Here is a 215,000-nt window from a genome sequence, read left to right on the forward strand (position 1 = left end):
CCGTCACCAACCCCTTCCAGCCCGCACCCCCTGCGACGCTCACCCTGAACCAGCTCCGGCTCAGCCCCGGGCCCCCGGTCCCGGGGGCGCCACCGACATACATCTCCCCCCTGGGCGGGGGCCCAGGCCTGCCCCCCATCCTGCCCCCGGGCCCTCCGGCCCCCAACACTAACCCCTTCCTCCTATAAGCCGGGCTGGGGGCTTGGCCCGGCCCGGCCCGCCCGCCCCGGGACACCAGTGTTGTGAGTGCATGTGACGGGCCCAGCCTCCCTCCGGGCCACTCACACTACACCTCTCCCCTCCCCCACCGCCCGAGAAACCCGGGGGACGCGGAGGTGCGGCCAGAGGGCCTCCGTGGCATTAGAAGGAGGGGACCGGGCCCCGTCCCCCTCCCGCTCCTGACTGGCCCCTGATCAGTGTTGAGCCTCCTCCCCGCACATCCTCGGTGAATCCTTGGTGATGATTTTGGCAACTTCGGGAATAAATGGCAATTCTCATGGGCGTGGCTCCCACAGTTCCCGTCCGGCTTCCGGGGCCCTTCGCCCTGAGGCCCAGGGTGTGGGGCAGCACCCTGGTTTCTGACCCCCCGGGAGCTGTGGGGTGGGCTGCGGGTGCCGGGCAGGCGTGCCGCTGGCGGCCTTTGTTCTTGCCCAGCGGACACTTGGCACAGGTGAGGGACGGTGTGGAGCACAGCACAGGCTGGGGAGCACCGGGGAGCGGCTGAGCGGGGTGACCCCGGGGGGCGGCGGAGGGAGCTGGCGTGGGTGGAGGCCCGCGGCCCACCAGGTGGGTTGGATGGACGGCCTCCCCGGCTGTGGAGCCCTCAGGCGGCTGCTTCAGGGCTTGGTGCTGGGACGGGGTTCCTGGGCCTCGGGGGGCGCGTCCTGGTGCTGTCCTGGGAGTGAGGTCCCTGGGGAGCAGTGGGGCTGCTGCTGAGTGGGCGGGGCCTAGTGAGGGGGAGGCCGGGAGGGGGCCTCCAGGCCCCTGCTCGCCTGGCGCTGCCTTCCTGGCCTTTAAAGAAGCGGAGGCCCTGGCTGGAGCTGGAGCTGGGGGGGGGGGGGGGGGGGCGGGGTGTCGGTCTCTACTCCAAGGTTGCAGGTTCTATCCCCGGACAGGCGCATAGAGGCAGCCAATGAATGCGGTAACAAGTAGGACAGCAGCCCTGGCCGGTTGGCTCAGTGGATAGAGCATCGGCCTGCAGACTGCAGGGTCCCGGGTTCGATTCCCAGTCAGGGGCACATGCCTGGGTTGCGGGCTCGATCCCCAGTGGGGGGCGTGCAGGAGGCAGCTGATCCATGGTTCTCCCTCTCCCTCTGCAATCAATAAAGATATATTTATAAAAATAAGTAGGACAACAAGCGCTCCCTTCCCCTCTGAAATCAACACAATATTAGAAGTGGGGAAGGCAGTGGAACAGCCAACTGCGGCGTTCTCCTCCGCTGTGCGCCTCGGGGAGGGGGCCGGACCCGCAGCCGGGCTCTGGCCCGGGCAGGTCTGCAAAGCGCCCCGGATCCTTGCAGAGCTGCCGGCCTCCGCTCCCACGGAGCTGCCACGGTCCGAGCACCCCGCCCGCGGTCTGAGCTCCGGGCCTCCCTGCACGTCGGAGGGTCACCCCTGCCTCGCGGGTTCACTTCCGCTCCGCGTGCCGCCTTTATTTCTTCCGATTCGCCCCCCCCCCGGCCCGCGCGGCTCAGATGTCGGGCTTGGGCCGGGCCGCCCCGGCCTTTATGGGCTGTGAAGGGTCGTGGGGGTGCGGTTCTGGCGGCCCCTGTCCTGACGGCTGGAGCTGCGGGGCTCCGGGTCCATCTGGTTCAGGGTCTGCACCCGCCAGGGCGCCGTGCAGCCAGCAGGGGGCGCCCGAGGCCGGGCCTGCCTCCCCACCCCCGCCCCCCGGGCCTGTCTCCCACGCCCCCCGCCCCCCGGGCCTGCCTCCCACGCCCCCCGCCCTCCGGGCCTGCCCCCACGCCCCCGCCCTCCGGGCCTGCCCCCCACGCCCCCGCCCCCGGGCCTGCCCCCCACGCCCCCGGCCCCCGGGCCTGCCTCCCACGCCCCCGCCCCCCGGGCCTGCCTCCCACGCCGGCTCCAGAGCCTCGGCCGCAGCGTCCTGCGTGCGGGGGCGCTCCTGCGGGGACTCCGACTGCCGGGTTCGCAGGCTCGGAGCGCAGCCCCGCTCCGCCGGCCCGGTTCCCTCCGCCGGCTGGTGCCCAGCGTCCTTCCTGCGGGGCGAAGCCCGTCCACGTGTTTAGTCCGCAACTCACCCCGCCCCCCCCCACCTCCCCGCTGTGCGGAGGCGGACACTCCCCCCTCCGGTGGGCGCGCTGCCGGGGCGGCTGCTTGTCAGTAAAGCCAATGGACACGCAGCCACACCCGTGGCCTCCCTGCCGCCCCCGCCACCCGGACCAGCACACTGCCCTCCCCACGTGCTGACACCTTTCCACCCCGAGTTTTCTTAAACGTGTTGATTGCTTTCAGGGAGGGAGGGAGGGAGGGGGGGAGGGAAACATCCCCGGTGAGAGGGACTCAGGGATGGGCTGCCTCCTGCACGCCCCCTACTGGCATGGAGCCTGCAACCGCAGCACGTGCCCTTGACCAGCAATCCAACCCAGGACCTCCTGGTTCCTAGGTCCATGCTCACCCACTGGGCCACACAAGCCGGGCTCCGTGTGAGTTTTTTTTTAAAAAATATATTTTATTAATTTTTTACAGAGAGGAAGGGAGAGGGATAGAGTTAGAAACATCAATGAGAGAAACATCGATCAGCTGCCTCCTGCACGCCCCCTACTGGGGATGTGCCCGCAACCAAGGTACATGCCCTTGACCGGAATCGGACCCGGGACCCTTCAGTCCGCAGGCCGACGCTCTATCCACTGAGCCAAACGGTTAAGGCATCCGTGTGAGTTTTAATCCTCACCCCAGGGTTTGCATTATTTATTTGCTTCTCTCTTTATGGAGAGGGCGAGAAACATGGATCAGGTTGCCTCCACGATGGGCCCCCACTGGGGATGGAACTGGGGCCGCGGGTCCCGGAGGGGCGCAGCCACCTGAGTGACTGACTGGGCCCCACCCCCGTGTTTTACCCGTTTCCACGGGGCTGGGTCCTGCATCAGAGAAAACCCACGAGCCCGCGGGGCACACCCCACATTTTATTCCGTCTCTCGCCTCCTCTCCACACCAACTTCAAAGAAATAAGAGCGAAGCGTTGGGAACGGATCTGCAAGTTGTGAACACATTTATTGGCGAATAAGACACACAAGTCCCGACGACACCACCGTGACCGCAGGGCGCGTGGGGAGGCGGCTGCCCGCCAGCGGAATTCACTCCTGCGTGGCGTGCGGGTCCGGCCACCTTCTGCTGCGGCGACTTGGGGCGTGGGTCCCGGGCAGGCACTCAGGTAGCCCGTGTCCGTGTCCCCGAGCTCGGGGCTTCCCTGCCCCCCCCCACCCCCACCCGGGACCCTGGCCCGCAGGGACTCAGGGACAGACGGCCAGCCAGCTCTCCCCGTCCTCGGAGGAACCCGCAGGCCCGAAGAAGGGGCGCAGGGGCTCCGCAGCCGGAACGGCGGGGAATGTGAACACGTGGGACCCGTCGGCCACGTGATAGAAGGAGAAGGTCTCCATCTCCACGTCCAGGAAGAGGCCGAGGCGGTGCAGGCGCGGCTGGACCAGGAGCCCCAAGGGGGGCTGGGTGCCGGCCACGAACTTGTCGCCGTCGCTGCAGCTCACGGTCCAGAAGCCCAGGTCGGCGGAGAGCACCACCTCGCCCTGCCGGGGCGCCGACTCCCTGCAGAGGCCCACGCTCCACTCGCGGCTGCTCCCCACGTCCACCTCCCAGTAGTGGCGGCCCGCGGTGAAGCGGGGGGCGCCCAGGACGCAGGGGGAGTCGTTGAATCTCCCGGGGTGGGCTGGGCGCTCCTGTGGGTCACCCCCGATGCGGACCCGCCGCAGGTCCTCCGAGATGACGAGGTAGTTGTGGGCGGTGTCCAGGTCCAAGGTCATGTCCACTGCGGAGAGAGGAAGGATGGAGTCAGCAGGTGCAGGCCCCCCCCCCCCCCCCCCCCCCCCCGGCCACAGCCAAGGCCCCCCTTCCTGTCTGCCGCGGGCATTTCCCTGGCCCCGGATTCGATTGAATTGTATCTACAGGAGGAATGATGATAGGTATTCTCTTGACATTAAGTGATTCAATTGTTTGAGTAAGGACTTCTCTTCTCTCTTCTTTTTTTAAAAACACACACACACACACACACACACACACACACATATGTTAGAGGCCCAGTGCATGAATTCATTCATGGGTGGGGTCCAGCCACCCTGGCCAGGGAGGGGGACCTGGGTGGTTGGCCCGCCTGCCTGCTGGTTGAACTCCTGGTCGAGGGGACAATTTGCATATTAGCCTTTTATTCTATAGGATATACACTGAGTGGCCACATTATTATGTGTTCAGAGATGATTATAATCTGGCCACTCGTGTGTGTGTGTGTGTGTGTGTGTGTGTGTGTGTAATTGATGTCAGAGAGGAAGGGAGAGGGAGAGAGAGAAACATCAGTGATGAGAGAGAATCATGGATGGGCTGCCTCCTGCACACCCCCTACAGGGGATGCAGCCTGCAACCCAGGCCTGTGCCCTGACGGGGAATTGAACTGTGAATCCTGGCTCATAGGTCAATGCTCAACCACTGAGCCACACGGGCTGGGCTAAAAATTTTTTTTATTGATTTCAGAGAGGAAGGGAAAAGGAGAGGAGGAAGAAACATCGATGAGAGAGAATCACTGCCTCCTGCACGCCCCCTACTGGGGAACCAAGTCAACAGCCTGAGACTCTGCCCTGACTGGCAGTCAAACCCTGAACTGCTTCATAGGTTGATTCCCAACCACTGACCCAGGCCCGCTGGGTGGGACTTCTTTTCTTTTTAGTGAGGAATACACACGAAAAACAGACCTCAAAATTATCATACAGCCCGGCAGGGGCCACTGATCAATGACTCTCTCTCATCATTGATGTTTCTCTCTTTTCCACTCTGAAATCAATAAAAAAATTATCATGCAGATTTTCACGAATTTCAAAGGATGGAAAATAGTTCACTTCTTGCAGAATGATATTGACATTAAAGCTCTCTTTTATCTCTTTTAAAAATATATATTTTTATTGACTTCAGAAAGGAGAGGGAGAAAGAGATAGAAACATCATTGATGACAGACAATCATTGATCAGCTGCCTCCTGCCAGGGCCCACAACCTGGGCATGTGCTCTGACAGGGAATCGAACCTGGGACCCTTGAGTCCGCAGGCCGACGCTCTATCCACTGAGCCACACCAGCGAGGGCTTACCTCTTCTTTATAAATGCAGTTACCTCCTCTCTTGCTGTGGGTGACCAGGCCACGGCGTTTTATTGCAGTTACAATGAAAAGGAACAGGAGATGCTTGGAGTCCTGACATTGGGATGTGTCCGAACCTCAGCAGCAACCTGGGCCCAGACCCGATGGGGGTGGCGGAAGGAGACTGAGCCTGCGCGGCTGGGCGGGGAGAGCGGGCCTCCTCACAGGACCCGCGCAGGGAGCCGGGGCAGCCTCGGACATGAACCCTGACCCCCACAGACCAATGGCGTTTGTTGTTGTTTGCTTTCTTTCCTTTTAAATGGAAAAAAAACCAATGTTTTTATTGGTTTTTAGAGCGTGAGAGGAGGAGAGGGAGAGAATTATCCATGAGAGAAGCATCCATTGGCTGTGCCTGCCCACCCCCTACTGGACTGGTACCCCCGCACACCTGTTTGGCGCACTGTTTTAATGTGGTTGTTGGTGTTCATCCTCACCCCAGGATCTTTTTTCCATTGCTTTTTAGAGTGCAAGGAGGGAGGGAGCAGCGAGGAAAGGGGGGAGAGAGGGAGAAAGAGAGAGAGGAGAGAGAGAGGAGAGAGAGAGGAGAGAGGGAGGGAGAGGGAGGAAGGGAGGGAGAGAGAGAGAAAGGAGAGAGAGACATTGATGTAGGTCGACTGGCTGCCTTCAGAAGGGCGGGGACAGTGTTGGCGGAGGGAGCCCTCAGCCCAGGTCGGTGCCCTTGACGCGACTCTGAGTCCCCGCCCCTTGGGCTGATGCTGCCCTCAGTGAGCCCCACCGGCTGGGGCTCTTTTTAAATGTTTCCAATTTATTTTTCATTGGAATCGAACTCGGGGACTGAAGGGTCCCCAAGCCGACGCTCTTTCCACTGAGCCAAACCGGTATTTCATGTCCACTGTAATTTAAAACTTTAAAAAAATTCCTTGCCCTAGCCGGTTTGGCACAGTGGATAGAGCGTCGGCCTGCAGACCCAAGGGTCCTGGGTTCAATTCCAGTCAAGGGCACATGCCAAGGTTGCAGGCTCGATCCCCAGTGGGGGGCGTGCAGGAGGCAGCCGATGCATGAGTCTCTCTCATCATTGATGTTCCTATCTCTCTCTCTTCCTCTCCTTTCCTCTCTGAAATCAATTAAAATAATATTTTTAAAAATTGTCTTAAAAACACATGAACAGTAACAAGACTCGGGTAGAGCTGCTCTCAGTGGCACAGTGTCTGTATCATCCAGTCTATGCAAAAGCAGGTTTCTCCCTGTGCCCGTCTCCAGTGGGGCGACTGGAGATATTGGGGAGCCCAGGTCTAGGACGGACTCAGGGTTCTATTTGCCTAAAAACCTGCAGCCGGTTGTCAGGTAGACTCTCAGGCTGGAGGCGCTGGGAAAGAGGGACCTTCCAGGGCCGGCCGCCAGGGGAGGCCCCCGGTCATGGTCTCAGGCCTCTGCGAAGCTGCCTCCCCTCAGGGCCGGGCGGGGCCCCCGCCCGGAGCTCTCACCCCGGAACTTGCGAATCCGGGGGTCCATCGTCAGGATGGATGTCAGCTGGGGCTCCATCTCCTTGACCTTGGCCGCCAGCCTGCCCAGCAGCCGGTTGGGCTTGATGTGCTTCTTCCGAGAGACCTGGGAGCAGTTGAAGCACAGCACCCCCTCCCCGTCCGGCGCCTTGGGCAGGGCGGCCAGGCACCCGCGGCAGCAGTCGAAGTTGCACTTGAGCTTCACCGGGTCCTCCAAGTACTTGAGGCAGACGCGGCAGCGGGCGGCTTCCTTAAATTGCTGGGCCATGGCCGCCTGGGGGGCGAGGGGGGGGGGAACAGGCTCGGTGAGCCTCAGGAGGGAGAGGGACTCCTGGGCCCGGGACACCTCCTCTTTTTTTTTTTTTTAATATATTTAATTGATTTTTTTACAGAGAGAAAGGGAGAGGGATAGAGAGTTAGAAACATCCATGAGAGAGAAACATCGACCAGCTGCCTCCTGCACACGCCCCACTGGGGATGTGCCCGCAACCAAGGTACATGCCCTTGACCAGAATCGAACCTGGGACCCTTCAGTCCGCAGGCCGACGCTCTACCCACTGAGCAAACCGGTCAGGGCCGCCTCCTCCTTAAAGGATAGACATTTGCAACCTCCTGGGCGAGGAGGATGCGGTCTAAGGACCAATGGAAAGGGCTCCCAGCCCTGACCTTCCCAGGTGCAGCCTGCTGTTGGGAAGCAGACGGGGCGCGCCCTGGGCTGTGCGCAGGTGCGGGGTCTCTCCCCGCCCCGGGGTCTCACCGGGTGGGGCTTAGCCACAGGGAATGGGTGCAGCCGGAGATGTCGGAGACCAGAAAGAAAGAGGACGTGGGCTCTCCTGCAGATGCCCCCAGATTCATTCCCTGTGGGAGGCCCTGCGCTTGCCGGTCAGGGGAAAGCTAGCGTTTCATTGTTCTTTAGGCTCCAGCCTCCCCACGTGTTGGGAATCGAACCCGAGCCCCTTGGGAGGGAGGGCGGGCAGCCGCTCTAACCACTAAGCAACCCAGCCGGGCCTGGGTCGCTTTCCTGACCCTTTGCTTATGGGGCTGCTAGAACACGAGTTTACAACGACATTTGGGGGGTCCCCTGGTAGATCCAGTTGGGCCGTGCTGGCTGAGACCCCGAAACCCTCCGCGTCTCCCCGCTGCCCGTCCCCCCGCCCCCATGGATGGGTGGAAACCCACCGCGGACCCCGAGAGGCGGCGGAAGTCCGTGGGGGCCACGCCACGCACCACCTCCGAGCCCGCCAAGCTGGGACCTGACTCAGGATAAGGACGATCCGGTTCTACTCCCACCTGGTCCTGAGCCTGGGTCTCGCCGACCGCCCGCATCAGAGGCCCCGCGTCCCTCCCTCCCTCGGTGTCCCCGCCACGCCCGGCCCTGAGGTGGCCCCAGACAGCACCTGCTGCATCGATAGGTCCCTCCCTCCCCAGGACCTTCCGTGGACCTTTGACAGTGAAACGGACCCCCTCGGAGGGACTCACCTCTCAGGCGCTAAGTCCGCTGTTTCGCTCAAGGGCGCAGCTGCCGAGTGAGGTCGACCAGCAAGCCAGCCGGCTTTACCGGGCAAGTAGCTCCTCCCACCTCACCCCCTTCCTGCCGGCTGCACCGAATCCCCTCAGAGGTGGATGAAAAGGATAGGATTTTCTCAGGTCACCGAGAGACTACCGGGGATAGAGGAAGGGAGTGTATACGGAAGTTATTTTTAAACTAACAGGAACAAAATATTGCCGTGCATTCATTCTACATTAGATCTTAAATATTATGTCTGTCAATCCATTAGACTTAGGATGGAAATGAAGAACGGTCCTCATTATTCATCCTTCTAAAATGGCCTGGCTCGTTGGGCTCAGTGGATAGAGCCTCGGCCTGCGGACTGAAGAGTCCTGGGTTCGATTCCGGTCAAGGGCACAGGCCCGGGTTGTGGTCTGGATCCCCAGTAGGGGGCATGCAGGAGGCAGCCGATCCATGATTCTCTCTCATCATTGATGTTTTTATCTCTCCCTTCCTCTCTGAAATCAATAAAAATATATTTAAAAAAAAGTAATGAGACTAGGTTTTTGTTGTTGTTGTTGTTGTTGTTGTGTGTGTGTGTGTGTTTTAGTTTTTTTTTGGTTTTGTTTTTGGTTTATTTTTTGGGCTAGTTTTAAATGACATTAATTAAAAAATTATCTTTATTGTTGAGATATTACAAATGTCCCCTTTTGTTCTCCCACTGACCCCTTCAAGCCCTCCCTTGCCCCCTGAGGCCCTCACCACCCCATTCTCTGTGTCCATGGTCATGCATACAAGTTCTTTGGTTAATCTCTTCCCACCCACCCAATTATTAAAAATGAGCCCTGCCCTAGCTGGTTTGGCTCAGTGGATAGAGCGTCGGACTGCAGACTGAATGGTCCCAGGTTTGATTCCGGTCAAGGGCATGTACCTTGGTTGTGGGCACATCCCCAGTAGGAGGTGTGCAGGAGGCAGCTGATCCATATTCCTCTCTCATTGATGTTTCTAACTATCCATCCTCTCCCTTCCTCTCTGTAAAAGATCAATGGAGAAAATATCCTCCAGTGAGGATCAACAACAAAATAAGTGTTAACATTGTCAGTGTTTACATGTGAAAGGTCTTGGACACCTGAAACTGAAGAAAAGCTTGAAGTGCTTTTCCTCTGATAAAAAGTATTCTCTCTCAATAGTAAAATCGAATCCTTTTGAATGTTGGTGACTAATTTGCCTAAAAAAACATTTGGAATCAGCTCTGGTGGGCTCAGTTCCTCGGAGTGTTGTCCTGTACATCAAAGGTTGTGGATTCGATTCCGGGTCAGGGCACATACCAAGGTTTTGGGTTCAATCCCCAGTCGGGGCACATACGGAGGCAACCAATAGATGTTTCTCTCTCTCTTCCTCTCTCTTTAAAAATCAATAAAAAACATATCCTTGGGTGATGATTAAAAAACTTTTTAAAAAATCATTGAAATATCCCCCCCCCAAAATGATTTTTAGAGAGAGTGGGAGGGCGGGGAGAAGGAGGAACTGGGAGAGTGAGAGGTGATTGGTGGTGCCTCCCTTGCCTTTGGGGTGCAACCCAGGTATATGCCCTTGGTTGGGAATCGAACCTGAGACCCATCGGTGCTCGGACCAATGCCCTAACCATTGAATCACACTGGCCATGGCTCATTAGTTGAATGTTGACCTATGTACCAGGAGGTCACCGTTTGACTCCTGGTCAGGGCACATGCCTGGGTTGCAGGTTTGATTTCCAGTGGGGGATGTACAGGAGGCAGCCAATCCATGATTCTTTCTCATCATTGATGTTTCTATCTCTCTCTCTCCCTTCCTCTCTGAAATCAATAAAAATATATTGGGGAAAAGAAAGAATTAACCAATGAAAGCATAAATAAGTGGAACAACAAATCAATGTTTCTCTCTCTCAACCAATCAATAAAAAAAAATCTTGGTAAGAATATAGATCTCATGTTCAGTGTTCCTATCTCAATTACAAAAAAAAAAAAAAAGACATTTGCAAATTCTAACTTCTGCCCTTCGCACCCAGAGCTCCTTACCCAAGACTAGTCATTGGGTAGTCATGAGTAGTCAGTCATTGACATCCTCCTCGTGCACCAAGGCTGCGTTCTGGGTGCTGCTATGAGAGGTACAAGGTAACTTCTTGCCGACCCGCGTGGCTCAGTGGTTGAGCGTCCACCTATGACCCAGGAGGTCACGGTTCGATTCCCGGTCAGGGCACAGGTCCGGGTTGTGGGCTCCATCCCCAGTGTGGGGCCGATCCATGATTCTCTCTCACCATTGATGCTTCTCTCTCTCCCTCTCTCTTCCTGTCTGAGATCAATAACATATGTTTATATATATATTTAAGAAAGATAACTTCCTCAGGGGTCGGGAGTATGGGGACAGCAGGCCCTCGGGTCATGAGCAGAGAGGTCCGCCATTGGCGGCGGGAGAAGACTGTTGGCTGGAGCCCAGAGCTTACTGAGGTCAGAGGGGAGAGGCCAGTGGCAGTGCCACGGGGATATGCCGGGAGATCCTTCCCACCTGAAACAAGACACAGCAGTTTCACATCACCCTCCGAGCCTGTCAATCAAGAGTCACGCTGGCCAATGGGCGGGAGAGTTCCACAGCCAATCAAAGGGCGGGCAAGGCCTTACAGTCTAGGCGCCCACAGATGCTCTCTGATGGGGACCAGCCTGGAGGACCAGCCGCCGGATTGGGTGAGGATGTCTTCTTTCGGACCTTCCTTCCTCCTTCCTTCCTTCCTTCCTTCCTTCCTTCCTTCCTTCCTTCCTTCCTTCCTTCCTTCCTTCCTTCTTCTTCCTTCCTTCCTTCCTTCCTTCCTTCCTTCCTTCCTCCTTCCTTCCTCCTTTCCTCCTTCCTTTCTTCCTTCCTTCCTTCCTTCCTTCCTTCCTTCCTTCCTTCCTTCCTTCCTTCCTTCTTTCTTCTTTCTTTCCCTTTCTTTCTTTCTTTCTTTCTTTCTTTCTTTCTTTCTTTCTTTCTTTCTTCTTTTTCTTTCTTTCTTTCTTTCTTTCTTTCTTTCTTTCTTTCTTTCTTTCTTTCTTTCTTCTTTCTTTTCTTTCTTCCTCTGCCCTGCCCTGCCCTTACTGCAGGTCCGTTGTGCGTAAAGAATGAGGTAGCCGGCACCCAAGAGAACCAAGTCCGGCCCCTTGGTTGTGGGAAGGATGCTCTAAGGGGAAGAGCATTTAAATTCACGGGGAGATGGTGCTCCCAGCACTTCTCTGGAAACCTCCGCGTTCCCAATGCCAAACTAGGTGAGAGAACAGGACTGAGGCTTCCTAGTTCTCCCAAATGGAATCGGAGCCCTGGCCGGGTAGCTCAGTTGCTAAGAGCGTCCTCCCCAAACGCCAAGGTTGCAGGTTTGATTCTCTGGGCACATACAAGAATCAACCAATGAATGTATAAATAAGTGGAACAGCAAATCTCTCTCTCTCTCTCTAAATTTAAAAAAATAAGTAAAATAAAATTGAATCAGAGACAGAGTTGGAGGACCTTGGCTATCAGAACTAAGGAGAAGAGATGAAGATCCCCACAGTCAAAGTCTTAGACTTGGTTGGTCTCTCGGTTGTGATTGTGAGATTCACAGAACCTGGGGAGACAGATGGAAACCAGGTTTCAGGCGAATTGCAGAGGGAGGGGCAGGTGGGCAAAGGGGAGGGTTACGTGTGAGACTTGCCGTCTTGGTCATTGAGCTGGATGATTGGCTTCCAGCGCCTCATCTTTCGCCATCCGGAAGTTCTAGTGGGTCCTCATTTACCCTAAACCAGTGGTCGGCAAACCGCGGCTCGTGAGCCACATGCGGCTCTTTGGCCCCTTGAGTGTGGCTCTTCCACAAAATACCACGGCCTGGGCAAGTCTATTTTGAAGAAGTGGCGTTAGAAGAAGTTTAAGTTTAAAAAACTTGGCTCTCCAAAGAAATTTCAATCGTTGTACTGCTGATATTTGGCTCTGTTGGCTAATGAGTTTGCCGACCACGGCCCTGAACCACACGTGGAGGATTTGTGGCTGATGCCGGTTGGGCATGGCCGCAGAGGCCGAGGAGAGGGAGTGGGTCAGGTGCTATGAGTTGTGGAGACCGAGGCAGGCTGTGCCCAGGCGGTGGGTGAGTAGTTAGCATGTTTCCAGGGGGTGGCCCACGTCTGGACCCTGTTAGGGCGGGGGGCTAACCTGCCTGCATCTGAAAGGGCTTCAGGGCACAGGCACACTGTGTTCAGGAGAAGATTTCAGCTAGAAAAGCAATGAGAGAGCAATGTTTACAGAAAAGCCTATGACACAAGTTTTTTATTTTTTAAAAATATACTTTATTGATGTTTTACAGAGAGGAAGGGAGAGGGAGAGAGAGAAAAAGAAACTTAAAAAAATATATATATATATTATTGATTTTTTACAGAGAGGAAGGGAGAGGGAGAGAGAGTTAGAAACATCGATGAGAGAGAAACATTGATCAGCTGCCTCCTGCACACCTCCCACTGGGGATGTGCCCGCAACCAAGGTACATGCCCCTGACCGGAATCGAACCTGGGACCCTTCAGTCCGCAGGCCGACGCTCTATCCACTGAGCCAAACCGGTTAGGGCACAAGTTTTTTTTTTTTTTTTTTAATTGTGATAAAATACTCATAAAACAAAGTTTCCTATTTTAACCGTTAAAATTTATTTATTTATTTATTTATTTATTTATTTATCTGTTTATTTATGAGAGAGAGAGAAGCACTGATTTGTTGTTCCACTCATTCATGCATTCATTGGTTGCTTCTTGTACGCGCCCTGACTGGGGATGGAATCCCAACCTTGTTGTCTTGGGGCGATGCTCTAACTAACTGGCCTACCCTGTCAGGGCCTATACACCAGTGGTTGGCAAACTCATTAGGCAACAGAGCCAAATATCAACAGTACAACGACTGAAATTTCTTTTGAGAGCCGAAAACCAACTTCTGCGCATGGGCCACGAAGTTTCAATCGCACTGTAAGTGCGCGCCCGCACGTGGTATTTTGTGGAAGAGCCACACTCAAGGGGCCAAAGAGCTGCATGTGGCTCTCGAGCCGCAGTTTGCCGACCACTGCTATAGATCATTTTTAAAATTGAATGTATGGAAGTGACACTGGTTAATCACATTGTGTAAGTGTCAGGTGTGTAATTCTATAATATCATCTGTTCATTCCATCCTGTGCTCAGCACCCAAAGTCTAGTCGCCTGTCTCCACATATTTGACTCTCTTCCCCTCTTCATCCTCCTCCATACCCTGTCCCCTCACTTTAACCACTTTTAAGAGTTTAGTTTAGGCCTGGCTGGCATGGCTCAGTGATTGAGTGTTGACCGATGAACCAGGAGGTCAGGGTTCGATTCCCAGTCAGGGCACATGCCCTGGTTGTGGGCTCAATCCCCAGTGTGGGGCATGCAGGAGGCAGTCGATCCATGAGTCTCTCTCATCATTGATGCTTCTATCTCTCTCTCATGTCCTTCCTCTCTGAAGAAATAAGAAGATATTTTAACAAAGAGTATAGTTTAGTTGCATTAAGTGCATTTACACTGTTATGCAACCATCATCACCATCATGTCCAGTACCTTTTTTTTATCCCCCCAACTGAAACTCGCCACTAACTCCCCTCTCCCCTCCCCCACATCCCCATGCCACTTTGCCTCTGTGCTTGACTATTCTGGGTATAACATGTAAGTGGAATCACACAAGATTTAGCCCTTTATGTCTGGCTAGCTGTACTTGGCATAATGTCTTGAAGCTTCTCTGTGGCGGCATGGGTCAGAGTTCATTCCCTTCTCGTGGCTGAGTGGTAGTCCAGGGCAGGATAGACTGCATTTTGTGTTCCTTCATCCTGGATGAAGAGCTGGGTTCAAGTTCCCACCTTTTGGCTCTTGTGAATAATACTGTTATGGCTACTGGTGTGCAATTTACAACATTTTTACACACGGGCTTTTATTGATGATCGCGACTTTGTTTGCTAGTTGTTCCTTTTGAAATATTAGCCACAATAAATCTATCGTAACAGGAAGGCACAGTTCCCAAACTAGAGGAAGACCTGAATGTGCTTTGAGGTTCTCTCCTCACTCTTTTTTTCAAATATATTTTTATTGATTGATTTCAGAAAGGAAGGGAGAGGAAGAAAGAGATAAAAACATCAATGATGAGAGAGTTATTGATCAGCTGCCTCTTGCACACCCCACACTGGGGATCCAGCCCACAACCCATGCATGTGCCCTGACCAGGAATCGAACTATGAGCTCCTGGTTCATAGGTTGATGCTCAACCACTGAGCCACGCCACCGAACTGCACCACATCTTCTTTATCCCATCGTCTATCAGTGGGCACTTGGGTTGATTCCATATCTTGGCTATGTATATATATATAAAAGCCTAAGTAACCCTTAAGATGGCTCAACTGAACGATTGGTTGACACACACTGACCACCAGGGGGCAGACACTCAACACAGGAACTGCCCCCTGGTGGTCAATGCGCTCCCACAGCCAACCTCCCACAGTCCCTCCCCCTGGACTGGGCGAGACAGGCCTGATTGCCGGCCAGGCTGAGGAATCCCACCTGTGCATGAATTCGTGCACTGGGCCTCTATTGTAAATAATAGACTGAAGCTACTTTCGACAGCTGAGATTTAACTCTCTAATCTCCTCATTCTTCCCCAGGAATCGCCTATTTCTTGTTTTTGAAGATTTCCACCTCCCCTCCGCCCTCCCGAGAGGAGTCGGAGCTCACAGTCCTGGGATGCGATGGCTGAATCTTTTTTTTCTGACGTTTGCTTGCTGTGGTACCTAAAGGAGCTGAAGAAGAACGAGTTCTGGAAATTTAAGGAGCTCCTCAAGCAAGAACCCACGCTATCTGACCTCAGGCCGATCCCGTGGCCGGAGCTGAAGAAGGCCTCCAGAGATGACCTGGCCACACTGCTGTGCAGGCACTACCCGGGCAAACAGGCCTGGGAAGTCGCCCTGAAGCTGTTTCAGCAGGTCAATCGTCGAGACCTCTGGGCCAAGGCCAAGGATGAGATCAGAAGTAAGTGTGGCCCTAGCCGGTGTGGCTCAGTGGATAGAGTGTTGGCCTGAATGGTCCCAGGTTCAATTCCAGTCAAGGGCACATGCCTGGGTTGCAGGCTTGATCACCAATAGGGGGTGTGCAGGAGGCAGCCAATCAATGATTCTCTCTCATCACTGATGTTTTTCTCTCTCCCTGTCCCTTCCTCTCTGAAATTAAAATAAAAAAGTAAGTGTGCGATGCAGGGGTGGGACCCGAGGGGGGGCGTGTACTGGCAGCTCACAGCAGTGAAGGTGGATCTCTGGGAGCTCGCAATAACAAAGGTGATATCGTCCTCGAATAACGGTCACCCCTCCTTCCATTGAGAATGTGTGATGGTCAAGGGGAGACTTGGCGGTGGTAGAAAAACGACAAGGCAGTTCCGCTCGTACTCGGGCCAGTGATGGCCGGCCGGTGCCTAGTGTCTGAGACAGACTGTTTATCTCAGTCGTGTCCCCATTTTTCAGTCCCAAGACGTCCATGCTGTCGCAGGAGGTGGCCTGGGACTAGAGTCTGCGAGGAGAAGTCCATATGACACTTGTCCATCCTTTTTAAAAATATATATATTTTATTGATTTTCTACAGAGAGGAAGGGAGAGGGAGAGAGAGTTAGAAACATCGATGAGAGGGAAACATCCATCAGCTGCCTCCTGCACACCCCCCACTGGGGATGTGCCCGCAACCAAGGCACATGCCCTTGACCGGAATCGAACCTGGGACCCTTCAGTCCGCAGGCCGACGCTCTATCCACTGAGCCAAACCCGTTAAGGTTGTCCATCCAGTTCCAGAGAGCTTTGTTCCCAGTTGATAGGAAGGACGTTTGTTTTTCAAATCCTTGCCAGAGTATATATTTAGTGAGTTTCTTAGAGAGAGGAAGGGAGAGTGAGAGAAACATCGATATGAGAGAGAAACATTTATTGGCTGCCTCCTGCATGACCCTACTGAGCCACGCTGGCCAGGCTTAAAATTATTTAAAAAAAATATATTTAGGCCCTGGCTGCTTTAGCTCTGCGGATAGACCATTGGCCTGCGGACTGAAGGGTCCTGGGTTCGATTCCAGTCAAGGGCACATGCCCAGGTTGCAGGATGGATCCCTAGCAGGGGGCGTGCAGGAGGCAACCAATCAATGATTGTCTCTCATCATTGATGTTTCTATCTCTCTCTGTCTCTCCACTCCTCCCTGAAATCAATAAAAATATATATTGAAAAAAAATAAATTTAGCCCTAACCGGTTTGGCTCAGTGGATAGAGCGTCGACCTGCGGACTGAAGGGTCCCAGGTTCATTCAGGTCAAGGGCATGTACCTTGGTTGCGGGCTCATCCCCAGTAGGGGCTGTGCAGGAGGAGGCTGGTCGATGTTTCTCTCTCACCGATGTTTCTAACTCTCTCTCCCTCTCCCTTCCTCTCTGTAACCAATCAATAATATATATATATATATATATATATATATATATATATATATATATATATATATATATTTAAATAAATAAAATTGCCTTGTATTCTGTCCCCCTGACCCCAGATAAGATCAACCCGTACAAAAGCCACATGGAGAAGAAGTTCTCTGACCTGTGGAAGCACGAGACGTGCCTGGGGGTGTCCGAGAGCGCGTACGCCGAGTCCACCAAGGCCGAATACGAGCAGCTGAGCGCGGCGTTTGCGGCCGACGAGGCGGGCGAGCACTCGGTCACGGTGGCCGTGGGCGGCCCGGACGGCGTCGGGAAGACCACGCTGCTGCGGAGGGCCATGCTGCAGTGGGCCGCGGGCCGCCTCTGGAAGGGCCGCTTCGCCTTCGTCTTCTTCCTCAGCTGCCCCGAGCTCAACGACACCGCCCAGGCCAGCCTGGCCGACCTCCTGGCCGCCGACTGGCCCGCGGCCTCCGAGCCCATCCACGACGTCTTCTCGCAGCCCGAGAAGATCCTGTTCATCATCGACGGCCTGGAGGGCCTGAAGGTCGACGTGGACCTGGACTACGACCTGTGCAGCGACTTGGAGCAGCCGCAGCCGGTGCACGTGGTGCTGCGGAGCCTCCTGCAGAGGGCGCTGCTGCCCGAGGCCTCGCTGCTCGTGGCCCTGGGCCTGGAGGTCACCCGCAAGTTCTACTACCTGCTGCGCCACCCCGTGTTCGTGCACCTGCCCGGCTTCTCCGGCCACCAGAAGTGGCTCTACTTCTCCCACTTCTTCCCGGACCGGGAGCAGGCCGCCCGGGCCTTCGGGGTGGTGAGAGACACCCCGGTGTTCGTCCTGTTACAGTACCCGCTGGCCTGCTGGCTGGTGTGCACCAGCCTGAAGCAGCAGCTGCAGAGACGCCGGCCCCTCCGCGTGCACCCCGAAACCACCACGTGCCTCTACTCCTCCTTCCTCACCAGCGTGTTCCAGCCGGAGGGCACGGGCTGGCCGCCGGGCCACTGCCTGAGCCGGCTGCGGTGTCTGTGCGCCCTGGCGGCCGAGGGCACGTGGCTGGGCAGGTTCGCCTTCCAGCCGTGGGACCTGCGCCGCCACGGGGTGTCCGAGGCGCACGCCCTGGCCTGGGTGAGGATGCGGCTCCTGCGCCAGAACGGCACCCGCTGGGTGTTCCCGCACGAGTTCGTGCAGGAGTTCTGCGCCGCCCTGTGGTACCTGCTCAGGCCCCCCCAGGAGCCGCCGCACCCCCGCATCGGGAGCGCCGCCCAGCTGGTCACGGCCGCCATGACCGAGGCCCCCCTCTACCTGGTGCAGATGGCACTGTTCCTGTTCGGGTTCGCCACGGAGCGCGTGGCCGGCCTGCTGGAGGAGGCCTGGGGCTTCCCGCTGGCGGTGGACCTGCGGGAGGAGGTCACGGCGTGCCTGCGGGGCCTGAGCCAGCAGGCGGCCCGCGGCGAGCTGCTCATCAGCTTCCAGGAGCTGTGCACCAGCGTGTTCGAGACCCAGGACCCCGGCTTCGCCACGCAGGTGATGAGCCTGTTCCAGGACATCGACGTCTACATCACCAGCCCCGACGACCTCTTGATCTACGCCAGCTGCCTCCAGCACGCCCAGAACCTGCAGGTCCTCCACCTGAACGTAGAGTACGTGTTCTCCCAGGACTGCGGAGGCATGTTGGAGTGAGTACAGCCGCCGCCCCGCCCCGCCCCGCCCCGCCCCCCCACGTCTGTGGCTCGCTTGCCGCCGTCCCCACTGGGTATTTCATGGGTCCTTATATTCTTGTGCTTAAAAACAACAGCAACAGCTCTAACCGGTGTTGCTCAGTGGATAGAGCATCGGCCTGCGGACTCAAGGGTCCCAGGTTCGATTCCGGTCAAGGGCATGTACCTTGGTTGCGGGCACATCCCCAGTAGGGGGTGTGCAGGAGGCAGCTGATCGATGTTTCTCTCTCATCGATGTTTCTGACTCTCTCTCCCTCTCCCTTCCTCTCTGTGAGAAATCAATAAAATATGTTAAGAAAACAAAAACAAAAAACAACAGCAACATATACACGGAGTGGCCAGATGGTGATGATGTCTGAACGCATACTAATCTGGCCACTCCGTGTTCTCTTGAGTAACCCATTTATTTGATATCAAAGATACTATAAATCGTGCACCTGATCAGTGTTCCCCTTTGCACTGGCTGACAGAAAGCTCAGGGCAAATAGGTGGCTGATCTCCAGCAAAAGTCTGGAATACTTTTGGTGCCCATTTGAGATACAAACACACTGAGTGGCCAGATTATTATGCGTTCAGAGATCATCATAATCTGGCCACTCAGTGTACGTGGATTTTATCTTTTTTTTTGCAAGAAATTCCTAAGGGTTGGGTCCCTAGGCCTGGAGGCGGGGCCTTCATTCACCCCGGCCGCCCCCTGGTGGTCAGTGCATGTCATAGCAAGTGGTCAAACTCCCTGTCGGTGGAACTCCCGAGGGGACAATTTGCATATTAGCCTTTTATTATTATTATTTTTTATCTTTTTAAATCCTCACCCGAGGATATTTTCCCACTGATTTTAGAGAGAGAGTGGAAGAGAGAGGGACAGACTGAGAGAACTCACATCAATTGGTTGCCTCCTGCACGTGCCCCGGTGGGGAGGAGCCTGCAACCGAGGTACCTACCCTTGACCAGAATGGAAGGAACCACAGGCCAACGCTTTACCCACTGAACCACACAGGCGAGGGCAAAACGTGGCTTTTAAAATCCAATTTGCTAGCTGCGACCAGGACCGGTGACTTCCGAAGGTTTTCCATCTGTAGAGACGTGGATAAACGTTGTTTTTTTTTTTAAAAAAAATATTTATTTTTATTGATTTTTTACAGAGAGAAAGGGAGAGAGATAGAGAGTTAGAAACATCGATCAGCTGCCTCCTGCACAACCCCCACTGGGGATGTGCCCGCAACCAAGGTACATGCCCTTGATAGGATTCGAACCTGGGACCCCTCAGTCCGAAGGCTGACGCTCTATCCACTGAGCCAAACCGGTCTCAGCGATAAACGTGTTTTTTACATTTTTATTTATTTATTTACTGATTTTAGAGAGAGGAAGGGGCAGAGAGGGAGCGAGAAACATTGATTTGTTGTTCTACTTATTTGTGCATTCATTAGTTGATTCTGTACCTGCCCTGACTGGTGATCCAACCCACAACCTTGATGTGTGGGGACGACACTCTAGCCAGCTGAGCTCCCGGCCAGGGCCTCTCTGCTGTTGTTGTGTGTTTTTTTTTAAGTGTATTTTATTGATTTTTTTACAGAGAGGAAGGAGAGGGATAGAGTTAGAAACATCGATGAGAGAGAGACATCGATCAGCTGCCTCCTGCACACCCCCCACTGGGGATGTGCCTGCAACCAAGGTACATGCCCTTGACTGGAATCGAACCTGGGACCCTTCAGTCCGCAGGCTGATGCTCTATCCGCTGAGCCACACCAGCCAGGGCCTCTCTGCTGGTTTTTAACGTTGTGGCCCGTCAGCAGGTACTGGCCACCAGCTCACACCTCAGCTCTCATGTGCATCCCACCTTTCACATTTGTTTAAATTTTTATTTTATTTTAATGGAGGCAAATTGACATGTGCCGTCACCCTGGTCTTAGTGGCACAGCATCGTGATTCAGTGTTTTATGTTGTCAAGTGATCACAAGTCTAGTGAATGCCCGGCACCATACGTAGCTACTGCAGCATTTTCCTGGTCTTGTGACAATGACATTTAAGATCTACTGTCTTATAACTGGAAACATGCAGTACATTGTTATTAACTGCAGTCAGGCTGCAATCCACCTCCAGGACTTATTTATTGTATGCCTGTACAGTCATGTTTTCTGTTTAAAAAAAAAAAAAAAAATATATATATATATATATATATATATATATATATATATATATATTTCATTTCAGAGAGGAAGGGAGAGAAAGAGAGAGAGAGAGAGAGAGAGAGAGAAGAGAGAGAGAGAAACATCAATGATGAGAGAATCATGGATCGGCTGCCTCCTACATGCCCCCTCCTGGGGATCAATCCCACAACCCAGGCATTTGCCCTTGACCATAATCAAACCCAGGACCCTTCGGTCCACAGGCTGATGCTCTATCCACTGAGCCCAACTGGCTAGGGCTTGTTTTTTGTTTTTGTTAAATCCTCACCTGAGGATGCATTCATTGACCTCAGAGAGAAGAAGGGAGACACAGACAGGGAGAAACATTGATGTGAGAGAAACATCGATTGATTGCCTCCCATACACACCCGGCCAGTGATCGAACCTGAAACCTGGGTGTGTGCCCTGATGGGGATTGAACCCACAACCTCTTGGTGTGTGGGCTGATGCTCCCACCAACGGAGCCGCCAGCCAGGGCTGCACGGTCCTGTTTATGATGCGATTCCCCGTTCACTGATGGGTCACCCAGCACCAACCTTTGCTCATAAGAATCAAGTGTTATCCCTTCAAAGAGGAGGAAATGGAGGCAGGATAGACTGAGTCACGTGCACGGGTCACATAGCTCACCAGTGGCTCCAACGGGATTCGATCCCTTTGCTGTGGCCCCAGGGTCTGCTCTCCCTGAGCCACGTTGACTCAGTTTACCTGGCTGCACCTCTCCGTGTTCAGGCCTGGGTGCCCGACAGCATGGAGGGGTTTGGGAGCGGCGACCTGCCCATTCTGAGAAAGTCCCGAGTTGAATGCCACCTCGGGCGTGGCGCGGTGTCTGTCTTCCCGCAGCTACAACCAGAAGCTCTCCTACTGGCGGGACCTGTGCTGCGTGTTCAGCACCAGCAAGGACTTCCAGGTGCTGGACTTGGACAACTGCGTGTTCGACGAGGCCTCCCAGGCGATCCTCTGGAAGGCGCTGGCTCAGCCCACCTGCAAACTTCAAAAGTTGGTGTAAGTGGGATGTCACCTGGTTTTTCCATAGAAGAAACCCATTCTCTCCATTCTGGCTTTTAAAAAAGTAAGTATGGCCCTGACCGGTGTGACTCAGTGGATAGAGCGTCAGCCTTCGGACTGAAGGGTCCCAGGTTCGATTCCGCTCCAGGGCATGGACCTCGGTTGCGGGCACATCCCCAGTAGGAATCGAACCTGGGACCCTTCAGTCCGTAGGCCGACGCTCTATCCACTGAGCCACACCGGTGAGGGTTGTGCAGGAGCTTTTTAGTTTGATAAACCAATGTGTCCAAAGACAGTGCAGAGAGCATCACTTGACAGGAAAGTCTGAGCAAGAAACAAGCTTTTGGCGAACAGGGAGACTGCCAAAGGGGACGCGGCCCTGGCTGGCGGCTCAGCTGGGTGGAGCGTCATCCCGTAAACCAAAAGGTTTCAGCTCCAATTCCCGGTCAGGGCACACGCATAGGATGCGGGTTCAATTCCCGGGCACACATGTAGGTGTTGGGTCAATCCCAGGTCAGGACACACAGGTTTCGGGTTCAGTCCCTGCTCAGGGCACATACGTAGGTGTGGGGTTCAGTTCCCAATCAGGGCACATACCTAGGTTGCAGGTTCAATTCCCAGGCACATACACAGGTTTTGAATTCAATCCCTGCTCAGTGCACATACGTAGGTGTGGGGTTCAGTTCCCAGTCAGGACACACACATAGGTTTCGAGTTCAATCCCAGGTCAGGACACATAGGTGGGTTTTGAGTTCAATCCCTGCTCAGAGCACATACGTGCTTTGGGGTTCAGTCCCAGTCAGGACCCACACCCCAAGCCGTGGAGCCCGGTGCCTGTCCGCTGTCGGAAGACCCCAGGGAAAGAATTTGCAGGCGGGAGTGACGGGGTTTCTCCAGCAGCTGGTGGGCCAGCGGGGCGGGAAGGAAGCGCTGGGGGAGGCACCTGCTTGGCACTCGGACTTCACCCCCGGCCCCCCATCTCGCCCTTGGCAGGTACAACTTTGCCTCCGACGAGGGAAAGAGCGCGGACTTCTTTAAGGCCCTGGTTCACAACCCGAACCTGACCTACCTGAACCTGCATGGCTCCGACCTGTCCTCCCAGGAGGTGGCGTGGCTGAGCGAGGCGCTGCGGCACCCCATGTGCAGCATCCGACAGCTGATGTGAGTCTCCAGGCCCGTGGGGAGCGACACGTTTGTGACGCTCAGAGTCTTTGACTCTCGTCCCCTCCCTCTCGATACCTGTACCCCCCCTCCCCGGGCGAGGGCCAGAGATTATTTTCTAACCGCATTAGGGCTCAGACGGGTTTTTCTCAACCTCAGAAGTGCTGACAAGTAATCAGCTCATCAGATTGAGCGCCAGGTAATCCTCTGTTGGGGGCTATTGAGCGGCTCCCTGGCCTCCACCCACTCATGGCAACAACATCCTCCCCCAGGCCCGCAACCACACACACACACACACACACACACACACACACACACACACACACGTCTCCAGACGCAGGGAAATGTCCCCGCAATTCAACAGTCATCCTCGTGAGAACCACGCACTCTGACTTTTTCCTAACATCAGTGAAAGGCAACCAAAGGCCAATAAGGAGAGCCCTGGCTGGCGTGGCGCAGTGGATAGAGCGCTGGCCTGTGCACTGAAAGGTCCCAGGTTTGATTCCCGTCAGGGGCACAGGCCTGGATTGTGGGCTTGATCCCCAGTGTGAGGCATGCAGGAGGCAGCCGATCAATGATTCTCTCTCACCATTGATGTTTCTATCTCTCTCTCCCTCTCCCTTCCTCTCTGAAATTAATAAAATATTATTTTTAAAAAATATTTTATTGATTTTTTACAGAGAGGAAGGGAGAGGGATAGAGAGTTAGAAACATCGATGAGAGAGAAACACTGATCAGCTGCCTCCTGCATACCCCCCACTGGGGATGTGCCTGCAACCAAGGTACATGCCCTTGACCGGAATTGAACCTGGGGCCCTTCAGTCCATAAGCCGATGCTCTATCCACTGAGCCAAACCGGTTAGGGCAATAAAAATATATTTTTAAAGGCTAATAAGGAGAATGATGGAGTCACATTTTCTGTGTTAGAAGTCTGAAATGTGGCCATTGGGCTGGCAGGTGCAGGAGCAGAAGCTGGGTGTGGCCCATGCCCAATTAAAAACCATTTTTTTTTTTTTTTGCCCTGGCCGGTGTGGCTCCGTTGGTTGGACACCCTCGGTGCACTGAAGGTTGCCAGTCAATTCTGATCAAGGCCCAGGCTTGATGCTCCTCTCTCACGTCGATGTTTCCCGCCCTCCTCTCTCTCAAATCTATTGAGAAATCTTAAAAAATATATATTTTTTCAATTATACTTGACATCCAATAATATATTACTTTCAGGTGTATAGTCTAGTGATTAGAAATTTATATAGTTTACAAAGTGATCCCCCAGTAAGTCTAGTACCCTCCTGGCACCATACACAGTTATTACAATATTTTTTAAAATATATTTTTTATATTCTTATTGATTTCAGAGAGGAAGGGAGAGAGAAACATCAATGATGAGAGAGAATCATTGATTGGTTGCCTCCTGCACGCCCCCTGCTGGGGATCGAGCCCACAACCTGGGCATGTGCCCTTGGCCGGAATCAACCCGGGACCCTTCAGTCCGCAGGTTGATGCTCTATCCACTGAGCCACACCGGCCAGGCCCTGTGACTGTGTTTATACCTGGCACTTTCCACCCTCCCCCGAGCCCCTCCCCTCTGGAGACCCTGGGTCTGTTCTGTTTGTCTTTGCCAATGAGCCCAGCACCCCGTGTCCCCTCCCGCCCCGGCGCAGGCTGGGCAAGTGCGACATCACGGACGAGGCCTGTGAGGACGTGGCGCTGCTCCTGGTGAGCAGCCGGCAGCTGAGGCTCCTGTCGCTGCTGGAGAACCCGGTGATGAACAGCGGCGCCCTGCTCCTGAGCGAGGGCCTCAAGCACCCGGACTGCGCGCTGGAGTCCCTGCTGTAAGTGGGTCTGGCGGCCTCAGGGACCCCTCAGCCCTCAGGGCAACCCAAGCGGCCCTGGCCGGTGTGGTCCAGTGGATAGAGCCTCGGGCTGGGGACTGAAGGGTCCCGGTTCGATTCCTGGTCAGGGCACATGCCGGGTTGCGGGCTCCATCCCCAGTGGGGGGTGGGCAGGAGGCAGCTGATCAATGACTCTCTCATCATTGATGTCTCTCTCTCTCTCTCTCTCTCTCTCTCTCTCTCTCTCTCTCTCCCTCTCTGAAATCGATACAAATATATTTTAAAAAAGAAAAGAAAAAGGGGTCCTTCCCCTCCAGTGCCCTCACCTAGAGTGCGCGCGTGGCTCTCCCACCCTCATGTTGCTCTCTTCCCTTCCCCTGGGGAGGGGGTGTGGGGGCGGGGCGGGGGCGAGGCCGTGGCCTAAGGGGGGTGTGGGGGAGGTCGCCGCGGGCCCGAACACCCAGGGGTCCGGCAGCGGCGGAGGGGACTCTGGACCCAAACCACGGGCTCTTCCCGTGGGTCACCCCAGCTTTGGCGGGCGCCTGGGTCGCCCCTGGGGTGGGGTGTGTGCAGGTCCCTCCGCCGGGGCCGCCCCGGGGCCATGGTTCCCCGCGCGCCTCACCTCCGCCGGCGCTTAGAGCCGGTGCGGACCAGGGGAACCGACTGTTCAATGAAAACGACGCATCGCCAAGGCCCGCGGGGCGTGGACGCGGTGTGACTGCTGCCCAGGGCTCTGCCTGTCCCAGCGGAGACATTCGGTGTCCGAATGGGCAGACGGCGGGGAAACAGGCTCTCCTCGGGTGGCCAAATGCCTGTCGTCTAGTGAGTGACGCGCGTGAATGGAGGAACCAGATTGCCATGTCCACCTGCTGTCCAGCGAAGCCACAGCCAAGGGCACGGGCTCGGCGGAATCGGGGAAAGAAGACCCTGTTGAGCTTGACTCTAGTCTGGCAGGGGAAGAGACAGGAGAGCTGGAGAATAAGGGGGAGGCCCCGGCGCCCCGCCCTGAGTCCCCCGGAGGGGGCCGGGAGGGTGTCGGCTGGCGTTGCGGGCGCCGGTGAAATGCCACAGCTCTGATGGCTGTCTCCCTGACGGGGTCTCCGGGGACACAGCCAGGCGGGAGTCTGGCTGGGCGGGGCGCCTGTCGCCGGTAGCAGGTGCCCCAAGGCGAGCTCAGGGAGGACAGGAACCCCCGTGGAGCAGAGGGCCAAAGCCCGCTGCATCTCGGTTTTCAGTTCAAATGCAGACCGTGCAAGCGGCCGCCCGCTCCTTCTGACCCCCTGGGCTTGAAGCAGGGGTGTCCGGAGTTACCACGGGGTGGCCGGCGGTGGCGGCCAGGGGTGCCTAGCGAGGCCGCCTTTTGATCCTTCGCTGTCGGCTCTTCCTCTCACTGTGAAGTGGAGCTCCCCACGCGTGGGATTGCTCACCCACCAAGAAGGAACGTGAGCGGGGTGGGGAAGGTGGTGAGCCGGGTTAGCTTTCCCCTGCTGAGGCTGTTGTTGCCATGGTGATCCTGCTCAGCACAGAGGAAGCGCAGCTCTGACAGTTGGTGGGTGTGCTTGGCCGAGGAGCCCCTGGGGCGGCGCTAGCATCTGGGGTTCTCGCTGGAGCCTCTAAGTCAGAGTCCTCTAAGACTTGGCCTCGGATAGCGGGTCCCCGCCGTCCCCTCCAGCGGGCCATCATGCCCCCGCCCAGCGCTGCGTGGGGACCAGGGCCCGGCGATGGGAAAGGGGGCCGCCCCCTCGCCCTTCCCGGGGAACCTGCTGGTAACCCATTCCTATCCGACCTGCTTCTGGGTCGGGGTTGTGTATGTAGCAGAGCAGCTCCCTGGCTGCGGTCTATTGAAAGTCACCCGGACACAGGGTTTGTCTCGCTCCGGCCTCTCTCCTTCCCCGGGACGGCCGCCAGCCCGGTGCGGTGCGGTGGCGCGCTGCAGCCGAGGGAAGGAAGGCGGGGGCGGGAGGCGGTAAACCGCGCGCATGGCCGCCCGCGCCCGCGGCGTGGTGTCGGTTCCTCCCTCCCTTTTGCGCGCCGGCTCTGCCGGCTCTGCGGATCATCACTTCCTCTCCCGAACCCCGCGGGGGCCTTCGGGATCCGGGCTGGGACAGGGAAGGTGGGGGGCAGCGGATGCAGCCCCTTTTCTAGGGGTGCTGAGGGCCGGCTCCTCCTCTCCTCCCCCTCCGAGGAGCGCGGTGGACCAGCACTCTCACCGGCACAGGGCGGCCGCCGAGTTGGAAGGTTGCCTGGTGGCTCTGGTCAACCAGATGGCCCGGCCCGGACTTTGTCTCCAAAGACGGTGGGGACCGTGAGAGACAGGGTCGACCAGATGGCCCAGCCCGGACTTTGTCTTCAGCAACAATGGGGACCGTGAGAGTCAGGGTCGACCAGATGGCCCGGCCTGGACTTTGTCTCCAGCGGGCCAGATTGGGTTGACCAGTTGTCTGTGGAGACGCAAGCTGAGAGATTGAAGACCAGGGGCTGGCGATTGAGTAGGGGTGGGACGGGGGCGGGGCAGGGGCGGAGCCGGGTCCAGGGGCGGGGCCGGGTCCAGGGGCGGGGCCGGGCCGGGACCAAAGACCAAATAAATGTTGACAGAATATTAAAAAAAAAAAAAAAAGCCCTAGCCAGCTTGGCTCAGTGGATAGAGCGTCAGCCTGTGGACTGAAGGGTCCCAGGTTCGATTCTAGTCAAGGCACATGCCTGGGTTGTGGGCTCAATCCCCAGTAGGGGGCGTGTAAGAGGCAGCTGATCAATGATTCTCTCTCATCATTGATGTTTTTTTTTCTCTCTCCTTTTCCCTTCCTCTCTGAAATCAATAAAGAAAAAGAAAAAAAAGAAAAAAAAAGGATTCAGCCCTCTCAGGTGTTGCTCAATGGTTAGAGTGTCTGCCTGTGCATCAAAGAGTCACGGGTTCGATTCCTGGTCAAGGACACATACCTGGGTTGCAGGTTCTGTCCCAGGCCCTGGTCGGGGTGCGTGCAGGAGGCAACCAGTGGATGTGTCTCTCTCACATCCGTGTTTCTTTCTCTCTCTCGCTCTCTCTCTCTCTCTCTCTCCCTCCCTCCCTCCCTCCCTCTGTCCCTCCTTCTCTTCCACTCTTTAAAAATCAATGGCAAAAAAAAAAAATCAATGGCAAAAATATTCTTGGGTGAGGATTAACAAAAGAAAAAAAAAGAAAGGAAAGAAAAAGGGATTCAGCTCTGGCCAGTGTGGCTCCATTGGTTGAGCGCCCTTACCTGCTTACCAAGAGGTGGCTGGTTAGAGTCCAGGTCAGGGCTCCATCCCCAGTAGGGGGCATGCAGGAGGCAGCCCATGGATGTCTCTCATCGGTGCTTCTCTCTCCCCTCTCTCTTTCTCTCTCATTAAAAACAAACAAACAACAACAACACACACACACACACACACACACACACACACACACACACACACCAAAAATAAGAAGGTGTTTATTGGATTCCTCTCAGGTGCAGGGCTTCGCAGTCCCATGTTGTTACCGTCCCGCTGCTCATGCACGAGGGGAGGGCAGCGGAGCGCAGGCTTGGTTTGCGTGTGGGGCCACACGAAACTTGGTGTTAAATCAGAAAAACTCGGGGCTGCCTGAAGTGGGGGCGGTGCAGGGCAGTCACGTCTATGGGAGCAGAGGGGCCTCCAGAAGCAGCCTTCTATTTGCCTTGGCTGGTGGCTCCGTTGGTTGGTTTGTCCCAAAAGGTTGCAGGTTCGATTCCGGTCAGGGCACATACCCAGGTTGTAGTTCCATCCCCACTCATTCATTGCACATACGGAGGCAACCAGTGGATGTTTCTCTCTCACACCGATGCTTTTCTCTTTCTCCTCCTCCCCCACCCCCAAATCAATAAACACATCCTCAGGTGAGGTGAGGGTAAAAAACACACCCAACTTTTATTTGTGTGTGTGTGTGTGTGCGCATGCATGTGTGCAGGTGTGTACAGATACATGCATTGCACACATACACAGTGGCATTTAAAATAGAGGAGGACTGGAATACTGTTACTGAGATGACTTTTATTTATTTACTTTAAATGAATTTTATTGACTGATAATTACAGAGTGGAAGAGAGGCGGAGAGAAACATCAATGTGAGAGAGACACATCGATTGGTTGCCTCCCGACAAGGGCCAGGGTTCGAGCATGCAACAGTAGTATGCGCCCTTGACCGGAATCGAACCCAGGATCCTTTAGTCTGCAGGCTGGTGCTCTATTCACTGAACCAAACTGGCCAGGGATGAGATGACTTTTTAGACTGTGAAAGAAATTCAACAGTAAAATAAATTCCAGGGATAGTAAACATCAAAAGCAAACTATTTAATTAATTTATTGACGAGAGAGAGAGAGAGAGAGAGAGAGAGAGATCTGTTTGTTGTCCCACTTACTGATGCATTCACTGGTTGGTTGACTCTTGTATGTGCTCTGACCAAGCATCGAACCTGCGCCCTTTTGGTGTATGGGACAGCGCTCCAACCACCGGAGCCACACCAGCCAGGGCAACTGCTACACGTTTTAATCCTCTTATTTGTACTCAAGTGAGCGCTGGGTAGGAGGAATGGCAAAGCTTTTGCACATGCCTTCAGGAAACTGTTCCCGCATCAGCGTAAGCAGCTGACCATGCGTGTGCCTGTGCGTGTGTCTCTGCAGCCTGACGTACTGCTGCCTCACCTCTGACGCCTGTGACTACATCGCCCAAGCCCTCGTGCGGAGCAGCTCTCTGTCCCTTCTCGACCTGGGCGCCAACTTCCTGGAAGACAGCGGAGTGAAGCTTCTTTGTGGAGCGCTGCGGCAGCCAAGCTGCAACCTGCAGCAGCTGTGGTAGGTCCGGCTACACTGACTCAGGTGGCAGGCGGGTTCGATGCTGGCGTCCTGCTCTGCGAAGGACCCAGGAAGGAGGGAAAGCGTGGGGCCTCCTGGGCAAAACAACCACGAGGCCAAGTGTTGACCCCGCCTGGTGCTTCTAGGAATGCCAGGGGTGCGTTGATGCGTGTGCGTCTTAATTAAAGGGCGCCTGGAATGTTGGGACATGCTCCTCGGTAGTTGGGTCTCGGGTCCTCTGTGCCCTAGACTAGTTGGGTGAACGTGTGAGGGCGCCCCTCTCCCCATGAGGGTAAGTGTACCGCCCACCGGCATGAGGCACCGAGTGGGATTGACCCACAGACAGAAACATTGCCGATGATGTGCCCGTGACCAGCGCTGGATTGATAACAGCAGGAGACGCCTCGTGGGAGCATTCATTCCTCCTGTGGGGAGAGGAGGAACGTGATAACCGAAACGCTCCAACAGCCCTGCTTCTAGAGAAGTCGATTTTATGGAATTTCATATGCACACTTGCACGCGCGCGCGCGCGCGCGCGCGCGCGCGCACACACACACACACACACACACACACACATGAGTGTGAGGCTGCAAGTAATTGTGTATTTGTGTACATATGGTGGTTTCTCAGTCTCGGCATGGTTGACATCTGGCCCAGATCATTCTTTGTCATGGGGGTACTGTCTTGTGCTTTGAAAGGTGTTTTAACCGAACAGGGATGTCGGTGGCACCCTGGGGGCAACCAAAAATGTCTCCAGGCATTGCCCAATGTCCCCTGGAAGGGGCATGAGCACAAATCATCTCTGCTTGAGAACCACAGGTAAGTGTACACACAGCAATACACACATATACATACATGTATCAGATATATCACACACGTGTGTATGTATGTATACCTATGTATGCATGCCTATAGACACACATGCAGGTATACATGTCAGACTCATGCACATGTGTGCATGTGTATACAGACACACATGTATGTTAGCGGGTGATGAGTACTGTGGGGAAGCATGAGCTTACATGCAGCGAGGAGACTGGGACATGATGCTATGTAAGTATGCAGGGCAGACTCACCAACAGGTGACATTCGTGGAGAGATTGAAGGGCGTGAGGGGTAGCCCTGCTGCTATTTGAGCCAAGAGCATTCCCACCGGGGAGAGCACTGAGAGCAGGGGCCCCGGGCAGCGAGGCCCTGAGGGCGGGGGAATTGCAGGGAGCCCAGAGCAATTGGGCTGATGAGGTGGAACTGAGAAGTTGTAGGATCTTCATCACCACCACAATCACCACCTCCATCATCACCATCACCACAGTCACCACGACCGTTATCATTACTATCACCATCACCTACCCTTCATCACCATCATCATCTCCAGCATCATCACTATTATCACCACCACCATCACCACCACCATTATCATTATCATCACCACAATCATTATCACAATCACCATGACCACCGTGACCATTATCATCACTACCACCATCACCATAATCACCACCACCATCACTATTATGATCACCATCATCCTTATCACCACCATCACCATCATTACCACCATCATCATCACTGCCACCACCATGATCTCCATATCGCCTCCAGCATATGGCGGTAATGCTTAATGCCTTCACCCTTCTCACTTGAGCTAGGGCAAGAGACTAGATCTTATTTGTTCTCATCATCATCATCACCACCACCACCACCACCATCATCACCACCACTACCATCATCTCCAGCATCACCATCATCACCACTTCCATATCACCTGTAGCATCATCACTATCATCGCCATCACCATCTCCTGTATCATCACTGTCATCATCACCATCACCATCACCATCACCATCTCAGAAGCACTCGGGCATTTCATCCTTCATAGCAGTGAGTGAAAGTAAGCTGAGGCGATCAAGACTGGACCTCATGATTGTGTCTATTTGTGTGTGTATCTCCCCGCCCTCAGGTTGGCAGGATGTTACCTCACTTCTGTCTGCTGTGAGGACCTCTCTAGTGTTCTTATTAGCAACGAAAAACTGAAGACTCTGAAACTAGGGGACAATAAAATACAAGATGCTGGTGTCAAACAGTTATGTGGGGCGTTGAGGCATCCTAACTGTAAACTGGAGAATCTTGGGTGAGTGTGTACTGATGGTCTTTGTGGGTAGGCTTCCTGTTTCAAGAATAGGAAGAGCTGGAGGATTCCCAGGACGGAAGGGTCTGGAACGATCTAAGTAAAATGCTGTCCTTGGAGACCAGGGGTTCCCCGTCTTGGCACTACGTATTGCCATTTGGGACTAGATCGTTCTTTGTTGTGACGGGGAGGGGACTGTCCTGTGCACTGTAGGATGTTAGGCTGCGGCCCTGGCATCTTTCCACCCACCAGCTGCCAGTAGCGTCCCCAGGTGCGTCGAATGTCTCCTGACATTGCCACGTGTCTCCCAGGGGACACAATGGCCCCCATTGAGAACCACGGGTCTAGACCATCAAGTCTCCTGCTCAGATGCATGGAAGGGGCATTTCGCAATAGCACACCTCCCAGCCCAGCCAGAGCCGGGCGGTTTCCCTGGTGTGCTTCTCTGTGGCAGGCTGGAGCTGTGTGAGCTCACCACTGCCTGCTGCGAGGACCTGGCCTCGGCTCTCACCGTCTGCAAATCCCTGAGGGGCCTGAACCTGGAATGGAACAGCCTGGACCACGATGGCATGGTGGTGCTGTGTGAAGCCTTGGGCCAGCAGGACTGTGCACTGCAGCTGCTCGGGTGAGCGGGCGCTTGTCTTGGTGGTGGGTGATCCCGGAGACGCAGGTCTCTGGGCAGGTCTGCTGAGCCTCGGCACAACGGGCGTGGGCTGCAGAGCTCGTGGCTGCATCGCAGAGTGTTGAGCAGCATCCCTGGTGTCTACCTGCACGTCACATGCCCATAGCACCTCCCTCCAGTCGTGATGATCAAAATGGGAACTTCAGCCGGGACAGCGTGGCTCAGTGGTTGAGCGTTGACCTATGAACCTAAAGGTCACGGTTTGATTCCCAATCAGGGCACATGCCTGGGCTGTGGGCTCGATCCCCAGTGGGGGGCGTGCAGGAGGCAGCCGATTAATGATTCTCTCGCATCATGGATGTTCCTATCTCTCTCTCCCTCTCCCTTCCTCTCTGAAATCAATAATAGATATTTAAAAATGGGAATTTCAAAGTTGCTAAGCTACTATATCTTTTTTAAAATATATTTTTATTGATTTCAAAGAGGAAGAGGGAGAGAGAGATAGGAACATCCATGATGAGAGAGAATCATTAATCGGCTGCCTCCTGCACGCCCCCCCCCCCCCCGCCCACTGGGGATCGAGCCCACATCCTGGGCATGTGCCCTGACCAGAATCGAACCTCGGACTCTTCAGTCCACAGGACGATGCTCTATCTACTGAGCCAAACCAGCCAGGGCAAGAGACTAGATCTTATTTGTTCTCACCAAGAAAAATTGTAATTATATGATGTGATGGAGATGATCATATTGCAGTATACAGATATATTGAACCAACCCGTTAGATATAACTCATACAATGTTATGTGTCAATCACATTTCAACAAAAAGGAATTAATTTGAAAAAAGACTGGCATCCCCTTCATTCCCTGAAGTTTAAAAAGATGTCTCCAGACATTGGCAGATGTCCCCCAGAGGCAGAACTGCCCCAGGTGAGAAGCATTAGTATATATATATATATATATATATATATATATATATATATATTAGTATATATATATATATATATATATATATATATATATATATATATATATATATTTCTTACGGAGAGGAAGGGAGAGGGATAGAGAGTCAGAAACATCAAGAGAGAAACATCGATCAGCTGCCTCCTGCACACCTCCTACTGGGGATGTGCCCACAACCAAGGTACATGCCCTTGACCGGAATCGAACCTGGGACCCTTCAGTCCGCAGGCCGACGCTCTATCCACTGAGCCAAACCGGTCAGGGCGAGAAGCAATTTTTGCTAGACACACCGTCTTCTACTTACGTTGCCCCAAAAGATGCAATCCCAGCTCAGAGATGGGAGGGTTCTATAGACAGCTGAGCAGGGTCTTCACCCAGATGTCCGTTCCTGAATCAAGAGTAGCACTTAGTATTGTTCCGAACATTGTATCTGCGTTTAGAGTGGATGTAATGGACAACTGTAGAGGGAATATTTGATTCCTTTCCAGATGGTAGGCCCCTGGAAGAACAAAATGGCTCATCTTGCTACTCTTCATATAACTATTCTACAGGAAAGATTTGTGCTTTCTCTTTAAAAAAAAATTATGTTTTTAAAAATTTAATTTATTGGGGGGTGACATTGGTTAATAAAATCATATAGGTTTTAGGCATACAATTCTACACTATGTCATTTTTATATTGTACTAGAGGCCCAGTGCATGGATTCGTGCACCAGTGAGGTCCCGTGGCCTGGCCTGCACCTTCTCACAATTTGGGACACCTTGGAGGATGTCGGACTGCTGGTTTCGGTCTGATCCCTGCAGGCTAGGCCAAGGGATACCACCGGTGCACAAATCCGTGCACCAGGCCTCTAGTCTATAATAATCTATAATAATAAAAGCATAATATGCTAATTAGACTGGACGTACTTCTGGACGACCTTTTGGACAAAGCTGGGGCTGCGAGGAAAGCCCGGGTCCCAGATGCCTGCTGGTGGCCGGAAGGAAGCCCAGGTCCCGGGTGCTGGAGGGAAGCCAGTGCTGGCAGCCAGGGGAAGGAAGGCCGACCTACTCTTGCATGAATTTTGTGCATTGGGCCTTTAGTACGCATATAAGATCTTTGGTTAATGTCTTCCTGCCCTCCCCCCTTCCCTCTGAGATTCATCAGTCTGTTCCATGTTTCCATGCCTGTGTGTTGAGTGTCTGCCCCCTGGTGTCAGTGCATGTCATAGCTACCGGTCAAATGGTCGAACGGTCACTTAGGCTTTTATATATATAGCTTGTGTGTTTACTACTACCCCAAGTCAAGTATCCTTCCATCACCATTTATTCCCCCTTTTTTCTCCTTCCCTCTGGCAATCACCACACTGTTGTCTGTGTCCATGAGTCTTTCTCTCTTTTTTTTTTTTCTTTGCTTAATCCCTTCACCCTTCTCACTCAGCCCCCAACCCACTCCCTTCTGACAGCTGTCAGTCTGTTGTCTGTATCCATGATTCTGGCTCCATTCTCACCTTCCGTGCAAGTCTCCCAGTCGTGTCTAGGGGAGAGTGGCGTTGGGATGCAGACAGGGCAACGATGTCTATCTCCCCAGGCTGGACAAAGATGCATTTGAGGAGGAAACTCGGTATCTGCTGAGGGCTGTGGAAGAGAAGAACCTCCAACTGACCATTTGCACTAAACCTTGGGACACAGATGAGCTGATGCTGAAAGGCGTGTTCGTCTGACAGGGAGCACCCTGGCGTCATCTCCTTCGGACACATCCAGTTCTGCAAACTGGCCACCATGGCGGAGGGCGCTGTGAGCTCCTCGCTGCTCCTCCACAGTGTTCTAGCAAAGTCACTGTGGCATGTGAGTCAGTGGGGACCTGCTGTCTGTGCCCGAGACCTCAATCCCCCATCCCTGAAATTCCCACCCCACCTGGTAATGCTTGGAAGAACAAATACATTAAAGGGATACACACTTTGAAAAGCATGCCTTCACTGTCTTCATGGATGTCTTCGAACGCGGGAGTGTGGGTTTGAGGGGACCGCCATCCTCGGACACTTCTGATGGAGAAGTGATGCTACAATGGGTCCATGGGTTTTAGATTTCGTCGTTATCATGACAGCAAACATCCACCCAAACGTGGCATTGTTAGTTCTCCGGTCTCAAGATAGATTTTTAAAAAATATGTATTTGTATTGATTTCAGAGAGGAAGGGAGAGGGAGAGAGAGATAGAAGCATCAATGATGAGAGAGAATTGTTGATCAGCTGCCTCCTGCAGGCCCCCAACTGGGGATCGAGCCCGCAACCTGGGCATGTATGTGCCCTGACTGGGAATCGAACCGTGACCTCCTGGTTCATAGGTCGATGCTCAACCACTGAGCCGCTCCAGCTGGGATCAAGTTAGATTTTTTTAAAAAATTCAATTTATTGAGGTAACATTGGCTAATAACATGATATAACTTTCAGGTGTACAACATTACCATTTGATATCTGTCCATCCTGGTGTGTGCTCAGCACCCAGAGTCTAGGTTCCTTCTGTCACCACATACTCGGCTCTCTTTACCAAAGTTGTCCTCCCCATTCCTTTCTCCGCTGGTGACCACCATTCTGTTGTCTGTATCTATGAGTTTGTTTTGCTGGTTCCTTTTTGTTTTATATTCCACACCAGAGGCCCGGTGCACGAAATTTGTGCACTCAGGGTGTGGTCCCTCAGCCTGGCCTGTGCCCATTGGGAACCCTCGGGGGATGTCTGACTGCCGCAGAGGCAGGAGAGGCTCCTGCCACCGCTGCTGAGCTCACCAGCCATGAGCCCAGCTCAGGGCTTCTGGCTGAGGGATGCTCCCCCTGTGGGGCACACTGACCACCAGGGGGCAGCTCCTGCGTCGAGCGTCTGCCCCCTGGTGGTCAGTGCGCATCATAGCGACTGGTCATTCTGCCGTTTGGTCGATTTGCATATTGGGGTTTTATTATATAGGATAAGAGTACAATAATATGTGTTTTGTTCTTTTTGATCTGACTTATTTTACTTAGCATAATACTCTCAAGATCCATCCGTGTTGCCATCAAACACAATATTTTATCTTTTTTATGTCTGAATAACATTTCATTGTGTGTGTATGCATAGACAATGCAATTGTATATACACACATATACATATAGGGTGGGGCAGAAGTAGGTTTACAGTTGTTCATATGGAAAAATATAATAAATAAATAATAACATAAGAATAAACTGTGTTTTGTGTACTCACAACTGTAAACCTACTTTGCCCCACCCTGTATACATATACATATATATACCATGTCATCTTTATTCACCTGTCAATGGACGCTTAGGTTATTTCCATGTCTTGGCTATTGTAAATAGTGCTGTAATGAACATAGCGGTACATATCATTTTTAGGGGTACATATCTTTTAAAAAAACATTTAATTGACTTTATTGGGGTGACATTGGTTAGTAACATTATATACTAGTAGGTTTCAGGTGAACAGTTCTACAACACATCATCTGTATATTGTATCATGTGGTCACCACCCCAAGTCAAGTCTCCTTCCATCTCCATTTATCCCCCCTTTACCCTCTCCTACCTCCCCCACCTCCCCTTTCCCTCTGGCAATCACCATACTGTTGTCCAGGTCTATGAGTTTCTTTTCTTTGCTTAATTCCTTCACCGTTTTCACTCAGCCCCCAAACCCCCTCACCTCTGACAGTTGTCAGTCTGTTCTCTTTATCTATGAGTCTGTTTCTATTTTGTTCATTAGATTCCACATATAAGTGAAATCTTATGGTACTTGTCTTTCTCTGACTGGCTTATTTCGTTCAGTTAGCATAATAACCCCTAGGCTCAGCCATGCTGTCACAAAAGGTAAGATCTTCTCCTCCTCCTCCTTCTTCTTCACAGCTGAGTGGTATTCCATGGTGTATATGGACCACAGCTTTTTTTATCCACTCATCTACTGATGGACACTTGGGCTGCTTCTAAATCTTGCCTATCTATACTAGTAAAAGAGAAATATGCAAATTAACCACCACTTTGCTATGCCCACAAGCCACGCCCACCAGTCAATCAGGAGCGACTATGCAAATTAACCCAACCAAGATGGCGGCAGGCCATGGAGCTGGAGCAAGCAGGAGGCTTGGGTTGCCCCGGCGATGGAGGAAGCCAAGCTTCCTGCCCACCCTGGCCGGCCCTGGCCTCCACTCAAGGCTACAAAGTTTCAATTATAGAAGATACATAAATCCTAGATACTTGCTTCCAGTCAGCCCTGGCTTCCGCTCAAGGAGGCGCTGAAAAAAAAGAAAAAGAAAAAATGGAGGGGCTGGGACCTTGGGTCACCAGGGGGTGATCAGGGAAGGATGGGACGGCAGGGGCCATTGGGGGTCAGCAGACCAGCAGGGGGGCCAGTTGGGGGTGAGCAGGCCGTCAGTGGGAGTCAATTGGAGGTGATCAGGACAGCGGGGGGGGGGGGTCAGTTTGGAGTGAGCAGGCAAATGGGGAGGAAAGGTGGGGGCGAGCAGGCCAGCAGGGGGGCAGTTGGGAGTGAGCAGGCCGGCAGGCAGAGTGGTTAGGGGCAATCAGGCAGGCAGGCAGGCAGGCAGGCAGGTGAGGGGCTGGAGCCAGCAGTCCAGGATTGTGAGAGGGATGTCTGACTGCCGGTTTAGGCCCAATCCCTGTAAACTGGCAGTAGGACATCCTTTGAGGGGTACCAGATTGGAGAGGGTGCAGGCCGGGCTGAGGAACACCTTCCCCCCACCCGGTGCACGAATTTTGTGCACTGGGCCACTAGTCCTATATAATAAAACCCTAATATGCAAATCAACCGAATGGTGGAAAGATGGGTCGCTATGACATGCACTGATGACTAGGGGGCAGACGCTCAATGCAGAAACTGCCCCCTGGTGGTCAGTGCACTCCCACAGGGGGAGTGCCACTCAGCCAGAAGCCGGGCTCATGGCTGGTAATGCAGCAGCAGTGGTGGTAGCCTCTCCCGCCTTCGCTGTAGGCGGGCGGGAAGAAGTGAGGGGTCCTGGACTGTGAGAGACCTGGACTGAGAGGGGTGTCTGACTGCCAGTTTAGGCCCAATCCTCCCAGGAGGCCGACATCCCCTGAGGGGTCCCAGATGGTGAGAGGGCGCAGGCTGGGCTGAGGGACCACCCCCCAGTGCATGCATTTCGTGCACCAGGCCTCTAGTGGTAAATAATGCTACAATGAACACAAGGGTACATATATTCTTTCGAATTCGTGTTTCAAGTTTCTTTGGATATATTCCCAGAAGTGGAATCACTGGGTCAAAAGGCTGTTTCATTTTTAATTTTTAAAACAAATTCTGTCAACATTTATTTGCTCTTTGGCCCGGCCCTGCCCCCGCCCCTGGCCTCACCCCCCACTCAATTGCCAGTCTCTCATCTCCACAGACAACTGGTCAACCCAATCACTCTAACCCACCGCTAGAGACAAAGTCCAGCCGCCCATCTGGTTGACCCCATCTCTCTAGGTCCACACCGCTGCTGGAGACTAAGTCCGAGGCCCGCCATCTGGTTGACCTGACAACCATCAGTCCCTGCCACCACCCTGTGCCTGTGGTTTTAGGAGTGCTGGTCGACCAGGCTCCTCAGAGGGAGAGGAAAAAAAGGGGAGGAGGGAGCCGGCCTTCGGCCCCCCTGAGAAAGGAGCCGAGTCTGCCGCCACCCACCCTTCTTCCCCGTCTCAGCCTGGGGGCCGGGAGGCCCCGGTTGGGGTTCGGGAGAGGCGGCGACCTTCACCGTGCTGGGCGCGAAAGACCAGAAATTGAACCCCGACCCTTCAGTCCACAGGCCAACACAATCAGCTAGAGCTCTTATCTTTTTGTTTGTAGCTAGGGCTCATTTTTTTTTAAAATTTCTTTATTGATTAAGGTGTCACATATTTGTCCTCATCCCCCCATTCCCATCCCATACCCCTCCCCACGGATGCTCCAACCCCCTGTTGAACTTAACCATTGGTTAGGCTCATATGCATGCACACAAGTCCTTTGGTTGATCTCTCCCCCCTCCCCCCACCCTCCCCTATCCTCCCTCTGAGGCCCGATAGTCCGATCGATGCCTCCTTGTTTCTGGTTCTGTTCTTGTTCATCAGTCTATGTTGTTCATCATTTCCCCTAGATGAGCGAGATCTTGTGTCACTAGAGATATACTTATATGAACTGAATGTGAGATGAGCAATAATAGTTATGCTGACAGGCAAATGAATCAGTCTGTAGTGAGTTTCTTTCTGGACCAACAGTTCTTTTGAGACCCAATATCAATGTCCACCAGTTCCTTATGTGTACATGTCGGCACTGAGCCCTCAGCTCTGGATGGTGGACAAATGGTGGTAATGCAGGTTCGATTCCCTCTGGTTGGGTCTCAGCCGGACCCAGGGGCACGGCTTCATCCGGACCCAGGGGCACGTGGCCTCACCCGGACCCAGGGGGTACGCGGCCTCACCCGGACCCAGGGGGTGCGTGGCCTCACCCGGACCCAGGTGCGCCGCCTCACCCTGGCCCGGGACCCAGCCTCACCTGGATCCAGGGGCACACGGCCTCGCCCAGACCCAGGATTCAGCTTCACCTGGACCCAGGGCGCATGGCCTCACCCGGACCCAGGTCATTTTTAATTTTTGAGGAAACGGCCTCCTGTGCGGATCTCAGGGGAAACGGCTCAATTACAGGTCCTCGTTCAGGGTGATGTAGTCGGCGCCATTGTAGGCCCACTGACTGTACCCACGGAGGAGGCGCCCATTGGGTCCCATGTCACAGCCAAACATGCACTGGTAGGTGACAGACACTGACCCCGCCCTGAGGTCAGCCCCGCCCCGAGGTCAACCCCACTCCCGCGCGGCCTGCACAGCGGCCCCAGGGCCCAGACCCGCAGGCGGAGGTGGGACCTGGGGCAGCGCTTCCGGGGCGCTGAGTGCGCGGCTCTTTGGCCTGAGCCGCGCTGTGTCCCGGGGTCACCGGCCTCGCCTCCGGCCGCGGGACGTGAGCAGGGGGAGAGGCTCTGGCTCCTGTGCGCGGGGCTCCCCCAGACTCCGGGGGGCGCGGGGCAGGCGCTGCGCTTCCTCCAGGGGAGACCCCCCGCGGCGCCTCCCAGGGGCTCCCCGCCCAGGAGGCTCGTCCTCCAGCCCCGACCCTGGGCCCCGCCCTGGAGCTGGGCGGCCGCCGCACCCCGGGGCCTGCGGTCGGTGTGCTGAAGGAGCAGCGGGAGCCGCACTCTGCAGCGCAGCCCGCGGCCAAGCGGCGGGGGGAGGCAGCCGGGAGGAGGTGGCGGGGGGCGGGGCGGGGGCGGCAGGGGGCGGGGTGAGCGGCGGCAGGGGGCGGGGCGAGCGGCAGGGGCGGGGTGAGCCCAGCCCTGGCTCCTGAGTGAGCGCCCATCCGAGGCCAGCCTAGCGCAGGTCCCCGTGAGGAGGCCGAGGAGGGGGATGTGGCGAGGGGGGCGCAGGCGAGCAGCAGCGGCAGGTCTGCAACATGCGCCCCCAAAACAGCATGACGAATGCGGGCCCCGGTGCCAGAGGGGGAGGCCCTCCCTGAGCAGGTGACCCCTGAACCCCGGATCCCATCGGGTGCGGCAGGACTTGGCGCCTCTCCCGGTCGAGCTCCTCAGGCAGATGGGTGCCCGCTGCCCCCCCAGCGCTGTGAGGAGGGGCCCCCTGAGCAGGAGAGCTGGTGACGGGCCCCACTGGGTGCCCCCAGGGCTCAGCTCAGGACCGCCTGTCCCGCGGGCACCCGGCACAGGTCCTGCCGCGGCGCCCCCTGCCTCCTCCTGGGCCGGACCCGCTGGCTCACAGCTGGGGCCCCGCCATCCGCCCTCCCACCAGCGGCCCCCACGCACCCCGCTGGGCAGCCCCGTCCCCCAGGCGGTCTCGTCCAACCGCCAGGACATTCCCCGAACTCCAAGGAGGGCGACGTGAGGGCCAATGCGGGGACATGGGCGCCCATCCCGCCGCGGCTGCGAAGAGCGGGTTCCCACAGGGAAGCCCCTGAGGGTGACCCCCCACCTCCCTCAGTGACGGACAGGCTGGAGCCGCCATGAGGGGCTGGAGCACAGCTTTGAACAGCAGCCATGACGGCGAGGCTGGCCCTCAGCCCAGGCCTCCAGCACCCCACCCAGCCCTCCAGGAGGCCGGGACACCCCCTCCTGCCACCCCCTCCCAGTGCTCCCACGTTTCCCAGAGCAACTTCCTGTCTGCTCCGTCTCTCTTTGCCCCTGGGGCTGGGGGGCCCGGCTGGGGGGCGGCTCCTGTGACAGCTGAGGAACCTGGGCTCAGAGACATTACAGGACGGACCTCACCCACCGGAGGCGGCAGGCGGGGTGCGCCCAGCGCCCTTCTCCCCGCACCCTGTCCTCGGCCGCTCTTACCCCCTCCGGCCCCTCAGACCTGAGTGGGGAGGCCTTGAGGGAGGGGCCCAGACCCAGAGTGCTGAGGCTGGAGGAGAGGTTTTTGGGGGCTCACAGGGGCGTGTGGGTGTGAATGTGGGGAGTTTTGCTTTAAAGTAAGTGAAGGGAAGAGAGGCCGTGGAACCAGGGGAGCGGGCTGGCGGCTGCCTCTGCCCTACCCTCCCTCCCACCCCTCCCACGGCAGGGCTCCCAGCTCCATCCCCTGTACCTACTCTTTAGCTCATGAAATATCTATACTAATAAAGGGGTAATATGCTAATTAGATTGGACATCCTTCTGGGCAAAGCCAAGGTGTCAGGGGCCTAGGCAGAGGCGGTTAGGGGCAATCAGGCTGGTAGGGGAGATTGGTTAGGGTTGATCAGGCTGGCAGGGGAGAGTGGTTAGGGTTGATCAGGCTGGCAGGGGAGAGTGATTAGGGTTGATCAGGCTGGCAGGGGAGAGTGGTTAGGGTTGATCAGGCTGGCAGGGGAGAGTGGTTAGGGTTGATCAAGCTGGCAGGGGAGAGTGGTTAGGGTTGATCAGGCTGGCAGGGGAGAGTGGTTAGGGTTGATCAAGCTGGCAAGGGAGAGTGGTTAGGGTTGATCAGGCTGGCAAGGGAGAGTGGTTAGGGTTGATCAGGCTGGCAGGGGAGAGTGGTTAGGGTTGATCAGCCGGGCCAGGGGGCCGGGATCCTTCATAACCTTGGCTGGCTTCTCCGTGCTGGCATCAAGGTGGCTTCCGCTGTGTCCTCTCAGGGGAATCACAGAGGAATGGAAAAGGGCGGACTCACCCACGGAGATCAATGAGCAGTGCTTCACAGCTGCTCGCCCAGGCCCCCCACACAGGGCGCCCCATTTCTCCTTCCACGTCTGGCTGGCGGGGCAGCTCTTGGCCATTTCCAAACCCTCCCTCCCTCTCTGGTCTCTGCTGGGCACCCCGTGTCCCCAAAGCACCAATCCTGGTGCCCCATCCCGCCTTCTTTCGCTGTCCCAGCTCCTGCTGCGTCCTGGCTGGCTCCCCTGTGCGCACCTTTCCAGAACCTTCTGGCCCAGCAGGACGGGGGCACAGGGGACAGAAGCGCTGGCCGTGCGGGGCCCTTTCTCTGGGATGTTCCCTGAGCGCCCAGGGCTGTCAGAGGAGAAGCACATCCGGGGAACATCCGTGTCCGCGCAGGAGAGGGGCCTCCAGCGACCCTCCTCCTCCTGCCGCTGCTCCCACGGAGCCCCTCGGCCTGCTCCCCGCCCCCTCCGTGTCCCCCTCGTCCCCACCCCCTCGGTACCTCACCCCGGGAGCGGGTCCTTGTAGGAACGGGAAGCAGCAGGTGTGGCCAGGGGCGCCCTCACCCCATCCCCATCCCCGGGGGCGGCCTCGCTAGCAAAGGCGCTGCAGGGCGCGGCCCTGGGCAGAGTCTGCAAAGCGCCCAGAGCTTCTCGGGTGAAAGGCGCTCGGAGCCCCCCCACTCCGCCTCTCCGCGCCCCGGATGCCGGCCCGCGTGTCCCCAGCTCGGGGCTAGGGCTGTGGCTAAGGAGGCGGCGGACTGAGGAGAGAACCACGGAGGACGGCGGGCCGCAGGAGGGATGTGCGCGCCCCCGTGTGCGGAGGCGGGGGGTGGGGTGGGAGGGAGAGGGGGCTCGGCCTCAAGGCCTCCCCCCCTTTTTTTAATATTTGTAGCAGCTTTATTCATAATTACCAACAATGGGAAATAACCAAGCTGTCCCCCAGGAGGGAAATGGGAAAGTAAACTGGTGCCTTCAGACAGAGGATGGTCCCCAGAGCTCAAGAGGAATGAGCTGCGGAGCCACTGAGACACGGAGACACGTCACTGCTGTTACTCAGGGGAGACGCCAGGCTGAAGGGCCACACCTGTGGGACGCTCAGTCTGTGACCTTCTGGAAAAGGCAGGAAAAGATCAGTGGCTGCAGGGGGTGGGGGAGGGGAGGGAAGAAGAGGCGGAGCACAGGGGTGGGTAGGGCAGGACACTGCCCGGTGGGACACGTAATGATGGACGCCTGTCAGCCACCACACCCGGGCCCAGACCAGAGCGGGGACAGCACCCAGCACGCCGGGTGGGCTGTGAGGGTGAGGATGTGGGTGTAGGTCCGCCCCGTGGCAACAAGCGGACGCTCTGGTGGGGAGTTGCTGAGGGGGCGGCTGTGCAGGGGCGGGGGCGGCGGTGGAGGGGAAACGTCTGCACCTCCCTCTCCATTTGGCTGTGAACGTCCAACTGCTCTCACAAACAGTCTATTCTGAACATTAAAAATGCATGTGTTTTAAAATAGTACTCAGAAAAGAGAAATGAGGGGAAATGCTTCCTGAACGCCCTTTTCCCAACTTCAACACAGAGTCCGATGCGGGCACCCAGCTCTCACACCGAGTACAGACCCCACACACTGTTGTCTTAGCAACTGTCCACACCGGCTGTGTCCCACAGCTCCCGCCCCTCCCCAGGCGGGTGGGAGGAGCCCCTCCCCCTTCTCCTGTGCGCTGTGGCCCTTAAACATCTCCCCATAGCTTACCCCCCCCCCCGGATCTTCCTACATGGGAGGTTGTGAGGAAGGAAGGCCCCCCCTTTTAGACAAGCCCCCGGGGAGGCTGTGCAGCGGGCGGCCTATGGTCCGGGCTCTCGCTCCCGGATGTGTGACCTGGAGCCCAGCAGCACCAGCACCAGCCGGTCACTACCGGTCACTAACGCCGCAGCCCCTGCGTCTCAGCGCCATGGCCAGGCGACCCCGCGCACAGGCCCGCACTCGCTGGTCTCCACCCAGAACCGGCCTGGGCGCTGGGTGGGGGCTGAGGAGCCTGCCTGGCACGGGGCCACCTCCCTCCTCCTTCCTGTCCCTCCTGCAGCCCCTGCTCCCTGGGCCCAGGCACCGCTCCAGGCTGTGACTGTCCGGTCTGCCCCCTCCCACCTCTTCCTCCAGCCTGACCTTCCCCTAAAGGCCCCCACACTCAGCGTCCAGCGCCCCGACACCCCCTTCACCTCCCTCCAGGGGGAGGCCTGGCAGGCCCGCCGCTCCCCACAGGCCCTGCCCGCCCCTCCCCCTCTGCTGACCACAAGCCCCACCTTCTACTGGCATGGCACGGCTTTGGGGTGTCCTCCTCCACTCCTGCTCCCATCCCAGACTTACTGGGAAATGCTGTGACTCCATCTTTAACATGGACTCAGTGTCCAACCACTTCCCTCTGTCCCCACCCCTCACATCCCAGCCAAACCAGTCTCTCCCTGGGACACAGGGAGGTGTGGGCTCCCTTCCCTGCAGCCCCACTGTCCTTCCTCAGGATCCTGCTCTCCCCACAACAGCCAGCCGGACCCTTTATTTTTAAAATATATTTTTATTGATTTCAGAGAGAGGATGGGAGAGGGAGAGCTGGAAACATCAATGATGAGAGAGAATCCTTGATCCGCTGCCTCCTGCAGGCCCCACACTGGGGATCCAGCCCACAACCCAGGCATGTGCCCTGACCGGGAATCAACTCAACTACAAAGGTCAACACTCAACCACGGAGCCCCTGGCCCAGCCAGACTGATCTTTTTAAAAGAACGGACCACCCACATGGGTCTGTGCTCAGAACTCTCAGTCACACTCCTCCTGGTGCCCAGCCCTCCCTGAGGGCCACGGAGCTGATCCTCCCCCTGTGCTCTGCTCCGGCCTCACTGGCCTCCGGCTGCTCCCACCACGGACCGCTCCCTGCCCAGTGCGGCTGCTGAGGCTTCCCGCCTGGAGGGAACTTGTCCCGACTCACTCCTGGATACACGCTCAGCACCTCCTCATCTCTCCTCAGTCCCCTTCCCAGCCCCCAGCTGTGGCTCAGCAGGTGAGCATCAGCCTGTGAACGAGGAGGTCATGGTTCCATTCCTGGTCAGGGCACATGCCCGGGTTGTGAGCTCAACCCCCATGGGGGGGTTGTGTGTGTATGGATAGCAGCCAATCAATGATTCTCTCTCACCATTGATGCTCCTCTCTCCCTCTCCCTCTCCCTTCATCTCTGAAATCAATTAAAATATTTTGTAAGAAGTCCCTTCCCAATGAGGCCCCTGCTGACCCCCCACATGACAATACCCTCCTCTCCCAGCCACTTTGCTCAGTGGAGAGTGCGGCCCTCGGACTGAAGGTCACAGGTTGTATTCCGGTCAAGGGCATGGACCTCGGTGCAGGCTCCATGGGACCCCCGTGCTGGAGGCGACAAATAGGTGCGTCTCTTACATGGATGTGTCTCTCCCTCTGCCTCTCCCCTCCCCCTCCTCTCTCCTTAAAAGCCAATGGAACAATATCCTCGGGTGAGGACAACAAACAAACAAACAAAGCCCTCTCCCCTCCCCCACACCCCACACGGGACCCCTCTCCTCAGCACCCCCACAGTCCAGTCCAGCACAGACCCTCCTGGCTCTGGGGAAGAGGCAGCCGGTCTCTGTGCCATAGAACCTGCTCTGTGAGGCCGCAGGGGGCCTGCGCTCAGCGCCCTGAGGGGGAGCCGCCCCACTCCCTGGGCCTCACAGACCTTGTGGGGTCAATGGAAGGTGAGACCTTCCACCGGCAAGTGGGTGTGACACGGGTGACCCTGAGCATTTCCAGGTGAAGCCCATGGTAATGAAGGGGACACAGTGCTGTTCAGACGTGAAGCTGTTGGACACTCAGGAGAGGACGGCACAGCGTCAGCACAGCGTTCATGTTCAGAAGAAACCACAGCACCGGAGCCCGGTGTATGTCGGTGTCAGAATCACTGTGGGGTCAGGGCCGGCCTGAGGTCCCTCCAAGGTCCGTGTGCGTCCAGAGGGAACAGCAGCTGTCACACGGTCACCAAGTCCTGGCTGAGGGGTCACCGTCACAGAACCCGTCCCTGTTCCAGACTCAGTGACCTCATGGCTGTGGCCCTGGCACAGCTGTCCTGGGGCGGCTGCGGCTCAGGGTGCCTCCCGGGGCCCTCACTGCACCTGCAGGTCCACAGCGCTGCGCCCCTAAACCTCCAGCAGCCTCTCCCCCCACATCCGGGTCCCACTGGGCTCAGCACTGGAGGGAAGGACGGGAGAGAGGGCGGCGGGCAGAGCACAGTCCCAGCAGAAACTGACCTCAGAGGGGGATCCGCTCCTGCTAAATCCTCGGGGAGCTCAGGGAGAGACAGGAGAACAGCCAGGCCCAGGAGGAGGCAAGAGCAGGAGGAGCCTGAACACCCACCTCCAATGAGGGGTCCTGTGTGCAAGGACCCTGGGCCTGTGGGACAGTGACAGGCAACATGCCTCCTGTGGCTGTCAGACGGGGACACCCAGAGAATGAGACCAGGACTCACACCCAAGAACAGGAACAGGCATAACACCCACCAGAGCAAAGAAACACCAAACACCCAGGAGGGGAGGGCGGGGGGCGGGGCCCAGGCTGACCTGCCCCAGGAAGCTCGCTGTCCAGGGTCCTGGAGAGGCGCTGCATTAGGACCCAGGACAAGGCCTGGGGGATGGGAGTCCCTGTGACCACAGGTCCTGGTGGGACAGGGTTTCCTGAGGGACAAGGTCAGAGGAGCAGAGAGGTGACCCGGCCCAGGAGTGACCACATCAAAGCCCACGATGCACTGAGCACTGACCAGCCACAGGCCCTGACCACAATCCGGCCTCACAGCCCCTCCCTTCCCTCCTGCAACAGGCTCAGCACAGCAAGCACACGTGACCTGGAAAGTTCTTGGTGCTTCAATTTATTTCCGCTCAGAATTTAGGATCTTCCCCTTTAATTAACTCCCCAAGCATTCTTGGCAAGAAATGAACAAACAGAGTCACATCCAGATTCTCATTTCAATAGGGGAGCAGGAAGTTGCAGCTCAGAGCACCAGGGAGGAAGAGCAGGGAGGGGCAGCCAACTCTGCAGACAGGAAAGTGTGGGGAGCAAGGAGGGGCCAGCCCCCCATCAGAGGTTCCTGAGTCAGGAAGTGGGAGCGTGGACACACCTTCCATCACTCAGTCCCCACAGGGCAGCTCCTCACGCTGTGGAGGACAATCATCATGAGCAGATCCAGGGCAGTGGCTGGAACTGGTGACATTCTCAAACCCACTTCATGCTCACAGTGTCCCACAGTCTCCCCACCACCCAGGCCTCCCTCTGCCCACCCCTCCCCACGGCAGGTCTCCCCTTTAGAAGCCGAGAGAGACACATCAGAGCCCTGGGTGCTCTCACTGCCTGGGGGGGACACACCAGAACGGGGTCAGAGCCCAGGGCAGGAGACTAAGGAGGAACTATGGGCCAGGAGGGGTCCCCCATGGCTCCCGTCTGCACTCTCACAGGGACTCAGGGGTCACCCCTCCATACTCACTGGCAGCCTGAGCATAGCTCCCTCCTTTTCCACCTGCGGGAAGAAAACATCCCATGAGAGACCAGGGAGGAGGCAGGGCCAGGAGGTTCTAAAGGAAGCCCTAGTCCTGGGCCCAGAGAAGTTTCCAGAACCGTGTGTACAGACCCAGGGCAGGACCAGGAAACCTGAGGGAAGTGCACGTGTGGGGACGGGACCCACCGCCCTCCTGGAGGTCTGTGCTCAGCAGGGACCTGCCCTCTGACCTGGGGCTGCAGGGAACGGGGTCCCACCACCAGCATCATCAGGTGGTAAGTGGGTCCCTCATTTCCCATGGGCCTCACTACAGAGTAAGTGTGAGCACAGAGCCCCACACTGGCCATCACACGCGTGGGGATGGTGCTTCCCGTGAATGAGGCGGGACACACATCTACCTGGGCTTGAACCCCCAGTGGGACAGTCACTCAGACCCCACCCCTGCCCACCTGAGCGCCTCCTCCCCCACATCACAGCTCCAGCCACAGCTCCCAGCAGAACCAGGCCCCCAGCGATGCCCAGGATGATGGCGATGAAGGTGTGATGAGGCGGCTCTGGGGGGAGAAGGGAAGGGAGGGTGAGGGCCCTGACCCCAGGCCTCAGCCCTGACCCCACTGAGTCCCCCAGGGTCCCCGCTGCCCTGAGAAGAGGCTCTGTGCCCACGGCCCTCCTCACCCCATCTCAGGGTCAGGGGCTCGGGCAGCCCCTCGTGCTGCACATGGCACGTGTATCTCTGCTCCTCGCCAGGGGGCACCCCCACGGCCGCCCACTTCTGGAAGGTGCCGTCCCCCGCAGGCCTGGTCTCCACCAGCTCCATGTCCTGGGTCTGGTCCTCCCCGTCACGCTGCCAGGTCAGGCTGATGTCCGCAGGGTAGAAGCCCCGCGCCCAGCACCTCAGGGTGACCTCACGGGCAGAGACGGGGTGGTGGGTCACGTGTGCCTTTGGAGGGACTGAGGGGAGGGGAGAAAATGCAGGAACTTTGCATCCGTCATGGGACACTCCAGCAGCGCCCATGTGACCATCCTGAGAGTGGACAGACTCCTGGGTGGGGGAGGGAGCACACAGCACACACACCAGCCTGGACAGAGGCACCTGGAAGTCCCCCTACTCTTTAGAAAGTTCTAGAATCAGAGAGACACAGCCCAGGGCAGGAGGCAGGTCTCTGAGGGGAGAAAAGGGATTTGTGGTCCTGACCTGGGTAGAGGCCACGTGACTCAGAAAAGCTGGGGTCAGGCCTCAGACACAGGGGGTGGGGGGCAGCGCACAAGGCCTGAGAGAGAAGGTCCCCGTGGGTCACAGAGCCCCTGCAGGGTCCATGGGAACCGCTGATGGGTTCTGTCAGCGGGTCTCCCTGCACCCCAGGAGAGCCTGCAGCCCTCATTGTTTCTGAGAGGAGGGGGAGTCCCTCTGGAACCTGACCTGGACATCCAGGGGGGCTCCCTCCCTGACCCCAAGGAGGGGTGTCTGACACTGACCCCCTGTCCTGTCTACTTGTGTGAGCCCCAGCCCTGGGGAGAGGGGGGGCCCCAGGACCCTTGTACCTGCGCGCAGCAGGGTCTCCTTCCCTTTGTCCAGGTAAAGGCGGAGCCAGTGAATGCACTCCCCCTCCAGGTAGTTACTCCTGCGCTCATGGAAACGAGTCGCCTCCCACTTGCGCTTTGTGATCTGAGCCGCAGTGTCGGCCGCGGTCCAGGAGGTCAGGTCCTCGTTCAGGGCGATGTAGTCGGTGCCGTCGTAGGCCCACTGACTGTACCCGCGGAGGAGGCGCCCGTCGGGTCCCATGTCACAGCCAAGCATGCACTGGTAGGTGTGAGACCCTGACCCCGCTCCGAGGTCAGCCCCGCTCCTAGGTCAGCCCCGCCCCGATGTCAGCCCTGCCCGCCCCGCGGGGACTGAATCTAAAACTGAAAATGAAATCCGGTCACTATCCCCTCGGGCTCCTCCCGGGTTGGGGCCTGGCGGGTCCCACATTCTCAGGGTGCAGCTCGGCCCTGGACCCTCGGGGCGACCCCGGCCCGTCCGTGGGGAGGGGGAGTTGTGACAGCCCGGCGCGCGGCTCACCGTCCTCGCTCTGGTTGTAGTAGCCGCGCAGGATGTTCAAGTTCCGTCGGTAATTCTGTACGTTTGTCTTGCTGGTCTGCGTCTCCTCCTCCCAATACCCCGGGTACACCTGCTCCACCCACGGCTGCTGCATCCACGGCGCCCGCGGCTCCATCCTCGGACTCGCCGCGTCGCTGTCGAACCGCACGAATTGCGTGTCGTCCACGTAGCCGACGGCGATGAAGCGGGGCTCCCCGCGGCCGGGCCGGGACACAGCGGTGCGGAAATACCTCAGGGAGTGGGGGCCTGGGGGGCGGACGGGGGGCAGGACCGGGGCTGGACACGCGCCTTCCCGGGCCCGCGCCCCCGCCGGGTCCCCTCGCTCCTCCCCGCACAGCCGCCCCCTCCGACCCCGCACTCACCGGCCCGGCTGGGGGTCAGGACCAGCGCCCCCGAGAGCAGCAGGAGGAGGGTGGGGGGCCTCGTGACCCGCATCCTCGGCGTCGGGGGGGGGACCTTCTGAGTCCCGGCGCTCCGCAGAGGAGTTATAACCGGGAGCCGCGGGGACGCTGATTGGCTGCTCTGGAAACCGCTCAGCCAATGGGAGTGAGGAGTGGGGCGCGTCACGAGTATCCAGGAAAGAAGCGCTGACACAGGTTGGGAGAGGGGAAGTGAAACCCAGGGCTTTTGGAGTTCCCACCAGAGCTGCCCCCCCCCCCCCCCCGACTCTGTCCCCCGCTGAGACCGGAGCGCAGGCCCGGGCCCTGGACTCGGTCCTGACCCTCCTCCTGCGCGGAGCGCCCGTCACACTGTCCCCCCCCCCCCCCCCCCCTCCAGGCCTGGCCCAGGAGCCCTGCTGTTCAGGGACTTTCCAAGGTTCTGGGGTCACCATCTCTGTGCAGCCTCACACAGGAAAGAGAACCTCAAGAAAATCTTGTTTACATGGTTTACGTCTGTCAATATTTAACACACAGGGAATCATGCAGGGTGTAAAATTACCAAATCATGTAGCATGTTAGTAACCTATGAGATGTTAACAGAAATAGTGTTTTTATGAAAAAATAGAGGCCCCGTGCAGGAAATAGGCTCACGGGGGTTGGGGGGGGGGGTGTCCCTCAGCCCAGCCTCCATGCTTTCCAATCTGGGACCCCGGTGGGATCGGGCCTAAACGGGCAGTTGGACATCACTCTCACAATCCAGGACTGCTGGCTCCCAACCGCTCACCTGGCTGCCTGCTTGATTGCCCCTAACCACTTCTGTCTGCCAGCCTGATCACCCACTAACCACTCCCCTGCCAGCCTGATCGACGCCTAACTGCTCCCCTGCAGGCCCAATTACCCCTAACTGCCCTCTCTGCTGGCCTGGTCACCCCTAACTGCCCTCCCCTGCTGGCCTGGTCACCTGTAAATTCCCTCCCTTGACAGCCTGGTCACCCCTAACTGCCCTCCTCTGTAGGCCTGATCGTCCACAACTGCCCTCCCCTGTTGGCCATCTTGTGTCTACATGAAGGCAGCCATCTTTGACCACACAGGGGCAGCCATCTTGTGTTGGAGTGATGGTGAATTTGCATATTACCTCTTTATTAGATAGGATACCAATTTCCCAGATAAATGAGGAGGTGAGAGGAGGGGACTGCTCCCATTTTACGCCCTTGCACATCCCCCTGGGAGACGCCGGGTTTTCATATTTGCTTCTGCGTTTCATCTCTTCTTTAGCGGGCAATGCATGAAAATATACGGCCTGGCCCTGGCTGATTTGGCTCAGTGGGTAGAGCGTCAGCCTGCGGACTGAAAGGTCCAGGTTCCATTCCAGTCAAGGGCATATACCTGGGTTTTGGGCTTGATCCCCAATTGGGTAGAGGGGTGTGCAGGAGGCAGCTGATCCATGGTTCTCTCTCATCACTGATGTTTCTATCTCTCCCTCCCTGTCCCTTCCTCTCTGAAATCAATAAAAATACGGTGTGTGTTTAGAAAAAGAAGTATACGGCCTTAGAAAGGTGCAGGGGGCGTACTTTATATCGCCTTTCAGGTCAGTGTGCACAGTCCCCTCTGACGGGTCACTCACCCTACCGAAGCGGTCATTCCTGAAAAGCGCTTTGCAAGGTGGAGCTGACCCTGTGTGAACTCTCCCGGTCCCGGTGGGTCCCGATGCCCAGGCCGCGCTGCCGGCGGGCTCCTGTCCTCACGCGGGCTACTTGCATGTGGCGTGTGTTCCTCGAAGCCCCGGAGACCGCGGTGGAGCCCCGGGAAGCTGTGCAGCTCACAGGGTGGGACACGAGTTTCCCCAAATCCCCGTTTTCCACAATTTCTGCTGAAATATTGGAAAACCACCTGCCAACACCATGGCCGGCACCCCTAAACACTTCAGTATCCACGCTTTAAAGCATAGCCCTTTCCTTCCAACGCTATTGTGCTATATGAATGAGTGGCTGCAGCGTCTCCTATAATAAAGGGTCCACGTGGGAGCGTGCAGGCCCAGGCGGGGCACCGTGGGCAGGGGGACCCCACAGCTGCTGGGCGCCCAGGTCCTGCTGCCCAGGAGGGAGAGGCTGAGGGATGGGGACCAGGATGGCGAGGCCGGGACGGGGACGTGGACGCCGATTCCGTCTCAGAAGGCGGTGTCCGGAGGAATTAGGAACCCAGGGCGGCAGCTCTCCCTGAGGCGCCTGCGCCCCCACAGCTGCCACCTCTCAGCTCCGCGGACCCCCGTGGGGAGGGCGGCCCTGCACACAGGTTTCAGGGAAAGAGGGGGTGGCCCTGCGGACAAGGGGAAAGTTTGGGTCTCGGGAGTCTCTTCAGTTTAACGGACTATGGGGACCCAGCGTGCGGAGCAGATTAAAGCATTGGCTCTAGCCCTGGGCGGTGTGGCTCAATGGATAGAGCATGGGCCTGAGGACTGAAGGGTCCCGGTTCCATACCTGATCAAGGGCACAGGCCCGGGTTGTAGGCTCATCCCCAGTGGGGGATGGGCAGGGGGCAGCTGATCCATGATTCACTCTCATCATTGATGTTTCTTTCTCTCTCCCACTCCCTGCCTCCAGAAATCAATAGAAATATATTAAAAATGTTAAAAAAAAAAGAGGGTTGGCTGGAAGCGGCTGTGGGAAGGAGGGGGAGGAGAGGGGGAGACGCGGGACCAGCTGTGAAGGCCCCCCCAGGCCCCCCGAGGTCCTGGCCGCCTGCGCGGTCTCTGTGCCCGGGCCCCGCGGCCCCAGCGCTGACCTGATGGGAACACGCGGGGCCCACGGGCGTGTCCGTGTGAAGAGGCCGCGTGGGCAGCCCTGCGCGGGGCGCGGTGGGTGGGCTCCCCTGGGGGCTCCTCCGCACGTGGCTTATAGGACATGGCCCCCCTGACTCTGACGGGGGTCCCCCATAAAAGCAGGCTCCCGTCCATGCGGGGCCTTCCCTTGCGCTCAGGAGTTTACAGGACGTGACGGGGCCTCCATCCCAGGACTCAGCGCCAGGTCCCCCCAGGCCTGACCCCCCTCCAGGCGCTGGACCCGGGGGACCCCGGAAAGAGCGGCTTCCCAGGGAGAGGCCGCGCCTCCCAGCGCTTCCCTCCCTCCTGGGAGCGGGGCTCCCCGCAGCCGCACCCACAGCCTCAGGGACACCCAGTCTCTGCTGCCCGCAGCAGGGGGGGTGGGGGGGCGGGCTGCTGGGGACCCCAGGCCAGGCCCGGGACACGGTGCAGCCTAGGGGCTGCCCCCCACCCAGACTCACTCTGGCTGCTCCGCGGGAGGGCCCTCAGCCCAGGCGCCCCGAGATGAGGGCAGCCCCCTCCTGGCCCCCCGCCCGCAGGAGGGGAGGCCACGCGCAGCGCCAGGACAGGACACGGTCCTCCAGGCGGGAGCGGCCCCTCCTCCGGCTCAGACCCGGGGCGCAGGGCCGCGCTCAGCCCCTGGGCTGCCGCCTGTCCCAGGCCATTGGGAAAGTGCGTCCCCGCTGGACGGAGCCCCGCCTGACCCCGCCCCGCCCCTCGGACCCTCAGGAATGGAAACACACCCAGTGGTTGCCTCCTCCACGCGCCCTGGCCAGGGCCTGGACTGGGGAGGAGCCTGCAACCGTGGTCCGTGCCTGTGGCCGGAATTGAACCCAGGACCCTTTGGTCAGCAGGCCGAAGCTCTATCTACTGAACCCACCTGGCCAGGGCCCGAGGCCCCCCTTTTAGACAAGCCCCCGGGGAGGCTGTACAGCGGGCGGCCTCTGGTCCTGGCTCTCGCTCCCCAATGTGTGACCTGGAGACTAGCAGCACCAGCACCAGCTGGGTCACTAACGCCGCAGCCCCTGCTTCTCAGCACCATGGCCAGGCAACCCTGCGCACAGGCTCAGACTGGCTGGTCTCCGCCCAGAACCGGCCTGGGCGCTGGGTGGGGGCTGAGGAGACATCCTCCTTCCGGTCCCTCCAGCAGCCCCTGCTCCCTGGGCCCCGGCCAAGCTCCAGGCTGTGACTGTCCTGTCTGCCCCCTCCCACCTCTTCCTCCAGCCTGACCTTCCCCCTAAAGGTCCCCACACTCAGCGTCCAGCGCCCCGACACCCCCTTCACTTCCCTCCAGGGGGAGGCCTGGCAGGCCCACCGCTCCCCACAGGCCCTGCCCGCCCCTCCCCCCCTGCTGACCACAAGCCCCACCTTCTACTGGCATGGCACGGCTTTGGGGTATCCTCCTCCACTCCTGCTCCCACCCCAGACTTACTGGGAAATGCTGTGACTCCATCTTTAACATGGACTCAGTGTCCAACCACTTCCCTCTGTCCCCACCCCTCACATCCCAGCCAAACCAGTCTCTCCCTGGGACACGGGGAGGTGTGGGCTCCCTTCCCTGCAGCCCCACTGTCCTTCCTCAGGACCCTGCTCTCCCCACAACAGCCAGTCAGACCCTTTATTTTTAAAATATATTGTTATTGATTTCAGAGAGAGGATGGGAGAGGGATAGATAGAAACATCAATGATGAGAGAGAATCATTGATCCGCTGCCTCCTGCTGGCCCCACACTGGGGATCAAGCCCGCAACCCAGGCATGTGCTCTGACTGGGAATCAACTCAACTACAAAGGTCAACACTCAACCACGGAGCCCCTGGCCCAGCCAGACTGATCTTTTTAAAAGAACGGACCACCCACATGGGTCTGTGCTCAGAACTCTCAGTCACACTCCCCCTCGTGTCCAGCCCTCCCTGAGGGCCACGGAGCTGATCCTCCCCCTGCGCTCTGCTCTGGCCTCACTGGCCTCCGGCTGCTCCCACCACAGACCGATCCCTGCCCAGTGCGTCTGCTGAGGCTTCCCGCCTGGAGGGAACTTGTCCCGACTCACTCCTGGATACACGCTCAGCACCTCCTCATCTCTCCTCAGTCCCCTTCCCAGCCCCCCACTGTGGCTCAGCAGATGAGCATCAACTTATAAACTAGGAGGTCATGGTTCCATTCCTGATCAGGGCACATGCCCAGGGTTCAGCTCAATCCCCATGGGGTCGGGTTGGGGGAGTGTGGGAAGCATCCAACCAATGATTCTCTCTCTCCATTGATGCTCCTCTCTCCCTCTCCCTCCATCTCTGAAATCAATTAAAATATTTTGTAAGAAGTCCCTTCCCAATGAGACCCCTGCTGACCCCCCACATGACAATACCCTCCTCTCCCAGCCACTTTGCTCAGTGGGAGAGTGCGGCCCTGGTACTGAAGGTCACAGGTTGTATTCCGGTCAAGGGCATGGACCTCGGTGCAGGCTCCATGGGATCCCCGTGCTGGAGGCGACAAATAGATGCGTCTCTTACATGGATGTGTCTCTCCCTCTGTCTCTCCCCTCCCCCTCCTCTCTCCTTAAAAGCCAATGGAACAATATCCTCCGGTGAGGACAACAAACAAACAAACAAAGCCCTCTTCCCTCCCCCTCACCCCACAGGGGACCCCTCTCCTCCGCACCCCCCACCGTCCAGCACAGACCCTCCTGGCTCTGGGGAAGAGGCAGCCGGTCTCTGTGCCATAGAACCTGCTCTGTGAGGCCGCAGGGGGCCTGCGCTCAGCGCCCTGAGGGGGAGCCGCCCCACTCCCTGGGCCTCACAGACCTTGTGGGGTCAATGGACGGTGAGACCTTCCACCGGCAAGTGGGTGTGACACGGGTGACCCTGAGCATTTCCACGTGAAGCCCACGGTAATGAAGGGGACACAGTGCTGTTCAGACGTGAAGCTGTTGGACACAGGAGAGGACGGCACAGCGTCAGCACAGCGTTCATGTTCAGAAGAAACCACAGCACCGGAGCCCGGTGTATGTCGCTGTCAGAATCACTGTGGGGTCAGGGCCGGCCTGAGGTCCCTCCAAGGTCCGTGTGCGTCCAGAGGGAACAGCAGCTGTCACACGGTCACCAAGTCCTGGCTGAGGGGTCACCGTCACAGAACCCGCCCCTGTTCCAGACACAGTGACCTCATGGCTGTGGCCCCGGCACAGCTGTCCTGGGGCGGCTGCGGCTCAGGGTGCCTCCCGGGGCCCTCACTGCACCTGCCGTCCACAGCGCTGCGCCCCTAAACCTCCAGCAGCCTCTCCCCCCATCCGGGTCCCACTGGGCTCAGCACTGGAGGGAAGGACGGGAGAGAGGGCGGCGGGCAGAGCACAGTCCCAGCAGGAACTGACCTCAGAGGAGGAATCCCGCTCCTGCTAAATCCTCGGGGAGCTCAGGGAGAGACGGGACAACAGCCAGGCCCAGAAGGAGGCAAGAGCAGGAGGAGCCTGAACACCCACCTCCAATGAGGGCTCCTGTGTGCAGGGACCCTGGGCCTGTGGCACAGTGACAGGCAACCTGCTCCTGTAGCTGTCAGACGGGGACGCCAGAGAATGAGACCAGAACTCACACCCAAGAACAGGAACAGGCATCACACCCACCAGAGCAAAGAAACACCAAACACCCAGGAGGGGAGGGCGGAGGGCGGCCCAGGCCTGAGCCCAGGCTGACCTGCCCCAGGAAGGCTCGCTGTCCAGGGTCCTGGAGAGGCGCTGCATTAGGACACGGGACAAGGCCTGGGGGATGGGAGTCCCTGTGACCACAGGTCCTGGAGGGACAGGGTTCCCCTAATGGACAGGTCAGAGGAGCAGAGAGGTGACCCGGCCCAGGAGTGACCACGTCAAAGCCCACGATGCACTGAGCACTGACCAGGCACAGGCCCCGGCCACGCTCCGTCCTCACAGCCCCTCCCATCCCGCCTGCGACAGGCTCAGAATAGCAAACACAGGGACCTGGGAAGTTCTTGGTGCTTCAATTTATTGCCCCTCAGAATTTAGGATCTTCCCCTTTAATTAACCCCAAAGCCTTCTTGACAAGAAATGAAAAAACAGAGTCACATCCAGATTCTCATTTCAATAGGGGAGCAGGAAGTTGCAGCTCAGAGCACCTGGGAGGAAAGGCAGGGATGGGGAGGGGAGGGCCCAGCCGCCTCTGCTGACAGGAAAGTGTGGGGAGCAGGGCGGGGCCGCCCCCATCAGAGGTTCCTGAGTCAGGAAGTGGGAGTGTGGACACACCTTCCATCACTCAGTCCCCACAGGGCAGCTCCTCACGCTGTGGAGGACAATCATCATGAGCAGATCCAGGGCAGTGGCTGGAACTGGTGACATTCTCAAACCCACTTCATGCTCACATTGTCCCACAGACTCCCCCCCACCCAGGCCTCCCTCTGCCCACCCCTCCCCACGGCAGGTCTCACCTTTAGAGAGAGAGACACATCAGAGCCCTGGGTGCTCTCACTGCCTGGGGGGGGCACACCAGGATGGGGTCAGAGCCCAGGGCAGGAGACTAAGGAGGAACTATGGGGAGGGAGGGGTCCCCCATGGCTCCTGTCTGCACTGTCACAGGGACTCAGGGGTCACCCCTCCATACTCACTGGCAGCCTGAGCGTAGCTCCCTCCTTCTCCACCTGCGGGAAGAAAACATCCCGTGAGACCAGGGAGGAGGCAGGGCCAGGAGGTCCTAAAGGAAGCCCTAGTCCTGGGCCCAGAGAAGGTTCCAGAACCCTGTGTACAGACCCAGGGCAGGACCAGGAAACCTGAGGGAAGTGCACGTGTGGGGACGGGACCCACCGCCCTCCTGGAGGTCTGTGCTCAGCAGGGACCTGCCCTCTGACCTGGGGCTGCTGGGAACGGGGTCCCACCACCAGCATCATCAGGTGGTAAGTGGGTCCCTCATTTCCCACGGGCCTCACTAAAGAGTAAGTGTGAGCACAGAGGTGGTCACCCTACCAATGGTTTTTCCATCTAGGGTGCGGGTAACTTCCCACATATAAGCCGGAGCTTGGTGGGGGTTTTCAGTTGCTTGGGTATTCCCTGCACAGGTAAGGAGGCATAAAAGAAGGGCACTTATGTGGGATCCCGCGGTAGTCTGACCTTGAGGGGGTTCTCGGTGCGCCTTGCTGTCCATCTCTCAGCAGTCTCATCAGCTTTCTTGACCTGAGTCCGAGGGATCCAACGCTTCTTTCCCCCAACCTTAACGGCAGTTGGGGTGCTCAGGATGGCCTGGAATGGCCCTTCCCACCGTGGCTCAAGAGTACCTGGGTCGTGCCTCTGCACCCAGACTAGGTCGCTAGGCACGCACACAGGTGGGCTGTCCGGGTCCGGTGCGTGGGCTTCCTGGTGTGCTGCCCTGATGATCTGCTTGCAGCCGCTGTGCTGCTCTGGAGCGCCTGAAAAGGCCTGAGGAGATTTCTATTAGATAGCACAGCTAGTTCTTCCTCCCTTAGCCGCGGGAGGAGAGGTGGCGGACGGCCAGACATGATTTCAAAAGGAGTCAGCCCTTTTACATATGGGATGCAGCGAGCCCTGAGTAGGGCAAAGGGGAGGAGACTTACCCAGTTTTCGCCAGTCTCTAATTTTAGTTTAGTTAGGGTGTTCTTAAGTGTCCCATTCATTCTCTCTACCTGCCCAGAACTCTGAGGTCTATAAACACAATGCAGTTTCCATGTGACCTTACGGGCCTTAACTAAAGACTGGGTTACCTTAGCGATGAACGCTGGGCCATTGTTGGACCCCATGAATAAAGGCAGGCCAAACCGGGGGAGAATTTCAGAGAGGAGTTTCTTTACTACTACCTGTGCTGTTTCCGCCCTGGTCGGGTATGCCTCCGGCCACCGGAGAAAGTGCCCACAAATACAGGAGATATCGGTATCCTCCCAATCCACTGGGCAATTCAGTAAAGTCGACTTCCCAGTGTTCACCAGGACTTGAACCTCGAAACCGGGTTCCTGGCGGGGCGGTTATCGGAGGTCCTGGACTCACTTGTGCACAGATCTGGCATCTCCTGGCTATATCCCGGGCCATGTTATGCAACCCAGGGATATAGTGTTCTCTTCCTAAAAGCTCAGCTAACTTAGTTCCTCCTAGATGTGTGCTCCTGTGTGTTTGGGAGGCGATGGTCCGTCCAAGGGCTTCTGGGACTAATGGTCTCCCATCTGGTAACTGTAGCCACCCGTTGGTAGTTTCCTTCGCCGGTAAGCTCCTGGCTGTATCCTCTTCCTTGGGGGTGTACCTGGGGTTGGGCTCCAGATTCTGAGTGGGTATGGCTGCAGCACTTCTATGGCCCTACTGTTCTTTTTGCAGTCTCTTTAGCCATTTTGTCAGCAAATTGGTTGCCCTTTGTCACAGGGGAGTTGTCCTTTTGATGCCCTTTGCAGCGGATGCCTGCAACTTCTTTAGGGCCCCAAATGGCTGAAAGAAGGTTTAGTATCTCTGGAGCATTTTTAATATCCTCCCTCCCCCCTCCGACGTAAGGAGGCCCCTCTCCTGATATAAGGCTCCATGTATATGCACTGTGGCAAAGGCATATCTACTGTCCATGTAGATATTGATTCTTTTGTCCTTTCCCACCATAAGGCCTGGGTGAGGGCTGTGAGTTCTGCCTTCTGTGCTGAAGTCCCATGTCCTAGGGATTGTGCCCATATGACTCTTTCTTGTGCAACTACAGCTGCCCCGGCATACCTGACTCCGTCCTCCACAAAGCTGCTCCCGCCGGTGACCAGGGTCTCCTCAGGGTTGGAGATGGGCTGGTCTGTTAGGTCGGCCTTCAAGGAGGTTAGGGTAGTCAGGGTCTCTTCACAGTCGTGGAGGGGAGTTTCAGCTCCCTCATCGGGGAGGAGAGTGGCGGGGTTTAGGGCTGTCGTCTTCAAGAAGCTTACCCTCGGGGGGTCTAGCAGGAGCACCTGGTACTGGGTAATACGAGCATTTGACAACCAGCGCTCAGGTGGGCTGTGCAGTAGGGTTTCTACTGCGTGGGGCGCAACCACGTGTAAGTCTTGGCCAAAAGCCAGTTTAGAGGCTTCCTTAACCAGTACGGCCGTGGCTGCTATAGCCTTCAGACAGCCCGGCCATCCTGTGGCCACTGGGTCCAACCCCTTAGACAAGTAGGCAACTGGCCTCTTCCCGGGCCCCAGAGTTTTGTTAGTGCCCCTTTGGCAGCCCCCTGAGATTCTGCCACATAAAGCTGGAAGGATTTGGTGAGGCCAGGCAGTGCCAGAGCTGGAGCACTCGCGAGGGCCTGCTTTAACTTTTGGAACGCCTTTTCCTCTACGTCCGTCCAGGAGAGGCTTGGGTTCTTAACCCCTGTAGCTGAATATAGGGGCTTGGCCATTTCAGCAAAACCCAGGATCCAAAGTCTGCAGTACCCTACGGCTCCCAGGAATTCCCGTACCTGCTGCTTCATCTTTGGGGTGAGTATTGAGAGGATGGCCTGAACTCTACTATTTGAGAGGGTCCAACATTCTTCGATGTTATATCCTAGGTACGTTACCTTGGTTGAGCAGAGCTGGGCCTTCTTGGCCAATACATGGTACCCAAGTTGACCCAGCGTCACCAGCAGGTCCCGGGTTGCCTGTTGACATTTCTCCCGGTCCCCAGTAGCAAATAGGAGGTCATTGACATACTGGAGTAGGGTGACGCCCGGGTGACTATGACGGTACTCCTTTAAGTCCTGGTTCAGAGCCTCATCAAACAAGGTAGGGGAGTTCTTGAATCCCTGGGGAAGCCTTGTCCAGGTTAACTGTCCTGACTCCCCCTCTTCTGGATCTGTCCATTCAAAAGCAAAGATTGGCTGGCTCTGCATCGCCAATGGGAGGCAGAAAAAGGCATCCTTTAAGTCTAAGGCCGTATAATATCGGTGCTCAGGCCGGAGCAGGCTCAGGAGGGTGTACGGGTTGGGCACCGTTGGGTGGATAGTCTCCATTGTTTTATTGACTTCTCGTAAGTCTTGGACTGGCCTAAAGTCCTCTGTCCCAGGCTTCTGGACAGGGGGTAAAGGGGTGTTCCATGTAGACTAGCAGGGAATCAGGATCCCGGCCTCCCTTAATCTTAGGATGTGCTTTGCTATCCCTATTTCCGCCTTCTGGCTCATAGGGCACTGCCGCACCCTAACTGGGGTGGCTGTACTGGTTAGTTGGATCACTATAGGGGGTCTGTGAGCTGCCAATCCGGGCGCGTTTCCTTCCGCCCAGACCCCCGGTATTTCCTCTCGGAGCCTCCCAAGGTAAGGATCCTACGGAGGGGGCTCCGAAGGTCCTTCATGCAGCCTGTATCCCTCCTCTAGGGGACAAGTGAGGAGGAGGATAGTATTTTCCTGGTTTGCGGGTCCCCGAAGAAGCACCTGAGGCTCCCCTCCTTCAAAGGAAATTGTGGCCTGGAGTTTGCTGAGCAGATCCCTCCCTAGGAGGGGATAGGGACGTTCAGGCATAACGAGGAAGGAATGGGTAACAGTCTTTTTCCCGAGGTTAGCAATCCGGGCTTGTGTCCAGGGGTAAGACTTTACTCATCCTGTGGCCCCCTGAATGGGAGTTCTGTCATTAGAAACTGGCCTGGCCAGGTGTTGCAGTACAGAGAAGGTGGCTCCAGTGTCTATTAGAAAATCTACTGGCTTGCCCCCCACATTTAGCGTTACCCGGGGCTCCTGGGGGACCACAGCGCCCTGACGCCTTCAGTTTACTTCTTCCACTAACACCGGGGCTGCCTCATTCCCTGGCCGCTCAGGACACTCCTGTTTCCAGTGCCCTTCTTTCTTACAGTAGGAACACTGGTTTCTCCCAGCCGGGTCTTTTGGTTCTATCCTCTCTTCTCCCATTCCTTTCTTCCCGTCCCTCTTTGCTGTCCCTTCACTTCATTCATGGCTAGAAGGACCTTTGCCATTCTGGTGTTTAGGTTAGCAGTCTGATCTCGGTTGTTAAAAAACTTCTGGGCAACCTCGACCAGTTCTGAAGGTGACTTCCCCTCAAAGCCTTCTAACTTCTATAATTTTTTTCTAATATCTGGGGCCGACTGGGACACAAACGCTACATTGATAGCCCGCCGATTCTCTGGGGCATCAGGGTCTATTGGGGTGTACACCCGATATGCCTCACAGAGCTTCTCGAGGAAGGCGGTGGGGCTCTCATTTGGTCCCTGGACTGTTTCTGTTACCTTGGAAAGGTTGGTGGCCATCCTAGCTGCCACTGCAGGTCCAGGTGGCTCTTATTTCCAGATTGTGAATTTTGGAGGAGACACTTCGCTTCCCTGGAACCCGGGACAGAGACTGGAGTGCCCTCACATGGGGCATCCACCGGCAATGTGGCCGGAGTGTATCTCGCTGGGACCTCCAAATGCTGTGGGGCGACCCACAAGAGATGACCACCAGAGACAGAGATCAAAATGTATGAGCCTTTATGAAACTGGCCAGTGACTGCAGGTGCAGCACTTCACCATGGTAAAGGCCGAACTGCAGTCACTGGCCAGTTTGTTAAAGGCTCATAAATTTTGACCTCTGTCTCTGGTGGTCGTCTCTTGTGGGTCACCCCACAACAGTAGATGATGGCACAGTGTAAGCATGGCGTTCATGTACAGAAGAAACCACAGCACCGGAGCCTGGTGTATGTCGGTGTCAGAATCACTGTGGGGTCAGGACCAGCCTGAGGTCCCTCCAAGGTCCGTGTGCTCCAGAGGGAACAGCAGCTGTCACACGGTCACCAAGTCCTGGCTGAGGGGTCACCGTCACAGACCCCGTCCCTGTTCCAGACTCAGTGACCTCATGGCTGTGGCCCCAGCACAGCTGTCCTGGGGCGGCTGCGGCTCAGGGTGCCTCCCGGAGCCCTCACTGCACCTGCACGTCCACAGCGCTGCGCCCCCAAACCTCCAGCAGCCTCTCCCCCGACATCCGGGTCCCACTGGGGTCAGCACTGGAGGGAAGGACGGGAGAGAGGGCGGCGGGCAGAGCACAGTCCCAGCAGGAACTGACCTCAGGGGGGGGATCCGCTCCTGCTAAATCCTCGGAGATCTCAGGGAGAGACGGAAGAACAGCCAGGCCCAGAGGAGGCAAGAGCAGGAGGAGCCTGAACACCCACCTCCAATGAGGGCTCCTGTGTGCAGGGACCCTGGGCCTGTGGGACAGTGACAGGCAACATGCCTCCTGTGGCTGTCAGACGGGGACGCCCAGAGAATGAGACCGGAACTCACACCCAAGAACAGGAACAGGCATCACACCCACCAGAGCAAAGAAACACCAAACACCCAGGAGGGGAGGGCGGGGGGCGGGGCCCAGGCTGACCTGCCCCAGGAAGCTCGGTGTCCAGGGTCCTGGAGAGGCGCTGCATTAGGACCCAGGACAAGGCCTGGGGGATGGGAGTCCCTGTGACCACAGGTCCTGGTGGGACAGGGTTCCCCTGAAGGACAGGTCAGAGGAGCAGAGAGGTGACCTGAAGAAGGAGTGACCATGTCAAAGCCCACGATGCACTGAGCACTGACCAGGCACAGGCCCCAACCATGCTCTGTCCTCACAGCCCCTCCTGTCCCGCCTGCGACAGGCTCAGAATAGCAAACAGAAGGGACCTGGAAAGTTCTTGGAGCTTCAATTTATTTCCGCTCAGAATTTAGGAGCTTCCCTCCCCTCCGTCCAAGCAGACTTGGCAAGAAATGAACAAACAGTCACAGTCAAGTATCTCATTTCAATGTGGAGCAGGAAGTTGCAGCTCAGAGTACCTGGCAGTAAGGAGAGTGACAGGGAGGGCCCAGCCCGCCTCTGCAGACAGGAAAGTGTGGAGAGCAGGGAGGGGCCAGCCCCCCATCAGAGGTTCCTAAGTCAGGAAGTGGGAGCGTGGACACACCTTCCATCACTCAGTCCCCACAGGGCAGCTCCTCACGCTGTGGAGGACAATCATCATGAGCAGATCCAGGGCAGTGGCTGGAACTGGTGACATCCTCAAACCCACTCCATGCTCACAGTGTCCCACAGACTCCCCACCACCCAGGCCTCCCTCTGCCCACCCCTCCCCACGGCAGGTCTCACCTTTAACAGCCGAGAGAGACACATCAGAGCCCTGGGCGCTGTCACTGCCTGGGGGGGGACACACCAGGACGGGGTCAGAGCCCAGGGCAGGAGACTAAGGAGGAACTATGGGGGGGGTCCCCCATGACTCTGGTCTGCACTGTCCCAGGGTCTCAGGGGTCACCCCTCCATACTCACTGGCAGCCTGAGCGTAGCTCCCTCCTTTTCCACCTGCGGGAAGAAAACATCCCGTGAGAGACCAGGGAGGAGGCAGGGCCAGGAGGTCCTAAGGGAAGCCCTAGTCCTGGGCCCAGAGAAGTTTCCAGAACCCTGTGTACAGACCCAGGGCAGGACCAGGAAACCTGAGGGAAGTGCACGTGTGGGGACTGGACCCACCGCCCTCCTGGAGGTCTGTGCTCAGCAGGGACCTGCCCTCTGACCTGGGGCTGCTGGGAAAAGGGTCCCCACCAATAGCATCATCAGGGGATAAGTGGGTCCCTCATTTCCCACAGGCCTCACTAAGAGTAAGTGTGAGCACAGAGCCCCACACTGGCCATCACACGCATGGGGATGGTGCTTCCCATGAATGAGGCAGACACACGTCTACCTGGGCTTGAACCCCCAGTGGGACAGACACTCAGACCCCACCCCTGCCCACCTGAGCGCCTCCTCCTCCACATCACAGCTCCAGCCACAGCTCCGAGCAGAACCAGGCCCCCAGCGATGCCCAGGATGATGGCGATGAAGGTCTGAGGCGGCGGCTCTGGGAGGAGAAGGGAAGGGAGGGTGAGGGCTCTGACCCCAGGCCTCAGCCCCAACCCCACTGAGGTCCCCAGGGCCCCTGCTGCCCTGAGAAGAAGCTCTGTGCCCACGGCCCTCCTCACCCCATCTCAGGGTCAGGGGCTCGGGCAGCCCCTCGTGCTGCACATGGCACGTGTATCTCTGCTCCTCGCCAGGGGGCACCCCCACGGCCGCCCACTTCTGGAAGGTGCCATCCCCCGCAGGCCTGGTCTCCACCAGCTCCATGTCCTGGGTCTGGTCCTCCCCGTCACGCTGCCAGGTCAGGCTGATGTCCGCAGGGTAGAAGCCCCGCGCCCAGCACCTCAGGGTGACCTCACGGGCCGAGACGGGGTGGTGGGTCACGTGTGCCTTTGGAGGGTCTGAGGGGAGGGGAGAAAATGGAGGAACTTTGCATCCGTCATGGGACACTCCAGCAGCGCCCATGTGACCATCCTGAGAGTGGACAGTCACCTGGGTGGGGGAGGGAGCACACAGCACACACACCAGCCTGGAAGGACCTCCTAGTCTTTAGAAAGTTCTAAACTCAGAGAGACACAGCTCAGGGCAGGAGGCAGGGCAGCGCACACACCACCTGGAAGGACCTCCTAGTCTTTAGAAAGTTCTAGACTAAAAGAGACACAGCTCAGGGCAGGAGGCAGGTCTCTGAGGGGAGAAAAGGGATTTGTGGTCCTGACCTGGGTGGAGGCCACGTGACTCAGAAAAGCTGGGGTCAGGCCTCAGACACAGGGGGTGTGGGGCAGCCACAAGACCTGAGAGAGAAGGTCCCTGAGGGTCCCAGAGCCCCTGCAGGGCCCACGGGAACCGCTGATTGGCTATTTCAGGGGGTCTCCCTGCACCCCAGGAGAGCCTGCACCCCTACCTGTTCCTGAGAGGAGGGGGAGTCCCACTGGAACCTGATCTGAACATCCAGGGGGACTCCCTCCCTGACCCCAAGGAGGGGTGTCTGACACTGACCCCCTATCCTGTCTCCTTGTAGGAGCCCCAGCCCTGGGGAGAGGGGGCGGCCCCAAGGCCCCTGGTACCTGCGCGCAGCAGGGTCTCCTCTTTTTCCAGGTAAAGGCGGAGCCACTTCACACAGTCCTCCTCAACTAAGTTCCTTGCACGCTCTGCCTCACCGACACGTTCTAATTTGCTCTTGGAGATCTGAGCCGCCATGTCGGCCGCGGTCCAGGAGGTCAGGTCCTCGTTCAGGGCGAGGTAGTCGGTGCCATCGTAGGCGAATTGCCAGTACCCGCGGAGGAGGCGCCTGTCGGGTCCCACGTCACAGCCGTACAGGAACTGGATGGTGTGAGACTCTGACCCGGCCCCGAGGTCAGCCCCGCCCCGCCCCGAGGTCAGCCCCGCCCCGCCAGCCCTGGGGGAACTGAATCTAAAACTGAAAGTGAAATCGGGTCACAGTTTCCGCGGGCTCCTCCCGGGGTGACGCTCGGACCCAGACCCTCGGGGCGGCCCCGGCCCGTCCGTGGGGAGGGGGATCGTGACGGGCCCGGAGCGCAGCTCACCGTCCTCGCTCTGGTTGTAGTAGCCCCGCAGGTCCTGCAGGTTCACTCGGAGAATTTGTGAGTGGGCCTTGGCCATCTGCGTGTAACGGTCCCAAAACCCCGGGTCCTCCCGCTCCACCCACGGCTGCTGCATCCACGGCGCCCCCGGCTCCATCCTCGGACTCGCCGCGTCGCTGTCGAACCGCAAGAACTGCGTGTCGTCCACGTAGCCGACGGCGAGGTACCGGGGCTCCCCGCGGCCGGGCCGGGACCAGATGGTGCTGAAATAGCTCAGGGAGTGGGGGCCTGGGGGGCAGACGGGGGGCAGGGCCGGGGCTGGACACGCGCCTTCCCGGGCCCGCGCCCTGTCCCCGCCGGGTCCCCTCGCTCCTCCCCGCACAGCCGCCCCCTCCGACCCCGCACTCACCGGCCCGGCTGGGGGTCAGGACCAGCGCCCCGGAGAGCAGCAGGAGGAGGGTGGGGGGCCGCAGGACCCGCATCCTCGGCGTCGGGGGGACCCTCTGAGTCCGGGCGCTTCTGCGGAGGAGTTACAACCGGGGAAGGGGAGCCTCGGGGACGCTGATTGGCTGCTCCAGAAACCGCTCAGCCAATGGGAGTGAGAGGTTGCGCCGCGTCACGAGTATCCAGGAAGGAGGCGCCGACACTGGTTGGGAGAGGAGAAGTGAAACCAGGGCGCTGGATGGTCCCCACCACGGAGCTGCCCGCCCCCCTCCCCCCGAGACTTTGTCTCCTCTGAGACCGGAGCGCAGGCCCGGGCCCTGGACTCGGTCCTGACCCTCCTCGTGCGCGGAGCTCCCGTCACACGGTCCCCCGAGGCCTGGCCCCGGCGCCGTGCTGTTCAAGGACTTTCCAAGGTTCTGCGGTCACCATCGCTGGCTCTTTGGCTTAGACCCTCCAGAAACATAGGCCTCCAGGAGGGGCCGCCTGGCATGTTCCCGCCAACAGAATCCTGAGAAAAGGAGCCTGCTCCCGGGCCTGACCCGGTCCCCGCCCCCAAGACAGGGGCCTGTGGGGCCGAGCCCAGTGCAGACGCCCCGTTAGTGCCCGGCGTCCGGGACAGGGCGGCGTGCTGCCTCGGGAGCTCCAGGGAGCCCGGCTGCAGCCACTCTGGCCTGGCACCGCCTCCCCCTGGCCCAGAGGCCCCGCACCCAGAACAGGGCCCGGCACCCCCTCTGGGCAGGCCCTGCACACGCAGACGCGCCCCGGCTGGTGGGAGCGGGTGTGGGCGAGGCGGGCCCCTCCAGGCGGCCGGCACGCTGGGCCTGCGGCTGTGTTGGCACCGGAGGCGGGAAGGGCTGGGGCTCCTGCCCCAAGCGGCTCTCAGCCCCGTCCCTGCCCGGCCGCTGGGCCCCGGGCCGCTGGCGCACCTGCCCGGCCTGCACCCTCGGTTCCAGGGCGCCCAGCCCCTCCGCTCCCTGTTTGGCACTGAGTGACCCACGGAGGCCCCTCCCCGGCCCGGCCCGGCCAGCGCCCGGGGACCCGCCAGGCCATCAGCGCTCCAGCCCAGGAGGCGCGGGCCCTGCAGGCGGGGAGGCCGCTGAAAGGGACAAACTACTTCCTCCAAAAGGAGACAAAGGAACAGGAGGCGGCGGCGAGCACAGGCCCTGGGCAGCGGCCGCAGCCGGAGCTGGGCCAGGAGGCGGCGGGTGGGGGCGGGGTGCTGGCTGGGAGCTGAGGGCCTGGGCAGGGCACCGCCCGCGGGGTTATGGCACGAGTGGGGGTCTTCCCGGTGAGCCGGCCACAGCCGGGAGGAGCCGAGGCGGGGCGGGGTGAGCGGGAGGCAGGGACACGGGCACCTGTCCCAGGGCGATGGGCCCCGGTCCCCCACGGGTTCCCCTGCGAATAGGGGCGCCCCGGGGACAGGGCCTGGGGGACCCGCCGGCGGCCCCAGTTTGAGGTCAGCAACCAGCCAGCGGGTCCCTGTGCGCCCAGGGGGGCGGCTGCCTCCTGTGCCCAGGCCCGGCCCGCGGGGGTCGCTGCCGGCTCTGCCTCCGTCTCCGCTGCGGCCGCTGAGCCCGGGGGTGCGGGCTGTGTCCCCGGTTTATTCTGGGCCCTTCTGCTCCGGGTCCCCCTCCCTGCACCCTCCGGGAGGAGGCCCCCCGCATTGGCTGCGAGGCCGAGTCCCGGGACCCGCCCCCCAAACGCGGGCAGGACGCGGCCGGGCAGGTCCAGGTGCGGGGCTCCCCGCGGAGGGAACTGGGCGCCGCCCCAGGTGGGCCCCGGGGTCCTGGGCTGCAGGGGGCGCAGAGGGGTCCCCGAGTCACCGTCAGGCCCGGAGCCCACAGAGGCGGCCTGAGGCTCGGGGTGCCTCTGCCGGGGCCCCCCCTGCCGCCCGCGGGTCCGCAGTGTCCTCAGGGGCCGGGCCTCCCTGTGGCCGGTCCGCTCGGCCCGCAGCCCCGCGGTCGCTGGCGGCTCCGCTGCAGGGGGGCCTCGGCCTTGAGCCCCAGGGGAGGCCGGCGGGGGCGGCGCTCCGGAGCCTCCTCTCCCGCTGCCGGGGCGGCCCGGGGCGGGCTCCTGGGCTCCGGGCACAGCTCGCTCCCGTCTGGGTGCGTCCGCTCCGGGGACCCCCCACCCTCCCCGCAGGGCTGCGCTCCCGGCTGGGCCTGTGCGGGTTCCCACAGCGCGTCCCGCTTCCCCGGCCAGAGCGGCCCGTCTGCCGCGCCCTCACGTCCAGGCTCCGTCTGTGCACAGCACGCGGCCCGGGTCCCAGCCTCCAGGCTGTAAAGTGGGGGGTGGTTTGTTTTCTCTGTAATGTGGGTGTTTGTCCCCACAACTGAAATGCCCTCCTCCTGGGTGTGCGCATCCGGGGACGGACTCCACACGCACCCATTTCGCAGAATCCCCCGCGCTCCGGGCTGGGAGGGAGGCCCTGGCCTCTCCCTCTGTCCTCAGGACAGTTGTAAGTGCGGCTGCTTTTCCACTGAAACCTGTGCTCAGCCTGATGCACCCCCTCTCTCAGAAAGAGGGGTGCCCCCAGGAGCCAGAGCTGACGGCCTTGCTGAGGGGCCGGGGGCGGGTGCCCACGGGGACGGGCAGAGGGGAGGGGGGAGGCAGGGGTGTCTCCATCTGCGTCCCCCCAACAGGCCTCCCGCTGGGAGGCTGGAGCGAGGGCAGCGCCCGGCCCATGGGGACCTGCTGAGGGGGTGACTGTGTGAGAGACACCCCGTCCCCATGGGGGGTCCTGCTCTCAGTCACTGACCGCAGGCCCGTCCCCTGCGCGTCCGTGGAGACGGCACCGCGCACCAGCTTCCCGCACCCCCCCGCCTCTGGGACACGGCGCCCGGGACGCTAGGAGGCCCCGCGGGGCGCAGGGCGACCCAGGAAGCCTTCCCGGAGGGGGCGGGAGGGCCCAGCCCAGGACTCACCCACAGAGGTGCTGGGAGCCGCGCAGCCTCCTTTGCGGGTCCCCGGCCGCCCGACCTTCCCTCCTGGGACCCGCCAGTCCCTCCCCCGCGGCCGTTTCGCGACCCTCAGACCCTCCTCGGCTCCTCCGCCCAGGCCTGTCGGGGGCCCGGGGTCGCGCGGAGGTCAGCGCTGGGAAGCTGGGGCCCCGGGGCGGGAAGGGCGGGAGGCAGAGTCGGGTTCAGGTCCCAGCTCCGCACAGGCGTCCGGTGCCCAGGTGCGCTCAGCCCCCCAGACTCGGCGCCCAGCGAGCAGCGGGGATGGGACCCCGGGGCCGACGGGAGCCCTTCTGGAGACGCCCCGGGCGCCGCGGGTGGAGCTGGGATTGCGCCCGCCCCGCCGGCGGCTGAGGTTGGGCCGGTGCCCCCCGCACCCGCGAGCGCCCCGACGCCAGCGCTGTGGCTCCTGCCCCTCGGCCCAGCCCACCGACGCCGAGCGGCCCCTGGCAGCGAGGAGGCCTAAGTCTGGGTCGGGGTGCAGGTGAGAGTTGGGGGCGGGGCTGAGGGGATGGCATGGGCTCCCGGGGCGGAGTTGGGGGGACCCAGTTCCGCTGCCCCTTCCTGGGCCCCGGGCCGCAGGCGCTCACGCGGCAGCCCCGCCTCCGCCCCCCGTGTCTGCAGCAGTGGGTCCTGGGGGTTGTGGTGCCCAGGCGGGAGGAGCGACAGCGAGGAGGGAGCGGTGTGGCCGCAGCCCGCCCTGCTCTGTCCTATGTTTATTGGCGCTGCAGGTGTGACCGCATCCCAACATGCAAGTAACTGACACTCACATGAGGTGACACACACTCACAGGCATACACACACACATACACGCACACTTACACACACATATGAACACACACAGTGTCTGTGTGTTCTGGTTAATTCTCACGGGAGGATGCATTCCAGTGGTTTCTCGCTTGGGTAGAGTGTAGGGAGGGAGGGGGGGCGGGACGAGGCCCCAGAAGGAGAGATGCAGGGACTGGCCACCTAGAGCGCCAGCCCAGGGAGGGGTCTGCAGCCCAGCAGGGACCTAGCCCAGGACCAGCGCCCGGGACTCTGGAGGGCGGGGCTCTAGGCCAGTGATGGGCCACCTTCTGAGCGTGGTGTGTCAAACTTCGCCAAAAAACAGAGCATAACTCAGTGTGTCACTTTGAGGAAAAAACATTATTTCGCGATATTTATAGTTTAAATAACATAAATGTATAATTGTTATATATAATTGTATTTAATAAACCTCAGCGGCCGCGTGTCATCAAAAATGGCTACGCGTGTCAGTGCTGACACACGTGTCATAGGTTCGCCATCACTGCTCTAGGCGCTGAGCGGCCGGCCAGGGCAACAGCCTCTGTGTCAGGGGACCATCCCCAGGGCTCTCTGACCATCAGCGCTGTCAACCTCGCCCGGGTCTGGGGTCAGATAGTGGGGCACCACCCCCACCCCCCACAGTGCACAGGCTCCTAAAACCCTGGGCACCTCCTGAGTGACAAGTGTCTTTGGGACGCTGATGAGGTGGCTTTTGGCTGAGGGGCTTGGAGAGCATCAGGGTGGGGGATGGTCCCCAGAAAGACCAAGCTGGTCAGAGGGCTGGAACGTTCCGGCCCTAGAAGGAGGCAGAGCAGGAGGAGCCTGAACACCCATCTCTCCACACCACAGAGTCCCGTGGGCAGGGACCCTGGGCCTGCGGGACACTGACGGGTAACATGGACCCTGATACTGTCAGACGGGGACACCCAGAGAATGAGACCACAACTCACACATGAAAACAGTAACAGGCATAGTGTCCACCAGAGCAAAGAACAACAAACACCCAGAAGATGGGTGCTGGGCCCATCCAGGCCTGAGCCCAGGCTGACCTGCCCCAGGAAGCTCGCTGTCCAGGGTCCTGGAGAGGCGCTGCATTAGGACAAGGGACAAGGCTAGGGGATGGGAGTCCCTGTGACCACAGGTCCTGGAGGGACAGGGTTCCCCTGAGGGACAGGTCAGAGGAGCAGAGAGGTGACCCGGATGAGGAGTGACCACGTCAACACCACGATGCACTGAGCACTGACCAGGCCCAGGCCCCGACCACGCTCCGTCCTCAACGCCCCTCCTGTCCCGCCTGGGACACGTTCCGACGGCAAACACACGGGACCTGGAAAGTTCTTGGAGCTTCAATTTATTTCCCCTCGGAATTTAGGAGCTTCCCCTTTAATTAACGCCCCAACTCTCCTTGGCAGGAAATGAACAAACAAAATCACACCCAGAACCTCATTTCAATAGGGAGCAGGAAGTGGCAGCTGGGGCACCAGGAAGTACAGGCAGGGAGGGGGATGGGGAGGGCCCAGCCCACCTGTGCAGACAGGAAAGTGTGGGAGCAGGGCGGGCCAGCCCCCCAATCAGCGGTGCCTGAGTGAGGTAGTGGTGTGGGGAAGCAGGGGACTGGGCTGCAATGTCTGTAAGGAGGATTCTCCTAAAGGTCAGGGCCTCTGGGGGGACCTTGCCGACGGCGGCCCCTCCCTTGCCTTTTCCTAACAAGGCCGCTAACTCGGGGTGTTCCGCTAGAATCTCTACCTTTAGTCTCTAGCCCCGACCTTGGAGAAGCAGGTGCGTTCTCAAGGACGCCGGCCCTGCGGATGGAATCCAGAGATGAATTGCAGGTCAGGCTGTTATGACCATAAAGCCAAGGCGGCAGGCGAGCAGGGCACTCGGCGGCGACAGCCAGGAAGTCCCTTAGCCTCTCTTCACAGGAACGGTGTGACAGTCATCACTCACCGTCCCTCAGGGTCTGCGGTCACCCCAGCTAAGTGGGAGTGAGAACACACCGTCCATCACTCAGTCCCCACAGGGCAGCGCCTCACGCTGTGGAGGACAATCATCATGAGCAGATCCAGGGAAGTGGCTGGAACTGGTGACATTCTCAAACCCACTCCATGCTCACAGTATCCCACAGACTCCCCACCACCCAGGACTCCCTCTGCCCACCCCTCCCCGCGGCAGGTCTCCCCTTTAGAAGCCCAGAGAGACACATCAGAGCCCTGGGCGCTATCACCTCCTCGGGGGGACATACCAGGATAGGGTTAGAGCCCCAGGGCAGGAGACTAAGGAGGAACTATGAGGGGGAGGAACTATAGGGGGGGGGGTCCCCCATGGCTCCCGTCTGCACTGTCCCAAGGACTCAGGGGTCACCCCTCCATACTCACTGGCAGCCTGAGCGTAGCTCCCTCCTGTTCCACCTGCGGGAAGAAAACATCCCGTGAGAGACCAGGGAGGAGGCAGGGCCAGGAGGTCTTAAAGGAAGCACTAGTCCTGGGCCCAGAGAAGTTTCCAGAACCCTGTGTACAGACCCAGGGCAGGACCAGGAAACCTGAGGGAAGTGCACGTGTGGGGACAGGACCCACCGCCCTCCTGGAGGTCTGTGCTCAGCAGGGACCTGCCCTCTGACCTGGGGCTGCAGGGAACGGGGTTCCACCACCACCATCATCAGGTGGTAAGTGGGTCCCTCATTTTCCCACGGGCCTCACTAAGGAGTAAGTGTGAGCACAGAGCCCCACACTGGCCATCACACGCATGGGGACGGTGCTTCCCGTGAATGAGGCGGGACACACGTCTACCTGGGCTGGAACCCCCAGTGGGACAGACACTCAGACCCCACCCCTGCCCACCTGAGCGCCTCCTCCTCCACATCACAGCTCCAGCCACAGCTCCCAGCAGAACCAGGCCCCCAGCGATGCCCAGGATGATGAAGATGAAGGTGTGAGGAGGAGGCTCTGGGAGGAGAAGGGAAGGGAGGGTGAGGGCCCTGATCCCAGGCCTTAGCCCCGACCCCACTGAGTCCCCCAGGGTCCCCGCTGCCCTGAGAAGGGGCTCTGTGCCCACGGCCCTCCTCACCCCATCTCAGGGTCAGGGGCTCGGGCAGCCCCTCGTGCTGCACATGGCACGTGTATCTCTGCTCCTCGCCAGGGGGCACCCCCACGGCCGCCCACTTCTGGAAGGTGCCGTCCCCCGCAGGCCTGGTCTCCACCAGCTCCATGTCCTGGGTCTGGTCCTCCCCGTCACGCTGCCAGGTCAGGCTGATGTCCGCAGGGTAGAAGCCCCGCGCCCAGCACCTCAGGGTGACCTCACGGGCCGAGACGGGGTGGTGGGTCACGTGTGCCTTTGGAGGGTCTGAAGGGGGGGGAGAAAATGCGGGAACGTTGCATCTGCCGTGGGACACTCCAGCAGCGCCCATGTAACCATGCTGAGAGTGGACAGACACCTGGGCGGGTGAGGGAGCACACAGCACACACACCAGCCTGGACAGAGGCACCTGGAAGGACCTCCTGGTCTTTAGAAAGTTCTAGAATCAGAGGACACAGCCAGGGCAGGAGGCAGGTCTCCGAGGGGAGAAAAGGGATTTGTGGTCCTGACCTGGGTGGAGGCCACGTGACTCAGAAAAGCTGGGGTCAGGCCTCAGACACAGGGGGTGTGGGCAGGCACAAGGCCTGAGAGAGAAGGTCCCCGTGGGTTCCAGAGCCCCTGCAGGGCCCATGGGAACCGCTGATGGGCTATGTCAGGGGGTCTCCCTGCACCCCAGGAGAGCCTGCACCCCTAACTGTCCCTGAGAGGAGGGGGTCCCTCTGGTACCTGACCTGGACATCCAGGGGACCCCCTCCCTGACCCCAAGGACGGGTGTCTGACACTGACCCGCTGTCCTGTCTCCTTGTAGGAGTCCCAGCCCCGGGGGAGTGGGGGCGGCCCCAGGGCCCCTGGTACCTGCGCGCAGTAGGGTCTCCTTCCCTTTATCCAGTTGAATGAGGAGCCACTTCACACACTTCCCCTCCAGGTAGATCCTGAAACGTTCTGCCCAATTCTCCGCCTCCCACTTGCGCTTTGTGATCTGAGCCGCCATGTCGGCCGCGGTCCAGGAGGTCAGGTCCTCGTTCAGGGCGATGTAGTCGGTGCCCTCGTAGGCGTATTGCCAGTACCCACGGAGGAGGCGTCCATCGGGTCCCACCTCGCAGCCATACAGATTCTGGTAGGTGTGAGACCCTGACCCCGCCCCGTGGTCAGCCCCGCCCGCCCCGAGGTCACCCCGCCCCGCCCGCCCCGCGGGGCCTGAATCTAAAACTGAAAGTGAAATCGGGTCACAGTCCCCGCGGGCTCCTCCCGGATGGGGGCCGGGCGGGTCCCGCCGACTCGGGGTGACGCTCAGAACCAAACCCTCGGGGCGATCGCGTCCCGTCCGTGGGGAGGGGGGTCGTGACGGATCCGGCGCGCGGCTCACCGTCCTCGCTCTGGTTGTAGTAGCCGAGAAGGTTCCGGAGTTCCACTCGGGAAGTCTGTGCGTGGATCTTGGCCCTCTGCGTCTCCCGGTCCCAAAACCCCGGGTGCTCCCGCTCCACCCACGGCTGCTGCATCCACGGCGCCCGCGGTTCCTCCCTCGGACTCGCCCCGTCGCTGTCGAACCGCACGACCTGCGTGTCGTCCACGTAGCCGACGGAGAGGAAGCGGGGCTCCCCGCGGCCGGGCCGGGACCAGAAGGTGTTGAAATACGTCAGGGAGTGGGGGCCTGGGGGGCGGACGGGGGGCAGGGCCGGGGCTGGACACGCGCCTTCCCGGGCCCGCGCCCCCTCCGGGTCCCCTCGCTCCTCCCCGCACAGCCGCCCCCTCCGCCCCCGCACTCACCGGTCCGGCTGGGGGTCAGGACCAGCGCCCCCGAGAGCAGCAGGAGGAGGGTGGGGGGCCGCATGACCCGCATCGCGGCGTCGGGGGACCCTCTGAGTCCGGGCGCTTCCGCGGAGGAGTGAAAACCGGGAGCCGAGGGGACGCTGATTGGCTGCTCCGGAAACCGCTCAGCCAATGGGAGTGAGAGTTGGGGCCGCGTCACGAGTATCCTGGAAGGAGGCGCCGACACAGGTTGGGAGAGGAGAAGTGAAACCAGGGCGCTGGGGAGTCCCCACCGCGGAGCTGCCCCCCAAGACTCTGTCCCCCGCTGAGACCTGAGCGCAGGCCCGGGCCCTGGACTCGGTCCTGACCCTCCTCCTGCGCGGAGCGCCCGTCACACGGTCCCGGAGGCCTGGCCCCGGCGCCGTGCTGTTCAGGGACTTTCCAAGGTTCTGGGGTCACCATCTCTGTGCAGCCTCACCCAGGAGGGAGGCGCCCCAAGAACCTGTGTATGTGGTTCCGTCTGTCACAGTCACCCTCACGGAGTCACACAGGGGAAACAAGTATGAATTCACGGCGCATGCTCACTGCCTGTGAGATGGTCACAGAGTCATGTTTTTATGAAAATCACCAATTTCCCAAGTGAACACGGAGGAGGGAGGAGGGGCTGCTCCCAGGTCACATCCGTGCCCGTCTGGGAGGCGCTGGGCTTTCACATTTGCTTCTGCGTTTTGTCTGTTCTTGTGGCTGCAGCTCATGAAGACACGGACGGCCTCACAGAAACGGGCAGGAGCGGGTTACTGACCTTTCAGATCAGGGTGGGTCTCCCCTGTGACAGTCACTGCAGCCACACACGTGGTCGTTCCTGAAAAGGGCTTTGCAAAGTGAGACCTGAAACCCTATTGACTGTATTCTTCTTGTCTTAATTTTTCTAAATATATATATTTTTATTTCAGAGAGGAAGAGATAAGATAGAAACATCAATGATGAGATTCATTAATCGGCTGCCTCCTACACCCCCCACACTGGGGATGTAGCCCACAAACCAGGTATGTGCTCTGACAAAACGGTGAACTGTGACCTCCTGGTTCTTAGGTCGATGTTCAACCACCGAGCCCCGCTGGCTGGGGAATATTGACTATTTCCTGTTCTGTTCTGTCCCCGTCCCCAGGGCTGTCTTGCTGGTGGCTCTGTCCTCATGCATTTATGTAAAGGGATGCCTGTGTCTCTAAGTCCCAGAGCCCTTCCCGGGCGGATGCATTAATCACCCGCCATCCAAGCTCACCTCTGTGTCTGTCCCCACAGAGCCCCCAGGAAAGCGTGTCAGCGCTGGGAAGGGTCTAGCTGACGTGGTGGGACACACCTGTCCCACATTCTGGTTTTCTCTCGGGGCTGACATTTCATCAGACAACAGGCCTGTCCGCTGTCCCCTGCCCGGTGACATTTCCTGAGGGAGAAGCTCAGGTTCATGTGTGAGAAAGTGAGTGCCAGTTCCCCCAATCCCAGCAATCCTGGTGTCTGTGTCCTTCATTCTGTTACGTAAACTCGGGCCAGGCCGGGTGTGGCTCAGCGGCTGAGCACTGACCTCTGAACCAGGAGGTCAGGGTTCCATTCCTGGACAGGGCACCTGCAGGGTTACAGGTTCCATCCCGGTGGGAGGGGAGGGCATGCAGGAGGCACCTATCCATGATTCTCTCCCCTCATGGATGTTGTCCCCTTCTCCCTCTCAGTTTCTCTCTGAAATCTATTTTTTTTAAGGTACACATGGGATCCCATGAGAAAGAGGCCAGCCCGCTCACACACATGACCTCCCTGGTACATGACACTTGAGAACGAGGCAGAGTGTTTGTGTACCTCCCAGGCCATCATATGTGGGGTTTACCCTCCATTTTTATTAAAGACAGTTAAGAAATTAATCCATATGCAGGATACATATGTCTTCTTTTTTGAAATATTTTTGTTTTTCAGTTACAGCTGCTGTACAATATTGTATTAGTTTAGGTGTACAAGTCTGCGATTAGACATTCATATGACTTATACAGTGATCGCTCCATACATGTAGTGCCATGTGACCTCCCATGTAGCTGTTACAACATGACTGACTGTGTGCCCTGTGCTGTGCTCCTCCTCCCCATGACCACACTGTAGGGACCATGTTGTATTTCCTCCTCCTCCACCTGCTCTGCCCAGTCCCCCCTGTCCTCCGGCCGCCAGCAGCCGCTCCCTGTGGCTCTGAGTCTGTGGCTGCTGTGGGTTCTGCTGGGCGGATTTCAGGGACTCTGAGCGCTGGCTGTGGGGGGGGGGGGGGTCATTGTTCTATGTCTGTGGTGGGGGGTCATTGTTCTATGTCTGTGGTGGGGGGGGTCATTGTTCTGTGGCTGTGGGGGGGCGGTCATTGTTCTGTGGGTGTGGGGTGGTCATTGTTCTGTGGGTGTGGGCGATGCAGGCACTGCGTTCACCTTTGGGGCATCTCCCCCGGAGGCCACGATGTTTTAAAAATGTGGATGGAAGGACGAGGCTTCAGTGAAGAGAATAATGTCACCTCCTTCCACCGTGTCATTTAAAAGTGAAACTGTGCCCTAGCCGGTTTGGCTCAGTAGATAGAATGTCGGCCTGCGGACTGAAGAGTCCCCGGTTCAATTCCAGTCAGGGCACAAGCATGGGTTGCGGGTTCAATCCCCAGTGTGGTGGGTGCAAGAGGCAGCAGATCCATGACTCTCTCTCATCATTGACCTCTCTCTCTCTCTCTCTCTCTCTCTCTCTCTCTCTCTCTCATCCTCCCTTCCTCTCTGCAATCAATAAAAATATATTTAAAAAGATAAATTAAAAGTGAAACTGGTTCTGTCCTCTGTCTATCTGTCTTCTCTCTGCGGTCAGGGCTGGGGGGAGGGACGACTGTGGAGGTCGGTGTCAGCCATTCGTGCTGAGCTTGGCCTCAGCGCCCTGTCAGCGGAGTGAACAGCCCGGATGTCCCTCGTCTCCTGCCAACAGTGTGACCCCCCCGTCCCGGGAAAGGCTCTCAGAGACGGCAGGGTTCCACGGACTGCACTTTGAGAAAGGTTGTTCTGGCTAAACCAGAGGGGGTCTCCCACCCTACCTCTGACCTCGCCTCCTCTTCTCTTCCCAGAATCCCTCTCCATAAGTCAGAAACCCTGTGCCCAAAACTGAGCGCACAGCATGGCCCTGGGACCTTCTAGAAGAGAGCTCACCCTGGACATCCGACAGGGAGAGGCCTCAGCTCGGGAGGGGGCGGGGGGACAGGTGTTTCCCCTTCACAACTGGGAACAGTTTGTGGCTGAAGACCCCAGTCCCACAGAAAACGTACTGTGGTTTCTACACCCCAGCTGTGAGCGCTCACATCCCAGACAGAACCCTGACGTGTCTGTAAGAGAAGCCATCCGGGCCCTTTTCTGCAAATGGGCCGAGTGCTCCGCCCTGAGGCCCAGACCCCACGCAGAGCGGTCTGTCCAGCAGGACCTTCTGTGAGCCAGGCCTCGCTCTGCCTCGGTGTCCCCCATGGGGCAGCCCCCACCTGCTGTGGCCACTGGGCCTGACACGGGGCTCCTGGCCGAGCAGGGACTTTCCCTTCGTGGACCTTTAATCCAGCCGCCGTGGGGGCGTGTGGCTGCCCCCTGAGACGGCGCCCGGTGAATGCTCTCAGTGTCCAGTCTCCGCCCCACAGGCCCCGGGGGCTCACGGACGGATGGAGGCCACAGTGTCTTCACGTGGGAGCCACGGGCTTCATGTGTCCCTGACCTCAGTGTGTGTGTGGGGCTCAGTGGTCCTCATCCCAGCTGCCCAGGAGCGTGTAACTAACACGCATGTAACCCCGAGCTGCACAGGCATGAACTTGATGTGAGGTACCCCTGAGGGTGTGAGGTTCACAGCGCCCCTCCCTGCAGCCTCCCTGTGCCCGTCCCCGGGGCCTGGTGTTGTGTCTGGTGACCCGGTGACAGGAGCGGCCCGGAGGCTTCACCGCAGGGACAGTGGGTATTGAACCCACAGACAGCAGCTCCCGGCCCCGCACGCACTCAGAGAGCATGAGGCAGAGGATGTGACTGAGATTCCCCCCCAGATCCCTTACCTACCGCTCCCCCCTTACCTCCCCCACATTCTAACCCCCTGTCTCCCTCGCCTTGCAATGCCCTCCCCCAGGGACATTACATGTGAGGCGTTTACAGCTGTGGAAGGAGGATTTCTCACACCCAGACCCAAAGATGAAACCAGGAAGGAAAACATGAAACGTGTCTGTGTCACCCTCACACCCGAGAGACAACCTCAGGCCCAGATCAGACTCAGAGACGCACCGAGATGCCCACAGAGACAGGATCCCGGGACCAGGTTCCTCCCAAAGCCCGGGAGGCCCCTGGGGGCAGGCGAGGGGGGGTCCTCATTGGGGGGAGATCCGTCCCCCGGGGCCTGGGGCATCCTGGTGGGAAGGGGGAGGGGGCACATCCAGGGTGCGGGCTCCGGGTGGCGGCCTCGGGAGGGGCTGGGCCGCAGGCTCCTCTGATGGGAGGTGTCGGGGGGCAGTGCTGTGGGGACCAGGCCGCCTGCAGCGGGGATGGGGGGCAGCTGGGAAGAAGCAGCCTCGCTCCCTGAGCCGCGCAGGGGCCGTGGTGTCCCTATGAGGGGGGTGGGGTGGGGGGGTGGGGGGGGCTGTGTGTCTGTGCGGACCAGGGAGGGGGTGCGGCCCTGTCTCCCTGGTCATGGCCTCGGGCCGGGTCTGAGGGTGAAGCTCTGAGGGTGACCGTGTCCCACAGGGAGGACCCGGCCCCGCTGTGCGCTCCGGCTGCTCCCCACAGCACGGAGGCCTGAGGTCACCCCGTTCCCGGGGCTGCGGGTCCTTCTCCCTGAAGTCCGAGGTCTGAGCACCCACCGCGGCCGGGGCCTTTGTCCCGGATGGGGCGCAGGGGGGCGGGGGGTGGAGGGGGCGGCGCTACCTCCGGGGCCGCCGCCTCTGCCGCCTGGAAGAGGCCCAGCGAGCAGGATCGGAGCCCGAACAAGGGCGGGGGGGGGGGGGGGGGAGGGGGGCGGAGGCGGGAGGCGGGGTTTCCAGTGACGCGGGGGACAGCCCGGCCCTCAGGGAGCGGAGCGGGACCCGGGGTGCTGGGAAGCAGGCCGCCCGGGCCCCCCGCACCCTGGGCGCAGCCGCAGGAACGTCACCCCAACGAGGGCTCAGGGAGCCGAGCGGCCCCCCCTCGGCACCAGCGGACACGGGCTGCGGACGGGCCGCCCCCCCACGAGGCCCCGGCTCCGCCCGGAAGGAGACGCGGGAGCGGGCGCAGCCCTCGGACCGCGGAGGCCGAGCCGGAGCCTCCGGCGGAGCCGGCACCGGAGACCCAGAGGCGCAGGGCCTGCGGGGTCGGCGGACGCTGCCCGGGGCTGGAGCGGCTCCTGCGCTGAGGACGCCGCCCCCCCACGTCCATGCACGGCCTCGGGGACCGGGGGCGGCGGCTCCTCAGAGACCGCTCCTGGGGGAGGTGACGCAGCTGAGATCGCCCAGCGCCTCCGGCGGGACCGGCCCGGCTGGACGAGGTCCGGGGCGCAGCGAGCAGGGGAGCCCCATGGCCATGCAGGCCGCCCCCGCGGGCCCGGCCCTGAGGGTCCTGGTGGAGCCCGGCCTGCAGGGCGGCTTCTCGGAACCGGGTCTCCTCCGGAACCGAAGCAGGCGGGGGGGGGGGGCGGTGATCAGCCTGGGGGGGGGGATCAGCCTAGGGGGGGTGATCAGCCTGCGGGGGGTTGATCAGCCTGGGGGGGTGATCAGCCTGGGGGGGGGTGATCAGCCTGGGGGGTGAGATCAGCCTGGGGGGGTGATCAGCCTGGGGGGGGTGATCAGCCTGGGGGGTGATCAGCCTGGGGGGGTGATCAGCCTGGGGGGGTGATCAGCCTGGGGGGGGTGATCAGCCTGGGGGGGTGATCAGCCTGGTGGGGGTGATCAGCCTGGGGGGGGTGATCAGACTGGGGGGGTGATCAGCCTGGTGGGGGTGATCAGCCTGGGGGGGTGATCAGACTGGTGGGGGTGATCAGCCTGGGGGGGGGTGATCAGACTGGGGGGGTGATCAGACTGGGGGGGGTGATCAGACTGGGGGGGTGATCAGCCTTGGGGGGGCAGGGGCAGAGGCAGCACAGCCGGCTCTGTGCCCCCCTGTACCCCCTCCAGCAGCCCCTCCAGAGGCTGAGGGCCCAGGAAGCGGGAGGCGGGCACGTGGGTGGTTCCGGTGGGAGACACTGCCCAGCCCGGACTCCCAGCCCCGCTCCCTCACAAAAGCCGTCATTTTAAACTCTGACCCGCTGCCTCCATCTCTGCTGCGGCCGCTGAGCCCGGGGGTGCGGGCTGTGTCCCCGGTTTATTCTGGGCCCTTCTGCTCCGGGTCCCCGTCCCCGCACCCTCCGGGAGGAGGCCCCCCGCATTGGCTGCGAGGCAGAGTCCCGGGACCCGCCCCCCAAACGCGGGCAGGACGCGGCCGGGCAGGTCCAGGTGCGGCCTCCCCGCGGAGGGAACTGGGCGCCGCCCCAGGCGGGCCCCTGGGTCCTGGGCTGCAGGGGGCGCTGAGGGGTCCCCGAGTCACCGTCAGGCCCGGAGCCCACAGAGGCGGCCTGAGGCTCGGGGTTCCTCTGGCGGGGAGAGGGGGGTCCCCCCTGCCGCGCGGCTGCCCTTACCCCCCCCCCCCGCCCCCGCGTGTCCGCAGGGTCCTCAGGGGCCGGGCCTCCCTGTGGCCGGGCCGCTCGGCCCGCAGCCCCGCGGTCGCTGGCGGCTCCGCTGCAGGGGGACCTCGGCCTTGAGCCCCAGGGGAGGCCGGGGGGTGGGGGGCGGCGCTCCGGAGCCTCCTCTCCCGCTGCCGGGGCGGCCCGGGGCGGGCACCTGGGCTCCGGGCACAGCTCACTCCCGTCTGGGTGCGTCCGCACCGGGGACCCCCCCCCCCCCTCCCCGCAGGGCTGCGCTCCCGGCTGGGCCTGTGCGGGTTCCCGCAGCGCGTCCCGCTTCCCCGCCGCTTCCCCGGCCAGAGCGGCCCGTCTGCCGCGCCCTCACGTCCAGGCTCCGTCTGTGGACGGTCCGCGGCCCGGGTCCCAGCCTCCGGGCAGTAAAGTGGGGTGGTTTGTTTTCTCTGTAATGTGGGTGTTTGTCCCCACAACTGAAATGCCCTCCTCCTGGGTGTGCGCATCCGGGGACGGACTCCACACGCGCCCATTTCGCAGAATCCCCCGCGCTCCGGGCTGGGAGGGAGGCCCTGGCCTCTCCCTCTGTCCTCAGGACAGTTGTAAGTGCGGCTGCTTTTCCACTGAAACCTGTGCTCAGCCTGATGCACCCCCTCTCTCAGGAAGAGGGGTACCCCCCCAGGAGCCAGAGCTGACGGCCTTGCTGAGGGGCCAGGGGCGGGTGCCCACGGGGACGGGCAGAGGGGGAGGGGGGAGGCAGGGGTGTCTCCAGCTGCGTCCCCCCAACAGGCCTCCCGCTGGGAGGCTGGAGCGAGGGCAGCGCCCGGCCCGTGGGGACCTGCTGAGGGGGTGACTGTGTGAGAGACACCCCGTCCCCATGGGGGGTCCTGCTCTCAGTCACTGACCGCAGGCCCGTCCCCTGCGCGTCCCTGGAGTGGGCACCGCGCACCAGCTTCCCGCACCCCCGCCTCTGGGGACGCGGCGCCCTGGACGCGAGGAGGCCCCGCGGGGCGCAGGGCGACCCAGGAAGCCTTCCCGGAGGGGGCAGCGGAAGGGCCCAGCCCAGGACTCACCCACAGAGCTGATGGGAGACGCGCAGCCTCCTTTGCGGGTCCCCGGCCGCCCGACCGTCCCTCCTGGGACCCGCCAGTCCCTCCCCCCGCGGCCGTTTCTGGACCCGCAGTCCCTCCTCGGCTCCTCAGCCCAGGCCTGTCGGGGGCCCAGGGGCCCGCGCGGAGGTCAGCGCTGGGGAGCCGGGGCCGCGGGGCGGGCAAGGCGGGAGCCGGAGTGGGGTTCAGTTCACAGCTCCGCACAGGCGTCCGGTGCCCAGGTGCACTCAGCCCCCCAGACCCCGCGCCCAGCGAGCAGCGGGGCCGCCACGGAGGGAGCCCTTCTGGAGACGCCCCGGGCGCCGCGGGTGGAGCTGGGACTGCGCCCGCCCCGCAGGCGACTGAGGTTGGGCCGGTGCCCCCCGCACCCGCGAGCGCCCCGACGCCAGCGCTGTGGCTCCTGCCCCTCGGCCCAGCCCACCGACGCCGAGCGGCCCCTGGCAGGGAGTAGGCCTAAGTCTGGGTCGGGGTGCAGGTGAGAGTTGGGGGCGGGGCTGAGGGTATGGCATGGGCTCCCGGGGCGGAGTTGGGGGGACCAGTTCCGCTGCCCCTTCCTGGGCCCCGGGCCGCAGGCACTCACGCGGCAGCCCCGCCCTCCGCCCCCCCCCCCCCCCCTTGTCTGCAGCGGCCGGTCCTGGGGGTTGTGGTGCCCCCGCGGGAGGAGGGACTGCGAAGGCGAGGAGGGAGCGGTGTGGCCGCAGCCCGCCCTGCTCTGTCCTGTGTTTATTGGCGCTGCAGGTGTGACCGCACCCCAACATGCAAGTAACTGACACTCACATGAGGTGACACACACTCACAGGCACACACACACACATACACGCACACTCACTCACACACACATATGAACACACACACTGTGTTTATGTATGTTCTGGTTAATTCTCACGGGAGGATGTTTCCAGTGGTTTCACTCTTGGGTAGGGCGCAGGGAGGGAGAAGGGGGGGGGCGAGGCCCCAGAAGGAGAGATGCGGGGACTGGCCACCTAGAGCGCCAGCCCGGGGAGGGCTCTGCGGCCCAGAAGGGACCGAGCCCAGGACCAGTGCCCAGGACTCTGTGGAGGGCGAGGCTCTAGGCCAGTGATGGGCAACCTTCTGAGCTTGGTGTGTCAAACTTCGCCAAAAAACTGAGCATAACTCGGTTAGTGTGCAACTTTGAGGAAAAAACATTATTTCGCGATATTTATAGTTTAAATAACATAAATGTATAATTGTTATATATAATTGTATTTAATAAACCTCAGCGGCCGCGTGTCATCAGAAATGGCTACGCGTGTCAGTGCTGACACGCGTGTTGTAGGTTCGCCATCACTGCTCTAGGCGCTGAGCGGCGGCCAGGGCAGCAGCCTCTGTGTCAGGGGACCGTCCCCAGGGCTCTCTGACCATCACCTTTGTCAGCTGCGCCCGGGGTCAGGGGTCAGATGGAGGGGCACCACCCCCACCCCCCACAGTGCGCAGGCTCCTAAACCCTGGGCACCTCCTGAGTGACAAGTGCCTTTGGGAGGCTGATGAGGTGGCTCTTGGCTCAGGGGCCTGGAGAGCATCGGGGTGGGGGATGGTCCCCAGGAAGACCAAGCTGGTCAGAGGGCTGGAACGTTCCGGCCCTAGAAGGAGGCAGAGCAGGAGGAGCCTGAACACCCATCTCTCCACACCACAGAGTCCTGTGTGCAGGGACCCTGGGCCTGCGGGACACTGACGGGTAAGATGGACCCTGTTCCTGTCAGATGGGGACGCCCAGATAATGAGACCACAACTCACACATGAAAACAGTAACAGGCATAATGTCCACCAGAGCAAAGAAACAACCACACCCAGAAGATGGGTGCTGGGCCCATCCTGGCCTGAGCCCAGGCTGACCTGCCCCAGGAAGCTCGCTGTCCAGGGTCCTGGAGAGGCGCTGCATTAGGACACGGGACAAAGCCTGGGGGATGGGAGTCCCTGTGACCACAGGTCCTGGTGGGACAGGGTTCCCCTGAGGGACAGGTCAGAGGATCAGAGAGGTGACCCGGATGAGGAGTGACCACGTCAACACCACGATTCACTGAGCACTGACCAGGCCCAGGCCCCGACCACGCTCCATCCTCAACGCCCCTCCTGTCCCGCCTGGGACACGTTCCAATGGCAAACACACGGGACCTGGAAAGTTCTTGGAGCTTCAATTTATTTCCCCTCAGAATTTAGGAGCTACCCCTTTAATTAACCCCCCAACCCTCCATGGCAGGAAATGAACAAACAAAATCACACCCAGAACCTCATTTCAATAGGGAGCAGGAAGTGGCAGCTGGGGCACCAGGAAGTACAGGCAGGGAGGGGGATGGGGAGGGCCCAGCCCACCTGTGCAGACAGGAAAGTGTGGGAGCAGGGCGGGCCAGCCCCCCAATCAGCGGTGCCTGAGTGAGGTAGTGGTGTGGGGAAGCAGGGGACTGGGCTGCAATGTCTGTAAGGAGGATTCTCCTAAAGGTCGGGGCCTCTGGGGGGACCTTGATGAAGGGGGCCCCTCCCTTGCCTTTTCCTAACAAGGCCGATAACTCGGGTGTTCCGCTAGAATCTCTACGTTTAGTCTCTAGCCCCGACCTTGGAGAAGCAGGTGCGTTCTCAAGGACGCCGGCCCTGCGGATGGAATCCAGAGATGAATTGCAGGTCAGGCTGTTATGACCATAAAGCCAAGGCGGCAGGCGAGCAGGGCACTGGGCGGCGACAGCCAGGAAGTCCCTTAGCCTCTCTTCACAGGAAGGTGTGACAGTCATCACTCACCGTCCCTCAGGGTCTGCGGTCACCCCAGCTAAGTGGGAGCGTGGACACACCTTCCATCACTCAGTCCCCACAGGGCAGCTCCTCACGCTGTGGAGGACAATCATCATGAGCAGATCCAGGGCAGTGGCTGGAACTGGTGACATTCTCAAACCCACTTCATGCTCACAGTGTCCCACAGACTCCCCCCCACCCAGGCCTCCCTCTGCCCACCCCTCCCCACCGCAGGTCTCACCTTTAGAAGCCGAGAGAGACACATCAGAGCCCTGGGTGCTGTCACCGCCTGGGGGGGACACACCAGGACGGGGTCAGAGGCCATGGCAGAAGACAAAGGAGGAACTATGGGGGAGAGTGGGACCCCCATGGTTCCCGTCTGCACTCTCACAGGGTCTCAGGGGTCACCCCTCCATACTCACTGGCAGCCTGAGCGTAGCTCCCTCCTTTTCCACCTGCGGGAAGAAAACATCCCGTGAGAGACCAGGGAGGAGGCAGGGCCAGGAGGTCCTAAAGGAAGCCCTAGTCCTGGGCCCAGAGAAGTTTCCAGAACCCTGTGTACAGACCCAGGGCAGGACCAGGAAACCTGAGGGAAGTGCACGTGTGGGGACTGGACCCACCGCCCTCCTGGAGGTCTGTGCTCAGCAGGGACCTGCCCTCTGACCTGGGGCTGCTGGGAACGGGGTCCCACCACCAGCATCATCAGGTGATGAGGGGAGGGAGTCCCTCATTTCCGACAGGTCTCACTGAAGAGTAAGTGTGAGCACAGAACCCCACACTTGCCATCACACGTGTGGGGCGGTGCTTCCCGTGAATGAGGCGAGACACATGTCTACCTGGGCTTGAACCCCCAGTGGGACAGACACTCAGACCCCACCCCTGCCCACCTGAGCGCCTCCTCCCCCACATCACAGCTCCAGCCACAGCTCCCAGCAGAACCAGGCCCCCAGCGATGCCCAGGATGATGAAGATGAAGGTGTGAGGAGGCGGCTCTGGGAGGAGAAGGGAAGGGAGGGTGAGGGCCCTGACCCCAGGCCTCAGCCCTGACCCCACTGAGGCCCCCAGGGCCCCCGCTGCCCTGAGAAGAGGCTCTGTGCCCACGGCCCTCCTCACCCCATCTCAGGGTCAGGGGCTCGGGCAGCCCCTCGTGCTGCACATGGCACGTGTATCTCTGCTCCTCGCCAGGGGGCACCCCCACGGCCGCCCACTTCTGGAAGGTGCCGTCCCCCGCAGGCCTGGTCTCCACCAGCTCCATGTCCTGGCTCTGGTCCTCCCCGTCACGCTGCCAGGTCAGGCTGATGTCCGCAGGGTAGAAGCCCCGCGCCCAGCACCGCAGGGTGACCTCACGGGCAGAGATGGGGTGGTGGGTCACGTGTGCCTTTGGAGGGTCTGAGGGGAGGGGAGAAAATGCAGGAACTTTGCATCTTCCATGGGACACTCCAGCAGCGCCCATGTGACCATCCTGTGAGTGGACAGACACCTGGGTGGGGGAGGGAGCACACAGCACACACACCAGCCTGGACAGAGGCCCCTGGAAGGCCCTCCTAGTCTTTAGAAAGTTCTAGAATCAGAGAGGCACATCCAGGGCAGGAGGCAGATCTCTGAGGGGAGAAAAGGGATTTGTGGTCCTGACCTGGGTGGAGGCCACGTGACTCAGAAAAGCTGGGGGTCAAGCCTCAGACACAGGGGGTGTGGGGCAGCGCACAAGGCCTGAGAAAGAAGGTCCCCGTGGGTTCTGTCAGCGGGTCTCCCTGCACCCCAGTAGAGCCTGCACCCCTCATTGTTTCTGAGAGGAGGGGGAGTCCCTCTGGTACCTGACCTGGACATCCAGGGGGGCTCCCTCCCTGACCCCAAGGAGGGGTGTCTGACACTGACCCCCTGTCCTGTCTCCTTGTAGGAGCCCCAGACCCGGGGAGAGGGGGCGGCCCCAGGGCCCCTGGTACCTGCGCGCTGCAGGGTCTCCTTCCCTTTGTCCAGGTACATGCGCAGTGAGTCCACACACAGGCCCTCCAGGTAGCTCCTCTCACGATCTGCCTCACCCTCTGCCTCCCACTTGCGCCGGGTCATCTGAGCCACTGTGTCAGCCGCGGTCCAGGAGGTCAGGTCCTCGTTCAGGGCGATGTAGTCGGCGCCATTGAAGGCCCACTGACTGTACCCGCGGAGGAGGCGCCCATTGGGTCCCATGTCACAGCCAAACATGCACTGGTAGGTGACAGACACTGACCCCGCCTGAGGTCAGCCCCGCCCCGAGGTCAGCCCCGCCCCCAGGATGAATCTAAATTGAAAGGGAAACCGTCTCTAAGTCCCCTCCGGCTCCTCCCGGGTGGGGGACGGGCGTGTCCCTACGCCTCGGGGTGACGCTCGGACACCGACCCTCGGGGCGAACCCGGCCTGTCCGTGGGGAGGGGGGTCGTGACGGGCCCGGGACGCAGCTCACCGTCCTCGCTCTGGTTGTAGTGGCCGCGCAGGTTCTGCAGGTTCTCTCGGTAAGTCTGCGCGGCTGCCCTGAAGATCTGCGTCTGCTCCTCCCAGTACCCCAGGTACACCTGCTCCACCCACGGCTGCTGCATCCACGGCGCCCGCGGCTCCGCCCTCCCACTTGCCGCGTCGCTGTCGAACCGCACGAACTGCGTGTCGTCCACGTAGCCGACGACGATGAAGCGGGGCTCCCCGCGGCCGGGCCGGGACCAGATGGTGTAGAAATAGCTCAGGGAGTGGGGGCCTGGGGGACAGAAGGGGGGGCAGGGCCGGGGCTGGACACGCGCCTTCCCGGCCCCGCGCCCCCGCCGGGTCCCCTCGCTCCTCCCCGCACAGACGCCCCCTCCGACCCCGCACTCACCGGCCCGGCTGGGGGTCAGGACCAGCGCCCCCGAGAGCAGCAGGAGGAGGGTGGGGGGCCTCAGGACCCGCATCCTCGGAGTCGGGGGATCTTCTGAGTCCGGGCGCTTCCGCGGAGGAGTTATAACCGGGAGCCGCGGGACGCTGATTGGCTGCTCTGGAAACCGCTCAGCCAATGGGAGTGAGAGGTGGGGACGCGTCACGAGTATCCAGGAAGGAGGCGCCGACACAGGTTGGGAGAGGAGAAGTGAAACCAGAGCGCTGGGGAGTCCCCACCACCGAGCTGCCCCCCAGACTCTGTCCCCCGCTGATACCTGAGCGCAGGCCCGGGCCCTGGACTCGGTCCTGACCCCCCTCCTGCGCGGATCGCCCGTCACACGGTCCCCGAGGCCTGGCCCAGGCGCCGTGCTGTTCAGGGACTTTCCAAGGTTTTGGGGTCACCATCTCTGTGCAGCCTCACCCAGGAGGGAGGCGCCCCAAACACCTTGTGTATGTGGTTCCGTCTGTCACAGTCACCCTCACGGAGTCACACAGGGGAGACAAGTATGAATTCACGGCGCATGCTCACTGCCTGTGAGAGGGTCACAGAGTCATGTTTTTACGAAAATCACCAATTTCCCAAGTGAACACGGAGGAGGGAGGAGGGGCTGCTCCCAGGTCACATCCGTGCCCGTCTCCCTGGGAGACGCTGGGCTTTCACATTTGCTTCTGCGTTTTGTCTGTTCGTGTGGCTGCAGCTCATGAGGACACGGACGGCCTAACAGAAACGGGCAGGAGCAGTGTTTTTGTGTGTTTTTTGCCACGTGATAGGATGATTTATGAGAACAAATTCCATGACAAATCACAAAAAATAACCATTTTCTGAAAGACCCCCATAACCACCTGAGGACTAACCAGAGGACCCTCCACGAAGCCGGACAAATGTTACTGAGCCCGGAGGGGATAGGCGTCTATGAATAAAAAAGTGTATGGCGACCGCCAGTGTGCGCGTGGGAAGGGCCTCGTGGCCGGGATCCGTGGCCACCGCGTGTGTCCAGGCGGCTGCGGGCGAGGCGTGTGGCATGCGGGCTGGGACCAGGATTCGCACCTCCTCTAGGGTCTCCCAAGGCTCTGGGGCGGGTGGCGCCAGGCAGGGTCCCCACTGCCACTCACATACGTGAACATCCAGTGGGTGCAGGCCACTCGCGGCGCCCAGTGTAAACAGCCCCGCCCCCTGTGGCCTCCGTCCAGCTGCAGTGCCCCCCGCAGTTGGTCCCCCAGCAATGGACACGCATGCAGACGCCAGGGGCTGCCCGGCACACCCAGGCCACTCTGATCGAGGGGGTACCCCGCCCCCCAAACAGGCTCTTTGGCTTAGACCCTCCAGAAACACAGGACCCCAGGAGGGGCCGCCTGGCATGTTCCCGCCAACAGAATCCTGAGAAAAGGAGCCTGCTCCCGGGCCTGTCCCTGCGCCGCCCCCAGGACGGGGGCCTGTGGGGTCCGAGCCGAGAGCAGACGCCCCGTTAGTGCCCGGCGTCCGGGACGGGGCGGAATGTTGCCTCGGGAGCTCCCGAGAGCCCGGCTGCAGCCACTCTGGCCTGGCACCGCCTCCCCCTGGCCCAGAGGCCCCGCACCCAGATCAGGGCCCGGCACCCCCTCTGGGCAGGCCCTGCACACACAGAGGCGCCCGGGCTGGTGGGAGCGGGTGTGGGCGAGGCGGGCCCCTCCAGGCGGCCGGCACGCTGGGCCTGCGGCTGTGTTGGCACCGGAGGCGGGAAGGGCTGGGGCTCCTGCCCCAAGCGGCTCTCAGCCCCGTCCCTGCCCGGCCGCTGGGCCCCGGGCCGCTGGCGCACCTGCCCGGCCTGCACCCTCGGTTCCAGGGCGCCCAGCCCCTCCGCTCCCTATTTGGCACTGAGTGACCCACGGAGGCCCCTCCCTGGCCCGGCCCGGCCAGCGCCCGGGACCCGCCAAGCCATCAGCGCTCCAGCCCAGGAGGCGCGGGCCCTGCAGGCGGGGAGGCAGCTGAAAGGGACAAAGTACTTCCTCCAAAAGGAGACAAAGGAACAGGAGGCGGCGGGCACAGGCCCTGGGCAGCGGCCGCAGCAGGAGCTGGGCCAGGAGGCGGCGGGTGGGGGCGGGGTGCTGGCTGGGAGCTCAGGGGGCCTGGGCGGGGCACCGCCCGCGGGGTTATGGCACGAGTGGGGGTCTTCCCGGTGAGCCGGCCACAGCCGGGAGGGGCCGAGGCGGGGCGGGGTGAGCGGGAGGCAGGGACACGGGCACCTGTCACAGGGCGATGGGCCCCGCGCCCCCCACGGGTTCCCCTGCGAATAGGGGCGCCCCGGGGCCAGGGCCTTGGGGACCCACCGGCACCCCAGGTTGAGGTCACAACCAGCCAGCGGGTCCCTGTGCGCCCCGGGGCGGCTGCCTCCTGTGCCCAGGCCCGGCCCGCAGGGGGCGCTGCCGGCTCTGCCTCCGTCTCCGCTGCTGCCGCTGAGCCCGGGGGGTGCGGGCTGTGTCCCCGGTGTATTCTGGGCCCTTCTGCTCCGGGTCCCCCTCCCCGCACTCCCGGGAGGAGGCCCCCCGCATTGGCTGCGAGGCCGAGTCCGGGACCCGCCCCCCAAACGCGGGCAGGACGCGGCCGGGCAGGTCCAGGTGCGGCCTCCCCGCGGAGGGAACTGGGCGCCGCCCCAGGCGGGCCCCTGGGTCCTGGGCTGCAGGGGGCGCAGAGGGGTCCCCGAGTCACCGTCAGGCCCGGAGCCCACAGAGGCGGCCTGAGGATCGGGGTGCCTTTCCTGGGGGCCCCCCTGCCACGCGGCTGCCCTCACCCCCACCCCGCAGTCCCGAGGCCCCACGCTCCCCAGCGCCGCCGCCCGCGGGTCCGCAGGGTCCTCAGGGGCCGGGGCGCTGGCGGCTCCGCTGCAGGGGGCCCTCGGCCTTGAGCCCCAGGGGAGGCTGGCGGGGGCGGCGCTCCGGAGCCTCCTCTCCGGCTGCCGGGCGGCCCGGGGCGGGCACCGGGGCTCCGGGCACAGCTCGCTCCCGTCTGGGTGGAGCGTCCCGGACCCCCCTCCCCGCAGGGCTGCGCTCCCGGCTGGGCCTGTGCGGGTTCCCGCAGCGCGTCCCGCTTCCCCGCTGCTTCCCGGGCCAGAGCGGTCCGTCTGCCGCGCCCTCACGTCCAGGCTCCGTCTGTGCACGGCCCGCGGCCCGGGTTCCATCCGTGGCGCCCGCGGCCCAGCCCGGCGTCCCCCTCAAAGGCCTCGCCCTGAGGACGGGTCCCCGGAGGGGCGGACCTCAGACCTCTGACCTGAGCGCAGCAGAGGGGGGGGCGCTGTCGCCCTTTCAGGCCCCAGAGCGGGACCCGCCGCCCAGGAGCCCGGCCTGGTGCTGGGGGGCTCCCCCCTGGGCCCCAACCCGCGGGGGGCCCTCCCAGGAGTGAGGTGCGGGGCCCCCGCGGGGTGGATGCTGCTGCGGGGCCTCAGCTCTGGCCAGCGGGCAGTCAGGGGCTCCTCTTCCCTTTGGGGTTCCGGTCCCCGCACCTGGTTTCCTTCTCCCCCAGGGAGTCTGCGCGGGGGAGGAGGGGGAGCTGGGCCCCGTGGCCATGACCCCCGTGGGTGTGGGGCCTCTGACCCCCTCTCCCCTCTGCCTCCTGCGGCCCCTCGCCCGCGGGGCAGCCTGAGTGTGCGGAGCCCCGTTAGCGGAGGGGGGGCTCCCCCGGAGCTCCTGGGCCCTTAAAGCTGCACCTGAGCCGCCGCCCTGTTGGGAGGCTCCTGTGCGGACGCCCCGCGGGAGGGACGCGGCTCCTGCGCCCGCACCTTTGGGCGCCACCAGGGGGCAGCAAACCGCACGTTCACCCCAAGGCCCCGCCCCCAGGGCCCCGCCTCCGGGCTGTAAAGTGGGGGTTGTTTGTTTTCTCTGTAATGTGGGTGTTTGTCCCCACAACTGAAATGCCCTCCTCCTGGGTGTGCGCATCCGGGGACGGACTCCACACGCACCCATTTCGCAGAATCCCCCGCGCTCCGGGCTGTGAGGGAGGCCCTGGCCTCTCCCTCTGTCCTCAGGACAGTTGTGAGTGCGGCTGCTTTTCCACTGAAAACTGTGCTCAGGGGGGCGGGCCGCTGGGGTTTGGCTACGCGGACACGAGACGCCGAGGAGCTGGTCCTTGTCCACGCCGGCTGCTGCGCGTGTGGCGGAGGTCTTGGACCCAAGCAAACATCATGGCTAAAACACCTGGGAACTAGCATCAGCTCATCCTTTGTGTTCCTCTTGAACGCAAGAGGGAAAGGAAACGCCTACAAAAAGGAGGGAAGGAAGCCGAGTTGACTGGGAGTCACACCGTTCAGAAGGAAGGCCGCTGCCTGGACCTAAGTGCATCACGAGGGAGGGAAACAGCCTTGTCCCTGGACCGGGCACCTTTCCCTCCGGCTTGTTCCTCCCACGCTCCCTCCTCGGGAGTGATGATTTGAACTGTAACGCCCTTTATGGGTACAGCATGACGTCAGAAGGAACCTGCTACGACATGACATCAGATAAGAGTCTGGGGCAAACAAGAACGTTGGCGTTGCCCACAGCGAGGTGAATCCCAACACCCGGGTCATGAACAGCCGCGGGAAATGGCTGACATACGCACTGGGCGTCGGCTTGCTTCATATCGTCTTACTCAGCATTCCCTTCTTCAGTGTTCCTGTGGCGTGGACCTTAACGAATGTTATACATAACCTGGGGATGTATGTGTTTCTGCATGCCGTGAAAGGAACACCTTTTGAAACTCCGGACCAGGGGAAGGCAAGGCTGCTAACTCACTGGGAACAACTGGACTATGGAGTCCAGTTCACATCTTCACGGAAGTTTTTCACCATTTCTCCAATAATTCTATATTTTCTGGCAAGTTTCTATACGAAGTAGCTCCAACTCACTTCATGCTGAACACAGCTTCTCTCCTGAGTGTGCCAATTCCCAAGGTGCCACAGCTACATGGAGTTCGGATTTTTGGAATTAACAAGTATCGAAAAGCTTTGAAACGGAAGAAAAGCTTTTACAGCTACTGAGTTGCTGTAAGGAAGGAGTGGTTGGTAAACTCACTGCTTCCATGATAGTGTGAAATGAGGCATTTACACGGAGAGCCTGGCGCTGGTTCTTCATGTGCTGTTTGGAAGTGCAGATTCTTACTGGAGGATGCCTGTGTTCAATGCATCTGGTACCTTTCTCAAGAGAGGCTTTAGAGGTAGGGTGGGCAGGCCCAGCCTTTAAGTTAAATGGCTATAAAATGAGGGTGTAGTAGATAAATCCAAGGAAATAAGATTTATAAGAAACTAAGCCAGCTTAGTTTATAATGAACGGGCATTATGTTAGGAGAAGAAACTTTCCCATCATTCCGCCATGGTCAGTTTAAGCCAACTTACACGTAAACCAAAACCATCTCTTCCCAAGCCTGATGTAGATGGTTGTTTTTTGCCATATATGTTCCTCTTGTGCTGTGTAAGAGGACATATGCCCTCTTGCTTTACATAAGCCAATTCCTACCTTGTGAGTGGACTTTTTTTTCTTCTCATTTTGCTGGCTCAACATTGTGTGTTGATGGATGAGATCGTTGTCACATTAACTTACTGAGTCCAGGAAGGTCCACGTTCACGACTGACTGGTGATAGAAGGTGTTAGGCATCTTACAGACAGCCTCTGAGTCAGCCTTCCAGTTGTGAGACAAAATGGGGTTTGCTGCCTCTGCAGACCCAAGGCTGCTAAACCAATTACAAAAATAATTTATTTCCCAGTTAAAGGATATTCTAACTTAAAAGTCTCTGCTGATGTGATTGAGCAATCTCATTATTTAAGTCTGCCATTCTTTAGAGAATGAAATATTTGGACTTTCAGTACATGAGTCTTCATGTAGATAACCCAATAGGGTAACTATTTCCAAAGCAGCAGCCATATTGAATTCTTGTGACTTAGAGAAGCTTCCGATAGTTGCTGACATTATTTGCAAAAAGTAACTCTGTACAACTTTGAGAAGTAAATATTTCCAAAAAACAAAGTTCTGATATGGGATGAAACTGAAAACCCCAGGAACATTTGTAAACAAATGGAATGAAAAGTTATAGACCAACTTAAAATCAGTTTGTTTCAATAAACTGACTTGGGGGATAATATAATTGTTTTATATTTCAAAAGTATTGACTTTAGAAATCAGTTGTATGATAATGCCTTTGTATGTTTGTCTTTTCCTGTGTATTTTTTCCCATATATTTCAAGTACTTCAATAAAAATTTTCTTTGGTGTAGAAAAAAAGAAGAGAAAACTGTGCTCAGCCTGATGCACCCCCTCTCTCAGAAAGAGGGGTGCCCCCAGGAGCCAGAGCTGACGGCCTTGCTGAGGGTCCAGGGGCCGGTTCCCACGGGGACGGGCAGAGGGGGAGGGGGGGCAGGGGTGTCTCCAGCTGCGTCTCCCCAACAGGCCTCCGGCTGGGAGGCTGGAGCGAGGGCAGCGCCCAGGCGCGTGGGGACCTGCTGAGGAGGTGACTCTGTGTGAGAGACACCCCCTCCCCATGGGGGGTCCTGCTCTCAGTCACTGATCGCGGCTCTGGGCCTCGGATCGCATCGCGCAGGCCCGTCCCCTGCGCGTCCGTGGAGAAGGCACCGCGCACGCAGCTTCCCGCACCCCCGCCTCTGGGGACACGGCGCCCGGGAGGCGAGGAGGCCCCGCGGGGCGCAGGGCGACCCAGGAAGCCTTCCCGGAGGGGGCGGGAGGGCCCAGCCCAGGACTCACCCACAGAGCTGCTGGGAGACGCAGCCTCCTTTGCGGGTCCCCGGCCGCCCAACCGTCCCTCCTGGGACCCGCCAGTCCCTCCCCCCCGCGGCCGGGACACGGCCCGCAGTTCCTCCTCGGCTCCTCTTCTATGGCCCGCGGCTCCTGCCCCTCGGCCCAGCGCACAGATGCCAGGGCGGCCCCTGGCAGCGAGGAGCCTGAGTCGGGCTCTGAGTGGGGGTCGAGTTCTGGGCGGGGCTGAGGGGACGGCAGGGGCTCCCGGGGTGTCGGTAGCGGCGGGGACCCCGGTTCCTCTGCCCTTCCTGGGCCCCAGGCCGCAGCACTCACAAGGCAGCCCTGCCACCCGTCCCCAGCGTCTGCGGTGGACCGTCCTCGGGTTGACAGCGGTTGGAGGATCGACGTGCTCTTTCCTGTGTTTTTTGGCGCTAAAGGTGTGATCACATCCCAACATGCAAGTAAGTGATACGCACATGAGATAATACACACACACACATACACACGCACATACACACACACGCACACACAAACATATATATATATATATATATATATATATATATATATATATAGAGAGAGAGAGAGAGAGAGAGAGAGAGAGAGAGAGAGAGAGAGAGAGAGAGAGGGTAATTCTCACTGGAGGATATTTTCCCAGTGATTTTTCTCTCTTTTAGAGAGAGCACAAGGGAGGGAGGAGGAGAGGCAGAGAGGGAGGCAGCACCCATGTGTGAGACACACACCCATTGGTTGCCTCGCACTCGGGGAGGAGTCTGCAACCCAGGCACTTGGGTCCTGCATGTCCCACTGTGCGCACCAGGAGAGCGGGGTTTTCATTTGTTTCTTGGCTTTAAAGATGTTTAGAGGGAGAGAAAGGGAGAAGGAGAGGGAAATAGAAACATGGATGGGCTGCCCCCTGCAGGCCCCCTATTGAGGATGGAGTCAGACACCAGGGCGTGTGCCCTCATAGGGAATGGAACCTGGGCCTCCTGGTGCGTGGGCCACCCTCACTCATGAGCCACAGCGGCCAGGCTGGAGAGAGGGTGTTCTGTCTGTCTTCATTACGTAAGCAGCAGGCCGACAGGAAGCCTGGAGCACAGGCCTCACTACATGTTAGTGTTGGATGGATGGATGGATGGATGGATGAATGGATGGATGGATGGATGGATGGATGGCTGGATGGATGGATGCTTGGACCAGGTTCCTTACAGCTGACCTGAGACAGGAAGGAAGGTTGACTCTGTGCATGGAGAGTCCGGGACGTCTCCGAAGGGAGCCACTTTACCCCTAATCAAATCTCCCCCAGCCGCTGCGGGATTATTGGTGATTAGGCAATTGTCCAGATGGTCCCACCAGCAGCTGAACGACGGGCAGGAACAGGGGCCTGTGCTCCCTGTGGACGGTCTGAGCTCCGAGTCACAGCTGTTCTCTGGGGTGAACGGAAACCCACGGCTGCGTCACAGTCCTCCCTCCATTCATTGTACAGTCACACCTCATCCCCCCTCCATTCATTGTACAGTCACACCCCATTCCCCCCTCCATTCATTGTACAATCACACCTCATCCCCCCTCCATTCATTGTACAGTCACACCCCATTCCCCCCTCCATTCATTGTACAATCACACCTCATCCCCCCTCCATTCATTATACAGTCACACCCCATTCCCCCCTCCATTCATTGTACAATCACACCTCATCCCCCCTCCATTCATTGTACAGTCACACCCCATTCCCCCTCCATTCATTGTACAGTCACACCCCATTCCCCCCTCCATTCATTGTACAGTCACACCCCATTCCCCCCTCCATTCATTGTACAGTCACACCCCATTCCCCCTCCATTCATTGTACAGTCACACCCCATTCCCCCCTCCATTCATTGTACAGTCACACCCCATTCCCCCCTCCATTCATTGTACAGTCACACCCCATTCCCCCTCCATTCATTGTACAGTCACACCCCATTCCCCCCTCCATTCATTGTACAGTCACACCCCATTCCCCCTCCATTCATTGTACAGTCACACCCCATTCCCCCCTCCATTCATTGTACAGTCACATCCCATTCCCCCCTCCATTCATTGTACAGTCACATCCCATTCCCCCCTCCATTCATTGTACAGTCACACCCCATTCCCCCCCATTCATTGTACAGTCACATCCCATTCCCCCCTCCATTCATTGTACAGTCACACCCCATTCCCCCCCATTCATTGTACAGTCACACCCCATTCCCCCCTCCATTCATTGTACAGTCACATCCCATTCCCCCCTCCATTCATTGTACAGTCACACCCCATTCCCCCCTCCATTCATTGTACAGTCACACCCCATCCCCCCTCCATTCATTGTACAGTCACATCCCATTCCCCCCTCCATTCATTGTACAGTCACACCCCATTCCCCCCTCCATTCATTGTACAGTCACACCCCATTCCCCCCTCCATTCATTGTACAGTCACACCCCATTTCCCCTCCATTCATTGTACAGTCACACCCCATTCCCAAGGGGGCCCCGTCCTCAGGGCTCCCCTGCTCCCCCACTGTCAGGCTGACACCAGGATGGGCGCAGGCTGAGCCTCTCCCCTGGGTCAGGAAGCTGGTCTCTCCCTGATGGAAACGCCAGGGTCCTTCCTACGGGGCCCAGGGATGTTCAGCCTGGAGACTGTCCCCTGTGAGCTGTGCTAACGCTGCTCAGAGTCCTGGGATCCCTAATGTCCACACGGCCCCACAGGAGACCATGATGTGCTTCCTTACTCACCCACAGAGTCCTGGGATCCCTAATGTCCACAGGGCCCCACAGGAGACCATGATGTGCTTCCTTACTCACCCACAGAGTCCTGGGATCCCTAATGTCCACAGGTCCCACAGGAGACCATGATGTGCTTCCTTACTCACACACAGAGTCCTGGGATCCCTAATGTCCACACGACCCCACAGGAGACCATGATGTGCTGCCTTAGCCACCCACAGAGTCCTGGGATCCCTAATGTCCACAGGGCCCCACAGGACACCATGATGTGCTGCCTTAGCCACCCAGAGTCCTGCGCTTTGGTGACTCACTGTATAACCACTAGCTCTCCTCCCCCTCCGCACTCTCTTCCCCTTTCTTCTTGTTCTTCTTCTTCCTCCTCTTCCTCTTCTTCCTCCATTTCTGCTTCTGCTTCTTTTTTTGAGGTTTTACCCTGGAAAGAATTATTCTTGACATACAGACAGGATTCAGGGAAAGTAATAATTAGGACAGACAGAGAGATACCCTCAGAATCTAAAATTGAGAAAGAACAAGAACAAATGGGAAATTGGGTGAAATTAGAAAGATAAATTTTAAATAATAGATGAAAAGATGAAGGATCACATGCGCAGAAAGACCTGGACACATCCTATCTATACAGTGAAATTGCACAGGGTAAGGGTTGGGATCAACAACACTCACAGAACATTCCAGTCCTCACCAGACCCTCTTCAGTTTTATTTGGGCACACACTGCCCCCATCCCGACTCACCCCTACATAGATTGCTAGACCACAGATGAGTTCTGTCAGCTTTTGAGGGAACAGAATATCACAGGAGCCACCTCCCTGCACCTGGTCTCTCTCCACATCATGTCCCCCCCTCATCCCAGTGGCTCTTGTGGTTGTACCGTATTCACTCTCAGGGCCTCAAGCATTCTATCCTATTAACACACCACACTCCTCCTCTACTGCTCATCTGCATTTGTCTTATATGCAGATTTTGCAAACTGTGTAGCTATGAGTAAGTTCTTCATATGTTCTGGCACACATATGTATGAGTGTCTATTGGGGATATAACCAGGAGTGGAATTGCTGGGGCATTGGGTGTAGTGAGTACTGCCAAATGCTGGATATAGTGAGTGCTACCAACCCATTTTCAAACTATTTGAAATAACTTACTCTCCCACTAGGAATATATGAGAGATACCATGAGTCCAAATTCCTGCTAACAATTGAATTTGTCTGACTCTTTCAATTTTGCTCTCCTCGGAGGTGTGTACCAATATCACATTGTGGCAGAAATTCCGTTTCTCCTTTGACTAAGTATGTTGTACAATTTTCATAAATGTGGGGACCATGTAAACATCCTCAATACGAGGATGGACTGGACTCTTGTTCATTAGTGAGTGGGACTCTAGTAAGGTGCCAGCATCCTTAACTATTGGGCAATTTAGCTATTAATGGATCTGTGGGCAGAGACCTGGGGGATGAGAGAAAGTGCCTGGTCTTTGGCCCTGGCACCTGGCACTGAGCTCCTAAACCCTGGGCACCTCCTGAGTGACAAGTGTCTTTGGGAGGCTGATGAGGTGGCTCTTGGTTGAGGGGCCTGGAGAGCATCAGGGTGGGGGCCGGTGCCCAGAAAGACCAAGCTGATCAGAGGGTTGGAACCTTCAGGCCCTAGAAGGAGGCAGAGCAGGAGGAGCCTGAACACCCATCTCTCCTCACCAGAGAGTCCTGTGTGCAGGGATCCTGGGCCTGCGGGGCACTGACGGGTAACAGGTACCCTATTGCTGTCAGATGGGGACGCCCAGAGAATGAGACCACAACTCACACATGAAAACAGTAACAGGCATAATGTCTACAAAAGCAAAGAAACACGAACACCCAGAAGATGGGTGCTGGGCCCATCCTGGCCTGAGCCCAGGCTGACCTGCCCCAGGAAGCTCGCTGTCCAGGGTCCTGGAGAGGCGCTGCATTAGGACACGGGACAAGGCCTGGGGGATGGGAGTCCCTGTGACCACAGGTCCTGGTGGGACAGGGTTCCCCTGAGGGACGAGGTCAGAGGAGCAGAGAGGTGACCCAGCTGAGGAGTGACCACGTCAAAGCCCAGGATGCACTGAGCAACCCCCTGGGCAAAGGCCCCGAACACGCTCAGTCTTCCAAACTTCCCCTGTCCACACCTGGGACAGCTCAGCACAGCAAACACATGAGCTCTGGAAAGTTCTTGGTTTTTATATTTATTGCCCTGAAATGGAGGATCTTCTCTGTTAATTTACCCACCAACCCTTCATGGCAAGAAATGAACAAAGTCACCCCCAGAACCTCATTTCAATGTGGAAGGAACAGTTTGCAGCTCAGAGCATGAGGAAGTAAAGACAGCGATAGTGAGGACCCAGCCCGCCTCTGCGGGACCAGAAAGTGTGGGGAGCAGGGCGGGGCCAGCCCCCCATCAGAGGTCCCTGAGTCAGGAAGTGGGAGCGTGGACACACCTTCCATCACTCAGTCCCCACAGGGCAGCTCCTCACGCTGTGGAGGACAATCATCATGAGCAGATCCAGGGCAGTGGCTGTCGAACCCCACGAACTGACATTCTCAAACCCACTTCATGCTCACAGTGTTCCACACTCCCCCCCACCCAGGCCTCCCTCTGCCCACCCCTCCCCACGGCAGGTCTCCCCTTTAGAAGCCGAGAGAGACACATCAGAGCCCTGGGCGCTGTCACTGCCTAGAGTGCACACTCAGACCCCACCCCTGCCCACCTGAGCGCCTCCTCCCCCACATCACAGCTCCAGCCACAGCTCCCAGCAGAACCAGGCCCCCAGCGATGCCCATGATGATGAAGATGAAGGTTTGAGGAGGCGGCTCTGGGGGGAGAAGGGAGGAAAGGGTGAGGGCCCTGACCCCAGGCTTCAGCCCCGACCCCACTGAGGTCCCCAGGGCCCCTGCTGCCCTGAGAAGAGGCTCTGTGCCCACGGCCCTCCTCACCCCATCTCAGGGTCAGGGGCTCGGGCAGCCCCTCGTGCTGCACATGGCATGTGTATCTCTGCTCCTCTCCAGGGGGCACCCCCACGGCCGCCCACTTCTGGTAGGTCCCGTCCCCCGCAGGCCTGGTCTCCACCAGCTCCATGTCCTGGGTCTGGTCCTCCCCGTCACGCTGCCAGGTCAGGCTGATGTCCGCAGGGTAGAAGCCCAGTGCCCAGCACCTCAGGGTGACCTCATGGTCAGAGACGGGGTGGTGGGTCACGTGTGCATTTGGAGGATCTGCGGGGAGAAAATGCAGGAACTTTTCATCTGCCATGGGACACTCCAGCAGCGCCCATGTGACCATCCTGAGAGTGGTCAGACACCTGGGTGGGGGAGGGAGCACACAGCACACACACCAGCCTGGACAGAGGCACCTGGAAGGACCTCCTAGTCTTTAGAAAGTTCTAGAATCAGAGAGACACAGCCCAGGGCAGGAGGCAGGTCTCTGAGGGGAGAAAAGGGATTTGTGGTCGTGACCTGGGTGGAGGCCACGTGACTCAGAAAAGCTGGGGTCAGGTCTCAGACACAGGGGGTTTGGGGCAGCGCACAAGGCCTGAGAAAGAAGGTCCCCGTGGGTCCCAGAGCCCCTGCAAGGCCCACACGAACCGCTGACGGGTCACCTGAGGGGGTCTCCCTGCACCCCAGGAGAGCCTGCACCCCTACCTGTCCCAAAGAGGAGGGGGGTCCCTCTGGAACCTGACCTGGACACCCAGGGGACTCCCTCTCTGACCCCAAGGAGGGGTGTCTGACACTGACCCCCTGTCCTGTCTCCTTGTAGGAGCCCCAGCCCCGGGCAGAGGAGGCGGCCCCAGGGCCCCTGGTACCTGCACGCAGCAGGGTCTCCTTCCCTTTGTCCAGGTGAATGCGGAGCCACTTCACGCAGGTGTCCTCCACGTAACTCCTTCTACGCTCTGCCTCACCGATCTTTTCAAATTCCCTCTTTGTGATCTGAGCCACAGTGTCGGCCGCGGTCCAGGAGGTCAGGTCCTCGTTCAGGGCGAGGTAGTTGGTGCCATCGTAGGCGAATTGCCAGTACCCGCGGAGGAGACGCCCCTCTGATCCAATGTCACAGCCAGACATCCTCTGGAGGGTGTGAGACCCTGATCCTGCCCCAGGTTAGTCCACCCCAAGGTCAGCCCTGCCCCGAGGTCAGCCGCCCTGCCCGCCCCACGGGGACTGAATCTAAAACTGAAAGTGAAATCGGGTCACAGTCCCCGCGAGCTCCTCCCGGGTGGGAGCAGGGCGGGTCCCGCCCCCTCCGGGTGACGCTTGGACCCGGACCCTCGGGGCAACCCCAGCCCGTCCATGGGGAGGGGGGTCGTGACAGGCCCAGCACGTGGCTCACCGTCCTCGCTCTGGTTGTAGTAGCCGCGCAGGGTCTGCAGTTTCACTCGGAAATCCTGTGTTTCTCTCCTGGCCCTCAGCGTGTGCCGGTCCCAATACCCCGGATTCACCTGCTCCAACCACGGCTGCTGCATCCACGGCGCCCGCGGCTCCATCCTCAGAGTCGCCGCATCGCTGTCGAACCCCACGAACTGCCTGTCGTCCACGTAGCCAACTTCAATGAAGCGGGGCTCCCCGCGGCCAGGCCGGGAAAAGGCGGTGTAGAAATACCTCAGGGAGTGGGGGCCTGGGGGGCGAACGGGGGGCAGGGCCGGGGCTGGACACGCGCCTTCCCGGGCCGCGCCCCCGCCGGGTCCCCTCGCTCCTCCCCGCACAGCCGCCCCCTCGGACCCCGCACTCACCGGCCCGGCTGGGAGTCAGGACCAGCGTCCCCGAGAGCAGCAGGAGGAGGGTGGGGGGCCTCAGGACCTGCATCCTCGGCTTCTGGGGACCTTCTGAGTCCCAGGGGCTCCTGGAGATGGTCTAACCTGGAAGCAGACGGCCAATGGGAGTGAGCAGTGAGGCTGCGTCATGCGTATCCGGGAAGGAGGACTTAGCAGGGATGTGAGATGGAGAGGGAACCCCTGGGAAAAGGGGAGCCCCAACCCTGAGCGGCTCTGCTCCAGACTCCTCCCTGGGCTGAGACCTGAGCGCCCGGCCTGGGCCTGGGACCGGGCTGCCCTCCTCCTGCAGGGGGAGCTCTCCGCCCACTTCCCCCTAAAGGAGCATCAGGCTGGGGCTCTGAGCTCCAGTTCCCCCAGAGCAGGGAGGCGGCCATCAAAGCTGTGGCAGCTTCTGTGAGTGAACAGCAAGGGGCCCTCAGGCACAGCCCACAGGGGCCATGGGCGGGCTCAGGGAGTGACGTCAATCAGAGGCCCCGTCTTCAAGCCCCTAGAGACCCCTGACGCCATCACCGAGGACAAGCAGGGAGACTCCAGTTTTTTAAAATCCCAGAGTCACCAAAGCCTTTTCCCTTCAGTAGCAGTGGGTGCAGCTTATGAAACTGCTGTGCAGGCCGCACGGGAGGGGCCAGTGAGCCCCATACCCCTCAGCTCCTGCACCTCCAGATCCGCTCCTCTTCTCACCGCCCCACTCGCTGGCTCAGGACACCGGGACCCCCCCGCATTGAGTTCTCAGGACCCCGTTCCCTCATCTGTGACACGGGATGGTGACAGGACTGTGGGGAGGTCCCAGGGCAGGGGGTGGGAGCTCCCGCCTCTGGACCCCACAGCTCCCACCTGGTGTCGAGGTCCCTCAGGAGTGAGCTCAGTGCCCCTGGGGATGCTGCTTCCCACCCTGCGCCTCTGCCTCCTCCTGGGAGAGAGGAACGGGGACATTCATGCAGAACAGAGGTCAAGGGGGTGCGCCCACCGTGTGCTCTCCATGCTCACTGTGCTCACACGGCTGGGACATGGGAGCTCTCACACAGTGTTCATAGGAGGAGCAGAAGCCACGGTGATGGGAGATGGGACTGGGTTCCATGTTGGATTGTCTGTGGCGACCTGGGATGAGAGGATAAAACATTAAAATGTCAGATGGAAAGGACAGAGCCGGCATGTTGCACCCGTCAAACTATTGGACAAATCGAGATGATCTCTCCAGCAATTTCTCTCTCCCTTTGCTGCCTCATGTGCACAGAGCAACTCTCACTCCCACCACAGAGAGCGCACAGAGAGGAAAGAGCCCCACCTCCCAGGGAGACGGAGACACTGCAGCCCAAGCAGGATTCCAGGAGGAAACACACAAAGTCCTGATATCACCGGCCAGCGTGGCTCAGTGGTTGGGCATCCCCCCATGCACCAAGGGATGGCCAGTTCCCTTCCCAGTCGGGCTCATGCCTGGGTAGCAGCTCAGTCCCCAGTGGGGTGCGTTATGGAGGCAGCAGATGTTTCTCATCAACGTTTCTATCTCTCTCTCCCTCTGCTTCCCGCTCTCCATACAAATCAATGAAACATCTATTGTTCAGTTGTCTGTATATCATGTTATTGTACCACCGACTAGGATTCTGAGTGAATATGTGTCTGTGAGTCTGTGTGTGTGTGTGTGTGTGTGTGTGTATGTGAAGAAACCTTATTTTATGTCAGAATGTTAAAGTTATCACCCAAATTCTACACACCAATGTCATCCATTTTACAATGGTTTTCACACCCCAGCCTCAGGCTCGGTCAGGTCTGAGAAGAGGAGCAGACCCTCTGCACACGGTGAGCCGCTCAGTGGCCCTGGCCGTCCTACCCTTGGCTCAGATCCCAAAGGGAGCCCCGTGCTGGGTCCTTCATTGTCGGGGACTCTAGGACACAGAGAGGTGTGGGAGCCCAGCATTGGCGGGAACCCCACCCTGGGACACTCCCCAGCACATGCCCCCCCCGCCCCAGCCCAGCAGAGCGAGCAGAAGCAGCTCAGATACAGGTGGGGCAGCCCCTGTCCTGCCCCATGTGAGACCCACCCCAGTTCCATGTCCCCTCCTGGACCACCCTCCTGTCCTGGTCTCTGCCCTGAGGTTGGACGCGAGGAAGACCTCACGGGGCTGGTCTTTGCTCCTGAGCTCTGGGCAGGGATGTGTCATTGAGGATGAGCCGGGGCCCTGAGTCCATAGTTACAGGGACAGGGATCCTGGACCTTCTCCTCCCACAGAGATGCATTATCATGTCACCGGAGGCACAGGTGACACTGTCTGTGGGGAGAGTCTGGGACGTCTCCAAAGAGGAGCGACTTTATCCCCTCACATCTCTACCCGCCCCTGCGGCAATTATTGCTGATTTGGCCTTTAATGTGTCAGATGGAGAGGGAACCCCGGGGAAGGGGAGTTCCCAGCACTCCTGAGGTGGGCCTGAGGGGAGGCACTGAGTAAGCTGGCCACGCCTCCCTGTCCTGACCAGCAGAGGGCGCTCTGACACGGATCCCATTTTGTGGGAAGCCAACCCCATGGATCCCTGCGCCCCAACCCGGTTTGTAGGAAGCCAACCCCAAGCCTGTGATACCCTCTCCCACGTCTGGTCCATCGACCTTCCTTCCTGAAGGCTGTCCTCATGGCCTCACCAGCAGCTGGACGACGGGCAGGAACAGGGGCCTGTGCTCCCTGTGGACGGTCTGAGCCCCGAGTCACAGCTGTTCTCCGGGGTGAACGGAAACCCACGGCTGCGTCACTTCCCCCCTCCATTCATTGTACAGTCACACCCCATTCCCCCCTCCATTCATTGTACAGTCACACCCCATCCCCCCTCCTTTCATTGTACAGTCACACCCCATTCCCCCTCCATTCATTGTACAGTCACACCCCATTCCCCCTCCATTCATTGTACAGTCACACCCCATTCCGCCTCCATTCATTGTACAGTCACACCCCATTCCCCCCTCCATTCACTGTACAGTCACACCCCATTCCCCCCTCCATTCATTGTACAGTCACACCCCATTCCCCCCTCCATTCATTGTACAGTCACACCCCACTCCCCCCTCCATTCATTGTACAGTCACACCCCATTCCCCCCTCCATTCATTGTAGTCACACCCCATTCCCCTTCCATTCATTGTACAGTCACACCCCATTCCCCCCCTCCTCTCATTGTACAATCACACCCCATTCCCCACCTCCACTCATTGTACAGACACACCCCATTCCCCCCTCCATTCATTGTACAGTCACACCCCATTCCCCCCCTCCACTCATTGTACAGTCACACCCCATTCCCCACCTCCACTCATTGTACAGTCACACCCCATTCCCCCCCTCCACTCATTGTACAGTCACACCCCATTCCCCCTCCACTCATTGTACAGTCACACCCCATTCCCCCTCCATTCATTGTACAGTCACACCCCATTCCCCCCTCCATTCATTGTACAGTCACACCCCATTCCCCCCTCCATTCATTGTACAATCACACCCCATTCCCCCTCCATTCATTGTACAGTCACACCCATCCCCCCTCCATTCATTGTACAGTCACACCCCATACCTCCTCCATTCATTGTACAGTCACACCCCATTCCCCCCTCCATTCATTGTACAGTCACACCCCATTCCCCCCTCCATTCATTGTACAGTCACACCCCATTCCCCCCTCCATTCATTGTACAGTCACACCCCATTCCCCCCTCCATTCAATGTACAATCACACCCCATTCCCCCCTCCATTCATTGTACAGTCACACCCCATTCCCCCCTCCATTCATTGTACAGTCACACCCCATTCCCCCCTCCATTCATTATACAGTCACACCCCATTTTCCCCTCCATTCATTGTACAGTCACAGCCCATTCCCCCCTCCATTCATTGTACAGTCACACCCCATTCCCCCCTCCATTCATTGTACAATCACACCCCATTCCCCCCCTCCATTCATTGTACAATCACACCCCATTCCCCCCTCCATTCATTGTACAGTCACACGCCATTCCCCCCTCCATTCATTGTACAGTCACACCCCATTTTCCCCCTCCATTCATTGTACAGTCACACCCCATTCCCACGGGGGCCCCGTCCTCAGGGCTCCCCTGCACCCCCACCGTCAGGCTGACACCAGGATGGGCGCAAGCTGAGCCTCTCCCCTGGGTCAGGAAGCTGGTCTCTCCCTGATGGAACCGCCAGGGTCCTTCCTACGGGGCCCAGGGATGTTCAACCTGGAGCCTGTCCCCTGTGAGCTGTGCTAACGCTGCTCAGAGTCCTGGGATCCCTAATGTCCACAGGGCCCCACAGGAGACCATGATGTGCTTCCTTACTCACACACAGAGTCCTGGGATCCCCAATGTCCACACGGCCCCACAGGAGACCATGATGTGCTGCCTTACTCACCCACAGAGTCCTGGGATCCCTAATGTCCACGCGGCCCCACAGGACACCATGATGTGCTTCCTTAGCCACCCACACAGTCCTGCTCTTTGGTGACTCACTGTATAACCACTAGCTCTCCTCCCCCTCCGCACTCTCTTCCCCTTTCTTCTTGTTCTTCTTCTTCCTCCTCTTCCTCTTCTTCCTCCACTTCTGCTTCTGCTTCTTTTTTTGAGGTTTTACCCTGGAAAGAATTATTCTTGACATACAGACAGGATTCAGGGAAAGTATTAATTAGGACAGACAGAGAGATACCCTCAGAATCTAAAATTGGGAAAGAACAAGAACAAATGGGAAATTGGGTGAAATAACAAAGATAAAAATTTAAAAATATTTTAAAAAATGAAGGATCACATGCCCAGAAAGACGTGGACAAATCCCATGTTTACAGTGGATTTTCACAGGGTGAGGGTGCGATCAACAACACTCACAGAACATTCCAGTCCTCAGCGGACCCTCTTCAGTTTTATTTGCTCATAACCTACCCCAGCCCAGCTCACTAAGATTTTGGTTTCTGCACCACAGGTGAATTCCAACAGCTTTTGAGGGAAGGAATGTCACAGGGGCCTCCTCCCTGCACCTGCTCTCTCTCCACATCATGTCCCACCTCCTCACACTGGCTCTTGTGGTCGTAGGGTATCCACTCTCAGGGCTGCAGGGTTCTGTCCTATGGACACACCACACTCCTCCGCTACTGCTCATGTGCATTTGTCTTATATGCAGATTTTGCAAATTGTGCAGCAATGAACAAATTCTTCACACGTTTTGAGTGTCTTCATATGTATGAGTGTCTATTGGGGATATAACCAGGAGTGCAATTGCTGGGGCATTGGGTGTGGTGAGTACTGCCAAATGCTTTATGTATCGACTGCTGCCAACGCATTTTCAAAGTATTAGAAACGACTTCCTCTCCTACCAGGAATATATGAGAGATACAATGAGTCCAACTTCGTACTAACAATTGACTTTGTCTCACTCTTTCATTTTTGCTCTCCTGGGAGGTGGGCACCAATATCACATTGTGGCTGAACTTGAGTTTCCCCTCTGACTAACTTGTTGGGCAATTTCCATAAATGTGTGGGCCATGTAACCATCCTCAACAGGAGGATGGACTGGACTCTTGTTCATGACTGAGTGGGACTCTAGTAAGGTGCCAGCATCCTTAACTAGTGGGACACTTTGGCAATTAATGGATCTGTGGGCAGAGACCTGTGGGATGAGAGAAAGTGTCTGGTCTTTGCCCCTGGCTCCTGGCACTGAGCTCCTAAACCCTGGGCACCTCCTGAGTGACAAGTGTCTTTGGGAGGCTGATGAGGTGGCTCTTGGCTGAGGGGCCTGCAGAGCTTCAGGGTGGGGGATGGTCCCCAGGAAGACCAAGCTGATCAGAGGGCTGGAACGTTCAGGCCCTAGAAGGAGGCGGAGCAGGAGGAGCCTGAACACCCATCTCTCCACACCACAGGGTCCTGTGTGCAGGGACCCTGGGCCTGCGGGACACTGACGGGTAACATGGACCCTGTTGCTGTCAGATGGGGACACCCAGAGAATGAGACCACAACTCCTACACAAACACAATAACAGGCATTATGTCCACAAGAGCAAAGAAATAAGGAACACCCAGAAGATGGGTGCTGGGCCCATCCTGGCCTGAGCCCAGGCTGACCTGCCCCAGGAAGCTCGCTGTCCAGGGTCCGGGAGAGGCGCTGCATGAGGACCCGGGACAAGGCCTGGGGGATGGGAGTCCCTGTGACCACAGGTCCTGGTGGGACAGGGTTCCCCTGAGGGACAGGTCAGAGGAGCAGAGAGGTGACCCGGCCGAGGAGTGACCACGTCAAAGCCCACGATGCACTCAGCACCCCCTGGGCAAAGGCCACGACCACACTCTGTCCTCATCACTTCTCCTGTCCACACCTGGAACAGCTCAGCACAGCAAACACATGAGCTCTGGAAAGTTCTTGGTGTTTATATGTATTTCCCCTCAAAATTTAGAGTTTTCTCCTTTAATTTTCCCACCAAGCCTTCATGGCAAAAATGAACAAAGTCACCCCCAGAACCACATTTTAATGCGGAAGGAACAGCTTGCAGCTCAGAGCATGAGGAAGTAAAGACAGCGATAGTGAGGGCCCAGCCCGCCTCTGCGGGACCAGAAAGTGTGGGGAGCAGGGAGGGGCCAGCCCCCCATCAGAGGTTCCTGAGTCAGGAAGTGGGAGCGTGGACACATCTTCCATCACTCAGTCCCCACAGGGCAGCTCCTCACGCTGTGGAGGACAATCATCATGAGCAGATCCAGGGCAGTGGCTGGAACTGGTGACATTCTCAAACCCACTTCATGCTCACAGTGTCCCACAGACTCCCCCCCACCCAGGCCTCCCTCTGCCCACCCCTCCCCACGGCAGGTCTCACCTTTAGAAGCCGAGAGAGACACATCAGAGCCCTGGGCGCTGTCACTGCCTGGGGGGGGGGGGGGAGACACACCAGGAAAGGGTCAGGAGATTAAGGAGGAACTATGGGGGGGAGGGGTCACCATGGGCTCCCTTCTGCACTGTCACAGGGACTCAGGGGTCACCCCTCCATACTCACTGGCAGCCTGAGCGTAGCTCCCTCCTTTTCCACCTGCGGGAAGGAAACATCCCGTGAGAGACCAGGGAGGAGGCAGGGCCAGGAGGTCCTAAGGGAAGCCCTAGTCCTGGGCCCAGAGAAGTTTCCAGAACCCTGTGTACAGACCCAGGGCAGGACCAGGAAACCTGAGGGAAGTGCACGTGTGGGGACTGGACCCACCGCCCTCCTGGAGGTCTGTGCTCAGCAGGGACCTGCCCTCTGACCTGGGGCTGCTGGGAACGGTGTCCCCACCACCAGCATCATCAGGTGGTAAGTGGTTCCCTCATTTCCCACGGGCCTCACTACAGAGTAAGTGTGAGCACAGAGCCCCACACTGGCCATCACACGCATGGGGACGGTGTTTCCCGTGAATGAGGCGGGACACACATCTACCTGGGCTTGAACCCCCAGTGGGACAGACACTCAGACCCCAGCCCTGCCCACCTGAGCGCCTCCTCCCCCACATCACAGCTCCAGCCACAGCTCCCAGCAGAACCAGGCCCCCAGCGATGCCCAGGATGATGAAGATGAAGGTCTGAGGAGGCGGCTCTGGGAGGAGAAGGGAAGGGAGGGTGAGGGCCCTGACCCCAGGCCTCAGCCCCGACCCCACTGAGGTCCCCCAGGGCCCCCGCTGCCCTGAGAAGAGGCTCTGTGCCCACGGCCCTCCTCACCCCATCTCAGGGTCAGGGGCTCGGGCAGCCCCTCGTGCTGCACATGGCACGTGTATCTCTGCTCCTCTCCAGGGGGCACCCCCACGGCCGCCCACTTCTGGAAGGTGCCGTCCCCCGCAGGCCTGGTCTCCACCAGCTCCATGTCCTGGGTCTGGTCCTCCCCGTCACGCTGCCAGGTCAGGCTGATGTCCGCAGGGTAGAAGCCCTGCGCCCAGCACCTCAGGGTGACCTCATGGGCAGACACGGGGTGGTGGGTCACGTGTGCCTTTGGAGGGTCTGAGGGGAGGGGAGAAAATGCAGGAACTTTGCATCCGCCATGCGACACTCCAGCAGCGCCCATGTGACCATCCTGAGAGTGGACAGACACCTGGGTGGGGGAGGGAGCACACAGCACACACACCAGCCTGGACAGAGGCACCTGGAAGGACCTCCTAGTCTTTAGAAAGTTCCAGACTCAGAGAGACACAGCCCAGGGCAGGAGGCAGGTCTCTGAGGGAGAAAAGGGATTTGTGGTCCTCACCTGGGTGGAGGCCATGTGACTCAGAAAAGCTGGGGTCAGGCCTCAGACACAGGGGGTGTGGGCAGTGCACAAGGCCTGAGAGAGAAGGTCCCCGTGGGTCCCAGAGCCCCTGCAGGGTCGGTGGGAACCGCTGATTATTTCAGGGGGGTCTCCCTGCACCCCAGGCGAGCCTGCACCCCTACCTGTCCCTGAGAGGAGGGGGAGTCCCACTGGTACCTGACCTGGACATCCAGGGGACCCCATCCCTGACCCAAAGGAGGGGTGTCTGACACTGACCCCCTATCCTGTCTCCTTGTAGGAGCCCCAGCCATTGGGAGAACGGGGTCGGCCCCAGGCCCCTGGTACCTGCGCGCTGCAGGGTCTCCTTCCCTTTGTCCAGGTGAATGAGCAGCCACTTCACACACTCCCCCTCCAGGTAGCTCCTCTTTCTCTCTAACGCACCGGACGCCTCCCACTTGCGCTTTGTGATCTCAGCCGCTGCATCAGCCGCGTTCCAGGAGGTCAGGTCCTCGTTCATGGCGATGTAGTCGCTGCCGTCGTAGGCATATTGGTGGTATGCGCGGAGGAGGCGTCCGTCGGGTCCCACATCACAGCCTCTAATCCTCTGGAAGATGTGAGACCCTGACCCCGCCCCGAGGTCAGCCCTCACCAAGTTCAGCCCCGACCCTCCCGCCCCGCGGGGACTGAATCGAAACCGGTTTGGCTCAGTGGATAGAGCGTCGGCCTGCGGACTGAAAGGTCCCAGGTTCGATTCCGGTCAAGGGCATGTACCTTGATTGCGGGCACATCCCCAGTAGGGGTTGTGCAAGAGGCAGCTGATCGATGTTTCTCTCTCATTGATGTTTCTAACTCTCTATCCCTCTCTCTTCCTCTCTGTAAAAAATCAATAAAATATATTTGAAAAAATAAATAAATAAACTGAAAGTGAAATCGGGTCACAGATCCCGCGGGCTCCTCCCGGGTGGGGGTCGGGCGGGTCCCGCCTCATCGGGGTGACGCTAGGACCCCGACCCCTCGGGGCGACCCCGGCCCCTCCGTGGGGAGGGGGGTCGTGACGGCCCGGCGGCGGCTCACCGTCCTCGCTCTGGTTGTAGTAGCCCAGCAGGGTCTGCAGTTTCACTCGGAAACGCTGTGTTTCTCTCTTGGCCCTCTGCGTCTCCAGGTCCCAATACTCCGGGTGCTCCCGCTCCACCCACGGCTGCTGCATCCACGGCGCCCGCGGCTCAGCCCTCCCACTCGCCGCGTCGCTGTCGAACCGCACGAACTGCGTGTCGTCCACGTAGCCGACGGAGAGGTACCGGGGCTCCCCGCGGCCGGGCCGGGACACGGCGGTGCTGAAATACCTCATGGAGTGGGGGCCTGGGGGGCGGATGGGGGGCAGGGCCGGGGCTGGACACGCGCCTTCCCGGGCCCGTGTCCCCGCCGGGTCCCCTCGCTCCTCCCCGCACAGCCGCCCCCTCCGACCCCGCACTCACCGGCCCGGCTGGGGGTCAGGACCAGCGCCCCCGAGAGCAGCAGGAGGAGGGTGGGGGGCCTCAGGACCCGCATCCTCGGTGTCCCGGGACCGTCTGATCCCAGGGGCTCCTGGAGATGGTCTAACCTGGAAGCAGACAGCCAATGGGAGTGAGCAGTGCGGCTGCGTCATGCGTATCCGGGAAGGAGGACTTAGCAGGGATGTGAGATGGAGAGGGAACCCCGGGGAGAAGGGGAGCCCCAACCCTGAGCGGCTCTGCTCCAGACTCCTCCCTGGGCTGAGACCTGAGCGCCCGGCCTGGGCCTGGGACCGGGCTGCCCTCCTCCTGCAGGGGGAGCTCTCCGCCCACTTCCCCCTAAAGGAGCATCAGGCTGGGGCTCTGAGCTCCAGTTCCCCCAGAGCAGGGAGGCGGCCATCAAAGCTGTGGCAGCTTCTGTGAGTGAACAGCGAGGGTCCCTCAGGCACAGCCCACAGGGGCCATGGGCGGGCTCAGGGAGTGACGTCAATCAGAGGCCCCGTCTTCATGCCCCTAGAGACCCCTGACGCCATCACCGAGGACAAGCAGGGAGACTCCAGTTTTTTAAAATCCCAGAGTCACCAAAGCCCTTTCCCTTCAGGAGCAGTGGGTGCAGCTTATGAAACTGCTGTGCAGGCCGCACGGGAGGGGCCAGTGAGCCCCATACCCCTCAGCTCCTGCACCTCCAGATCCGCTCCTCTTCTCACCTCCCCACTCGCTGGCTCAGGACACCGGGACCCCCCGCATTGAGTTCTCAGGACCCCGTTCCCTCATCTGTGACACGGGATGGTGACAGGACTGTGGGGAGGTCCCAGGGCAGGGGGTGGGAGCTCCGGCCTCTGGACCCCACCGCTCCGACCTGGTGTCACGGTCCCTCAGGAGTGAGCTCAGTGCCCCTGGGGATGTTGCTTCCCACCCTGCGCCTCTGCCTCCTCCTGGGAGAGAGGAACGGGGACATTCATGCAGAACAGAGGTCAAGGGGGTGCGCCCACCGTGTGCTCTCCATGCTCACTGTGCTCACATGGCTGGGACATGGGAGCTCTCACACAGAGTTCATAGGAGGAGCAGAAGCCACGGTGACGGGAGATGGGACTGGCTTCCATGTTGGATTGTCTGTGGCAACCTGGGATGAGGGGATAAAACATTAAAATGTCAGATGGGAAGGACAGAGCCGGCATGTTGCACCCGTCAAACTATTTGACAAATAGAGATGATCTCTCCAGCAATTTCTCTCTCCCTTTGCTGCCTCACGTGCACAGAGCAACTCTCACTCCCACCACAGAGAGCGCACAGAGAGGAAAGAGCCCCCACCGCCCAGGGAGACAGAGACAATGCAGCCCAAGGCAGGGTTTCAGGAGGAAACACACAAGGTCCTGATATCACCGGCCAGCGTGGCTCAGTGGTTGGGCATCCCCCCATGCACCAAGGGATGGCCAGTTCCGTTCCCAGTCGGGCTCATGCCTGGGTAGCAGCTCAGTTCCCAGTGGGGTGCGTTATGGAGGCAGCAGATGTTTCTCATCAACGTTTCTATCTTTCTCTCCCTCTCCTTCCCGCTCTCCTTACAAATCAATGAAACATATAGTGTTAGGTGGTCTTTATATCATGTTATTGTACCACAGACTAGGATTCTGAGTGAATATGTGTCTGTGAGTCTGTGTGTGTGTGTGTGTGTGTGTGTGTGTGTGTAGAAACCTTATTTTATGTCAGAATGTTAAAGTTATCACCCACATTCTACACACCAATGTCATCAGTTTTACAATGGTTTTCACACCCCAGCCTCCGGCTCGGTCAGGTCTGAGAAGAGAAGCAGACCCTCTGCACACGGTGAGCAGCTCAGTGGCCCTGGCCGTCCTACCCTTGGCTGAGATCCCAAAGGGAGCCCCGTGTTGGGTCCCTCATTGTCGGGGACTCTAGGACACAGAGAGGTGCGGGAAGCCCAGCATTGGTGGGAACCCCACCCTGGGACACTCCCCAGCACATACCCTCCCCCCAATCCCCTCCCCGCCCAGCAGAGTGAGCAGAAGCAGCTCAGATACAGGAGGGGCAGCGCCTGTCCTGCCCATGGGACGACCCACCCCAGTTCCATGTCCCCTCCTGGACCACCCTCCTGTCCTGGTCTCTGCCCTGAGGTTGGACGCGAGGAAGACCTCACGGGGCTGGTCTTTGCTCCTGAGCTCTGGGCAGGGATGTGTCATCGAGGACGAGCCGGGGCCCTGAGTCCATAGTTACAGGGACAGGGCTCCTGGACCTTCTCCTCCCACAGAGAAGCATTATCATGTCACCGGAGGCTCAGGTGACACTGTCTGTGGGGAGAGTCTGGGACGTCTCCAAAGAGGAGCGACTTTATCCCCCCACATCTCTACCCGCCCCTGCGGCGATTATTGCTAATTTGGCCTTTAATGTGTCAGCTAGAGAGGGAACCCCGGGGAAGGGGAGTTCCCAGCACTCCTGAGGTGGGCCTGAGGGGAGTCACTGAGTAAGCTGGCCACGCCTCCCTGTCCTGACCAGCAGAGGGCGCTCTGACACGGATCCCATTTTGTGGGAAACCAACCCCATGGATCCCTGCGCCCCAACCCGGTTTGTAGGAAGCCAACCCCAAGCCTGTGATACCCTCTCCCACGTCTGGTCCATCGACCTTCCTTCCTGAAGGCTGTCCTCATGGCCTCACCAGCAGCTGGACGACGGGCAGGAACAGGGGCCTGTGCTCCCTGTGGACGGTCTGAGCACCGAGTCACAGCTGTTCTCCGGGGTGAACGGAAACCCACGGCGGCGTCACATTCCCCCCCTCCATTCATTGTACAGTCACACCCCATTCCCCCTCCATTCATTGTACAGTCACACCCCATTCCCCCTCCATTCATTGTACAGTCACACCCCATTCCCCCTCCATTCATTGTACAGTCACACCCCATTCCCCCCTCCATTCATTGTACAGTCACACCCCATTCCCCCCTCCATTCATTGTACAGTCACACCCCATTCCCCCCTCCATTCATTGTACAGTCACACCCCATTCCCGCCTCCATTCATTGTACAGTCACACCCCATTCCCCCCTCCATTCATTGTTCAGTCACACCCCATTCCCCCCTCCATTCATTGTACAATCACACCCCATTCCCCCCCTCCATTCATTGTACAGTCAGGGATGTTCAGCCTGGAGCCTGTCCCCTGTGAGCTGTGCTAACGCTGCTCAGAGTCCTGGGATCCCTAATGTCCACACGGCCCCAGAGGAGACCATGATGTGCTTCCTTACTCACCCACAGAGTCCTGGGATCCCTAATGTCCACAGGGCCCCACAGGAGACCATGATGTGCTGCCTTACTCACCCACAGAGTCTTGGGATCCCTAATGTCCACGCGGCCCCACAGGAGACCATGATGTGCTGCCTTACTCACCCACAGAGTCCTGGGATCCCTAATGTCCACGCGGCCCCACAGGAGACCATGCTGTGCTTCCTTACTCACCCACAGAGTCCTGGGATCCCTAATGTCCACGCGGCCCCACAGGAGACCATGATGTGCTTCCTTACTCACACACAGAGTCCTGGGATCCCCAATGTCCACAGGGCCCCACAGGAGACCATGATGTGCTGCCTTACTCACCCACAGAGTCCTGGGATCCCTAATGTCCACAGGGCCCCACAGGAGACCATGATGTGCTGCCTTAGCCACCCAGAGTCCTGCTCTTTGGTGACTCACTGTATAACCACTAGCTCTCCTCCCCCTCCGCACTCTCTTCCCCTTTCTTCTTGTTCTTCTTCTTCCTCCTCTTCCTCTTCTTCCTCCACTTCTGCTTCTGCTTCTTTTTTTTGAGGTTTTACCCTGGAAAGAATTATTCTTGACATACAGACAGGATTCAGGGAAAGTAATAATTAGGACAGACAGAGAGATACCCTCAGAATCTAAAAGTGAGAAAGAACAAGAACAAATCGGAAATTGGGTGAAATAACAAAGATAAAAATTTAATAATAGATGAAAAGTTGAAGGATCACATGCGCAGAGAGACGTGGACAAATCCCATGTATACAGTGAAATTGCACAGGGTGACGGTGGGATCAACAACACTCACAGAACATTCCAGTCCTCAGCGGACCCTCTTCAGTGTTATTTGGTCACACACTGGCCCCATCCCAACTCACCCCTCCCTAGATTTCTATCCCACAGATGAGTTCCATCAGCTTTAGGGAGAACGGAATGTAACAGTGGCCGCCTCCCTGCACCTGCTCTCTCTCCACATCCTGTCCCCCCTCGTCCCAGTGGCTCTTGTGGTTCTAACGTATCCACTCTCAGGGCTGCAGGGTTCTGTCCTATGAACACACCACATTCCTCCTCTACTGCTCATGCGCATTTGTCTTATACGTAGATTTTGCAAATTGTGCAGCAATGAACAAATTCTTCATATGTTTTGCACACATATGTATGTGTGTCTATTGGGGATATAACCAGGAGTGGAATTGCTGGGGCATTGGGTGTGGTGAGTACTGCCAAATGCTGGATGTATTGAGTGCTGCCAACGCATTTTCAAAGTACGTTATTTGAAACGACTTCCTCTCCCACCAGGAATATATGAGAAATACAATGAGTCCAAATCCTTGCTAACAATTGACTTCGTCTCAGTCTTTCATTTTTGCTCTCCTGGGAGGTGGGCACCAATATCACATTGTGGCTGAACTTGAGTTTCCCCTCTGACTAAAACTGTTGGGCAATTTTCCTAAGTGTATGGTCCATGTAACCATCCTCAACAGGAGGATGGACTGGACTCTTGTTCATGAGTGAGTGGGACTCTAGTAAGGTGCCAGCATCCTTAACTACTGGGGCACTTTGGCTATTAATGGATCTGTGGGCTGAGACCTGTGGGATGAGAGAAAGTGTCTGGTCTTTGCCCCTGGCTTCTGGCACTGAGCCCCTAAAACCCTGGGCATCTCCTGAGTGACAAGTGTCTTTGGGAGGCTGATGAGGTGGCTCTTGGTTGAGGGGCCTGGAGAGCATCGGGGTGGGGGACGGTCCCCAGGAAGACCAAGCTGATCAGAGGGTTGGAACGTTCAGGCCCTAGAAGGAGGCAGAGCAGGAGGAGCCTGAACACCCATCTCTCCACACCACGGAGTCCTGTGTGCAGGGACCCTGGGCCTGCGGGACACTGACGGGTAACATGGACCCTGTTCCTGTCAGATGGAGACACTCAGAGAATGAGACCACAACTCACACATGAAAACAGTAACAGGCATAGTGTCCACCAGAGCAAAGAAATGAACACCCAGGAGAGGAGGATGGAGAATGGGACCCAGGCCTGAGCCCAGGTTGACCTGCCCCAGGAAGCTCGCTGTCCAGGGTCCAGGAGATGCGCGGCATTAGGACCCGGGACAAGGCCTGGGGGATGGGAGTCCCTGTGACTACAGGTCAACCAATGGGTGTGTCTCTCACACATGGGTGCTGCCTCCCTCTCTCCCTCTCCTCCTCCCTCCCTTGTGCTCTCTCTAAAAGAGAGAAAAATCACTGGGAAAATATCCTCCAGTGAGAATTAACCTCTTTCTTTCTCTCTCTCTCTCTCTCTCTCTCTCTCTCTCTCTCTCTCTCTCTATATATATATATATATATATATATATATATATACATACATATAAGTTAATGTCTGTGTGCGTATATGTGTGTGAGTGTGTTTGTGTATGTGTGTGAGTGTGTGTGTATCATTGCATGTGAGTGTCACTTACCTGCATGTGGGGTGTGCTCACGCCTTCAGCGCCAATAAACACAGGACAGAGCAGGGGCTGCGGCCACACCGCTCTCTCCTCGCCGTCCCTCCTCCCGCGGGGGCACCGCCAACCCGAGGACCGGCCGCTGCAGACGCCGGGGGCGGGGACGGGACGGGGCTGCCTCCTGAGCGCCTGCGGCCCGGGGCCCAGGAAGGGGCAGCAGAACCTGGGTCCAAGCCGCCCCCGCCCCCGCCCCGGGAGCCCCTGGCGACCCCTCAGCCCCGCCATCAACTCCGACCTGCACCCCCACCCCCACTCAGGCTCCTCGCCGCCAGGGGCCGCCCCGGTGTCGCTGGGCTGGGCCGAGGGGCAGGAGCCGCAGCGCTGGCGTCGGGGCGCTCGCGGGTGCGGGGGGCACCGGCCCAACCTCAGCCGCCGGCGGGGCGGGCGCAGTCCCAGCTCCACCCGCGGCGCCCGGTCCGCATCTCCAGAAGGGCTCCCGCCCTGGCCGCCCCCGCTGCTCGCTGGGCGTCGGGTCTGGGGGTCTGCGCGTCCCGGGGCATCGACATCTGCAGGGGGAGGGGAGAAGGCGGTGCCACGCCCTGATCCCCGACTCCCCCTCCCGCCCTGCCCGCCCCGCGGCCCCGGCTCCCCAGCGCTGACCTCCGCGCGGGGACCCCCCTCCCCGACAGGCCGTGGCCGAGGAGCCGAGGAGGGACTGTGGGCCATGACCCGGCCGCGGGGGGAGGGACTGGCGGGTCCCAGGAGGGACGGTCGGGCGGCCGGGGACCCACAAAGGAGGCTGCGTCTCCCAGCACCTCTGTGGGTGAGTCCTGGGCTGGGCCCTCCGCCGCCCCCTCCGGGAAGGCTTCCTGGGTCGCCCTGCGCCCCGCGGGGCCTCCTCGCGTCCCGGGCGCCGCGTCCCCAGAGGCGGGGGTGCGGGAAGCTGCGTGCGCGGTGCCGTCTCCACGGACGCGCAGGGGACGGGCCTGCGGTCAGTGAGTGAGAGCAGGACCCCCCATGGGGACGGGGTGTCTCTCACACAGTCACCCCCTCAGCAGGTCCCCACGGGCCGGGCGCTGCCCTCGCTCCAGCCTCCCAGCGGGAGGCCTGTTGGGGGGACGCAGCTGGAGACACCCCTGCCTCCCCCCTCCCCCTCTGCCCGTCCCCGTGGGCACCCGCCCCCGGCCCCTCAGCAAGGCCGTCAGCTCTGGCTCCTGGGGGCACCCCTCTTTCTGAGAGAGGGGGTGCATCAGGCTGAGCACAGGTTTCAGTGGAAAAGCAGCCGCACTTACAACTGTCCTGAGGACAGAGGGAGAGGCCAGGGCCTCCTCACAGCCCGGAGCGCGGGGGATTCTGCGAAATGGGCGCGTGTGGAGTCCGTCCCCGGATGCGCACACCCAGGAGGAGGGCATTTCAGTTGTGGGGACAAACACCCACATTACAGAGAAAACAAACACACCCCACTTTACAGCCCGGAGGCGGGGCCCTGGGGGCGGGGCCTTGGGGGTGAACGTGCGGTTTGCTGCCCCCTGGTGGCGCCCAAAGGTGCGGGCGCAGGAGCCGCGTCCCTCCCGCGGGGCGTCCGCACAGGAGCCTCCCAACAGGGCGGCGGCTCAGGTGCAGCTTTAAGGGCCCAGGAGCTCCGGGGGAGCCCCCCTCCGCTAACGGGGCTCCGCACACTCAGGCTGCCCTGCAGGCGAGGGGCCGCAGGAGGCAGAGGGGAGAGGGGGTCAGAGGCCCCACACCCACGGGGGGGTCATGGCCACGGGCCCCAGCTCCCCCTCCTCCCCCGCGCAGACTCCCTGGGGGTGAAGGAAACCAGGTGTGGGGGCCGGAACCCCAAAGGGAAGAGGAGCCCCTGACTGCCCGCAGGATAAAGTTATGATGGTGTGACTCCCCCTAAATAGACTTCATTTAGGATTTGTCAGGTGGGGAGCATTTGGAACAATCAGGAAACCAAAAATTCCCTCTTGGCCCTAACCGGTTTGGCTCAGTGGATAGAGCATCGGCCTGCGGACTGAGGGGTCCCAGGTTCAATTCCGGTCAAGGGCATGTACCTTGGTTGCGGGCACATCCTCAGTGGGAGGTGTGCAGGAGGCAGCTGATCGATGTTTCTCTCTCATCGATGTTTCTGATTTCTCTATTCCTCTCCCTTCCTCTCTGTAAAAAAAAATCAGTAAAATATATATTTTTTAAAAAATCCCTTTTGGAACTATTGGAGAAGTTCCTTTCTTACTGAGGCATAGACCTCAGAAGCCAAGTTGCTTCTCACTTTGGAAGAACTGTGGCCAAAGGGTGGGAAGAACCTGTAATCTTTCCAATCTGCAGGCTGAAAATAATGGATGCTCCGTCTGACAGAGCTGGAGCCCAGTATAGCTTCAGCAATAAGGCTTCATTGTTACAAAGAAATCATTTGCATGTATTTCCCACTTTCTGATTAATTCCCAAGCTTTCTTAACATTCAATTCTCTGTTTAACAGCAGAGTATTGGCTTGCTGAAGTTCCAGATATAAAACGTCATTTTACTTCATGACACTAATATCATGATGCAGCATTGACATTTAGTATCATACTGATGTGCTAGAATTTAACAGTGATTATTTTTTCTATTCAAGAAACTACAAAAGTCAACCAACCATGGAATTCACAGGTCTTTACATTTAACATATAATATGAAGCATTATTACAAATAATCCTGTAAGGTAAAAAGACTATAAACATAAGTTTTAATATGATTGCTGAACTTAGAAAGTTGTTTTAAAAATATATATTCCAAAGTCCTCTAAGTATTTGGCTTAGAGGGTAAGGGAGTTCTCTATTAGGATGAACCATAAGTTAAAAGGGTTAGTAACTATCTGTCATTTCAAATGGTTCAATCTAATAAATTCCTGAGAAAACTTTATTTGGCGTCACACTATAAATTCAGAGGGAATTTATAGAAAAACCACATTTCTAATGAGGAGAAAACGCTTTAGGATAGAAACGTGCACATTGGTCATGCCAAGATTTCTTTCTTGTGGTTAAAAATAAACAACTTAGTGTGGTTTAAAGAAAATCAGAAGACAATTAAAATTATAGAATGACAGTTACCGTTGCTAATGCCACTGAAAGAGAAACTATTAGTCAAATTTGGTGATGTAAAATCTTTTCAAAAAGTTTATATATAAAGAAGTATGGCATTAAAATGAAAAGGCACAAATATGGGTCAAAAGAATAACAATCACTTACAAAAGCCTTGAAATTAAGGCTAATTTTTTTGTATTTTAACCCCATTAAAAGGGCACCTATTACAAATTTCAGCTTTGGCCTCCTAAATGGAATTAGGTTTCAAATGAATTTTCAACACAGGAATCATAGCAGCCTCGTTACCGGTAAGTTTCTTAGCCTCTCCGCTGCTAAAAGAGCGTCTAAAATGTCCTCCCCACCTGATCCCACCATTACAAACAGTGCACTGAACTTTGAGGTTCCATCCCCTCCTACGGTGCATAAGGGAGGCAACCAATCCATGTTTCTCTCTCCCCCATTCCTGTCTCTCTCTAAAAAAACTTTTTTAAAAATCAATAAACATATCCTTCATGCCGAAACCGGTTTGGCTCAGTGGATAGAGCATCAGTCTGCGGACTGAAAGGTCTCGGATTCGATTCCGGTCAAGGGCATGTACCTTGGTTGCGGGCACATCCCCAGTAGGAGGTGTGCAGGAGGCAGCTGGTCGATGTCTCTCTCTCATCGATGTTTCTAGCTCTCTATCCCTCTCCCTTCCTCTCTGTGAAAAATCAATAAAATATATTTTAAAAAAACCTATCCTTCACGATGATAAAAAAGACATACCATATTCAAAAATGACACTTAAGCCATGAAATGTGTCCGTGTCGTCAGTTGAGGAAATACCGACTTCCCAGGGCTGTGCCTGTGCGGCGTTCGGACCGGCGGCGGGGGCTCCCTTTGGAAACAGCACCGGGGGGGGACCGGCCCGCACGCCCGGCCTCTCCGCAGGGGCGCGCCCTCCGACCACCACGTGGGGAGACCCCGCGGGAACCGGACCGGAAAGATAAAAGCAGAGCCCACCTCCGCGGTCCTCACGGGCCACGAGCCCCGCTTTTTCCGTCCGAAGGGCTTTGGTGGGGACACCGGACCTGCGAACCGAACAGCCGATCCGCAGGAGAAGGAGCCGTGCCCCCGGCTCGGCAGCGCCCCCTCCGAACCCGCAGAGGAGGGGACCCGCCCCCGGCCGCCCGCGGCGGAGCAGCAGGAGGTCCCACCGGCCCGCCCGGTCCCTTGTTCCGGGGTGACGGGGGTGGAGGCCACACCGGGCCTGTCCGAGGGGGGCCCCGCGCCCCCGGCGATCTGAGTGCCTTCCAGCCGCCCTCGCAGCGCCGGGACCGACCCGACAGGGCGGCCTCGCGAGGCGGGTCCCCCGGTGCGGGCGGGTGCGGGCAGCGAACCCCCCGAGGCCGTCTTCTCCTGGAGAACCGGGCCGCACACCGCGCCGGGGACGCGGGCAGCTGAGGGGACCCCCGTGCACGGGCGGGGGGCGCCGTACGGAGAGCGGAGCACCACGGGGTCGCGGCGGGAGAACCCGGGGCTCCCTCCGCTGAGAAGGGGGGGCGGTTCCCCGGCCGTTGGGGCCTGTGACCCCGGTTCCGGCGGCGCGCGCCCCGCATGGCGAGGAGCGGCACCGCCCGCACCAGCGGGACCCGGGATTCTGCCGCCTCCGCCCTCGCGGCCGGGCCGGGCCGGCGGTCGGGGAGCCCGGCTCCCGCAGCTCGGGAACCGCATCGCGCGGCCGGCGCTCTCCCCGCGGCCGTCGCAGCCTGTGGAGGGCCCCCCCTTTGGCATCTCGCTGCGCCCCGGACCCCGTCCAGCCGGGCCGGTCCCCCCGGAGGCGCTGGGCGATCTCCAGCTGCGTCACCTCCCCCAGGAGCGGTCTCTGAGGAGCCGCCGCCCCCGGTCCCCGAGGCCGTGCATGGACGTGGGGGGGCGGCGTCCTCAGCGCAGGAGCCGCTCCAGCCCCGGGCAGCGTCCGCCGACCCCGCAGGCCCTGAGCCTCTGGGTCTCGGGTGCCGGCTCCTCCGGAGGCTCCGGCGCGGCCTCCGCGGTCCGAGGGCTGCGCCCGCTCCCGCGTCTCCTTCCCGGGCGGAGCCGGGGCCTCGTGGGGGGCGGCCCGTCCGCAGCCCGTGTCCGCTCGTGCCCAGGTCCCAGGAGGAGGCTGCGCGGCCGCTGGGCGTCCTCAGGCCCTGGGTCCCCCGCACACAGCGGGGCCGTGGGGGCGCCGGGTCACCCATCCAACGGCCCGGGGGCCCGGGGCCGCTCCCGGGACAGCCCCGCGGCGGCGGCCTCCGGGCAGAGGTGAGCGGCGGGGCGGGCGCGGCGCGGGGAGCGACGGGGACCGGAGCGGAGCGTGTGCTCGCGGCCCCGGGGGCGGCGTGGAGGCGGCGGCGCTGCTGCTGCTCCTCCGGCTGCTCCCGCCGCCGACGGGCAGGGACACCGGCTCCGCCTGAGCGGCCGGTCGGGGAGCGGCAGCCGGCCGCCAGGGCGCCCTGCGGGGCCGGCAGTTCCCGTGGACGACGCGGCCCAGCTCCGGCGGGTGCGCCCGGCGCCGGGGGATCTCCCGGAGGCTGGAGCGGGTGGGGGAGCCGGTCCTCGAGGGGCGCGGCGGGCAGCGCGGGGTTCGGGCTGCGGAGGAGCAGCGTCTTGGACTCGGGTGTGGCCCCGGGAGGCGGCGGAGGCGGCGGCGGTGGAGACGAGCGAGGCGAAGCGCCCGGAGCTCCCGGGTCCCCCGAGGCCTGAGCTGGAGGAGCGGCCGCTGCTCACAGGGCGATTGGCGTCCCCGGCTCCGCGGCCGGAACGCTGCCCTCGCCCCCCGCCTCTCGCCCCGCCCCCGCCTCTCGCCCCGCCCCCGCCTCTCGCCCACGACCCCCGCCTCTCACCCCGCCCCCGCCTCCGCCCCGCCCCCGCCTCTCGCCCCGCCCCCGCCTCTCGCCCCGCCCCCGCCTCTCGCCCCGCCCCCGCCTCTCGCCCCGCCCCCCGCCGCCTCCTCCCACTGCCTCCACCGTCGCTGGGCCTCGGGCTGCGCTGGAGAGTGCGGCTCCCGCTGCTCCGTCTGCACACGGACCCCAGGGCCCGGGGTGCCGCGGCCACCCAGCTCCGGGCTGGGCCCAGGGTCGGGGCTGGAGGACGAGCCTCCTGGGCGGGGAGCCCCTGGGAGGCGCCACGGGGGGTCTCCCGTGGAGGAAGCGCAGGCCTGCCCCGCGCCCCCCTGGGTCTGGGGGAGCCCCGCGCACAGGAGCCAGAGCCGCTCCTGCTCACGCCCCGCGGCCGGAGGCGAGGCCGGTGACCCCGGAACACAGCGCGGCTCAGGCCGAAGCGCCGCGCACTCAGCGCCCAGGAGGCGCTGCCCCAGGTCCCACCTCCGCCTGCGGGTCTGGGCCCGGTGGCCGCTGTGATTTTCATAAAAACATGGCTCTGTGACCCTCTCACAGGCAGTGAGCATGCGCCGTGAATTCATACTTGTTTCCTCTGTGTGACTCCGTGAGTGGTGACTGTGACAGACGGAACCACATACACAAGGTTATTGGGGCGCCTCCCTCCTGGGTGAGGCTGCACAGAGATGGTGACCCCAGAACCTTGGAAAGTCCCTGAACAGCACGGCGCCGGGGCCAGGCCTCGGGGACCGTGTGACGGGCGCTCCGCGCAGGAGGGGGGTCAGGACCGAGTCCAGGGCCCGGGCCTGCGCTCAGGTCTCAGCGGGGGACAGAGTCTGGGGGGGCCGCTCCGTGGTGGGGACTCCCCAGCGCCCTGGTTTCACTTCTCCTCTCCCAACCTGTGTCGGCGCCTCCTTCCTGGATACTCGTGACGCGGCCCCACTCCTCACTCCCATTGGCTGAGCGGTTTCTGGAGCAGCCAATCAGCGTTCCCGCGGCTCCCGGTTATAACTCCTCCGCGGAAGCGCCCGGACTCAGAGGGTCCCCCCGACGCCGAGGATGCGGGTGATGCGGCCCCCCACCCTCCTCCTGCTGCTCTCGGGGGCGCTGGTCCTGACCCCCAGCCGGGCCGGTGAGTGCGGGGTCGGAGGGGGCGGCTGTGCGGGGAGGAGCGAGGGGACCCGGCGGGGGCGCGGGCCCGGGAAGGCGCGTGTCCAGCCCCGGCCCTGCCCCCCGTCCGCCCCCCAGGCCCCCACTCCCTGAGCTATTTCTACACCATCTGGTCCCGGCCCGGCCGCGGGGAGCCCCGCTTCATCACCGTCGGCTACGTGGACGACACGCAGTTTGTGCGGTTCGACAGCGACGCGGCAAGTGGGAGGATGGAGCCGCGGGCGCCGTGGATGCAGCAGCGGTGGGTGGAGCGGGAGAGGCCGGGGTACTGGGACCGGAACACGCGGATCAGCAAGGAGAACGCACAGACTTTCCGAGGGAACCTGCAGACCCTGCGCGGCTACTACAACCAGAGCGAGGACGGTGAGCCGAGGGTCCGGGTCCGAGGGTCACCCCGAGACGGCGGGACCCGCCCGCCCCCACCCGGGAGGAGCCCCGGGGACTATGACCCGATTTCACTTTCAGTTTTAGATTCAGTCGCCGCGGGGCGGGCGAGGCGGGGCTGACCTCGGGGCGGGGTCAGGGTCTCACACCATCCAGATGCTGTATGGCTGCGACGTGGGACCCGAAGGCCGCCTCCTGCGCAGGCACACACAATACGCCTACGACGGCACCGACTACCTCGCCCTGAACGAGGACCTGACCTCCTGGACCGCAGCCAACATGGCGGCTCAGCTGTCAAAGCTCAAGTTGGAGGCGGCGGGTGCGGCAGAGAGTTACAGGAGCTACCTGGAGGGCCGGTGTGTGAAGTGGCTCCTCATTCACCTGGACAAAGGGAAGGAGACCCTGCTGCGCGCAGGTACTAGGGGCCCTGGGTCCCCCCCTCTCCCCGGGGCTGGGGCTCCTACAAGGAGACAGGACAGGGGGTCAGTGTCAGACACCCCTCCTTGGAGTCAGAGAGGGGGTCCCCTGGATGTCCAGGTCAGGTTCCAGTGGGACTCCCCCTCCTCTCAGGGACAGGTAGGGGTGCAGGTTCTCCTGGGGTGCAGGGAGACCACCTGACATAACCCATTAGGGGTTCCCATGGACCCTGCAGGGGCTCTGGGACCCATGGGGACCTTCTCTCTCAGGCCTTGTGCCCTGCCCCCCACCCCCTGTGTCTGAGGCCTGACCCCAGCTTTTCTGAGTCACGTGGCCTCCATCCAGGTCAGGAACACAAATCCCTTTTCTCCCCTCACAGACCTGCGTCCTGCCCTGGGCTGTGTCCTCTGATTCTAGAACTTTCTAAAGACTAGGAGGTCCTTCCAGGTGCCTCTGTCCAGGCTGGTGTGTGTGCTGTGTGCTCCCTCCCCCACCCAGGTGACTGTCCACTCTCGGGATGGTCACATGGGCGCTGCTGGAGTGTCCCATGGCGGATGCAAAGTTCCTGCATTTTGTCCCCTCCCCTTAGTCCCTCCAAAGTCACACGTGACCCACCACCCCGTCTCTGCCTGTGAGGTCACCCTGAGGTGCTGGGCGCAGGGCTTCTACCCTGCGGACATCAGCCTGACCTGGCAGCGTGACGGGGAGGACCAGACCCAGGACATGGAGCTGGTGGAGACCAGGCCTGCGGGGGACGGCACCTTCCAGAAGTGGGCGGCCGTGGGGGTGCCCCCTGGCGAGGAGCAGAGATACACGTGCCATGTGCAGCACGAGGGGCTGCCCGAGCCCCTGACCCTGAGATGGGGTGAGGAGGGCCGTGGGCACAGAGCCCCTTCTCAGGGCAGCGGGGGCCCTGGGGACCTCAGTGGGGTCGGGGCTGAGGCCTGGGGTCAGGGCCCTCACCCTCCCTTCCCTTCTCCTCCCAGAGCCGCCTCCTCACACCTTAATCTCCATCATCCTGGGCATCGCTGGGGGCCTGGTTCTGCTGGGAGCTGTGGCTGGAGCTGTGATGTGGGGGAGGAGGCGCTCAGGTGGGCAGGGGTGGGTTCTGAGTGTCTGTCCCACTGGGGGTTCAAGCCCAGGTAGACGTGTGTCCAGCCTCATTCACGGGAAGCACCATCCCCACGCGTGTGATGGCCAGTTTGGGGCTCTGTGCTCACACTCACTTCTTAGTGAGGCCCGTGGGAAATGAGGGGCCAATTATCACCTGATGATGCTGGTGGTGGGACCCCGTTCCCTGCAGCCCCAGGTCAGAGGGCAGGTCCCTGCTGAGCACAGACCTCCAGGAGGGCGGTGGGTCCAGTCCCCACACGTGCACTTCCCTCAGGTTTCCTGGTCCTGCCCTGGGTCTGTACACACGGTTCTGGAACCTTCTCTGGGCCCAGGACTAGGGCTTCCCTTAGGACCTCCTGGCCCTGCCTCCTCCCTGGTCTCTCACGGGATGTTTTCTTCCCGCAGGTGGAAAAGGAGGGAGCTATGCTCAGGCTGCCAGTGAGTATGGAGTGGTGACCCCTGAGTCCCTGTGACAGTGCAGACGGGAGCCATGGGGGACCCCTCCTGGCCCATAGTTCCTCCTTTGTCTCCTGCCCTGGGCTCTGACCCCGTCCTGGTGTGTCCCCCCCCAGACAGTGACAGCGCCCAGGGCTCTGATCTGATGTGTCTCTCGCGGCTTCTAAAGGTGAGACCTGCCGTGGGGAGGGGTGGGCAGAGGGAGGCCTGGGTGGGGGGGAGTCTGTGGGACACTGTGAGCATGAAGTGGGTTTGAGAATGTCACCAGTTCCAGCCACTGCCCTGGATCTGCTCATGATGATTGTCCTCCACAGCGTGAGGAGCTGCCCTGTGGGGACTGAGTGATGGAAGATGTGTCCAGGCTCCCACTTCCTGACTCAGGAACCTCTGATGGGGGCGGCCCCGCCCTGCTCCCCACACTCTCCTGTCAGCAGCGGCGGGCTGGGCCCTCACCGTCCCGGTCTTTACTTTCTCATGCTCTGACCTGCAAGCTGTTCCTTCTACGTTGAAATGAGGTTCTGGAGGTGACTGTTCATTTCTTGCCATAAGGGTTGTTGGGTAAATTAAAGGAGAACATCCTACATTTTGAGGCAAATACATATAAACACCAAGAACTTTCCAGAGCTCATGTGTTTGCTGTGCTGAGCTATCCCAGGTGTGGACAGGAGAGGTTTTGAAGACGAGTGTGGTCGGGGCCTGTGCCCAGGGGGTGCTCAGTGCATCGTGGCCTTTAACACGGTCACTCCTCGGCCGGGTCCCTCTCTGCTCCTCTGACCTTGTCCCTCAGGGAACCCTGTCCCTCCAGGACCTGTGGTCACAGGGACTCCCATCCCCCAGGCCTTGTTCTGGGTTCTAATGCAGCGCCTCTCCAGGACCCTGGACAGCGAGCTTCCTGGGGCAGGTCAGCCTGGGCTCAGGCCTGGGCCCCGCCCTCCGCCCTCCCCTCCTGGGTGTTTGGTGTTTGTTTGATTTTGTAGATATTATGTAGATATTAAATAATATTATGTGGATATTTTTTTTAACAAAAACAATTTAACATCATTTATTGTCATGGTAGTAACTTAAGGGTACTGTAATGAGCCAATATGAATAAATGGGTAAGACATATTCTCCCAACAAAGGACACCATAAAACACAAACTGTATTGCTTCTCAGTAATTCCTCACTTAACATTTAAGTCATTTCTAGGTGGAGACACTTTGGAGCAGAGTAATATTATCTCCTTTCAGCATGATCCGACCTAGTTGTTTTCTTGACTTTGTTTTAGAATGAATCTCTTCTGCATCATCTAATACGAGGTTCATATACTCATCAAAACCAATGATACAGCCTTCTATCCGCATATTCACTTGCTCATAAAGCCACACCTGAATCCGAGATCTATTTTGCAAGTATCTGAAGATGAGGTTGATGGGCTGCACCATCACCTTCTGGCCCTGGCCACGGTACGCCATGGTGGACGCTAAAAAAGACGACACTAAGCCCCACGCTCCCTCAGAGCCACTTTTGGAATAAAGATATGTAGATATTATTTCATGTGGGAATTATGGTTTCATTCTCTGGGCGTCCCCATCTGACAGTATCTGGGCTCATTTTTGCCATCACTGTACAGCAGGCCCAGGGTCCCTGCACCCAGGACTCTGTGGTGTGGAGAGATGGGTGTTCAGGCTCCTCCTGCTCCGCCTCCTTCTAGGGCCTGAACGTTCCAACCCTCTGACCAGCTTGGTCTTTCTGGGACCTGAAGCCTCCAGGCCCCTCAGCCAAGAGCCACCTCATCAGCATCCCAAAGACACTTGTCACTCAGGAAGTGCCCAGGGTTTAGGAGCTCAGTGCCAGGAGCCAGGGGCAAGGACCAGGCACTTTCTCTCATCCCACAGGTCTCTGCCCACAGATCCATTAATAGCTAAAGGGTCCCAATAGTTAAGGACGCTGGCACCTTACTAGTGTCCACTCACTCATGAACAACGTGTCGAATCCATCGTCCTTTGAGGATGTTTACATGTTCCACACATTTATGAAAAGTGGCCAACAGTTTTATTCAGAGGAGAAACTGAAATTCAGCCACAATGTGGTATTGGTGGACACATCCCAGGAGAGCAAAAATGAAAGAGACAGAATCAATTGTTAGCACGAATTTGGACTCATGGTATCTCTCATATATTCCTAGTGGGAGAGTAAGTTGTTTCAAATACTGTGAAAATCTTTGGCAGCACTCACTACACCCAATGCCCTAGCAATTCCACGCCTGGTTATAAGCACAACAGACGCACATACAAACGTGTGCCAGAACATATGGAGAACATACTCTTAGCTGCACAGTTTGCAAAATCTGCGTATAAGACAAATGCACATGAGCAGTAGCGGAGGAGTGTGGTGTGTCCATAGGACAGAGCCCTGCAGCCCTGAGAGTGGATACGCTGCGACCACAAGAGCCAGTGCGAGGAGGGGGGGACATGATGTGGAGAGAGAGCAGGTGCAGGGAGGAGGCCGCTGTGACATTCCTTCCCTCAAAAGCTGACGGGACTCACCTGTGGGGTAGAAATCTAGGGAGGGGTGAGTTGGGATGGGGGCCAGTGTGTGACCAAATGAAACTGAAGAGTGTTCCCTAAGGACTGGAATGTTCTGTCAGTGTTGTCGATCGCAACTTCACCCTGTGAAAATCCACTCTGTGCCTGGAATTTGTCCATCTGGGCATGTGATCCTTCATCTTTTCATCTATTTTTAAAATTTTATCTTTGTAACATCACTCAATTTCCTATTTGTTCTGATTCTTTCTCAATTTTAGGTTGTGAGGGTATCTGTCTGTCTGTCCTAATTATTACTTTCCCTAAATCCTGTCTGTATGTCAAGAATAATTCTTTCCAGGGTAAAACCTCAAGAAGAAGCAGGAGGGGGAGGGGGACGGAGATGGGGAGGAGGAGGCGGTAAGAGGGGGAGGGGGAGGGGGAAAAGAAGAGGGCAGGGGGGAGGAGGAGAGGGGGAAGGAGAAAGGGGAGGGGAGGAGGAGGAGGTAAGATGGGGAGGGGGAGAAGGAGGGAGGAGGGAAGGAGAGGGGGGAGGAGGAGGAGGAGAGGGGGGAGGGGGAGGAGAAGGGGAGGGGGAGGTGGGAGGAGGAAGGAGGAGGAGGAGAGGGAGGAGGAGGTAAGAGGGGGAGGTGAAGAAGGAGGGGGGAGGGGGAGGAGGAGGAGAGGGGGGAAGGAGGAGGAGGAGAGGGAGGAGGGGGAGGAGAAATAATATAGTGGTTGTATAGTAAGTCACCAAAGAGCAGGACTGTGTGGTGGCTAAGGCAGCACATCATGGTCTCCTGTGGAGGCGTGTGGACATTAGGGATCCCAGGACTCTGAGGGTGAGTAAGGAAGCACAGCATGGTCTCCTGTGGGGCCCTGTGGACATTGGGGATCCCATGACTCTGTGGGTGAGTAAGGAAGCACATCATGGTCTCCTGTGGGGACCTGTGGACTTTGGGGATCCCAGGACTCTGTGGGTGAGTAAGGAAGCACATCATGGTCTCCTGTGGGGCCGCGTGGACATTAGGGATCCCAGGACTCTGAGCAGCGTCAGCACAGCTCACAGGGGACAGGCTCCAGGCTGAACATCCCTGGGCCCCGTAGGAAGGACCGTGGCGTTTCCATCAGGGAGGGACCAGCTTCCTGACCCAGGGGAGAGGCTCAGCCTGCGCCCATCCTGGTGTCAGCCTGACGGTGGGGGAGCAAGGGAGCCCTGAGGACGGGGCCCCCGTGGGAATGGGGTGTGACTGTACAATGAAATGGAGGGGGGAATGGGGTGTGACTGTACAATGAATGGAGGGGGGAATGGGGTGTGACTGTACGATGAATGGAGGGGGAATGGGGTGTGACTGTACAATGAATGGAGGGGGGAATGGGGTGTGATTGTACAATGAATGGAGGGGGAATGGGGTGTGACTGTACAATGAATGGAGGGGGGAATGGGGTGTGATTGTACAATGAATGGAGGGGGAATGGGGTGTGATTGTACAATGAATGGAGGGGGAATGGGGTGTGACTGTACAATGAATGGAGGGGGGAATGGGGTGTGACTGTACGATGAATGGAGGGGGAATGGGGTGTGATTGTACAATGATTGGAGGGGGAATGGGGTGTGACTGTACAATGAATGGAGGGGGGAATGGGGTGTGACTGTACAATGAATGGAGGGGGCAATGGGGTGTGACTGTACAATGAATGGAGGGGGAATGGGGTGTGACTGTACAATGAATGGAGGGGGGAATGGGGTGTGACTGTACAATGAATGGAGGGGGGAATGGGGTGTGACTGTACAATGAATGGAGGGGGGAATCTGACGCAGCCGTGGGTTTCCGTTCACCCCAGAGAACAGCTGTGACTCGGAACTCAGACCGTCCACAGGGAGCACAGGCTCCTGTTCCTGCCCGTCGTTCAGCTGCTGGTGGGACCATCTGGACAATTGCCTAATCACCAATAATCCCGCAGCGGCTGGGGGAGATTTGATTAGGGGTAAAGTGGCTCCCTTCGGAGACGTCCTGGACTCTCCATGCACAGAGTCAACCTTCCTTCCTGTCTCAGGTCAGCAGTAAGGAACCTGGTCCCCGCATTCATCCATCTATCCATGCATCCATCCATTCATTCATCCATCCTTCCTTCCACCCATCCATTCATTCATCCATTCATTCACTCATCCATCCTTCATCCATCCATGTATTCACCCATCCATCCACCCATCTATTCACCCACCCATCCATCCATCCATCTATTCACCCACCCATCCATCCATCCTTCATCCATCCACCCATCTATTTACCCATCCATCCGTCCATCCATCCATCCATCCATCCATCTATTCATCCATCCATCCATCCATCCATCCATTCGTCCATCCGTCCGTCCATCCATCCATCCATCCATCCATCCTTCATCCATCCATCCATCCATCCATCTATTTACCCATCCATCCATCCATCCATCCATCCATCCATCCATCCATCTATTCATCCATCCATCCATCCATCCATCCATTCGTCCGTCCATCCATCCATCCATCCATCCATCCATCCATCCATCCTTCATCCATCCACCCATCTACTCACCCATCCATCCATCCATCCATCCATCCATCCATCCATCCATCCAACACTAACATGTAGTGGGAGTGAGGCCTGTGCTCCAGGCTTCCTGTCGGCCTGCTGCTTATGGAATGAAGACAGACAGAACACCCACTGTCCAGCCTGGCCGCTGTGGCTCATGGGTGAGGGTGGCCCACGCACCAGGAGGCCCAGGTTCCATTCCCTATGAGGGCACACGCCCTGGTGTCTGACTCCATCCTCAATAGGGGGCCTGCAGGGGCAGCCCATCCATGTTTCTATCTCCCTCTCCGTTCCTCTCTCTCTGAACATCTTTAAAGCAAAGAAACAAATGAAAACCCTGCTCTCCTGGTGTGCACAGTGGGACACGCAGGACCCACGTGCCTGGGTTGCAGACTCCTCCCCTCGTGCAAGGCAGCCAATGGGTGTGTCTCTCACACATGGGTGCTGCCTCCCTCTCTCTCTCCTCCTCCCTCCCTTGTGCTCTCTCTAAAAGAGAGAAAAATCACTGGGAAAATATCCTCCAGTGAGAATTAACCTCTGTCTCCTCTCTCTCTCTCTCTCTCTCTCTCTCTCTCTCTCTCTCTCTCTATATATATATATATATATATATATATATATATATATATACATATATAATGTGTGTGTGCGTGTATGTGTGTAAGTATGCATGTGCTTGTGTGTGTGAGTGTGTGCTTGTGCGTGTGAGTGTGTGCTTGTGAGTGTGTGAATGTGTGTGTGTGAGTGTGTGCTTGTGCGTGTGTGTGCTTGTGTGTGTGAATGTGTGTGTGTGAGTGTGTGAATGTGTGTGTGTGTGTGTGTGAATGTGTGTGTGACGGTGTGTGTGTATATGTGCGTGAGTGTGTGTACCATCTCATGTGAGTGGCACTAACTTGCATGTTGGGTGTGCTCACACCTTCAGCGCCAATAAACAGGACAGAGCAGGGGCCTGCGGGCCCCGGGGCACCCAACACCTGCGGGGGGGCCCCGCACTGAGCTCGACTCCCCCTCCCGCCCCCCCCCCCCGCCCAGCGGCCCTGCCCCCCCCCCCCAGCGCTGACCTCCTCGGGGACCCGTCCTCAGGGCAAGGCCTTTGGGGGGGGGGGGACGCCGGGATGGGCCGCGGGCTCCACGGAGGGGAACCCAGGCCGGGGGCGGTGCACAGACGGAGCCTGGACGTGAGGGGCGGCAGATGGGCCGCTCTGGCCCGGGAAGCGGCGGGGAAGCGGGAGGCGCTGCGGGGACCCGCACAGGCCCAGCCGGGAGCGCAGCCCTGCGGGGAGGGGGGGGGGGGTCCCGGGGCGGACGCACCCGGACGGGAGCGAGCTGTGCCCGGAGCTCAGGTGCCCGCCCCGGGCCGCCCCGGCAGCGGGAGAGGAGGCTCCGGAGCGCCGCCCCCGCCGGCCTCCCCTGGGGCTCAAGGCCGAGGTCCCCCTGCAGCGGAGCGGCCACAGGGAGGCCCGGCCCCTGAGGGCCCTGCGGACCCGCGGGCGGCGGGGGTGGGGGGGGCGGCAGAGGCACCCCGATCCTCAGGCCGCCTCTGTGGGCTCCGGGCCTGACGGTGACTCGGGGACCCCTCTGCGCCCCCTGCAGCCCAGGACCCAGGGGCCCCCCTGGGGCGGCGCCCAGTTCCCTCCGCGGGGAGGCCGCACCTGGACCTGCCCGGCCGCCTCCTGCCCGCGTTTGGGGGGCGGGTCCCGGGACTCGGCCTCGCAGCCAATGCGGGGGGCCTCCCCCCGGGGGTGCGGGGAGGGGGACCCGGAGCAGAAGGGCCCAGAATACACCGGGGACACAGCCCGCACCCCCGGGCTCAGCGGCCGCAGCGGAGACGGAGGCAGAGCCGGCAGCGCCCCCTGCGGGCCGGGTCGGGCACAGGAGGCAGCCGCCCCCCGGGGCGACAGGGACCCGCTGGCTGGTCGCTGACCTCAAACTGGGGTGCCGGCGGGTCCCCCAGCTCTGGCCCCGGGGCGCCCCTATTCGCAGGGGAACCCGTGGGGGACGCGGGGCCCATCGCCCTGGGACAGGGCCCCCCGCACGGGGTCCTCTGAGCCCCGGGCGCTCCGGGCTGAGGCTGGGCCGTCCCTCCGGGGAGCGGCCGCTGAGTCCCCGGAGCAGAGGCGCTGCGGCGGGTGCGGGGCCAGGGCCCGGCCTCCGGGGACAGGACTGGGGCCGTGTCCTTGGGAACCAGCACCCGTTCCCACGGGAGCCCGAGCCGGGGAAGGCCTGGGAGCTGCCCCCGCCCCCGCAGTTGGGGGAACAGAGATGGTCCCCCCTTTGGCATCTCAGGGGCCACATGGGGACAGAGCGCAGGGCCCCAGGCAGCCCCGCAGGGCCTCCTCTCGGACCCGCAGGGGAGCCGGGGACACCCAGGCCAGAGCTCATGGCCGTCCCCTCCGAGGTGTGAGGGCAGGTGGGGGGACTCCCCGTGAACCCCGCTGTCCGTGAGGGGCTGTGAGCCGCACTTTGGGGGGAGGGGAAGGGCAGTGCTGGGATGGGGAGGCGGGGGCAGCAGGACCGGCCCAGACAGGCTGTGCAGGGAGGACAGGCCCGCAGCACGGACCTCCCCCCGGCAGGGGGCGCGGAGCGGGGAGGCCGTGGGGAGAGGGCGGCCGTGGCGGTGCGGACGGACCGGGGTCCGCTCTCCGCCGGCGGGAACTTTAGAAACAGAACCGGGACCGAGGGGTCCGGCCGCGGGCACTCCCAGGGGGACGGTCCCCGGGAGCCGGGCCGGGCGCGGGCGGCGCTGGGGGAGGCCGCTGAGCGGAGGCCGTGGCGTCCGTCCCGCCGGCCGCCGGAGGGGGCGCTCCTCTCCGCGGCGGCCCGGCCCCGGGGTCCGGCCGGCGGCGCTGGGGGAGGAAACGGGGCGTTTCTCGGGGAAAGCGCGGCCCGGTCCGAGGTGCTGGTTCGTTCCGTCCCCCGCGCCCGTGTCCGTCCTCGGGGCGTCTGTTCAGACCGCGGGGCCTCCTCCGGGTGCGGGGCCGTCGGCGCCGTCATCACCGGGGTTTGTTCCGGTCTCCGCGCCTCCGGGGCGATGGAAACGGCTCAGAACCCCCCGTGTGTGTTCTCAGGTCACAGGTGAGCGTTTTCTTAGGACAAAAGCCCAGAGACCTCTCTGTGCATCCTGTGAGCACAGCTGTTACCGCGTCTTCCAATGCATTTTCCCTGATTTCAGGGCAGAGAGAGGGCGGGAGGGACCGTCCGTGATGAGCATCCTCCATGCGCCTCCTGCCCGCCCCCTGCTGGGCACGGGGGGTCCCCTGGGCCTGGGCCCGGACCCCGCCTCACACTGTCCCCTCCGGGGTCACAGGTCGGTGCTCAGCCCACGGAGCCCCCGGCCCGGGACTGTGAGCTCCGGGGACGGCTGAGCCTTCGGGAAAAGCTTCCTGAGAAACCGGGGCCCCCCTCCGCCCGCCCCACAGCGGGTCCCCTCCGCCCGCACCCCAGCCTGTCCTTCATCTTCCCGATGCGATGGTTTCCGTTCATTCCTGTTTCTCTGGTTCCCCCTTCTCATTCCTGTTTCCGTGTGTTCATTACAGACACCGGTGACTGACATCCGCATTTCTTCCTCCCACCTTGTTCCTCACGAGCTTCACTGGGGGTTGGGCTGTGGGTGCTCAGACCTCGGACTTCAGGGAGAAGGACCCGCAGCCCCGGGACCGGGGTGACCCGAGGCCTCCGCTGTGGGGAGCGGCCCGGAGCGCACAGGGGGGCCGGGTCCTCCCTGTGGGACACGGTCACCTCTCAGACCCGCTTCCGAGGCCATGACCCAGGAGACAGAGCCGCACCCCCTCCCTGGTCCGCACAGACACACAGCCCCCCCCCCCTCGCTCACAGAGGACCCCACGGCCCCTGCGCGGCTCAGGGAGCGAAGCTGCTTCTCCCCAGCTGCCCCCCATCCCCGCTGCAGGCGGCCTGGTCCCCTGACAGTCACTGAGCAGCCCCCCCACAGCCCTGCCCCCCCGACACCTCCCATCAGAGGAGCCTGCGGCCCAGCCCCTCCCGAGGCCGCCATCCGGAGACCGCACCCTGGATGTGCCCCCTCCCCCTTCCCACCAGGATGCCCAGGCCCCGGGGGATGGTTCTCCCCCCCAATGAGGACCCCCCCTCGCCTGCCCCCAGGGGCCTCCCGGGCTTGGGGAGGAACCTGGTCCCGGACCCTGTCTCTGTCGGCATCTCGGTGCGTCTCTGAGTCTGATCTGGGCCTGAGGTTGTCTGTCTCTGGGTGTGAGGGTGACACGGACACGTTTCATGTTTTCCTTCCTGGTTTCAGCTTTGGGTCTGGGTGTGAGAAATCCTCCTTCCACAGCTGTAAACGCCTCACAGGTAATGTCACTGGGGAGGGCATTCCAAGGCGAGGGAGACAGGGGGTTAGAATGTGGGGGAGGTAGGGGGGAGCGGTAGGTAAGGGTTCTGGGGGGAATCTCAGTCACATCCTCTGCCTCATGCTCTCTGAGTGCGTGCGGGCCCAGGAGCTGCTGTCTGTGGGTTCAATACCCACTGTCTCTGCGGTGAAGCCTCCGGGCCGCTCCTGTCACCGGGTCACCAGACACAACACCAGGCCCCGGTGCCGGGCACAGGGAGGCTGCAGGGAGGGGCGCTGTGAACCTCACACCCTCAGGGGTACCTCACATGGAGTTCATGCCTGTGCAGCTCGGTGTTACATGCGTGTTAGTTACACGCTCCTGGGCAGCTGGGATGAGGATCACTGAGACCCCCACACACACTGAGGTCAGGGACACGTGAGCCCCGTGGCTCCCACGTGAAGACACTGTGGCCTCCCTCCGTCCGTGAGCCCACGGGGCCTGTGGGGCGGAGACTGGACACTGAGAGCATTCAGCGGGCGCCGTCTCAGGGGGCAGCCACACGCCCCCACGGCGGCTGGATTAAAGGTCCACGAAGGGGAAGTCCCTGCTCGGCCAGGAGCCCCGTGTCAGGCCCAGTGGCCACAGCAGGTGGGGGCTGCCCCGTGGGGGAAACCGAGGCAGAGCGAGGCCTGGCTCACAGAAGGTCCTGCTGGACCGACCGCTCTGCTGGGGTCTGGGCCTCAGGGCGGAGCACTCGGCCCATTTGCAGAAAAGGCCCGGCCTGGCCGGTGCGGCTCAGCGGGCAGTGCTGTCCTGGCACTGACAGGTCTCAGGGTGACCCCTGGGCAGGGCGTGGGGGAGGCAACCACTCAGTGGTCTCTCTCCATCCACGTTCCTCTCTCCCTCCCTCTCCCGTCCTCTCTCTCTAAATCAATAAACACGTTTATTTTATTTATTTATTGTTTTAGTTGGTAAAATGCTCTTTTGCACACACATTTCCGGCATCCGGCACAGTGAACCGAATGCCCATTTTTGCGCAACTCGCACACCGTACAGCTCCCACAGTGTCCTGTCACCTGAGCATTAGAAACGTTTGACGTTCTTCTCAGTCCTCACAGCGCCCCTGTGAGGTCGGCGGTGTGGACCCCATTCCACAGATGGGGAGGTCGAGGCACGGAAAGGCAGGGGCTCCTCGGAGGCCGCAGGTCTGGGCTCCGCCTCCTCGTTCCGGTCCCATCGGACCTCACACGGACCCGCTCCTGTCTGGCCCGGAGCCAAATGAGGGCCTTCCCGGTTCCTGTTTGAGGCCCAAAGCCAGCCCCTCGCCCCGAACGGGAAAGACGGAAACATGACTGACCCTCGGGGGGGCCAGTTGCTGCACGTAAGCCTGTCCCGAGTGGCCTCGCTCTGTGGAGCTGGCGCGCGCTCCGACCCCGTTGGAAGGCAGTTGGAAGCGGCATCGGGGACGATGACACTTTGAGAACGGAGCGTAGAAATCAATAGTTCATAGGTTTGCATCAAAACATAAAACGACACGCTATGGCAAAGCCAGAAGGAACCCCAAACCGACCGAGAGCCGTGCCTCCCGGCGTCTGGCCGGGCCCCGCACAGAGCAGGCGGCCAGGGAGCGGTTCCTGGACGGAGGACGCGTCTCGGACACGCCGGCCGCTGCGGGCAGCCCCTGGGGAGCAGGGCGGGGCAGGAGCCGGGGCCCGGGGAACACCGAGCCGGGGTCTGGGGGTGGATGCCTCCTTTCTGCCAAAGAAGAGTCGGGGCTCTCAGCACGGAGCCCCCTGAACTTGCACTGCCAATCACACAGACGGGGTGTAAACAGGGTGAATACGTGGGGAGCCTCATCGGGGAGGGACCCTAAAACTGGACAGAGGCTCCTGCGCCCGCGGAGGACGGGAAGGAGGGGGTGAGGGCGGTGCTGCTCGGGTTTCGGTAAAATGTGTCTCTGACGCTAGAGGCCCGGGGCCCACGCCCCTCCCGGCGGCAGAAGCCTGGGCCTGAGTGAGGGGCCCACCTCCCGGGGCGGGGGGCGGGGTTCCAGCCCAAAGGCAGCGGGGCCTCCGGGCGGCTGGGCCCCTGCAGCCCCGCTCCCGGCCTCTGCGGACACCGCTGTGCCTGCTCCGCGTCCACCTCACCCTCGTCCCTCTCATTCAGCCCAGAGCAGATGCTCGGGGATGGGGGGGGGGGGGTCCTCTGGTCCTGAGAACTCTGACCTCTGGTCTGGAGGGACGTCCCGGGAGGAAACGGGGAGTAGAAAGTGACGGAGGAAACCCCTCCTGCTCGGCGGCCAGAGGCCGGTCTGTCCCCCCCTCCCCGGGCTGAGGACCCTCCCTGTCCCAGAGGGGACACCCTTTCCCCCCCTCCCGGGCTGAGGACCCTCCCTGTCCCAGAGGGGACACCCTGTCCCCCCTCCCGGGCTGAGGACCCTCCCTGTCCCAGAGGGGACACCCTGTCCCCCCCTCCCGGGCTGAGGACCCTCCCTGTCCCAGAGGGGACACCCCTGTCCCCCCCTCCCGGGCTGAGGCCTCTCCCTGTCGGATGTCCAGGGTGAGCTCTCTTCTGGAAGGTCCCAGGGCCATGCTGGGAGCTCAGCTTTGGGCGCAGGATCCGCCTCAGGGAGAGGGATTCTGGGAAGAGAAGAGGAGGGAGAGGCAGGGCCAGTTGGGAGTCCCCTAGCCAGAACAACCTTTCTCAAAGTGCGGTCCGTGGAACCCTGCCGTCTCTGAGAGCCTTTCCCGGGACGTGGGGGTCACACTGTTGGCAGGAGATGAGGGACATCCGGGCTGTTCACTCCGCTGACATGGCGCTGAGGCCAAGCTCAGCACGAATGGCTGACACCGACCTCCACAGTCATCCCTCCCCCCAGCCCTGACCGCAGAGAGAAGACAGACAGACACACAGAGGACAGAACCAGTTTCCCTTTACACGACACGGAGGAAGGAGGGGACATTATTCTCTTCACTGAAGCCTCGTTCTTCCATCCACATTTTAAACCATCGCGGCCTCCAGGGAGATGCCCCAAAGGTGAACGCAGCGCCTGCATCGCCCACACCCACAGAACAATGACCCCCCCCACACCCACCGAACAATGACCCCCCCACACCCACAGAACAATGACCCCCCCACACCCACAGAACAATGACCCCCCCACACCCACAGAACAATGACCCCCCCCACACCCACAGAACAATGACCCCCCCACACCCACAGAACAATGACCCCCCACACACAGAACAATGACCCCCCCACACCCACAGAACAATGACCCCCCACACCCACAGAACAATGACCCCCCACACCCACAGAACAATGACCCCCACACACCCACAGAACAATGACCCCCCCACACCCACAGAACAATGACCCCCCACACCCACAGAACAATGACCCCCCACACCCACAGAACAATGACCCCCCACACACAGAACAATGACCCCCCCACACCCACAGAACAATGACCCCCCACACCCACAGAACAATGACCCCCCACACCCACAGAACAATGACCCCCACACACCCACAGAACAATGACCCCCCCACACACCCACAGAACAATGACCCCCAAACCCACAGAACAATGACCCCCCACACCCACAGAACAATGACTCCCCCACACCCACAGAACAATGACCCCCCCACAGCCACAGAACAATGACCCCCCACACACAGAACAATGACCCCCCACACCCACAGAACAATGACCCCCCCACACAGAACAATGACCCCCCCACACCCACAGAACAATGACCCCCCCACACCCACAGAACAATGACCCCCCCACACCCACAGAACAATGACCCCCCCACACAAACAGAACAATGACCGCGCCTCACACCCACAGAACAATGACCCCCCACAGCCACAGAACAATGACCCCCCCACACCCACAGAACAATGACCCCCCACAGCCACAGAACAATGACCCCCCACAGCCACAGAACAATGACCCCCCACACCCACAGAACAATGACCCCCCCCACAGCCACAGAACAATGACCCCCCCACACCCACAGAACAATGACCCCCCACAGCCACAGAACAATGACCCCCCACAGCCACAGAACAATGACCCCCCACACCCACAGAACAATGACCCCCCACACCCACAGAACAATGACCCCCCACACCCACAGAACAATGACCCCCCCACACCCACAGAACAATGACCACACCCACAGAACAATGACCCCCCCACACCCACAGAACAATGACCCCCCCACACCCACAGAACAATGACCCCCCCACACCCACAGAACAATGACCACCCCACACCCACAGAACAATGACACCCCCCCACAGCCACAGAACAATGACCCCCCACACCCACAGAACAATGACCCCCCACACCCACAGAACAATGACCCCCCCCACAGCCACAGAACAATGACCCCCCACACCCACAGAACAATGACCCCCCACACCCACAGAACAATGACCCCCCCCACAGCCACAGAACAATGACCCCCCCACACCCACAGAACAATGACCCCCCACACCCACAGAACAATGACCCCCCCACACCCACAGAACAATGACCACACCCACAGAACAATGACCCCCCCACACCCACAGAACAATGACCCCCCCACACCCACAGAACAATGACCCCCCCACACCCACAGAACAATGACCACCCCACACCCACAGAACAATGACCCCCCACACCCACAGAACAATGACCACCCCATACCCACAGAACAATGACCCCCCCACACCCACAGAACAATGACCCCCCCACACCCACAGAACAATGACCACCCCACACCCACAGAACAATGACCCCCCCACACCCACAGAACAATGACCCCCCCACACCCACAGAACAATGACCACCCCACACCCACAGAACAATGACCCCCCCACACCCACAGAACAATGACCCCCCACAGCCACAGAACAATGACCCCCCCACACCCACAGAACAATGACCCCCCACACCCACAGAACAATGACCACCCCACACCCACAGAACAATGACCCCCCACAGCCACAGAACAATGACCCCCCCACAGCCACAGAACAATGACCCCCCCACACCCACAGAACAATGACCCCCCCACACCCACAGAACAATGACCCCCCCACACCCACAGAACAATGACCCCCCCCACAGCCAGCGCTCAGAGCCCCTGGAATCCACCCAGCAGAACCCACAGCAGCCACAGACTCAGAGCCACAGGGAGCGGCTGCTGGCGGCCGGAGGGCGGGGGGACTGGGCAGAGCAGGTGGAGGAGGAGGAAACACAACATGGTCCCTACTGTGTGGTCATGGGGAGGAGGAGCACAGCACAGGGCACACAGTCAGTCATGTTGTAACAGCTACATGTGCGGTCACATGGTGCTACATGTATGGGGCGATCACTGTATAAGTCATATAAATGCTTAACCACAGACCTGTACACCTAAACTAATACAATATTGTACATCAACTGTAATTTTTTAAGTATATTTTATTGATTTTTTACAGAGAGGAAGGGAGAGGGAGAGAGAGTTAGAAACATCCATGAGAGAGAAACATCGATCAGCTGCCTCCTGCACACTCCCCACTGGGGACGTGCCCCCAACCAAGGTACATGCCCTTGACCGGAATCGAACCCGGGACCCTTCAGTCCGCAGGCTGACGCTCTATCCACTGAGCCACACCGGCTTCGGCATACATCAACTGTAACTGAAAAATAAAAAATATTTTTAAAAAGAAGATATATACTTATATCTTGCCTTTATTAAACAAATGGTTTAATTTCTTAACAGGCTTTAATAAAAATGGAAGATTAAAAAAAAACCACATATGATGGCCTGGGAGGTACACAAAAACCCTCTGCCACATTCCAAGTGTCAGGTACCAGGGAGGTCATGTGTGTGAGCGGGGCCAGCCTCTTTCTCATGGGATCCCATGTGAACTTTAAAAAAAAATGATTTCTGAAAGAAACTGAGAGGGAGAAGGAGACAACATCCATGATGGGAGAGAACCATGGACAGGCAGCCTCCTGCACGCCCCCCACTGGGGATGGAGCCTGCAGCCCAGCAGGTGCCTCACTGGGAATGGAACCCTGACCTCCTGGTTCAGAGGTCAGTGCTCAGCCGCTGAGCCACACCCGGCCTGGCCCGTGTGTACGGAACAGAATGAAGGACACACACACCAGGATTGCTGGGATTGGGGGAACTGGCACTCACTTTCTCACACATGAACCTGAGCTTCTCCCTCAGGAAATGTCACCGGGCAGGGGACAGCGGACAGGCCTGTTGTCTGATGAAATGTCAGCCCCGAGAGAAAACCAGAATGTGGGGACAGGTGTGTCCCACCACGTCAGCTAGACCCTTCCCAGCGCTGACACGCTTTCCTGGGGGCTCTGTGGGGACAGACACAGAGGTGAGCTTGGATGGCGGGTGATTAATGCATCCGCACGGGAAGGGCTCTGGGACTTAGAGACACAGGCATCCCTTTAACTAACCTGCATGAGGACAGAGCCACCAGCAAGACAGCCCTGGGGACGGTGACAGAACAGAACAGGAAACAGTCAATATTCCCCAGCCAGCGGGGCTCGGTGGTTGAACATTGACCTATGAACCAGAAGGTCACAGTTCAACGTTTTGTCAGAGCATATACTGGGTTTGGAGGCTCCATCCCCAGTGTGGGGCGTGTAGGAGGCAGCTGATCTACTGATTCTTTCCCATCATTGATGTTTCTATCTCCCTCTCCCTCTCTGAAATAAAAGAATATATATTTAAAAATTAAGACAAGAATAACACAGTCAATAGGGTTTCGGGTCTCACTTTGCAAAGCCCTTTTCAGGAACGACCACGTGTGTGGCTGCAGTGACTGTCACAGGGGAGACCCACCCTGATCTGAAAGGTCAGTAACCCGCTCCTGCCCGTTTCTGTGAGGCCGTCCATGTCTTCATGAGCTGCAGCCACAAGAACAGACAAAACGCAGAAGCAAATGTGAAAGCCCAGCGTCTCCCAGGGAGAAGGGCACGGATGTGACCTGGGAGCAGCCCCTCCTCCCTCCTCCGTGTTCACTTGGGAAATTGGTGATTTTCATAAAAACATGACTCTGGGACCCTCTCACAGGCAGTGAGCATGCGCCGTGAATTCATACTTGTTTCCTCTGTGTGACTCCGTGACTGGTGACTGTGACAGACGGAACCACGTAAACAAGGTTCTTGGGGCGCCTCCCTCCTGGGTGAGGCTGCACAGAGATGGTGACCCCAGAACCTTGGAAAGTCCCTGAACAGCACGGCGCCGGGGCCAGGCGTCGGGGACCGTGTGACGGGCGCTCCGCGCAGGAGGAGGGTCAGGACCGAGTCCAGGGCCCAGGCCTGCGCTCCGGTCTCAGCGGGGGACAGAGTCTGGGGGGCAGCTCCGTGGTGGGGACTCCCCAGCGCCCTGGTTTCACTTCTCCTCTCCCAACCTGAGTCGGCGCCTCCTTCCTGGATACTCGTGACGCGGCCCCACCTCTCACTCCCATTGGCTGAGCGGTTTCCAGAGCAGCCAATCAGCGTCCCCGCTGCTCCCGGTTATAACTCCTCCGCGGAAGCGCCCGGACTCAGAAGGTCCCCAGACGCCGAGGATGCGGGTCATGCGTCCCCCCACCCTCCTCCTGCTGCTCTCGGGGGCGCTGGTCCTGACCCCCAGCCGGGCCGGTGAGTGCGGGGTCGGAGGGGGCGGCTGTGCGGGGAGGAGCGAGGGGACCCGGCGGGGGCGCGGGGCCGGGAAGGCGCGTGTCCAGCCCCGGCCCTGCCCCCCGTCCGCCCCCCAGGCCCCCACTCCATGAGCTATTTCCACACCATCTGGTCCCGGCCCGGCCGCGGGGAGCCCCGCTTCCTCTCCGTCGGCTACGTGGACGACACGCAGTTCGTGCGGTTCGACAGCGACGCGGCGAGTCCGAGGATGGAGCCGCGGGCGCCGTGGATGCAGCAGCCGTGGGTGGAGCAGGTGTACCCGGGGTATTGGGACCGGCACACGCAGATCCAGAAGGAAGCCGCACAAATTAACCGAGTGGACCTGCAGACCCTGCGCGGCTACTACAACCAGAGCGAGGACGGTGAGCCGCCGCCGGGCCCGTCACGACCCCCCTCCCCACGGACGGGCCGGGGTCGCCCCGAGGGTCCGGGTCCGAGCGTCACCCCGAGGCGGCGGGACCCGCCCGGCCCCCACCCGGGAGGAGCCCGCGGGGACTGTGACCCGATTTCACTTTCAGTTTTAGATTCAGGCCCCGCGGGGCGGGGTGACCTCGGGGCGGGGCTGACCTCGGGGCGGGACTGACCTCGGGGCGGGGTGACCTCGGGGCGGGACTGACCTCGGGGCGGGGTCAGGGTCTCACACCATCCAGTTCATGTATGGCTGCGACGTGGGACCCGATGGCCGCCTCCTCCGCGGGTACAGACAGGACGCCTACGACGGCACCGACTACATCGCCCTGAACGAGGACCTGACCTCCTGGACCGCGGCCGACATGGCGGCTCAGATCACAAAGCGCAAGTGGGAGGCGGCGGGTGAGGCAGAGGATTGGAGGAGCTACCTGGAGGGCCTGTGTGTGGACTCACTGCGCATGTACCTGGAGAAAGGGAAGGAGACCCTGCTGCGCGCAGGTACCAGGGGCCCTGGGGCCGCCCCCTCTGTCCGGGGCTGGGGCTCCTACAAGGAGACAGGACAGGGGGTCAGTGTCAGACACCCCTCCTTGGGGTCAGGGAGGGGGTCCCCTGGATGTCCACGTCAGGTTCCAGAGGGACTCCCCCTCCTCTCAGGGACAGTTAGGGGTGCAGGCTCTCCTGGGGTGCAGGGAGACCCCCTGAAATAGCCCATCAGCAGTTCCCACGGGCCCTGCAGGGGCTCTGGGACCCATGGGGACCTCCTCTCTCAGGCCTTGTGCCTGCCCCACACCCCCTGTGTCTGAGGCCTGACCCCAGCTTTTCTGAGTCACGTGGCCTCCACCCAGGTCAGGACCACAAATCCCTTTTCTCCCCTCAGAGACCTGCCTCCTGCCCTGGGCTGTCTCTCTCTGATTCTAGAACTTTCTAAAGACTAGGAGGTCCTTGCAGGTGCCTGTGTCCAGGCTGGTGTGTGGGCTGTGTGCTCCCTCCCCCACCAGGTGTCTGTCCACTCTCAGCATGGTCACATGGGCGCTGCTGGAGTGTCCCATGGTGGATGCAAAGTTCCTGCATTTTCTCCCCTCCCCTCAGACCCTCCAAAGGCACACGTGACCCACCACCCCGTCTCCGACCATGAGGTCACCCTGAGGTGCTGGGCGCGGGGCTTCTACCCTGCGGACATCAGCCTGACCTGGCAGCGTGACGGGGAGGACCAGACCCAGGACATGGAGCTGGTGGAGACCAGGCCTGCGGGGGACGGCACCTTCCAGAAGTGGGCGGCCGTGGGGGTGCCCCCTGGCGAGGAGCAGAGATACACGTGCCATGTGCAGCACGAGGGGCTGCCCGAGCCCCTGACCCTGAGATGGGGTGAGGAGGGCCGTGGGCACAGAGCCTCTTCTCAGGGCAGCGGGGACCCTGGGGGACCTCAGTGGGGTCGGGGCTGAGGCCTGGGGTCAGGGCCCTCACCCTCCCTTCCCTTCTCCCCCCAGAGCCATCTCCTCACACCTTCATCTTCATCATCCTGGGCATCGCTGGGGGCCTGGTTCTGCTGGGAGCTGTGGCTGGAGCTGTGATGTGGGGGAGGAGGCGCTCAGGTGGGCAGGGGTGGGGTCTGAGTGTCTGTCCCACTGGGGGTGCAAGCCCAGGTAGACATGTGTCCCCCCTCATTCATGGGAATCCTCATCCCCACGCGTGTGATGGCCAGTGTGGGGCTCTGTGCTCACACTTACTCTCTAATGAGGCCCATGGGAAAATGAGGGACCCACTACCACCTGATGATGCTGGTCGTGGGGACCCCGTTCCCAGCAGCCCCAGGTCAGAGGGCAGGTCCCTGCTGAGCACAGACCTCCAGGAGGGCGGTGGGTCCAGTCCCCACACGTGCACTTCCCTCAGGTTTCCTGGTCCTGCCCTGGGTCTGTACACACGGTTCTGGAAACTTCTCTGGGCCCAGGACTAGGGCTTCCTTTAGGACCTCCTGGCCCTGCCTCCTCCCTGGTCTCTCACGGGATGTTTTCTTCCCGCAGGTGGAAAAGGAGGGAGCTACGCTCAGGCTGCCAGTGAGTATGGAGGAGTGACCCCTGAGTCCCTGTGACAGTGCAGACGGGAGCCATGGGGGACCCCTCCCGCCCCATAGTTCCTCCTTAGTCTCCTGCCCTGGGCTCTGACCCCGTCCTGGTGTGTCCCCCCCAGGCAGTGACAGCGCCCAGGGCTCTGATGTGTCTCTCTCGGCTTCTAAAGGGGAGACCTGCCGTGGGGAGGGGTGGGCAGAGCGAGGCCTGTGTGGGGGGGAGTCTGTGGGACACTGTGAGCATGAAGTGGGTTTGAGAATGTCACCAGTTCCAGCCACTGCCCTGGATCTGCTCATGAGGATTGTCCTCCACAGCGTGAGGAGCTGCCCTGTGGGGACTGAGTGATGGAAGATGTGTCCACGCTCCCACTTCCTGACTCAGGAACCTCTGATGGGGGCGGCCCCGCCCTGCTCTCCACACTTTCCCGTCAGCAGAGGTGGGCTGGACCCTCCCCCTCCCCATCCCTGCCTTTCCTCCCTGGTGCTCTGAGCTGCAACATGTTGCTTGATAGTAAATGAGATTCTGGATGTGCCTTTGTTCATTTCTTGCTATGAAGGGTTGATGGGTTAATTGAAGGATGGCTGAAAGTCTGAGAGGAAATTAATGGAAGCACCTAGAACTTTCACAGAGCCCATGTGTTTTTGTTGCTGAGCCAGTCACCGGTGGAGACAAGAGAGGCTGTGAGGATGGAGCATGCTCAGTGCATCGTGGGCTTTGACGTGGTCACTCCTCGGCCGGGTCACCTCTCTGCTCCTCTGACCTTGTCCCTCAGGGGAACCCTGTCCCACCAGGACCTGTGGTCACAGGGACTCCCATCCTCCAGGCCTTGTCCCGGGTCCTAATGCAGCGCCTCTCCAGGACCCTGGACAGCGAGGGCTTTTGGGGTGGAGTCAGCTTGGGCTCAGGCCAGGGGCAGGCCCTCAGCCCTAAGCATAGGGGTGTTTGTGGTTTGTTTTTTGTAGATGTTCCTCTCTCTGTGTGTGTCTCTCCCCCTCCCTTCTCATCTCTCTAATCAATCAGTAGAGAGGTATCCTTGGTTGAGCAGTAACGACAACTAAAAAGAATCATCCAATGAATACATAAATAAGTGGAACATCCAATCGATGGTTTTATTTTGCTCCCTCTCTCTTTCTCTTTCTTTCTATCATCAACCAATAAAAATAAAATAAAAGAGCTGTGGGAAGGCTCCATCAAAGCAGTTTGTAAGTCTGTCTGGTGTCCCCCTTTCGCTCTTTCCCTTCCTTCTGCTTCCAGCCTAGACGGTGGCCATGATGGCTGGGGCTTCCAGAGTGCCCAGGGCCCAAAGCCCTGTGGGTGAAGGATGGGCTGGAACAGGTACCTGCAGCCCCAGCCGCTGTGACAGTGGGTAGAGCATCAGCCTGGGAACGCAGGGTCCAAGGTTCAGTCTGGTCAAGGGCAAGTACCTCGGTTCAGGCTCGATCTCTGGTCCTGGTCGGGGCTTGTGCAGGAGGCAACCAATGCATCTTTCTTTCTCACGTTGGTATTTCCTCTCTCTGTCCCCCCCTCCCTTCTCCTCTCTCTAACCATCAATGGAAACTCTCCCCGGGTGAGCATTAACAACACCCACAAAGGAACTGCCTCCTGCCCCAAGGACCCGGCAGCACACATTCACACGAAAAAGCGAGTCCGCCCACTGGATGTAACATTGCTGTTCTTCACTCGATGCAACGTCTTACAGATATTTCACACAGGTGCACAGATCTACTTCCATGTCACAGCTGTCGGTCATATGGCATCATATGCAAGCATCATAGTCCATTCACCCGGTCCCCTCTGGAATGTCACTGAGGTTGCTTCTGATATTTTGCAAACAATGCTGCAACCGCAGCCCCAAAGCTGAATGTGGGCAGTTTGGCTGGATTTTGTTAAAAAGTCAGGTTTATTGAGGGCGCAATTTACCCACAGTAACGTTCCCCCTTTTAGCGTGCTGTTCTAGGAACTGTGACAAACTGTGGTGGCCCAGGGGCAGGCCTGGCCCACAGAGACTTTAAGGCACAGGAAGGCGATTTTAGTAAAAACAACAGCAAAACAGATCTCAAGGGAAAGCAAGCGTGTCCTGAGCCCGCAGTCCCAGAGTGGTGCCCGGGGACGCTGATTCTGGGTTGGGGGAAGGTCCCCCATGGCCACAGGTCTCCCCAGAGCTTGGGGACATTCAGAATCGTCCCCGGAGAGGAGAGGACGGGCTGGCCCAGACAGGCGGAGACTGCACTTCACGCCGTGTCGGTGTATAACGCGGAGGCTTTCCAGGGAAACAGGAAGCCAGGGGGTAACATACGTAAGGAAAGCGATGGACATCGGAAACGGGGAAGGGCTCCTGCCTCCCTCCCGGGCCTCATGTTCTTCCCTGAACGTTGGAGGGAACCCGGTTCTGGAATTAGCACAGAGGAGGGTCCCCCATTCCTCCTCTGAGATCAGGTCCTGCTGGGACTGGTCTCTGCCCACTGCCCTCTCTCCAGCCTCCAGCGGGCCCCGGGATGTGGGGAGGGGGGGCAGCTGCAGGTTTAGGGGAGCAGCGCTGTGGGCAGTGCAGGTGCAGTGACGTCCCCGGGGGCACCCTGAGCTGCAGCCGCCCCAGGACAGCTGAGCTGGGACCACAGCCATGAGGTCACTGTGCCCAGCACAGGGAGGGGCTCCCCCTGCAGGAGCCGCGGCTGGTTGAGTGACAGGTGGGAGCGTGGGGTTGCCTCTGGGGCCTCACTGAGGGGGAATGGGAGACCCGCGGGCCCGTGGGCAGGTGTGTGGGGCACAGGGTGTGTAAGAGGCAGGGAACAGGGAGGGGGAGGGGGAGAGAGGGGAGGGGGAGGGGGACACCACGGGAAGGGGACCAGGTGTGGGCTGTGGGACAGGGCAGGGGCTGTTTGATGGGTGGTCGGTGTGGGGCTCGCTGGGAGGTGACCTTGAGGAGTGGTTGGAAGGTCATGACCCAGTAGATCCTCTGGAGGCAGGTCTGGCCAGGCGGGAACCTGCAGTGCGCATGCCCTGGGCAGGAAGGATCGGGTCTCTGGGAAGAGCCAGGAGGCGGTGTGGGCGGAGCAGAGAGAGAGGAGCTGAGACAGAGCCTGGGGACCACGTGGGCGGAGGGGGGAAGGGCGGGGCTGTGCTGAGGGAGGCGGGGTCCCAGGACAGTTTGGAGCAGGGGAGGGACATGGGGTGACGCCCCCTTGAACAGGTCTCTGTGGCTGCTGTGCTGAGGGCAGACCTGGGGGCCAGGGAGGCAGTGGGGGAGCGGGAGGGTCTGCCGGGTGCAGGCGGGAGATCCCTCCGCGGGGTGAGCGTGGGAATAGTGGGCCGGGTGGGATTCTGGAACCTTCTGAGGAGGACTTACAGCACTCCTCATGGTCCATCCGGGGTCTGGGAGAGAGCGGGCACCGTCACCAGAAATGCCATTGGACGGAAGGAGGAGGAGAGAGTTGCCCTCAGGGGAGATGGGGGCTCAGGGACCAGCATCTGGGGGGGGGGGCGCATCACAGAGGTTGGTTGTAGGAGATGTTGGGGAGCTGTCTGCTGGGAACAAGGGGCCGGGGGACTGGCGGGTGGACATGAGCTGGAGGACGGAGGGTGTCGCGGGAGAAACAGACTTGGGCGGCGACGCTCAGAAAGGCCATCTGGGGCCTTAAACACGGACGCGGCCCCAGGGAGCGAGGCTGCAGGAGACAAGGGGGAGGGACCCACCAGGACCCCGTGCTGAGCGCCCCATCCCACCCGCACCCGCGCCCCCTCTGCAGTCCTGTCCCCGCTTCCCGAGGTGAGTGGGCCCCGAGGCCCCGCTTTCCGGGGCTCAGGAGGCCCTGGTCACTCGCTGAGACTCCGGGTCCGGGCTGAGGGGGGCGTCTGGGTCCCCAGCGAAGCTGGTGCCAAGCCCATGGGTTTGGGGAGCAGGAGGAACCCGCGCAGGACGCCCCGGGGCCGCGGGCGCCTCCCCTGCGGGGCTGGCTGCAGGGAGACCCTGGTCTGGGCCCAGTTCCCTGAGGCTGGGCCTGGGCTGGGCTGGGGGTGTGAGGGGCCCACAAGGGTGCTGGGGCTCAGCCAGAGGGGGAGCCGCTGAGGTCAGCTACAGCTCCCGCGGGGACGGGCCTCCCTCCCACAGTGAAGGGTTTGTGTGTTTTCCTCAGAAAGGAAAGGGGGGCCCATGTGGTCAGTGATGGGCGTGAGGCTGGGAGTGGCCTGTCGTTGTCTCTGCCCCCGGGTGGCGTCAGGGGGGGGGGGACTCGGGGAGCAGTCTGGGTCAGCGTGTCTCTAACCTGCTCCCAGGAAGCCGGAGCCCCTGACCCTGAGATGGGGTGAGGAGGGCCGTGGGCACAGAGCCTCTTCTCAGGGCAGCGGGGGCCCTGGGGGACTCAGTGGGGTCGGGGCTGAGGCCTGGGGTCAGGGCCCTCACCCTCCCTTCCCTTCTCCTCCCAGAGCCGCCTTCTCACACCTTCTCCATCATCTTGGGCATCGCTGGGGGTCTGGTTCTGCTGGGAGCTGTGGCTGGAGCTGTGATGTGGGGGAGGAGGCGCTCAGGTGGGCAGGGGCGGGGTCTGAGTGTGCACTCTAGGCAGTGACAGCGCCCAGGGCTCTGATGTGTCTCTCTCGGCTTCTAAAGGGGAGACCTGCCATGGGGAGGGGTGGGCAGAGGGGTGGCCTGGGCGGTGGGGAGTCTGGGGGACACTGTGAGCATGAAGTGGGTTTGAGAATGTCACCAGTTCCAGCCACTGTCCTGGATCTGCTCATGATGATTGTCCTCCACAGCGTGAGGAGCTGCTTTGTGGGGATTGAGTGATGGAAGATGTGTCCACGCTCCCACTTCCTGACTCAGGAACCTCTGATGGGGGGGCTGGCCCAGCCCTGCTCCCCACACTTTCTGGTCCAGCAGAGGGGGGCTGGACCCTCACTATCGCTGACTTTACTTCCTCATGCTCTGAGCTGAAAGCTGTTCCTTCCGCATTAAAATGTGGTTCTGGAGGTGACTTTGTTCATTTTTGCCATGAAGGGTTGGTGGGAAAATTAAAGGAGAAGACTCTAAATTTTGAGGGGAAATACATATAAACACCAAGAACTTTCCAGAGCTCATGTGTTTGCTGTGCTGAGCTGTCCCAGGTGTGGACAGGAAAGGTGATGTGGACAGATCATGGTCGTGGCCTGTGCCCAGGGGGTGCTCAGTGCATCATGGGCTTTGACGTGGTCACTCCTCGGCTGGGTCACCTCTCTGCTCCTCTGACCTGTCCCTCAGGGGAACCCTGTCCCACCAGGACCTGTGGTCACAGGGACTCCCATCCCCCAGGCCTTGTCACGTGTCCTAATGCAGCGCCTCTCCAGGACCCTGGACAGCGAGCTTCCTGGGGCAGGTCAGCCTGGGCTCAGGCCTGTGTCCCGTTCTCCATCCTCCTCTCCTGGGTGTTCATTTCTTTGCTCTGGTGGACACTATGCCGGTTACTGTGTTTGTGTAGGAGTTTTGGTCTCATTCTCTGGGTGTCTCCGTCTGACAATATCAGGGTCCATGTTACCCGTCAGTGCCCCGCAGGCCCAGGGTCCCTGCCCACAGGACTCTGTGGTGAGGAGAGATGGGTGTTCAGGCTCCTCCTGCTCTTGCCTCCTTCTATGGCCTGAACGTTCCAACCCTCTGATCAGCTTGGTCTTTCTGGGGACCGGCCCCCACCCTGATGCTCTCCAGGCCCCTCAGCCAAGAGCTATCTCATCAGCGTCCCAAAGACACTTGTCACTCAGGAGGTGCCCAGGATTTAGGAGCTCCGTGTCAGGAGCCAGGGGCAAAGACCAGACACTTCCTTTCATCCCACAGGTCTCTGCCCACAGATCCATTAATAGCCAAAGTGCCCCAGTAGTTAAGGATACTGGCACCTTACTAGAGTCCCACTCACTCATGAACAAGAGTCCAGTCCATCCTCCTGTTGAGGATGGTTACATGCCCATACACTTAGGAAAATTGCCCAACAGTTTTAGTCAGAGGGGAAACTCAAGTTCAGCCACAATGTGATATTGGTGCCCACCTCCCAGGAGAGCAAAAATGAAAGACTGAGACGAAGTCAATTGTTAGCAAGGATTTGGACTAATTGTATTTCTCATATATTCCTGGTGGGAGAGGAAGTCGTTTCAAATAACGTACTTTGAAAATGCTTTGGCAGCACTCAATACATCCAGCATTTGGCAGTACTCACCACACCCAATGCCCCAGCTATTCCACTCCTGGTTATTTCCCCAATAGACACACATACATATCTGTGCAAAACATATGAAGAATTTGTTCATTGCTGCATAATTTGCAAAATCTACGTATAAGACAAATGCGCATGAGCAGTAGAGGAGGAATGTGGTGTGTTCATAGGACAGAACCCTGTAGCCCTGAGAGTGGATACGTTAGAACCACAAGAGCCACTGGGACAAGGGGGGACAGGATGTGGAGAGAGAGCAGGTGCAGAGAGGTGGCCACTGTTACATTCCCTTCTCCCCAAAGCTGATGGAACTCATCTGTGGGGTAGAAATCTAGGGAGGGGTGAGTCGGGATGGGGCCAGTGTGTGACCAAATAACAGTGAAGAGGGTCCGCTGAGGACTGGAATGTTCTGTGAGTGTTGTTGATCGCACCCTCACCCTGTGCAAATCCACTGTATATATGGGATTTGTCCACGTCTCTCTGCGCATGTGATCCTTCATCTTTTCATCTATTATTAAAATTTTATCTTTGTAATTTCACCCAATTTCCTATTTGTTCTTGTTCTTAATTTTAGATTTGGAGGGTATCTCTCTGTCTGTCCTAATTATTACTTTCCCTGAATCCTGTCTGTATGTCAAGAATAATTCTTTCCAGGGTAAAACCTCAAAAAAAGAAGCAGAAGCAGAAGTGGAGGAAGGGAAGAGGAGGAAGAAGAAGAACAAGAAGAAAGGGGAAGAGAGTGCGGAGGGGTAGGAGAGCTAGTGGTTATACAGTGAGTCACCAAAGCGCAGGACTCTGGGTGGCTAAGGCAGCACATCATGGTCTCCCGTGGAGCCGTGTGGACATTAGGGATCCCAGGAGTCTGAGCAGCGTTAGCACAGCTCACAGGGTTCAGGCTCCAGGCTGAACAGCCCTGGGCCCCGTAGGAAGGACCATGATGTTCCCATCAGGGAGGGACCAGCTTCCTGACCCAGGAGAGAGGCTCAGCCTGGGACCATCCTGGTGTCAGCCTGATGTTGGGAGCAGGGGAGCCCTGAGGACGATGCCCACATGGGAATGGGGTGTGACTGTACAATGAATGGAGGGGGAAATGAGGTGTGACTGTACAATGAATGGAGGGGGGAATGGGGTGTGACTGTACAATAAATAGAGGGGGGAATGGGGTGTGACTGTACAATGAATGGAGGGGGGAATGGGGTGTGACTGTACAATGAATGGAGGGGGGAATGGGGTGTGACTGTACAATGAGTGGAGGGGGGAATGGGGTGTGACTGTACAATGAATGGAGGGGGGAATGGGGTGTGACTGTACAATGAATGGAGGGGGGAATGGGGTGTGACTGTACAATGAATGGAGGGGGGAATGGGGTGTGACTGTACAATGAATGGAGGGGGGAATGGGGTGTGACTGTACAATGAATGGAGGGGGGAATGGGGTGTGACTGTACAATGAATGGAGGGGAGAATGGGGTGTGACTGTACAATGAATAGAAGGGGGGAATGGGGTGTGACTGTACAATCAATGGAGGGGGAATGGGGTGTGACTGTACAATGAATGGAGGGGGGATGGGGTGTGACTGTACAATGAATAGAGGGGGGGAATGGGGTGTGACTGTACAATGAATAGAAGGGGGGAATGGGGTGTGACTGTACAATGAATGGAGGGGGGGTGGGGTGTGACTGTACAATGAATGGAGGGGGGAATGGGGTGTGACTGTACAATGAATGGAGGGGGGAAGGGGTGTGACTGTACAATGAATGGAGGGGGGAAGGGGTGTGACTGTACAATGAATGGAGGGGGGAATGGGGTGTGATTGTACAATGAATGGAGGGGGAATGGAGTGTAATTGTACAATGAATGGAGGGGGGAATGGGGTGTGATTGTACAATGAATGGAGGGGGAATGGGGTGTGACTGTACAATGAATGAAGGGGGGAATGGGGTGTGACTGTACAATGAATGGAGGGGGTAATGGGGTGTGACTGTACAATGAATGGAGGGGGGAATGGAGTGTAATTGTACAATGAATGGAGGGGGGAATGGAGTGTAATTGTACAATGAATGGAGGGGGGAATGGGGTGTGATTGTACAATGAATGGAGGGGGGAATGGAGTGTGACTGTACAATGAATGGAGGGGGGGAATGGGGTGTGACTGTACAATGAATGGAGGGGGGAATGGAGTGTAATTGTACAATGAATGGAGGGGGGAATGGGGTGTAATTGTACAATGAATGGAGGGGGGAATGGGGTGTGACTGTACAATGAATGGAGGGGGGAATGGAGTGTAATTGTACAATGAATGAAGGGGGAATGGGGTGTGACTGTACAATGAATGGAGGGGGTAATGGGGTGTGACTGTATGATGAATAGAGGGGGGAATGGGGTGTGACTGTACAATGAATGGATGGGGGAATGGGATGTGACTGTACAATGAATGGAGGGGGGAATGGGGTGTGACTGTACAATGAATGGAGGGGGGGAATGGGGTGTGACTGTACAATGAATGGAGGGGGGAATGGAGTGTAATTGTACAATGAATGGAGGGGGGAATGGAGTGTATTTGTACAATGAATGGAGGGGGAATGGGGTGTGACTGTACAATGAATGAAGGGGGGAATGGGGTGTGACTGTACAATGAATGGAGGGGGGTAATGGGGTGTGACTGTATGATGAATGGAGGGGGGAATGGGATGTGACTGTACAATGAATGAAGGGGGGAATGTGGTTGACTATACAATGAATGGAGGGGGGAATGGGGTGTGATTGTACAATGAATGGAGGGGAGAATGAGGTGTGATTGTACAATGAATGGAGGGGGGAATGGGGTGTGACTGTACAATGAATGGAGGGGGGAATGGGGTGTGATGAAACCGTGGGTTTCCGTTCACCCCAGAGAACAGCTGTGACTCGGAGCTCAGACCGTCCACAGGGAGCACAGGCAGCTGGTCCTGCCTGTCGTTCAGCTGCTGGTGAGGCCATGAGGACAGCCTTCAGGAAGGAAGGTCGATGGACCAGACTGGGAGAGGGTATCACAGGCTTGGGGTTGGCTTCCTACAAACCCGGTGGGGGCGCAGGGATCCATGGGGTTGGCTTCCCACAGAATGGGATCCGTGTCAGAGCGCCCTCTGCTGGTCAGGACAGGGAGGCGTGGCCAGCTTACTCAGTGCCTCCCCTCAGGCCCACCTCAGGAGTGTTGGGAACTCCCCTTCCCCGGGGTTCCCTCTCCATCTGACACATTAACGGCCAAATGTGAGGGGATAAAGTCGCTCCTCTTTGGAGACGTCCCAGACTCTCCCCACAGACAGTGTCACCTGAGCCTCCGGTGACATGATAATGCATCTCTGTGGGAGGAGAAGGTCCAGGATCCCTGTCCCTGTAACTATGGACTCAGGGCCCCGGCTCGTCCTGGATGACACATCCCTGCCCAGAGCTCAGGAGCAAAGACCAGCCCCATGAGGTCTTCCTCGCGTCCAACCTCAGGGCAGAGACCAGGACAGGAGGGTGGTCCAGGAGGGGACATGGAACTGGGGTGGGTCTCACACGAGGCAGGACAGGCGCTGCCCCACATGTATCTGAGCTGCTTCTGCTCGCTCTGCTGGGCTGGGGGGGGGCATGTGCTGGGGAGTGTCCCAGGGTGGATTCCCGCCAATGCTGGGCTTCCCGCACCTCTCTGTGTCCTAGAGTCCCCGACAATGAGGGACCCAGCACGGGGCTCCCTTTGGGATCTGAGCCAAGGGTGGGACGGCCAGGGCCACTGAGCGGCTCACCGTGTGCAGAGGGTCTGCTCCTCTTCTCAGACCTGACCGAGCCGGAGGCTGGGGTGTGAAAACCATTGTAAAACGGATGACATTGGTGTGTAGAATGTGGGTGATAACTTTAACATTCTGACATAGAATAAGGTTTCTACACACACACACACACACACACACACACACACACACAGACTCATAGACACATATTCACCCAGAATCCTAGTCTGTGGTGTAATAACATGATATAAAGACCACCTAACACTATGTTTCAGTAATTTGTAAGGAGAGTGGGAAGGAGAGGGAGAGAGAGATAGAAACGTTGATGAGAAACATCTGCTGCCTCCATAACGCACCCCACTGGGGACTGAGCTGCTACCCAGGCATGAGCCCCACTGGGAACGGAATTGGCCATCCCTTGGTGCATGTGGGGATGCCCAACCACTGAGCCACGCTGGCCGGTGATATCAGGACCTTGTGTGTTTCCTCCTGGAATCCTGCCTTGGGCTGCAGTGTCTCTGTCTCCCTGGGAGGTGGGGCTCTTTCCTCTCTGTGCGCTCTCTGTGGTGGGAGTGAGAGTTGCTCTGTGCACGTGAGGCAGCAAAGGGAGAGAGAAATTGCTGGAGAGATCATCTCTATTTGTCCAATGGTTTGACGGGCCCAACATGCCGGCTCTGTCTTTCCCATTTGACATTTTAATGTTTTATCCTCTCATCCCAGGTCGCCACAGACAATCCAACATGGAACCCAGTCCCATCTCCCATCACCGTGGCTTCTGCTCCTCCTATGAACTCTGTGTGAGAGCTCACATGTCCCAGCCGTGTGAGCACAGTGAGCAGGGAGAGCACACGGTGGGCACACCCCCTTGACCTCTGTTCTGCACTAACGTCCACGTTCCTCTCTCCCAGGAGGAAGCAGAGGCGCAGGGTGGGAAGCAACATCCCCAGGGGCACTGAGCTCACTCCTGAGGGACCTCGACACCAGGTGGGAGCTGTGGGGTCCAGAGGCGGGAGCTCCCACCCCCTGCCCTGGGACCTCCCCACGGTCCTGTCACCATCCCATGTCACAGATGAGGGAATGGGGTTCTGAGAACTCAATGCTGGGGGTCCCGGTGCTCTGAGCCAGCGAGTGGCGAGTAGGGAGGTGAGAAGAGGAGCGGATCTGGAGGTGCAGGAGCTGAGGGGTATGGGGGCTCACTGGCCCCTCCCGTGCGGCCTGCACAGCAGTTTCATGAGCTGCACCCACTGCTCCTGAAGGGAAAGGGCTTTGGTGACTCTGGGATTTTAAAAAACTGGAGTCTCCCTGCTTGTCCTCAGTAATGGCGTCAGGGGTCTCTAGTGGCATGAAGACCTTGCCTCTGATTGACGTCACTCCCTGAGCCCGCCCACGGCCCCTGTGGGCTGTGCCTGAGGGCCCCTTGCTGTTCACTCACAGGAGCTGCCACAGCTTTGATGGCCGCCTCCCTGCTCTGGGGGAACTGGAGCTCAGAGCCCCAGCTGATGCTCCTTTAGGGGGAAGTGGGCGGAGAGCTCCCCCTGCAGGAGGAGGGCAGCCCGGGCCCAGGCCCAGGCCTGGTGCTCAGGTCTCAGCCCAGGGAGGAGTCTGGAGCAGAGCCGCTCAGGGTTGGGGCTCCCCTTCTCCCTGGGGTTCCCCTCTCCATCTCACATCCCTGCTGAGTCCTCCTTTCCGGATAGGCCTGACGCAGCCGCACTGCTCACTCCCATTGGCTGTCTGCTTCCAGGTTAGACCATCTCCAGGAGCCCCTGGGACTCAGACGGTCCCGGGACACCGAGGATGCGGGTCCTGAGGCCCCCCACCCTCCTCCTGCTGCTCTCGGGGGCGCTGGTCCTGACCCCCAGCCGGGCCGGTGAGTGCGGGGTCGGAGGGGGCGGCTGTGCGGGGAGGAGCGAGGGGACCCGGCGGGGGCGCGGGGCCGGGAAGGCGCGTGTCCAGCCCCGGCCCTGCCCCCCGTCCGCCCCCCCAGGCCCCCACTCCCTGAGGTATTTCCTCACCGCCTTTTCCCGGCCCGGCCGCGGGGAGCCCCGCTTCTTAGCCGTGGGCTACGTGGACGACACGCAGTTCGTGCGGTTCGACAGCGACGCGGCCAGTGGGAGGATGGAGCCGCGGGCGCCGTGGATGCAGCAGCCGTGGGTGGAGCGGGAGCACCCGGGGTATTGGGATTGGCACACGCATATCAGCAAGGGAGACGCACAGTCTTTCCTATGGCACCTGCGGAACCTGCGCGGCTACTACAACCAGAGCGAGGACGGTGAGCCACGAGGGTCCGGGTCCGAGCGTCACCCTGAAGCGGTGGTAACCGCCCGGCCCCCACCCGGCGGGATTCCGTGGGGACTGTGAGCCGATTTCACTTTCAGTTTTAGATTCAGTCCCCTCGGGGCGGACGGGGCGGGGCTGTCCTGGGTTCAGGGCTGACCTCGGGGCGGGGCGGGGTCAGGGTCTCACACCTTCCAGAGGATGTTTGGCTGTTACAATGGACCCAACGGGCGCTTCCTCAGCGGGTACTGGCAATACGCCTACGATGGCACCGACTACCTCGCCCTGAGCGAGGACTTGACCTCCTGGATCACGGCGGACAAGGCGGCTCAGATCACAAAGCGCAAGTGGGAGGCGTTATATTTGGCAGAGCGATGGAAGTTCTACCTGGAGCACATTTGTGTGAAATGGCTCCTCATTTACCTAGAAAACGGGAAGGAGACCCTGCAGCGCGCAGGTACCAGGGGCCCTGCAGCCGCCCCTCTCCCCGGGGCTGGGGCTCCTACAAGGAGACAGGACAGGGGGTCAGTGTCAGACACCCCTCCTTGGGGTCAGGGAGGGAGTCCCCCTGGATGTCCAGGTCAGGTACCAGAGGGACTCTCCCTTTTCTCAGGGACAATTAGGGGTGCATGCTCTCCTGGGGTGCAGGGAGACCCCCCTGAAATAGCCCATCAGCGGTTCCCATGGGCCCTGCAGGGGCTCTGGGACCCACGGGGACCTTCTCTCCCAGGCCTTGTGCGCTGCCCACACCCCCTGTGTCTGAGGCCTGACCCCAGCTTTTCTGAGTCACGTGGCCTCCCAGGTCAGGACCACAAATCCCTTTTCTCCCCTCAGAGACCTGCGTCCTGCCCTGGGCTGTGTCTCTCTGATTCTAGAACTTTCTAAAGACTAGGAGGTCCTTCCAGGGGCCTCTGTCCAGGCTGGTGTGTGCGGTGTGTGCTCCCTCCCCCACCCGGGTGTCTGTCCACTCTCAGGATGGTCACATGGGCGCTGCTGGAGTGTCCCATGGCGGATGCAAAGTTCCTGCATTTTCTCCCCTCCCCTCAGACCCTCCAAAGGCACACGTGACCCACCACCCCGTCTCTGCCCGTGAGGTCACCCTGAGGTGCTGGGCGCGGGGCTTCTACCCTGCGGACATCAGCCTGACCTGGCAGCGTGACGGGGAGGACCAGAGCCAGGACATGGAGCTGGTGGAGACCAGGCCTGCGGGGGACGGCACCTTCCAGAAGTGGGCGGCCGTGGGGGTGCCCCCTGGCGAGGAGCAGAGATACACGTGCCATGTGCAGCACGAGGGGCTGCCCGAGCCCCTGACCCTGAGATGGGGTGAGGAGGGCCGTGGGCACAGAGCCTCTTCTCAGGGCAGCGGGGGCCCTGGGGGACCTCAGTGGGGTCGGGGCTGAGGCCTGGGGTCAGGCCCTCACCCTCCCTTCCCTTCTCCTCCCAGAGCCGCCTCCTCACACCTTCATCTTCATCATCCTGGGCATCGCTGGGGGCCTGGTTCTGCTGGGAGCTGTGGCTGGATCTGTGATGTGGGGGAGGAGGCGCTCAGGTGGGCAGGGGTGGGGTCTGAGTGTGCACTCTAGGCAGTGACAGCGCCCAGGTCTCTGATGTGTCTCTCTCGGCTTCTAAAGGTGAGACCTGCCGTGGGGAGGGGTGGGCAGAGGGGGGCCTGGGTGGTGGGGAGTCTGTGGGACACTGTGAGCATGAAGTGGGTTTGAGAATGTCACCAGTTCCAGCCACTGCCCTGGATCTGCTCATGATGATTGTCCTCCACAGCGTGAGGAGCTGCCCTGTGGGGACTGAGTGATGGAAGGTGTGTTCACACTCCCACTTCCTGACTCAGGAACCTCTGATGGGGGGCTGGCCCCGCCCTGCTCCCCACACTTTCTGGTCCAGCAGAGACAGCTGGGCCCTCACTATCACTGTCTTTACCTCCTCATGCTCTGAGCTGCAAGCTGTTCCTTCCGCATTGAAATGAGGTTCTGGGGGCGACTTTGTTCAATTCTTGCCATGAGGAGCTGGTGGGTAAATTAAAACAGAAGATCCTACATTTTGATTGGAAATACATATAAACACCAAGAACTTTCCAGAGCTCACGTGTTTGCTGTGCTGAGCTGTCCCAGGTGTGGACGGGGGGTTGTTGAGGACCGAGTGTGGTTGGGGGTTGCTCAGTGCATCGTGAGCTTTGACGTGGTCTCTCCTCGGCCGGGTCACCTCTCTGCTCCTCTGACTTTGTCCCTTCAGTAAAACCCTGAACCACCAGGACCTGTGGTCACTGGAACTCAGACACCCCCAGGCCTTGTGTCCTGTCCTAATGCAGCGCATCTCCAGGACCCTGGACAGCAAGGGCTTCCTGGGGCAGGTCAGCCTGGGATGGGGCCCAGCACCCATCTTCTGGGTGTTCGGTGTTTCTTTGCTCTGGTGGGTGTTATGCCTGTTCCTATTCTTGGGTGTGAGTTCTGGTCTCATTATCTGGTGTCCCCGTCTGACAGCCACAGGAGGCATGTTGCCTGTCACTGTCCCGCAGGCCCAGGGTCCCTGCACCCAGGACTCTGTGGTGTGGAGAGATGGGTGTTCAGGCTCCTCCTGCTCTGCCTCCTTCTAGGGCCTGAAGGTTCCAACCCTCTGATCAGCTTGGTCTTCCTGGGGACCAGCCCCACCCTGACGCTCTCCAGGCCCCTCAGCCAAGAGCCACCTCATCAGCGTCCCAAAGACACCTGTCACTCAGGAGATGCCCAGGGTTTTAGGAGCCTGCGCACTGTGGGGGAAGAGGGTGTCCCGCCATCTGACCCCTCACCTGGGGCTCGGCTGACAATAATGATGGTCAGAGAGCCTTGGGGACACTCCCCTGACACGGAGGCTGCTGCCCTGGCCGCCGCTCAGCGCCTAGAGCCCCGCCCTCCACAGAGTCCCGGGCGCTGGTCCTGGGCTAGGTCCGCGCTGGGCCGCAGACCCCTCCCCGGGCTGGCGCTGAGGGGGCCAGTCCCCGCATCTCTCCTTTGTGGGGCCTCGCTCCCTCTCCCCTCCTCCTCCCTCCCTGCGCTCTACCAGAGAGAGAAATCACTGGAAACATCCTCCTGTGAGAATTAACGAGAACACACATAGACACAGTGTGTGTGTGTGTGTGTGTGTGTGTGTGTGTGTGTGTGTGTGTGAGTGTGTGTGTGTGCGTGTGTGTGCGCCATCTCATGTGAGTCTCACATGCATGTGGGGTGTGCTCACACCTTCAGCGCCAATAAACACCGGACAGAGCAGGGGCTTCGGACACCCGGGGCGGGGGCGGGGCTGCCAGGTGAGCGCCTGCGGCCCCGGAGGCCAGGAAGGGGCAGCAAAAGGGGGTCCCCCCACCCCGCCTCCGCCACGGGAGCCCCTGCCTTCCAGCCCCGCCCTCAACTCCCACCTCCACTCAGGCTCCTCGCTGCCAGGGGCCGCCCGGCGTCGGTGGGCTGGGCCGAGGGGCAGGAGAGGCAGCGCTACTTTCACCGGGGATGGGGGGGGGGGGCACCGGCCCCACCTCAGCCGCCTTCGGGGCGGGCGCAGTCCCAGCTCCACCCACGGCGCCCGGTCCGCGTCTCCAGAAGGGCTCCCGCCCCGCGGCGGTGCCTCTGCTGCTCGCTGCCCGGCTGCGCGCCCCGGGGCACCGGATCTCTGCGGGGGGGGCCGCCCTCAGCCTGACCCCCCTCCCGCCCTGCCCTCCCCGCGGCCCCGCCTCCCCAGCGCTGACCTCCGCCCGGGGACCCCCCTCCCCGACAGGCCGGGGCCGAGGAGCCGAAGAGGGATTGCGGGCCGCGTCCCGGTCGCGGGGGGAGGGACTGGCGGGTCCCAGGAGGGACGGTCGGGCGGCCGGGGACCCGCAAAGGAAGCTGCGTCTCCCAGCAGCTCTGTGGGTGAGTCCTGGGCTGGGCCCTCCGCCGCCCCCTCCGGGAAGGCTTCCTGGGTCGCCCTGCGCCCCGCGGGGCCTCCTCGCGTCCCGGTCGCCGCGTCCCCAGAAGCGGGGGTGCGGGAAGCTGCGTGCGCGGTGCCGTCTCCACGGACGCGCTCAGTGACTGACAGCAGGACCCCCCATGGGGAGGGGTGTCTCTCACACAGTCACCCCCTCAGCAGGTCCCCACGGGCCGGGCGCTGCCCTCGCTCACAGCCTCCCAGCGGGAGGCCTGTTGGGGGGACGCAGCTGGAGACACCCCTGCCTCCCCCCTCCCCCTCTGCCCCATCCCCGTGGGCACCCGCCCCCGGCCCCTCAGCAAGGCCGTCAGCTCTGGCTCCTGGGGGCACCCCTCTTTCTGAGAGAGGGGGTGCATCAGGCTGAGCACAGGTTTCAGTGGAAAAGCAGCCACACTTACAACTGTCCTGAGGACAGAGGGAGAGGCCAGGGCCCCCTCACAGCCCGGAGCGCGGGGGATTCTGCGAAATGGGCGCGTGTGGAGTCCGTCCCCGGATGCGCACACCCAGGAGGAGGGCATTTCAGTTGTGGGGACAAACACCCACATTACAGAGAAAACAAAGACACCCCACTTTACAGCCCGGAGGCGGGGCCCTGGGGGCGGGGCCTTGGGGTGAACGTGCGGTTTGCTGCCCCCTGGTGGCGCCCAAAGGTGAGGGCGCAGGAGCCGCGTCCCTCCCGCGGGGCGTCCGCACAGGAGCCTCCCAACCAGGCGGCGGCTCAGGTGCAGCTTTAAGGGCCCAGGAGCTCCGGGGGAGCCCCCCTCCGCTAACGGGGCTCCGCACACTCAGGCTGCCCCGGGGGCGAGGGGCCGCAGGAGGCAGAGGGGAGAGGGGGGCAGGGGCCCCACACCCACGGGGGGTCATGGCCACGGGGCCCCAGCTCCCCCTCCTCCCCCGCGCAGACTCCCTGGGGGAGAAGGAAACCAGGTGCGGGGACCGGAACCCCAAAGGGAAGAGGAGCCCCCGGCGCCGCCCGCAGGCCAGAGCTGAGGCCCCGCAGCAGCATCCACCCCGCGGGGGCCCCGCACCTCACTCCTGGGAGGGCCCCCCGCGGGTCGGGGCCCAGGGGGGAGCCCCCCAGCACCAGGCCGGGCTCTGGGGCGGCGGGTCCCGCTCCGGGGCCCGAAGGGGCGACAGCGCCACCCACTCCGCTGCGCTCAGGTCAGAGGTCGGAGGTCCGCCCCTCCTGGGCCCTGTCCTCAGGGCGAGGCCTTTGGGGGGACACCGGGCTGGGCCGCGGGCGCCACCGACTCGGCCTCTCACACAAAGGGGGGCGCAGGGGGACCCTCTGGGAGCTCCTCCTCCTCGGGGCTGTGGGCACACGTGGGGGAGGCGCCCCAGTCCTTCCTGACGCTCCCCCCACAGGCCCTGGTCAGCGCCCAGAAGATGGGGCCTGGGAGCCCGCAGGGCCCTGGGGTGTCCGCGTGCCGCCCGCGGGGGGCGCTCCAGTCTCTCCATCCTGCGGGGTCCCGGGAGGCCTGGAGAGTCTGTGCTGTGGTTTGGGGGGTGAAGGGACCCTGCCCCTGGCTGTCCTCCTGCCACAGAACATTCTGGAACGTGGCAGCAGCTCCGCTGCCGGGAGGGCAGAGCCCTGGCTGCTCCCAATGGACAGGGAGCTTGTGAGGGAGGAGCCAGCAGGGCGCTGAGCAAACCCCTGGTCCCACCCCCGCTGCAGCCCCGCCTGCGCCTCTCTAAGCGCCTCCTCCCCGTCCCCCCCCCCCCCCCCCCACAGCGTCCCCTCCGGGTTCCTCGTGGGTTTGTGCCGCGGAGTCAGTCTGACCCTCCATGTGGGTCACAAGGGTGAGGCCTGAGACTCAGTAAGCGCTGCGGTCCCCCAGTTACCATGGTGACAGGGTTAGAGGCTTCCATGCATCACATTCTGTGCTTTATACACCACAACATAAGGAAGAGCCTTCCATGTGTGTATATTCAGGACACGTGTGACTATCTCCTCAGGATAAATGCCTAAAAGAGACATTTCTATGTCATAATGTGAGCACATTTATTATTTCTTTAAGTATATTTTTATTGACTTCAGAGAAGCATGGAGAGGGAGAGAGAGATGGAAACATCAATGCTGAGAGGATCATTGATCGCCTGCCTTCTGCACCCCTCTCCTGGGGATGCAGGGAGCCACCAGGACAGATGCCCTGACCCTAAATCTTACCCTGACCTCCTAGTTCATAGGTCGATGCTCAGTCAACGTAGAACACCACCCAAGCAGAGCTTAAGCGCATCGCTGAGACATCTTGCCAAGCTTCCTCTAGAAATTGTGTTCCACGCTTCCGTTCCTTCCGTCTTTATGACCGTGTGTCTCCCTCCCTCTGCCCGCACCCCAGCCTGTCCTTCATCTTCCCGATCTGATGGATTTTCATTTTATTCCTGTTTCTCTGGTTCCCCCTTCTCATTCCTGTTCCCGTGTGTTCATTACAAACACAGGTGATTGACATCCGCATTTCTTCCTTCCACCTTGTTCCTCACGAGCATCACTGGGGGTTGGGCTGTGGGTGTTCAGACCTCGGACTTCACGGAGAAGGACCCGCAGCCCCACAGGACCGGGGTGACCCGAGGCCTCCGTGCTGTGGGGAGCGGCCGGAGCGCACAGCGGGGCCGGGTCCTCCCTGGGGGACACGGTCACCCTCAGAGCGTCACCCTCAGACCCGCCCCGAGGCCATGACCCGGGAGACAGGGCCGCACCCCCTCCCTGGTCCGCACACACACACAGCCCCCCCCACCCCCCCCCTCACAGGGACACCAGGCCCCTGCGCGGCTCAGGGACGAGGCTGCTTCTCCCCAGCTGCCCCCCCATCCCCGCTGCAGGCGGCCTGGTCCCGGGACAGTCCCTGAGCAGCCCCCCCCACAGCACTGCCCCCCGACACCTCCCATCAGAGGAAGCCAATGTGACTTCTACAGACAGGTCAGGGTTCTGTCTGGGATGGGAGCGCTCAGTCAGCTGGGGTGTAGACACCACATGGGTGTTTGTGGGACTGGTGTCTTCAGGCCCAAACTGTTCTCTGTCTCAAAGGGGTCACGCCTCTCCCTCCACCTCCCTCCCAGAGGGAAGGCACTACATTTTCAGGGGTGAGCTCTTTTCTAGAACATCCCTAGGGCAGTGTTTTTTTGTTTGTTTGTTTGTGCGACCATTTCTTTATTAAATTATGCAAAAAGGGGAGGAGAAGGGGGCAGCTGTGGGGCTTGGTCCAACCCTGGCCCCACCCCGGCCTGGCACTGTCTGAGAGAAGGGGATCTGAAGGAGACCCAGGGATCAGGCAGGGCAGGGATGGGCAGGACAGAAAGGGGGATGCAGAGGTTCCGAAGGAGAAGCTATCGGAGGAGGGGTGGGAGTGAGGGAGGGAGAGAGGAAGAGGGGAAGGGGGCAGTTGGGGACCAGCTGGGAGCTGGGATGGAACAGGTCAGGGGGTGGAACAATGGCAGAGTGGGGTGGAAGGGCGGGGTCTGGAGAGGTGGGCAAGAGAAGGCTGGGGAGAAAGAGGGGGCAGCTCTGGTGCAGGGCCCAGAGCAAGGAGTCAGGTGGAGTGTCTGCCCGGAACTGTCCCTGCCCCATCCCCGGGCCTTGAGGGGCCTCCTCCCCCAGCCCATTGGCAGGGGGCTCCTGCCGATGCCCCATGTTCTGTCTTCTGCCCCTGGGATCAGCTTCATCCTCCTCTTCAGCAGCTCTCTTCAGCGCGGGCCCTCGTCGTCGTCATCTTCTTCTTCCTCATCTTCTCCTCCTCCTCCCTCTTCCTCTCCGTCCTCAGCGGTTTCCTCTTCTTTCTCCTGGGCTCCATGCTCCTCCTCCTCCACCACTTCTTTCTTCGCTCTTTCCCGCCTTCTCCTCCACCTTCTCGCTCTTCTCCTTCAGGTCCTGGCGCTCAACTCGGCCGCTGCCTCCACGCGCTTCTCCGACGTGGGGCCGGGCCGGGGCCGGGGCCGGGGCTAGCGGGGAGCCGGGGTCCCGGGGTCAGGACGGAGGGGCACTGGACGGCGGAAGGTGGCCGCGCAGCGAGCTGGGTCTCTGGCGGAGGCGGCAGAGGCGCTGGGTGGAGCGGGGGTGGGTCTGGAGCGGAGACCCCCGGGGCTGCGGCCGTCCGTCCGGAGAGCTGGCGGCGGAAGGGCGGTGCGGGCGGTCGCTGGGTTCTGGGGCAACGTTTTAAGCTCAGTTTGGGGGTGCAGGGAGTCCGTCTCAGGGAGAGGGATTCTGGGAAGAAAAGAGAAGAAAAAGGCAGGGGCCATTGGGAGACCCCTTCTGGTTTAGCCAGATCAACCTTTCTCTAAGTGTGGTCCATGGAACCCTGAAGTATCTAAGAGCCTTTCCCAGGGTGGGGGGGGGGGGCGGTCAGCATTATTTGCAGGAGATGAGGGACATCCTTTGCACCGAGGTAAAGCTCAGCACGAATGGGGACTGGTAACGAACTTCCAGAGCCCTTACTCTGCACCAGCGCTGACCTGCACAAAGAAAACAGACAAAAAACATCCAGTTTCACTTTAAAATGACATGGTTGAGCCCAGCTGTCGTGGCTCAGTTGTTGAGGGTCAACCTATGAACCAGGAGGCCAGGGCACATGCCTGGGTTGCAGGCTCGATCCCCAGTAAGGGTAGTGCAGGAGGCAGCCGATCAATGATTCTCTCTCATCACTGATGTTTCTCTCTCTCTCTCTCCCTCTCCTTCTCTCTCTCTAAAATCAATAAAAACAAACAAGAAATAAGGAAAAAACAACATGGTTGAAGGAATTAAAATTACTATCTTTTGTAAATCCTCATCCTTCAATCGACATTTTAAAAATATATTGGATTCCGGTAAAGATTCTGGTGAGGGTAAATGCAATACTCATATTGCAACACAACCACCTAAAAATGACAGCTACACTCCAGAAAAATCAGCTAATAGAATGATTCTATATATTATCAATAGGTGTCCCAACTCCTACTCAGCAAAATGTAAAGGTCAGTCTATACAGATTCCTCCATTGCCAGCTTCGGAGCAGTTGGCCTACCCATTTCTCCTCCAGTTGGCCCATCGTCCTTGCTCTGCTTAGGTCTCTCTAACTGCCTACCATATTCCCCCTCAAGGACCTTGGCTCTGAATTCTGTCAGGGAAAGGGGGCTTCGGTCTCTTCTGAAACTACTTCCTGCTGAGGAGGGTCAAAGGTTTCTCTCAGAGCCAAGAGATCCTTGCTCTCTGTCAGAGGGACGATGAGGCCTGGGCACAGAAGGAGGTGCCCAGAGGTGGTATTTCCTAGGTCCGAGTAGGGTTTGTAACCTGGTGGAGACAAACTGTGTTATAAAATTTAGTATTATTGGGCAAATGTTAAAACAGCAAGAATTATGACAAGTGGTCTGGTGGAAGAAAGAAACATTTTAACTCTAATACTTTCCTGTTGAAATCTCCCCCATTTTTGTTAGAGACAAATTAAGACCAATTTATTTATTTTATTAAGTCTAGTTTCAATTTGGCCTAATCGTTTGCATGAACACAACAAGAATAACAATTGATCACATAGGCTATTTTAAAAAAAATATGCTTTCCTGGAATCTCATGAGAAAGTTTACTCCCAGGGCAAAGAAGCCAAGCTCTACAGTTGCCATCAGGCTTTGCCTGCGATACCTACAGAATCGGGGTGCGTTCCTCAAGCTGAGGTCCCCACAGGTGTCTTGTGGTTCCTTTCATGCCATCTCTCAGGAAAGCAACCTCCGTTCCTTCCCTGGAAAGACCAGTAACCACGTGACCAAGCAGGGGACCAGGCTGTTTATCCAAAGGGCTTATGGTCTTCAAAGTCAGTCTTCATTCCTTAGAGCTTTCCGGTGACATCCAGAGTCCGGGCACGTCTCTCTCAGACATGACATTCCAGCCAAGTTTTGGTTAATAAAACCACAATTGGAAACTGGCTTATGTCCTGTTATGAAGCAATCAGATTCTTATTGGATTTATGCAAACAAACACATTGCCATGAGCACAATAATACTCACTTATTAAGAGTTTCCAAATTCTGGAGAGATCAGGTACAGAGACAAATACAAAGGCCTCAATATTGCTTATGAAAGTAAAATTTACAAAAATGCTTTAAGAAAAGAAACAAGTTCCCTTCTGTCTTGAAAACAAGAAGGCTAAAAAGCAGTAATATTTTTTAATGACAAAAACTACAATTATTGTTAGTTCATTCAGTCCTACAATTAAGTCCTTTTTCTCCTGATGTTTTCTTGCCAGTGTTTTGTTTTGTTTTTTTTTTAATATATTTTATTGATTTCTTACAGAGAGGAAGGGAGAGGGATAGAGAGCTAGAAACATCGATGAGAGAGAAACATCGACCAGCCGCCTCTTGCCAGTGTTTGTAAAAGAAGTCCGAGTCCTTTCCATGGGTCTGTCAGAAGATGCCCTCCAGCGCCCAGGACTTACAGCCAGAATGCGGCCCCTGGGCTGCCAGGGGGGGTTGCCAGCTCATTTCCCATGCATTTCTGCCGGAAGCCACTGCTTGCCAATACTGTCATGAGCGTGCACCAAGGAACGCGGGAGGCCGGTGGACCTTGAGCGTTAGCAGGGCTGACACTAGGCACCGATTATTCGTGTTGAGGTTGAGGTGGCTCGAAGCAATCTCCTGACCTGATACCCTCCAAGTAAATGTTTACTGGCCTTACTGACCTTAGTGATCTGTACGGACCTTAGAGATGGTCTGTTTGCTACCTGTTTGCTGTGCTTCGCCGAGGGCAAGATGAGTATCTAAAACTGAATAAAAAGTCGACGAGGCCAGGGCTCAGCACGCCTCTTCAAGAAAAAGGCTCCACCTGGCCCCACCCCTTAATCATTCACATTTGTGTCCAGCATTTTCATGTGTGCGTCGGCCCCTCCTGCAGATCCTGAGCCTCCGTGCAGGTCGCGGCACGTTTTGAGTTGTTCAACACCCACAAGCAGAACAGAAGCAGAAGGCGCCTTAAATACGCCGCTCCTGGCTGGCTCACCGTGCTCCCCACGTAGAGGACAGGCACGCACAGAACGCCGGTTCAGCCCCCAGCCAAGGTGACTAGGAAAGGCTGTAAGCACCTCAGGAAAGCCCCAGGTTAATAACTTGGCAGCTGCTAGGGAGTTTCCACGGGTGCCTGCAAGAAGTTTCCCAAAGGGGAACAAAGTTCCGCAAGTCCAGGCACCCGCCCCGGGCCTCTGGCTGTCCCGGAAGGCTCTTACCTTAGGGCTCGGAGGAGGGTGACCCGTCTAGAGCCGCCAAAATATGTTCCCGGGAACCCCCAGAGTGGGCTCGGGCTGCCTGTCGCTGTGCCCAATAGCGAAGGCAGGGCTGAATCATATGAGGCATTTATTGAGAAGGCCTGCCAAACAAGAAGGCGGGGCGTACAAGCATCACATCCTGTCTTTAGCCAAGGTGCAGGGGGCAGGACTATAAAGGGAAGAGCTGGGGTGAGCTGGGAACGGAATGCAGCTACGTGCAGGCCTGGGGGTCCGCAGACATCTGCTACTGTCAGGCGATGAGAGGATGTTTTGAGTCCTGGTGGGTGGGTCTGACCCTGCTTCTCAGTTCTGCTTGCTGGATTCACAGCTGAGTCACCTCCTCAGTCACTTCCCACAGGCCTTGGAAATGAGCTTCTCCCTTCCGAAAATGTCACCTGGCCTGGCCCGTGTTTACAGAACAGAATGAAGGACACAGACACTAGGATTGCTGGGATTGGGGGAACTGGCACTCACTTTCTCAAACATGAACCTGAGCTTCTCCCTCAGGAAATGTCACCGGGCAGGGGACAGCAGACAGGCCTGTTGTCTGATGAAATGTCAGCCCCGAGAGAAAACCAGAATGTGGGGACAGGTGTGTCCCACCACGTCAGCTAGACCCTTCCCAACGCTGACACGCTTTCCTAGGGGCTCTGTGGGGACAGACACAGAGGTGAGCTTGGATGACGGGTGATTAATGCATCCGCACGGGAAGGGCTCTAGGACTTAGAGACACAGGCATCCCTTTACATCACCTGCATGAGGACAGAGCCACCCAGCAAGACAGCTCTGGGGATGGTGACATAACAGAACAGGAATTGTTCAGTAATGTTTCAGGTTCCACTTTGCAAACAAGTTTTCAGAAACTACCACTTGTGTAGTTTTAGTGTGCTATCAAAGATTAATATTCACACATCTGAAAATGTTATTAAAAATACTGCTCCTGCACATTCATGCGAGGCTCTATATTTTTCATATACTTCAACCAAAATAATAGATGAAACGCAGAAGCAAATATGAAAACCCAGCGTCTCCCAGTGAGATGTGCAAGGATGTAAAATGAGAGCAGGTCCCCTCCTCTCTCCTCCTTGTTTATTTAGGAAACTAGAGGCCTGGTGCACGAAATTTGTGCATGGGGGTCCCTCAGCTCAACCTGCACCCTCTACAATCCAGGAGCTCTCAGGGGATGTCCTACTGATGGCTCAGGCCCACTCCATGGTTCTCTGCTCTCTGCGGGCCTGGGGGTTTCACTGCAGCCATGAAGATGAAGCCCCCATGCCCTGCTGTCTGCTCTCTGCCTGCCACCGCCATGTGAAGGAAGCCCCAATGCCCTGCAGTGTGCTCTGTCTGCCAGGCCTGGGGGCTTCGTCGACACGGACACACTAAGGAAGCCGCCATGCCCTGATGTCCTGGCTCTGTCTGCGGGGCCTGGGGGTGTTCCCACCGCCACTGCCCACTAAGGAAGCCCCCAAGCCCTGCTGTCCGGATTCTGTCTGCTGGGCCTGGGGCTTCACAGCCATCACCCTGTGAAGGAAGCCCTGCTGTCTGGGCTCTGTCTGCTGTGCCTAGGGGCAGATCCAGCTTCGCCCATTGGTCCGCGAGAACCCCCGATGGGCTGACGGGCCCAACAGCTGCAGCACCGGCGGAGCAGGAAGGCTGGATCTGCCCCCTCTGGAGGCAGATCCAGCCTGCCGCTTGGCTCCCGCAAGCCTGTCCTGGCTCTGTCTGCCCGCCGCTTGGTCCGCGCGAACCCCCATGGAGCTGACGGGCCCAACCGCTGCAGCACCGGTGGAATGGAAAGGCTGGATCTGCCCCCTCTGGCTGATAGGCCCAGACACTCCAGCAGCAGGGCTGAGGGGACTGGGGGCCGCCATCTTGTGGCTATGGGGCCGCCATTTTGTCACGGAGTGATGATTAATTTGCATATTACTCTTTTATTAGATAGGATAGGTATTTTTCATAAGAACATTACTTCTGATAACATGTCATAGGTTATTAATATGATAAATGAATTCACAATTTTTCAAAGTGTTTGATTCCTTACGTGGTAAATATTGATAGTTGTAATCCGCATAAACAAAATTACTCTTTGGTTCCTCACTAATTTATAACATTGAATAGAAATTCTGATGCCAAAATGAGAGTGATGAACAGCACGGCACCTGGGCCAGGCCTCGGGGGACCGTGTGACGGGCGCTCCGCGCAGGAGGGGGGTCAGGACGGAGTCCAGGACCCGGGCCTGCGCTCCGGTCTCAGCGGGGGACAGAGTCTGGGGGGGCAGCTCCGTGGTGGGGACTCCCCAGCGCCCTGGTTTCACTTCTCTCCCAACCTGTGTCGGCGCCTCCTTCCTGGATACTCGTGACGCGGCCCCACTTCTCACTCCCATTGGCTGAGCGGTTTCCAGAGCAGCCAATCAGCGTCCCCGGGACCCGGTTTCAACTCCTCCGCGGAAGCGCCCGGACTCAGAGGGTCCCCCACCCTCCTGCTGCTGCTCTCGGGGGCGCTGGTGCTGACCCCCAGCCGGGCCGGTGAGTGCGGGGTCGGAAGGGGCGGCTGTGCGGGGAGGAGCGAAGGGACCCTTTGGGGGCGCGGGGCCGGAAGGCGTGTGTCCATCCCCGGCCCTGCCCCCCGTCCGCCCCCCAGGCCCCCACTCCATGAGGTATTTCAGCACCATCGTGTCCCGGCCCGGCCGCGGGGAGCCCCGGTACCTCGAGGTCGGCTACGTGGACGACACGCAGTTCGTGCGGTTCGACGGCCACGCGGCGAGTGGGAGGGTGGAGCCGCGGGCGCCGTGGATGCAGCAGCCGTGGGTGGAGCAGGAGGACCCGGGGTATTGGGACCGGGAGACGCTGAGGTCCAAGATCCACGCACAGATTTTCCGAACGAGACTGCGGGACTTCCGCGGCTACTACAACCAGAGCGAGGACGGTGAGCCGCGCGCCGGGCCCGTCACGACCCCCCTCCCCACGGACGGACGGGCCGGGACCGCCCCGAGGGTCCGGGTCAGAGCGTCACCCCGAGGCGGCAGGACCCGCCCGACCCCCACCCGGGAGGAGCCCGCGGGACTGTGACCCGATTTCACTTTCAGTTTTAGATTCAGGCCCCGCGGGGCGGGCGGGGTGACCTCGGGGCGGGTGGGATGGGGCTGACCACGGGGCGGGCTGACCTCGGGGCGGGGTCAGGGTCTCACACCATCCAGAGGGTGTTTGGCTGCGACTTGGGACCCGATGGGCGCCTCCTCCGCGGGTACAATCAATTCGCCTACGACGGCACCGACTACCTGGCCCTGAACGAGGACCTGACCTCCTGGACCGCGGCCGACATGGCGGCTCAGATCACACAGGGCAAATGTGAGGCGGAGGGTGCAGCAGAGCATTGGAGGATCTACCTGGAGGGGGAGTGTGTGAAGTGGCTCCGCATTCACCTGGAAAAAGGGAAGGAGACCCTGCTGCGCGCAGGTACCAGGGGCCCTGGGGCCCCCCCTCTCCCCGGGGCTGGGGCTCCTACAAGGAGACAGGACAGGGGGTCAGTGTCGGACACCCCTCCTTGGGGTCAGGGAAGGCGTCCCCTGGATGTCCAGGTCAGGTACCAGAGGGACTCCCCCTCCTCTCAGGGACAGGTAGGGGTGCAGGCTCTCCTGGGGTGCAGGGAGACCCCCTGAAATAACCCATCAGCGGTTCCCATGGGCCCTGCAGGGGCTCTGGGACCCATGGGGACCTTCTCTCTCAGGCCTTGTGCACTGCCCCACACCCCCTGTGTCTGAGGCCTGACCCCAACTTTTCTGAGTCACGTGGCCTCCACCCAGGTCAGGACCACAAATCCCTTTTCTCCCCTCAGAGACCTGCGTCCTGCCCTGGGCTGTGTCTCTCTGATTCTAGAACTTTCTAAGACTAGGAGGTCCTTCCAGGTGCCTCTGTCCAGGCTGGTGTGTGTGCTGTGTGCTCCCTCCCACACCCGGGTGTCTGTCCACTCTGGAGTTTCCCATGGCAGATGCAAAGTTCCTGCATTTTCTCCCCTCCCCTCAGACCCTCCAAAGGCACACGTGACCCACCACCCCATCTCCGACCATGAGGTCACCCTGAGATGCTGGGCGCGGGGCTTCTACCCTGCGGACATCAGCCTGACCTGGCAGCGTGACGGGGAGGACCAGACCCAGGACATGGAGCTGGTGGAGACCAGGCCTGCGGGGGACGGCACCTTCCAGAAGTGGGCGGCCGTGGGGGTGCCCCCTGGCGAGGAGCAGAGATACACGTGCCATGTGCAGCACGAGGGGCTGCCTGAGCCCCTGACCCTGAGATGGGGTGAGGAGGGCCGTGGGCACAGAGCCTCTTCTCAGGGCAGCGGGGGCCCTGGGGGACTCAGTGGGGTTGGGCCTGAGGCCTGGGGTCAGGGCCCTCACCCTCCCTTCCCTTCTCCCCCCAGAGCCGCCTCCTCAGACCTTCATCTCCATCATCCTGGGCATCGCTGGGGGCCTGGTTCTACTGGGAGCTATGGCTGGAGCTGTGATGTGGGGGAGGAGGCGCTCAGGTGGGCAGGGTGGGGTCTGAGTGTCTGTCCCACTGGGGGTTCAAGCCCAGGTAGACATGTGTCTCGCCTCATTCACGGGAAGCGCCGTCCCCATGCGTGTGATGGCCAGTGTGGGCTCTGTGCTCACACTTACTCTGTAGTGAGGACCGTGGGAAATGAGGGACCCACTTACCACCTGATGATGCTGGTGGTGGGACCCCGTTCCCAGCAGCCCCAGGTCAGAGGGCAGGTCCCTGCTGAGCACAGACCTCCAGGAGGGCGGTGGGTCCAGTCCCCACACGTGCACTTCCCTCAGGTTTCCTGGTCCTGCCCTGGGTCTGTACACAGGGTTCTGGAAACTTCTCTGGGCCCAGGACTAGGGCTTCCTTTAGGACCTCCTGGCCCTGCCTCCTCCCTGGTCTCTCACGGGATGTTTTCTTCCCGCAGGTGGAAAAGGAGGGAGCTACGCTCAGGCTGCCAGTGAGTATGGAGGGCTGACCCCTTACACCCTGGGACAGTGCAGACGGGAGCCATGGGGGACCCCCCCCCATAGTTCCTCCTTAGTCTCCTGTCCTGGGGCTCTGACCCCGTCCTGGTGTGTCCCCCCCAGGCAGTGACAGCGCCCAGGGCTCTGATGTGTCTCTCTCAGCTATTAAAGGTGAGACCTGCCGTGGGGAGGGGTGGGCAGAGGGAGGCCTGGGTGGTGGGGAGTCTGTGGGACCCTGAGCATGAAGTGGGTTTGAGAATGTCACCAGTTCCAGCCACTGCCCTGGATCTGCTCATGATGATTGTCCTCCACAGCGTGAGGAGCTGCTTTGTGGGGACTGAGTGATGGAAGATGTGTTCACACTCCCACTTCCTGACTCAGGAACCTCTGATGGGGGGCTGGCCCTGCCCTGCTCCCCACACTTTCCTGTCAGCAGAGGCGGCTGGGCCCTCCCCATCACTCTCCTCACTCCCAGGTGCTCTGAGCTGCAACTTCCTGCTGCGGATTGAAATTAGACTGTGGATTTGACCTTGTTTGTTTACTTGTTGCCATGAAGGTTTTGGGGGTTAATTAAAGGGGAAGCTACTAAATTCTGAGGGGAAATAAATAGAAACATCAAGAACTTTCCAGAACCGTGTGTATTCTGTGGTTGTCGCAGGTGGGACAGGAGGGGCTGTGAGGTCGGAGTTTGGTCGGGGCCTGTGCCTGGTCAGTGCTCAATGCCTCCCGGGGCCCTCAGTGCACCTGCACTTCCACAGCGCTGCGCCCCCAAACCTACAGCAGCCTCTCTCCCCACATGCAGGTCCCTCTGGGGTCAGCACTGGAGGGAAGGACCTGAGAGAAGGCAGCAGGCAGAGCACAGTCCCAGCAGGAACTGACCTCAGAGGGGGAATCCCTGGCCCTCACAGGGACTCCCATCCCCCAGGCCTTGTCACGTGTCCTAATGCAGCGCCTCTCCAGGACCCTGGACAGCGAGCTTCCTGGGGCAGGTCAGCCTGGGCCCCGCCCCCCGCCCTCTGCTCCGGGGTGTTCCGTGTTTCTTTGCTCTGGTGGGTGTGATGCCTGTTCCTGTTCTTGGGTGTGAGTTCTGGTCTCATTCTCTGGGCGTCCCCGTCTGACAGCCACAGGAGGCATGTTGCCTGTCACTGTCCCACAGGCCCAGGGTCCCGCACACAGGAGCCCTCATTGGAGGTGGGTGTTCAGGCTCCTCCTGCTCTTGCCTCCTTCTGGGCCTGGCTGTTCTCCCGTCTCTCCCTGAGCTCCCCGAGGATTTAGCAGGAGCGGATCCCCCCTCTGAGGTCAGTTCCTGCTGGGACTGTGCTCTGCCCGCCGCCCTCTCTGCCGTCCTTCCCTCCAGTGCTGAGCCCAGTGGGACCCGGATGTGGGGAGAGGCTGCTGGAGGTTTGGGGGAGCAGCGCTGTGGAAGTGCAGGTGCAGTGAGGGCCCCGGGAGGCACCCTGAGCCGCAGCTGCCCCAGGACAGCTGTGCCGGGGCCACAGCCATGAGGTCACTGAGTCTGGAACAGGGTCGGGTTCTGTGACGGTGACCCCTCAGCCAGGACTTGGTGACCGTGTGACAGCTGCTGTTCCCTCTGGGCGCACACGGACCTTGGAGGGACCTCAGGCCGGTCCTGACCCCACAGTGATTCTAACATGGACATACACAGAAGCTCAGATGCTCACCCCGCCCCCTGCCGCCGCCACTGCCCCCAAGGCCTCCCAGGGGGCCAACTGGCGCCAGGTCCAATGTGGGGACCCGGCCCCTTTAGGCTGCCACGGCCCCCCTGCCGCCCCCCGCCGCCTCCTCCCGCTGCCTCCACCACAGATGGGCCGCGGGCTGCACTGCAGAGTGCGGCTCCCGCTGCTCCGTCTGCACACGGACCCCAGGGCCCCAGGGTGCCCCGGCCGCCCAGCTCCAGGGCGGGGCCCAGGCTCAGGGACTGGAGGACGAGCCTCCTGGGCGGGGAGCCCCCCCCCCCGGTGTGGCGCCGCGGGGGGTCTCCCCTGGAGGAAGCGCAGCGCCTGCCCCGCACCCCCCTGGGTCTGGGGGAGCCCCGCACAGGAGCCAGAGCCGCTCCCCCCCCCCCCCCCCCCGCGGCGGGCAGCAGCTGCTGAGGATGCGCAGGGAGGTCTGGGCGCCCCCTCCCCCGCCCGCAGCTCCCCCGCAGCGCTCACTCGGCTGAGGGTGCTCAGGCCCTGGAGGAGGAGCTGCTGCCGACAGTGCGCCCCGCGGCCTGAGGCGAGGCCGGTGACCCGGGGACACAGCGCAGCTCAGGCCGAAGCGCTGCGCACTCAGCGCCCAGGAAGCGCTGCCCCAGGTCCCACCTCCCCCTGCAGGTCTGGGCCCGGTGGTCGGGGAGCAGGCAGCAGCCCCGGGCCGCATGGGCCAGCTCGCTCAAGTGGGAGAAGACAGAGGAGCGGCTGGGCGGCCCCCTCACCCCCGCCAGGGCCTCCACCTGCCCCTTAGGCTCCGGGGCGCCGCTCGCGCCTGGCCCAGGACTTCGTGGTCCAGTGTTTGCGGGAGGGCTCTCCGGCCAGGCCCCAAGAAGGTGCCCACGGCACTGCCCACCCGTCTGACGCCCCGAGGGGCCTGTCCCCGCCGCCCCCCACAGACCCCCATCTCACCAAGGCGCGCAGGCAGGAGGAGGACGACAGCCTCAGCGACGGGGGGACCTACACCATGGAGAGGGAGGCGCAGGACCGGGAGGGGGAGGAGGCCCGCATTATGATCGGCCAGGTGTTGGGGTACTCGAGACTCCTGACCTCGACAGGGCGTCCTCGGCCATCTTCCGCCCAGTCATCCGGGGGACGGTCCAGCGGGTGTCCCTGCGGCAGGAGCTCACCTCCCGGCCGGTGGGCGTGGCCCCCAGGGGCAGCTCCAGCACCCTCCAGTGCCAGGCGCCCCTGGAGTTCCAAAGTGGGCGTCCTGCTGGGCCAGCCTGGCTGACAGCTACTCGGACCTGGGTCTGGCGGAGGACGGCCTGGGGCGCAAAGCTGGGGAGCTCGAGGGGGCCATGCCCGTGTGCCAGCTGCTCCCCCAGCTCCCCAGCGACAGGGCGGGCAGCCCCGCTGGCCCTGAGGCCGCCAGGAAGAGTGGGCCTGGGCCCCGGAGCCAGGCAGCGAGCCGGCCGGCTGCCTTCTGGGCCAGGAGGACGTGGAGCCCGACAGCCTCAGCGATGCTAGCGGGTTGGACGGGGGTTGGGGGGGGTTGGGGGGGGGAGAGTCAGGCGGAGGGCCCCCAGGAGGGGCTGGTGTGGCTGAGGGGCCTGTGCTAGCCTAGGACCTCTGGGGCAGCCGGTCCCCAGCGCTTTCTTCATGGGAGACCAGAACGGGGAGGCGGCCCTTCCGCGGAAACCGTCTGGGGCTCCAGGGGAGGCAGAGGGCCCGGGGCGAGGGACAGTGTCGACCTCAGTGCCAGCGGCAGGATGGCCCTCAGGCTGCAGACGCGCCCCGCCCCGGCCAGGGAGGCCACGGCCTTCGTCCGGCAGGACAGTTTCACCAAGGAGCCGGCCCGTGGGCCCCCGGCGCCCGGCCAGCTCCCCAACATCGCCAGCCACCCGCTCCTGCAGTACCTGGCCGCAGCCTGGGCCTCCCGCACGCATGCGCTCCCCCCCCCCCCATGCACGCGCTTCCCCCCCCCCCACGCACGCGCTCGCCCCCCCCCCCCCCCCACACGCATGCGCTCCCGTGCCTCAAAGCCAGGCAGACCCCATGGCTCCGGCCTCCAGACGCGGATGCGGATGCGGAGGAGGAGCCCAACCCTACGGGCTCATCGTGCAGACAGCCGGGATCCGAGATCGCCAGACTGAGCCGGATGCTGGTGAAGGACGTGGCCATCCTCGCCCGGGGGATCCACTAAGTGGCGGGGGACGGCGACACGGTGGGCCCCCCCCCCGACCCACCCGTAGCTCCTCCCTCCGCAACATGCCCAGGACCCCCGCCTCGACCATCTCTGCCCGCGAGGAGCTGGTGCAGCGCATCCCCGCATCCCCGCATCCCCGAGGCCAGCCTCAACTTCCAGAAGGTGCGTCCTGCGCCCTGCACTCCTGGGACCTGGACCAGAACATGAACCAGCGCCGCCGTGAGCACGCCCTGGCCAGCAGGCCGCGGCCCCGGAACCGGAGGAGGTGATCTGTGATCCCCTCATGCTGAGCCCGTGTCCCTGCTGTCCCGCGAGAACATGAGCATCTCGCCGAGAAGATGGAGATCCTCTTCCAGAACTTGGGGCACGCGTGGGAGGACCTGGGGGCCCGGATCAACGCCGAGAACAAGGTACCCATCCTGAAGATGTCCGACAAGGAGATCAGCTCCGTCCTGAAGGAGCTGAGGCGCGTGCAGAAGCAGCTGGAAGTCCTCAATGCCATCTGGACCCCCGCGGGAACCTGGAGCTGCTCACGGCAAAGAGGGGCTCCGCAGGCTCCTCCCCCTCGGGAAGGGCCGGCCGCCCGCCCAGAGCCCGGCCTTGCACCCCGGCCTTGACCCTGAGGAGCTTCCCACAGAGGCCCCCCTGCAGGTCCCCCAGCCTCCCGGACCCTGCCTTCCTCCCCGACTTCTCCCGGACTCAGAGAGGTTCCTGATCTAGAGGCCGGGCCACGGCCCCCGCGTGCCCGTGTCCCTGCCTCCCGCTCACCGCGCCCCGCGTAGGCCCCTCCGGGCTGTGGCCGGCTCACCGGGAAGACCCCCACACGTGCCATAACCCCACGGGCGGTGCCCCGCCCAGGCCCCCTGAGCTCCCAGCCAGCACCCCGCCCCCACCCGCCGCCTCCTGGCCCAGCTCCTGCTGCGGCCGCTGCCCAGGGCCTGTGCCCGCCGCTGCCTCCTGTTCCTTTGTCTCCTTTTGGAGGAAGTAGTTTGTCCCTTTCAGCGGCCTCCCCGCCTGCAGGGCCCGCGCCTCCTGGGCTGGAGCGCTGATGGCCTGGCGGGTCCTGGGCGCTGGCCTGGCCGGGCCTGGGAGGGGCCTCCGTGGGTCACTCAGTGCCAAACAGGGAGCAGAGGGGCTGGGCGCCCTGGAACCGAGGGTGCAGGCCGGGCAGGTGCGCCAGCGGCCCGGGGCCCAGCGGCCGGGCAGGGACGGGGCTGAGAGCCGCTTGGGGCAGGAGCCCCAGCCCTTCCCGCCTCCGGTGCCAACACAGCCGCAGGCCCAGCGTGCCGGCCGCCTGGAGGGGCCCGCCTCGCCCACACCCGCTCCCACCAGCCCGGGCGCGTCTGCGTGTGCAGGGCCTGCCCAGAGCGGGTGCCTGGCCGTTCTGGGGGCGGGGGGCCTCTGGGCCAGGGGGAGGCGGTGCCAGGCCAGAGTGGCTGCAGCTGGGCTCCCGGGAGCTCCCGAGGCAGCACGCTGCCCCATCCTGGACGCCGGGCACTAAGGGGGCATCTGCACTGGGCTCGGACCCGACAGGCCCCCGTCCTGGGGGCGGGGGCAGGGACAGGCCCGGGAGCAGGCTCCTTTTCTCAGGATTCTGTTGGCGGGAACATGCCAGGCGGCATGTGTTTCTGGAGGGTCTAAGCCGAAGAGCCCGTTTGGGGGGCGGGGTACCCCCTCGATCAGAGTGGCCTGGGTGTGCCGGGCAGCCCCTGGCTTCTGCATGCGTGTCCATTGCTGGGGGACCAACTGCGGGGGGCACTGCAGCTGGACGGAGGCCACAGGGGGCGGGGCTGTTTACACTGGGCACCGGGCGTGGCCTGCACCCACTGGATGTTCACGTGTGAGTGGCAGTGGGGACCCTGCCTGGCGCCCCCCGCCCCAGAGCCTGGGGAGACCCTAGAGGAGGTGCGAGTCCTGGTCCCAGCCCGCATGCCACACGCCTCACCTGCAGCCGCCTGGACACACGCGGTGGCCACGGATGCCGGCCACGAGGCCCTTCCCACGCACACCCGTGCGGTCGCCATACACTTTTTTATTCATAGACGCGTGTCCCCTCCGGCCCCACCCGGGCTCAGTAACTTATTTGTCCGGTTTCGTGGAGGGTCCTCTGGTTAGTCCTCAGGTGGTCTGTGGGAGTCTTTCAGAAAATGGTTATTTTTTGTGATTTGTCATGGAATTTGTTCTATTAAATCACGTGGCAAAAAAACAAACAAACATAAAAACACTGCTCCTGCCCGTTTCTGTGAGGCCGTCCATGTCTTCATGAGCTGCAGCCACAAGAGCAGATAAAACGCAGAAGCAAATGTGAAAACCCGGCGTCTCCCAGGGAGAAAGGCAAGGCTGTGACCTGGGAGCAGCCCCCTCCTTTCTCCTCCGTGTTCACTTGGGAAATTGGTGTTTTTCATAAAAACATGACTCTGTGACCATCTCACAGGCAGTGAGCATGCGCCGTGAATTCATACTTGTCTCCCCTGTGTGACTCCGTGAGTGGTGACTGTGACAGACGGAACCACATACACAAGGTTCTTGGGGCGCCTCCCTCCTGGGTGAGGCTGCACAGAGATGGTGACCCCAGAACCTTGGAAAGTCCCTGAACAGCACGGCGCCTGGGCCAGGCCTCGGGGGACCGTGTGACGGGAGCTCCGCGCAGGAGGGGGGTCAGGACCGAGTCCAGGGCCCGGGCCTGAGCTCCGTTCTCAGCGGGGTAAGAGTCTGGGGGTGCAGCTCTGCGGTGGGGACTCCCCAGCGCCCTGGTTTCACTTCTCCTCTCCCAACCTGTGTCGGCGCCTCCTTCCTGGATACTCGTGACGCGGCCCCACTTCTCACTCCCATTGGCTGAGCGGTTTCCACAGCAGCCAATCAGCGTCCCCGCGGCTCGAGGTTATAAACTCTAAGCTGAAGCGCCTGTACTCCTAAGGTCCCCCCGACGCCGAGGATGCGGGTCATGCGGCCCCCCACCCTCCTGCTGCTGCTCTCGGGGGCGCTGGTCCTGACCCCCAGCCGGGCCGGTGAGTGCGGGGTCGGAGGGGGCGGCTGTGCGGGGAGGAGCGAGGGGACCCGGCGGGGGCGCGGGCCCGGGAAGGCGCGTGTCCAGCCCAGCCCTGACCCCCGTCTGCCCCCCAGGCCCCCACTCCCTGAGCTATTTCAGCACCATCTGGTCCCGGCCCGGCCGCGGGGAGCCCCGCTTCCTCTCCGTCGGCTACGTGGACGACACGCAGTTCGTGCGGTTCGACAGCGACGCGGCGAGTCCGAGGGTGGAGCCGCGGGCGCCTTGGATGCAGCAGCCGTGGGTGGAGCGGGAGAGGCCGGGGTATTGGGACCGGAACACGCAGATCAGCAAGAGGTACGCACATGCTTACCGAGTGAACCTGCAGAACCTGCTCGGCTACTACAACCAGAGCGAGGACGGTGAGCCGCGCGCCGGACCCGTCACGACCCCCCTCCCCACTGACGGGCCGGGGTCGCCCCAAGGGTCGGGGTCCGAGCGTCACCCCGAGGCGGCTTGATCCGCCCGGCCCCCACCCGGGAGGAGCCCGCGGGGACTGTGACCCGATTTCACTTTCAGTTTTAGATTCAGGCCCCGCGGGGCGGGCGGGGCGGGGCTGACCTCGAGGCCGGGTCAGGTTCTCACACCTTCCAGGAGGTGTATGGCTGCCACCTGGGACCCGAAGGGCGCCTCCTCCTTGGGTACAAGCAATACGCCTACGACGGCACCGACTACATCGCCCTGAATGAGGACCTGACCTCCTGGACCGCGGCCGACACAGCGGCTCAGATCACAAAGCGCAAGTGGGAGGCGGAGGATGTGGCAAAGCATCACAGGAGCTACCTGGAGGGCCTGTGTGTGAAGTGGCTCCGCCTTTACTTGGACAAAGGGAAGGAGACCCTGCAGCGAGCAGGTAGCAGCGGACCTGGGACCCCCATCCCCCTGGGCTGGAGCTCCTACAAGGAGACAGGACAGGGGGTCAGTGTCAGACACCCCCCCTTGGGGTCAGCGAGGGATTCCCCTGGATGTCCAGGTCAGGTACCAGTGGGACTCCCCCTCCTCTCAGGGACAGTTAGGGGTGCAGGCTCTCTGGGGTGCAGGGAGACCCCCTGAAATAACCCGTCAGCGGTTCCCATGGACCCTGCAGGGGCTCTGGGACCCACGGGGACCTTCTCTCTCAGGCCTTGTGCACTGCCCCACACCCCCTGTGTCTGAGGCCTGACCCCAGCTTTTCTGAGTCACGTGGCCTCCACCCAGGTCAGGACCACAAATCCCTTTTGTCCCCTCAGAGACCTGCCTCCTGCCCTGGATGTGCCTCTCTGATTCTAGAACTTTCTAAAGATTAGGAGGTCCTTCCAGGTGCCTTTGTCCAGGCTGGTGTGTGAGCTGTGTGCTCCCTCCTCCACCCAGGTGTCTGTCCACTCTCAGGATGGTCACATGGGCGCTGCTGGAGTGTCCCATGGAAGATGCAACCTTCCTGCATTTTGTCCCCTCCCCTCAGACCCTCCAAAGGCACACGTGACCCACCACCCCGTCTCTGCCCGTGAGGTCACCCTGAGGTGCTGGGCACGGGGCTTCTACCCTGCGGACATCAGCCTGACCTGGCAGCGTGACGGGGAGGACCTGACCCAGGACATGGAGCTGGTGGAGACCAGGCCTGCGGGGGACGGCACCTTCCAGAAGTGGGCGGCCGTGGGGGTGCCCCCTGGCGAGGAGCAGAGATACACGTGCCATGTGCAGCACGAGGGGCTGCCCGAGCCCCTGACCCTGAGATGGGGTGAGGAGGGCCGTGGGCACAGAGCCCCTTCTCAGGGCAGCGGGGGCCCTGGGGGACTCAGTGGGGTCGAGGCTGAGGCCTGTGGTCAGGCCCTCACCCTCCCCTCCCTTCTCCCAGAGCCGCCTCCTCACACCTTCATCTTCATCATCCTGGGCATCGCTGGGGGCCTGGTTCTGCTGGGAGCTGTGGCTGGAGCTGTGATGTGGGGGAGGAGGCGCTCAGGTGGGCAGGTGTAGGGCCTGTCTGTCTGTCCCACTGGGGGTTCAAGCCCAGGTAGTCGTGTGTCCCGCCTCGTTCACGGGAAGCACCATCCCCACGCGTGTGATGGTTAGTGTGGGGCTCTGTGCTCACACTTACTCTGTAGTGAGGCCCGTGGGAAAATGAGGGACCCACTTATCCCCTGATGATGCTGGTGGTGAGGACCCCATTCCCAGCAGCCCTAGGTCAGAGGGCAGGTCCCTGCTGAGCACAGACCTCCAGGAGGGCGGTGGGTCCAGTCCCCTCACATGCACTTCCCTCAGGTTTCCTGATCCTGCCCTGGGTCTGTACACAGGGTTCTGGAAACTTCTCTGGGCCCAGGACTAGGGCTTCCTTTAGGACCTCCTGGCCCTGCCTCCTCCCTGGTCTCTCACGGGATGTTTACTTCCCGCAGGTGGAAAAGGAGGGAGCTACGCTCAGGCTGCCAGTGGAGGGGTGACCCTTAGACCCTGGGACAGTGCAGATGGGAGCCATGGGGGACTCCTCCCGCCCCATAGTTCCTCCTTAGTCTCCTGCCCTGGGCTCTGACCCCGTCCTTGTGTGTCCCCCCCCCCCAGGCAGTGACAGCGCCCAGGGCTCTGATGTGTCTCTCTGGGCTTCTAAAGGTGAGACCTGCCGTGGGGAGGGGTGGGCAGAGGGAGGCCTGGGTGGTGGGGAGTCTGTGGGACCCTGTGAACATGAAGTGGGTTTGAGAATGTCACCAGTTCCAGCCACTGCCCTGGATCTGCTCATGATGATTGTCCTCCACAGCGTGAGGAGCTGCCTTGTGGGGACTTTGTGATGGAAGATGTGTCCACGCTCCCACTTCCTGACTCAGGAACCTCTGATGGGGGCGGCCCCACCCTGCTCCCCACACTTTCCTGTCTGCAGAGGCGGCTGGGCCCTCCCCATCCCTGCCTTTCCTCCCAGGTGCTCTGAGCTGCAACTTCCTGCTCCCTATTGAAATGAGACTGTGAATTGATTTGGTTTTTTTATTCTTGCCATGAACTGTGACCAGTTAATTAAAGGCGATCATTTAATTAAGTATTTTTGAAAGGAAAACAGTTTTGTGCTTGTTTCCAGCAGGGACAGGATGGGCTGTGTGGATGGAGCATGGTCGGGGCCTGTGCCTGGTCAGTGCTCAGTGCATCGTGGGCTTTGACGTGATCACTCCTCGCCGGGTAACCTCTCTGCTCCTCTGACCTTGTCCCTCAGGGGAACCCTGTCCTACCAGGACGTGTGGTCATGGACTCACATCTCCCAGGCCTTATCCTGGGTGCTAATGAAGCGCATCTTCAGGACCATGGACAGCGAGGGCGTTTCATGACCTGGTCATAGAAGGCTCAGGCCTGAACCCTGAATTCAGGCCCCAACTTCTGCAGTTTGTGGTTTCTTTGCTCTTGTGGACATTATGCCTGTTACTGTGTTTGTGTAGGAGTCGTGGTCTCATTCTCTGGGCGTCCCCGTCTGACAGTATCAGGGCTCATTTTTGCTGTCAGTGCCCCGCAGGCCCAGGGTCCCTGCACCCAGGACTCTGTGGTGTGGAAAGGTGGGTTTTCAGGCTCCTCATGTTCTTGCCTCCTTCTAGGGCCTGAACGTTCCAGCCCTCTGATCAGCTTGGTCTTCCTGGGGACCATCCCCCACCCTGAAGCTCTTCAGGCCCCTCAGCCAAGAGCCACCTCATTAGCCTCCCAAAGACACTTGTCACTCAGGAGGCGCCCAGGGTTTAGGGGCTCAGTGCCAGGAGCCAGGGGCAAAGACCAGACACTTTCTCTCATCCCACAGGTCTCTGCCCACAGATCCATTAAGAGCCAACGTGTCCCAACAGTTATGCATGCTGGCATCTTACTAGAGTCCACTCACTCATGAACAAGAGTCCAGTCCATCCTCCTGTTGAGGATGGTTACATGGCCCACACATTTATGAAAATTGCCTAACAGATTTATTCATAGGGGAAACTCAAGTTCAGCCACAATGTGATATTGGTGCCCACCTCCCAGGAGAGCAAAAATGAAAGAGTCAGACAAAGTCAATTGTTAACATGAATTCACTGTATTTCTCATATATTCCTAGTGGGAGAGTAAGTTGTTGCAAATACTTTGAAAATGCTTTGGCAGCATTCAATACATCCAAGCATTCTCTCACCCAATGCCCAAGCATTTCCACTCCTGTTTATATCCCCAATAGACACTCATACATATGTGTGCCAGAACATATGAAGATCTTACAGCTGCACAATTAGAAAGATCTACGTATAAGACAAATGCACATGAGCAGTAGCGGAGGAGTGTGGTGTGTCCATAGGACAGAACCCTGCAGCCCTGAGAGTGAATACGCTACAATCACCAGAGCCAGTGCGAGGAGGATGGGACATGATGTGGAGAGAGAGCAGGTGCAGGGAGGAGGTCCCTGTAACATTCCTTCCCTCAAAAGCTGATAGAACTGAACTGTGATGTAGAGATCTAGGTAGGGGTGAGTCGGGATGGGGCCAGTGTGTGACCAAATAACACTCAAGAGGGTCCGCTGAGGACTGGAATGTTCTGTGAGTGTTGTTGATCCCACCTTCACCCTGTGAAAATCCACTGTATACATGGGATTTGTCCACGTCTCTCTGCGCATGTGATCCTTCACCTTTTCATCTATTATTAAAATTTTATCTTTGCAATTTCACCCAATTTCCTATTTGTTCTGGTTCTTTCTCAATTTTAGATTCTGAGGCTATCGCTCTGTCTGTCCTAATTATTACTTTCCCTGAATCCTGTCTGTATGTCAAGAATAATTATTTCCAGGATAACCTCAAAAAAAGAAGCAGAAGCAGAAATGGAGGAAGAAGAAGAAGAAGAAGAAGAAGAAGAAGAAGAAGAAGAAGAAGAAGAAGAAGAAGAAGGAGAAGGAGGAGGAGGAGGAGGAGGAGGAGGAGGAGGAGGAGGAGGAGGAGGAGGAGAAAGGAGGAGGAGGAGGAGAGCTAGTGGTTATACAGTGAGTCACCAAAGAGCAGGACTGTGTGGATGGCTAAGGAAGCACATCATGGTCTCCTGTGGGGCCGCGTGGACATTAGGGATCCCAGGACTCTGAGCAACGTCAGCACAGCTCACAGGGGACAGGCACCAGGCTGAACATCCCTGGGCCCCGTAGGAAGGACCGTGGCGGTTCCATCAGGGAGAGACCAGCTTCCTGACCCAGCAGTGTCAGCCTGAGGGTGGGAGCAGGGGAGCCCTGAGGACGGGGCCCCCATGGGAATGGGGTGTGACTGTATAATGAATGGAGGGGGGGAATGGGGTGTGACTGTACAATGAATGGAGGGGGGGAATGGGGTGTGACTGTACAATGAATGGAGGGGGGGAATGGGGTGTGATTGTACAATGAATGGAGGGGGGATGAGGTGTGATTGTACAATGAATGGAGGGGGGAATGTGATGCAGCCATGGGTTTCCGTTCACCCCGGAGAACAGCTGTGACTCGGAGCTCAGACCGTCCACAGGGAGCACAGGCCCCTGGTCCTGCCCGTCGTTCAGCGGCTGGTGAGGCCATGAGGACAGCCTTCAGGAAGGAAGGTCGATGGACAAGACGTGGGAGATGGTATCGCAGGCTTGGGGTTGGCTTCCTACAAACCGGGTGGTTGCGCAGGGATCCATGGGGTTGGCTTCCCACAAAATGGGATCCGTGTCAGAGCGCCCTCTGCTGGTCAGGACAGGGAGGCGTGGCCAGCTTACTCAGTGCCTCCCCTCAGGCCCACCTCAGGAGTGCTGGGAACTCCCCTTCCCCGGGGTTCCCTCTCTATCTGACACATTAAAGGCCAAATTAGCAATAATCGCCGCAGGGGCGGGTAGAGATGTGAGGGGATAAAGTCGCTCCTCTTTGGAGACGTCCCAGACTCTCCCCACAGACAGTGTCACCTGAGCCTCCGGTGACATGATAACGCTTCTCTGTGGGAGGAGAAGGTCCAGGAGCCCTGTCCCTGTAACTATGGACTCAGGGACCCCAGCTCGTCCTCGATGACACATCCCTGCCCAGAGCTCAGGAGCAAAGACCAGCCCCGTGAGGTCTTCCTCGCGTCCAACCTCAGGGCAGAGACCAGGACAGGAGGGTGGTCCCAGGAGGGGACATGGAACTGGGGTGGGTCTCACATGGGGTAGGACAGGCGCTGCCCCACCTGTATCTGAGCTGCTTCTGCTCGCTCTTCTGGGCTGGGGGAGGGGGGGCATGTGCTGGGGAGTGTCCCAGGGTGGGGTTCCCGCCAATGCTGGGCTTCCCGCACCTCTCTGTGTCCTAGAGTCCCCGACAATGAGGGACCCAGCACGGGGCTCCCTTTGGGATCTGAGCCAAGGGTAGGACGGCCAGGGCCACTGAGCTGCTCACCGTGTGCAGAGGGTCTGCTCCTCTTCTCAGACCTGACCGAGCCGGAGGCTGGGGTGTGAAAACCATTGTAAAATGGATGACATTGGTGTGTAGAATTTGGGTGATAAATTTAAAATTCTGACATAAAATAAGATCCCTACACACACACACACACACACACACACACACACACACACACAGATATTCACCCAGAATCCTAGTCTGTGATATAATAACATGATATAAAGACCACTGAACAATATATGTTTCATTGATTTTTAAGGAGAGGGGAAGGAGAGAGAGAGAGAGAGAGAGATAGAAACGTTGATGAGAAACATCTGCTGCCTCCATAACGCACCCCACTGGGGACTGAGCTGCTACCCAGGCATGAGCCCGACTGGGAAGGGAACTGGCCATCCGTTGGTGCATGGGTGGATCCCCAACCACTGAGCAACACTGGCCTGGTGATATCAGGACCATGTGTATTTCCTCCTGAAATCCTACCTTGGGCTGCAATGGTCTCCGTCTCCCTGGGAGGTTGGGCCTCATTTCTCTCTGTGCGCTCTCTATGGTGTGAGTGAGAGTTGCTCTGTGCACGTGAGGCAGCAAAGGGAGAGAGAGAGATTGCTGGAGAGACCATCTCTATTTGTCAAATAGTTTGACGGGTGCAACATGCCGGCTCTGTCCTTCCCATTTGACATTTTAATGTTTTATCCTCTCATCCCAGGTCGCCACAGACAATCCAACATGGAAGCCAGTCCCATCTCCCATCACTGTAGCTTCTACTCCTCCTATGAACTCTGTGTGAGAGCTCACATGTCCCAGCCGTGTGAGCAGAGTGAGCATGGAGAGCACACGGTGGGCACACCCCCTTGACCTCTGTTCTGCACTAACGTCCACGTTCCTCTCTCCCAGGAGGAAGCAGAGGCACAGGGTGGGAAGCAACATCCCCAGGGGCACTGAGCTCACTCCTGAGGGACCTTGACATCAGGTCAGAGCTGTGGGGTCCAGAGGCCGGTGCTCCCACCCCCTGCCCTGGGCTCCTCCCCACGGTCCTGTCACCATCCCGTGTCACAGATGAGAGAACGGGGTCCTGAGAACTCAATGCCAGGGGTGCCAGTGTCCTGAGCAAGCGAGCGGGAAAGTGAGAAGAGGAGCAGATCTGGAGGTGCAGGAGCTGAGAGTTATGGGGACTCACTGGCCCCTTCCCGTGCAGCCTACACAGCAGTTTCATAAGCTGCACCCACTGTTCCTGAAGGAAAAGGGCATTTGGTGACTCTGGGATTTTAAAAAACTGGAGTCTTCTTGCTTGTCCTCGGGAATGGCGTCAGGGGTCTCTAGTGGCATGAAGACCATGCCTCTGATTGACATCACTCACTGAGCCCGTCCATGGCCCCTGTGGGCTGTACCTGAGGGTTGCTTGCTGTTCACTCACAGAAGCTTCCACAGCTTTGACTGGCCGCCTGGCATGTTCTGGGTGAACTGGAGCTCAGAGCCCCAGCCTGATGCTCCTTTAGGGGGAAGTGGGCAGAGAGATCCCCCTGCAGTAGGAGGGGCAGGCCCAGTCCTAGGCCCAGGCCGGGCGCTCAGGTCTCAGCCCAGGGAGGAGTCTGGAGCAGAGCCGCTCAGGGTTGGGGCTCCCCTTCTCCCTGGGGTTCCCTCTCCATCTCACATCCCTGCTGAGTCCTCCTTATGGGATACACATGACGCAGCCTCATTGCTCACTCTCATTGTGCCGGGGTTCTGGTCCCAGCATTAAGAAGGGTTCAGCAATCTGGAGAAAGGGCTGTGGGTAACTTAAAGAGTCCAGCGACCAAATATAATTTAGAAAGGCATTTGGGGGTCAGAGGAGCCTAGCTTAAGAAACTAAGATCTCCTCGTCTCAGGACCCCATGCTTTTTATTAACACAAATTTTTCTGAGATGAGGCAGAGATATACACTGCAAAGGGCCAGGTTTGTATACAGAGTCTACTGTCAGATTTGGGGGAATTCCCTAAGGCTGTTCAGGTGTTTGGCCAGTAGGAGGCAATAACATGTAGATTAAGATGCCCTGAGCTGTCTGGCAGCAAGCAATCATCCCTTTTCATGTTTGGGGAAATGCCTTTAGCCATTCCCAACAGGTGACAACATATGTGGTTCAGCCCTTGTTGAGTCCCCAAGTTCCATCAACCTTTCGATGAAACTCTTGCAGTTATGACAAGCTGGAATTGGCTTCTAGCACCATTAGGTGTCTGGTTTCAAGCGAAGCCAATCTGCCTTCCAGGTTATAACCTCCCCACGGAAGCGCAGGACTCAGATAGTCCCCAACTCTAAGAATACGGGTCCTGAGGTCCTCCACCCTCCTCCTGCTGCTCCATCCGCCTCCCAGACCCCCACTCCCTGAGGTATTTCTACAGCAGCATGACCGGCCCAGCCCTGGGCAGCCCAGCTTCCTCTCCGTCGGCTACGTGGACGACACGCAGTTCATGCGGTTCAACAGCAACGCGGCACGTCCGAGGATGGAGCTGCAGGCGCTGTGGATGCAGCAGCCATGGGTGGAGCGGAAGGACCCGGGGTATTGTGACCGGGAGACTCAGAGGGTCAAGAGCAAAGCACAGGTTTTCCGAGTGAAACTGCAGATCCTGCTCGGCTACTACAACCAGAACAAGGATGGTGAGCTGGAGACACCCTGGATGCAGCAGCTGTGGGTGGAGCAGGAGGACCTGCAGTATTGGGACTGGAACACGCAGATGGCCAAGGTCCATGCACAGCATTTCTGAGTGTATCTGCCTACTGCCCTTGGCTACTACAATCAGAGTGAGGACGGTGAGCCACACAGTCAAGATTCCTCTTCGTGACGGACCGGGGTCGTCCCGAGGGTCCTGGTCCAAGTGACACAGCAAGGCTGCAGGACCCCCCCGCCCCCCACCCGGGAGGAGGCCGAGGATTTCACTTTCAGTTCAGATTCAGTCCCCGTGGGCGGGCGCCTCCTCGGGTATGATGGTCACGCTTATGACTGTGCCAACTACTTCGACCTGAACAAGGAACTGACCTCCTGGACCTCGGACTACACTGCGGCTCAGATCACCCGATGCAAGTGGGAGGCAGTGGGTGTGGCAGAGAGAAAGAGAAGCTACCTGGAGGGGGAGTGTGTGCACTCACTGCGCATGTTCCTGGAAAAAGGGAAGGAGACCCTGCTGCGCGCAGGTACCAGGGGCCCTGCCCCCCCCTCTCCGGGGCTGGGGCTCCTACAGGAGACAGGACAGGCGGTCAGTGTCAGACACCCCTCCTTGGGGTCAGCGAGGGAATCGCCCTGGATGACCAGGTCAGGTACCAGTGGGACTCCCACTCCTCTCAGAAGGAGGTAGGGGTGCAGGCTCTCCTGGGGTGCAGAGACCCTCTGAAACAAACCATCAGTGGTTCCCATGGTCCCTGCAGGGGCTCTGGGACCCACAGGGACCTTCTCTCTCAGGCCTTGTGCGCTGCCCCACACCCCCTGTGTCTGAGGCCTGACCCCAGCTTTTCTGAGTCACGTGGCCTCCACCCAGGTCAGGACCACAAATCCCTTTTCTCCCCTCAGAGAGCTGCCTCCTGCCTGCGCTGTGTCTCTCTGATTCTAGAACTTTCTAAAGACTAGGAGGTTCTTCCAGGTGCCTCTGTCCAGGCTGGTGTGTGTGCTGTGTGCTCCCTCCCCCACCCAGGTGTCTGTCCACTCTCAGGATGGTCACATGGGCGCTGCTGGAGTGTCCCATGGCGGATGCAAAGTTCCTGCATTTTCTCCCCTCAGACCCTCCAAAGGCACACGTGACCCATCACCCCGTCTCTGCCCATGAGGTCACCCTGAGGTGCTGGGCACGGGGCTTCTACCCTGCGGACATCAGCCTGACCTGGCAGCGTGACGGGGAGGACCAGACCCAGGACATGGAGCTGGTGGAGACCAGGCCTGCGGGGGACGGCACCTTCCAGAAGTGGGTGGCCCTAGGTTGCTCCCTGGTGAGGAGCAGAGATACACGTGCCATGTGCAGCACGAGGGGCTGCCCGAGCCCCTGACCCTGAGATGGGGTGAGGAGGGCCGTGGGCACAGAGCCCCTTCTCAGGGCAGCAGGGGCCCTGGGGGACCTCAGTGGGGTCGGGGCTGAGGCCTGGGGTCAGGGCCCTCAACCTCCCTTCCCTTCTCCTCCCAGAGCCGCCTCCTCACACCTTCATCTTCATCATCCTGGGCATCGCTGGGGGCCTGGTTCTGCTGGGAGCTGTGGCTGGAGCTATGATGTGGGGGAGGAGGCGCTCAGGTGGGCAGGGGTGGGGTCTGAGTGTGCACTCTAGGCAGTGACAGCGCCCAGGGCTCTGATGTGTCTCTCTCGGCTTCTAAAGGGGAGACATGCCGTGGGGAGGGGTGGGCAGAGGGAGGCCTGGGTGGTGGGGAGTCTGTGGACACTGTGAGCATGAAGTGGGTTTGAGAATGTCACTAGTTACAGCGACTGCCCTGAATCTGCTCATGATGATTGTCCTCCACAGCGTGAGGAGCTGCCCTGTGGGGACTGAGTGATGGAAGGTGTGTCCACGCTCCCACTTCCTGACTCAGGAACCTCTGATTGGGGGCCTGGCCCAGTCCTGCTCCCCACACTTACCTGTCTGCAGAGGTGGTTGGGCCCTCACTATCGTTGTCTTTACCTCCTCATGCTCTGAGCTGCAAGCTGTTCCTGTTGCATTGAAATGAGGTTCTGGAGGTGACTTTGTTCATTTCTTGCCATGAGGGGTTGGTGGGTAAATTAAAGGAGAAGATCCTACATTTTGAGGGAAATAAATATAAACACCAAGAACTTTCCAGAGCTCATGTGTTTGCTGTGCTGAGCTGTCCCAGGTGTGGACAGGGGAGGTGGTGAGGACCAAGTGTTGTCGGGGCCTGTGCCCAGGGAGTGCTCAGTGCATTCTGGGCTTTGATGTGGTCACTCCTCGGCCGGGTCACCTCTCTGCTCCTCTGACCTGTCCTTCAGGGAACCCTGTCCCACCAGGACCTGTGGTCACAGGAACTCAGACATCTCTGAGGCCTTGTCCCGTGTCCTAATGCAGCGCCTCTCCAGGACCCTGGACAGCGAGCTTCCTGGGGCAGGTCAGCCTGGGCTCAGGACTGGATGGGGCCCAGCACCCATCTTCTGGGGTTCGTTGTTTCTTCGCTTTTGTAGACATTATGCCTGTTACTGTTTTCATGTGTGAGTTATGGTCTCATTATCTGGGCGTCCCCATCTGACAGCAACAGGGAACGTGTTACCCGTCAGTGTCCCGCAGGCCCAGTGTCCCTGCACCCAGGACTCTGTGGTGTGGAGAGATGGGTGTTCAGGCTCCTCCTGCTCTGACTCCTTCTAGGGTCTGAACGTTCCAACCCTCTGATCAGCTTGGTCTTCCTGGGGACTGGCCCCCACCCTCACGCTCTCCAGGCCCCTCAGCCAAGAGCCACCTCATCAGCGTCCTAAAGACACTTGTCACTCAGGAGGTGCCCAGGGTTTAGGAGCTCAGTGCCAGGAGCCAGGGGCAAAGACCAGACACTTTCTCTGCCCACAGATCCATTAATAGCCAACGTCCCCACTAGTTAAGGATGGTGGCACCTTACTATAGTCCCACCCACTCTTGAACAAGAGTCCAGTCCATCCTCCTGTTGAGGATGGTTACATGTTCCACACATTTGTGAAAATTGTCCAACAGTTTTAGTCAGAGGGGAAATTCAAGTTCAGCCACAATGTGATATTGGTGCCCACCTCCCAGGAGAGCAAAAATGAAAGAGTCAGAGAAAGTAAATTATTAGCAGGAATTTGGACTCATTGTATTTCTCATATATTCCTGGTGGGTGAGTAAGTTGTTTCAAATACTGTGAAAATGCTTTGGCAGCAGTAAATACATAAAGCATTTGGCAGTACTCACCACACCCAATGCCCCAGCTATTCCACTCCTGGTTATATCCCCAAAGACACACATACATATGTGTGCAAAACATATGAAGAACTTACTCATAGCTGCACAGTTTGCAAAATCTACATATAAGACAAATGCACATGAGCAGTAGAGGAGGAGTGTGGTGTGTCCATAGGACAGAACCCTGCAGCCCTGAGAGTGGATACGCTGCGACCACAAGAGCCAGTGCGAGGAGGGGGGGACATGATGTGGAGAGAGAGCAGGTGCAGGGAGGAGGCCCCTGTGACATTTTGTTCCCTCAAAAGCTGACGGAACTCACCTGTGGGGTAGAAACCTAGGTAGGGGTGAGTCGGGATGGGCCAGTGTGTGACCAAATAACACTGAAGAGGGTCTGCTGAGGACTGGAATGTTCTGTGAGTGCTGTTGATCCCAACATTACCCTGTGAAAATCCACTCTATACCTGGAATTTGTCCACGTCTCTCTCGGCACGTGATCCTTCATCTTTTAATCTATTATCAAAATTTTATCTTTGTAATTTCACCCAATTTCCTATTTGTTCTGGTTCTTTCCCAATTTTAGATTCTGAGGGTATCTCTCTGTTTGTCCTAATTATTACTTTTTCTAAATCCTGCCTGTATGTCAAGAATAATTCTTTCCAGGGTAAAACCTCAAAAAAAGAAGCAGAAGCAGAAGTGGAGGAAGAAGAGGAAGAGGAGGAGGAAGAAGAACAAGAAGAAAGGGGAAGAGAGTGTGGAGGAGGAGGAGGAGAGCTAGTGGTTATACAGTGAGTCACCAAAGCGCAGGACTCTGTGGGTGAGTAAGGCAGCACATCATGGTCTCCTGTGGGGACCTGTGGACATTAGGGATCCCAGGACTCTGAGCAGCATTAGCACAGCTCACAGGGGACAGGCTCCAGGCTGAACATCTCTGGGCCCAGTAGGAAGGACCTTGGCGGTTCCATCAGGGAGGGACCAGCTTCCCGACCCAGGGGAGAGGCTCAGCCTGCGCCCATCCTGGTGTCAGCCTGACGGTGGGAGCAGGGGAGCCCCAGGACGGTGTCCACGTGGGAATCGGGTGTTATTGTAAAATGAATGGAGGGGGGGGGAATGGGATGTGACTGTACAATGAATGGAGGGGGGAATGGGGTGTGACTGTACAAATAATGGAGGGGGGAATGGGGTGTGACTGTACAATGAATGGAGGGGGGATGGGGTGTGATGTACAATGAATGGAGGGGGAGGAATGGGATGTGACTGTACAATGAATGGAGGGGGGGAATGGGGTGTGACTGTACAATGAATGGAGGGGGAATGGGGTGTGACTGTACAATGAATGGAGGGGGGAATGGGGTGTGACTGTACAATGAATGGAGGGGGGAATGGGGTGTGACTGTATGATGAATGGAGGGGGGAATGGGGTGTGACTGTATGATGAATAGAGGGGGGAATGGGGTGTGACTGTACAATGAATGGAGGTGGGGAATGGGGTGTGATTGTACAATGAATGGAGGGGGGAATGGGGTGTGACTGTATGATGAATGGAGGGGGGAATGGGGTGTGACTGTACAATGAATGGAGGGGGGGAATGGGGTGTGATTGTACAATGAATGGAGGGGGGAATGGGGTGTGACTGTACAATGAATGGAGGGGGGAATGGGGTGTGACTGTATGATGAATGGAGGGGGGAATGGGGTGTGACTGTACAATGAATGGAGGGGGGGAATGGGGTGTGATTGTACAATGAGTGGAGGGGGGAATGGGGTGTGACTGTACAATGAATGGAGGGGGGAATGGGGTGTGATTGTACAATGAATGGGGGGGAATGGGGTGTGACTGTACAATGAATGGAGGGGGGAATGGGGTGTGACTGTACAATGAATGGAGGGGGAATGGGGTGTGACTGTATGATGAATGGAGGGGGGAATGGGGTGTGACTGTACAATGAATGGAGGGGGGAATGGGGTGTGACTGTACAATGAATGGAGGGGGGATGGGGTGTGACTGTACAATGAATGGAGGGGGGATGGGGTGTGACTGTACAATGAATGGAGGGGGAATGGGGTGTGACTGTACAATGAATGGAGGGGGGAATGTGATGCAGCCATGGGTTTCCGTTCACCCCGGAGAACAGCTGTGACTCGGAGCTCAGACCGTCCACAGGGAGCACAGGCAGCTGGTCCTGCCCGTCGTTCAGCTGCTGGTGAGGCCATGAGGACAGCCTTCAGGAAGGAAGGTCGATGGACCAGACGTGGGAGATGGTATCACAGGCTTGGGGGTGGCTTCCTACAAACCAGGTGGGGGCGCAGGAATCCATGGGGCTGGCTTCCCACAAAATGGGATCCGTGTCAGAGCGCCCTCTGCTGGTCAGGGCAGGGAGGCGTGGCCAGCTTACTCAGTGCCTCCCCTCAGGCCCACCTCAGGAGTGCTGGCAACTCCCCTTCCCAGGGGTTCCCTCTCTATCTGACACATTAATGGCCAAATTAGCAATAATCGCCGCAGGGGCGGGTAGAGATGTGAGGGGATAAAGTCGCTCCTCTTTGGAGACGTCCCAGACTCTCCCCACAGACAGTGTCACCTGAGCCTCCGGTGACATGATAATGCTTCTCTGTGGGAGGAGAAGGTCCAGGAGCCCTGTCCCTGTAACTATGGACTCAGGGCCCCGGCTCGTCCTCGATGACACATCCCTGCCCAGAGCTCAGGAGCAAAGACCAGCCCTGTGAGGTCTTCCTCGCGTCCAACCTCAGGGCAGAGACCAGGACAGGAGGGTGGTCCCAGGAGGGGACATGGAACTGGGGTGGGTCTCACATGGGGCAGGACAGGCGCTGCCCCACCTGTATCTGAGCTGCTTCTGCTCGCTCTGCTGGGCTGGGGGGGGGGGGAGGGTATGTGCTGGGGAGTGTCCCAGGGTGGGGTTCCCGCCAATGCTGGGCTTCCCGCACCTCTCTGTGTCCTAGAGTCCCCGACAATGAGGGACCCAGCACGGGGCTCCCTTTGGGATCTGAGCCAAGGGTAGGACGGCCAGGGCCACTGAGCGGCTCACCGTGTGCAGAGGGTCTGCTCCTCTTCTCAGACCTGACCGAGCCGGAGGCTGGGGTGTGAAAACCATTGTAAAACGGATGACATTGGTGTGTAGAATTTGGGTGATAACTTTAACATTCTGACATAAAATAAGGTTTCTTCACACACACACACACACACACACACACACACACACGCATGCACGCACAGACAGATATTCACCCAGAATCTTAGTCTGTGATATAATAGCATGATAAAAGACCACTTAAAATATATGTTTCAGTGATTTTTAAGGAGAGCGGGAAGGAGAGGGAGAGAGAGATAGAAACGTTGATGAGAAACATCTGCTGCCTCCATAACGCACCCCACTGGGGACTGAGCTGCTACCCAGGCATGAGCCCGACTGGGAACGGAATTGGCCATCCCTTGGTGCATGGGGGGATGCCCAACCACTGGGCCACGCTGGCCGGTGATATCAGGACCTTGTGTGTTTCCTGCTGAAACCCTGCCTTGGGCTGCGTTGTCTCCATCTCCCTGGGTGGTGGGGGCTCTTTCCTCTCTGTGCGCTCTCTGTGGTGTGAGTGAGAGTTGCTCTGTGCACGTGAGGCAGCAAAGGGAGAGAGAAATTGCCGGAGAAATCATCTCTATTTGTCAAATAGTTTGACGGGTGCAACATGCCGGCTCTGTCCTTCCCATCTGACATTTTAATGTTTTATCCTCTCATTCCAGGTCACCACAAACAATCCAACATGGAACCCAGTCCTATCTCCCATCACTGTGGCTTCTACTCCTCCTATGAACTCTGTGTGAGAGCTCACATGTCCCAGCCGTGTGAGCAGAGTGAGCATGGAGAGCACACGGTGGGCACACCCCCTTGACCTCTGTTCTGCACTAACGTCCACGTTCCTCTCTCCCAGGAGGAAGCAGAGGCACAGGGTGGGAAGCAACATCCCCAGGGGCACTGAGCTCACTCCTGAGGGACCTCGACACCAGGTGGGAGCGGTGGGGTCCAGAGGCCGGAGCTCCCACCCCCTGCCCTGGGCTCCTCCCCACGGTCCTGTCACCATCCCGTGTCACAGATGAGGGAACGGGGTCCTGAGAACTCAATGCGGGGGGTCCCGGTGTCCTGAGCCAGCGAGTGGGGAGGTGAGAAGAGGAGCGGATCTGGAGGTGCAGGAGCTGAGGGTGATGGGACTCACTGGCCCCTCCCGTGCGACCTGCACAGCAGTTTCATAAGCTGCACCCACTGCTCCTGAAGGGAAAGGGCTTTGGTGACTCTGGGATTTTAAAAAACTGGAGTCTCCCTGCTTGTCCTCGGGAATGGCGTCAGGGGTCTCTAGTGGCATGAAGACCGTGCCTCTGATTGACGTCACTCCCTGAGCCCGCCCATGGCCCCTGTGGGCTGTGCCTGAGGGCCCCTTGCTGTTCACTCACAGGAGCTGCCACAGCTTTGATGGCCGCCTCCCTGCTCTGGGGGAACTGGAGCTCAGAGCCCCAGCCTGATGCTCCTTTAGGGGGAAATGGGCGGAGAGCTCCCCCTGCAGGAGGAGGGCAGCCCGGGCCCAGGCCCAGGCCTGGCGCTCAGGTCTCAGCCCAGGGAGGAGTCTGGAGCAGAGCCGCTCAGGGTTGCGGCTCCCCTTGTCCCCGGGGTTCCCTCTCCATCTCACATCCCTGCTGAGTCCTCCTTCCCGGATACGCATGACGCAGCCGCACTGCTCACTCCCATTGGCTGTCTGCTTCCAGGTTAGACCATCTCCAGGAGCCCCTGGGATCAGAAGGTCCCCCCGACGCCGAGGATGCGGGTCATGCGGCCCCCCACCCTCCTCCTTCTGCTGTCGGGGGCGCTGGTCCTGACCCCCAGCCGGGCCCGTGAGTGCGGGGTCGGAGGGGGCGGCTGTGCGGGGAGGAGCGAGGGGACCCGGCGGGGGCGCGGGCCCGGGAAGGCGCGTGTCCAGCCCCGGCCCTGCCCCGCGTCCGCCCCCCAGGCCCCCACTCCCTGAGGTATTTTACCACCGCCATCTCCCGGCCCGGCCGCGGGGAGCCCCGCTTCCTCTCCGTCGGCTTCGTGGACGACACGCAGTTCGTGCGGTTCGACAGCGACGCGGCGAGTGGGAGGATGGAGCCGCGGGCGCCGTGGATGCAGCAGCCGTGGGTGGAGGAGGAGGACCCGGGGTATTGGGAGCGGAACACGCAGAGGGAAAAGCGACACGCAGAGCTTTTCGGAGTGAAACTGCAGAACCTGCGCGGCTACTACAACCAGAGCGAGGACGGTGAGCCGCGCGCCGGGCCCGTCACGACCCCCCTCCCCACGACGGGCCGGGTCGCCCCGAGGGTTTGTGTCAGAGGGTCACCCCGAGGCGGCGGGACCCGCCCGACCCCCACCCGGGAGGAGCCCGCGGGGACTGTGACCCGATTTCACTCTCTGTTTAGATTCAGTCCCTGCGGGGCGGGCGGGGCGGTGCTGACCTCGGGGCGGGGCTGACCTCGGGGCGGGGTCAGGGTCTCACACCTTCCAGAGGATTAGAGGCTGTGATGTGGGACCCGACGGACGCCTCCTTCGCGGGTACCAGCAATACGCCTACGACGGCACCGACTACATCGCCCTGAATGAGGACCTGACCTCCTGGACCGCCGCCGATGCAGCGGCTGAGATCACAAAGCGCAAGTGGGAGGCGGCCGGTATGGCAGAGAAAAAGAAGAGTTACCTGGAGGGGGAGTGTGTGAAGTGGCTCCTCCTTTACCTGGACAAAGGGAAGGAGACCCTGCAGCGCACAGGTAACAGGGGCCCTGGAGCCGCCCCATCTCCCTGGGGCTGGGTCTCCTACAAGGAGACAGGACAGGGGGTCAGTGTCAGACACCCCTCCTTGGGCTGGGGCGGGGGTTCCCCTGGATATCCAGGTCAGGTACCAGAGGGACTCCCCCTCCTGCAGGGGCTCTGGGACCCACGGGGACATTCTCTCTCAGGCCTTGTGCGCTGGCCCACACTGCCTGTGTCTGAGGCCTGACCCCAGCTTTTCTGAGACACATGGTGTCTGTCCACTCTCAGGATGGTCACATGGGTGCTGCTGGAGTGTCCCATGGCGGATGCAAAATTCCTGCATTTACTCCCCTCCCCTTAGACCCTCCAAAGGCACACGTGACCCACCACCCCGTCTCTGCCCGTGAGGTCACCCTGAGGTGCTGGGCGCTGGGCTTCTACCCTGCGGACATCAGCCTGACCTGGCAGCGTGACGGGGAGGACCAGACCCAGGACATGGAGCTGGTGGAGACCAGGCCTGCGGGGGACGGCACCTTCCAGAAGTGGGCGGCCGTGGGGGTGCCCCCTGGCGAGGAGCAGAGATACACGTGCCATGTGCAGCACGAGGGGCTGCCCGAGCCCCTGACCCTGAGATGGGGTGAGGAGGGCCGTGGGCACAGAGCCCCTTCTCAGGGCAGCGGGGGCCCTGGGGGCCTCAGTGGGGTTGGGGCTGAGGCCTGGGGTCAGGCCCTCACCCTCCCTTCCCTTCTCCCCCCAGAGCCGCCTCCTCACACCTTCATCGCCATCATCCTGGGCATCGCTGGGGGCCTGGTTCTGCTGGGAGCTGTGGCTGGAGCTGTGATGTGGGGCAGGAGGCGCTCAGGTGGGCAGGGGCGGGGTCTGAGTGTCTGTCCCACTGGGGGTTCAAGCCCAGGTAGACGTGTGTCCCGCCTCATTCACGGGAAGCACCGTCCCCATGCGTGTGATGGCCAGTGTGGGGCTCTGTGCTCACACTCGCTCCTTAGTGAGGCCCGTGGGAAATGAGGGACCCACTTACCACCTGATGATGCTGGTGGTGGGACCCCGTTCCCAGCAGCCCTAGGTCAGAGGGCAGGTCCCTGCTGAGCACAGACCTCCAGGAGGGCGGTGGGTCCCGTCCCCACACGTGCACTTCCCTCAGGTTTCCTGGTCCTGCCCTGGGTCTGTACACAGGGTTCTGGAAACTTCTCTGGGCCCAGGACTGGGGCTTCCTTTAGGACCTCCTGGCCCTGCCTCCTCCCTGGTCTCTCACGGGATGTTTTCTTCCCGCAGGTGGAGAAGGAGGGAGTTACGCTCAGGCTGCCAGTGAGTATGGAGGGGTGACCCCTGAGACCCTGTGAGAGTGCAGATGGGAACCATGGGGGTCCCACTCTCCCCCATAGTTCCTCCTTTGTCTTCTGCCATGGCCTCTGACCCCGTCCTGGTGTGTCCCCCCCAGGCGGTGACAGCGCCCAGGGCTCTGATGTGTCTCTCTCGGCTTCTAAAGGTGAGACCTGCCGTGGGGAGGGGTGGGCAGAGGGAGGCCTGGGCGGTGGGGAGTCTGTGGGACACTGTGAGCATGAAGTGGGTTTGAGAATGTCACCAGTTCCAGCCACTGCCCTGGATCTGCTCATGATGATTGTCCTCCACAGCGTGAGGAGCTGCCCTGTGGGGACTGAGTGATGGAAGGTGTGTCCACGCTCCCACTTCCTGACTCAGGAACCTCTGATGGGGGCGGCCCCGCCCTGCTCCCCACACTCTCCTGTCCAGCAGCGGCGGGCTGGGCCCTCACCATCCCGGTCTTTACTTTCTCATGCTCTCAGCTGCAAGCTGTTCCTTCTACGTTGAAATGAGGTTCTGGAGGTGACTGTTCATTTCTTGCCATAAGGGTTGTTGGGTAAATTAAAGGAGAACATCCTACATTTTGAGGCAAATACATATAAACACCAAGAACTTTCCAGAGCTCATGTGTTTGCTGCGCTGAGCTGTCCCAGGTGTGGACAGGAGAGGTTTTGAAGACGACTGTGGTCGGGTCCTGTGCCCAGGGGGTGCTCAGTGCATCGTGGCCTTTAACACGGTCACTCCTCGGCCGGGTCACCTCTCTGCTCCTCTGACCTGTCCATTAGGGGAACCCTGTCCCACCAGGACCTGTGGTCACAGGGACTCCCATCCCCCAGGCCTTGTCCCGTGTCCTAATGCAGCGCCTCTCCAGGACCCTGGACAGCGAGCTTCCTGGGGCAGGTCAGCCTGGGCTCAGGCCTGGGCCCCGCCCTCCGCCCTCCCCTCCTGGGTGTTTGGTGTTTATTTGATTTTGTAGATATTATGTAGATATTAAATACTATTATGGAGATATTATTTCATGTGTGAGTTATGGTTTCATTCTCTGGGCGTCCCCGTCTGACAGTATCAGGGCTCATTTTTGCCGTCACTGTCCCGCAGGCCCAGGGTCCCTGCACCCAGGACTCTGTGGTGTGGAGAGATGGGTGTTCAGGCTCCTCCTGCTCCGCCTCCTTCTAGGGCCTGAACGTTCCAACCCTCTGACCAGCTTGGTCTTTCTGGGACCTGAAACCTCCAGGCCCCTCAGCCAAGAGCCACCTCATCAGCATCCCAAAGACACCTGTCACTCAGGAAGTGCCCAGGGTTTAGGAGCTCAGTGCCAGGAGCCGGGGGCAAGGACCAGGCACTTTCTCTCATCCCACAGGTCTCTGCCCACAGATCCATTAATAGCTAAAGGGTCCCAGTAGTTAAGGACGCTGGCACCTTACTAGTGTCCACTCACTCATGAACAACGTGTCGAATCCATCGTCCTTTGAGGATGTTTACATGTTTCACACATTTATGAAAAGTGGCCAACAGTTTTATTCAGAGGAGAAACTGAAATTCAGCCACAATGTGGTATTGGTGGACACATCCCAGGAGAGCAAAAATGAAAGAGACAGAATCAATTGTTAGCACGAATTTGGACTCATGGTATCTCTCATATATTCCTAGTGGGAGAGTAAGTTGTTTCAAATACTGTGAAAATCTTTGGTAGAACTCACTACACCCAATGCCCTAGCAATTCCACGCCTGGTTATAACCACAATAGACGCACATACAAACGTGTGCCAGAACATATGGAGAACATACTCTTAGCTGCACAGTTTGCAAAATCTACATATAAGACAAATGCACATGAGCAGTAGCGGAGGAGTGTGGTGTGTCCATAGGACAGAACCCTGCAGCCCTGAGAGTGGATACGCTGCGACCACAAGAGCCAGTGCGAGGAGGGGGGGACATGATGTGGAGAGAGAGCAGGTGCAGGGAGGAGGCCGCTGTGACATTCCTTCCCTCAAAAGCTGACGGGACTCACCTGTGGGGTAGAAATCTAGGGAGGGGTGAGTTGGGATGGGGTCCAGTGTGTGACCAAATGAAACTGAAGAGTGTCCCCTGAGGACTGGAATGTTCTGTGAGTGTTGTCGATCGTAACTTCACCCTGTGAAAATCCACTCTGTGACTGGGATTTGTCCATCTGGGCATGTGATCCTTCATCTTGTCATCTATTTTTAAAATTTTATCTTTGTAATATCACTCAATTTCCTATTTGTTCTGATTCTTTCTCAATTTTAGGTTCTGAGGGTATCTGTCTGTCTGTCCTAATTATTACTCTCCCTAAATCCTGTCTGTATGTCAAGAATAATTCTTTCCAGGGTAAAACCTCAAGAAGAAGCAGGAGGGGGAGGGGGAGGGAGATGGGGAGGAGGAGGCGGTAAGAGGGGGATGGGGAAAAGAAGGGGGGAGGGGAGAGGAGGAGAGGGGGAAGGAGGAAGGGGAGGGGAGGAGAAGGAGGTAAGAGGGGGAGGGGAGAAGGAGGGAGGAGGGGAGGAGAGGGGGGAGGAGGAGGAGGAGTGGGGGGAGGGGGAGGTGGGAGGAGGAAGGAGGAGGAGGAGAGGGAGGAGGAGGAGAGGGGGAAGGAGGAGGAGGAGAGGGAGGAGGGGGAGGAGAAATAATATAGTGCTTGTATAGTAAGTCACCAAAGAGCAGGACTGTGTGGTGGCTAAGGCAGCACATCATGGTGTCCTGTGGGGCCCTGTGGACATTAGGGATCCCAGGACTCTGTGGGTGAGTAAGGCAGCACATCATGGTCTCCTGTGGGGCCGTGTGGACATTAGGGATCCCAGGACTCTGAGCAGCGTCAGCACAGCTCACAGGGGACAGGCTCCAGGCTGAACATCCCTGGGCCCCGTAGGAAGGACCATGGCGGTTCCATCAGGGAGAGACCAGCTTCCTGTCCCAGGGGAGAGGCTCAGCCTGCGCTCATCCTGGTGTCAGCCTGACGGTGGGAGCAGTGGAGCCCTGAGGACGGGCCCGGTGGGAATGAGGTGTGACTGTACAATGAATGGAGGGGAGGACTGTGATGAAGCCGTGGGTTTCCGTTCAACCCAGAGAACAGCTGTGACTCGGAGCTCAGACCGTCCACAGGATGCACAGGCCCCTGTTCCTGCCCGTCGTTCAGCTGCTGGTGGGACCATCTGGACAATTGCCTAATCACCAATAATCCCGCAGCGGCTGGGGGAGATTTGATCAGGGGTAAAGTGGCTCCCTTCGGAGACGTCCTGGACTCTCCATGCACAGAGTCAACCTTCCTTCCTGTCTCAGGTCAGCAGTAAGGAACCTGGTCCCCGCATTCATCCATCTATCCATGCATGCATCCATTCATTCATCCATCCTTCCTTCCACCCATCCATCCATTCATTCACTCATCCATCCTTCATCCATCCATCTATTCACCCATCCATCCATCCATCTATTTACCCATCCATCCATCCATCCTTCATCCATCCGTCCATCTATTTACCCATCCATCCATCCATCCATCCATCCATCCATTCATCCATCCATTCATCCATCCATCCATCCATCCATCTATTTACCCATCCATCCATCCATCCATCCATCCATCCATCCATCCATCCATCCAACACTAACATGTAGTGGGAGTGAGGCCTGTGCTCCAGGCTTCCTGTGGGCCTGATGCTTACGTAATGAAGACAGACAGAACACCCTCTCTCCAGCCTGGCCGCTGTGGCTCATGAGTGAGGGTGGCCCACGCACCAGGAGGCCCAGGTTCCATTCCCTATGAGGGCACACGCCCTGGTGTCTGACTCCATCCTCAATAGGGGGCCTGCAGGGGCAGCCCATCCCTCTCCGTTCCTCTCTCTCTGAACATCTTTAAAGCAAAGAAACAAATGAAAACCCTGCTCTCCAGGTGCGCACAGTGGGACACGCAGGACCCACGTGCCTGGGTTGCAGACTCCTCCCCTCGTGCAAGGCAGCCAATGGGTGTGTCTCTCACACAGGGGTGCTGCCTCCCTCTCTCCTTCTCCTCCTCCCTCCCTTGTGCTCTCTCTAAAAGAGAGAAAAATCACTGGGAAAATATCCTCCAGTGAGAATTAACCTCTGTCTCCTCTCTCTCTCTCTCTCTCTCTCTCTCTCTCTCTCTCTCTCTCTCTTTATATATATATATATATAATGTGTGTGTGCGTGTATGTGTGTAAGTGTGCATGTGCTTGTGTGTGTGAGTGTGTGAATGTGTGTGTGTGAGTGTGTGCTTGTGCGTGTGAGTGTGTGCTTGTGAGTGTGTGAATGTGTGTGTGACGGTGTGTGTGTATATGTGCGTGAGTGTGTGTACCATCTCATGTGAGTGGCACTAACTTGCATGTTGGGTGTGCTCACACCTTCAGCGCCAATAAACACAGGACAGAGCAGGGGGCTGCGGGCCCCGGGGCACCCAACACCTGCGGGGGGGCCCCGCCCTGAGCCCGACTCCCCCTCCCCCCCCCCACCCAGCGGCCCTGCCCCCCCAGCGCTGACCTCCTCGGGGACCCGTCCTCAGGGCGAGGCCTTTCGGGGGGACGCCGGGCTGGGCCGCGGGCGCCACGGAGGGGAACCCGGGCCGCGGGCTGTTCTCAGACGGAGCCTGGACGTGAGGGCGCGGCAGACCGGCCGCTCTGGCCGGGGAAGCGGCGGGGAAGCAGGACGCGCTGCGGGACCCGCACAGGCCCAGCCGGGAGCGCAGCCCTGCGGGGAGGGGGGTCCCGGGGCGGACGCACCCAGACGGGAGCGAGCTGTGCCCGGAGCCCCGGTGCCCGTCCTGGGCCGCCCGGCAGCGGGAGAGGAGGCCCCGGAGCGCCGCCCCCGCCGGCCTCCCCTGGGGCTCAAGGCCGAGGTCCCCCTGCAGCGGAGCCGCCAGCGACCGCGGGGGCTGCGGGCCGAGCGGCTCGGCCACAGGGAGGCCCGGCCCCTGAGGACCCTGCGGACCCGCGGGTGGCAGGGGGGCCCGGCAGAGGCACCCGAGCCTCAGGCCGCCTCTGTGGGCTCCGGGCCTGACGGTGACTCGGGGACCCCTCTGCGCCCCCTGCAGCCCAGGACCCAGGGGCCCGCCTGGGGCGGCGCCCAGTTCCCTCCGCGGGGAGGCCGCACCTGGACCTGCCCGGCCGCGTCCTGCCCGCGTTTGGGGGGCGGGTCCGGGACTCGGCCTCGTAGCCAATGCGGGGGGCCTCCCCCCGGAGGGTGCGGGGAGGGGGACCCGGAGCAGAAGGGCCCAGAATACACCGGGGACACAGCCCGAACCCCCGGGCCCAGCGGCAGCAGCGGAGACGGAGGCAGAGCCGGCAGCGCCCCCTGCGGGCCGGGCCGGTCACAGGAGGCAGCCGCCCCCCGGGGCGCACAGGGACCCGCTGGCTGGTTGTGACCTCAACCTGGGGTGCAGGCGGGTCCCCCAGGCCCTGGCCCCGGGGCGGCCCCATTCGCAGGGGAACCCGTGGGGGACCGGGGCCCATCGCCCTGGGACAGGTCCCCCCGCACCGGGTCCTCTGAGCCCCGGGCGCTCCGGGCTGAGGCTGGGCCGTCCCTCCGGGGAGCGGCCGCTGAGTCCCCGGAGCAGAGGCGCTGCGGCGGGTGCGGGGCCAGGGCCCGGCCTCCGGGGACAGGACTGGGGCCGTGTCCTTGGGAACCAGCACCCGTTCCCACGGGAGCCCGAGCCGGGGAAGGCCTGGGAGCTGCGCCCCCCCCCCCAGTTGGGGGAACAGAGATGGCCCCCCTTTGGCATCTCAGGGGCCACATGGGGACAGAGCGCAGCGCCCCAGGCCGCCCCGCAGAGCCTCCTCTCGGACCCGCAGGGGAGCCGGGGACACGCAGGCCAGAGCTCATGGCCGTCCCCTCCGAGGTGTGAGGACAGTGTGGGGTGACTCCCCGTGAACCCCGCTGTCTGTGAGGGGCTGTGAGCCGCCCTTTGGGGGAGGGGAAGGGCAGTGCTGGGATGGGGGGGCGGGGGCAGCAGGACCGGCCCCGACAGGCTGTGCGGGGAGGACAGGCCCGCAGCACGGACCTCCCCCCAGCAGGGGGCGCTGAGCGGGGAGGCCGTGGGGAGAGGGCGGCCGTGGCTGTGCGGACGGACCGGGGTCCGCTCTCCGCCGGCGGGAACTTTAGAAACAGAACCGGGACCGAGGGGTCCGGCCGGCGGCGCTGGGGGAGGAAAGCGGGGCGTTTCTCGGGGAAAGCGCGGCCCGGTCCGAGGGGCTGGTTCGTCCCGTCCCCACGCGCCCGTGTCCGTCCTCGGGGCGTCTGTTCAGACCGCGGGGCCTCCTCCGGGTGCGGGGCCGTCAGCGCCGTCATCACCGGGGTGTGTTCTGGGCTCCGCGCCTCCGGGGCGATGGAAACGGCTCAGAACCCCCCGTGTGTGTTCTCAGGTCACAGGTGAGCGTTTTCTTAGGACAAAAGCCCAGAGACCTCTCTGTGCATCCTGTGCGCACATTTGTTACGGGCCCCCCAGGTGTCCCGGGCTGAGGCCCTGGAGCCCTTTTCCTTCCTGGGGGGGGGGGGGGGCTGGTCCTGCCGGGGGTACCGCGTCCCCTCCGCTTTGGCCAGACCCCCGCAGCCCGCGGTCCCCCCACGGGAGCCCCTCCTGTGGGGTGCGGGGGGGGGCTGTCTGCGGTGAGGACGGTGGTCCCATCGCCCCCGGAGCCCTGACTGCGGCCGGAGCGGGGGGGGGGTGAGGTCCCAGACCCCCACCCGGAGCCCATCTTTTTTTAAAAATATATTTTATTGATTTTTTACAGAGAGGAAGGGAGAGGGGTAGAGAGCTAGAAACATGGATCAGCTGCCTCCTGCACGCACCCACTGGGATGTGCCCGCAACCAAGGTCCATGCCCTTGACCTGAACAGAACCCGGGACCCCTGAGTCCGCAGGCCGACGCTCTACCCACTGAGCCACACCGGCCAGGGCGCCTGAGCCCCTCCTCACGGGCTGCGGCCCATCCCCGGCCTGACAGGGCCGCCTCGCCCTGTGGGCCCGTCCTGGTTCTGGGACCTGAGGAGGCGGGCGCACCCCGGGCCGCGGGCAGCCTCCGGAGGGCCCCCCTCAGGGACCCCCTTCTCCGGCCCTGGCAGCCCCCTCCGACCCCGGGGCCCAGGTCCCAGGAGGAGGCTGCGTGGTCGCTGGGCGTCCTCAGGCTCTGGGTCCCCCACCCACACACAGCGGGGCCGTGGGGGCGCCGGGTCACCCATCCAACGGCCCGGGGGGTCCGGGGCTGCTCCCGGGACAGCCCCGCGGCGGCGGCCTCCGGGCAGAGGTGAGCGGCGGGGACAGGAGCGGAGCGTGTGCTGGCGGCCCCGGGTGGCGGCGGAGGCGGTGGCGGTGGAGACAAGCGGGGCGAAGCGCCCGGAGCTCTCGGGTCCCCGAGGCCTGAGCTGGAGGAGCGACCGCTGCTCACAGGGCGATCGGCGTCCCCGGCTCCGCAGCTGGAACGTTGCCCACGCCCCCCGCCGCTCGCCCCGCCCCCGCCGCTCGCCCCGCCTCCGCCTCTCGCCCCGCCTCTCGCCCCGCCCCCTGCCGCCCTCTCCCGGCTGCCTCCACCGCCGCTGGGCCCGGGCTGAGCTGCAGAGTGCGGCTCCCGCGGCTCCGTCTGCACACGGACCCCAGGGACCGGGGTGCCGCGGCCGCCCAACTCCATGGCGGGGCCCAGGGTCGGGGCTGGAGGACGAGCCTCCTGGACGGGGAGCCCCTGGGAGGCGCCGCGGGGGAGTCTCCGCGGGAGGAAGCGCAGCACCTGCCCCGCGCCCCCCCGGGTCTGGGGGAGCCCCGCGCACAGGAGCCAGAGCCGCTCCCCCTGCTCACGCCCCGCGGCCGGAGGCGAGGCCGGTGACCCCGGGACACATGGCGCCGCGCATTCAGCGCCCCAAAGGCGCTGCCCCAGGTCCCACCTCCCCCTGCGGGTCTGGGCCCGGGGGCCGCAGTGATTTTCATAAAAACATGACTCTGTGACCCTCTCACAGGCAGTGAGCATGCGCCGTGAATTCATACTTGTTTCCCTGTGTGACTCCGTGAGTGGTGACTGTGACAGACGGAACCACGTAAACAGGTTCTTGGGGCGCCTCCCTCCTGGGTGAGGCTGCACAGAGATGGTGACCCCAGAACCTTGGAAAGTCCCTGAACAGCACGGCGCCTGGGCCAGGCCTCAGGGACCGTGTGACGGGCGCTCCGCGCAGGAGGGGGGTCAGGACCGAGTCCAGGGCCCAGGCCTGCGCTCAGGTCTCAGCGGGGGACAGAGTCTAGGGGGGCCGCTCCGTGGTGGGGACTCCCCAGCGCCCTGGTTTCACTTCTCCTCTCCCAACCTGTGTCGGCGCCTCCTTCCTGGATACTCGTGACGCGGCCCCACTCCTCACTCCCATTGGCTGAGCGGTTTCCAGAGCAGCCAATCAGCGTCCCCGCGGCTCCGGTTATAACTCCTCCGCGGAAGCGCCCGGACTCAGAAGGTCCCCCGACGCCGAGGATGCGGGTCATGCGGCCCCCCACCCTCCTCCTGCTGCTCTCGGGGGCGCTGGTCCTGACCCCCAGCCGGGCCGGTGAGTGCGGGGAGGAGCGAGGGGGCGGCTGTGCGGGGAGGAGCGAGGGGACCCTTTGGGGGCGCGGGCCCGGGAAGGCGCGTGTCCAGCCCCGGCCCTGCCCCCCGTCCGCCCCCCAGGCCCCCACTCCCTGAGGTATTTCAAAACCATCTGGTCCCGGCCCGGCCGCGGGGAGCCCCGCTTCCTCGCCGTAGGCTACGTGGACGACACCCAGTTTGTGCGGTTCGACAGCGACGCGGCGAGTGGGAGGATGGAGCCGCGGGCGCCGTGGATGCAGCAGCGGTGGGTGGAGCAGGAGGACCCGGGGTACTGGGAACGAGAGACGCTGAAGTCCAAGGGCCACGCACAGACTTTCCGAGTGAGCCTGCAGAACCTGCGCGGCTACTACAACCAGAGCGAGGACGGTGAGCCGCCGCCGGGCCCGTCACCACCCCCCTCCCCACGGACGGGCCGGGTTCGCCCCGAGGGTCGGTGTCCGAGCGTCACCCCGAGGCAGCGGGACTCGCCCGGCCCCCACCCGGGAGGAGCCCGCGGGGACTGTGACCCGATTTAACTTTCAGTTTTAGATTCAGGCCCCGCGGGGCGGGGCTGACCTCGGGGCGGGGTGACCTCGTGGCGGGGCTGACCTCGGGGCGGGGTCAGGGTCTCACACCATCCAGAGGATGTCTGGCTGCGACGTGGGACCCGACGGGCGCCTCCTCCGCGGGTACAGTCAGGACGCCTACGACGGCACCGACTACATCGCCCTGAACGAGGACCTGACCTCCTGGACCGCGGCCGACATGGCGGCTCAGATCACAAAGCGCAAGTGGGAGGCGGCGGGTGCAGCACAGCGTCACAGGAGCTACCTGGAGGGCCTGTGTGTGGAGTCACTGCGCATGTACCTGGACAAAGGGAAGGAGACCCTGCTGCGCGCAGGTACCAGGGGCCCTGGGGCCGCCCCCTCTCCCCGGGGCTGGGGCTCCTACAAGGAGACAGGACAGGGGGTCAGTGTCAGACACCCCTCCTTGGGGTCAGAGAGGGGGTCCCATGAATATCCATGTCAGGTTCCAGAGGGACACCCCATCCTATCAGGGACAGGTAGGGGTGCAGGCTCTCCTGTGGTGCAGGGAGACCCCCTGACATAACCCATCAGCGGTTCCCATGGGCCCTGCAGGGGCTCTGGGACCCACGGGACCTTCTCTCTCAGGCCTTGTGCGCTGCCCCACACCCCCTGTGTCTGAGGCCTGACCCCAGCTTTTCTGAGTCACGTGGCCTCCACCCAGGTCAGAATCACAAATCCCTTTTCTCCCTCAGAGACCTGCCTCCTGCCCTGAGCTGTGTCTCTCTGATTCTAGAACTTTCTAAAGGCTAGGAGGTCCTTCCAGGTGCCTCTGTCCAGGCTGGTGTGTGGGCTGTGTGCTCCCTCCCCAACCCAGGTGTCTGTCCACTCTCGGGATGGTCACATGGGCGCTGCTGGAGTGTCCCATGGCGATGCAACATTCCCGCATTTTCTCCCCTCCCCTCAGACCCTCCAAAGGCACACGTGACCCACCACCCCGTCTCCGACCGTGAGGTCACCCTGAGGTGCTGGGCGCGGGGCTTCTACCCTGCGGACATCAGCCTGACCTGGCAGCGTGACGGGGAGGACCAGACCCAGGACATGGAGCTGGTGGAGACCAGGCCTGCGGGGGATGGCACCTTCCAGAAGTGGGCGGCCGTGGGGGTGCCCCCTGGCGAGGAGCAGAGATACACGTGCCATGTGCAGCACGAGGGGCTGCCCGAGCCCCTGACCCTGAGATGGGGTGAGGAGGGCCGTGGGCACAGAGCCTCTTCTCAGGGCAGCGGGGGCCCTGGGGACCTCAGTGGGGTCGGGGCTGAGGCCTGGGGTCAGGGCCCTCACCCTCCCTTCCCTTCTCCCCCCAGAGCCGCCTCCTCAGACCTTCATCTCCATCATCCTGGGCATCGCTGGGGGCCTGGTTCTGCTGGGAGCTGTGGCTGGAGCTGTGATGTGGGGGAGGAGGCGCTCAGGTGGGCAGGGGTGGGGTCTGAGTGTCTGTCCCACTGGGGGTTCAAGCCCAGGTAGACGTGTGTCCCGCCTCATTCACGGGAAGTGCCGTCCCCACGCGTGTGATGGCCAGTGTGGGGCTCTGTGCTCACACTCCTTAGTGAGTCCCGTGGGAAATGAGGGACCCACTTATCACCTGATGATGCTGGTCGTGGAGACCCCGTTCCCAGCAGCCCCAGGTCAGAGGGCAGGTCCCTGCTGAGCACAGACCTCCAGGAGGGCGGTGGGTCCAGTCCCCACACGTGCACTTCCCTCAGGTTTCCTGGTCCTGCCCTGGGTCTGTACACAGGGTTCTGGAAACTTCTCTGGGCCCAGGACTAGGGCTTCCTTTAGGACCTCCTGGCCCTGCCTCCTCCCTGGTCTCTCACGGGATGTTTTCTTCCCGCAGGTGGAAAAGGAGGGAGCTATGCTCAGGCTGCCAGTGAGTATGGAGGGGTGACCTCCTGAGACCCTTTGACAGTGCAGATGGGAGCGATGGGGGACCCCCCCCCCCCCCGCATAGTTCCTCCTTAGTCTCCTGCCCTTGGGCTCTGAACCTGTCCTGGTGTGTCCCCCCCCAGGCAGTGACAGCGCCCAGGGCTCTGATGTGTCTCTCTCGGCTTCTAAAGGTGAGACCTGCCGTGGGGAGGGGTGGGCAGAGGGAGGCCTGGGTGGGGGGGAGTCTGTGGGACACTGTGAGCATGAAGTGGGTTTGAGAATGTCACCAGTTCCAGCCACTGCCCTGGATCTGCTCATGATGATTGTCCTCCACAGCGTGAGGAGCTGCCCTGTGGGGACTGAGTGATGGAAGGTGTGTCCACGCTCCCACTTCCTGACTCAGGAACCTCTGATGGGGGCGGCCCCGCCCTGCTCCCCACACTCTCCTGTCCAGCAGCGGCGGGCTGGGCCCTCACCATCCCGGTCTTTACTTTCTCATGCTCTCAGCTGCAAGCTGTTCCTTCTACGTTGAAATGAGGTTCTGGAGGTGACTGTTCATTTCTTGCCATAAGGGTTGTTGGGTAAATTAAAGGAGAACATCCTACATTTTGAGGCAAATACATATAAACACCAAGAACTTTCCAGAGCTCATGTGTTTGCTGCGCTGAGCTGTCCCAGGTGTGGACAGGAGAGGTTTTGAAGACGAGTGTGGTCGGTTCCTGTGCCCAGGGGGTGCTCAGTGCATCGTGGCCTTTAACACGGTCACTCCTCGGCCGGGTCACCTCTCTGCTCCTCTGACCTTGTCCCTCAGGGAACCCTGTCCCACCAGGACCTGTGGTCACAGGGACTCCCATCCCCCAGGCCTTGTCCCGTGTCCTAATGCAGCGCCTCTCCAGGACCCTGGACAGCGAGCTTCCTGGGGCAGGTCAGCCTGGGCTCAGGCCTGGGCCCCGCCCTCCGCCCTCCCCTCCTGGGTGTTTGGTGTTTATTTGATTTTGTAGATATTATGTAGATATTAAATACTATTATGGAGATATTATTTCATGTGTGAGTTATGGTTTCATTCTCTGGGCGTCCCCGTCTGACAGTATCAGGGCTCATTTTTGCCTTCACTGTCCCGCAGGCCCAGGGTCCCTGCACCCAGGACTCTGTGGTGTGGAGAGATGGGTGTTCAGGCTCCTCCTGCTCCGCCTCCTTCTAGGGCCTGAACGTTCCAACCCTCTGACCAGCTTGGTCTTTCTGGGACCTGAAACCTCCAGGCCCCTCAGCCAAGAGCCACCTCATCAGCATCCCAAAGACACCTGTCACTCAGGAAGTGCCCAGGGTTTAGGAGCTCAGTGCCAGGAGCCGGGGGCAAGGACCAGGCACTTTCTCTCATCCCACAGGTCTCTGCCCACAGATCCATTAATAGCTAAAGGGTCCCAGTAGTTAAGGACGCTGGCACCTTACTAGTGTCCACTCACTCATGAACAACGTGTCGAATCCATCGTCCTTTGAGGATGTTTACATGTTCCACACATTTATGAAAATTGGCCAACAGTTTTATTCAGAGGAGAAACTGAAATTCAGCCACAATGTGGTATTGGTGGACACATCCCAGGAGAGCAAAAATGAAAGAGACAGAATCAATTGTTAGCACGAATTTGGACTCATGGTATCTCTCATATATTCCTAGTGGGAGAGTAAGTTGTTTCAAATACTGTGAAAATATTTGGCAGCACTCACTACACCCAATGCCCTAGCAATTCCACGCCTGGTTATAAGCACAATAGATGCACATACAAACGTGTGCCAGAACATATGGAGAACATACTCTTAGCTGCACAGTTTGCAAAATCTGCGTATAAGACAAATGCACATGAGCAGTAGCGGGGGAGTGTGGTGTGTTCATAGGACAGAACCCTGCAGTCCTGAGTGTGGATACGCTGCGACCACAAG

The 215,000-nt window shown here is 59.9% G+C and overlaps 10 protein-coding genes and 3 pseudogenes across 50 annotated transcripts in view; 8 read left to right on the forward strand and 5 right to left on the reverse strand.

Moving 5' to 3' along the window:
- EPN1 (epsin 1) overlaps nucleotides 1–499 on the forward strand; it is an 8,800-nt gene extending 8,301 nt beyond the window's left edge. Inside the window, exon 4 of the mRNA XM_079799838.1 lies at nucleotides 1–499. Within this exon, the coding sequence (XP_079655964.1) occupies nucleotides 1–188 (188 nt within the window). The 3' untranslated portion in view covers nucleotides 189–499.
- Nucleotides 500–2,970: 2,471 nt separating this feature from the next.
- On the reverse strand, nucleotides 2,971–7,102 carry RFPL4A (ret finger protein like 4A; the record flags this gene model as incomplete). Its single annotated transcript, XM_079799344.1, has 2 exons — nucleotides 2,971–4,000; nucleotides 6,817–7,102. The coding sequence occupies 2 exons, from the start codon at nucleotides 7,100–7,102 to the stop codon at nucleotides 3,471–3,473; spliced, it is 816 nt and encodes a 271-aa protein (XP_079655470.1). The 3' UTR covers nucleotides 2,971–3,470.
- A 7,981-nt stretch (nucleotides 7,103–15,083) lies between these two features.
- Nucleotides 15,084–34,928, forward strand: NLRP9 (NLR family pyrin domain containing 9; the record flags this gene model as incomplete). The annotated part of the gene is made up of 10 exons (XM_079799840.1): nucleotides 15,084–15,363; nucleotides 16,904–18,464; nucleotides 21,533–21,694; nucleotides 22,691–22,858; nucleotides 24,517–24,687; nucleotides 29,341–29,511; nucleotides 31,283–31,392; nucleotides 31,480–31,642; nucleotides 32,094–32,264; nucleotides 34,796–34,928. 10 exons carry the CDS (start codon nucleotides 15,084–15,086, stop codon nucleotides 34,926–34,928), a joined length of 3,090 nt encoding a protein of 1,029 aa, XP_079655966.1.
- A 12,317-nt stretch (nucleotides 34,929–47,245) lies between these two features.
- Nucleotides 47,246–50,475, reverse strand: LOC307116214 (patr class I histocompatibility antigen, B-2 alpha chain-like). Its single transcript, XM_079799944.1, has 7 exons — nucleotides 50,356–50,475; nucleotides 49,955–50,239; nucleotides 49,435–49,710; nucleotides 48,568–48,843; nucleotides 48,342–48,446; nucleotides 47,881–47,913; nucleotides 47,246–47,554 (listed from the first exon to the last, which is right to left on the reverse strand). The coding sequence occupies exons 1-7, from the start codon at nucleotides 50,426–50,428 to the stop codon at nucleotides 47,550–47,552; spliced, it is 1,053 nt and encodes a 350-aa protein (XP_079656070.1). The 5' UTR covers nucleotides 50,429–50,475; the 3' UTR covers nucleotides 47,246–47,549.
- A 6,446-nt stretch (nucleotides 50,476–56,921) lies between these two features.
- On the reverse strand, nucleotides 56,922–116,358 carry LOC307116212 (saoe class I histocompatibility antigen, A alpha chain-like). Of its 34 annotated transcripts, none has more exons than XR_013815180.1 (14): nucleotides 113,821–114,570; nucleotides 113,668–113,743; nucleotides 112,794–112,918; nucleotides 112,393–112,677; nucleotides 111,664–111,939; nucleotides 110,799–111,074; nucleotides 86,881–86,985; nucleotides 64,376–64,408; nucleotides 64,199–64,246; nucleotides 63,892–64,053; nucleotides 63,152–63,608; nucleotides 58,291–58,596; nucleotides 57,792–57,824; nucleotides 56,922–57,469 (listed from the first exon to the last, which is right to left on the reverse strand). XR_013815180.1 is itself a non-coding variant. In XM_079799934.1 (11 exons), exons 2-11 carry the CDS (start codon nucleotides 113,909–113,911, stop codon nucleotides 85,999–86,001), a joined length of 1,347 nt encoding a protein of 448 aa, XP_079656060.1. In that variant the 5' UTR covers nucleotides 113,912–113,931; nucleotides 116,067–116,358; the 3' UTR covers nucleotides 83,786–85,998. The 34 variants fall into 34 exon arrangements, 18 of the variants coding, with proteins under 18 accessions (XP_079656057.1, XP_079656055.1, XP_079656067.1 ...); XR_013815182.1 differs by having other exon boundaries at nucleotides 56,927–57,469; nucleotides 58,291–61,593; nucleotides 62,341–63,608; XR_013815183.1 differs by having other exon boundaries at nucleotides 56,927–57,469; nucleotides 58,291–61,711; nucleotides 62,341–63,608.
- On the reverse strand, nucleotides 72,015–75,616 carry LOC307116213 (patr class I histocompatibility antigen, B-2 alpha chain-like). Its single transcript, XM_079799943.1, has 8 exons — nucleotides 75,504–75,616; nucleotides 75,103–75,387; nucleotides 74,592–74,867; nucleotides 73,728–74,003; nucleotides 73,502–73,606; nucleotides 73,040–73,072; nucleotides 72,612–72,639; nucleotides 72,015–72,466 (listed from the first exon to the last, which is right to left on the reverse strand). Exons 1-8 carry the CDS (start codon nucleotides 75,574–75,576, stop codon nucleotides 72,310–72,312), a joined length of 1,233 nt encoding a protein of 410 aa, XP_079656069.1. The 5' UTR covers nucleotides 75,577–75,616; the 3' UTR covers nucleotides 72,015–72,309.
- On the forward strand, nucleotides 91,003–94,127 carry LOC307092440 (ORM1-like protein 1; annotated as a pseudogene). Its single transcript has 3 exons — nucleotides 91,003–91,026; nucleotides 92,367–92,421; nucleotides 93,342–94,127. The product of its transcript is annotated as an ORM1-like protein 1 (transcript).
- Nucleotides 116,359–124,963: 8,605 nt separating the features above from the next.
- On the forward strand, nucleotides 124,964–129,436 carry LOC307116679 (BOLA class I histocompatibility antigen, alpha chain BL3-7-like). Its single transcript, XM_079800844.1, has 8 exons — nucleotides 124,964–125,554; nucleotides 125,671–125,955; nucleotides 126,116–126,391; nucleotides 126,983–127,258; nucleotides 127,380–127,484; nucleotides 127,912–127,944; nucleotides 128,079–128,131; nucleotides 129,230–129,436. The coding sequence occupies exons 1-8, from the start codon at nucleotides 125,482–125,484 to the stop codon at nucleotides 129,284–129,286; spliced, it is 1,158 nt and encodes a 385-aa protein (XP_079656970.1). The 5' UTR covers nucleotides 124,964–125,481; the 3' UTR covers nucleotides 129,287–129,436.
- Nucleotides 129,437–144,873: 15,437 nt separating this feature from the next.
- On the forward strand, nucleotides 144,874–152,078 carry LOC307116680 (patr class I histocompatibility antigen, A-2 alpha chain-like; the record flags this gene model as incomplete). 2 transcript variants are annotated; one of them, XM_079800845.1, is made up of 8 exons in its annotated part: nucleotides 144,874–144,997; nucleotides 145,114–145,398; nucleotides 145,670–145,945; nucleotides 146,537–146,812; nucleotides 146,935–147,039; nucleotides 147,469–147,501; nucleotides 147,635–147,680; nucleotides 147,826–148,029. In XM_079800845.1, the coding sequence occupies exons 1-8, from the start codon at nucleotides 144,925–144,927 to the stop codon at nucleotides 147,830–147,832; spliced, it is 1,101 nt and encodes a 366-aa protein (XP_079656971.1). In that variant the 5' UTR covers nucleotides 144,874–144,924. The 2 variants fall into 2 exon arrangements, with proteins under 2 accessions (XP_079656971.1, XP_079656972.1); XM_079800846.1 differs by lacking the exons at nucleotides 146,935–147,039; nucleotides 147,469–147,501; nucleotides 147,635–147,680; nucleotides 147,826–148,029 and adding an exon at nucleotides 151,936–152,078.
- A 7,126-nt stretch (nucleotides 152,079–159,204) lies between these two features.
- On the forward strand, nucleotides 159,205–202,480 carry LOC307116685 (class I histocompatibility antigen, Gogo-B*0101 alpha chain-like). Of its 3 annotated transcripts, none has more exons than XM_079800857.1 (8): nucleotides 159,205–159,299; nucleotides 173,505–173,789; nucleotides 174,044–174,319; nucleotides 174,887–175,162; nucleotides 175,284–175,388; nucleotides 175,815–175,847; nucleotides 175,978–176,025; nucleotides 202,366–202,480. In XM_079800857.1, the coding sequence occupies exons 1-8, from the start codon at nucleotides 159,227–159,229 to the stop codon at nucleotides 202,368–202,370; spliced, it is 1,101 nt and encodes a 366-aa protein (XP_079656983.1). In that variant the 5' UTR covers nucleotides 159,205–159,226; the 3' UTR covers nucleotides 202,371–202,480. The 3 variants fall into 3 exon arrangements, with proteins under 3 accessions (XP_079656983.1, XP_079656984.1, XP_079656985.1); XM_079800858.1 differs by lacking the exon at nucleotides 202,366–202,480 and adding an exon at nucleotides 176,169–176,388; XM_079800859.1 differs by lacking the exon at nucleotides 173,505–173,789 and adding an exon at nucleotides 159,417–159,701 and having other exon boundaries at nucleotides 159,218–159,299.
- Nucleotides 164,415–168,666, reverse strand: LOC307092441 (annotated as a pseudogene). Its single transcript has 3 exons — nucleotides 168,643–168,666; nucleotides 167,266–167,584; nucleotides 164,415–164,555 (listed from the first exon to the last, which is right to left on the reverse strand). The product of its transcript is annotated as an uncharacterized misc_RNA (transcript).
- LOC307116678 (patr class I histocompatibility antigen, B-2 alpha chain-like) lies at nucleotides 182,660–202,452 on the forward strand (annotated as a pseudogene). Its single transcript, XR_013815292.1, has 7 exons — nucleotides 182,660–183,123; nucleotides 183,339–183,614; nucleotides 184,203–184,478; nucleotides 184,596–184,700; nucleotides 185,131–185,163; nucleotides 185,294–185,341; nucleotides 202,366–202,452. The product of XR_013815292.1 is annotated as a patr class I histocompatibility antigen, B-2 alpha chain-like (transcript).
- On the forward strand, nucleotides 199,736–214,025 carry LOC307116684 (popy Class I histocompatibility antigen, A-1 alpha chain-like). Of its 2 annotated transcripts, none has more exons than XM_079800855.1 (8): nucleotides 199,736–199,827; nucleotides 199,944–200,228; nucleotides 200,458–200,733; nucleotides 201,078–201,353; nucleotides 201,474–201,578; nucleotides 213,034–213,066; nucleotides 213,206–213,253; nucleotides 213,399–214,025. In XM_079800855.1, the coding sequence occupies exons 1-8, from the start codon at nucleotides 199,755–199,757 to the stop codon at nucleotides 213,401–213,403; spliced, it is 1,101 nt and encodes a 366-aa protein (XP_079656981.1). In that variant the 5' UTR covers nucleotides 199,736–199,754; the 3' UTR covers nucleotides 213,404–214,025. The 2 variants fall into 2 exon arrangements, with proteins under 2 accessions (XP_079656981.1, XP_079656982.1); XM_079800856.1 differs by lacking the exons at nucleotides 199,736–199,827; nucleotides 199,944–200,228; nucleotides 200,458–200,733; nucleotides 201,078–201,353; nucleotides 201,474–201,578 and adding exons at nucleotides 210,319–210,598; nucleotides 210,718–211,002; nucleotides 211,241–211,516; nucleotides 212,107–212,382; nucleotides 212,504–212,608 and having other exon boundaries at nucleotides 213,399–213,547.
- The last annotated feature ends 975 nt before the right edge of the window (nucleotides 214,026–215,000 follow it).

The sequence above is a fragment of the Cnephaeus nilssonii genome (genome assembly GCF_951640355.1).
Source record: "Cnephaeus nilssonii genome assembly, chromosome: 20".
Lineage (NCBI taxonomy): Eukaryota > Metazoa > Chordata > Mammalia > Chiroptera > Vespertilionidae > Cnephaeus > Cnephaeus nilssonii.

Bases quoted from the DNA above. Each gene is read 5' to 3' on its own strand.
- LOC307116214 (XM_079799944.1), bottom strand. From the start codon at position 50,428: ATGCGGGTCACGAGGCCCCCCACCCTCCTCCTGCTGCTCTCGGGGGCG. The intron at 48,844-49,434 runs GTACAAGGGTCC...CCCTCCCCTCAG, and splicing joins GGAGACCCTGCTGCGCGCAG to TCCCTCCAAAGGCACACGTG. The intron at 47,914-48,341 runs GTGGGCAGGGGT...TTCTTCCCGCAG, and splicing joins GTGGGGGAGGAGGCGCTCAG to GTGGAAAAGGAGGGAGCTAT.
- LOC307116684 (XM_079800855.1), top strand. From the start codon at position 199,755: ATGCGGGTCATGCGGCCCCCCACCCTCCTCCTTCTGCTGTCGGGGGCG. The intron at 201,354-201,473 runs GTGAGGAGGGCC...TTCTCCCCCCAG, and splicing joins GCCCCTGACCCTGAGATGGG to AGCCGCCTCCTCACACCTTC. The intron at 201,579-213,033 runs GTGGGCAGGGGC...TTCTTCCCGCAG, and splicing joins GTGGGGCAGGAGGCGCTCAG to GTGGAAAAGGAGGGAGCTAT.
- LOC307116212 (XM_079799925.1), bottom strand. From the start codon at position 113,986: ATGCCGGCTCTGTCCTTCCCATCTGACATTTTAATGTTTTATCCCCTC. The intron at 111,940-112,392 runs GTGAGCCGCCGC...GGGCGGGGTCAG, and splicing joins CTACAACCAGAGCGAGGACG to GGTCTCACATCTTCCAGAGG. The intron at 111,075-111,663 runs GTACCAGGGGCC...CCCTCCCCTCAG, and splicing joins GGAGACCCTGCAGCGCGCAG to ACCCTCCAAAGGCACACGTG.
- LOC307116685 (XM_079800857.1), top strand. From the start codon at position 159,227: ATGCGGGTCCTGAGGCCCCCCACCCTCCTCCTGCTGCTCTCGGGGGCG. The intron at 159,300-173,504 runs GTGAGTGCGGGG...TCCGCCCCCCAG, and splicing joins CCTGACCCCCAGCCGGGCCG to GCCCCCACTCCATGAGGTAT. The intron at 175,163-175,283 runs GTGAGGAGGGCC...TTCTCCCCCCAG, and splicing joins GCCCCTGACCCTGAGATGGG to AGCCGCCTCCTCAGACCTTC.
- LOC307116679 (XM_079800844.1), top strand. From the start codon at position 125,482: ATGCGGGTGATGCGGCCCCCCACCCTCCTCCTGCTGCTCTCGGGGGCG. The intron at 127,259-127,379 runs GTGAGGAGGGCC...TTCTCCTCCCAG, and splicing joins GCCCCTGACCCTGAGATGGG to AGCCGCCTCCTCACACCTTA. The intron at 127,945-128,078 runs GTGAGTATGGAG...GTCCCCCCCCAG, and splicing joins GAGCTATGCTCAGGCTGCCA to ACAGTGACAGCGCCCAGGGC.
- LOC307116213 (XM_079799943.1), bottom strand. From the start codon at position 75,576: ATGCGGGTCATGCGGCCCCCCACCCTCCTCCTGCTGCTCTCGGGGGCG. The intron at 73,073-73,501 runs GTGGGCAGGGGT...TTCTTCCCGCAG, and splicing joins GTGGAGGAGGAGGCGCTCAG to GTGGAACAGGAGGGAGCTAC. The intron at 72,640-73,039 runs GTGAGTATGGAG...ACTCCCACTTAG, and splicing joins GAGCTACGCTCAGGCTGCCA to CTGGGGTGACCGCAGACCCT.